At 39.3% G+C, this 235,097-nt stretch overlaps 1 protein-coding gene and 1 non-coding gene across 2 annotated transcripts; one reads left to right on the forward strand and one right to left on the reverse strand.

Annotated features, from left to right (window-relative positions):
• Positions 1 to 22,586: 22,586 nt before the first annotated feature.
• On the forward strand, positions 22,587 to 229,464 carry LOC124777887 (adhesion G-protein coupled receptor G6-like). The gene is made up of 12 exons (XM_047253432.1): positions 22,587 to 22,719; positions 41,747 to 41,869; positions 74,868 to 75,108; positions 86,423 to 86,653; positions 105,144 to 105,440; positions 111,540 to 111,722; positions 135,448 to 135,685; positions 151,177 to 151,537; positions 195,550 to 195,671; positions 223,225 to 223,600; positions 227,241 to 227,776; positions 228,795 to 229,464. The coding sequence occupies exons 2-12, from the start codon at positions 41,806 to 41,808 to the stop codon at positions 229,371 to 229,373; spliced, it is 3,228 nt and encodes a 1,075-aa protein (XP_047109388.1). The 5' UTR covers positions 22,587 to 22,719; positions 41,747 to 41,805; the 3' UTR covers positions 229,374 to 229,464.
• Positions 180,560 to 180,634, reverse strand: Trnas-cga. Its single transcript has one exon. It is a non-coding gene; the product is annotated as a tRNA-Ser (tRNA).
• Positions 229,465 to 235,097: the final 5,633 nt, after the last annotated feature.

Below are 235,097 nucleotides of genomic sequence, written 5' to 3' on the forward strand. Positions count from 1 at the left end.
AAATTATTCAGGTAGTGAAAGGAGATGAAAATTTAATAGTCATGGGTGACTGGAATTTGTCAGTAGGAAAAGGGAGAGAAGGAAACATAGTAGGTGAATATGGATTGGGGCTAAGAAACGAAAGAGGAAGCCGTCTGGTAGAATTTTGCGCAGAGCATAACTTAATCATAGCTAACACTTGGTTCAAGAATCATGAAAGAAGGTTGTATAGATGGAAGATTCCTGGAGATACTAGAAGGTACCAGACAGATTATATAATGGTAAGACAGAGATTTAGGAACCAGGTTTTAAATTGTAAGACATTTCCAGGTGCAGATGTGGACTCTGACCACATCTATTGGTTATGAACTGTAGATTAAAACTGCAGAAACTCCAAAAACGTGGGAATTTAAGGAGATGGGACCCGGATAAACTAATTAAACCAGAGGTTATACAGAGTTTCAGGGAGAGCATAAGGGAACAATTGACAGGAATGGGGGAAAGAAATACAGTAGAAGAAGAATGGGTAGCTCTGAGGGATGAAATAGTGAAGGCAGCAGAGGATCAAGTAGGTAAAAAGACGAGGGCTAGTAGAACTCCTTGGGTATTGAATTTAATTGATGAAAGGAGAAAATATAAAAATGCAGTAAATGAAGCAGGCAAAAAGGAATACAAACGTCTCAAAAATGAGGTCGACAGGAAGTGCAAAATGGCTAAGCAGGGATGGCTAGTGGACAAATGTAAGGATGTAGAGGCTTATCTCACTAGGGGTAAAATAGATACTGCTTACAGGAAAATTAAAGAGACCTTTGGAGAAAGGAAACCACTTACATGAATATCCAGAGCTTTGATGGAAACCCAGTTCTAAGCAAAGAAGGGAAAGTAGAAAGATGGAAGGAGTATATAGAGAGTCTATACAAGGGCGACATACTTGAGGACAATATTATGGAAATGGAAGAGGATGTAGATGAAGATGAAATGGGAGATATGATACTGCGTAAAGAGTTTGACAGAGCACTGAAAGACCTGTGTCAAAACAAGGCCCCCGGAGTAGACAACATTCCATTAGAACTACTGACAGCCTTGGGAGAGCCAGTCCTGACAAAACTCTACCATCTGGTGAGCAAGATGTATGAGACAGGCGAAATACCCTCAGACTTCAAGAAGAATATAATAATTACAATCCCAAAGAAAGCAGGTGTTGACAGATGTGAAAATTACCGAACTATCAGTTTAATAAGTCACAGCTGCAAAATACTAACGCAAATTCTTTACAGACGAATGGAAAAACTGATAGAAGCCGACCTCGGGGAAGATCAGTTTAGATTCCGTAGAAATGTTGGAACAGGTGAGGCAATACTGACCCTACGACTTATCTTAGAAGAAAAATTAAGGAAAGGCAAACCTACATTTCTAGCATTTGTAGACTTAGAGAAAGCTTTTGACAATGTTGATTGGAATGCTCTCTTTCAAATTCTGAAGGTGGCAGGGGTAAAATACAGGGAGCGAAAGGCTATTTGCAATTTGTACAGAAAGCAGATGGCAGTTATAAGAGACGAGGGGTATGAAAGGGAAGCAGTGGTTGAGAAGGGAGTGTGACAGGGTTGTAGCCTATCCCTGATTTATTCTATCTGTATATTGAGCAAGCAATAAAGGAAACAAAAGGAAAGTTTGGAGTAGGTATTAAAATCCATGGAGAAGAAATAAAAACTTTGAGGTTCGCCGATAACATTGTAATTCTGTCAGAGACAGCAACGGACTTGGAAGAGCAGCTGAACGGAATGGACAGTGTCTTGAAAGGAGGGTATAAGATGAACATCAACAAAAGCAAAATGAGGATAATGGAATGTAGTCAAATTAAGTCGGGCGATGTTGAGGGAATTAGATTAGGAAATGACACACTTAAAGTAGTAAAGGAGTTTTGCTATTTGGGGAGCAAAATAACTGATGGTGGTCGAAGTAGAGAGGATATAAAATGTAAACTGGCAATGGCAAGGAAAGCGTTTCTGAAGAAGAAAAATTTGTTAACATCGAGTATAGATTTAAATGTCAGGAAGTCGTTTCTGAAAGTATTTGTATGGAGTGTAGCCATGTATGGAAGTGAAACATGGACGATAAATAGTTTGGACAAGAAGAGAATAAAAGCTTTTGAAATGTGGTGCTACAGAAGAATGCTGAAGATTAGATGGGTAGATCATATAACTAATGAGGAGATATTGAACAGAATTGGGGAGAAGAGGAGCTTGTGACACAACTTGACTAGAAGAAGGGATTGGTTGGTAGGACATGTTCTGAGACATCGAGGGATCACCAATTTGGTATTGGAGGGCAGTGTGGAGGGTAAAAATGGTAGAGGGACACCAAGAGATGAATACACTAAGCAGATTCAGAAGGATGTAGGCGGCAGTAGGTACTGGGAGATGAATAAGCTTGCACAGGATAGAGTAGCATGGAGAGCTGCATCAAACCAGTCTCAGGGCTGAAGACCACAACAACAACAACAACAAACTAATATAAATTCTACACTAATTATAAACATTTGAAAGAAGAACTACTAGGATTTTGTAAGTATTTATTTGGCTCTATTCGAAAATATGTTAGCAATATCAGCCCTTATTTAATTCCAAAATAATTACCAGATTTATCAAAAGCATTGTTTGTATAGCTATAGCTGTTAATTTCATTATTTAAACAAATAAGTCGGCCTATCATTTGTGGCAGAAGACACTTTTAATTTTTCCATGTATTCAGTTAGTTGAATGACGTATGTTTTAATTGTAATTTCTGTAATTTAAACATCAAGCAATGCATAGTTTCACTGCCTGTTATTGTGAGGATATATAAAGGATAGATTTTTGGTCCCAAGACAGCCGATTTTCAGATGAGAAGTCTGTATCATTGCGACCAACTATAATGCATTAACTTAACAGTGTTAAAACAATGACAGTGTCTGTTCAATTTATTTGAGAAATAGTGTCACAGGTACCATATTATTCTGCAAGAACTGTGAATTGTGTTTAGGTTTTTGCTGCTCATAGATGTTCAAGAGCAAACTATTGTAGCAGTATGCTGATGTTTGCCTACAAACTATTAATGAGGCTTATCAGATGTTACCAATATGAACTGGCCATATAACTGTGTAATATTGGGGGGATGTGAATAGTGAAAGTAAAGAACTGTGAAATGCAAATGTGCAACTGTTGGCTACATCATTTACAGTAATCAGTGTTGAACTTCCACCCCCTCACCCCCACACCCCCATTTTTCAGCCAGTATAACAATGTAGTACATTGACACCAAGGACTAAGGCCTATCAACGAAGAAACAAAGCAGGCGTACATCACATATGGTTCCCTTTTGGGTGAGAGCTATTGTGTTTGGACACAGTAAACTAGGACTCACAAACTTTGAACAGTGAACTCAAGAACAGTTTACAGTTCAGCAGTTTTAAAGGAGTGAGTGTGTGAAACATGTGTCACTGGAATTTTGTTGAGGACAGTGAACAGACAATATCAAGGGAGTGTGAAATTCAATTAATTTTGAAATGTCAGAATTGATGTAGCCACCATTAAACAGGAAGGTGCAACAGCCAATCAGTGAATGGTTTCTATGGAAGCAGCCACTGAGTACGGGAGCAGCAAATCAGCACACAGGTGGACACAACCTACCTGGATAAACAACACACCTCACTGAGAAAATTACAAATTGCAGCAGCCAAGCAGACAACGAATTGAGATGACAGCCGCAGCAGCAGCAGGAGACAAGTTAATAAAAATAAGCTAATTCGTAGCAAAAGCTGTTTTATATTAAGTTATACATAATGTGTGCCCTTAACAAACAAGACAGTGTGATGCGGGAGAATGGACAAAGGGGAATGGTGTGACTGATAACAAAGCTGTAGAGGTTAAGTTTTTAAATGAACAGAAAGACTTAATGGGGACTGAGTCAGTAGACGATAATGGTTATAAATCAGACATGAAAGTAGCTTTGAATGATGGAGCCGAAAGTCCTATTGTAGATGAAATGATAAAAGCATCATCTACATTATGTGGTGATGTGAGCAAAATGGACAAAAACAGTACTGAAGTGGGTGAAATCATTAAGGCTAAGGGGGAGGGATCTGGTAGTGAAAGTTGGCAAGGGTAAAAGTTTATGGCAGACAGAAAATTGGAAGCAATGTTAAAGCAAATTATGAGTAGTTTGAGTAGTATGAGTACAAAAGAAGACATTAGTAGGGCGGAAAATAAAACTGAGAGCATTAACACTGACGTGGTTAGCTTAAAGAATGGACTGAAGAAAGAAATTAAGAAGGAAATTAAGGTAGTCAGTTTTAATATTGCAGAATTAAATAAGATTGTACAGGCAGTAGTGAAAGATTGTGATGAAAAGATAAAGAAAGTAGTGCAGAATACTCATGAGAAATTAACATTAATGAGTTATAAATGTTTAGAAAAGAGAAAGAAACTTTGTGACTACTGTAGTAGGAGGATGGAGGCTTCTGAGAAACAGTGTAAAGAAGAAGTCAAAGCAACCACAAAATTTTGTGCAGAAAATAGAGTTAAGCTTGAGAACCAAATCAATCATATTAAAAATGATTTAGAAATGGAGGTAGAAACTAAGTGTTCAGTAGTGGTAGAAGAAAAACTGGTAAAAGTAAATAAAAATGTAGATTCAAAACTGGCTGAAATGGAGAAAAAGATGGAAGAGGTACAAAATCTAAAGCATAGGGTATGTAGTGTCCAAACAGTCCTTCATTTGTTAGTTGTAAGAAATTTAATAATTTTGAACCATATAGGGAAGTACAACCACTGGATTTCATTAGAGAATTTGATGATTTGCCTGAAAAATGGACTGACAAAGAAAAAATGTCATTTGTGAGAGGTTTTTGAAAGGGGCTGCTAATGGATGGCCAGGTCAAGTAGCTAACAGTTGTGCTTTGTGGCATAGCTTTAAGAAAGCATTTTTAGATGAATATTGATCCAAAGAGAAGCAGCAGAGAATTTTCAGTGAATTTTGGGGAGAAGACAGAATTCACTCTCGGAAGGGTACTGTGAAAGGTTTCTGTTAGCTTTAGATAAACAAACTGAAATATTTGGATAAAAAGTTAGGTAGTGAATCAATAATTGTAGATTTAGAAACTAACTTAACCCAGAAAGTTAGAGAATTGCTTGTACCTGCCCCTAGGGGTAATATTAGTGATTTCTTGAATTATGTTGATAGAGTGAAGAGGCTGAAGCCATCAATGGAAGATCATAGGCGGAATTTTGATGACAATCATCAATCAGGGAGAGAATTTCAGGTAAATAGGATGAACAGGACTAATTACAGTCAAAATTCAAGGAATGGTTGGGTGGAAGACAGCCAGAATGGGCACAGAAATGGTAGGAGACATTGAAGTGTCAGAAATGAAGAAGATGATTTTAATTCTGGATCAAACCATTTATACTAGATAATGCTCCAGTTTTGGCTTGCAGTAGAGCACACAGTGATGAAGAGCCATGTGTATATAAATGTGCTGTAATCACAGGTAAGGGCAATGTGAATGATAGTAGTAAGACAAGTGTAAATTCTAATTCTAGTGAGATGTTGAATGACGGCGTGGGTAGCAATATTTATCCTATAAAAAGAGAGGATGAACTTACTATAATAAAATTAATTGATGAAACAGACTGTGTTGCTGTTGCTCAGGACATCCAAAGTGTCAAAATGGATAGTAAATTTTTAAGAGAACATAAGGAATTAAGGTGTTTTGCTTTGTGGTCTAATGATGGAAACAAGGATCAACTAATTAGCCAAGTATTTGAGGATAATGAAAGTGACAGTTGGTCTGATTCTGACAGTAGTTGTAATGATTATAGCAATGACAAATCCAGTAGTGATGAGGATGAGGAATTTGAATTTATAATTGATAATGATGGCAATGTGTTGAGTAAAGAAAGAATAAAGGAGGATAATATTAGGCCTAATGAAGAGTTAGAGTTTGAGATTGGTAATGAGGAAGAGAACCATGCTATCTGTCATTTGACTGTGTCTGATAATTATTTTGGTAAGCTGGATGATAGTTTTTCCAGGGAAAGAATTAACAAGGATTTGTTGTATGAAGAAGATCACGCGGTAAGTAAAAAGGAAGTGTGGCACGTTGTAATAACAGCAAGTGTACAAGGTATACATGTAAAGTGTTCACTAGACAGTGGTAGTGATTTGAATGGCATTTCACAGGCGTTTTTTGATTCTATTAAGAATGCAGAGGGTATATTAGTGATGCATGTTTCCGGAATAAAAATTATTGGTGCTACCAGTAAGCCATCAAAGAGTGTGAAACGAGATGTACTATTAATTGTAGAATTGGCAGAACAGCTTCTGGAGTGCAATTTCCTGGTGATTCAAAATCTCAGCATTGATGTAATATTTGGGACTAATTTCTTGTGCAAATGGTGTGTAAATATTGATTTTGCTAGTGGTAAGTTTAGTTTTAAGTGCAACAAAAATAGGTATGACATATCATTTTTGGAAGGTATGGACAAGTGTGTGCAAACTGAATTACATTTGCCATTAAGAGTTTTTACCACTTGGCAGGTTACTGAGGAAGAAGACGGGGAGAGAGTAAGGTTGAAAATAATAAAGAGAGTTGAGGATATTGAAGGTATTACAAATAATCAAAGGGAGGAATTAAAAGGTATTCCCCTGAACAACTGTAAGGCATTTTCAAACAGGCCAGGTTTGGTAAAAGATTTTGAGTGCAAATTAAAGTTTAAGGATCATGAACCATTTTTCAAGAAACCTTATATTACATTTACAAAAAAGGAAGTGGTGAGAAAAGAATTTCAAAAGACGGTCTCGTGGGGCATTATTGAAAGAGCAACCATAGGTATAATAACCCACTTGTGGTTGTAAAGAAGAAGAACAGTGGTGTCAGGTAGGTTCTGGATGCCAGGAAATTAAATGAAATCATAGTAGGGGAGAGTGACAGACTAGCTAACATAGATGAAATTTTGCAAGAGTTCCATGGATGTAAGTTTCTGACTTCACATGAAAATCATGTGACTTGTGGCTATTGGAATATCAGTTTGGCAAAGAACATTTTTACATGAACGTAAGTGTTACCAATACTATGTGGTGCCATTTGGTCTGAACGTGTCTGCATGTGTGTTTATCAGAGCTATTCACAGGGTTGTAGGTGAGATATTAATCAGTGAAATCATTGTCTATGTAAATGATATCCTAGTAGCAAATGCAGAATGATTCAAGCACTGTAAGATTTTGAATGAAGTACTGAGAGCTCTGTATAGGGAAGGTATGAAACTAAAATTAAGTAAATCTGAATTTGTAAAGAAGAAAATTTAATTTCTGGGTCACAGGATTAACGAGAAAGGTATACAGCCTGATGCAGAAAAGCTTGCTGCTATTGCAGATTTCCCACCCCCAAGGAACAAGAAGGGTCTTAAAGCTACGTTTGGCTTGTGTGGCTTCTACCAAAAGTTCATATCAGATCAGTCATTTAACTATCCTTGCCTTGGTAATTTATTGAAAAATAATGTGGTTTGGAATTGGACAGAGGACTGTGAAGAGGCATTTCAGAGTTTGAAAAATGAATTAGTAAATAGTGAAATGTTAGGACATCCAATTCTTTCAATGCCTTTCTGTACAAGTACTGATGCATGTTTTTGTTGTTTGGGGGTAGAAATTTTCCAATTAGTACCTACTGAGATGTGAGTTGAACACAAAACTGTTGCTTTTGCTAGTATAACATTACAGCCACATGAAAAGAACTATTACATTTCAGAATTAGAGGCTTTGGCAATTATTTTTGGGTTTCAAAAGTTTGAGTACTATTTGCTTGGACATTAGACCATAGTGTACACAGATCATAAGGCTTTGAATTACCTTCAGAAGTGCAGGCTGAAACACACCAGTTTAACTAGATGGGCTTTGTATTTGCAACAATTTGATTTGGAGGTAAGGTATGTAAAAGGAAAGGACAACATTGTTGCTGATGCATTATCTAGGATGCCAACAGGGAAGAAGGATACTGACAGTAATGAGAACCATGAAGAACAAGTAAGGTTGTTTTATTAGCAGGGAGTGAAGGTTGAGAAGCTTATTAGGAAAATTCACAAGCAAATGAGAAGCGAGCAGAATGAGGCTCCAAATTTAAGGTTGGTTAAGCAGTATTACAATTCAGACAGCATGCCAAAGGTGAAACAGTACTATACTATACATTAAGGGTTGTTGTGTAGGAGGAAAAAATTGAATGATAAGGACTGGAAGTTATGCTTTCCTGACCAACATGTTGATAAATTTATTGACTACTTGCATGAGAGTTATGGACATTATGGGACCAGGAAAATAACAGATAAGACACGGGCAACAGCAGTATTTAAGAATTTGTAGATAAGGGTTAAGCAGAGAGTAGAGTAGTGTGATAAATGTCAGAGAGTAAAGACAACTGGTGTGCCACCAAAAGGCTTAATGCATTCTGTTCTTCCTAGCAAACCTAAAGAGCTTAGAGTAGTTGACCTTCTACAAATGTTGCCTGCATCCACAGGAGGTTGTAAATATATTTTCATTGTTTTGGATACATTATCAAAATATGTAAAGCTGTATCCAATTAAGAAGGCAAATACTAATACTTTAATTGAAAAGTTGACATTTGATAACTTTTGCAATGTAGGGGTACCAAAATCACTTTTGTCTGACAATAGTCCACAATTTGTTTCTGAGATATTTGAACACTTTATGGCAATACAAATGATTTTTATTTATTTATTTAGCACCATTATTATCACATTCATGATATTGGACTTGTCAAAGCACAGAACAGTATAAAATATTACATATTTACATCATGTACAAAGTCTTATCATTGGTATCAACACATCTTTATAACAAAAACATTATTCTGCTTACGTACATACAAATAGAGTAAAAGCTTGCAAAACCCCTTGGTCGATTTTACTAAAATTATTAAATACCAGTACTTTAGTTAACTAGGCATAGTAACATACAGCAACAAAAGATAGGTGCATAATTAAATACATAAGAGAAGTTTGGTCTTATCTAGGAATGGTTAATAATTATGAATTTTTGTTTAGGGAGTTATGAAGCAGACCTACAGATTTAAGCAAAATTCCAGGTATTCATTAATGCTGTAGAAGCTGTTGTTTATTAGTAGTTTTTCTAGTTCTTTTTTGAATGTATTACTGTTTGGTATTTTTTGATGCTATCTGGCAGTGCACTGTACAGAATATTTGGTTTGTAAACAGCACTTCCATGATATATTGATTTTCTGTGCACATCCCTATGATAGTTATCCCTGTTCCTTGTTTGATAATTGTGGATCTCACTATTCAAAGCTGAAAGTTGATGGTTTTTAATGAAGCATATGCTTTCAAATATAAATATAGATGCTAAAGTCATGATTTTTAATTCCTTAAAGATACCTCTACATGGTGCTCTGTAAGCAACATCACTTATTAATACACATAAAGATTTCTACCTATTTTCCACAAGATAACATGAGTGAAAGGGTTATGAAGGAGATTAATAGACTGTGCAGGACTTACTGTAGTGAAACACACTGCTGAGGAGGTCATATTCAACATTTTGAAAATATTATCAACAACTTATGGAACAAATTGACAGGATATGTCCCACGTGAGCTTATGTTCAATTAGAGGCCCAACAACATCATCAGAGAAGAAAATATCATCAGAGAAGAAATTGATTTACCTCAGGTATGTGACATAGCACAGGATAAAAAGAAAGCAGAAGGAAGGAAGAGAAGGTATGACATAGGAGTGAATCTGACTAGTTTCAGGATAGGTGACCTTGTCCTCATCAAAACCAAAGAAAAATCTAGCAAAGTAAATGATGAGATTAAGAAGTTTTTGCAGGTGTATCATGGTCCTTTCAGAGTGGTATGCAATGCCCATGACAAGTCTTTTGAACTTGCTTACACAAAGACTAACAGGGTTTTTGGATTAAAGAATATTATTGATCTGAAACACTATGTATTACAAATTAGATGTTTGAATATTGAACCATGACAATTTAAAGCATTTTTGAGCCTAGATAGTATTGATTTTGTTAGGAGACTGGAGTGTGCATTGAACCACAAGTAAGATCTAAAAGCAATTAGTGGGTTCAACATTCTGTGTTGGATTCATTATGTAGCGATAATGCTTACCCCAGTTGTCTGACTCATTTTCAGGTTTCCTGAGACAGTCAGACTCTTCTCTTATCCTATCTGTAGTTTATAAGTGAATCAGAAACATTCCACCTTCGACTTCGTGTGATTTTGTACAGCAGGATACTTTAGTAGAGGAATATTTTAGAAAAGGTTTTTCTAGTGTTATATTTGTGCTAGAGATGAGTAACAGAATCATAAGAGGGTGGAAGAAAAGGCAATATAAAAAGATAAGCAGGGGTATTTGGTACAAATCTACGAGGTACTGTGTTTTGGTTTTTTGAAATATGATGAAAGTAAATAGGTGTCATGGTTAAAGAACTTCTGTCAAAGGGGTAAGGTAAACAGAAAATGAAAGGTGTCAGCATATGTGGAGTAGAAGGTGCAAATTATCTGAAAATTATAATTAACATCTGAAGTAATCAGCTCATGTATGAAATTAGTATAATTTGGTGCAGCAGCACAGGAAATATGCACTGAGTACATCGCCCTTCTGGCTGGAATCTCAAGAAATTTGATGGAAACAGTGAAATAATAGTTTTTTCTAAGTGATAATTTTGTCTGATCAGTGATGAGAGTTAAGTTTGCCTTAGCATAAGGATATGTTACTGTGGAGTGTTTTTCAGTAGAATCAATTTTGCATTGGATAAGCAGAGCAGGTGTTTATTTATTAGATAATGACGCAATAATGAAATAATAAAATAACGTATAATGTTAGGGTCTTAATGGTCAGGGATTCTGTCTCTGCAGTAGGGATATTTTTTTGAGAATGCATTCCACTAGCTAACAAGGTAAGAAATGTTAGTAAAATAATGGAGCTGACAGGCATGATTACTGAAAAAGATAACTGTATACAAACAAATGTGGTGTAACTATGCTGATGATCTATTTTTGAACTGGGCAACATTGGGTACTGTGTATATTGTGCAATCCATGACAGTGCAGCTGGGAATGAGAGCTTAACAGAAAGAGCAAATTTTAGTGAGGTACAAGTAATATAATGCTGCATTATCGTTCCTGTAGGTTGTCTGAAAATTTCTGTGTGTGTTCTGAGGTATTATGAGCTTAAAGTGGTAATACTGGCAGAAAGAAAAGTAATTTTGCTGATTAACTCAAACAGTGATGCTAGAGTGATGTGAATATTCTGGCAGGTCAACTACATACATCAAAAGAAGTTTTACATCATCCTGGTTCCCAGAACTCCTGAAGAGAGACGTTGACTGTGGATAATGTTTCACAAACACAGCCCCTTTGACTGTTCAGTGATGTCACTAAACCTGCCCAAAGATGTAAACAACTATGCATGAGCAGCACCTATTAGACAGATAGGGCCCAACAGCCAATCACTTCCAGCCAATCCACGAGGAACAAGGTACTTGGCTCATGTTGTCTGTAGTTCAACCATGCCTAGATGGTCAATACTGTGGCTTGATCACATCCGCATTGTTATTTTGTGCCAGGAAGGGCTATCAACAAGGGAAGTGTTCTGGTGTCTCAGAGTGAACCAAAGTGATGTTGTTCAGATATGGAGGAGATACAGAGAGATAAGAAAGGACAATGACATGCCTCACTCAGGCTTCCCAAGGGCTACTACTGCAGTGGATGACCACTGCCTAAGGATTATAGCTCAGAGAAATCCTTACAGCAATGCTACCTTGTTGAATAATGCTTTTTGTGCAGCCACAGGACATCGTGTTATCGTGTTATGAATCAAACTGTGTGCAATAGGCTGCACAATGCACAACGTCACTTCTGACATCCATGGTTAGGTCCATCTTTGCAACCACAACACCATGCAGCATGGTACAGATGGGCCCAACAACATGCCAAATGGACCGCTCAGGATTGGCATCACTTTCTCTTCACTGATGAGTGTCGCATATGCCTTAAACCAGACAATCATCAGAGGAGTCCTGTTTGGAGGCAACCCAGTTAAGCTGAACGCCTTAGACACACTGTCCAGTGAGTGCAGCAAGGTGGAGGTTCTCCGATGTTTAGGGATGGCATTATGTGGGGCCGACGTACACCACTGGTGGTAATGGAAGGCAGCATAATGGCTGTACGAAACATGAATGACATCCTTTGACCAATAGTGTAACCATATCGACAGCATATTGGCGAGTCATTCGTCTTCATGGATGACAATTCGCATCCCCATCATACACATCTTGTGAATTACTCCCTTCAGGATAACAACATCACTTGACTAGAGTGGCCAGCATTTTCTCCAGACATGAATCCTGTTGAACATGCCTGGGATAGATTGAAAAGGGATGTTTATCAACGACGTGACCCACCAACCCCTCAAAGGATCTATGCCGAATCGCCATTGAGGAGTGGGACAATCTGGACCAACAGTGCCTTGATGAACTTGTGGATAGTATGCCATTACAAATATAGACATGCATCAATGCAAGAGTACATGCTACTGGGTATTAGATGTATGAGTGTGTACAGCAATCTGGACCACCACCTTTGAAGGTCTCACTGTATGGTGGTACAACATGCAATGTGTGGTTTTCATGAGCAATAAAAAGGGCAGAAATGATGTTTATGTTGATCTCTATTCCAATTTTCTGTACAGGTTCCAGAACACTCAGAACCAAGTTGATGAAAAATTCCTTTTGATGTGTGTATTTGGCAACATGTTGTGATGATTTAATTTTCTGGTTGATGAGAGTAGCACCCATAGTTGAGTGGAAAAGTAATTAAATGATTTGGTACAGCTTCCATCCCCTTAATTGTGATTTGAGTAGTAATTAAGTTATGTGATTGTGACTATCTTTTTTGTAATGTAATGATTAGTAAATCTGTGCTACTGCACATCTTAAGTTTTTGCTAGAGGTAATGTACATATTCTGGAGATTAAGATAATGGTGTGAATTTCAAGCCAGGATTTGGCATTTTAGTGATTTTGCAAATGGAAAAGAAACCCATATCTTTTAAGTTGTGTAACTGTGAGACAGAATTATGACATAGTGTAATGTTTTATAGTGTGATGTGCACCTGATTTTAAAATCTTTACTGGTCCCCACCTTTTGTACTACAGTCAATTTTAGTGCTAATTATTGTGATGTTTTGAGAACTATGTAATGTATTTATTTATAAAGTAATGACTATCATTTGCCATTAGTGTGAAACATTTTTTTCTTTATACTTAGTTAAAAGTAGAAGTGAATGTACATGTAGGGCATTTTGTTTAAGGGAACTGATAGTGGTGCATTTCCTTACTAACTGCCACTTAGACCTGTTGAAGGCATGGACGACTTGGTGAGAAAATGTGTTAAAGCTCATTAAAAGAGTGAAAGTGCTTAGGCAAAATACTAAACATTAAAAAAGTGAAAATCTGTCTGAAAATGAACTGCATGACTCAATGTTATGTGACTCATGTCACTTGCTACTTCTTGTTGGAAAAACTTTTTTCCTGCAAGCAGAGAAATGAATATATGACATTATGTGCCAAATAAGATAAATTTAACAGTAACATTTCACTTTTCAAACACTATGAAAAATTATACGAGGTGCATTCAAGTTCTAAGACCTCCGATTTTTTTTCTAATTAACTACTCACCCGAAATCGATGAAACTGGCGTTACTTCTCGACGTAATCGCCCTGCAGACGTACACATTTTTCACAACGCTGACGCCATGATTCCATGGCAGCAGCGAAGGCTTCTTTAGGAGTCTGTTTTGACCACTGGAAAATCGCTGAGGCAATAGCAGCACGGCTGGTGAATGTGCGGCCACAGAGAGTGTCTTTCATTGTTGGAAAAAGCCAAAAGTCACTAGGAGCCAGGTCAGGTGAGTAGGGAGCATGAGGAATCACTTCAAAGTTGTTATCACGATGAAACTGTTGCGTAACATGTGGTGTAACTATGCTGATGATCTATTTTTGAACTAGGCGACATTGGGTACTGTGTATATTGTGCAATCCATGACAGTGCAGCTGGGAATGAGAGCTTAACAGAAAGAGCAAATTTTAGTGAGGTACAAGTAATATAATGCTGCTTTATCGTTCCTGTAGGTTGTCTGAAAATTTCTGTGTGTGTTCTGAGGAATTATGAGCTTAAAGTGGTAATACTGGCAGAAAGAAAAATAATTTTGCTGATTAACTCAAACAGTGGTGCTAGAGTGATGTGAATATTCTGGCAGGTCAACTACACACATCAAAAGAAGTTTTACATCATCCTGGTTCCCAGAACTCCTGAAGAGAGACGTTGACTGTGGATATTGTTTCACAGACACAGCCCCTTTGACTGTTCAGTGATGTCACTAAACCTGCCCAAAGATGTAAACAACTATGCATGAGCAGCGCCTATTAGACAGATAGGGCCCGACAGCCAGTCAGTTCCAGCCAATCCAGGAGGAACAAGGTACATGGCTCATTTTGTCTGTAGTTCAACCATGCCTACCGTATTTACTCGAATCTAAACCGCACTTTTTTTCTGGTTTTTGTAATCCAAAAAACCGCCTGCGGCTTAGAATCAAGTGCAAAGTAAATGGAAGTTCTGAAAAATGTTGGTAGGTGCCGCCAGAACTAACTTCTGCCATCGAATGTATGTAGCGCTACACAGGCATGCTTTCCAGGCACAAAGATAAATACTGGCGCCAAAACTTCTGCGTCAGTAAATAAATTTTTTTTTAAAAAAAGGTGTAAGACGAGCTTTTTTCTCCGCCCCGAGTTTCGACCACTGCATTTTTATACATTATCCAACGAAGTAAATACAAATTCCGTGTTGTTCATCTTCGAATGTAGCAGCATTTCAATGTACTACGAAAATCCGACTGGCAAAACTATTTGGGATGTTTGTCAATATGGCCAACTCTACATTCTGAATTTTTTCCTACCTGTGAGAAGAGATGGTTGCTAATAGGAACTTTTATGAATTGCGAATCACATGCAGTATTTTCTTCAACATAAGAATAATACGGATATAAACATTTTTTCATGTATTCTTTCATGTTTGCTGCTATCTCATTTAAATCCTGTCTACCTAATAACCTACGAAACTAGTGTGAGACAGCAGCAAGTGTGGAAGAATATACATACCATATCATGTTTATATTCGTATTATTCTGATGCCTAATAGTGATACAATCAGAAATGAAGCACAGCAATTGACTAGATTTTTAAATCTAAGATGACTAATTTCTGTGCAGAATGTAATGTACAAAAGAGGCGTCTGCAAAGATTTTCAAACGGAGAAAAATTTTAGCTAAACTGTCGTTCAGAACATCTGTCATATGCAGTCTATTATTTGGTTCTTGTTGATCATTATCAAAGAAAGCAGCAGTATGATTAACAACAAATAGCAGTCTCTTGCCATTGTTTCACTAATGAGACAATTCCTTTCTTTTTTTTATTGTAAGCGGCGGTAGCGCGCACATAAGCAAGCCATGCCGCGAGCGGCGACAGGTCATAAACACTTACTATCAGAATGCGACAAGCAATACATGACACAGTACAATAATGCATTTTCAGCCTAGAGTGACATAAACACCTATAACAAAGAGAACGGCACTTATCAGATCAAAGAAAAATAAGCAACCCATTCAACCCAGACGAATCACGCCTGACGCATAGCAATGGCTACCTGGTAAAACTTAACTGCTAAGCTTACGACTCGAACCAAACTACTGTAGCTGTATCATCATTTATTCTACCTAAATTGTGTCTCATATTACAATAGACCAACTTTGTTTCGATTTGGAGGTGCGGCCTAAAACTTTTCTCTCCCCTTGAATTTCGAGTCTCAAATTTCAGGTGCGGCTTAGATTCGGGAAATTTTTTTTTTCCTTGATTTTGAGTCTCATTTTTCAGGTGCGGCTTAGACTCGAGTGCAGCTTAGATTTGAGTAAATACGGTAGATGGTCAATACTGTGGCTTGATCACATCCGCATTGTTACTGTGTGCCAGGAAGGGCTATCAACAAGGGAAGTGTTCTGGTGTCTCAGAGTGAACCAAAGTGATGTTGTTCGGATATGGAGGAGATACAGAGAGATAAGAAAGGTCAATGACATGCCTCACTCAGGCTTCCCAAGGGCTACTACTGCAGTGGATGACCACTGCCTATGGATTATAGCTCAGAGGAATCCTTACAGCAATGCCACCTTGTTGAATAATGCTTTTCGTGCAGCCACAGGACATCGTGTTATTGTGTTATGAATCAAACTGTGTGCAATAGGCTGCATGATGCGCAACGTCACTTCTGACATCCATGGTTAGGTCCATCTTTGCAACCACAACACCATGCAGCATGGTACAGATGGGCCCAGCAACATGCTAAATGGACCGCTCAGGATTGGCATCACTTTCTCTTCACTGATGAGTGTCGCATATGCCTTCAACCAGACAATCATCAGAGGAGTCCTGTTTGGAGGCAACCCAGTTAAGCTGAACGCCTTAGACACACTGTCCAGTGAGTGCAGCAAGGTGGAGGTTCTCCGATGTTTAGGGATGGCATTATGTGGGGCCGACGTACACCGCTGGTGGTAATGGAAGGCACCGTAATGGCTGTACAAAACATGAATGACATCCTTTGACCAATAGTGTAACCATATCGACAGCATATTGGCAAGTCATTCGTCTTCATGGATGACAATTCGCGTCCCCATCATACACATCTTGTGAATTACTCCCTTCAGGATAACAACATCACTTGACTAGAGTGGCCAGCATTTTCTCCAGACATGAATCCTGTTGAACATGCCTGGGATAGATTGAAAAGGGATGTTTATCAACGACGTGACCCACCAACCCCTCAAAGGATCTATGCCGAATAGCCATTGAGGAGTGGGGCAATCTGGACCAACAATGCCTTGATGAACTTGTGGATAGTATGCCATTACAAATATAGACATGCATCAATGCAAGAGTACATGCTACTGGGTATTAGATGTATGAGTGTGTACAGCAATCTGGACCACCACCTTTGAAGGTCTCGCTGTATGGTGGTACAACATGCAATGTGTGGTTTTCATGAGCAATAAAAAGGGCAGAAATGATGTTTATGTTGATCTCTATTCCAATTTTCTGTACAGGTTCCAGAACACTCGGAACCAAGTTGATGAAAAATTCCTTTTGATGTGTGTATTTGGTAACATGTTGTGATGATTTAATTTTCTGGTTGATGAGAGTAGCACCCATAGTTGAGTGGAAAAGTAATTAAATGATTTGGTACAGCTTCCATCCCCTTAATTGTGATTTGAGTAGTAATTAAGTTATGTGATTGTGACTATCTTTTTTTGTAATGTAATGATTAGTAAATCTGTGCTACTGCACATCTTAAGTTTTTGCTAGAGGTAATGTGCATATTCTGGAGATTAAGATAATGGTGTGAATTTCAAGCCAGGATTTGGCATTTTAGCGATTTTGCAAATGGAAAAGAAACCCATATCTTTTAAGTTGTGTAACTGTGAGACAGAATTATGACATAGTGTAATGTTTTATAGTGTGATGTACACCTGATTTTAAAATCTTTACTGGTCCCCACCTTTTGTACTACAGTCAATTTTAGTGCTAATTATTGTGATGTTTTGAGAACTATGTAATGTATTTATTTATAAAGTAATGACTATCATTTGCCATTAGTGTGAAACATTTTTTTCTTTATACTTAGTTAAAAGTAGAAGTGAATGTACATGTAGAGTATTTTGTTTAAGGGAACTGATAGTGGTGCATTTCCTTACTAACTGCCACTTAGACCTGTTGAAGGCATGGACGACTTGGTGAGAAAATGTGTTAAAGCTCATTAAAAGAGTGAAAGTGCTTAGGCAAAATACTAAACATTAAAAAAGTGAAAATCTGTCTGAAAATGAACTGCATGACTCAATGTTATGTGACTCATGTCACTTGCTACTTCTTGTTGGAAAAACTTTTTTCCTGCAAGCAGAGAAATGAAAATATGACATTATGTGCCAAATAAGATAAATTTAACAGTAACATTTCACTTTTCAAACACTATGAAAAATTATACGAGGTGCATTCAAGTTCTAAGGCCTCCGATTTTTTTTTCTAATTAACTACTCACCCGAAATCGATGAAACTGGCGTTACTTCTCGATGTAATCGCACTGCAGACATACACATTTTTCACAACGCTGATGCCAGGATTCCATGGCAGCGGCAAAGGCTTCTTTAGGAGTCTGTTTTGACCACTGGAAAATCGCTGAGGCAATAGCAGCACGGCTAGTGAATGTGCGGCCACGGAGAGTGTCTTTCATTGTTGGAAAAAGCCATAAGTCACTAGGAGCCAGGTCAGGTGAGTAGGGAGCATGAGGAATCACTTCAAAGTTGTTATCACGATGAAACTGTTGCGTAACATTAGCTCGATGTGCGGGTGCGTTGTCTTGGTGAAACAGCACACGCGCAGCCCTTCCCGGACGTTTTTGTTGCAGTGCAGGAAGGAATTTGTTTTTCAAAACATTTTCGTAGGATGCACCTGTTACCGTAGTGCCCTTTGGAACCCAATGGGTAAGGATTACACCCTCGCTGTCCCAGAACATGGACACCATCATTTTTTCAGCACTGGCAGTTACCCGAAATTTTTTTGCTGGCGGTGAATCTGTGTGCCTCCATTGAGCTGACTGGTGCTTTGTTTCTGGATTGAAAAATGGCGTCCACGTCTCATCCACTTTCACAACCGACGAAAAGAAAGTCCCATTCATGCAGTCATTGCACGTCAACATTGCTTGGCAACATGCCACACGGGCAGCCATGTGGTCGTCCGTCAGCATTCGTGGCACCCACCTGGATGACACTTTTCGCATTTTCAGGTCGTTATGCAGGATTGTGTGCACAGAACCCAGAGAAATGCCAACTCTGGAGGCGATCTGTTCAACAGTCATTTGGCAATCCCCCAAAACAATTCTCTCCAATTACTCGATCATGTCGTCAGACCGGCTTGTGCGAACCCGAGGTTGTTTCGGTTTGTTGTCACACAATGTTCTGCCTTCATTAAAGTGTCGCACCCATGAACGCACTTTCGACACATCCATAACTCCATCACCACATGTCTCCTTCAACTGTCGATGAATTTCAATTGGTTTCACACCACGCAAATTCAGAAAATGAATGATTGCACGCTGTTCAAGTAAGGAAAACATCGCCATTTTAAGTATTTAAAACAGTTCTCATTCTCGCCGCTGGCGGTAAAATTCCATCTGCCATATGGTGCTGCCATCTCTGGGACGTATTGACAATGAATGCTGCCTCATTTTAAAACAATGCGCATGTTTCTATCTCTTTCCAGCCTGGAGAAAAAAAATCAGAGGCCTTAGAACTTGAATGCACCTCGTAAGAGCATGACATCTGGCAAAGTGAACCGTAAATTCAATTAAAAGTCAGAGAACTAAAATATCCTCTTGCATTGCCAACATCAAGTGGATTAATTTTCTTTACAATTTTATCACTTTTCCAATAATGACCAGCACACTCCATTGCAGTGATTAGGTAAGAATTTCCAAAAACTGCACATACTTCTCCCATTACAATATTTCACATGGTGTAAATATGTTTAGAAATCTGTAACTCTGTTATTTGAATGCCAACCTAATATGCATTTTCTGTGATAAAAACCAGATCCATACTCCCAATAGTTTGAGGACAATTTTGATCTAAAATGCACATAAGGAAAAAGATGTCCCAAATTTGTAACATGAGTCACAACATAAATTACATTCTTGTTCTTTAACTTTAATGCTCTTCCCTGCTTAAATAACATTTCAAGATCTTTGCCTGAATAACCTGGTTTATAATGATGATTCACAAAGGAAAATGTGGGTTTATTGATTGATACCAAGTCAACATAATAAAACAGTGATTTCAAAATGTAACATGAGTCACCTTGGTATCTTCCACATGTAAATATTTTGTAGGGGGATATCCATATGGCCAGTTAATGTAAGTAGGAATTTCAAAAACATATATACTGTAGTTTTTGATAAGATTTCTTATGTAATATTTTTCTTGATGCTTAGTTTTGTGTATGTAATTAATTTCCTAATTTATTTGACTATTCCTAGTTAATATATTTTGTTAAAGAGTGAAATCAGTAATTTTTTCATGACTTTGATTCTATTGTTGACTTATAAACAAATATAAGTTCTATACTTATTATAATCATTTGGAAGAAGAACTACTAGGAAATTTTAATTATTTATTTGGCTCTATTCAAAAACATGTTAGCAAAGCCAACCCTTATTTAATACCAAAATAATTACCAGATTTGTGAAAAGCATTGTTTGTATAATTATATCTGTTAATTTCATTATTTAAACAAATAAGTCAGCCTAACCTTTGTGGTAGAAGAAACTTTAAAAAGAAAGAATTTTCCCATGTATTCAATTAATTGAATGAGGTACATTTTAATTGTAATTTCTGTAACTTAAACATCAAACAAATGTAGCATTTCACTGCCGATTATTGTGGGTATATATTAAGGACAGATTTTTGGTCCTAAGACAGTCAGTCCGCAGCCGATTTTCTGTATCAGTTAGAGTACAATAATGCATTAATGTAACAGTGGACTTAGTGTAACACGTGTGTGAAAACAACGACAGTGTCTGTTCAATTTATTTGAAATACTGTCACAAGTACCATATTATTCTGCAAGAACTGTGAATTGTGTGGTTAGGTTTTTACTGCTCATAGATGTTCAAGAGCAAACTATTGTAGCAGTATGCTGATGTTTGCCTACAAACTGTTAATGAGGCTTATCAAAAGTTACCAATAGTGAACTGGCCATATAACTATGCAATACTGAGGTCTTGTGAACAGTGAAAGTAAAGAACTTTGAAACGCAAATGTGCAACTGTCGGCTACATCATTTACAGTAGTCAGTGTTGAACTTCAACCCCCCATTTTTCAGCCAGTATAACAAGGCAGTACGTCGACACTGAGGACTATCAATGAAGAAGCAATGCAGGCAAACGTCACTCACTACACTCACAGTTCCATACCTGGCTCACCGTATCATGGTCATTCTACATACTGTAGACATCACGTTATGAGAGATGCTTAATTGTTCCTACACCGTTAATTTTTTTCCCCTCCAGTGCTGACCATCTAAGTTATGGATAATGTGTTACAGAGCAGTCACTTCATTACTCAGAGAATGAACTTCATACAGTTTCCATGAAAAATATTTTGCATAAGTGCTGTAATTGTTGGTTGTACATCTGTATAATGATTTACACAAGACGTTTGTAAACTACTGTATATGAGAATACTATGTTAAAAATAACATGAACAGTGCCTATATTGAAAAAGACATAAATGCTTGTAGCCTGGTTTATTATAGTTTCTCTTTCACCTCTTCTGCAATGTAACCATCAACAGAAAGTCTACATAAGCCCTATTTCCATTACCTACATTACACATAATGTATTAATTTTGTTCTGTGAACAGCTGAATTTCAGCAATCATTAAAAGTGAGATTCTTGTACCTACAACAGTTTTTCTGCACAGTTATCAGTGCATTTGCTATTCATATAAGTTACATGTTTACAACTTCCATCATTTAGAGGCATATTAAATCCATATACAATACTTTCACATACAGATCTTTCCATTTATTTAGGTTTTGGAGAATTCCAGAAAGTCTGCATGTTGCTTCTTCTTCACAGTTACAAAACAGAACATTAAGTATTGGAAAGGGTATTATTTGTCCTTATGAAATAAACAATAGTAGGGGAGAGTGGAATCATCTTTGTTTATTTATCAGTTTATAAATAAATACAGCTGTTCCCACTCTTCCCCTGAAAGTATATCATTTTATGTAGGCAAGTAATTTTTTTTCGATATTGAGAGTTCTAGTTTTGAAAATTTTAGAGACTGCCACATCAGTGGCATGTGTTACCTTAATTTGACCCTATTGTGTCACACACAGAATGGGATTCATATGATGACTATTACAGAATTCTGTTACATCTCTATCATATGTGGAATTTGGGTGAAAACTATCATTGGTTTATTTAGATACCAATTTTAAAACATTTCTTGCCTTTGGTGCCACAAATAAAGCACTAATAAATGAAATATCAAGAACTTAAAAAAAAACGAGAAGAACGTAGACAAAATCAAAGAATATTGGTTATTTCTAATAAACAAATCCAGAAAAAATGAATGAAAAGTTAATACATAGAGTAGATGGACAGCAAAAATGACCAATAACTACACAAGAAGAAAATATTGGTTTCCAGTAGCATATCAGATTCCTGTATCTGAGAAAAAAGACTAAAAAGTGCTGTAAATATTTTCAAAAAAAACCAGTTTGTTAGTATGTAAAATTTCACTTTTTCCTCAGCAGTTTTTAAGGTAGATGATCTGCATATACAGTGCATGGAAAGCTTGCTTGCTTTATTGTAGCCTTGGAAGATTTTATCTGAGTCTGTGTACATGAGAGGTCCAGGAAATGAAACCACAACAGCAACGTGTGATTCAAGTGTGACGTGATATGCTGCCTTTTAAGTGGCAAGGCAACATTCTAAGACAGTTGTGTAGCTGCAGCTCAAGGAGCAACTTAAGTTCAATTGAGAGACTCTTTGACACTGGAGGTATGTATAAGCACCATACTTAAAAATTGTTTTTATTGTTCATTATTCAGTTTTTATGATGTGTCATTCTTATTTATTAGTATCACATTTTTTGATTTATTTTTTTTCTTAAACAAGGAGAATTTTGTTTTTAAGAACAAAATACACAGTATTTTAGAAAGATTATAGTATTTTTCAGCTGCTGAAAAGTTCATATTATTTCTGTTGTTTTTAAGTAAAAAGTAAATGAATGGCACATCTTGCTTGACTTCCAAACATAAACTACCTGATTATTTGGACCAGAGGATTGATAACCCATACTAGCACTCACTCATTCATCCACAAATGATCTTTTGCAAATCCAATTATGAAGGAGAACCTTCAGGAATGTGAAACAAATGAAGTTATACATTAAAAGGTAGAAAAGACTGACGCTGTCTGCTTCTATACAGGATACTAAAACAAATTGTGGCAGTTGCTTATGTACCCAAACTAATAATTATGGCAATCACTTCTGGATTACTTTATACATTTATCTTAGTTCATCAGAGATTCTTTCAAAAAATGCTTTTAAACCACTGGCTAATACAGACATGTCTGCCTTCTCCGAGATCCCTCCTAGTCTCGCCCTAAGAATTGTAAGACAGCTAAAACAATCAGACAGTGTAGATACATATGACATGTATTGTAATATACTAAAGAAAGTAGTAGGTTGTATTGTGTATCCTTTAACATATTGTATAAACAAGCGCATTACGGAGGGATATTTTCCTGATGAGCTAAAATTGTCTAGGGTAGTTTCAATATATAAAAATGGAGATACTGTCTCACCTTCAAGTTACAGGCCAATGTCTATAGACCCAGATTTTTTCTAAAGTACTGTAATGTGTAATTTACCAATAATTATATGCTTATGTTGAAAATCTAGGAATAATTAGTGAATCACAATATGGTTTTAGAAAAAAATTTGGCAACAACTGATGCTATAGACTCTGCAGTCAGATACATACATCAAGTCTTTGAGGATGAAAGCTTTCCTCAAGCCAGTTTTTGTAATCTAAGTAAAGTATTGAACTGTGTAGAGCACACGCCACCTTTGGAAAAAATTGAATTCTATGGCATTGATTGTAACAGCCTTAAACTATTAAAATCTTAACTACAGAACTGTAGGCAAATTGTCTGCTGGCAAGGAAATCTTGAGAACAAAATGAGTTAAGGTAGGTTTTCCCCAAGGATCAGTATTGAGCCAATTTTTGTTCCTAATAATGATCAGTGATCTGCCATCATTTATAAAGGTTAATAGTTTTCTATATGCATATGATACAACCTTTCTTCATTGTAGTAATGATCTCAGCAGCTCAAAAAGTTGTGTTGCAAAGACAATGGACGAATCTTCCCACTGGTTTAAAGCAAAATGGCTTCTTATTGAATGACAACAAAACACAGCACATGGTTTTTAGTCTGAAAGACAAACTTGTGTCAGATGATCCTAGTTATGTTAAGTTATGGGGGGTACATCTTGACAATAAATTATCTTTGATTCAACATGTACACTTAGAGGTAAGTTGTCAAGAGTAATTTATCTGTTAAGGTGACTTATGGATAGTGTACCTGAAAAGTATGTTAGAACAATATTTTTCTCTCTTCCAAAGCTTCCTTACATATGGCATTATTTTATGGGGCATTTCTAGTTGTGTGCATGACATCTTAATACTACAGAAAAAAGCTATTAGGGTAATGACTGGTTCTCCTTATAAGGCACACTGTAAACTATTGTTTTGTGAACAAAAAATCATTTAATAAACTTATATGGATATTATGTTTTAATTTACACAAGAAAGAAGTTACCAGAAGCAAAGCACAGAGAAAATGTACATTGTTACAGTACAAGAGGGGACAAATGCATTTGTACCCCATACCACAGACTGTCAAAATCACTGAACAGTTGTGAATTCATGGCGCACAAATTATTTAATAAGATTCCACAGTCTGTTCAAGAATTACCCATACAAGCATGCAAACTAATACTGTCTGACTGGATAGTTACCCACCCATTCTATGACATACATGAATATTTCAACTGTGATATAATATTGTAACACTAATACCAATTCTGTTGTTTCTTTTAAATTTTCAGGTGCATAATTTGTGTGTCATTGTGTGGTGGTTCCACCTGCTTTTTATTTTCTTTGTTTGTTGATTGTCCTCAGTGTCGATGTACTGCGTTGCTACACAGGCTGAAAAATGGGTTTTGGATTCTGACACTGACTACTCTAAAAGATGTAGCTGACAGTTGCACAGTTGTGTTTCACAGTACTTTAATTTCACTGTTCAAAACCCCCCAATAATACACAGTTATATGTGTATGGTCAGTGCACTATTGTTTAAACTTTCCATAAGCCTCATTAACAGTTTGCAGGTGAAACCCCACATACTGCTACAATAGTTTCTTGTTGAACATCTACGAGCAGTAAAACCCAACCAAAAAGTCCAAAGTTTTTGAAGAATAATCAGATACATATGGAGCAGACACTGTTACTGTTTTTACACATGGCCTAATTGTTTAACACTTATTCCACAGTTAATTTGAAGCATTGTTGTTCTAACCAGCACAGGTTACTCGGCTGAAACTCGGCTGTGGACTGACTGTCTCGTGACCAAAATTGGGCCCTTATATATAATCACAATAATAGGTGCTGAAACTACACATTGTTTAAAGTCAAATTTACAGAAATTATAATTAAAACTTAACTCATTAAATTAACTGAATACATCAAAAGATTCGTTCCTTTTAACAGTTTCTTCTACTGCAAGAGTTAATCTGTATTATTTGTTTAAATCATGAAATTAACAAATATAAGTATGCAAACAATACTTCTGACAAAACTGTTAATTACTTCAGAATTAATTAAGGGCTGGCTTTTCCAACATGTTTTCGAATATAGCCAAACGATACTTTAAGATTACTATAGTTTGTCTTCCAAATGTTTATATTTAGTACAGAATTGATATTTGTTTATGTGTCAACAATAGAATTTAAGTTATGAAACAATTACTGGTTTCACCCTATAATGAAAGATACTAACTAGTAATAGTCAAAATAAATTAGAAAATCAGTTACATACATAAAACTAAGCACAAAATTAGATCTGATGTTATATTCTTTAAATCAAAGAGCCAATCTTTCTCTTACATGTAAATGCAGATTATACCCATGTATGCTAATGGTAATCAGTTAAAAGCAACAAAATGAATTTTAAGGAGGCAGAGGACAAAACAAGAGGGGAATTAAAATTATCCCAGCTTGCTTTGTCACAATTGTCTATTGCTATAATGGCCAAATGACAATAAAATTTTATTATTATTCTGCTCAGCAGCTGTTTTTATTTAATAATTCAGACAAGGCATTTATCTAATTTTACATACTTTACTATCAGCAAAGTTCAGGTCTATCTAAAACTAATAGTAGTAGTAGTAGTAGTAGTAGTAGTAGCAGTCATTTTATTTGTCCATAGACCACCTTTACAAAGGTAAGGAACACGTTGTGGTATTATATTTTAAGAACGACATCTACATCTGCATGATTACTCTGCTATTCACAGGTAAGTGCCTGGCTGAGGGCAAAACCATAGTTCATATTTCAAGCATTTACATACTTATGTGTTGAGTTCCACAAGGATCGAACTGGATTTAAAGTAGAAACCATCTCAGCATTTGCCTGAAGTAATTATGGGAAACCTTGAAAAACCTGATTCAGAAAGGCTGGGGTGAAGACTGGGCAGTCTCCGTAAAACAGTGCTGCTCCATTCAGTCTATTCCCACTGTACAACACTGTTTTGCAAATAACATATTTAATAATGTGAAAAGCTAGTGCTACACTGTACATTCATTTTCTCATGCTCAGCGTGCGCGCCCACACACACACACACACACACACACACACACACACACACACACACACACACACATTGTTTCATAATGTAACACTACAAACACTATCAGGTGACATCAGAAACAGAGCAATGAAATTTGGTTTCCATTTTGTGCACTGCAAGTTCACATTTACTCAAACAAAACACCGAGTCAGCATCCCTTCGTAATGAGGGACACGACATGCTCAGAAACATGATAAACTGTTAGTATTATACACTGCATAGAGAGAGTAACATTTTCAGAGAAGAAGAAAAGGAGTGAAATGTTATGTACTAGGTGTTTTATTATTGTTATTACCACTGTTCGTTTTTACCACATCCCTACTCTGTGTTATCTAAGTAATCGTTCACTCTACAGAGTGTATTACTGTTAGGTACCTTATAGCTACATTTGTAAGTCAGGCTATTTTAGTGAAGTCTTAATTTCCTTGGACAATTTATTGTATAGTTTTCTTCCTTGGTAGAAAATGCTATTTTGAGTTTATGTTTATTCCTTCTTGGTAAATATAAGCTCAGTCTAGAACCTGCTCCATTGTCATGGATTAAGCTGTTTGTGGAGTAATTATCAACGTTATTTTTGATGTGTGCAACTGGTTGGTAAATGTGCCCACATGGTGTAGTTAAAATCTCCTGTCTTTTGAGCCAATCTTTGCAATGAGCTTAACTTACATTTTTGGTTATTACCCTTATGCTCATTTTTTGGAGTTCAAAAACTGTATTCATATCTTCTGCACTTGTTCCCCAGAAAAGAATTCCATAGCTAAGAACTGAGTGTTCATGTGAATACTACATAACTAGAAGACACTTGCTGTTACACACTGATGACAAGATGTAAAGGGCTTAACATACATTTTGTAAGTATCTTTGTGTGTTCTACCACTTCAACTGATAATCAATATTTATTCCAAAAAACTTTGTGTTTGTGATACAGTCTATAGAGGTGCCATTTAGATTTAATTTAGCAGTCTCATTTTCCCTCTTTAAACTGGAATTCACGGCCTTTATTTTCTTTATGGTCAGTGCCACTTTATAGAAATGAGTCGGTGTCTGTTCTGTCAGACATGTCTGACAGACCAGACACCACTCGTGATGAAGCAGATGGAACAACATATACAGAATTATTTTGGGGTGAAAGGAATGGGAAAGGGGTACAGAGGAAATAATAACTTCCAACTGCACAGGGCATTGTGGCAATGCAATGGTGAGAGTTGAAAATTTGTGCCAGACCAGGACTCAAGAAGTTCCGCTACTGTGCAACAATTTCTAATCTTAGCCTCCCACACATCACCAGTGTTTTTTCAGTCTCTTCAGAATAATTAACTTCTTTTAATATTCTTTGAGAGGAGTAAAATTTACAAATAACCTTTCATTACTAATCTTCATTTACTCATTGTCGGCTGCAGTTCATCACATCTAGGGATAGATTTTTGAGGCTGAAATTTTTGACTTTGTGGGTTCCAGATGACATGATAACTGATGAAGTAAGCCTGCTGCATGATTCTGTTTCTATAGCTTTTTTATTTCATCTCATTTTTGTATGTCAGATTGTCTTTACAATCTCCACTCTAAAACAGAAATTTACATTGTTATTGCCAAACATAAAAACATGTCTGATTCCATCAGAGGCATACTGTGGTACTAACAATACTCCAAAGAGTTTTCAAAACAAAAAGAGTTTACAAACTTTCTTGACAAAAGAAGAGTCTTGACCAAGTTATGTTGTTATTTTGTAAATGAATCCATAAATAAATTTAATAACTAGCATCAGATTGCATAATTAATAATAGGAATTTTAAGTGTGCAGATATTTCATAGTTTAAAATGTTTCTAAAGGAAAAGTAATTTTAACTGTACATGTTGTTGTTGTTGTGGTCTTCAGTCCAGAGACTGGTCTGATGCAGCCCTCCATGCCAATATATCCTGTGCCAGCTTCTTCATCTCCCAGTGCCTACACAACCTACATCCTTTTGAATCTGCATAGTGTATTTATCTCTTGGTCTCCCTCCATGATATTTACCCTCCACGCTGCCCTCCAGTACTAAATTGGTGATCCCTTGATGCCTCAGAACATGTCCTACCAACTGATCCCTTCTTTTGGTCACGTTGTGCCACAAATTTCTCTTCTCCCCATTTCTATTCAATACCTCCTCATTAGTTATGTGAACTACCCTTCCAATTTTCAGCATTCCTCTGTAGCACCACATTTCGAAAGCTTCTATTCTTTTCTTGTCTAAACTATTTATCGTCCACGTTTCACTTCCATACATGGCTACACTCCATACAAATACTTTCAGAAACGACTTCCTGACACTTAAATCTATATTCAATGTTAACAAATTTAATTTCTTCATGAATGCTTTCCTTGCCATTGCCAGTCTACATTTTATATCCTCTCTACGTTGACCATCATCAGTTATTTTGCTCCCCAAATAGTAAAACTCTTTTACTACTTTAAGTGTCTCATTTCCTAATCTAATTCCATCAGCATCATTGAATTTCATTTGATATCATTCGACTACATTCCATTATCCTCGTTTTGCTTTTGTTGATGTTCATCTTATATCCTCTTTTCAAGACACTGTCCATTCAGTTTAACTGCTGTTCCAGGTCCTTTGGTGTCTCTGGCAGAATTACAATGTCATCAGGGAACCTCAAAGTTTTTAATTCTTCTCCATGGATTTTAGTTCCTACTCCAAATTTTTCTTTTGTTTCCTTTACTGCTTGCTCAATATACATATTGAATAACATTGGGGATAGGCTACAACCCTGTCTCACTCTCTTCCAAACCACTGCTTCCCTTTCGTGCCCCTTGGCTCTCATAACTGCCATCTGGTTTCAGTCCAAATTGTAAATACCCTTTTGCTCCCTGTATTTTACCCCTGCCACCTTCAGAATTTGAAAGAGAATATTCCAGTCAACATTGTCAAAAGCTTTCTCTAAGTCTACAAATGCTGAAAAAGTAGGTTTGCCTTTCCTTAATCTATCTTCTAAGGTAAGTCGTAGGGTCAGTACTGCCTCACATGTTCCAACATTTCTACGGAATCCAAACTGATCTTCCTCAAGGTCAGCGTCTATCAGTTTTTCCATTCACCTGTAAAGAATTCGTGTTAGTATTTTGCGGCTGTGACTTATTAAACTGATAGTTCGGTAATTTTCACATCTGTCAGCACCTGCTTTCTTTGGGATTGGAATTATTATATTCTTCTTGAATATTTTGCCTGTCTCATACATCTTGCTCACCAGATGGTAGAGTTTTGTCAGGGCTGGCTCTCCCAATGTTATCAGTAGTTTCAATGGAATGTCTCTCAGTGCTCTGTGAAACTCTTCATGCAGTATCATATCTCCCATTTCATCTTCATCTACATCCTCTTCAATTTCCATAATATTGTCCTCAAGTACATCGCCCTTATATAGACCCTGTATATACTCCCAGCTTTCTGCTTTCCCTTCTTTGCTTACAACTGGGTTTCCATCTGAGCTTCTGATATTCATACAAGTGGTTCTCTTTTCTCCAAAGGTCTCTTTAATTTTACTGTAGGCAGTATCTATCATATCCCTAGCGTTATATGCATCTACATGCTTACATTTGTCCTCTAGCCATCCCTGCTCAGCCATTTTGCACTTCCTGTTGATCTCATTTTTGAGGCGTTTGTATTCCTTTTTGCATGCTTCATTTACTGCATTTTTATATTTCCTTCTTTGTTCCTCCTGCCACCAAACTTCACTAATTCCCACTATATCAAACTTTAACCTATTCATTCCCCTTTTTAAAGTATCTAACCTACCTGCCCAATTAAGGAATCTGAAATTCCACGCTTCGATCTGTAGAATGCCAGTTTTCTTCCTCCTGATAACAACGTCCTCCTGAGCAGTCCCTGCCCGAAGATCCGAATGGGGGACTATTTTTCCTCCAGAATAACTGTACATATAGAGTTAATACGTATCGATTGTTATAAAGTAATTTCTTTTTATATATTTTAGCCTGAAGTATAATACATTGTATACAAAATTGTATGTAATTCTTTTAGTGACACCTAAATAAAATTAACCTGTTTAAAAGGTAGAAAATATTTTTGGTATAAACAACAAAGCTAAGATATGCGAATCGGTGTACAATATGATGTCATAAGACAGAATATTGATGTATAGATGTATCTGATGTATCACATATTACATATATCTACATACATAATCATATCAATATGTTCAATCATATGCAAAGAGTAACTGTAAGAAGCATCTAGCCTTGATCAAGAATTGTACACTCTCCTTGAGTACACACACACACACACACACACACACACACACACACACACACACACACACACACACACACAGTTGCGATGACCAGGGGTACCCAAAACAAAATTAAGCATGAGTTTGCCCACAAATCACATTCCAGTCAGATACAATATTGTAGTGCTCAGGATAAATACAGGTAAACAGATTCATAAGTAGCTGTGAGTGATGACATAATCCAGTAGTTTGAGAACCAAAATCAGTGTATGAAAGCAGATATGTATACATCTTGTTATATTGTCTATACTAGTAATGGTCTTTCGCACTATTTGCTAACTGCCCATACAAGCTAATCTACATACATAAAGACCTAGAAGACTCATTTACAATTGATAAAAAAATACACACTGATTTAAAGTTACATAATATATTGGGAAGTCAATCCCCCTACTTGAAAAAACATACATTTATGAGAAATGACACTGTCTTCAACAGTTTAGCTTACAATTTACAAATCTCAGTCACAACACTGATGTAGCAGACAGATGCTTGAGTACATTACCCAGCACCTACGATCTCTTGTAAGTCAACTGGTCCAACAGGGTACAGCAATACAGCAGTGTGGGGAGTGGATCCACCCACATCTTTCAGTTTCCTCCCTAGAGTTCTCATCACACACTTCAGTATCTAATATTCACATCAAATCCTGAAACTTGTTTAGTGTACTAAATATGCTGTTCAATACCTTCTTCACATCACACAAGATATGCTCTCCCTATCCATTTTTCAGTCAGTTATGTGGGATTTATGTCAGATGTCATTAAAAAGTGTTCACATATGAAACTCAATGAACAGAGTTAAATGCAATTTTTTAAAAAAATGAAATAACAAGTTGATACACACAGATATATTATTCCTTATTTTTACAGTACAAATTATGAACAGTGTCCCATTTCAAAATTGTGAAAGTATCTACTCATTTAGTCTCATGGTATATATGTATCAAATTGTAAAGCACAAATCTATTACAGAACATAATTATATAGTGTATCACAGATTTTAACTCAGTCAATAGATAAGACAGAACTTTAGGAATCTCATCATCTTACATACTAAATTCATGACAATGGAAAAGGAACAAACAAACAAAAAATTAGATACGTATGGATCATGTCTATATGCTTTCAGTTCAGTGATACTGCGTAATCCAAACAACTTCTTAGATTTTGCCGTGCAGGATAGCCGTGCAGTCTAGGGCACCTTTTCATGGCCACGTGGCCCCCCCGTCGGAGGTTCGAGTCCTCCCTTGGGCATGGGTGTGTGTGTTGTCGTTAGTGTAAGTTAGTTTAAGTTAGATTAAGTAGTACGTAAGCTTAGGAACTGTTGACCTCAGCAGTTTGGTTCCATAAGACTTTACGACAAATTTCCAATTTCTTAGATTAAGTGTGTACAAGCCTGTATGCTTTAGGATGTGGATTTTCAAGAATTTTGAATGGTCCAGTATAAATATCGAAAAATTTATTTATCTTAGATGCAAAACTTTAGATTTCTCTTTGGCTTTCACAAAACATGAGATCTCCTACCTCAAACTAAAAGCTCTTCCTTTACCATCATGCCTCTGCTTTCTCCTACCACCTGTCTTTTCATCATCTCCCTAACACATTCTTTCTCTCTTGTGGTGACAGAATTATACATTGTGTAATCTCAACATTTTCAGAAATGAGGTTAGCTGGTCTGCAATTAAACATGATTTCAGATGGTGAAAAATTTGTTGAAGAATGTTGTAAGCTGTTCATAATGTCCTCAAAATCACTGACATAGTCTATCCAACTGGCATGATACTTACTACAATAAGTTCCAAACAGTCTTCTAATCTCTCTCATGTATCTTTCTGCAGGGTTATTCGAAGGATGGTACACCAAAGTTAGAATATGCCTTATTTTTGTGTGATCAGCAAAATTTTTCCAAGCTTGTGATGTAAACTGAGAACCATTACCAGATAAAATTGTTTTAGGGATACCCACCTGTTGAAAATATGTGTTTTAAAACTTAGAGATGATTTGCTTATTGGTATATTTCCTAATAGGAAACAGCTTTATGAACTTTGAAAATGAATCAAACACCACAAAAACATAGCAAAATCTATTCCCAGACTTAGATAAACATCCATAAATATCCACAGACATAAAATCTCGGTTACTATTAGGCAGTATGTTTTGCATTTGACCTCTACATGTTTGGTTACTTATCTTCACTCTTTGACATCTGTCACAGCTGGCAATCTTCTTCTTGACTCTCCTTCCTATGTTATAAAAGTAGATGTTTTTCTGAATCTTTTGTGTGCATTTGGTGGATCCACAATGACCAAAACTCTGATATGTATAAGTAATCAAAGTCTCAATACATTGTTCCGGCCAACATAGTTTTCAGTCCTCTGAGTCAGTCTTATGTCTCCTGAATAAAAGACCCTTGTGTATCTTATAATATTATTCTGTCTTTTCCTCTCCTTTCTTACCCAACATGCTCTTAACCAATTTCCAATTTTGATCATGATTTTGATAACTCCAGATGTCTTCGCAAATTTTTAACATCTCTTTTTCCTCTTTCACTCCTCTCAAGTACATAATTTTAAACTCTTTTTCTGTAGCCTAGACAAAGAATCAGCAACTACACAGAGTCAAGAAATACCAGGAGAAAAAACAACACACATTAGAATCTACTCTGATGGTTTTGGAAGAGCGGTGTCTAAAAAAACGAATACCATAACAACTCAAAAAAACATTAAAATTGAAGGTCTAGTGAAACCTGGGGCAAGATTCAACCAGATTCTCGCCAACACTGAAGATTGCAGAAATTTGTCAAAGAGTGACTTTGCAGTTCTTATAGGTGTTCCAATGATGTATTCCATAATGAAATAGGAGCAGCAACAACAGCTGTGCAGACAACACTGGGCAAATTAACAAACACAAATGTTATGTTATTTAAAATACCTGATCAGTTCAATTCAGTTGAATCATCATGTGTAAACAAAGAAATAACCAAAGTTAACAAGTATTTTGAACAATTTGCAAACAGTTTAAAAATGTAATGCTTTTAGATATTAAGGAATGTCTCAATTGTAACCATCAATCCTCTGACAACTGTAACTGCTCAATAACTTGTCACACAAGACATGATCAAGGCCTAAGTGGATTAGGAAAGACACTGCTGGCCCAAAAAATACTTAGTATGGTAAATAATAAATTATCTTGTATCAGCGATTTAGAACGTATGTCTCAAAACTCAGAACAGATCAGGGAAACCAAGCCTGAAATGTCTCAGATTTGGTCAAAACAAAGAGCTGCAGAACACAATACAAAAAACACACTTAAAATAATCAAACTAAGCCCAATGTAAGCAATCTACCACCTTGCAGCAAAAATGAACTACTTTTGTTACATATAAATGTACAATCCCTAAGAAACAAAATCAGTGAACTACAGTACTGGCTGGAGGAAATTAACTGTGGCATTATCTGTGTGAATGAACATTGGATTAAAAGTGCAGAAATAAGCTAATTTGTACCATTTGGCTACTCACTGGCAACAAGCTACTGTAGACCAAACAATGTCCATGGTGGACCATCCATTTTTATCAACAAAAATTTGAATCTAAAATATTCATTTATAGACCTCACAATCCTCTCCATTGAAGGACTTTTTGAAGCATCTGCCTTGGTTATACACACTTAGAAACTTATTACTGCAACAGTTTACTGAGCACCAGCTTCTGATGAGGAGATATTTGCAGAAAAACTCTCTAAATTAATAGTACTGACTGCAAAATACAAGCAATATAAAACATTTTTAACAGGAGACATTCATATAGATGTAAGAGTAAAGAGAAAAATGTTGGTACACATCCTAAATATCTTAAGATCACTGAATTACTACTGCTTAAATCAAAAACCATGTGGAATGCAGGCATGTCTTGACAATATAATTAGCAATGTGTGAAGGAATCAAGCAGAGTGGGATACCATCAGATTAGGACTATCTGACCATGATGGCATATGGCTCAAAATTGGAAATCTGACACTTGATGATACCAGCATGCTAACTACATACAGAGTTATCAAGGAAAAGCACATTGAAATAAAGAGAAATGAACTGAGTAGAATAGAGTGGGCTAGAGTACTAACCATTGACAATGACATAAATGAAAGCTTTTCTGCATTCATACCAAATATAAAAAATACATTAGACAGTAATTGCCATCTTATTACTAAAGAGACATAAACCTAGCAATATGCATAAACCACAACATACAAAAAAGTGGTACACTCCACACCTCAATAAAATCAGAATTTTTTTACTCATGCTGAAGGACAAAATTGAAGGTAGTCAAGAAAACAAGAGTATGTATATAAACTTAAGAAAAATATATAAATCTGAAATTAAAGCAGGAAAAATTAAAGCAAATGAAGAGCATATTTTAAATTCTAAAAACAAATGTAAAGCTGCCTGGAACATAGTTAAAAGTGAGATAAACTTGGGAAAGGAAGAAATCAGTAACCCAATTAATTGTTAAACTCTCAACAAACACTTCATAAATTCAGTAAATGCCCATGTACCAAAAAGTGACGATTTAACTGATGTGGAAGCTTTTCTTTTGCGATCACAGAATAAAACAGATAAAAGATTTAACTGGAGTAGAATAACTGCTACAGATATAAATGACTGTAAACAAGCTGAACAAATCTAGAGCAGAAGACTACTATGGATTCAGTAACTTTCTAATAAAGGCTATGATTGAGGAAATTAGAACTCCTCTACTTTATCTTGCAAAAAAAATCCTCCATGATGGCACTTTCCCTGATTGCCTTAAAATTACAATTACTCTCCCCATATACAAAAGGATGACAGAGAAATACCAGATAACTATAGACCAATATCAGTTGTCCCTACATTGGCCAAAATCATAGAGCTGTTCACACACACACAGATTTACATGTATTTTGAGAGCAACAAATTACTTAATGACAACAATTTGGATTTAGAACTAATCAGTCAATCATAAAAGCTATTGAAAGCCAGATAACTGAAATCAAGAATGCTTTTCAAAGGAAACTAACCACCTGTGCAACACTCATAGACTTAAGCAAAGCATTTGATCCAGTATCACATGAGATAATTGTTAAAAAAATTAGAATATTATGATACTGCAGACAAACCACTTAGTTTCATTTAATCATACCTAAATAACAGGCGACAGTTAGCGTATGTGAACAATGGAAGGTTAGAACTAATGAAAATTAAGAGATAAATTCCACATGGCTCTATTCTTGGACCATTCCTCTATATTGTCTATGTTAATGACTTCTCAAACTATATAGCCTGCAAAAGTGTCTTATATGCTGATGATATGATCATGATCTCCACAGGTGAGAGTAAAAAAGAGGTGGTAAACAAAAATAATGAACTTTTTGAAAAATGTAGGGTGTGGTGTATTGCTAACTAGTTATGTAAAAACAACACAAAAATGGAGGAAATTTACTTTAATCTGAAAGCAGGGAAAGAAGAGAATCACAGTCTCAAACTATTGGGACTAAAAATAGGCCAAAGGCTCTCTTGGGATGACCATATAAATAAACATATGAAACATTTGAAACATATATTGTCTGAGCCCTTAATATGTCTCATTTCATAACTGAACTGCTGTAAAAATAAGGCACAATGAGTAATTCTGTTATGGTACACCTTACATATCTAAAGATAACATAATTCTTTGTGATCAATAAATATGATGACTTTGTGTCCTAGTAAATAATTTTTAAACTTGTAGAACGGCCAATGTACAGCCAAAAGTTCTTTCTCAGTTACAGTGTATGTCTCTTCATGTTTCTGCAATACTCTACTATCAAATGGAAGAGATCTATGTTCAATATCTCTGTCCACTTCAACCTCCTGAAATAAATGAGCACCCAAACCAACATCACTACTATCATAATACAAAAAGGAAGAGACATATCTGATATGAACAACATCTGACTTTAACACAACTGTCCTGTGATCTCACCAAAAGCACCCTGACACTCCTGATTCCATTCACAAACAGTATTCTGCTAAAGAGGTCACACAAGCATGAAGCATTCAAAGCTTGGCTGCTACAAAATTATCTATAAAATCCAGGTAACACAAAAAAAGATTTAAGCTGTTTTTTGTTACAAGGAGTAGGAAAATTAGTAATAAAACCACGTTTCTCTTTATCAGGTGCAATTCATTTCTCAGATATAACATGTCCTAAAACTGTAACTTCTTCGACACCAAACATACTATTTTCAAAGTCGTACCTCCTGATTCTAATTTTGAAAACACAACTCTTAACAGATTCAAATGTTGTTCCCAAGTCTTTTCAGTGACCAGAATGCCATCAACATACACAATTAATTTTCAACTCACTTCACTTTCCAAGACAGAATCCAGGGCTCTTATGAATTCAGCTACAGATACATTTAGCCCAAATGGCAACACACAGTATTGAAAACACTTACCTCCATACAACAATACTGTATATTTCTAGAATTAATTTCAAGTGGGATCTGGTGGAATCCAGAGGTCAAGTCCAAACTACTCATGTATTTTACATAATCAAATTTGTCTAACAGTTTATCCATGTCATTCTCTCTGTTGTTGTTGTTGTGGTCTTCAGTCCTGAGACTGGTTTGATGCAGCTCTCCATGCTACTCTACCCTGTGCAAGCTTCTTCATCTCCCAGTAACTACTGCAACCTACATCCATCTGAATCTGCTTAGTGTATTCATCTCTTTGTCTCCCTCTGCGATTTTTACCCTCCACACTGCCCTCCAATACTAAACTGGTGATCCCTTGATGCCTCAGAACATGTCCTACCAACCGATCCCTTCTTCTAGTCATGTTGTGCCACAAACTCCTCTTCTCTCCAATTCTATTCAATACCTCGTCATTAGTTTAAGAACTTTATTAAGATGCCTAGAGCCCAAAATGTTTCTCACTCCACCATTTCTCTTACTTACCACAACTACGGGATTATTGTAAGCACTCTTACTTCTCTCAATTACAGGCCATGTTTCCATATTATGAATTTCTTTCTTTACATCTTTCCTCTTTGAAAGTGGTTCATTATAGGGCTTGAGAAAGGAAGGTTGATGATCTCTCAGGTAAAGCATGCACTGATAGCCTTTCACTTTCCCTGGTTTTTCACTAAACACATTTTTAAATTCCAATAACAAATTCCTAAGTTGTTCCTTTTGTAGGTCACTAAGTGTCATAGCTTCCCTTACTTTAGAATCTACTATTCTTTCAAAATCGTGATCCTCAGTCCCATCAAAATCTATATCGCCATCAAATACCTGGTACTCAGTTTGGTTCTCAATGTTTTGCAAATAGTTGCAACTCTTCCCACAGTTTAATATACAGAAATTAGTTTTCACATAAGATTAATTTTAGATTTCAAAATAAACGATTCTTTAGCATTCCATCTGAAAACAAGCCTCAGCTTACAGTATCCAACCCATACCGAGAATTATATTTTCTTCCAAACTTGGTATCTTTAAGCATCCATGTTCAAAGGTTTTGACTTTTATACTAAAAATACCTGAGATCTAACCAATTTGCTTTTCTTACCTGTAGCCCCCCTTATCTTTACATCTGCAGCAGGTATTTCCACAAAATTCTTACTATACTTGATCTTGTCTCTAAATTTTTCAGATATACCACAAATTGGGCTACCTACACTCCTGGAAATGGAAAAAAGAACACATTGACACCGGTGTGTCAGACCCACCATACTTGCTCCGGACACTGCAAGAGGGCTGTACAAGCAATGATCACACGCATGGCACAGCGGACACACCAGAAACCGCGGTGTTGGCCGTCGAATGGCGCTAGCTGCGCAGCATTTGTGCACCGCCGCCGTCAGTGTCAGCCAGTTTGCCGTGGCATACGGAGCTCCATCGCAGTCTTTAACACTGGTAGCATGCCGCAACAGCGTGGACGTGAACCGTATGTGCACTTGACGGACTTTGAGCGAGGGCGTATAGTAGGCATGCGGGAGGCCGGGTGGACGTACCGCCGAATTGCTCAACACGAGGGGCGTGAGGTCTCCACAGTACATCGTCGACCTGGGACCGGACCGCAGCGACGCACGGATGCACGCCAAGACCGTAGGATCCTACGCAGTGCCGTAGGGGACCGCACCGCCACTTCCCAGCAAATTAGGGACACTGTTGCTCCTGGGGTATCGGCGAGGACCATTCGCAACTGTCTCCATGAAGCTGGGCTACGGTCCCGCACACCATTAGGCCGTCTTCCGTTCACGCCCCAACATCATGCAGCCTGCCTCCAGTGGTGTCGCGACAGGCGTGAATGGAGGGACGAATGGAGACGTGTCGTCTTCAGCGATGAGAGTCGCTTCTGCCTTGGTGCCAATGATGGTCGTATGCGTGTTTGGCGCCGTGCAGGTGAGCGCCACAATCAGGACTGCATATGACCGAGGCACACAGGGCCAACACCCGGCATCATGGTGTGGGGAGCAATCTCTACACTGGCCGTACACCACTGGTGATCGTCGAGGGGACACTGAATAGTGCACGGTACATCCAAACTGTCATCGAACCCATCGTTCTACCATTCCTAGACCGGCAAGGGAACTTGCTGTTCCAACAGGACAATGCACGTCCACATGTATCCCGTGCCACCCAACGTGCTCTAGAAGGTGTAAGTCAACTACCCTGGCCAGCAAGATCTCCGGATCTGTCCCCCATTGAGCATGTTTGGGACTGGATGAAGCGTCGTCTCACGCGGTCTGCACGTCCAGCATGAACGCTGGTCCAACTGAGGCGCCAGGTGGAAATGGCATGGCAAGCCGTTCCACAGTACTACATCCAGCATCTCTACGATCGTCTCCATGGGAGAATAGCAGCCTGCATTGCTGCGAAATGTGGATATACACTGTACTAGTGCCGACATTGTGCATGCTCTGTTGCCTGTGTCTATGTGCCTGTGGTTCTGTCAGTGTGATCATGTGATGTATCTGACCTCAGGAATGTGTCAATAAAGTTTCCCCTTCCTGGGACAATGAATTCATGGTGAATTATTCATTAGATGTTTGCATCTTCCCATGCTTGTTCTAAGGCGATTTAAGGCAACCCAGAGCTTCTGAGGGAGATCAGAACCATTTATCTTCTTGCTGGGGTCATCGATAAGCTTTTGGTTCTTGTGTGTCCCTTTGCGCCATGATTCCCCCCAGGCTAGCTTTGGGTCGAAGTCCTGTAATTCCCTGCCAATCTTCCAAAAGGGGGACCTAGATTTTAGCCTGTTGATGGGTGATACACCAAGACTTATCACCTATCAACAGGCTAAAATCTAGGTCCCCCTTTTGGAAGATTGGCAGGGAATTACAGGACTTCGACCCAAAGCTAGCCTGGGGGGAATCATGGCGCAAAGGGACACACAAGAACCAAAAGCTTATTGATGACCCCAGCAAGAAGATAAATTGTTCTGATCTCCCTTGGAAGCTCTGGGTTGCCTTAAATCGCCTTAGAACAAGCGTGGGAAGATGCAAACATCTAATGAATAAGTGGGGACTTGCGGAGAGTCCCGTATGTGAATGTGGTGAAATCCAGACAATGGACCACCTACTGGTGTGTGAAGTGGTAGGATATAGTGGTGAACTGAAGGACATACATTACCTGCCTGACCTAGCCATAGATTGGCTCAAAACTACAAGTAGCATTGTGTAGTGTTGTAATTTCCTGGTGGATTGTAATGACACTGTAATATTTGCCTTGTATATGCCGAACAAATAAATGAAATAAATTGATGAAATAAGCTGACCTTACTTTTCTGTACATTATTCAGCATTTTGTGTGGCTCTTCTGTTAGTTTGACTTATTTCAAAACAGGGAGCCTGAATCCCGATTCTAACCTTAACCTCTATGACATCAGTAAACACAGGGATCTTGCTTCGCGTGATGGTATCCCCCCTCCAATATATTACCTGCAAGAAGCTTGTCCAACCTACCTTTCTCTCTCCTATTCAGGTGTAGGCCATGTCTAGTATATCCCTATTTCCCAGTTCATTCGAATACATTTTCAGCTGTTGAGATTTAACCCTCGAGCAGGTGTGCTGTTTTTTATAACACAAGCGAGTGTGCGGCTCACTTTATACACATGTAAAGAATAATTGTCCTTATGCTACCAAGGTAAACATGTATGAGAAGAATCACAATTTAATCTTAGTTTAAGTAAACAAAGATAAAATAAACTTACATTATATGAGTAAAATCACTGTTAAGTTAAACAATAATAAAATAAACATTTCACTATATCTGTCTATTGTCACATACAAATGTTAACCCACAGTAATTACTCTCTCAAAGCGTAAAAAACCACGGCCACATCAGAACTTTTGTATGGATACTAGTAGATAACTACCTCATTGTGGAATTGTGCTGTTAGCTCAGAATCTGGGGCATTTCCTTGCATGGATTGTAAAATTTTTTTCACCTGTATTGTTGTTTATTTTATATTACTCCTGCTCATTTGGACATATGACAACACAACCTATTACTGTGTTAGCTGAAACTATAGAAGTTATAGGTACAGGCTTACAAACGCAAAACAACAATGGAATGGTACAAAACAATGTTATTTTTGGATGGTGCACCTTATACTGAGGTGCACCTGCTCAAGTGTTAATGGCACCTCCATATCTCTCAGTTGTTGGGTGACACAAAACCAGAGAAAGAGTTTAAATGAGGAAAATTCTAGTACTATTACTGAATTGTCGGTATTAGATTAAGGAACTTTTTCCCATTTGAAAATACATCTTTAAAGCCTATTATATTTTATTTTCAGAATTATTAGACTGCAAGACAGTGTAGCGGCTTCCATAACTCTGCTACCTATAGAAGCAAATGAGTCACATTCTTTGGGTTGCTGTCCTCATACTGAATGCAGATCAGGTGACAAGTCTAAGCTGTGAGTAAATTGTTAATGATGTAATTTAGTTTTGGTTTATTCTTCAGTAGACAGCAAATGTTAAATTCATGTAATTAAAATACATGAATGACACTTGATTTTCTCTTGAAACCCAATAATAAAAGTATGTATTTATTTATTTATTAGCACTTAACATTAGCAAAATGCACATCACATTTTTATCTTTAATAATATATACAAAAAATGTTTACACATGTCCAGAAGAAAATGTTATGCAGGGTAAATTTTCTTAGGACTTCATTTGTGAAGTCTTGTTTGGCTTTCCCTTGGCAGAATCCTTCATGAAAGCCAAACTGTGAGACAGTTAACTAGTTCATCTTAGAAAAGTGAGTCAACATCTGTCACAGGCATTTTCTCAAAAATTTTGAAAAAGACTGTAAAACATTAAATGGGTCTGTAATTAAAACTCCATAATGCATCTTTCACAGTGCAGCAGAGTGTGTTGTTTTGAAACTTTCTGGCAGACTAAAACTGTGTACCAAACTGCAAAACAAATCCAAAACTACTAGAGATGGTTTACTTATCTCCAGTTTTATGGGTATGTGTGCTATTACAGCATATTTTAATCTGTCAAGAAATATACCCTGAAAATTTACTGACTACAGAGAATCCTAGAAAGTCACCATATGATTTTAATACTGAAAGGAAAATTAACATTGTCAGAATAATGATGCACATGCTACATCATCTACTCATTAGCACATTATCATTTATTACCTCGTTACTTCACAACAACAAACAATCCTACAAAGACCCTAGCCTCCACACAATATAAATTCAAACAAAAGTAAAACTACATGGAATGATATTTTATAGTAACAAAGTTTCATAAGTGTAAAATTAAGTATGAATGTTCTGCATTCTTTTGAGATTTAACTTAGGCCAGAAAGTTAGATGTTGTGCTATTGGCATTTGGCATTATAAGTTAGTACGTAGGCACGAATCATTAAATGATTTTTATTGAAAACCTGGGCCTGTTAGAAAAGGTTAAAATATCTGTATGGTAATTAGAAATGTTCAAAAAGAATATCGTTCCACTTAACATATCTGCAAACATATATGGGCTTATATTTAAGAGGGGCAGACAATGAAAGAATCAGCTTTATGAAATTAAAAAAAAAATGATGTGAAATACGGAAAAAACAGTAATTAAAATAAAGACAGTCTGAACAAGAGTGCAGATCTTGGCAAATCTGTGAAATTAAAATCTGCTGCTGGCTAACATTCAGTATCATGTTGTTCCATGCTATGGACTGAAACATGCTTTGATCCTCATTGTGAGGTGTCCACAAGGTTTTCAAGACATCATTACTCAAGTAGTTCCACTCCCACTCTTTGACAATGGCAGTTGTGAGATTAGTCAGTGTGCAAAGCAGGTACCTGTGATGACACATTGCAAGTTTCAGCTGTCCCCAAACATATTCAACAGTTAAAAGCTAAACAAACACCCAACAAAGCCATAAATTACACCCAGACTTATGGAAAATACCACTTCTATCAAAGACTAGTCAACCTTACTGACACTGTTTTGCATACAGAAGAAATACAACAACTCAAAAAAGGTCTGAAACACATCGCCACAGAGATTGGCAAAAAATACATAGAAAAGCTCATAGTTGAATCAGAAAGCATTCTCACACAGGAAAACAGAAACAAAACAAGTGAGGTAAACAATAGTCTGATGGTCTGATGAGACCTATTCAGTAGTGAAATCAAAAACATAATAGCACAGATGAAAGAAAATAGGGGGAACTGAAACAATACAGATTCCATAACACTGACAAAACTGAGAAAGAAACTACAGAAACATGACACCGTCATCACTAAGGCATCTACATCTACATCTACATACATACTCCACAATCCACCATACAGTGCATGGCGGAGGGTACCTCATACCACAACTAGCATCTTCTCTCCCTGTTCCACTCCCAAACAGAACAAGGGAAAAATGACTGCCTTATGCCTCTGTACAAGCCCGAATCTCTCTTATCTTATCTTTGCAGTCTTTCCGCGAAATGTAAGTTGGTGGCAGTAAAATTGTACTGCAGTCAGTCTCAAATGCTGGTTCTCTAAATTTCCTCAGTAGCGATTCATGAAAAGAATGCCTCCTTTCCTCTAGAGACTCCCACCCGAGTTCCTGAAGCATTTCCGTAACACTCGCGTGATGATCAAACCTACCAGTAACAAATCTAGCAGCCCGCCTCTGAATTGCTTCTATGTCCTCCCTCAATCTGACCTGATACAGATCCCAAATGCTTAAGCAGTACTCAAGAATAGGTCATATTAGTGTTTTATAAGCGGTCTCCTTTACAGATGAACCACATCTTCCCAAAACTCTACCAACGAACCAAAGACGACTATCCGCCTTCCCCACAACTGCCATTACATGCTTTTCCCATTTCATATTGCTCTGCAATGTTACATCCAAATATTTAATCGATGTGACTGTGTCAAGTGCTACACTACTAATGGAGTATTCAAACATTACATGATTCCTTTTCCTATTCATCTGCACTAATTTACATTTATCTATATTTAGAGTTAGCTGCCATTCTTTACACCAATCACAAATCCTCCTACAGTCACTCAATGACGACACCTTCCTGTACACTACAGCATCATCAGCAAACAGCCACACATTGCTATCCACCCTATCCAAAAGATCATTTATGTAGATAGAAAACAACAGCGGACCTACCACACTTCCCTGGGACAGTCCAGATGATACCCTCACCTCTGATGAACACTCTCCATCGAGGACAACATATTGGGTTCTATTACTTAAGAAGTCTTCGAGCCACTCACATACTTGGGAACCAATCCCGTATGCTCGTACCTTAGTTAGGAGTCTGCAGTGGGGCACTGAGTCAAATGCTTTCCGGAAGTCAAGGAATATGGCATCTGTCTGATACCCTTCATCCATGGTTCGCAAGATATCATGTGAAAAAAGGGCAAGTTGTGTTTCACAGGAGCAATGCTTTCTAAAGCCATGCTGATGCATGGACAGCAACTTCTCTGTCCCAAGGAAATTCATTATATTTGAACTGAGAATATGTTCGAGAATCCTGCAACAAACCGATGGTCTGTAATTTTGAGGATCCATCCTTCTACCCTTCTTATATACAGGCGTCACCTGCACTTGCTAAATTTAAAATTTCAGCTTTCATTTTGCTGTCTTCCGTTGCCAGGCCAGACTGATCAGTGAGTGACTGGATGGAAGCCTTTGACCCACTTACCGATTTTACATAAGACCAGAATTTCCTTGGGTTTTCAGCAAGATCTTTTGCTAAGGTATGATGGTGGTAGTGGTTGAATGCTTCGTGCATCACTCTTTTTACAGCAGCATGAATCTCTACTAACTTTTGCCTGTCCTCATTTTCCTGATATTTCTTGTACCATGAGTGCAACTGCCTTTGCTTCTTGAGCATTCTTCAAATTGCGCTGTTAAACCACGGTGGGTCTTTTCCATCCGTAACCCACTTTTTTGGCACATATTTGTCCAATGCATGATTTGAAATGTGTTTAAAATTTGCTCATAATTCTTCCACGTCCATCGTACCGGAAGTAAATGAAGTCAATTCATTTACTAAGTGGGATACTAACAGCTGCTTATCTGCTCTTTCTAGTAAGAATACTCTCCTAGCCTTCTTGACTGACTTTTTAACTTTGGTAACCATAGTTGTAATGACAACATCAGGATCACTAACCCCTGTCTCAACACTGACACCGTCGATGAGGTCTGGTCTGTTCATGTCTACCAGATCTAAATAATTTCCATTACGCGTTGGCTGTCAATTTAGCTGCTCAAGACAGTTTTCGGATAATGTGTTCAAAAGTAATTCACACGACGGCTTGTCTGTACCACCTGTAATGAATCCATAGACATCCCAGTCTATACTAGGTAGGTTGAAGTCACCTCCGACTAATATAGTGATACAGAATGTAGACTCCCTTTGAATGATTCTAGAACTGTCACAGTGGAACCTGGTGGCTGGTAATAACACCCCACAATTAACTTTATTTCCCTTAGCCCTGTTAAACGTGTCCAGATAACTTCACAATCACACTCTACTTCGACCTCAGTAGACACAATATTTCTGTCAACTGCAATGAAGACACAACCTCTTATGGTGTCTAATCTGTCTTTCTGATACACGTTCCAACCCTCACTAAATATTTCAGAACTTCCTATCTCAGGGTTCAGCCAGGTCTCAGTCCTGTGAATAATTTGCGCGCAACATGCTTCCTGGAGGGCAGTAAATTCAGGAACTTTATTCCAAACACTCTGAAAATTTTCTGTTAATATCTTGATAGCTGAAGTGTCTTTACACTGAGCACATCCTGATTTCCCTGCCTGCATGTCGACTGGTGAGTGTTCATCAGGACACCTCGCACTACTGCCTAGCCTAAAAAACCCCCATGTGCATGCCACAAGTACTCTGCTACCCGAGTAGCCACTTCCTTTGTGTAATGCACCCCTGACCTATCTAGGGGCGTCCTACAATTCCCCACCCAATAGTGTAAGTCTAGAAATCTGCAGCCAAGACCGTCACAGAGTTGACGAAGACTCTGGCTGAGACCCTCCACTCAGCTCCAAACCAAAGGACCCCGATCCACTCTGGGAACGATGCTGCAAATAGAGAGCTCTGCTTGCACCCCGCATGCGAGGCCAGCGGTCTTCACCAAATCCGCCAGCCACCTGTATGAACTGAGGATCGCCTCAGAACCCAAGTGACAGGCATCATTGGTGCCAACGTGAGTAACTACTTGCAGACGACTGCACCCGGTACGCTCGATAGCCGCAGGCAAAGCTGCCTCCACATCTTGGATGAGGCTCCCCGGCAGACACACTGAGCGCACGTTGGATTTCTTTCCAGCCCTGTACGATATTTCCTTAAGGGGCTCCATCACCCGCCTAACGTTGGAGCTCCCAATAACCAGCAAGCCTTTGCCCCCATGTGCCTGCTCGGGAGCTGCTGAAGGAGTGTCACCTGCCCACTGACAGGACAAACGGGCGAGGCCAGAGAGACAGCCTCCACATTGACCCTCCGCCTCAAGCGTCACGAACACGTTGCAGTCCGCCACTCACCCTGAGGTGAGGGTGGCCCCAACGAGCCGGGTACACCAGAAGGTGCCTTGGCGGCCGAGTCAGCGGACGCAGCAAGTGACACCTAGTGTGCCTCAAGTGATGCGCCAGACCCTCCGCCATCGCTGCTTCTCGAGGCAGCAGCCTGAAGGCGGCTGACCGTGGCCAACAGCATGCTCAGCTGCTCACAAACCTCAGCCAATTCCTCCTGCGCCCACACACAGCACGCACACACCCTATCCATCCTACTGCTAATATCTAACAACTCTGCGAATTTATACTCTACAGCTATCAATAAGCAATATTACTCCTCTGAAATACAAGAATACACAAGGATTTTATGTAATTAATATGCAAGTGCACAAACACTCGGAAAGAAATTAAGACTCAAACTACAAAACAAATATGAAAGCTAAATATGCGACTCACTACTGCAGTGCTGCTGTGGAAACACAGTGGTTCTCATGGATAAAGAGCAATACATCAGTAAGACACAAGAGTTCATCACAAAAAATAAAATTATAAAATTAAAATCAGATCCAACTAATAGATTTCAAATGAAGTTGAGAAACACTCTGAAAGACATTGATCATACAACAGAAAACAATGAAAAAGGAAAACTGCTACAAACAAATCCCAGTGCACCTTCCCTTCAATGCCAACCAAAGCTACACAAGAAAGATCTCACCATCAGAGCTATTGTGAATTACAGAAACGCTCTCACATACCCACTTGCAAGATACATGTTGAAAATATTATCAGAAAATTACACATTACAAGAAGACAGGACTATAAGAAACACCACACAATTGATTCAGTACATAAAAGATATACAAGTTCCAAATACAGCCACCTTCCTGTCATTTGATGTAGAGAATATGTATTCCTATAGACCAGTAACTGAAACAATAAACATTGTAGAACAGAACCTTAAAACACACAGAACACTTCCACATGAATACGTCAAAGAAACAGTCGGGCTTCTAGAGCTAATAACAGAACAGAACTATTTTCATTTCAATAATGAATTCTATTTACAAAGCGAATGATTACCAATGGGATCTACAGTGTCTGGAACCATACCAAACATATTTATGGATCATGTAGAACAGATTATATTCAACAAAATAGTGCCAAATAGGTACAACATCCTATATTGGATTATATATATGGATGACATCTTATGGCTGATAAATGAACCAAACAATAAAATTGACCAGTTACACACAGACATAAATTCTGTTCATGATATGATATATTTTACAATAGAGAAAGAGCAAAATAGGCAGTTAAATTTCTTGAGCAACACCATAAATATTCTAAACAACCAACATATATTTGATATATACCGAAAACCGACAACAACAGAAACAAATACACATGAGACATCACAACACCTCAGTTCTCTAAAGCAGGCAGCACTTAGATACATGCTCCACAGGCTAACACAGTACTGATAGATATAGACAATTACAAAAAAGAAATGAATACTGTAATACAAATACCCATGAATAATGCATACAAAGAGAACTTAGCAACAAAGCTGAATGAGAAAATCAAGCAACAGGAAAGAACAAACACAAGAAAATCAAGAAACAGTAAAGAACAAACACCCAACTGTCACCAACACAAGGACAAAATCACACACAAACAAATACACAAAATACAAGAATAGATACAACGCAAAGTGTGGAAGAAACAGAAAGCAAAAGATGGTACACAATGACATACAACCATGGATGAATAAATAAATAAAAAAATAAAAAATGCACACACAGAATATCCAATATTTTTTTTAAAAAAACAAAGCATAAAAATAGCACACCAAACCAACAACTCAGTTCAGAAATACTTCCCAAAAACAATAGGAAAAACTGATCCATATCAGGTAGTGAAGGGAGATGAAAATTTAATAGCCATGGGTGACTGGAATTCAAGCATAGGAAAAGGGAGAGAAGGAAACATAGTAGGTGAATATGGATTGGGGCTAAGAAATGAAAGAGGAAGCTGCCTGGTAGAATTTTGCGCAGAGCATAACTTAATCATAGCTAACACTTGGTTTAAGAATCATGAAAGAAGGTTGTATACATGGAAGAACCCTGGAGATACTAAAAGGTATCAGATAGATTATATAATGGTAAGACAGAGATTTAGGAACCAGGTTTTAAATTGTAAGACATTTCCAGGGGCCGATGTGGACTCTGACCACAATCTATCGGTTATGAACTGTAGATTAAAACTGAAGAAACTGCCAAAAGGTGGGAATTTAAGGAGATGGGACCTCGATAAACTGAAAGAACCAGAGGTTGTACAGAGTTTCAGGGAGGGCATAAGGGAACAACTGAGAGGAATGGGGGAAAGAAATACAGTAGAAGAAGAATGGGTAACTTTGAGGGATGAAATAGTGAAGGCAGCAGAGGATCAAATAGGTAAAAAGACGAGGGCTAGTAGAAACCCTTGGGTAACAGAAGAAATATTGAATTTAATTGATGAAAGAAGAAAATATAAAAATGCAGTAAATGAAGCAGGCAAAAAGGAATACAAACGTCTCAAAAATGATATCGACAGGAAGTGCAAAATGGCTAAGCAGGGGTGGCTAGAGGACGAATGTAAGGGTGTAGATGCTTATCTCACTAGGGGTAAGATAGATACTGTGTACAGGAAAATTAAAGAGACCTTTGGAGAAAGGAGAACCACTTACATGAATATCAAGAGCTTTGATGGAAACACAGTTCTAAGCAAAGAAGGGAAAGCAGGAAGGTGGAAGGAGTATATAGAAGGTCTATACAAGGGCGATGTACTTGAGGACAATATTATGGAAATGGAAGAGGATGTAGATGAAGATGAAATGGGACATATGATACTGCGTGAAGAGTTTGACAGAGCACTGAAAGACCTGAGTTGAAACAAGACCCAGGGAGTAGACAACATTCGATTAGAACTACTGACTGCCTTGGGAGAGCCAGTCATGACAAAAACTCTACCATCTGGTGAGCAAGATGTATGAGACAGGCGAAATACCCTCAGACTTAAAGAAGAATATAATAATTCCAATCCCAAAGAAAGCAGGTGTTGACAGATGTGAAAATTACCAAACTATCAATAATATTCTTCTCGGGTATGCAGCCGGATCATAACGTCTTCATGACACAATATTTCCGCGGTCCATCTGGCCGCCATCTTCAGGTGAGAGTGCTGGTGCACGAACTCGCCGGAACTGACTTCCTAGCGCAAGCTACGGTCCCTATATAGGCCAGCAGAAGACCCACAACGCGTGCGCGAGAAGGTGCCGTAACTGCCCTCTAGCGCAGTAAACATACCGCGCCACCAGTGGTGGAAATAGGCGAAATCGAGATATCGCTGTCAAAAATTAAAAAACTTTTTATTCCGACGATCGAAACACAGACCGTTGTTTTTTGATGTCAGATAACACCAGGTCCCAAGTCTTACATAAAAGATAGCCCTTGTCTCTATTAAGAAGATTGTCAGATAAACGAATCTCTATAGATTCTTTTAAAACACAGTCCCAATAGCGAGAAGCAGGGGCAACCATTTGTGTCTTGTCATAGAGCATTCTGTGTCCTTCGGTGAGACAGTGCCCCGCCACTGCAGACTTCTCAGGTTGAAGCAGCCGTGTGTGCCGCTGATGCTCAACACATCGGTCCTGAATGGTCCGGATTGTCTGCCCAATATAAGCATTCCCACAGTGGCAGGGGATCTTGTACACACCGGGCTTCCTCAAACCCAAGTCATCCTTTACAGAGCCAAGAAGTGCTCTAATCTTGGTTGGCAGACGAAAAATACTTTTGATGTGGTATCTTTTCAGAATTCTTCCTATCTTCGAGGAAATGCTCCCAGCAAAAGGCAAAAAGGCCACCGATTTGCAGGTATCTTCTGGTGGTTCAGGTGAAGGTCCATACTGGAAAGCACGACGGATCTGTTTATCTGTATAGCCATTCTGCTTGAACACAACCTTAAGATGGTCCAATTCTTGTGTCAGGCTTTCTCCATCTGAAATGGCATAAGCTCTTCTCGCCAACGTCTGCAGGACCCCCGTACACTGGAACGATGGATGACAGCTAGACGTATGCAGGTAACGGTCCGTGTGCATAGGCTTACGATAAACACTGTGTCCCAGTGTCCCATCATCCTTTCTGTACACCAGAACATCCAGAAACGGAAGCTTCCCATCACTTTCCACCTCCATGGTAAACTTGATGCTAGGATGCAGGGAATTAAAATGATCTAGGAGGCGGTCAAGAGCTTCTCTCCCATGAGGCCACACCATAAACGTATCGTCAACGTACCTCCAAAAACAAGTTGGTTTTAAGGACGCCGTCTTCAGCGCCATGTCCTCAAAATCTTCCATAAAAAGATTGGCGACTATTGGGGACAATGGGCTCCCCATAGCCACTCCGTCAGTCTGTTCAAAATATTTGTCATTAAATAAAAAGTACGTCAACGTCAGCACGTGGCGACAAAGCCTGGTTGTTTCCTCATCCAGTTTCTCACCAATTAATTGCAAGGATTCTTCCAGAGGAACCCGGGTAAAAAGCGACACGACATCAAAGCTCACAAGTAAATCTGAGGGACTAAGAGACAAGGACTTCAATCTCTGAATAAACACCATAGAATTGGAAATGTGAAGTTCGCATTTACCGACGTGAGGGCCAAGAACAGATGCTAAATACTTGGCTAGATTGTAGGTAGGAGCACCCAAATTACTCACGATCGGACGAAGCGGGACCCCTTGCTTATGAATCTTGGGTAGACCGTATAATCTCGGTGGCACGGCAGCACCAGGACGAAGTTTTTTAAGAACGTCATCAGGTAAAGAACTCTTCTTCAGCAGTGAAAGCGTCTTCCGTTTAATCCATTCAGTTGGGTCGTCCTGCAATGTTCTGTATGCTGAGTCTTCAAGTAAGAGATCCATCTTTCCCAGATAGTCATCACGTGACAGAAGAACCGTTGCGTTGCCTTTGTCTGCTGGTAGAACTATCAGATCTTCGTCTTCTCTAATGGACCGGACGGCTGCCCTTTCGAGAGAGGAGATGTTACTCCGTGGAGGCGGCACCCGCCGCAATGTATGTGAGACCTCTTGCCTAATCTCTTCAGCTTGGTCCTCCGAAATGCTGGACACTGCTTGTTCGACTGCGCAGATGATTTCGGTGATAGGCACATTCCTCAGTGTAGGGGCAAAATTCAGGCCTTTCTCCAACACTGACAGCGTGGCGTCGTCCAGTTCTTTACTCGTGAGGTTAATCACTGTCCGTCGACGGGTGTCGTCATCAGATGTCGTGGGTTGAGAAGAAATCCGTTGAAACTTTGAAGACTGTTTCATGACAGCGCTCCTATGCGTCCAATCTGATAGTGTCCAAGAAGAAATATCCACCCATTCCCAGGATGCGTCCGACAGCAGTGACGATAACTCCAAGTGCAAGAAAAGTAAATCCTTGGATATGAGATCCAGTTGTCTTCGAGTGAAGCGAATGCGCTCCTTGACTAAGGCGAAACTGGCATGCTTCTTGATGTTGTTGGCAGTTTTCGTATCAATAAAATGCACAAATCTAGCAAACTTAGGTATTACTCTTCCATCGCGGCATCTCAGCAAAAAGCTGTTGTTGGCAGTTTTCGTATCAATAAAATGCACAAATCTAGCAAACTTAGGTATTACTCTTCCATCGCGGCATCTCAGCAAAAAGCGTGCCAGTTTCGCCTTAGTCAAGGAGCGCATTCGCTTCACTCGAAGACAACTGGATCTCATATCCAAGTATTTACTTTTCTTGCACTTGGAGTTATCGTCGCTGCTGTCGGACGCATCCTGGGAATGGGTGGATATTTCTTCTTGGGCACTATCAGATTGGACGCATAGGAGCGCTGTCATGAAACAGTCTTCAAAGTTTCAACGGCTTTCTTCTCAACCCATGACATCTGATGACGACACCCGTCGACGGACAGTGATTAACCTCACGAGTAAAGAACGGGACGACGCCACGCTGTCAGTGTTGGAGAAAGGCCTGAATTTTGCCCCTACACCGAGGAATGTGCCTATCACCGAAATCATCTGCGCAGTCGAACAAGCAGTGTCCAGTTTTTCGGAGGACCAAGCTGAAGAGATTAGGCAAGAGGTCTCACATACATTGCGGCGGGTGCCGCCTCCACGGAGTAACATCTCCTCTCTCGAAAGGGCAGCCGTCCGGTCCATTAGAGAAGACGAAGATCTGATAGTTCTACCAGCAGACAAAGGCAACGCAACGGTTCTTCTGTCACGTGATGACTATCTGAGAAAGATGGATCTCTTACTTGAAGACTCAGCATACAGAACATTGCAGGACGACCCAACTGAACGGATTAAATGGAAGACGCTTTCACTGCTGAAGAAGAGTTCTTTACCTGACGACGTTCATAAAAAACTTCGTCCTGGTGCTGCCGTGCCACCGAGATTATATGGTCTACCCAAGATTCGTAAGCAAGGGGTCCCGCTTCGTCCGATCGTGAGTAATTTGGGTGCTCCTACCTACAATCTAGCCAAGTATTTAGCATCTGTTCTTGGCCCTCACATCGGTAAATGCGAACATCACATTTCCAATTCTATGGTGTTTATTCAGAGATTGAAGTCCTTGTCTCTTAGTCCCTCGGATTTACTTGTGAGCTTTGATGTCGTGTCACTTTTTACCCGGGTTCCTCTGGAAGAATCCTTGCAATTAATTGGTGAGAAACTGGATGAGGAAACAACCAGGCTTTGTCGCCACGTGCTGACGTTGACGTACTTTTTATTTAATGACAAATATTTTGAACAGACTGACGGAGTGGCTATGGGGAGCCCATTGTCCCCAATAGTCGCCAATCTTTTTATGGAAGATTTTGAGGACATGGCGCTGAAGACGGCGTCCTTAAAACCAACTTGTTTTTGGAGGTACGTTGACGATACGTTTATGGTGTGGCCTCATGGGAGAGAAGCTCTTGACCGCCTCCTAGATCATTTTAATTCCCTGCATCCTAGCATCAAGTTTACCATGGAGGTGGAAAGTGATGGGAAGCTTCCGTTTCTGGATGTTCTGGTGTACAGAAAGGATGATGGGACACTGGGACACAGTGTTTATCGTAAGCCTATGCACACGGACCGTTACCTGCATGCGTCTAGCTGTCATCCATCGTTCCAGCGTACGGGGGTCCTGCGGACGTTGGCGAGAAGAGCTTATGCCATTTCAGATGGAGAAAGCTTGACACAAGAATTGGACCATCTTAAGGTTGTGTTCAAGCAGAATGGCTATACAGATAAACAGATCCGTCGTGCTTTCCAGTATGGACCTTCACCTGAACCACCAGAAGATACCTGCAAATCGGTGGCCTTTTTGCCTTTTGCTGGGAGCATTTCCTCGAAGATAGGAAGAATTCTGAAAAGATACCACATCAAAAGTATTTTTCGTCCGCCAACCAAGATTAGAGCACTTCTTGGCTCTGTAAAGGATGACTTGGGTTTGAGGAAGCCCGGTGTGTACAAGATCCCCTGCCACTGTGGGAAGGCTTATTTTGGGCAGACAATCTGGACCATTCAGGACCGATGTGTTGAGCATCAGCGGCACACACGGCTGCTTCAACCTGAGAAGTCTGCAGTGGCGGGGCACTGTCTCACCGAAGGACACAGAATGCTCTATGACAAGACACAAATGGTTGCCCCTGCTTCTCGCTATTGGGACTGTGTTTTAAAAGAATCTATAGAGATTCGTTTATCTGACAATCTTCTTAATAGAGATAAGGGCTATCTTTTAAGTAAGACTTGGGACCCGGTGTTATCAGACATCAAAAAACAACGGTCTGTGTTTCGATCGTCGGAATAAAAAGCTTTTTAATTTTTGACAGCGATATCTCGATTTCGCCTATTTCCACCACTGGCGGCGCGGTATGTTTACTGCGCTAGAGGGCAGTTACGGCACCTTCTCGCGCACGCGTTGTGGGTCTTCTGCTGGCCTATATAGGGACAGCAGCTTGTGCTAGGAAGTCAGTTCCGGCAAGTTCGTGCACCAGCACTCTCACCTGAAGATGGCGGCCAGATGGACCGCGGAAATATTGTGTCATGAAGACGTTATGATCCGGCTGCATACCCGAGAAGAATATTATCAATTATTACATCGGGAAAGCCTTCGTAGCCACACCAAACTATCAGTTTAATAAGTCACAGCTGCAAAATACTAACGCAAATTCTTTACAGACGAATGGAAAAACTGATAGAAGCCGACCTTGGGGAAGATCAGTTTGGATTCCATAGAAATGCTGGAACACGTGAGGCAATACTGACCCTATGACTTATCTTAGAAGAAAGATTAAGGAAAAGCAAACCTACACTTTTAGCATTTGTAGACTTAGAGAAAGCTTTTGACAATGTTGACTGGAATACTCTCTTTCAAATTCTGAAGGTGGCAGGGGTAAAATACAGGGAGTGAAAGGCTATTTACAATTTGTACAGAAACCAGATGGCAGTTATAAGAGTCGAGGGGTATGAAAGGGAAGCAGTGGTTGGGAAGGGAGTGAGATAGGGTAGTAGCCTATCCCCGATGTTATTCAGTCTGCATATTGAGCAAGCAATAAAGGAAACAAAAGAAAAGTTCGGAGTAGGTATTAAAATCCATGGAGAAGAAATAAAAACTTTGAGGTTCGCCAATGACTTTGTAATTTTGCCAGAGACACCAAAGGACCTGTAACAGCAGTTAAACTGAATGGACAGTGCCTTGAAAGGAGGGTATAAGATGAACATCAACAAAAGCAAAACGAGGATAATAGAATGTAGTCAAATTAAGTCAGGAGATGCTGAGGGAATTAGATTAGGGAATGAGACACTTAAAGTAGTAAAGGAGTTTTGCTATTTGGGGAGCAAAATAACTGATGATGGTCGAAGAAAAGAGGATATAAAATGTAGACTGGCAATGGCAAGGAAAGCGTTTCTGAAGAAGAAAAATTTGTTAACATCGAGTATTGATTTAAGTGTTAGGAAGTCATTTCTGAAAGTATTTGTATGGAGTGTAGCCATGTATGGAAGTGAAACATGGACGATAAATAGTTTAGACAAGAAGAGAATAGAAGGTTTCAAAATGTGGTGCTATAGAAGAATGCTGAAGGTGAGATGGGTAGATCACATAACTAATGAGGAGGTATTGACTAGAATTGGGGAGAAGAGGAGTTTGTGGCACACCTTGACTAGAAGAAGGGATCAGTTGGTAGGGCATGTTCTGAGGCATCAAGGGATCACCAATTTAGTACTGGAGGGCAGTGTGGAGGGAAAAAATCGTAGAGGGAGACCAAGAGATGAGTACACTAAGCAGATTCAGAAGGATGTAGGCTGCAGTAGGTACTGGGAGATGAAGAAGCTTGCACAGGATAGAGTAGCATGGAGAGCTGCATCAAACCAGTCTCAGGACTGAAGACCACAACAACAACATCATAAACCAGGAATATATCAACTGAAAAGCAATAAATGTTATGGAAGATGCATAGGTCAAACCAGGAGGACATTTGACACCAGATACAAAGTACATGTAAGAGCATGGAAGTATAGGACAAACCATTCAACCTTTGCAGAACACTTAGAATTCATAAGGATAAACAACAATAAAAAACACCTCCTCATCTTACAAGAAAACTACCACACTCAAAAAACCATAACAGAAGAGAAACAACCATAACTGATCAGATCAACTTGGCAAATCACACGCTCTTTAAACTGATTTACCACTTAATATAACATTAAATGTAACCATAAAACCACAAGCTCCATTTACCACTACCATTACCTCCCAGATTCTGTCCTATAATCACTGTCCAGTTCCATACCCCCTCTCCCCCTGCCCCTCCCTCCCCCACTGGCAAAGAAAAAAAAATAATTTCCTAAGTTGGCAACACTCACAACATGAATGAAAACAAATGAACAGGCACAAACACTGTGGCAGTACAGAATGAGAAACAGTTTAAGAAAGTCATTTGTAAATAGTGCAGTGCAGGGAATACTGCAGAATGCCAAAAACTGCCAAGTGCATATGTGGAATGAAGCCTGTTGACACCCACCTCTGCTAGCAAGGAGGGAAGGGGCAGAGAATATAAAGAAACACCGTAAATAGCTTGCAGACCAACTTTATAAGGTAAACGCTGCTTTTAACCTAAAACAATCAAAAATGTATGAACATATTTATCCAGTTTACATAATACCCACAGAAGGGACAGCAATGTATAAAAAACACTTGTTGCTTGTTGGATACATCAGCATAGACTAATTAAATTTTAGTGTTAACTATTTGCACTATATGGATGTATTACAGCGTTATAACTTTAAACAAATGAACTCAGAACCTACAAGAGTGACTGTAAATACTAAGACATGTATTGACCATGTTCTCACAAATGTAGGAAAAGAGAAAGTAAATGTAAACACCTTAAAAACTACATTTGTGATCACAGAGCCCTTACTATGGAAATTGATGTTGGGAACATAGATGTAACTGAAAGTGATACAGTTATATATAAAAGAAAATTTAATTATTCTAAACTTAAGATGGTACTAGGGAATGAAAAATGGGAACCAGTGTACAATGCAACTGAAGTGAATGAAAAATGGGAATATTTCTATAAGTTATTCAGTAACACTTTAAATGAAACCCCTGTCCTTTAGTTAAAAAAAGTAAATAAAGCTGTAAACTATAAAGCCGAGAATCTCCCTTCTGAAATTATTGAACTGAGGGAGAAAATGAAAGATTGCTATATACTTTTTACAAATACTAAACTACAATATATCTCTCGACAAAATATAAACTGCTCAGAAAAACATACAGAAAGTCCTTGACTAACCTAAAAGCACAGAAATATACCTCTGAAATAAGGGACTCTAGCTGTATCAGTAAAACTGCCTGGAAAATAATCCATAAAGAAAGTGGGAAACAGAATTCCTATGAACACAGTAACATAACATTACAAGAAAATGGTGAAGAAATAAATGACCCAAAAGAAGTGTGTGAGAAATTTATACGAAAGTTCAGTACAGTTGGTACAAATGAAGTTCACGTCAAGCCACAAAATTTTAGTCTTGGAAAATCTAGCCAGTCCTTTTATATCCACATCATTACTGAGAGGGATGTCCTAGCAATCATATCAGCACTTCGACCAAAACTGTCTTATGGCTGGGATGACATTTCACCTAAACTGCTAAAGGAATACAGGGATGGATTAGTGAAACCCCTGACTCACTTGATAAATACCTCCCTCAGAAATGGAATATTCCCTGACCTTTTGAAAATTACTGAAATTATACCAGTGCATAAAAAGGGATTAAAAACTGACACTAAAAACTACAGGCCAATATCATTAACCTCAGAACTAGGCAAATTGTTAGAGAGAGTAATACTAAATGAAGTTGAATCATATTTCACCAAACACAATCTGTTAACCCTGCTGTTCTGTTCGGGTCTATATGACCCGAAACGAATATGAACGTTATTTTACATTATGTAAATACCAATATATATTTATGAAACTTTGTGACTTTGTCTGAAAATGGATGAGCAGCATGTGTTTTAAAAGGTTTTAAAAAAGTTTAAGAAGTTTGGGCTTCAACTGTAATAGTTGCATATGTAATGTTCGGGTCATAATGACCCGACACAAATATGTTTAGTGTAACTCGTATTTATTTCTAAAATCTGGAAATGGCGAAAATTATTTTTGTTGTGTTGTGTGGGAATAGTGACTGCATCATTCCAACTTACTCTCAACAATCACCTAAAGCTCCATGCGTTCACAACAATGGGCTTGTTTGTTGCTTTCCCCAGGAAATAATAATTGGCAGTTCTCAATAATTGGAATGCTTTGTTTCTGCCCAGTTTGACTTGTGACACCATGGCGATGAGACCATTGAATGATCGTGAGTTGGAAGAAATAGTAAATGCCTCACCAGATGAAGGATCACTTTCTGAGTTTGAAGATCACATCAGCAATGCATCTGAAAGCGAGTGTTCCGATGACAGTTACGACAGTCCACAGCCCATACAAAATAGTGTAGAGACTTTTCTTTCTAAAAATGGGAATATAGAATGGCAGTTGCATCCACCAGCACAACATGGTCGCCTACCAGCTTCGAACATCATCAAGAGTACCCCAGGAGTTACCAGGTATGCAGTCAGCAGAATATCTGATGTAAAATGTTCATTTGAAGCAGTATTTCACACAGCGCTTCAAAATGAAATAATAGAGATGACAAATATTGAAGGGCAGCGAGTTTATGGTGAACAGTGGACAGATATTGATGGTTCTGTTTTCCATGCATACTTAGGACTCTTACTCCTAGCGGGTGTATATCGATCTCATGGGGAGTCTACAAAAAGTTTGTGGGATAAAGATACTGGGCGAAACATATTTCGAGCAACCATGTCTCATGAAACATTCTGTAAGATATCACGTGTCCTGCGATTTGACAAGAAATCTACTAGAGAGGAAAGACGACGTACTGACAAACTTGCCGCAATTCGTAGTATTTGGGAGAAGTGGGTAGAGGTCCTTCCTAAACTGTATAATCCAGGAGAAAATGTTACTGTTGACGAGCAGTTAGTAGCATTTAGAGGTCGCTGTCCATTCAAGCAGTATATCCCAAGTAAACCGGCAAAATATGGGATCAAAATATGGACCATGTGTGACAGCAAAACTTCATACGTACTGAAAGCCCAAATTTATACAGGAAAGGTGAGTGGAGCGGCACCAGAAAGAAATCAGGGAATGAGGGTGGTATCTGATCTCACTTCTGAGTTACGTGGTCAGAATATCACGTGTGACAACTTTTTTACGTCGTACAATTTGGGGCAGCTGCTTCTGAAAAGGAAATTGACTATGTTGGGAACTATACGGAAAAATAAGCCGGAGCTTCCACACAAAATGACCAACAAGGAGGTACACAGCTCTTCATTTTACTTCACAAATGACACTACTGTGGTTAATTATATTCCTAAGAGACACAAGAATGTTGTACTTATGAGCACTCTCCACCATGATGCGGAAATCAGTGACAGGGCTGATAAGAAGCCAAAAATGATTTTGGACTATAATTCAACCAAAGGTGCTGTAGACACGCTTGATCAGTTATTAGGTACATATACATGCAAACGAAAAAGTAATAGGTGGCCAATGATAGTTTTCTACAATATTCTTGATGTTTCTGCTTATAATGCATACGTTTTGTGGATTTCGGTTGACCCTAATTGGAATGCAAGCAAATTGACTAGAAGGAGAATATTCTTGGAGGAACTTGGAAAGTCACTGATAAAAGAACATATTGCATCAAGAACGCATTTCCCAAGAACAGAAGATTCTTTGAGAATGGTCACAAGCATCCAAAACCCGAATGATGTGGGTGGTGTGTCAGAATCGGTAACAACAAGAAAATCTACAAAACGTGCACGCTGTAAGTTCTGTCCATCAAGTAATGACAATAAAACAAACATGGTGTGTGGAAAATGTAGTAAACATATTTGCAAGAAACATGTAACCTACTTGTGTCCACAGTGCAAGCAGTAAGAAAAGAACTGTAGTATTTTATAAGATGATTGTATTGAAAATTCTGTTGTTTCAAATTTATGTGAATACTTGTGCCTAAACTACAATCAGTAAGAAGAGAGGATTCTAAAGTTGTAGTGCTTTCTATGTTGGAATGTAATAAAAAAACTGTAGTGTGTTCTGTACTGTAGTGTGCTCTAAGATGAATATCTGTAATGACAACTGTCTGTTGTTAGAAAATGTCAATACTTACGTCTAAACTGTCAACAATAAGAATAGAAGTATGGAAAAACTGTAGTGCTTTCTAAGTTGAATGCCTGTAATGGAAACTGTCTGTTGTTTCAAATTTATGTGCATATTTAAATGAAAAATATCCCTCAATAAAGTTGTATGCATTGTTATTATTATTATTATTACCATTATTATTATTATTATTATTATTATTATTATTACTAACAAGGTACTGGAATAGAACAACAATGTCGATAGCTAAAACTGTACCAAAATTTATGTTTCTAAAGCATTTTGATATGTCGGGTCATATTGACCCGAACAGTATATATGTCAAGTAAAAGTGAACAGAACAGCAGGGTTAAACAACCTACAACATGGATTTAGAAAAGGGAGATCTACTGCAATAGCAGTAGCATCTTTTGTACATGAAATATTAAATAAGCTGGACAAAAGTGACAAGGTAATAGGCACTTTCCTAGATATGAGTAAAGCCTTTGATACTGTGAATCATACCATTCTTCTGTGTAAGCTAGAAGAGTATGGGTTGAGAGGACTAGCCTTGAAACCACTTACCTCCTATTTGAAAGACAGGAAACAGTGTGTAAAGCTAACTTGTCAAAATAATGAGCAGCTCCTAACAACCAAATCAAACTTCAGGTCACTTCAATGTGGCATGCCTCAAGGAAGCATACTAGGGCCTTTTCTGTTCCTTTTATTTGTAAATAACTTATTTGAACCCCAAAATTGCGTGGTTGTAAGCTACGCCGATGACATATCCTTCATCAGCTGTGGCAGTGATATGCAGTCTGTAGCTAACAGTACCGAGATCAGTTTCAATACTCTGTCCGCATACCTTACAGCAAACAAGCTTCTTGTAAATAAAGACAAAATGGTAATAATGAAGTTCATCCACAGTTATAATGCTGCCATAACTGATACTGTATTTACATCCCCATTGGGTCTTGCATATGCAAATTCACATAAATTTTTGGGCATCATTGTTGATGAACACCTATCATGGAAAGACCATGTAGATAGTATTTGCAAGAAAATCAGTAGAAATGTGTATCTACTGAAACGGGTCTCAGCCTTCTTGGACCATGATACTTTAAGGCAAATATACTTTGGGTTAATTCACGTGCACCTTCAGTATGGTATTGAGATATGGGGTGGGGCATCAGCAGTTCATATAGATAGACTTTTTAGATTACAAAAAAAGGCAGTAAGAATGGTAGCCAAGGTGAAGAAGAGAGAGCCTTGTAGAGACTTCTTTAGAAAATATAAAATTCTTACGGTGTACTCCATGTATATACTGCAGACAGTCATGTTCATGAAACAAAATCCTGAATTTAATATGAGAAACAATAATGTACACAACTATGATACACGGGGAAGGCAAAATTTTCATAGAATTGTGACCAATAAAAAGGCAACAGACCAAAGCCCACACAGAATGGGAGCAATTTTCTACAATGCACTACCCTGTGAACTCAAGAAAGTAAATCTAAGAGCAGATTGAAGCAATTATTAATAGAGAAGTGTTGTTACTCTATAGAGGACTTCAAGTTGTAGTGCCATCTTGGAAAACAGTGTATATAGACAATGTCTCCGATCTATCAGTGATATGAAAGAATGTAATTATACACTGTATTATGTGTACTGTACTATTATAAATATAAGCTAAATTGTGTTACACTATAGAGGAATCTACTTGTAGTACCCTTTTGAAAAATAATGTGTACAGACATATCTATGATCCATATTTTGTTATGAAATACTGTAAAAATTTTACTGTATATGTGTAATGTAATCTAAATCTTCTTGACAATGTCTGAAAACTTTTGTTATATGGACAGAAAATAAATAAATAAAGTTGCTTTGTAAATAAAAGCAAAATGCATCTAGTGTAATTTTTTTTTAAATTAGACTGCAGTTAGCTCAAGATGGATAACCTATAGTAACAGATATTCAACAGTTTGCATGTCAGCAGGTATCACAGACCGTTCTGTTTGTGAAGCAAGATGCCACAGTGGTTAGCACACTGGACTCACATTCGGGAGAACAACAGTGCAAGTCCCTGTCCAGCCATTCAGATTTAGATTTTCCATGATTTCCCTAAACCACTCCAAGCAAATGCCAGGATGTTTCCCTTGAAAAGGGTATGGCCAGTTTCCTTTTCCATCCTTTCATAATCTGAGTTTATGCTCTGTCACTTATGACCTAATTGTTGACAGGACATTAAACTCTGATCTTCATTCCTTTCTTTTTGTTCGATTGATCCCTACCCCCTGAAGGAAGGTGTTCACAAGGTGGACACAGTGCACTTGAGGAGTATCATCTTGAAATACAAACCCATCTGCAAAATGTTGACTGTAGGGCCAGAAAATATATTCCAGGATCCTGTTCCAATGCTGCACAGCCCTCAAATTACACTCAGTAGTGATGAGAGGTACTTGACAACCACACATGGTACCAGACAAAAATATGACTGACCCATCTCCTTGGGATCTTTATGAGACAGCAGGTCTGAGAGGCTCATTGGTATCTGGCTACCTTTACACTCTTCTACAGTGATACCCAGACACCAGAAAAATCCTGCACTCATTAATGAAGAGAAAACAATATCATTGATCCTGATCCCATACCAGGTGTTCCCTTGCCCTCTTTATCAACCTTTAACAATTCTGGGAGGGTCTTTATTGTTATTTATAGTGGACACTTAAAGTAACAAGACTTTTGGTCAGGTGAATACAGTGTTATAAATACAAAATCAAATAGGGGTAATGCAGGAGTAGGTTTAATAATGAATAAAAAAAATAGGAGTGTGGGTAAGCTACTACAAACAGCATAGTGAATGCATTATTGTGGTCAAGATAGACATGAAGTCCATGCCTACTACAGTAGTACAAGTTTATATGCCAACTAGCTCTGCAGATGATGAAGAAATTGATGAAATGTATGATGAGATAAAAGAAATTATTCAGGTAGTGAAGGGAGATGAAAATTTAATAGTCATGAGTGACTGGAATTTGAGAGTAAGAAAAGGGAGGGAAGGAAACATAGTAGGAGAATATGGATTGGGGGTAAGAAATGAAAGAGGGAAGCCATAGGGTAGAATTCTGCATAGAGCATAACTTAATCATAGCTAACACTTGGTTCAAGAATCATAAAAGAAGGTTGTATAGATGGAAGATTCCTGGAGATACTAGAAGGTACCAGACAGATTATATAATGGTAAGACAGAGATTTAGGAACCAGGTTTTAAATTGTAAGACATTTCCAGGTGCAGATGTGGACTCTGACCACAATCTATTGGTTATGAACTGTAGATTAAAACTGAAGAAACTGCAAAAACGTGGGAATTTAAGGATATGGGACCTGGATAAACTGACTAAACCAGAGGTTGTACAGAGTTTCAGGGAGAGCTTAAGGGAACAATTGACAGGAATGGGGGAAAGAAATACAGTAGAAGAAGAATGGGTAGCTCTGAGGGATGAAGTAGTGAAGGCAGCAGAGGATCAAGTAGGTAAAAAGACGAGGGCTAGTAGAACTCCTTGGGTATTGAATTTAATTGATGAAAGGAGAAAATATAAAAATGCAGTAAATGAAGCAGGCAAAAAGGAATACAAACGTCTCAAAAATGAGATTGACAGGAAGTGCAAAATGGCTAAGCAGGGATGGCTAGAGGACAAATGTAAGCATGTAGAGGCTTATCTCACTAGGGGTAATATAGATACTGCATAAAAGAAAATTAAAGAGACCTTTGGAGAAAAGAGAACCACTTGTATGCATATCAGGAGCTCAGATGGAAACACAGTTCTAAGCAAAGAAGGGAAAGCAGAAAGGTGGAAGGAGTATATAGAGGGTCTATACAAGGGTGATGTACTTGAGGACAATATTATGGAAATGGAAGAGGATGTAGATGAAGATGAAATGGGACATATGATACTGCGTGAAGAGTTTGACAGAGCACTGAAAGACCTTAGTCGAAACAAGGCCCTAGGAGTAGACAACATTCCATTAGAACTACTGACAGCCTTGGGAGAGCCAGTCCTGACAAAACTCTACCATCTGGTGAGCAAGATGTATGAGACAGGTGAAATACCCTCAGACTTCAAGAAGAATATAATAATTACAATCCCAAAGAAAGCAGGTGTTGACAGATGTGAAAATTACTGAACTATCAGTTTAATAAGTCACAGCTGCAAAATACTAACACGAATTCTTTACAGACAAATGGAAAAACTGGTAGAAGCTGAGCTCGGGGAAGATCAGTTTGGATTCCGTAGAAATATTGGAACACGTGAGCCAATACTGACCTTATGACTTATCTTAGAAGAAAGATTAAGGAAAGGCAAACCTACATTTCTAGCATTTGTAGACTTAGAAAAAGCTTTTAACAATTTTGACTGGAATACTTTCTTTCAAATTCTAAAGGTGGCAGGGGTAAAATACAGGGAGCGAAAGGCTATTTACAATTTGTACAGAAAGCAGATGGCAGTTATAAGAGTCGAGGGGCATGAAAGGGAAGTAGTGTCTGGGAAGGGCGTGAGATAGGGTTGTAGCCTATCCCCGATGTTATTCAATCTGTATATTGAGCAAGTAGTAAAGGAAACAAAAGAAAAATTCAGTGTAGGTATTAAAATCCAGGGAGAAGGAATAAAAACTTTGAGGTTCACCGATGACATTGTAAGTCTGTCAGAGACAGCAAAGGATCTGGAAGAGCAGTTGAATGGAATGGACAGTGTCTTGAAAGGAGGATATAAGATGAATGTCAACAAAAGCAAAACGAGGATAATGGAATGTAGTTGAATTAAGTCAGGTGATGCTGAGGGAATTAGATTGGGAACTGAGACACTTAAAGTAGTAAAGGAGTTTTGCTATTTGGGGAGCAAAATAACTGATGTGGTCGAAGAACAGAGGATATAAAATGTAGACTGGCAATGGCAAGGAAAGCATTTCTGAAGAAGAGGAATTTGTTAACATCGAGTATTGATTTAAGTGTTAGGAAGTCGTTTCTGAAAGTATTTTTATGGAGTGTAGCCATGTATGGAAGTGAAACATGGACAATAAATAGTTTAGACAAGAAGAGAATAGAAGCTTTCAAAATGAGGTGTACAGAAGAATGCTGAAGATTAGATGGATAGATCACATAATTAATGGGGAGGTATTGACTAGAATTGGGGAGAAGAGGAGTTTATGGCACAACTTGACAAGAAGAAGGGACCAGTTGGTAGGACATATTCTGAGGCATCAAGGGATCACAAATTTAGCATTGGAGGGCAGTGTGGAGGGTAAAAATCATAGAGGGAGACGGAGAGCTGCATCAAACCAGTCTCAGGACTGAAGACCACAACAATAACAACGTAAAGGGCAAATTTATCATGTGGAGATGGTTACATTCTGCCTCCCCCCCCCTCCCTCCAAAAGAAATGCATAAACGAAAGTCCACATTAAATTGTTTCTCATCAGGGTACCTAAGAGCCATAATTTGTACGTAGCAGTCATCAGGTTGAGTTGTTGACCATGGGCAGTCACTACAAGGTAGATCTCATGATAGTGGTTGAATGTTCAAATGACATTGCTGTGGTGTACATTTTGATAGGCAACGTTATGTGGTGACAACCCTTCTTCCTGCAAAGTAACAATGCTCATATGGTCTAAGGTTGAAATGAGATTTTGGGACATGTTGAAGCTTGGAAGAGTATACGTAAACCATCTTGTCCCGTTCACGATTGGAGGCACAGTGAACTCAAACAAACTATACTGAGAATGCATGTTTACCTTTACCATTATCATACAGATGGTTGTGCACAGTGATTTTGTTTGGCCAAAAAGAATATTGAAAAACACACACACAGGATGTCCCAAAAAACACTGACTATAATTAGTATGTTTTTGGGAAAGCTCACACCATTGCTGTGTTGTACAACATTTTGATCGGCAACATTTTTTGGTGACAGCCCTTCTTCCTGCAAAGTAAGAATGCTCACACAGTCTAAGGTTGAAATGAGAGTTTGGGCCATTATGACACTTAGAAGGGTGTACACAGACCATCTTGTCCTTTTTACAATTGGAGACACAGTGCACTCTACCAAAATGTCCTGAGAATGCATGTTTACCTTTACCTCTATTATGCATATGGCTATGCACAGTAATTTTGTTTGGTCAAAAAGAGCATTGAAAAACACACACACACACACACACACACACACACACACACACACACACACACAGTATGTCACAAAAAACACTGACTATAATTGTATGTTCTTTTTTTGGGAAGGCTCACTAATCACTTTTCAACAAGGAACCCATATTCAGAAATGCACAGCTTGGACACTGGAGAGTGTCAAAGCCTGAAATATGTGTGTGTTGCACATTATTTCAGTAAACCTAGCTCATCACACTGTCTGCATTACAAATAGGCTTTGTACTGTGTACCTTCTACATCAACATAGGGCCTACATTGGTGGTTATGAGCCTCATGCACATGAGCCAATATTTCAGTTGCTCTGTGGACTCAAGCAATAGAGTCCTCTGCTGACTAAAGATGTGCCATACACCATACTCTTCATACTACACCATAGAAAATAGCCAAGAGGTGTCAGACCTGGCAACTATGCGGACCATGAAACTGTCCCCCCCCACTAATCCATTAATTGCAAAGTTGAAGTGATTCTGTATATTGACATTAAAGTGTGCTGGATCTCCATATTGCATCTGCATTCCATCCAAACATGACAATAGGGCAGGCAAAACATCTCTGATATACACTCCTGGAAATGGAAAAAAGAACACATTGACACCGGTGTGTCAGACCCACCATACTTGCTCCGGACAATGCGAGAGGGCTGTACAAGCAATGATCACACGCACGGCACAGCGGACACACCAGGAACCGCGGTGTTGGCCGTCGAATGGCGCTAGCTGCGCAGCATTTGTGCACCGCCGCCGTCAGTGTCAGCCAGTTTGCCGTGGCATACGGAGCTCCATCGCAGTCTTTAACACTGGTAGCATGCCGCGACAGCGTGGACGTGAACCGTATGTGCAGTTGACGGACTTTGAGCGAGGGCGTATAGTGGGCATGCGGGAGGCCGGGTGGACGTACCGCCGAATTGCTCAACACGTGGGATGTGAGGTCTCCACAGTACATCGATGTTGTCGCCAGTGGTCGGCGGAAGGTGCACGTGCCCGTCGACCTGGGACCGGACCGCAGCGACGCACGGATGCACGCCAAGACCGTAGGATCCTACGCAGTACCGTAGGGGACCGCACCGCCACTTCCCAGCAAATTAGGGACACTGTTGCTCCTGGGGTATCGGCGAGGACCATTCGCAACCGTCTCCATGAAGCTGGGCTACGGTCCCGCACACCATTAGGCCGTCTTCCGCTCACGCCCCAACATCGTGCAGCCCGCCTCCAGTGGTGTCGCGACAGGCGTGAATGGAGGGACGACTGGAGACGTGTCGTCTTCAGCGATGAGAGTCGCTTCTGCCTTGGTGCCAATGATGGTCGTATGCGTGTTTGGCGCCGTGCAGGTGAGCGCCACAATCAGGACTGCATACGACCGAGGCACACAGGGCCAACACCCGGCATCATGGTGTGGGGAGCGATCTCCTACACTGGCCGTACACCACTGGTGATCGTCGAGGGGACACTGAATAGTGCACGGTACATCCAAACCGTCATCGAACCCATCATTCTACCATTCCTAGACCGGCAAGGGAACTTGCTGTTCCAACAGGACAATGCACGTCCGCATGTATCCCATGCCACCCAACGTGCTCTAGAAGGTGTAAGTCAGCTACCCTGGCCAGCAAGATCTCCGGATCTGTCCCCCATTGAGCATGTTTGGGATTGGATGAAGCGTCGTCTCACGTGGTCTGCACGTCCAGCACGAACGCTGGTCCAACTGAGGCGCCAGGTGGAAATGGCATGGCAAGCCGTTCCACAGGACTACATGCAGCATCTCTACGATCGTCTCCATGGGAGAATAGCAGCCTGCATTGCTGCGAAAGGTGGATATACACTGTACTAGTGCCGACATTGTGCATGCTCTGTTGCCTGTGTCTATGTGCCTGTGGTTCTGTCAGTGTGATCATGTGATGTATCTGACCCCAGGAATGTGTCAATAAAGTTTCCCCTTCCTGGGACAATGAATTCACAGTGTTCTTATTTCAATTTCCAGGAGTGTATGTGAGATAGATTCGTCCTCTTCGTCTGTTTGACGGAAGCTATGACCCAGTGATATGGTCTCCAGTTATCCACATGATAATATTGACCCTGTGTGAATGATTTTGAATCACCTGTGCATGCATATTTTTGTCTGCCTGAATATGCGTGTTGTACAGTTTTATTTATGCCATCTTTCGTAACATGCCTTCATCTGTGAATAGCACCAAGCTTGAGAATTGTGGCTGGAGTATGCACTGTTGTAAATACCACTGCTCAAACTGTACTCATCATGGGTAGTCCTCCTCCTGTAATGCCTGGACTTTCTGCAGATGCTATGGATGGAGCCTGTGCTCATGGACAACACGCCACACAGCATTTTTGTCCGCGTGCAGCACTTGTGCCACATGACGAGTGCTGGTGTCTGGATCCATTTTGAAAATCGTCAGCACATCCCTCTCCAAATGTAGTGTTTGAGCTGAGTCTGGAGGACCCACAACACATTTCAGCACCTAACAATGGACAAACAATAGACTGTGGATGGTATCAGGCACAAAGTGTTACTACTTTACTGTAAAATGGACACACCCCAGACAGAAAATATGCATGTGCAACTTTCCAGCTTCTCTGAGTTGTCTTTTAATGGCCATGAATGAGGAATGATGTGTGGTAAGTCTAGTTGGAAAACATTCTACATACAATCTTTCAGCAGTTCTCCGATTTCAATCTGCTTTGCTGTATGCAAGCAACATGTCAGTCATTTCTGCAGCTGTGTACTAGTATGTGTCATATTGCAGTCAAAAACATTACTGTACTGGCAGATCGCACAAGGTTCACAGTAGGATGCACATTAGGGCTATATGGAGGAATGTAGCACATGTGCAGGAATGTTATTAAGCTCAGGTCATTATTCATCCACAGTATAGATGACTAAAGAGTTGCATCCCACCCTTAAAACTGATCAGTTTAGCTTCCCACACAACATACCAATCTTTTCCGCTTGCTTTTTTTTTTTTTTTTTTTTTTTTTTTTTTTTTTTTTTTTTTTTTTTTTTTTTTTTTTGACATAGTGTGTCTGTGTGTAATACACAAACTAACTAAGCATGTGATCAAGGTGGTACAAAACAAAACAATTTGTGATCAGTGAAAATAGTTAGATGTCTCAACAGGCAGGGTAGTAGATGAGAGGAGAAGTAGTCAGAATGCAAACAGAATGGTAAATGATATTACCTGCTTTCCATATGTAATACACATGGGTTGGACAAAAATATGGAAACAGGTATGTGTAGTCACATTTGAAGTGCATGTTTTCCACATTTATTTCAGTAATAATTTTCATTATGGCCTATTTTATTGTATTAGGCTGTAGACAATCCACCAGTCATATTTATGTTTCTTCCATGGTTTTCTGCAGATCATTGCTGACCATAAATTTTAGTCCAAGGACCTAACAATTTTCTGATCATAGACAGAAATAAAAGAAATTTTTTTCTAAGAATATGGAAACACCATGAGAAATGCGTGTTTGAACATACTCGTAAATGCAGATGCCTGGCAAGCCTGTAGATTGTACTGTCATATCTGACAACGAATGGCACCTGTGCAGTATCTTAAATACATTGCAAATGTCAGTAATTGTTAGAACAGTGTTTAGTGCAGTTGTTAGTGCTTTATGTTGGAGCTAAGTGAGCTCAAACATAGGCAAATTGTTGATACTCATATAGTGGCTTCTTCCATAACCAAGGGAGTCAAAGTGGAAGCATTGTATCGAAGATTTATACTGCACACAGGGAAATTTGGAAAATATCAGCTGCTAAGTAACAATGTGGGTGAAAGTGTGTGTTGAGTAATCATGACAGAATTGCAGAAATGAATGTCTGAATCCTGTCTGCACCAAAACAATGTGAATGGAACTCCATAATCTGGGAATCACAGGGTGAGCTGGAATTCCAAAACCATTCATCAGTGATGCAAATGCCCATGCCAGAGCCATAAAACTTGGATTGTGGAGCAATAGAACAAAGTCTTTTGGTTGGATAATTCTTGTTTCTCACTGTTTCCAACTAGCAGCCTAGTTTGCGTCCAAGTATGAAATGTGGCAGGGGATCAGCTACGATGGTATCCCATGAGCCCCATGGTTACTCTGAAACGTGGCATTACTGCCAAGGTTCCCCAATGATGATGCTGTGTTCCAAGACAACCAGACCCCTGTTCCCACGGCTTGTATCATCCAGGACTGGTTTTGTGAGCACAAGGATGAATTTCCACATCTCCCTTGGCCATCATAGTCACTGTATCTCAACATCCTTTGTAGTCTACTTTGGAGTGAAGGGTGCATGATGGCTATCCACCTCCTTCATCATTGTCACCTGAACTTGGCATCATTTTGCAAAAAGAATGGTATAAAATTGCCTTGAAAACCATACAGTACCTGACTGTATACATTTCTTTTTTTTTATTATTTATTTGGTCCTGTTGATTACATATTATACAGCCAGTGTACAAGTAATATAGGACAAGTCAATTGATGCAATTACAGTAGTACATTAACATTTATACATCACATTGCACAGACATTGGTTTATTTTACAAGAACAATTACTTGCATGCAGTATTAAAGCCTGCATTATGCCAAAAACAGTTTAAGTGATTGTTTAAAATAGTAGAGTAAGTGACAGTGCATATTTTTATGCTACTGACATATATAAGGAAGTAAATTTTCTTCGTGGTCATGGTTTGAATGAATACAAGTTTTAACTGCATTCCTTAAGAAGAGGCTTAAGTGAATGCTCAAGAGAGTGGGATACATGGGAGTTCACATTTTCTCATAATGAAACAGATAAATTTACATTTTATCACCACAATTTCAGTTAAACTACAAGTAACAGCACCACACTTTTTCTTTAAGGGAGTGCTTTTCTTAGGCAGTTTCCCCCACTCTTGTACATCATAACTCTAAGTATTCATTCATTTTATAGAAAGTTTGTTCAATGTGAAATAATTTTAGCTTCCTTTTGAAAACCTGTACATTATTTATTTCCTTTTTTATATTGATGGGGAGCTTATTGAAGACCTTAATACCTGACTCAGTAACTCCCCTATGTACTTTAGTGAGAGATGCAGAGCCTTGATGAAAATTTTTCACCTGTCTTGAGTCATGGTTGTGGATGTCACAATTTTTCTGAAACCGTTCCCTGTTGTTGGCTACAAATAACATCAGTGAGTATATATACTGACCTGTGATGGTAAGTATCCTGAGAGATTTGAAGAGACCTCTGCAAGATGTCCCAATAGGGACCCCACATATTAGCCTCACTGCTCATTTTTGTATTCTGAAGACTTTTTCAACACCTGCAGCATTTCCCCAGAAGATTATGCCATAGGAGAGAACAGAATGGAAATATGCAAAGTATGACAACAACATTATTTCTCAAGATGACTGGAATCTGTTTTGAATGTAAACATGTCTCTTATACTATTTTAGACACAGTAATATGATGTGTTTTTGGTGTTTCCATATTTTTGTCCAAACCCTGTAGCTGTGCAAGAGTAGTGTCAAATTTTATGTACAGTATATATATTATTTCCATAGTAATTAGTTGTGAGAGGAGAAAAGAAACATGATAATGGTGAAGTCCAATGCACAAAGCCATACAAATAAAGAGACATAACTACACCACCCACTGCCTTTCCAACAAGTTGGACCCTCTTATCTTGGCTTCCTAGTGATCTGCTCCCACAGAAACTCATACAATTCCTGAAGAAAAAATCTATTTTTCTCATAAATATGTTACAGTCATTATTTATTTTTATACAGGGTGTTACAAAAAGGTACGGCCAAACTTTCAGGAAACATTCCTCACACACAAAGAAAGAAAATATGTTATGTGGACATGTGTCCGGAAACACTTACTTTCCATGTTAGAGCTCATTTTATTACTTCTCGTCAAATCACATTAATTATGGAATGGAAACACACAGCAACAGAACGTACCAGTGTGACTTCAAACACTTTGTTACAGGAAATGTTCAAAATGTCCTCCGTTAGCGAGGATACATGCATCCACCCTCCATCGCGTGTCCGCAGCTCGTGGTTGTGCGGTAGCGTTCTCGCTTCCCACGCCCGGGTTCGATTCCCAGTGAGGTCAGGGATTTTCTATGTCTCGTGATGACTGGGTGTTGTGTGATGTCCTTAGGTTAGTTAGGTTTAAGTAGTTCTAAGTTCTAGGGGACTGATGACCATAGATGTTAAGTCCCATAGTGCTCAGAGCCACCCTCCGTCACATGGAATCCCTGATGTGCTGATGCAGCCCTGGAGAATGGCGTATTGTATCACAGCCGTCCACAATACAAGCATGAAGAGTCTCCACATTTGGTATCGGTGTTGTGTAGACAAGAGCTTTCAAATGCCCCCATAAATGAAAGTCAAGAGGGTTGAGGTCAGGAGAGCGTGGAGGCCATGGAATTGGTCCGCATCTACCAATCCATCGGTCACCGAATCTGTTGTTGAGAAGCGTACGAACACTTCGACTGAAATGTGCAGGAGCTCCATCATGTCTGAACCACATGTTGTGTAGTTCTTGTAAAGGCACATGTTCTAGCAGCACAGGTAGAGTATCCCATATGAAATCATGATAGCATGCTCCACTGAGCGTAGGTGGAAGAACATGGGGCCAATCAAGACATCACCAACAATGCCTGCCCAAACGTTCACAGAAAATCTGTGTTGATGACAATATTGCACAATTGCGTGTGGATTCTCGTCAGCCCACACATGTTGATTGTGAAAATTTACAATTTGATCACGTTGGAATGAAGCCTCATCCATAAAGAGAACATTTGCACTGAAATGAGGATTGACACATTGTTGGATGAACCATTCACAGAAGTGTACCCGTGGAGGCCAATTAGCTACTGATAGTGCGTGCACACACTGTACATGGTATGGAAACAACTGGTTCTCCTGTAGCACTCTCCATACAGTGACGTGGTCAACGTTACCTTGTACAGCAGCAACCTCTCTGACGCTGACATTAGGGTTATCGTAAACTGCACAAAGAATTGCCTTGGCCATTGCAGGTGTCCTCATCATTCTAGGTCTTCCCCAGTCGTGAGTCATAGGCTGGAATGTTCCGTGCTCCCTAGGACGCCGATCAATTGCTTCGAACGTCTTCCGTCGGGACACCTTCGTTCTGGAAATCTGTCTTGATACAAATGTACCGCGCCACGGCTATTGCCCCATGCTAATCCATACATCAAATGGGCATCTGACAACTCTGCATTTGTAAACATTGCACTGACTGCAAAACCACGTTCGTGATGAACACTAACCTGTTGATGCTACGTACTGATGTGCTTGATGCTAGTACTGTAGAGCAATAAATCGCATGTCAACACAAGCACCGAAGTCAACATTACCTTCCTTCAATTGGGCCAACTGGCGGTGAATCGAGGAAGTACAGTACATACTGACGAAACTAAAATGAGCTCTAACATGGAAATTAAGCATTTCCGGACACATGTCCACATAACATCTTTTCTTTATTTGTGTGTGAGGAATGTTTCCTGAAAGTTTGGCTGTACCTTTTTGTAACACCCTGAATGTATTATTTTGATTGAGAGCTGTGCTTAGTGAAGGTAAGTGTTGTCTCTCAATGAGTTTAATTTACTACATTCAAAATTGTTAGTTAAGAGTGTGTGATATGTGTAAGAACTTTACATCAATTACAATTTAAGTCATTTTCTTCAGCCAAACACAGCAAAAGATCTTAAATCTTTTGCAAAAGCCACTGAATTTTGTATTGGCATGGTAAGTGTTTAAAATAAATTCTTATAAATATTTGCAGTGTGTATGAACTATATCAAATTAGTTGTTAATCAGAGAAAAATTGTTAATTTTTATATGCATATTCACATATTACAATAATTCAGTTTAAATGTAAAACATTTCTTGCAGTCTTTTCAGCGGAGAGCCCCAGTTCACGATATTGTGTGAACATAATACCACCTACAGATTGGCAGAGTGCTTTTAACTTGTGCAAGGAACATGGATCAGACAAAAGCATTCTTCAGATATTAAATGACTTAGACACTGAAAAGTTTTACAGTACACTACATCTCTACAATATATATGCATTTTGGGGAGATGTGAGAAAAATTTCAAATTCTACAGCTGGTGACATAAAGGAAAGATTGAGGTAAATATATATGTTCAATACGTTATGAGAAAAAAATCATATGTACAAATAAAAAAAAGTAAGCTACAGAACCATTCTTGGTAGAAATTATGAACAAGGAAGTGAAGCAAATAAAGAATAAGTAATAAAGAAATGGCTCATTTTGCAATAGCTCACTGTAATGCAAGCAAGCATATATCAGAATGATGAATGAAACCCAACAGAAAGTTCCATCAAGCCCATCACACTGACATACTATCCTAGTTTCAAAGTAATCTCATACTTAAATTATGTATTTTTGCCTCATTCTCTCAAGTCTATCTATCTATCTATCCATCTATCTATTCCTCTACGTAACTACCTCTTTGATCCTGAAATCATGGTGACTTTTTTTATTTAATGCCCTGAATAGTCTCATTATCTTCATTCATTTGTTGCATTTAACTCTATTTTGCCTTCATTTTCTTCACTGGTTTTCTGATAACTCATTTTATCTTATGTATTCCTCTTCCAGTTCCATTGACCACTGACCTGTCTTTAAATCTTAAGAGTTGTACAATTTATTCTACTTAAATGAAAAGTAGTAGAAGTATTTTGGTTTCTGATTTCGTGGGTATTGTCTATTTTGCTCTAGTTTGCATGGAAATGTGGAGGTATGGATGTAAATGAACTTCCTCCATGACCTGCACCATTACCTGAAATCCTTCAGTTCACTTGTCTTATGAACCTGTATATGGCAGCAGAGGCTGCCAAGGTACTCTTGTCTGCCAGACTCCATAGAGATTGTATGCAGCCCAAAGTTAAGTGCTTCTGAATCAGAACCTGGGATTCGCTAGCTGTTCATGTACAAGCAGAGATCTGTAGTCGCCTATCAATATGATCATTTGGAAGCCAGTCATTTTGTCCTTTGTATAATACATTTAACCCTCATTATAGCAGACATTGATATATTGGCCGGTTATAATTAAACTGACAGTGTTCCAAGAGTTGCAGTGTGGGCTGCATACGTCACAGGATACTGAAACACCATAGGTATGTTCATTAATTCCTGCTGAAAAAATAATAGTTCCATTTTCTGCCACCATGTGAAAATATGGAGAGAATGTGAAATGTTTCTGTTTTGATGTCAATATGCTGTTTGTCACTTGTCGATGAGTGTTGATTTTGTGGTTATTCCTGATGTGCGGAGCGGCGGCGATCATTAAATAACACACTAACATGCGCTAATACAACTTTATTATGCGAGAATATTTACAACGTCTTATACAGTCGGCAGTACACAACAGAATGGGAAGCAATATGGCGGCGCACAATAAGTCCACATGGGTCAGAGAGCCTGCTATGGCGGAGATATCTCACTCGTAGAGTCGATAGTCGCCACAGAGCCCCCCCCCCCCCCCCTTGCAGTGCAGAGCACGGTGGTGCGCCAAGTCCTGTGCCGGCCCAGTGGGGGTGGGGCACTTGATGGTCACAAAAGCACTTGTCCCTGGTGAAATCACATGCACAACACTTGGGGGTAGGTGTAGCAAGCTCGACTGAAGCTAAGACATAATCCCTGTGCCAACGGGGTGGAACCACAGGTCGTCCAGCCCGTGATGTAGGCTGCAAGGGGGGAGGAAGGGGGGGAGGGGTGGTGGGCCGTCCAAATCATGATGGGGTTCCTGGGAAGGAGGGCAGGCGTCGTGTACATCGGTGTCACTTGCAGAGTGCTCTTGCAAGGTCCACGCAGGTTTCACCCGGTGGAGTGAAACAGTTACTTGTTTGCCATTGTTAAGTATTGACAATGTGGAAGGGCCTCGGGACAGGACTTTAAACGGACCAGTGTAGGGAGGCTGCAGGGTTGTCCGTACTGTGTCGTCACGTAACATGATAAATTCACATGTGGCCAGTTCCTTATGCACGAACACACGAGGCCTACAGTGGGCAGATGGCAAGGGAGGTTTGATGAGCGCGATGTGCCCTCGGATGCTCTCGACGAGTGCTGGGAGCTCGGAAGAGCTTGGTAGCGGTGTATCCTCAACGAATTCGGCTGGTAAAACTAGAGGCTCCCCGTAAAGGATCTCGGCAAGGGAGGCTTGCAAGTCCTCTTTGTATGCGGTGCGGAGGCCTAGCAAAACCCAGGGGAGAGATTCAGACCACTGGCCACCGTGGCACATAAGTGCGGCCTTAAGCGTGCGGTGCCAGTGTTCCACAAGTCCATTGGCCTGGGGGTGATAAGCAGTTGTGTGAAACTTTGCGACGCCACAGTATGAACAGAGGGAGGCGAACAGCTGTGATTCAAACTGCCTACCTTGGTCGGTGGTCAGTGAGGTAGGGCTTCCGAATCGGGAAATCCAAGTGGCAATGAAGGCCCGAGCCACAGACTCAGCCGAAATATCTTCCAAAGGGACTGCCTCGACCCATCTAGTGACCCTATCAATAACGGACAGGATATATCAAAAGCCCTTGGAAGGAGGGAGGGGACCTACAATATCAATATGGGCATGTCGCAGACGTCCTTTAGGTATGTCAAAAGTGCCTGGCGGAGGAAGTGCATGGTGGCCCACTTTAGCTCTCTGACATGGTATGCAGGTGCGAGCCCACATCCTACAATCATGTTTAACACCGGGCCAGACGTACCTTTCCGTGACCAATCTGGTGGACGCTTTGATGCCTGGGTGAGCTAGGTTGTGGAGTGCATCAAAAACAGAGTGGCGGAGAGCTGCGGGTACGAGAGGGCGGGGGCTACCAGTGGAAACATCGCACCAGACTAGTTCTGTGGTGCCGGGGAATGCACGTTGTTCCAGTTTGAGGGAAGAGGTAGTGTCTTGTTGCAAGGCACGAATATCGGGGTCTTCAGTTTGCCGGCGGGCCAGGTCAGTAAGGTCAAGTGGGGTAGTGATGATGTTGACGCGAGACAGGTGATCAGCGACTACATTGTCAGCGCCTCAGATATATTGTGCATCAGTGGAATATTGGGATATGAAATCCATATGGCGGAAGCATCGTGGGGGGAGATCGCGTGAGGGGTTACGGATTGCATCTGCCAAGGGTCTGTGATCTGTATAAATCATGAACGGGCAACCCTCGACATCGGCTCTGAAATATTTGACCGCCTCGTACAAGGCGAGGAGTTCACGGTCAAAAGCGGACCATTTGGACTGGGATTTGGTTAATTTCTTGGAGAAGAAACGGAGGGGTTCGGGGTATCCAATACATGTTGCTGAAGGACCGCACCAATTGCAGTGTCACTCACATCAGCTGTAATAGAAATTGGTGCGTCGGGAGCGGCGTGAGCGAGTGTGACAGCTTTAGAGAGGGCGGTTTTGAGATTTTTGAATGAATTGGCCATCTCCAGTGTCCAGACGAGTTTGCGTTTGCCTTTAGTATCCTTACCCGCCAGAGCGTCGGTCAGAGGTATCTGGATAGACGCAGCATGGGGCAGGTGGCGCCTGTAGAAGTTCACCATGCCTAGAAAACGGCGAAGTTCAGCAAAGTCCTCTGGGGAAGGGAGGCTAAGTATGAGTTCAACCCGAGAGGAGGTAGGGCAGACACCCTCGGCCGTGATTGTGTGACCTAAGAAGGTGACCTCAGGACTGCTAAGCTGAGACTTCTCGTGGTTGATCTCCACTCCATTGGCAGCGAGCAGTGCAAGCACTCTGGAAAGATGGAGAGTGTGTTCCTCAGGTGAGGAAGAGAAAATCAGAATATCGTCTAAGTAGGCATAGGCGAAAGGGAGGTCAAACAACAGAGCGTCGATGAAGCGTTGCCATGTCTGTGCGGCGTTTTTGAGACCATATGGCATGGAACAGTACTCAAAGAGGCCAAAAGGAGTGATTATGGCTGTCTTGGGGATGTCGTCGGGGAACATGGGAATCTGATGATATGGTTTGCTACAATCGAGAACGGAGAAGATGCAACATCTGGGTGAAATCTTGAATGTGGGGGATAGGGTAGTTATCGATGGTAGTGCATGCGTTAAGAGCACGGTAGTCACCACAGAGGCGGAAAGTACCGTCCTTCTTTGGCACGAGATGGATTGGTGACGACCAGTTACTATCAGATTGACGGAGAATGTTGGAATCCAAAAGATCTTTAACAATGTCTTTAGCACGGCAAAGTTTCTGCATGTTTAGATGGCGCGCCTTATGCCGCACAGGGGGTCCTTCAGTTGTGTTTATTCTGTGGCATGTGCCATTGGCAATTGCACGCAAAAATGTGGGAGAAGCAGGGGCGGTAGGGGGAGGGGGGGTAGGGGCAGGGGGGGTAGGGGCAGAGCAGGTAGGGGCGGGGGCTGGCCGAACCGTTAATGGGATCACAGCTGCGGCACAATGACCAGGCTGCTGAGGCTTGTCCACGATTGCAAGAGAGGGTGTACGGAGTTGTAGAAGCTGCTCTTGTGTCTGCAACAGTTGTGCATGGACTTCGTCAATGCGAACACGCAGGTCGACATTCTGAGTACGCAATGCATCGACGTCTGAACGCTCGCGCAAGTAAGCTGAGAGAGCAGAAGAAAGGTTTGCAGCAAGTGACATACACTCTGAAAGGGCAGAGTGTGAACAGTCAGTAAGAACTTCGGGCTGAGGGGAGGAATGTTGTGACACACCAGGAACACTCGAACCAGAGACGTGAGTCAGACAGCCGGCTTGCAGATTAGGGGAGAGGGCATAGTGATGAAGAAAATCGAGGCCCAGTACAGGTGCATCAACTTCCGCAACGTAAAATGTCCAGGCGAAAACCTGATCTGGGGCAAATTTAAGCAGGAGATGTGAGGAACCTAGCACCGGAATCGGGGAATTGTTAGCAGCTATCAGTGGCGGTGCACATAAGGGATCTATGTTAGGGGCGAGGGAGGGTGGGATAACACTAATGTCGGCTCCAGTGTCCACTAGAAAACAGAGTTCGGTGTTGGTGTCCTCGACAAAGAGGCGCAAAGCAGAAGACAGAGCAGCAGGAGTTGGACGAGATGCCGGTAGGCGCCGTGAGCCAGCGCGGTGGGACGTGGCGCCTAGACGTGCCCGCCATAAGCGTTTGGGAAAGCGCACGGGGGCTTGCAGTTGCGAGCCGCATCACCGAATTTAGCGTGGAACCAGCAATAAGGAGAGCCAGCTTGCGGTGCAGGAGCATGGCTGGGCGGTGAGGCGACCAGAGTGTACTCCGGTGCTCGCTCGGCCGTCTCCAGTGACCTTTGGGGCGACAACGTAAAAGTAGATGGTGCAGTCGGGCGACCACGGGGTGGCGGGGCCGTTGCTTGCGCTGACAGCGTGGCGCGTGTCCTGCCGCGGCCAGGCTTGGCTTCTGTTACTGCATAATGTGTGGGGGCGGCGGATGCCGGACTCGAATGCTGGAGGTACCGGTGTTGAATGATACTATAGGCACAGTGAGCAATGCGCAGGCGTGCTTCGAGGGGCTCAGAGACATGGGACAATAACTGCAGTTGTAGCTCAGAAGGGAGTTTAAGCAGCCAAATTGTCCAAAGTGCGACGTCTGGTAGAAAGTCTGTGTCCACCAGGGCGCGTAAGTGGCACCACAGCTGTGATGGGGTACGGTCATCGATGTGTTCCTCATGGATGATGCGTTGGATCGACTCAGCAGGGGGATGGGATAAGCGTTCAATGATACAAGCTTTAGCAAATTCATACTTATTCTGCATGGGAGGCGAAAGCAGCAGGTCACTAATAAGATCTGTGTGATCGTGCAGGTGACTAAGAAGGCACACAAATCGGGCTCCGTCGTCTAGCACGCTGTGAATGTCCAACATTTTATTCACTAATGCAAACCATGTCTTAGGGTTCTCTGTTTGTAGGGCTGGCAGTTTTGGGAATCTGCTAGGCGCGAGGTTCTGAGGAACGGTCGGTGCAGACGGTGTAGCAGTGTAGAGTGGTGCCAAATCGGGATTGTAGGCACCAGGAGACTGGCACACAGTAGCTGTACTAATCTGGTTATTAGGGACAAAACCACACTATTTACAAGCAGCAGGAGTGCAAGAAGAGAGTTCAGTCTTGACATGTGAGTTCGGTTGCATAGTGTAGGCAGGTACAGTTGCTGGGGCCCCGGCTGGCGGGGGCACAGTTGGGTGTGGAAAACTCTCCAGTACCGTGGAAACAGGTGCAGTTCGGACTGGTGAGCATGCAACTGGTGTTTGCCACGCAAAAGAACCCGGCGCGGAAGTCAATAAGACGTTGTGGACCGGTGCGGGTGGGGCGGCCGGTGCCGCCACGGGTGCGGGCGGTAGGCATGCCGGAGCTGTTAACAACGGGTTCGGGAGTGTAGCGGGCGCGGTTGAAACCGATGCGGCAGAGACGGACGAAACCGTTGGGAAAACGTGCGGAAGACGAACAGGAGCCGGGATGGCGCACGGCGCAGGAGACGCGGCTGCATCATTCCTGAGAGGTTGTAAGATGTCCGTGGAGAGTCACGTAGTCTGCGGCTGTGGAGCAGGCGTCCTGTGTGGTTGCAGCAGATGAGCAGGAACGGCAGGTGCTGGCAGTGCTGGGGCGTCAATAAGCAGAATGCAGTCCGACGGTCGTGAGGCAGCCGTAGGCGCGGGAACGTGCTGCGGCGGCCAAGCGGGAACCGTAGAGTTTATCTCGGGGCCATGTAGGTAAAAATCCGGTTGACAGCGGAGTTCACTTTGGCACTGAAACTGCGGCATGATTTCTGGAATGGATTCATTTTCCGCTTTGAAAAACTGCGTCTGAGAAGTCGCATCACAGGGACTGAACGGTTGTTGAAACATTGTTCGTAGCACAATACAAATCACTGTAAATAGCACTCGTGAATCGAACTAAAACAGATCGGGGGCACCAATGTGGTTATTCCTGATGTGCGGAGTGGCGGCGGTCATTAAATAACACACTAACATGCGCTAATACAACTTTATTATGCGAGAATATTTACAACGTCTTATACAGTCGGCAGTACACAACAGAATGGGAAGCAATATGGCGGCGCACAATAAGTCCACATGGGTCAGAGAGCCTGCTATGGCGGAGATATCTCACTCGTAGAGTCGATAGTCGCCACAATTTCTTTTGTGAAGTGACTGCTAATTTAGAGGGAAGAAGGTTGAAGTTTTCCATATCAGGCACAATGGCTGTTGAGAAGAAAGATCATGCAGTGCTGGGAAAATTATTTTATCACAACAGCAGCAATAGCAGCACTGCATTGCATGAATATCGGCAACAGAAACAGCTGCATAGAGGCTCCTTGTCACTAAATGAGTTAAAGAATACAATCAAGAAATTGAAGGAACAGGTGAATTAGGTGGTCCAGCAGGGAGAGGGAGGCAGCCCATTTCCATGGCAGTTGTTGGTGAAGTTGCTATAGCTATACCCAATTGTGCAGCACATGCCTCAAATTCTGAAAACAGTGCACAAGCTGTGTCTTAGGAGTTTCCTCTCTCCTGATCAACAGTTTGAAAAATTTTGCAGCATGTTTTACACTGGTATCCCTACAAGATTCAGAATGCACACCAAATGAAGCCCCAAGATAGGCTACAACACCATGACTTTGCCTTTCGTTTATTGGCATAATGGAAATGGATGACATATGGCCGGGGAATATTCTTTGGACGGATGAGGCACATTTTACTCTGCACAGTACCATTAATCCAAAGAACTCTGCCACATGTTATGCAGGAACATCCACTGCACTCAGCTTATGTGACTGTGTTGTGTGGTTTCGCAAGGTTCTTCATTCTCACTCCATTTTCTTTAAGAAGATGACATGTCACAGGCCTGTCAGGTGTAAAGTGACATCTACACATTATGAAGACATCCTGGTGCAACATGTGATTCCAGCTTTAGATGAATGCACTTGTGTCCACACTATTATTTTAATGCAAGATTGGGTGACACCAGATGTTGCTTGACAAGTGGAAGATTTGCTTCGAGAAATCTTTGATAATGACCACATCATCTCTAAGCAGTTTCAAGATGTGTAGCCTTCCACATCTTCTGGCCTGAATCTGTTTAGCTTCTGGTTGTGGGATTAGTTGACAGATCATGTCTATCATGGATGTATTCAAACTCTTCCTGATCTGAAGAATAGCATATGATGTCATATAACTCTGATTACACTGCATATGCTGTGAGCAGTTGTCAACCATGGCATGTTATGGATGTAGTATTTTGCTGACTCAGAAGACCACACTGAACACATATTGTAACTTGTGATGATATCCTAATAAACATGTTAGAACCACCATTATCATGTGTTTGATTGTTCATCCTCTTTTCCTGCACCCAAGCCACATTCTGACAGCTTACAGTACCATATATTGACCTGATTGCAGAAAGTGAATTGTTATTTTATCAGCATCCTTGATGAGCACACCAGTTGGTGAACACACCTATGACATTTCATCATCATGTGATGTATACAACCTGTACCGCAGCACTCAGAACACCATCAGTTAAAATATAACCATCTGGTACCACACTATCTGCATTGTGTGTTGATGAGCAGCCCATCTATATTTGTCCCTAATAAAGTGATCCATCAAGATGTTCACCTTATTGATACTAACAGCTGCATGAGGTGAACATCTGGATTAGACAATAGGATCTACTCTGATTGGTTTCTTCAATCACCACTAAGATGTAATTAAGGACTTCTCCAATTCTTAGTTAGAATCTCCTTTTACTGCCCTATTTTGCAACAATATTTCTTTAATATTGTGCTAATTTTCATGAAAGTTGTTAGAATGCTTTAGGAATTCACTTTATTTATTTAAAAAAGTACTCATTGCAGTACACAGCAAAGGGAAACTGTTTCAGTTTCTAACGTATTTATCTTTTGTGTCATATATGTGATGTTAACTCCTTAAAGAAACTGCCATTCTTTGGAGTATGAACACAGAACTGCTATGAACAGTGTAGTTGTTTCTTGTAGCATGGCTGAGGGTGATATTACCAAGTTGAATATAATTTTTATGACACCACTTTCTGGAAAACACTACTCTTTTATTACCCAGACAAGTTTTGGCACCTATGTGGAATCTTTTATTTTGTAAACACATTCTACAGATTTTTGTTGACTGAGTAACAAAGAGAAACAGATCATTTGGCTTGGTGTTTAAGTCAGAAAATGTTAGACTATAGATCCAAATGTCCAAAGTTCAATCCTCCGTCAGACCCAGGATTTTGTCTGGTACCTATAGCTTCTATAATCTCTGGGAATATTTTATACATGTGAAAAATATCAAGTTAATCATGGTTAAGAGTCTTCATTAAATGATAGACCTCCTGTAACAGACTGGGTATGTCTACTCAGAGATTGCAGGAAGGTTAGTGCATATTACCGCCACTAAGAGGTACTGGGAAAGTAATGTAGTAATCAAATCAATTTTAGGATTAACAACATCATTACTTTTTACATCTGTGTGTATCTTATGATGGACAACTTGTTTCCTGTGTTATTGTTTTAATCATATACATTATAATGTGATTGCTCACTTAAAAGTCCTCATTTGTTTATTTTATTTATTTATTTATTTATTTACTGTTCCGTGGGACTACATTAAGGAGAAGTCTCCATGGTCATGGAACGAGTCAATACATGAAATTATAACATGATTGTAGAAACAGATGAAATGAAATATAAGAAACATATTCAGTTGTAGATTGTAGAAACAGATAAAATGAAATATAAGAAACACATTCAGGTGACAAGTTGTTAGTTTAAATAAAGAAAATCAAGAATGTAACACTGGAGTTTGCTTAATTTTTTAGCTCTTCCAGGAGCTCCTCAACAGAATAGAAGGAGTGAGCCATGAGGAAACTCTTCAGTTTAGTTAGACTTAAAAGTGTTTGGGCTACTGCTAAGATTTTTGAGTTCTTGTGGTAGCTTATTGAAAATGGATGCAGCAGAATACTGCACTCCTTTCTGCACAAGAGTCAAGGAAGTGCATTCCACATGCAGATTTGATTTCTGCCTAGTATTAACTGAGTGAAAGCTGCTAACTCTTGGGAATAAGCTAATATTGCTAACAACAAACGACATTAAAGAAAATATATACTGTGAGGGCAATGTCAAAATTCCCAGACTATTGAATAGGGGTCGACAAGAGGTTTTCGAACTTACACCACACATAGCTCGAACAGCCCATTTTTGAGCCAAAAATACCCTTTTTGAATCAGAAGAATTACCCCAAAAAATAGTACCATATGACATAAGCGTATGAATTTGTGAATTGGATATGACAAGGTGGCATGTTGTCATATATTTTCATGGACAGCATGTCATCTGAAATGTAATGAGAACCACATATGGTGCTATTCAGAAGGGAATGTTTTAAAAACCTGTCTTATTTTGTTAACATGAGTAAAAATTCAGAAACTAGAGCTGTTCACTACAGGAAAAAAATGAAACACTCTTGGAACAAATATTAAAGAAGATCAGAGATTTAATAATATGTTGACAGTGAATTCTGTAGGCATGAAGCACAAGCTCAGATAAGGAAGGATGGGGAAAGAGATTCTTTTTCAAAGGAACTAATGCAAAGGAACCAGCCTGCCATTTGCCTTAAGCAATTTAGGGAAAATTTGGGTACCATAAATGTGGAGGGCTGGATGATTATTTGAGTCATAGTGTTCCCAAATGTGAATCTAATATTGTAGTCAAAGTGGCATCTCAGTTGATGATGTAAATGTTGTAGTGATGAATTCACTTTTTAATTTGCACTTCATGTTCTGTTATTTTATAATCAGGGAGTACTCGCAGAGATGTGAAATGATTTAAAATATATGTTATCACAGATAAGCAACTATTACAAACTGATTTTGTAGACTACAACCAGAACCTACAATTACTATTGATACATTATTCACAGCAATAGCCACTGTCCCATCATACTCAAACAAAATGTCAATTTAATCATGCATAATTAGCAGAAAAGCTACAAATTAAATAAATTTTTACAGCTTCCTTTCTGCTGTTCATTAATTACTACACAATTAAAAATTATATGAATAAACTGGTAACTGTATTAATTGAGACTTATTTTCAATGAACATTTATTCTTCCCAGAATGTAAACATTTAGTTCATTTATGAAACTAAGTATATTTTTAGTTGTGGAGATCTACATTTCCTGCCTCCTGTCTGTGAACAAGCTGTCAGTTTGTTCTGCCTGATAAAAAAGAAGAAAATCTCCTTCTTGTACTCAAATAGGGATGAAGAGTGTGTGTGAAAATTGTTTTTGGAAGGATGATGCCTGAACCTTGCTCACAGCTCTGCTTGTGTTCTTGTAATGGTTAGCTAATGAAATGTTTTCAATATACAGAATAAGTGTAGTAAGTATGTAAATGTGATCTGCTCAAAAAGTATAAAAACATTCAATTTGTTGCTCACAGTTTAAATTTTCTTCCTTGGACGGGGAGTGAAAATCCTGGCACTGATGCAAACTGTGGATTAGTGACAGGTCTGCCAGGGCAGGGTGGACTAAAACTTCTGCCATCCCCCTGTCATAATAGACACATCAGTCTATGCTTAGTCAATTCTTCTGAAGATTATCAACATGACGGTATCTTCTGTGCAAATTTAACAGATGATAAAACAAAAAGGGAACCTGAACTCACATTGCGGTTGGTATAGAGCACCAAAATTCTGTAATTGTGTAAAGTTTTCAAGTAGTAACTTAGTACTAATCCTATTACATACTGATGCTGCATATAGTTTCTAAAAATGTATTTACTTAATTGTATTTTATAATCTAATTCATTCTCACATGTTGTTGAATAATTGTGTAATTAAAGGAGATGGTAATTACTTAAAATGTATGACAAATCACAGTATAATATATTATAAAGATTTGTAGCTATGTAGGATCTATCTGCATAGATATTAGTTTAAACTATGGAAAGTCCAAGTTGGAAAACCAACAGTAATATGAAAAGCACAGAATGCTACTCACTGTAAAGTTGCAGATGGGCGCAACAAAAAAACTAAAGCCTTCTTCAGAAAAGAAAACACATGCATATTCACTTATCCAAGTAGGCCTCATGCACACAATTGCTATCAACAGCCATAATGAAACAGTCGCATTGATCGAAAACAGCAATCCTGAGTGGAGCAGGTAAGGGGGAGGGATGGCAGGGTACCAGCTCTGCTGCAATCATTACACAACTTCTTATGTTGGTACAACTACCAGCCAGCTGTCCATCAGTATGAATGTCCACAGGCCAATAGCAAACTGGACCACACCGTGGCTGGTGCAATATGCAGCTGAACATAAGATGTTTGATTTCAGTTCCTGCTTCACAAGCTGAGCCATCTGGATCCTCCCCTCCACCAATAGCTTTTCTGAACTGTGCCACCTGGCACTCTTGTCCTGCAGCCATCTAGTTGCTGAATGCGTGACCAGACAGCACGCTATTCTCCACACATCTGTACCCTGCTATCCCTGTTCCTTCCCCACCCCACTCTGGACTGCTGCTTTCATTCAGCACAAGAGAAGATGATGTATTGTAGAATAATACCTAATCTCAATAACAGTAGTATGTTTAGCAATTCACCTTATGGGCTTTAGATGGGTTGCTCTATTGAGCATGCCATTTATATGTTCACTTCCCAGATTTTACAAGCATTAAATAATAAAATAGCGATGGTTGGTATTTTCAGTGACTTCTATAAGGCATTTGACTGTGGGGATCACAGTATTCTCATAGATAAATCGATGTTTTATGAGATTTACAGTATAGCCAACCAATGGATAATGTTATATCTAACCAAAAGACTGCAGAAAGTTGTACTTAGTAATTCAAGAAATATAGCCCATGGACATAATTCTGACTGGTGAGAATTCACCTATGGGACTCCCCAAGGTCTAATATTAGGTCCACTACTGTTCCTCATATATGTTAACTATCTTCCATCTAGTATTCAATAAGTAGAATTAGTTGTTTTTGCAGATGACACTAATATTGTAATCAATCCCAGCTAATGTACAGAAACAGAAGAAATGGTAAACAAAGTTCTTAAAATTATCATTGACTGGTTTTCTGGGAATGGTCTCACTCTGCACATCTGGAGGTACTACACCAATGAAAAGTGTAATACATGGTGAGGATATAATCAATAGGGTGGAAACTTCAAAATTCTTAGAGTTCCATGTTGATGAGAAATTCAATTGGAAAAAACACGTTTTGATACTCCTAAAACAACTTAGTTCACCCACATTTGCGATTAGAATCATTGCAAATCTTCAGACATATTTGCCACATTTTCATTCAATAATGTCATATGGCATAATGTTCTGGGGTAACTCATCTGTGAGAAAGAAAGCCTGCATTGCACAAAAATGTGCTGTTGGAATAATATGTGGTGCTCACCCATTATCATCTCATAGACATCTGTTTAATGAGTTGGGCATTTTGTCAACTGCTTCACAGTATATTTGTTCTCTCATGAAGTTTGTTGTAACAAATCCACTGCAGTTCAAAAGGAACAATGCTGCACACAATTACAATATCAGAAGGAAAAATAATGTTTGTCAGTACACATTAAGGTGTATTTAGCACAAAAAGTGGTGCACAATGCTGCAACAAACATTTTTGATTACTTACTCAGTGATATAAAATGTCTGACGGCAAAGTAAAATTTGATAACAAACTGAGAAAGCTTCCCCTTGGCAATGTCTCCTATTCCATAGAAGAATTCTATTATTGTAATGTGTAAAAGGTAGTGGGTAGGAATTACTAACTCCCATCTGTATATATTTTTCCTTTGTGATATGAATGTAAAATGATTCATTCCACATGATTAAAATCTATCATGCAAAATGATTCATGAAACATGTAATTAACTAACTGTTGCATTCTGGCCATAGTGTGAGGTGTGCTTGCTTGTGTGAATGTGGGTGTGTTTCTGTTTCTGAAGAAGACTTTGGCCTAAAGTTCAATCTGTAACAGTCTTTTTGTTGTGCCTGCTGCTTCTGGTAAGTCTCTCCTGACTTGAGGTTCTGTGTGATTTTTCTAAACTCTCCCCATTCCCTAGACCTCACCAGTCCTTTTTCTTCATCCCTCTTCCTTGGGAACTTCAGCCCTTCTGCCAGAAGAAGGAGCCACTGGCTCTGAAATCTTGCGTATTTCTTTAACCTTCCCATGTGTGTTTGTGTGTGTGTGTGTGTGTGTGTGTGTGTGTGTGTGTGTGTGTGTGTGTTCTCCTGCCACTGCTTGGTAATAAATTTTTGGTCTATCCAGTGACATTACATTTTTAAAAATTGAAAACTAATTATTTTCATTGATAGATATTAGTTTAGTAATATTCCATATGCTGAGGCCTGAATTCCCTGTTATACCTTATTTACTGGCACAAAGATAACAATAATATGTATACCTTATTACGTATATGACATCTCTTAAACATGAATATCACTTTAGGAATGTTATATGTCTATTTTATTAATTTGACATGTAGCATACTTAGCATACTTTCTTTACTTCATTTTATCAATTATAAGACAAGGGCTATTCTGTGGACACTAGGCAAGTGCACGCAAATACAGCCAGTCTGCAGGATGAACCCTTTGCTATACTGTAGTCAAGGTTGTTCTCCAGTGTGATGTGCTTATTTATAGTCGTCATACAGAGGTTCCATACTCTTGCTGGTCTGCCAAAATTAGGAAAACTAAATAAGGTGACCAGACAGGTAAGACCACCATAAAAGAATATCCTTCATGAATGATAGATGCAAATTTGTTGGGAAATCTAGGTGACTAGAGAGGTAAGACCACTGTAAATGAATATACTTCCTGAATGACAGATGCAAATTTGTTGGGAAATCACATTGATTTCTTCATTAGCAGCTAACCCGTCCAGTCAATAGTCAATCTTGGGATTCCATTTTCTGTTATGTTGGGTACTTATCATTGCCATCTGAAGATAGTTATGTTCTGAGATTTGTAAGACATTGTTGATAGTTGCAATTGGAAAATATGTTCAGCCAACAGATACCTGTGTTGTGAGAATAACTATCAATGTAGGAACACAGCCTTTTGAATTTGTTGTTTTACCAGAATTCAGCTGTAATTTTATCCTTAGATGAGACTTCTTGCAGGCATCACAAGCACTCATAGACTCTGGATATTGGAACTCAGGACTGATGAAGCTGCTCCAACAAGTACACACAACAAAAATTGCTCTCTGTGACTGTCTGCCATTGAAAACACACTTAAGCCATCATTAACAAGACAAGTTCTAGCCAATAGTCTAGACACTCAAGTCAACTGTGAAGCTCTGAAAACTGCAAAAAAATACTTAGCCTGAAAAAAGAAATCTATATGCTAGTAACAAAAGTAACAAATGAAGTTCCCTCTCCCCCCCCCCCCCCCCTTGATACTTCAGTACTACATCAGGTTGTGTTACATTTATTAATCCAATTTCTAATTTAATTGCATATGTTTGGCTCAACAGAGTCATGATGCTATTGAGTTATGTTATGTTAATATGTTGGAAAACTACAGCTACATGTCTTACAGTAATATATTAGGGTCTCAGTATTTTATAACTAAGTTAGGATTTCTATATAAGCAGAATCTCTGTCAATGTAAGTAAATGGTTGTTAATATGTTGGAAAACTACAGCTACATGTCTTACAGTAATATATTAGGGGCTTAGTATTTTATAACTAAGTTAGGATTACTATATAAGCAGAATCTCTGTCAATGTAATTAAATGGCATGTACTTTGTTACATACATATATGACATTGCAATAATTCTGTGACATTCACTATCAAGTATTATTACATGAAACTGCTTTATTTATGGGACCAGGCCTTCATTGTGTGAGGGGCATGAAAACGTATACAGAAGTTTATAGATCTGGCACTCAGTTTCAGCCTTAATCTGTGTGACAGGGACCCTGCCTCTCTGACCCTTGGAGCCAGTCCTTCTCATTGTATTCTTGTACTGAACTGTTAGGGGACTGGATGAAGATGTGCACATGTGTCACAGAGCCAGGAATCTCCAGCCATAATTTCTCTTTTCACAGCATCTTGCTTCATTGCTAATCACACCCTAAGCTATATTCCCATGTGGCCATAGTCTTCATCTCCTTTGGCTTCAAGAATGGAATTGCTGGATTATTTTTCATAAAAAGACTTTCATGACCAACGCATGTTGGTGCCTGAAATAGCTCAGAAAGAATTTGTTTTGCTTATGTCCTGTGGATGTATTTTTACTGGGGCACTGTCCACACTGGCTGTGTAGCATCTTCACAGAAACAAGCACTCAGATTTCCTATTGCCATTGCACATCATTGACCTCAAAGCATTATGCTGCGAGTCTTGTAGTTATCTCTATGAGTGAATATACGCAAGGTACCACAGTGTTTCATATGCCTCTCTGGATGACAGCATTTTCTACATGGACATGCTTTGACAGCACAGTGTAGAGTTCAGAATCAGTTATGTGTTCCTACAATGAAGAATGACATGTTCCAGGATTACGGTGTCACCACAAACAAATAGTTGTCTTCTATTTTGCACTAAATATATGTAGATACATGTGATAGGGCCTATGCCCAGAAATGAAGTAGACAGGTGCTGTTGAGTGAACTAAATGCTTCACTCTAAGTTACTCTTTAACGTTTGTCAGAAGTGAAGTACACCCTATGGCCACTACATGTATTTGTCCACATATTTTATCATGCCATGTGCACTCATTTCCATACTGCATCTACAATGTCCAATACACTTCCAGCTGTTGTCTGCATTTTCTCTATTTCAATTAAGTTAAAGAGTAAATGTTATAGTCCTCTGAACAATAGAGGTGTTGAGTTACAAGACTGAGAACATTGCTAGCTTTAAGCTTTTTTGAGCTGCAATACACACACACACACACACACACACACACACACACACACACACACACACACACACACACACACACTCCTCAGCAACAACTGCAGTGGTTTTCATTAATAACACAATGGACTGGATGAGAGCAGAAGAGAGACAGGGGGTAGGAGAGAGGGTTGGCAAAGGATGGCTGCTGATTGGGAGGGAGAGGCAGTAGTTGAATGGGATAGGAATATGGGAGAGAGAGGCAGTAGATACATGGGACAGGAATGTGATATGGGCACTGACACCAGAGAGTTCTTGCCATGGAGAGTCATAAACAAACAGATGCAGTAACTAAAGTTATGCCCTAAGAAAGTGTGTTGGGACCCTTGCTGTTCATCTTGTGGAACAGTGGATTGGAAGGGATAGATAGAATCACTGAAAGGTAGGCTCCGGGCATAGTATGTGGGGGCAGGATAAGTTTAGTTAAGGTCCTGGGGCAGGTCTGGAGGTTGATGTGTCCCACTCCACTGAAACATTTAAAGAAATTTTATCACAATGTAATTGGTATAAATAACTGTATGGTCTGCACCAAGTCTTAGACATTACTGTTAACATTGTCTACCACATTGTTATTACACAACATGAACAGCAAGGCTCCCAACACATTTCCTTAGGGCATACATTTAGTTACTACATCTGTTTATTTATGACTCTCCATTAATGTTTTGCACATTATGTACCAAGAAATCCTCAACCCAGTAACAAACTTTGCTGGAGACCACATATGACTGTAGTTTCTGTAATAAGAGTTAGTCCGGTGCTGAGCCAGATGCTTTTTTAAAGTCAAGAAGTTTTCCATTAAAACTCAGAAGTAATTGCTGTACACACAGATTCACTGATTTGTATTGCAGGTTTCACCACGTTTATTTATAAAATTCATATATTTTCACTGTAAAATTTTAAATATTTTGCAACTTAGACTTTTTATCAGAACTATTAGCTATGTTTGCAAAGCTGTGGACTCATGAGGTGTTCTCAGCACCATCTTGTATAGTAGCTTTGCAATAGGAAACTGCCATGAGATATGGTCCTGGTATTCTGAACCTTCTCTCAGCTTCCCTAAATCACCAAATTTGAACAAATGGAAGCATTTTTAAACAAGATTAAGTCAATTTCCTTGTATCATCTGCATGAGACAAATTTTATTCTTCATTCCTCACAAACCACCTGCTATCAGCATGCAGTATCATCAGCCCAGGATTCTTCTGGAATTTCATAAAGAAGGAAACAGGAAAAGGGCAGTTTGTAGAAAAAATATCCAAACAAAAAATTAGGATCATCTTCTTAGTGATTCAAAAACAGTTGCCGATATGTACAATAAACATTTTTAACCATAACAGAATATAGGATTGCAGGTCTCCATGAATGAAGCCATGAACATTCTGCAAGTCAGTGTATCTAACATAATATAACAGATCCAAGTAACAACAGCCACTACACAGAAAACTGAAAGAATCATTAAGTCTCTGAAAAGTAAAAACTCTACTGGAGTTGATAACATATCCAGTAAATTATTAAAATACTACTGCAGCTATTACATAAAATCCTTTGCCAAATTTTTTTTTATGTCATCACTTAAGCAAGGAATAGTTTTTAGCAATTCAGTTTCATTTTAATGCCACCAGTGTAGAAAGTACATTTTCCTCAGAGTATATATTAAGTACCAGTATGTTGTCCTATGTGATTTGTAGCAAGGGAGTGATTTTCTGGATTTTCAAATGTCTTCCTCTCTGTGAAGATGCAGACAATATCAGAGATTAGTTTTGTTCCATTAGTCAGACTAGCTAGAAGCTCCTTTGGAAAGCTCCAGTTTATGCATTTAGCTGCCATTTTATGAAAGCATGGTTTAATGAAATATTACTGCAACACATGAAGTATCAGCCACAATCACCTTAGAGTTTACTGAGAGCATGTTGGAAGCTAATATCTGCAGTGCTCAGAAATAATTAAAGAACAAGGTACAAAATTCTCTCTTTCATCATTTAACAATAACTACTAATCCTTGAGAAATTTATTTTTGAATAGTTAACTGCCTAACAGTGACAGAAGATCAGAGTTAAAATATTTGTTGTCACAGATTGTACATGTTGTCCGAAAAGACAAAATATTAATTATTATGAATTTATGGATTTTGGAAAAACATGAAAATCTTTTTATTGAGATAACAAAAGTCTCTGAAAGACTTAAGTGTGCAGCTCTAAAACCACTGTATAAGAAGTGAGATAAGACAGATACTGCTTAGTATCAGCCAACCTCACTACTCATAAGTTTTCCTAAGGTTTTAGTGAAACTACTGCATACCAGGATTGTTAAGCACCTTAGTGACCATAATATCATTAGCAAAAATCAGTCTGGATTTCAGAAATGATTATCAGCATAAGATGCATATTTGCATTTGCTACCAATGTATTGAAAATCATCAACAATATTAAGATGGTTGAAATATTTTCTGACCTACCAAAAGCATTTGATTAATTAAAATGGAAATTCCCAAATGGAACAATACATAAAGAAAAAAAGGGAAAGGCAACCACCTGTAATGGACTGATGTGTGAAGCACAGAAACATGTTCCAGAAAACAGTATTGACACTAGCTTTCAAGCTCTCACTCTTTTTCTAACAAAAGTATGCACATTCACATACACATTCACCCAAATGTGCACTCCTGTGGTGAGACTGATTATTGATTATCGATTATTGAAAGCAGTTGACTGGACTGATCGAGATGGATGGGGGAAGAATTGGTGTAGCGAAGGATGCATGAGGCAAGTAGGGCATAGTGGGATAGAGTGAGCTAAGTCTTTTGAGAGGTAACTCAGTGACTACACAAAAAGACAAAAGGAGTTCAGAGGATAGAGCATACAAGGAAAGGGAAAGAAAATGTCTGACATGTGTAGGGTGGTGGGAGAAAGCAATGTATTATCTGGGCAGGGAAGAAATGCTTTGGCAAAAAGGAAAGGGTAAGGTGAGACAGTGGGTAACAGATTAGCAGACATTTAGGCCAGGAGGATTGTTAGAGTGCAGGGTATGCTAGATAGAGACAATGCCCATCAGTGTAGTTCAGAAAAACTTGTTGTGGAAGGGGGTATCCAAATGGTCTGTGTAATGAAGCAGCTGTTGAAGTCATTAGTGTTTTGGAAAGCAACATGTCCAACAACTGGATTGGTCAAGTCTGCAATTTACCACAGTATGGTGGTGGCAATTCATCTGAGTAGGCAGTTGGGTACTTGTCATGTCCACATAGAATGCTGTGCATTAATGGCTGCTTTAACACATGGCCGTACCTTTTATTGGCCAGGAGAGACCAGTGACTGGACTGCTATGGAAGGTGGTGGGTGGGTGTATGGGACAAGTCTTGCACCTAGGCTATTCACAAAGGAATGACACATGGGGTGCTGGATTGGGACCACAATTGGAATAGCATTGGACAGTGATATTCTGTAGGGTGTGTGGGCAGTGGAAAGCTCCTTTGGGTGACTTGGGTTGGATTTTGGGTAGGACATCCTTCAACTCAGGGCATGACAAGAGGTAGTCAAAGCTGTGGGGAAGGATATGGTTTAGCTTCACAAATTGAGGTTGATACTGAATCATCAGAAGAGTGCTGGTCAGAGGCTGGTTCACAGACTTACTGCTGACAGAGAAGGAGGTGGCATAGATGATCTTCGAAATGGTTCAAAAGGCTCTGAGAACTATGGGACTTAACAGCTGTGGTCATCAGTCCCCTAGAACTTAGAACTACTTAAACCTAACTAACCTACGGACATCACACACATCCATGCCCGAGGCAGGATTCGAACCTGCGACCGTAGCAGTCGCACGGTTCCGGACTGCACGCCTAGAACCGCGAGACCACCGCGGCCGGCTGATGATCTTCTTATGGATGAAATGGATAGCATATTGTCTATCAATAAAGGGTGTGGTAAGGTTATCGATTGACAATTTCTGCCTTCCACTGCAGATGGGTGGTGAGGCTATAAGGAAGATACTTGTTGGTGTGAAACAGCTGACAATTGTCATCAAAGTTGAGGTACTGTTAGTGGTTGGTCAGCTTGATATGAACAGAAGTATTTATGGATCCACATGAGGAATGAAGGTCGACATCTAAGATGATGGCTCATTGAGTTGAGAAGCTGACCAATACATCCAAACTGTTGTGTGTAGTCTCTCATTCCACATTCAAGACATTGCTAGTTGCCTTTGCTGCCTCTCCATTGTGCCTGTCCCATTACCACCAGGCTCCTTGTTGGTAACTGTGGGTGCAGTATCCTTGTATACAAACCTTTCCTGATATCAAACATACCACCTGTTTCATAATCCTCACAGCCAACCCGATGCACAGTCATTTCAATTTCAAGGGCCAGATCAATAAACAGATCTATGGTACTTCCATGGTTACTTGCATGGCCTATGCAAGTTTGTTAGGGGGCATCTGAAAGAATCCTTCCTATCTAGTCAACACCTAACCCCTGGTTTGTTTCAGATTCTCTGATGACAACTGCTTGATCTGCATTGATGCCATGGACGACCTTTGCTTGTCCCTCCACAACATCAATACCTACTCCAAAATCTGCTTCACAAGATACACCTCAGTAAGCCATCCTCCTAGATGTCAAATCTTCACCTCTCAGATGGCTCCATAAATACTTTCAACCACTTACAATACCTCCACTTTGACAGCTGTCACCTGTTCCACGTCAAAAAGTCTTCCTTACTGTCTCACCACCCATGGATACTGCATCTGCAGGGGAAAGCTGGAGTTCCCAAAATGTACCAATGGCCTTAACAGAGCCTTTATTGACAGGCAATATCCTACCCACCTCATCCATAAGCAGATCTCCCACGCCATCTCCTCCTCTGACACCAGCAAACCTGTGAACCAGTTACCAAAAAGCACTACTTTGATTACTCAGTTTCACTCTAGCCTTAAAAAGCTCAGCCACATCCTTCAGCAGGGCCTCAGCAACCTCTCATTGTGCCATGAGATGAAGAATGTCTTACATAAAATCCTGCCCACATCACTCAAAATAGTGTTTCACCATCCACCCAGCCTACTGAATATCCTTCTCCATCCTTAGTCAAATCCTGCTCCCAATCTTGCACCCCATGGGTCATTCCCTAGTGGTTGTGCAGGCACTTCCTAACAAATAAAAGACAGTGCTACGTTTGAAAGCAGCCACATTATATATCAGCTATGCATAGCATTCTATGTGTGTATGACAAGTAACCTAATGTCTGCTTGTGTGGATGGCCACCATCGTCCTGCAGAGATCTGCAAACTTTATCATCCAATTGCCAAACATCCTGCAGACCAGAACACAGATGAATTCAACAGCTGCTTCACTATGTGAACCATTTGGATACTCCCTTCCAGCACAAGTTTCTCTAAACTATAAAGATGGGAATTGTCTTTCCAGTGTATCTTGTGCTCTTGCATTCCCCACTGGCCTAAACCTCTGCAACCTGCCTCACATTACCAAACGCCTTCTCTCATCGTTCCACAACACTCCTTCCCCTTACAGATTGAGTATTGGCTTCTCCAACAACTTTTCCTCCCACCCCCCCTCCACCCTCACCCCCCCATCCCCAATATGGGAATTCTCTCTCCCTCTTCCTCCCTACCTCCCTGTCTCCCTCCCTCTCTCTATCATCGCACCCAGCTTTCCACTCCTTTCCCTTCCTCTGTACCCTCTCAGTCTCCCTCTTCAACTCCACCTTCCACTCCTTTTGTCCCTCTCTCCCTCTATATCTCTTATACGCTCTACTCTCTGCTAACTTGTGCACGCAGTGAGTCATCTCTCAAAACACCTGCCTCATTGTTATCAGGCTACCCTCTCCTTGCTACATGGTTCCTTCTCTATCCCTCCCCACCTCCATCATCCCAGACAATTGCTTTCATTAATTAATAATCAATAAGCAGTCAATATAAATTAGTTGTATTTAAAGCTGGACTGGCAGACCATCATGCACAGGGTATAAGCTTTTTGTAAACACCAATCCATCCTATAATTATACGGGCAGAACTTTCAGTAATGCTGCAGTACAAACAGTCCAGAATCATCTCCAACAAGAATCATGGGAGCTAGTGTATAGTACAGAAAATATTTCTGATACGTTTCAGACATTCATGAATATATTTAAATATTATTTTGAACTTGCTTTTCCACTGATAGCCAAAACAGCTCAAACCACTAAAAGCAACAAGTGTATTATTAATGTATAAGGAAATCTTGTACTAGAAAATGGTACCTACACAATATTGCAAGAAGTTCCAACACAGCTCCAAAGTTTGATAGTTTCTGGGGAAATTCTGGAGATGCCATCAAAACATTCAAAATTCAAAAAAAAATTATAAGAATAATGGGAGGGGTAGACAATAGCAAATCATGTAGGTCATTGTTTCAAGAAAGGATGATCCTGCCTCTTCGAGGGAAACATTCCACGTAGGAAAAATATATCTAAAAACAAAGATGATGTGACTTACCAAATGAAAGTGCTGGCAGGTCGACAGACACACAAACAAACACAAACATACACACAAAATTCAAGCTTTCGCAACAAACTGTTGCCTCATCAGGAAAGAGGGAAGGAGAGGGAAAGACGAAAGGATGTGGGTTTTAAGGGAGAGGGTAAGGAGTTATTCCAATCCCTGTATATATATACACACACACACTTGAAAATATAATGTGTTTAAAGCAAAACTTACACACAAAAAGACCACTCATTACTCAAAATCACACAATACACAGCTACGATACAAGACTAAAATTGAATGTACACATTCAAAGTTATTCCAAAACAGTCTTATCCATATTGGTATCGAACTATAGAATGCCTTACCAGATATCATTAAACACGTACAAAACATTGGTCACTTCAAATCTAAATTGAAGTTACACTTGGTTGATCACTGCTTTTACACAGTAAATGAATATCTACAAAAATAAATTTTTCTGTATTAACCCAATGTAGTCCAATACAGAACAACATCTGTATTTTATCACTCCGTATATAGCATAACAACAATTATTTAAATATTCATCATTAGTTGATATATTCATCTGTGTTATTATGTATAAAGGTATATTATATGTAAAATTGTTAATATTAACATAAAAATCCAAATCTCCCTATCACATTGTGCAGCTGTAGACATGGATCAATAAATCAATCAATCAAACTCACGAAGTTTATGTTTGGGTGTCTATGTGATTGTGTGTGTGTGTGTGTGTGTGTGTGTGTGTGTGTGTGTGTGTGTGAGTGAGTGTGTGTGTGTGTGTGTGTGTGTGTGTGTGTGTGTGTGTGTGTGTGTGTGTGTGTGAGAGAGAGAGAGAGAGAGAGAGAGAGAGAGAGAGAGAGAGAGAGAGATTTTAGTAGAATAAGAGCAAGAGCTCAAAAGCTATTGTGAATACTATTTTCTGTTGTGTGTTCCTATGTTCCACAAGAAAGTGTTTGACTGTGTCAGTCTCCAAATAGTTGTACACAAAGCTACAAAACCAGTTATTAATGGTGCAGCAGGGAAGTGGCTGTTTTGTACCTTTCTAACAAAAAGCAGAAAGTTTTAATGGATAGTTGAGGTGTCTCAGCATCATCTGAATGGGTTACCATCATATGTGGAGTGCCTCAGGACTCAGTTCTGGGCCTTCTACTTTTTATTGCTTTTGTTAATGATCTACCTCTTTGTACCAAAAATTGTAGTTTCACTGTCTTTGCTGATGATGTTACAGTACTTATTGATAATTCATTAGATAAACTAGAGGTGACAGTTAATAAGGTTTTTAGGGATATTGTGAACTGGTTTAACATAAATGGTATTTTTGTTAATTACAGTAAAACAAACTTTATTCAGTTTCACACAACCTATAAAGATGAAGAAATAGGAGAAAAACTCAGTGGCAAGGAGATAGCAAGGATAGATGTTTCAAAATGCCTGGGCTTACATATTGATAGCAAACTAAACTGGTCAAACCACATCCTGGATCTATGCAAAAGACTGTGTACTGTAATTCATACTTTACACTTTCTTTGCTCTTATAGAAATAAAGAAACTATTAAATCAGCTTATTATGGGTATTTTCATGCTGTTATGGTGTATGAAATATATTTGGGGGAAATCAGCCACTGGCTAGAAAAGTGCTGTATGCACAGGAAAAAGCCATAACAATCATGAATGGAATCACATGCAGAAGTCTTCTTAAAGAAATTGAAATCCTCACCCCCACAGCACAACATATAATCTCGCCGATGTGTTTCACAAGGAAAAATAAGCCCCTTTTTAACCCAATAATATGTATCACAATCATGATACTAGAAAATAGACAGTATCCACTTATTAACAAGCAAACCCATTGATCAGTAGCACGGAAAAACTGTTATGATGTGGAATGTGCCCCCCCCCCTTTTTTTTTTTTTTTTTTTTTTTTTTTTTTTTTTGAGTGTTATACCCAAATATTTCTATTATCTATCTCATATCCAAGATTTCATCTATGGTATAGATGGAGTTGTCAAGGAGGTATGATTTCAATTTGATTTTGAAACTATTACTGCTGTCTGTCAGACATTTTATTTCATCCAGTAATTTATCAAAAAATTTTATAGCAGCATATTTTACCCCTTTCTGTGCCAAAGATAGGTTAAGTAAAGGATAGTGTAGGTCTTTCTTTTTTCTGGTATTGTAATCATGAATGTCACTGTTGATTTTAAACTGGTCCATGTTGAGAAAAAATTTCATTACCGAGTAAATGTACTGTGAAGCAGTTGTAAGAATTCCTAACCTTCTAAACAGATGCCTACAAGATGTGCAACTATGAACCCCACACATTATTCTAACTACTTTCTTTTGTGAAGTGAATACCTTTTGCCTAAGTGTTGAGTTGCCCCAGAATATTATTCTGTATGACATCAGAGAGTGGAAGTATGCAAAGTATTTAGCTTACTAATTTCTACATCATCAAAATTGGCAGTTATTCTGATTGTAAAAGTTGCTGAACCTAGTCAATTTAGGAGATCCAAAATATGAATTTTCCAATTAAGATTCTCATCTATATGTACACCCAAAAACTTAGTATTATCTACCCTGGCTACTGACTTCTTTTGTTGTGTTATGTTTATTGAAGGAATTATACTTTTTGCAGCAGAAAATTCAATGTACTGTGTTTTTTCAAAATTCAGAGCAAGCTCATTTGCAGAAAACCAATTAATAACTTTTCCAAAGACATTATTTGTATCATTTTCTATCGAACTTTCTTTTATTGGATTAATAATTATGCTTGTATCATCAGCAAACAGTGTCAGTTCAGCATCATGTTTCACATAAGAAAGGAGATCATTCACATGTATTAAGAACAGGAGGGGACCCACGATCAAACCTTGTTGAACACCTAATGTAATTTCACCCCAGTTAGATGAAGTGGTTAAACTCCTTTGAATCACTTGAAGCACATAAAGAGACTTTTTGCTTCCTGTTCTGTAGATATGACTTAAACCACTCATATACTGTTCCATTTATACCATAGAATTGTAATTTCTGTAACTTAATGTCATGGTTCACACAATCAAATGCTTTGGATAAGTCACAGAATATTCCTACTGGTGACATTTCACTATTTAAAGACTCTATTATGTGGACAGTGAAATTGTATATTGGTGTCTCAGTGGAACAGCACCTCTGAGATCCGAACTGTGATTCACTAAGTATCCCATTACCGTTGAGACGGCTAACCACTCTTGAGTACATTACTTTCTCAAAGATTTTTAAAAATGTTGTAAGCAAGGATACTGGCTGGTAATTATTGACACCTGTGGTTTCCCCCTTTTTGTAGAGAGGCCTGACAATGGCATATTTTAACCTGTCTGGAAAAATACCCTGAGTCAGGGATGCATTACATATGTGACTCAAAACATCAGCTGTAATTGCTTCACATTGTTTTAATAACTTGTTAGAGATGTCATCTACTCCAACAGAACATTTATTTTTCAGAGATTTAAAAATTTTCCTTATTTCACAAGAGGTATTGAACAAGTCAGCATATATTTTTACAAGTAATTTTTACAATTATATTGTTACAATTTTAATTGTTTCATGAAAGTTTGTTCAATATTACAAGAAGGTAATATACATTAGATTGTACATTACTTCATATATGAAAGAAACATGCACTATAATCAGGCCTAAGTGATCAGTTATTAAGAAATTTGTTAACATTTATTACCTTTTTCAAAAAATTCATTAATCATGTAAAAGTGTTGCTCCCAAAGATTTTTTTTTAATTTATATGTGAAAATTCTGGCTATATCTACCTTTTTAATTTCAGATTGTAGGTTATTATACATCTGTATCCCAACATGTGGGACACTTTTTTGGAAATAAGTTGTTCTAGACTGAAACATATGTAGGTCAGACTTCTGGCATGTTTTGTAATTATAAATGTGTTCATTTTATGTTAATTGGCTGTCTTTGCTTAATAGATAGGTTTTAACAAATGATATAATACTATAAATGTAGACAGTTAGCAGCATCATAATGCCTAGTTTCTTGATGCATTGCCTGCATGATTCATTATATCTCAGATTGCATATTATATGTATTGCCTTTTCTTGCATTTTAAAGATATCTCTTCTGCAGGGTGAATTCCCTAGTATATGATCCCATAATGTAGTATGGAGTGAAAGAAAGGATAATATACTTGTGAAGGACTAATTTTGTGACTGATTTGCTGAGTAACTGTAGAGTATAACACACAGTTGACAGCTTATTAGAGATATAACTGACATGTGTTCCATTTAAGGTTTTCTTCAAGCTATGTACCAAGAAACTTAACAGAGCTTGCTGGAGGGGTCTTGGTAGTTTAGGAGCAATTCACAGATTTTTCATTTCTGGTATGAGAAATGAATCTTATGTATGTTGTTTCTTTTTTTACACATTTATGATGAGATTTTTCTTATTGAATCATTCAGTGATGACATAAGTTGTTTAATCTTTTGATCATGGTCAGCTTTGTCCTTGCCTGTTACCAGAACGCGTGTGTCATCTGCAAAAAGTGTAGTATGCCCTGAAGAAAGCTTCATGTTTATATCATCAATATATAACAGAAACACTATGGCTCCCAGTATTGAGCCTTGTGGCACCCCATATCTAACAGGCATTTTCTCAGATTAGTGCACAGAACACTGATGAGCATTAGTATTCATTTTTTTCAAATTTCACTTCAACTTTTTGCACTGTGTTTGATAGATATGATTGTCTTGCAGTATCTCTCACGCCTTTATCAGATAATTTTCTAAGGAGTATAGTGTGGTCAGCTGGCAGCTAGGCGCTGCAGTCCGGAACCGCGGGACTGCTACGGTCGCAAGTTTGAATCCTGTCTCGGGCATGGATGTGTGTGATGTCCTTAGGTTAGTTAGGTTTAAGTAGTTCTAAGTTCTATGGGACTGATGTCCTAAGATGTTAAGTCCCATAGTGCTCAGAGCCATTTGAACAATTTTTTTATAGTGTGGTCATCAAAAGCTTTAGAGAAATCTAAAAACAATACCAGAAGTAATTTCTTTATTATCTAATGATTTTAAGGTTGTATTGAGATATTCATACACTGCTGTGGTTGATGTTTTAGCTTTTATAAATCCATGCTCATGTTCTGGTATTAAGAAGAATCTGTTAATAAAAATTTTTGAAAAGGTTCTGAGTTGTGCTAGTGGCCTGCAATTAGTTACATCATTTTCTGGTCATTTTCTGTGAAGTGGGGTTACTTTACCATCCTTTAGGAAGTCAGGGAAAAGTCCACTATTAAAGGCTGCAGTAATTATAACAGTTAATAGTTTTGCAATGTACTCGCCGCAATTCTGTATAGTAAAATTTGGTATGTTGTCACTGTCACTGGAGTATTTGTCTTTTAGTCTTTTTATAATTGTGAGCAGTTTAGTGTTTGAAACATTGTGGAGAAACAGTGATGCTTTTGTGGTTTCCACATGTGATGGGTGCTGAGTTCACATTAAAAGCATTTATCATTTTTTCTGGCTCTTATGTCAACTCATCACATAGATTCAGTTTCAAAGTTTTGTTTGTAGCATGGTGCTTCTTGTTAGTTTCATTTTTCACAACTTTCCAAATACATTTCATTTTATTTTTAGATTCTGTTATTAATTTATCATTACATAATTTTTCTGCATGTTGAATTACTTTTTTGTAGATGGTATCATCTAAAATTGTCATCCACCTCATGGTGTTACATGAAGTTCTTCAGGTAGCACTTTTTCTGGCTAAAGATTTTTATCCCTTTTGTTACCCATGAATTTTGTGCATTTGCTTATGATTCACCTTGACTTTAATGGAAGTGCAGTATTGAGATAGTGAAGAAATGTTTTATGAAGGAATGAAATATGTTATTAGCATCATTTTTTTCATAGACCTCTGACCAGTTCTTAATCCTTAGAAGATAAATAAAAACCCTTATATTTCCTTCATTAAACTGTCTTTGCACTGTAGTTTTTATAGGACATTGCTTTTTGCAGTTTAAATTCACTATTATCATCTGCAACACTACTCCACTTCCTCCTTAGACACAGATATCAAGCCCCACAGCCCACTCGTGACAAGGCTCACCGATATTGATACCCAGAGACATGCTGCCATGGCTAAACCTTCCAAATTGACATGATCCGATTTTCCTCTGCAAATTTTTATCTGGATAAGTACTATGATTCAGAAGAATGTCCATTAAAATACAGTTAACAAAATAAAACTGGGAAGTCTGAGAGTGTATCTATGGTAGTAGGTAGCTGCCTTATATTCACTGACATAATTTAATTAAATTTCTATTTTTAATTCTAATATTATGAAAAGGATAGACTGATACCATATAGGTGAGATATTGAGTGACAAATAGGCACAACCAAAAAAGACTGTCAAACAAATAATCTTTCGGCGGAAAGACCTTCTTCTGAATTACACAAAAAACACACACACACACACACACACACACTCACACACACACACACACACACACACACACACACACACACACACACACAGGCAACCCAATATCTCTGCTATAGTATATGGTAAGTAGCAATCTATCCTTTTCATAATACTGTCATTATGGATTTTCCATTGTTTTATTTTTAATTCTACTCTTTTTGCATTGTCCATAGATGCTTTCCTCAAAATTCCATGCAACATACCAATTTTCATCTCCAGTGTGGTTACTAATATAACAAACTTATCTATTAAATAATCCAGGTCTGATGGACGTGAACTTGTACTGCTGTTTCCAGAGACATTACTAGGAGAATATGTGTGTGGAGAACATAACTTACCTGAAAAAAGTCTGGGTAATCCTAAGTGTTGGTTACTTGGATTTCGACCATGGCACCAAAGCAGTGCAGTTAAACTTGAATGTCTTAGTGTAACAGTGTTGGAATTCAATGTCACAAAGATTCAGATGAGTGTAACCACCACGGGTGAAGGCTACCTGATGTGTCAAGCATGGACTAACAAACATATAAAACCTATATTATCCAATACAGTTGTCAAAAAGTAAGTCTAGATCACCAAATAGGTACAGATTCCATTTTTTCATACTAGAATATGAATAAATTATAAGAGAGATAGTTGATTATGTTATAGGTGAGGCATAGGAAAAGTTATTATTATTAAAACAACAAAATTCTGGTGCACTTGTTAAGATAACACACAAAAACTTGTATACATAACATATAAATGTTGTCTTTACAAATGCACCATAATTTTTCAGACAACTAACAATTTTATAACAAAAGCTATTCTCTTTATCTAAATTATATTATCATTATTGTTTAAATCTTGAGCATACATGTTCACACTCAATTAGATTAGATCTATCTGCCCATAGTTGGTGTTGTTGCTGTCATTGTCAGTTTCAAGAAAAAAAACTTACTTCTCTAAGGATTTGATTTATTTAGCATACCTGTATTAACGTAGCTTCCAGTACTTGATTAAAGAGCTTTCCAGCAGTCTTAATGTTTTTACAGAAGTTCTTTGAAACTATTGTTTTTGCAGAGGTTATCACACCATCTGTTTCAACAATGTGCATTTGCCAAGTATCTTTGGTGTGGTTTGCTGACTTCTCTTATTATATCAGATATTTTGTTTTTGTTTTCAGGATATTCCATTTAGAGAAAGTGCATATCAGTAATTACACCACTCTTATTGATATTCTCACTTATAGCATTAGTTGTTTTATTAGACAACAAATACCAGTATGTCACAATACAGTAGATGTTGTTTAGATTCTAAAACAGTAAGAGACAAAGAAGAATGTGGTGCTGAGGCCTCTGTGACAAAGCAAGCTGGGATATTTTTACTTCCCATCTTGTTTTGCCATCTGCCTCCTTTTTTTTTTACTTTTAACTAATTACCATTAACATATATGAATACAATATGCATTTTCATAAAAGAGAAAGGTTGGCCCTCAGTTTTAAAGAATATAACACCAGATCTAATTTTATGTTTAGTTTTATGTATGTAATTGATTTTTCTAATTCATTTTGACTATTACTAGTTAGTATCTTTTATTATAGGGAGAAATTAGTTATTGTTTCATAACTTAAATTCTGTTGTTGACATATAAACAAATATAAACTCTGTACTAAGCATAAACATTTGGAGCAACAACTAATAGTATTGTTAAAGGATCTATTTGGCTATATTCGAAAATATGTCAGCAAAGTCAGCCTTTGATTAATTTCCAAGTAATTTTCAATTTTGTCAAAAGTGTTGTTTGCATAACTATATATGTTAATTTCATGACTTAAACAAATAAAAGAAGAAGCTTTTAAAAAGAACCAATGTTTCAGTGTATTCAGTTAATTGAATGAGTTAAGTTTTAATTGTAATTTCTGTAAATTTAACTTCAAACAATGTGTAGTTTCAGTAGCTATTATTGTGAGGATATATAAGGGCCCAATTTTTGGTCCCTTGACAGTCAGTCCATGGCCAAGATTCAGATGAGAAAACTTTGTTGGTTAGAACAACAACAATGCTTCAACTTAACTGTGAAATAAGTGTTACACAATTAGTCTATGTGTTAAAACAATGCCAGTGTCTACTCCATACATACCTTTCTATTCTTCAAGAACTGTGAACTTTCTGGTTAGGTTTTTACTGTTCATTGATGTTCAGTAGTAAACTATTGTAGCAGTTTGAGGCTTATCGAAAGTTAAACAGTAGTGCACTGGCCGTATTGAATGTGTATATGGGGGCTGTGAACAGTGAAAGTAAACAACTGTGACATGTAAATGTGCACCTGTCAGCTATATCATTTAAAGTAGACCATGTTTGACTTCCACCCCACATTTTTCAGCCAGTACAGCAACACAGTACGTCAGCACTGAGGGCAACAATCGAAGAAATAAAGAAGGCGAACCATCACACCTTCTCCAATAGTCCATAGCATGTGCCCCACAATTTTGGCTGTTGTTGTTTGTGCACAGAAAGCAACTCAAGGATAGAATAGAACAGAACTTTTATTGTCACATGATATGTAATATACAATCATTTGATTGAAACATTAGTGACTCATCAATGAACAATTGTATGCCTACGTAGGTATACATAAGAAAGATACATAAAAAAAGAAAGCACATGCATGCACCCAGAAGCAGATTACAACATAAAAAGATAAATACATGTTACATTTCTTCCTGTTTCTTAGAACTTTCCACAATGGTTTAAAGTTTTTCTTTTTAATTAGATATCAGCTGTCAAATCCTACGATTAGTTTCACATGTGACCTCCACTTTAATGCTATAATTTTTCCAGTGGTGGGGCTGGAAAAACTTTTTATTAAATGTATGCATGAGTAGGTTTTACAGCAAGAAAGCTTGCAGGGATAGGAACCTTCAGATAGGAATTGGAAATTATAGCCTGGAAAAGATGTAAAAACTAGGAGAGCAATAGAAAGCGGCAATGGGTAGTATGGAGAGCATATCAGGAAGAGATGACCTCATTTCATAAGTAGAGATAATTGTAGCCCCGCCAGAGTAATCTATTGAACCATTCAAGTCAATGATGGTACTTAGTAAATATGGGGGGGGGGTCTCTTCTGCCTCATTTGGATGTAAAATCTGCATTGGTAGAAGAAGGGAATTGGTAGGGAGGAGACTCGCTTGAAAATTTGTCTGTGGATGTGGGCAGTGGGATAGTTACGCACATAACAGACTTTGATTTCCAAGTTTAGGTGGATGCTACTTGTGCTGTTTGAGGCTTTCCCAGTGCTGCATCTGCTTGAAAGGTTCTTGGGAATTATGCCAGATAATATTGCAGAAACCGCACCATATTTCAGCGAGACAACTGCCCACCATCTGCAGGTGCTACTGTTGCGTCGCTGAGAAGCTCGCCAATTTACGTGTTGTTTTTCTAGAACAGTGCAGGCGCCAGCAGGGGCATAACATCATCAAAGACCAATCATGGACGGCGTCGAATACGAGAGCCCTCTGCTGGAAAAACGGGTCACAGTCTGCGGAAGTGCACCGCGGTGCGGGAAATGCAGCCGTTTATTAAGTCACTGCTTATACGTATTTCGACCGCCTCTTTGATGATGGAGTTCCAGTATGTGGAAGCATATGAGAGGATCTTGGTTTCTTCATAGTTCATACCATGTCCCCGTGTCAAGGCAGTGTTCAGCAACCACAGATTTCTCTGGCTGACCCAACCTCGTGTGACGTTTATGTTCGTCGCATCTGTCTTTAACCGTATGACACATCTGGCCAATATAAGACTTCCCATAGTGGCACAGGATTTTATAGATGTGCTCTACGGGGAGGAGATAGTTAACACAGTACATGAGTTTGATAAACTCCGCAACAAAAGGGAGAGACTGTTGTGCTCTCTCACGTTCTTACTGAGATGTCGGGACCAGCAAACTATACCGACTTTCACCAAGTTTACCCATTATGTGAACTCTGTGGCAGCCAGGAGAATTAAACAATGAGCAAGCAGGGCACTGGTGAGGGAAAGAATCCGTTATACTAGATGAGTATTACACCAAGTCTCCAGAAGCCTGCTCTCACTTCATCTGAAGACCTCATTGTGTCTGTCAGCTGATTCCTGGGAGTGGGTGGACAGCTCTACTTGGGCACTTTTGGACTGGGCGCAGCAGCAAATCATGGCATGTCAAACTTCTAAGTTCCAACGCCTTACACACTGGTCATTGCAAGAAGAGAAATTTAGCAGACGGACTGTGTTTAATGTCACAGATAAACCACTGAGTGACACTGCAATGTCAGTGTTAGAAAAGGGACTTAATTTTGTGCCTACTCCCAAGACCTTGCCAATCAAGGAGTTCATCAGTGCTGTTGAACAAGGTGTTTTAAAACTTCTGAATGATGCTGCTGAAGAAATAAGGCGAGAGGCTTGCAGATCAATAACCAGGATGCCTGCACCCAAGCAGAACGTCACCATTGAAGAGAGAAGAGCACTCCGATCTTTAAAAGAAGACAATGATATAGTAATTTTATCAGCTGACAAGGGTAACGCCACTGTTCTTCTGCCTGCTACATCTTATTTTGGCAAGATGATGGACTTACTACAGGATACAGCATATCGTCGTTTCCAGAAAGATCCGACAGAAGTCGTATAATGGAAGACATCTGCTCTCCTCAGTTCCAGCCAACTTCCTGACCATCTGAAGAAGAGTTTAAGAGAATGAGCGCCAGTTCTGCCATGACTTTATGGCCTGCCAAAGATACATAAGGAAAATGTTCAGCTTTGCCCTATCGTCAGTAATATAGGTGCCCCAACATACTGCCTAGCTAATCATCTGGCTTCTCTTCTGAGTCCCATGGTGGGGAAATGTGAACACCATATTCAAAACTCAGAAGATTTTATATGGTGACTGAAGAACCTGTGCCTTGAATCTACTGACTTACTAGTGAGTTTTGATGTGGTTTCTTTGTTCACACGAGTGCCTCTGATGGACTCATTACAACTCATAGGAGCTAAGCTGGAAGAGGACATCTTACACCTTTTCAAACACGTGCTTACCTCAGCTTACTTTTTATTTAACAACCAGTATTTTGAGCAGACTGACGGTGTTGCTATGGGTAGCCCCCTGTCTCCCATAGTAGCTAATCTTTTTATGGAAGATTTCGAGGACAAAGCACTTCAGGTGGCAGTTTTGAAACCCAAATGTTTTTGGAGATATGTAGATGATACGTTTGTGGTATGGCCACATGGGACAGCAACACTTCCTTCTTTTCTGGAACATCTGAACTCCCTCCATCCAAGCATCTGTTTTGCCATGGAGGTAGAGAAAGATGGTGAGCTCCCATTTCTGGATGTTTTGTTTCGTAGAAAAGGAGATGGCTCCCTGGGTCACAGTGTGTTCTGGAAGCCTACACACACAGACTTGTATTTACAAGCTACGAGCTGTCATCATCCCTCACAGTGCAGCGGTGTACTACAGATGGGGCTAGAGCCATCTCAGATCAGGACAGCTTATCGGCAGAGCTTAGCCATCTCTGCTCTGTGTTTGCCCAGAACGGGTACTCCAAGAAGCAGATCCAGAATGCATTTTGACCAGCACGCTCCAAACCTCAAGAACAGCCTGAAGAAGCAGAGAACACCAGGGGGTGGGTTTTTCTACTGTATGTTGGTGGCGTGTCTTTTAAGATGGGCAGAATTTTCAAGAAATACCGGATTAAATGTGTTTTCCAGCCCCCACCATGAGTGCAGTCAATGCTGGGCTCTGTTAAAGACAATCTCGGTCTGAGGCGACCAGGAATATATAAAATCCTGTGCCACTGTGAGAAGTCTTATATTGGCCAGATGTGTCGTACGGTTAAAGGCAGATGCGACGAACATAAACGTCACACGAGGTTGGATCAGCCAGAGAAATCTGCGGTTGCTGAACACTGCCTTGACACGGGACTCGGTATGAACTATGAAGAAACCAAGATCCTCTTGTATGCTTCCACAAACTGGGACTCCATCATCAAAGAGGCGGTCGAAATACGTATAAGCAGTGACTTAATAAACAGAGACACAGGGTTTCACCTGAGCAAAGCCTGGGAGCCAGCTTTGGCGGCATTAAGGAATCATCAGCCATGGATTAGCAACTGCACTGAGTCAACGCAGATGGGAAGCCTTAGCACAGATGCTTAAATCATGCGCCAACACCTCGCGCACATGAATGGGGTCCATCGCTCCAGGCTGCATTTCCCGCACCGCGGCTCGCTTCCGCAGACCGCGACCCGTTTCTCCAACAGAGGGCTCTTGTATTCAATGCCATCCATGATTGGTCTTTGATGACATTATGCCCCCGCTGGCACCTGTGCTGTTCTAGAAAGCCAACATATAAATTGGCAAGCATCTCAGCGATGTGACAGTAGCAACTGAAGGCAGTTGTCTCGTTGAAATAAGGTGCGGTTTCTACGATATTATCTGGCGTAATTCCCAAGAACCTATCAAGCAAGTGAATGCTCCTTGTTTAGTACACATCTGTATTGAAATATTATAAAATTTTTAAAGTTTGTTGATAATTGTGTTTTCTGTAGCTGTAAATCTGATTTTATTTTGGATTTTGACTTGTTCTGTATGTGTGTAAGTGTGTGTATTGCTATAGATGTTATACAATTATATATATTGTTTTACCCATAGGCATTACAATGACAAACAAAGATTTGCATTGGAACTGAAACTGCGCTGTAGTGAAAATCTGAGCATATGCAGCAACCCACAAAAATCCATTGAAATACTAGCAGCTGACCTGAAGAAAAAATCTCCAAATACTGTTCGTTATTTGCCTGCTGCTATTCTTACTTCACCTACTTCTGAAACACTGTAAGTAGCATTGTAATTTGCATAGCCTCTTGACATAATTGTGGCTTCTGATTCTGTTAATACACTAGTGATAGAATATAACCACTCAACTACAGCTTGAATCCACTATCCCCATACAAGAAAGGTTTGATAATTTACCAATTCTCAGAGAAATAAAAGGCAAGGGATGAATGAAATTGAAATATGTAGGAGGGCTAATGGGTAAAAGAGCAAAGAAAAATACAGATAAAACTCGTGAGCTTTTGAGATCTTGAAGGAATGGCAAAGCAATATCAATACAAATCTAATTATTTATATAATTCTGACAAAGTTTGATGAGCATACATAGCTTGAGGAAAGCAATTGCTAGCAACACCAAACATCACTGCTTGGACAGAACTACCATTGTGAAAGATCACTAATGTAATATATTGCAGAAAGGTACAAAAGCATTAAAAATAAAAGGATATATTTCTAGAATTAGCCTAAGAACATAAAAGAATAATTTCTGATCCAGAGGTGAGTTATCATTTCACACTGACACTTGCAAAGCACTCATACGGAACATACTCACATGCACAGATACAAGATAATTTGTTATTTCCCTCCAGCATAGCATTTGTGGAACATGATGAGCGAATTGATAAACTATGAAGTTCATAAAAGAAACAAAATGAGTGACTGTATAAAGAAAAGCAGAATGAAATTTCAGACCCTAGAACTAGTTCAGTATTGACTGAAGAACTCTTTGGATGCTGTGCCACAATAGTATACTAGCAAACACAGTATCAATTAGTCTTGATAATCAACAAACTAAAAGGCAGTATTTAAAATTTCATCAAGTAACTAAAGAGTTTTAATACATTAGCAGATTCAGAATTAATGAAATTTTTAATAAAATAACCACTGACAGTTAGGTTTTTAAACCAACTGGATAAATGATTTGGGTGCAGTCAGGAACAATTTAATTAGTGATAGCTGCTATATTGGAGAGAGAGGGAGAAAGAGGGGGAGAGAGAGAGAGAGAGAGCACTTCTGTCACTGTGACAAATGGAATAATTTAGTGTATCAGGGAGTAAGATGTCATCAAACTTTAGTCTGGTTATCAGCAAGCCAGTTGCATGCACAATGGGCAAGAGTCACACTATCAGTTTATTGGATCACTGCTAGAGCATTGGTGCACAATGTATGATACACTCAATCTTTGATATCATGGTGGTACAGGGTTTTCCTTATGTCACTGAATCTAGGACGTGCAGTGAGTATCTGAATTGAGGGAAACCCACTGACTCCAATTACATCATAGAGCAGCTTGGTCTTTAGTTGAATACTATTTCTGACTGTAACATCAGATAAATAGGTCATAGTATAGCAAATCTCTAACTGATTCAGCATCGGACAATGACTAGTGAGCAGCTATATCATTCAGAACCAGTTCCACACTATTCATTTTCTATTCCAAGAAGTACTTATGTACACACTGAGCACAGTCCAAACGCAAACAGAGTTGTCATGATCTGGGGCAGGGTCCATGGGCAGCACTCATTCATAAATTAGACTGTTTGTCCATAAGCAGGCTCCAAAGGCAATCTGGGACAGAGTCTGTTTCTCAGTAATAATACATTAGTCTTAAGGTTAATCAGTAAGCAGAGTCCAAATCACAGTGATACCCATGACAGTGTACAAAACTTGAGGCAGATGTAGCACAGCTAGACCCAAAAAAGAGCCTGGCCTGTCTTATGCAGGGTGAACCAGAACTCCACTAACAAACTTTCAATGGTTGTTTGGCAATTCGTTCCGAGTATTATGGTATAAGGGTCCCATCATCTCCAGCAGCTCATTAGAGAGTTATTGGATTTCATTTGGTTTCTTGGCCCAGTAAGCTTTGTATACATATTGCACTGAAAATGGTGCACAACATTGCGTATGTTGACAGTATGCGCTATGTGTCTTGTTTACGTTTTCTCACAGTACCTGTGGTTGATACTCAGATGGACTTAGTTGCTAGGATTATTGCAGCTGAAAAAGTAATATACTAACCTCTGGTATTCTTGAGCATGTTACACAGTCAGTGGTACATCTCTGTACACTCTGCCATGATCACGGTGGTCAGCATTTTGAACAGTTCTGTATTTGTACATGCTGTACTGTTTGTTGTACCTTTTGGTCATTGCGTATTACAGGCTTCTTCACTGTTGTGAAGGTATTTTCACAGAAACATAGGTGACTGTCTAACAAATCAAATAAACTATAATTACATTATCACTCTGCAATGAACCACTAGAGACTTTGTATCCCTAATACCAAAATACTTAGACGGTATGCCTGAATAACTTTTGAAACTGTATCAGTGGAGTTCTGGTCTGCCTTGTGTACAGCCCTGGACAAGTGAACTAACCACGTCACATAGCGCTGCTAGCATGGTTTGGAGATTGTGACATCAGTGGCACCTTCTCAGCTGCGTTCCAATGGTGTGGGAACTAATGCCAGGTTGGAAGCACCTTCTATATTGTTGTCAACAACTTCTGTAATGAGCTCCATGTTTATGCCTGCTGGATGCACACCTGCCTCAGCTGTGGCCTCTCTGTTATTGTGATCTGTTTCTGGAACTACCACTTTATTTACATCTTATTTTTCCAGCTGGAATACAAAAATTTGGTATAGAAATTATCACCCACTTGTGTAACCTTGCTCACTACATGTCACAGACCACACAGGATCACCATTATGGAAGACTCAAAATGTGGAAAAATTTTGACTGGACTGATGAGTGATGGTAAACACAGGAATGCCAATGGTGGGACATTAGAGCACCCCATTTCTGAGCTGCACCATTGTCAAGATGATGCAGTTCTCAGCAACACTCCACTGATAAGGATGTTAGTGTTAATACATTGGTCACCTGACCTCAGTCATAAAGGGAATATCAGGAACACTATTGATTGAAACATGCCCTCCTTGAAACCAGCTGTGATCAATCTTTGTGAGTTGTGGGTAGCAGTTGAGCAGTTATGGATGAAAATGCTTTCATTGTCTCTTTAGTCAGTGGTATGATACAGTACTGACCTGACTAGACTGAGATGGATTGTACATGGTTCTAGGTAGTATTTCTAATTCAGTTTGTCAAGATAATATAAGGGGCATTCAAAAAGAAATGAGCCAGAGTCTGGAATGCACAAACCAGTGACAGGAGAGTAACATCGTGGTGGGTGTAACAAGGTGTGGTTCTGAACAGAGTGTGGAAGTTCACAGCCCACCACTAGAGAGCATGTGTGCACATCACGTGACTATACAGAGCTAGTAGCAGCATGCATCAATCGTCCAACACTGCCAGTCACATTGCAGACAGTTACTTGGAGGTATCAACAGAAGAGCAAAGAGATGTTGTTCATATTTTTGACAGTGGAAGGAGTAGGAGGAACAGACATTCATCAACGAATGTCAAAAGTGTACAGCAAACACTGCATGTCCTTTTCAAGGATCAAGGCATGACACAAGCACTTCAGAGAAGGACAGGTGTCATTAGCCAATATGCACAGTCTGGAGCACCACGCTGAATTACCAATGACATCGTCCATCTGGTGTATGCACACATTGCCCAGGACCACCGAGTGATAGTGAAAGCCATAGCCACCGTGGTCAGATTAAGCATCAGAAGAAGAGTTTGTACCATCACGAAGGAATGACTGCACATGCACAAAGTGTGTGCCAAATGGGTGCCCCACAGTCTTCAACCACCCCAGGAAGCATGTCAAATGGTCCTCTGTCTTGCTTATCTGCATCGCTGTACCCAGGAAGGGAATGTGTTCCTGTCTTGAGTGGTGGTTGGAGATGAGTCAGGGTGTCATCACTTCAAGCCAGAATCAAAACAACAAAGTCTCCAGTGGAAGCATCCAGGGTCACCACCACCAAAAAAAGCCAAGGCCATCCATATGAGTGCAAGAAATGTTATACTGACGTTCTTCTTTGACCAAGGTGGCCCCCTTCTGATTCACTTCCTGCAGCACAGGACAACAGTGAATGCCCAGTCTTACTCACAAACCTTGACCACCCTTCATCAAGCATTCAAATCAAAACAACCAGGCAATCTCACCCATGGGTCATTCTGCTCCACAACAATGCAAAGCCTCATATGGACAACACAGTCGCAGCACTCCTGCAGAAATTCGAATGAGAGGCACCCGGTCACCCTCCATATGGTCAGGACCTCTCCCCCTGTAATTACGCCATTTTTGGTCCCCTTAAAAAGGCTCTGAGGGGCAAACGATTCACCTTGGATGATGACATCCAGCTGTATGTGTGGAATTGGTTAACATCACAGCCCCGGGAATTTTATGAGACAGCCATTCACCACCCTGTGTCACAGTGGGACGAGTGTCTCAACAGCCAGGGTCTAACAAACAGGTACTGGATTGTGTAATTATGCCCCCAGCTTGTTTGTTTTTGCATGCCTCTTATATAAAAACAATAATAATTACAATACAGGCTATCAAGGCTACTATTTTTATCCATGATTATTTTTGTTTTATGGGTTTTAGGTTATGATCCAAGGCTTTTTTCTGTGCCTATTTGAATATTGCAAAGGATCCATTTGTAGCCTACTAGATTTACCTGCATCGATGTCCTCAGCAGCTAGCACCTCTGTTGAAAACTGGCTGAAAAGTTGGTGGTGCTGTAGTAAATGATGCAGTCTGTACCAAAATTTGAACTTCAAACACTTTAGTATCCCCTGAATGTTGTCTGAACTGTTGTTTATGGCCATTTCAGGCCTCACATACTTTAGTTTGGTACAGATGATTGAGTCTCTACATACTGCACCCAGCAATTGTCCTATAGTTGCAGTAACCTAGCACTAACACAACAGTCCACTATTGTTTAAATGTGACAAATAAATAATCAGCCTAAGTCACAAACCAAATAACTCTCTACAGTAGCAACACAGTTCAGACAGAACATCAGACTGTTTTTCAACACACATAGAATCATTAATATAAGTTAGAAGTGTACAGTAAGACTTTGCTCTCATTAAACAACACTCTCATGATATGTCAAGATCAACTGTGGTACATTTTCTGTATAAGCTGACATAGGTGTTAATCAATATACAAATTCACCACAGATTGACTCTTTCATGGTAGAGGTGGATCTGATAAAGAGTGTTATTTTGAAAACTACATAGTGCTCTAAACTTGGGCAAGGTTGGAGTTAACAGTTTTCAGTGAACTAGAAGAACCAATAGAATTTTGGATTGCAGAAAATATTTCTCGTTACAAATTTATAAAAATAAATAGACACTATTTTTTCTGCAATATGAATCCCCTGGCTTACATGTATGAGTGCCTTATTGCAAATTACAGTGAATTTCATGAAACTGTTAATTAGTGCTTCAGTTATTTAGTAGTGTATGTCCTCTGATGCAGAAAAATTCAGGCAATATTAAAGTATTGTATCGAAGTCCAGTTATGACAGAACTGAAAGTGACCACTTGAAATACAATTAACATGGAAGGTTACTAAATTCAAAAAAAATAAAATGTGATACCATAAAGTTGGATATTTCACAACTGAACAATCTTGGTCCTAATATTGATATATGTCTGCTAGTTCACTTCAAATCTGCAGAGTCATACTGTTTGAATATTTTCAGTTAACGATAACATTCACTCTAGCCAAACTAATTATATCAGTTGGTTCAGAATAATCAGATGAGTGATTTGAGTAATTTTAGAAATGTAATAAATACAGCAAAAATATCTGCTAATTATTTGAGGAGGGAAAAGTAAGAGATTTGAGGGGGAGGGAGAGCGGGTGTACCTAACTTAGCACATCTCACAAGCGCACATATGGACTACAAAAAGAATTAATACCTGGCTTCAGGAACATGAGCAACTCTCACCTGAGAGGCATGGATAAATCAGTATCAGACCATGCTCTGTGACCATACAACCATCAATTAATTTCTCAAATACTGTCATTTTGTCAGGGTCCAATAATTACAATGGTAGCACATATAGAGAGGCCATAGAAATTCAAAACCACAAATACAACTTTAATAAAAAAAAAAAGGAGAGTTAAAAGTTGACAAGGTCTGAGCTTTACTGCTAAAGAAAGCAAATAGCACCAATTCTTTCACACTATAAGCTCCTTAACACATGTCAGCAAGATTCCACGATCTTAGGCATCAATCTGATGGTGTCACAAATAGACAGTTTCTTGGATCCATATGAGCAGTTTGGCTTGCAGAACTTGTTTACATTTGAGAATGTTATCCGACTGTTTCTAGCCTCTGATGATATCTCCAGCATCAGAAGATGAAACATTAACCATAGAAATATACCTTGGACCATGGCACAATGCTGATAAAACCAAAATCAGCAAGGATACAATAATAAACAGTTACTAAAAATTTCATTCAATCTATTGTAAATTATGTTTTCATCTTAAAGGAGACTATTTGCATATATGAGGTGCTATCCAAAATTTTCAGGACTGGTGCTGCCATCTGTTGAAAACCTTACTTTTGGACTAATGGTCACCATCACCCTTGAAGTAGCTCCCATCTGAACATACACACCAGTCCCAGTGCTTCTGCCACTGGTCAAATGTTTTCTGGAAGTCCTGTTCTTTGAGGGTGTTTATCACCGCCAGTGATGCTTCTTGAATCCTCTCTAGAGTGTTGAACTGATGGCCTTTCAACTTGAGTTTCAGTTTTGGTAATAGCGCAACGTTGCAAGGTACCAAATCTGGTGAGTACAGTAGGAGGGGTACAACCGCCATGCTGTTTTTTTCCAAAAAGGTCCTGGTGAGCAAGGACGTGTGACAGGGCGCGTTGTCGTGATGCAGCCGCCAGTTCCCTTGATGCCAAAGTTCGGGCTGTCATTGCCACACGTTTTCACAGAGCCATCACAAAACATCACAGTACTATGCAGAATTCACTGTTTGGTTGGGTGGGATGAATTCTTTATGCATAATTCCCTTGGTATCAAAGAAAACGATGATCATGCTCTTCACTTTGCTTTTCACCTGTCTCTCTTTTTGGGTCTTGGAGAGCCCAGGCTCTTCCACTGGGAGAATTGTTGCTTTGTCTCTGGGTCATAACCATAAATCCAGCTCTCATCACTGGTGATAACCCATGACAAGAAGGTTGGATCATCAGATGCGGTCTGACAAAGGTCCATTTACACTTCACAGGCTGTGCCTTCTGATTGGCATTCAAGATCCTTGGCACAAATTTTGCAGCAATACGATGCGTGTCCAATTCATCAGTCAACATTCGTTGACATGTCCCATAACCAATACCCACTTGATGCACAAGGTCCTGAATGGATCGACGTTGCTCCGCATGAACCAATTGTTGAAGTTTGGCAATAATGTCTGGCGTTGTGTGGCTAACAAGTCTTCCAGTGTGAGCATCATTTTTGACATCTGCAAGGCTGGCCTTGAACTGAGCAGGCCACTCAAACACACACATATGGCTCATGCTCTGTCCCCCAAACACTTGTTGAATCATTCGAGGGTCTCCGTAGCACTGTTCCTGAGATTCGCACAGAATTTGATACACTTGTGCTGTTCTGTTCGCAGCTCCATCATAAAATCACCACACACCAAACACAGAGTATTACGGAAATCACTGTGGGACATGCAATACATCCTCCAAGCTGAATGCCATTCCACACACTGACTCATCAGATATGCAGCTCTCGCCACCTAGCAGTGCAAAGATCTACTACTCCTACTTTCCAGATGGCAGCACCAGTCCCAAAAATTTTGGATTCCTTCTCGTAGTGATGTGCTGTTTACTTCTTATGGTTAGCATTGTACTTGCACGGCCAATTTGATATTTGTTATCAACAGCATGTGTCACAATAGAGGCTAGTGTACAATTAACATTGGTACTTGATATGCAACTAAGAGGAATCTTCAGTTTTTATTCTACAAAATAAAATAATTTTAAGTGTTAGGAAGTCTGCCCTGCAAGTATTTGTCAGGTGTGTAGCCTCATACAGAAGTTAAACATAGTTATCAAGAGGAGAAAAAATTATTTGACAAGTGATGCTACAGGAGAATGCTAAAGATTAGATATGTTGAAAAAAAAAAAAAAAGAAATTTATGACACAACTTGACTGAAAGAAGGTATCCGTTGATAGGATACATTCTGAGACATGATAGAATAATTAATTTGGTGATGGGGTGAAGGGTGAAGTGTGGATGGGTAAGTGTAGAGAGGGGCCAAGCCTTGGCTACAGTAAGCAGTTTCAGTGAATGTAGGGTGCAGTAGTTATGTGGAGACAAAGAAGTAGAAGAGGAAAATGTTGTAATTGTGAAAGGCAAATGTTGCAGGTTCAAGTCCTGGTCTGGCACACAGTTTTCATCTGCCAGAAAGGTTTCAAATGCAGGCATGCCCTGCTGCAGAATGAAACTTTGTTCTGGAAACAGCCCCCTTGGCTATGGCTAAGACATTTCTCCACAATATCCTGTGTTCCATTAGTGCTAGTCTCACTTAGTTATACAGGGAAACATCTGTGAAGTTTGTAAGGTATGAGAATAGGTGCTAGTGGAAGTAAAGCTGTGAGGACTTAGGGATACCTCAGTCAATAGAGCAGGTTCAAGTCCCAGTTTGGCAAACAATTTAAATCTGCCAGATAATTTGATTCTCAGTCTTGCTTACAAGAAGTTCAACATCCATTCAGTTCTTTTACTTGAATTCTAACAAGAACTTTCAGTTACGACATTTAGTAAGCTCCAACCAGGCATAAAACATGGAATTAAGGACACAGATGCACGCACACACACACACACACACACACACACACACACACACACACACACACATACATACAAAGTAGTAATGTTCACAGCAAACAGCAGTAGCAAATAAATAGCTGATGAAATTCCAGCTTTTTTTAAAAGGAACATGTCATTCTCATTTTACTATGTTAAATTTATGTCAGAAAAACGTAAAGCTGTACTACTATGTAAAGGCACTTTGTGGTTTTATATTGTTACCAAAAATCTTCAAAAGTTCTCAACTGATTTACTTCCAATTTTTACCTGATACCCAAATAAACATTCTGACACATATAGGCTACACATTTTTTAATTATAGCGAAAGGTTTTTAGCAAAACTCTTAGAAAGTTATTGACTGATTTACTGCAGATTTTGACCCAATACTCTAATAAATGTTTGGACAGACACAGACTACACATTTTTTTTCTGTGGTCTCTAATTATCCATACACTATATTGATGAGAAAGATCGCTAGCAAAAATCTTGAGAACTTTGTGACAAAGCTATCTCAAATTTTTACATGTTACTCTGATAAATGTAAAGATGGATATATGCTACTTTTTCTTTTCTCGCCATACATGTGGTGTGTGTGTGTGTGTGTGTGTGTGTGTGTGTGTGTGTGTGTGTGTGTGTGTGTGTGTGTGTGTTTGTGTGTGTCTGTGTGTGTGTGTATGTGCATGTGCTATACCTCTATATATAAAATGCAATGTCTTGACTGACTGACCCATCATTGCCCAACCCAAACCGTTAAGGATAGAAACTTGAAATTTGGAGAAGGTGTAGATCTTATACTGTAGGCATTAGTTAAGCAGGGACTTTTCAAAATTCAACCCTAAGGGGGTGAAATAGGGGATGAAAGGGTTTTTTGAACAATGTTGCTATTAATGTAATTTTTAGCTAGGACTATGAAAACTGTTATTTGGTTTGTCAGTCATAGATAAAGAAATATGTGTATCAGCATTTTTGGAAATTTAACCCTGTGGAGGCGAAATTGTGGGTGAAAGCTCTTCTTGAAAATATATCATTATTAAAGAACTACTGAAGTATTTTTAAAACTACATCTATGGACACTGGTATTTGACTTCTCAGTTACAAATAAAAAAAATGTTTCAGTGCTTTTGGAAATTGAATTCCTAAGGAGGTGAAATAGGGTATGAGATTTTTAATCAAAGTATTTTATTGTGAAAGCATTCTTAAAACTAAATCATAAATTTAAATTTGGCTTCTCAATTAGAAATAAAAAGATACATGTTTCACTATTTTTGGAAATGCAACCCCTATGGGCATGAAATGGGGGATGAATGTTTTTATGGAAATATTTCACTTTGCAAGCATTTTTGAAGCTAAATATTTGAAAATGGATATTTGGCTTCTCAGTTAGAAATAAAACATGCGCATGTAACTGTTTTTGGAAATTCAGCCCATAATGAAGTGAAATAGGGGGCAAAATGTTTTATGAAAATATTTCATTGTGAAGGCATTTTTGAAGCTAAATCTTTGAAAATTGGTGTTTGGCTTCTTGGTCAGAGATGAAAAAATACATGTTTCACTGTTTTTGGAAATTCAACCCCTAAGGGAGTGAAACAGGATCAGACTAATTCACTGACTCGTCATTGCCCAGGTCAAACCACTGTGGATAGAAACTTGAAGTTTTGAGAGGGTGTGGATCATATACTGTAGGCATCATTTAAGAAGGGTTGTCTGACATTCCACTCGAAGGGGATGAAATAGAGGATGAAAAGCTTTTTGAAAGTATGTTTCTATTAAGGGAATTTTGAAGCTAGAACTATGAAAACTGGTATTTGGTTTTTTGAAAGTATGTCTCTATTAAGGGAATTTTGAAGCTAGAACTATGATAACTGGTATTTGATTTCTCAGCATTTGTGGAAATTCAATCGCTAAGTGAGTAAAATAGTGGATGAAAGTTTTTCTGATGATAAATAATTAGTATTTTGAAGGCTACATCTACAACAATTGGTATTTGACTTCTCGGTTAGAAATAAAGAAATAGGTATCTCATTGTTTCTGGAAATTCAACTCCTACTAGAGTGCAATAGGGAATGAAAATTGTTAAGCAAATAATTCATTACATTAAAAAAATTTTAAAGCTAAATTTTTGAAAAACAGTATTTCACTTATCAGTTAGATATAAAGAAATTAAAGAAATGTATGATGAAATCAAAGAAATTATTCAGATAGTGAAGGGAGACGAAAATTTATTAGTGATGGGTGACTGGAATTCGGTAGTAGGAAAAGGGAGAGAAGGAAACGTAGTAGGTGAATATGGATTGGGACTAAGAAATGAAAGAGGTAGCTGCCTGGTAGAATTTTGCACAGAGCACAACTTAATCATAGCTAACACTTGGTTCAAGAATCATAAAAGATGGCTGTATACATGGAAGAAGCCTGGAGATACTGACAGCTTTCAGATAGATTATGTAATGGTAAGACAGAGATTTAGGAACCAATTTTTAAATTGTAAGACATTTCCAGGGGCTGATGTGGACTCTGACCACAATCTATTGGTTATGAACTGAAGATTAAAACTGAAGAAGCTGCAAAAAGGTGGGAATTTAAGGAGATGGGACCTGGATAAACTGACTAAACCAGAGGTTGTACAGAGATTCAGGGAGAGCATAAGGGAGCAATTGACAGGAATGGGGGAAAGAAATACAGTAGAAGAAGAATGGGTAGCTTTGAGGGATGAAGTAGTGAAGGCAGCAGAGGATCAAGTAGGTAAAAAGACGAGGGCTAGTAGAACTCCTTGGGTAACAGAAGAAATATTGAATTTAATTGATGAAAGGAGGAAATCTAAAAATGCAGTAAATGAAGCAGGCAAAAAGGAATACAAACATCTCAAAAATGAGATCGACAGGAAGTGCAAAATGGCTAAGCAGGGATGGCTAGAGGACAAAGATAAGGATGTAGATGCTTATCTGACTAGGGGTAAGATAGTTACTGCTTACAGTAAAATTAAAGTGACCTTTGGAGAAAAGAGAACCACTTGTATGAATATCAAGAGCTCAGATGGAAACCCAGTTCTAAGCAAAGAAGGGAAAGCAGAAAGGTGGAAGGAGTATATAGAGGGTCTATACAAGGGCGATGTACTTGAGGACAATATTATGGAAATGGAAGAGGATGTAGATGAAGATGAAATGGGACATATGATACTGCGTGAAGAGTTTGACAGAGCACTGAAAGACCTGAGTCGAAACAAGGCCCCCGGAGTAGACAACATTCCATTAGAACTACTGACAGCCTTGGGAGAGCCAGTCCTGACAAAACTCTACCATCTGGTGAGCAAGATGTATGAGACAGGCAAAATACCCTCAAACTTCAAGAAGAATATAATAATTCCAATCTCAAAGAAAGCAGGTGTTGACAGATGTGAAAATTACAGAACTATCAGTTTAATAAGCCACAGCTGCAAAATACTAACGCGAATTCTTTACAGACGAATGGAAAAACTAGTAGGAGCCAACCTTGGGGAAGATCAGTTTGGATTCCATAGAAATACTGGAACACGTGAGGCAATACTGACCCTACAACTTATCTTAGAAGCTAGATTAAGAAAAGGCAAACCTACATTGCTAGCATTTGTAGACTTAAAGAAAGCATTTGACAATGTTGACTGGAATACTCTCTTTCAAATTCTGAAGGTGGCAGGGGTAAAATACATGGAGCGAAAGGCTATTTTCAATTTGTACAGAAACCAGATGGCAGTTATAAGAGTCGAGGGACATGAAAGGGAAGCAGTGGTTGGGAAGGGAGTGAGGCAGGGTTGTAGCCTTTCCCTGATGTTATTCAATCTTTATATTGAGCAAGCAGTAAGGGAAACAAAAGAAAAATTCGGAGCAGGCATTAAAATCCATGGAGAAGTAATAAAAACTTTGAGGTTTGCCGATGGCATTGTAATCCTGTCAGAGACAGCAAAGGACCTGGAACAGCAGTTAAACTGAATGGACAGTGCCTTGAAAGGAGGATATAAGATGAACATCAACAAAAGCAAAACGAGGATAATGGAATGTAGTCAAATTAAGTCGGGTGATGCTGAGGGAATTAGATTAGGAAATGAGACACTTAAAGTAGTAAAGGAGTTTTGCTATTTGGGGAGCAAAATAACTGATGATGGTTGAAGTAGAGAGGATATAAAATGTAGACTGGCAATGGCAAGGAAAGCATTTCTGAAGAAGAGAAATTTGTTAACATCGAATATAGATTTAAGTGTCAGGACATCATTTCTGAAAGTATTTGTATGGAGTGTAGCCATGTATGGAAGTGAAACATGGATGATAAATAGTTTGGACAAGAAGAGAATAGAAGCTTTCAAAATGTGGTGCTACAGAAGAATGCTGAAGATTAGATGGATAGATCACATAACTAATGAGGAGGTATTGAATAGAATTGGGGAGAAGAGAAGTTTGTGACACAACTTGACAAGAAGAAGGGATCGGTTGGTAGGACGTGTTCTGAGGCATCAAGGGATCACCAATTTCATATTGGAGGGCAGCGTGGAGGGTAAAAATCATAGAGGGAGACCAAGAGATGAATACACTAAGCAGATTCAAAAGGATGTAGGTTGCAATAGGTACTGGGAGATGAAGATGTTTGCACAGGATAGAGTAACATGGAGAGCTGCATCAAACCAGTCTCAGGACTGAAGACCACAACAACAACATAAAGAAATATTTGCTAGGGGACTGAAAGTTGCTATGAAAATGTCTCCCCAAGAAATGCAATAGGCATGATTAACAAAAACTTTGGACTCTAACTAGCAGAATCGCTTTTTAGACAGAAGTACATTCGGAAAAGACCATACCATAAGCTTAGACGGTGTTGCTATTTGTGAACAACAATTCAATTAAATAAAAACAAAAATATCTCTGTGGGCCATACAGCCTATGCAAGTGAAGCTTATTTTTTAATTATTTAAAATATATGTCTATTTATCTGTCTACTTATACTTAATGTAATATATAAAGACAAGTTGTTGATCAACATTGTTACCAAAAATCTCAAAAAGTACTTGGCCTATGTACTTCAAATTTTTCACTGTAGTCTATTAAACATTCAGATGGACATAGCTGCATATTTTTTAAATCTTTATGGTATATAAATATTTAATTTATACATTAAGGGGGAAAAGTTGTTAACAAAAATATCAAAAATTTTTGGCTGGTGTATTTCAAATTTTTCATAATAATCTAATAAATGATCTGATAGAGAAAATCTACATATTTTTCAATATATAAGATATATAAATATGTCTATAACACATAAAGAGGAAACATTGTTAGCAAAAATGCCAAAATGTTCTTGACCACTTTAGTTCAAATTTTTTCCTGTTATTCTAATGTACTTTTGTAAGGGCATAGGCTATATAATTCTTTAATATATGTGGGAAATGTTAGCAAAAAGCTCAAAAAGTTCTTGAACAAATTATGCCCAATTTTACACAAGGCTCTAATAAAAATTCGGATATACATAGACTGTATATTTGTAAATACAGTGAAACCTCTTTGTAACATTACTCCACACAATGTTTTCCTTTATGTTACATTCATATTTTCTGGTCCCTGCCAAAGGCCCATATGCACAATGCTAAAATTTCCGCTATAGTACGTTCCCTCTATACAACAATTTCCTACATGTAATGCTCATACTTTTGGCATTCTAACATATTATTTCCCTCTTTATAATGTTTAAGCAACTGGTGTCTATGCTTCATTTTCTGTTCTGTGGATATGCAGAGGCTCCGAAAGGCCATGCTCTGTGTGTCACATTTCAGCATCAATGACCAAGTCACATGATGTGATACACATTGTGCTTGTCATTTGTCTCATTGGTGCTAGTTTTTGTTTTTTGCATGAGAAAATGGTGAACCTCTGTACAGTGTGTTTAACACTGTGCCCCTATTACATGATACAACTGAGGTGTGTACCAAGTGTACATGTTTGGAACTTGAGACTGGTACACATTGTCCAATTACACGATACACGTGGGATATTCCTGGTGCAAATCCGCACATGCGCACTAGGTGGAATATCACTTGAAAATGGAAGAGGAATGAAAGATTTTCTGTAAAGTCATATTAAAAATTTCTGACAAGTGAGAGAGCTCAAGGTTCCTATCTTTTAAAAAGTAATTGCAGTTCTCTTATTAGATAAAACAGAGTTTTGTTATTATTGCTGTGAATCATGCCTCAACAGCTTGTTTTGTATTATGACACTTGTTTACTTAAGGATACTTTATCTAAATTTATAACAATAATGGAAGTTACAGGATGGAACAATATGTAAAATAAGGGAAAGGCAACTACCCACCTACTGTGTAATGGATTGATGTGTGGGACATAGAAGCACTTAAAAGAAACAGCGTACTAGCTTTCAAGCATTTGCTCTTCTTCCAGCAGTACCACAGACAACCACATAGACCCTAAATTTACATTTATATTTATGGTAGTCATAGTTATTTTTTGAATATTTCCCTGGCAATGTCTGCAACCATTACGATTAGGGCAGAATGGTGATGACAATGATGAAAAGACAGACTTTTTTGTATCGACCCTGGCTGGGAAGAAAGGGTGAACGTAGGGGGAATATATTCCTATTAATGAAGGAATTTGAGGCCTGAAGATACACAGGAATTGTTTGTGAATAGATGTGTGGTACATCCCACAGATACTTCATTTCTGAAGAACGTAAAAGTGGTTTTCCTGCCAGCAAGCTGCAACATAAGGACTTGAGGATAATACATGTCCTGAAGCTTAAATACAGGAAAGCTCTGGTAAGAAAGACTTTGAATACCATAGACACAAGAAAGCCAGGAAGCCAGTATAACTCACAGCTGAAGCTTAACATTTTACAAACTATGAATTTGATAATGTATTCATTATGGGAAGTGAGTGCAGAAACTATCAGGTACTGTTTTCAGAAAGCAGGATTCCATGAAATCGAGATGGTTGTTCCAGTGGAAGAAGTTGGATGTGAATTGCAAGAGTTCCATGAATTACTAGGCAATAATTCTGTCTTTTGTTGAGTTTGCGACCACAGATGATCATGTGGCAACTACAGGAGGGCTGAGTGTTGGAGAATTGATTGCTGAGAGAAGAATGGAAAAATGGAAGTAAAATGAAAGTGATAGTGAGGTGGAAGATGGACCTGTGCCCTCACAGGCGAAGGTATTTGTTGTAAACATTCCCTACAGACACGACTTAACGGAAGACTCGTGTGTAAACAAAGAAATCATCGCGACAAATCGGAAATTCAGGAAGATTTGTAGCGGTTTTGTGCACACAACTTTCATTGAAGCAACGAGTTCAGTAAGAGAGCATTTTACTAGACATGGACTGCACAGAAACAACCTAGGCAAGAAAGTGCTGGCAAAAGAAATTCTCCAGGTGATAAAGACAGCAGGAGTGGGTGCCTATGTAAAAATAGCACTACCTGCAACAGGTTTTCTGCCAATGACAACAGAAAAGAAAAGTGCACCAACAGCATATGAGGAAGAAACATCTGCAGATACACCCTATGATGAAAAAATTACAACTGTGCAAACATGTAAAGCGTCACAGTCACCAGTGGCATTATCAGTAGCAGCAGTGGAAAAGGAAGTAACAGTAGCATCAACAGCAGAAGTTTCACCAGCAACAGTAACTATAGTGCCTCTAAAAGGAGAAATGAGAATTGCAGCAGGAGAAGCAGCATCATGTGTTACGTGTAGACGGAAAACAGCACCTCCTGTCCGTCTAAATGATTTTTTAGTGGAAGGCAGCAGGATGAAGCAGCCCAGGAGATAAGTAGTGTAACAAATTTCACAACACCTCACCAAAACGTTCAATCTAAAATAAACAACAATTATGATCTTAAAATTTGCTTTCTGAATGTTCAAGGACTAATAGATAAAGAATTTATTGTAAACAGTTTTGGACTAGATAACAAATTTGATATTTTCTGTCTGAGTGAACATTGGGTTACTGAGAGTGTACTTACAGTTGTCAAACTTGATAACTATAATGTAGCAAATAGTTACTGTAGAAAACTGCATATAAGAGGTGGTGTGGCAATATATATTAATCAGTCATTCAGCTGCTCCATTGTTAAGTTGGACCTAGATTATTTATGTGAGGAACATAACTTTGAAGCCACTGGTATAGTTATGGACAGTCTTAAGTTAGTAATAGTATCCCTTTACAGGTCACCTAAGGGTATCATCAATGTATTTCTAGAAAAATTGGACATGCTGTTAGATGTACTAAGAGGGACCAGATGGTTGCATTATGACATAGTAATTGGTGGAGATCTGAATGCAGATTTTGATATAACAACACATAAACGTACTGTGACTGAGTTGAAAAACCTTTTAAGACAGTGCAATTTGCACTCAATCAATAACAGGCCCACAAGAGATAAAGCATGTCTTGACAATATTTTTGTCAACTTTAAAACTACAGAAGAATCATGTGCTGTTACAGCGTTTCCATTTTCAGATCATGACTCTGCATCTTTAAACTATACAAGTAGGTTCTGTATTGATAATAGTAATATTCCTAAGCCTGTCCCAAAAGTTATAATCACCAGGCCTGTCACAGATGACAAAATTGTTCAGCTCTGTAAGTCCCTTGCTGAGAGAGACTGGTTCAACCAATGTCATGGTGACACAAGTTATTGTCTTAGTGCTGATTTGTCAGGGAAACTATTATTTGAGAGATTTTTTAAAACATTTCTGACACAATTTAATGACAATATCCCCATAAAGAAATGCAAATTAACTGACAAAGGCTTTACAAACAGGGCTACAAACAGACAAAATTCATGGTTCACTAAACAATTATCAAGTATGAAAAACCAAGTTATGGTGTTGCACAATATATGTAGCAATCAGAAAACAGAACATGCCAGATTAGCCTATATAAAATGCAGGAATGAGTATAAAAAAGCCATCGTGGAAGCCAAAAAAGCACATAATTTCAATACCATTGATAATTCTACAAATAAGTGCAAAGCTGCATGGAAATTAATAAATGGTGTTGCTAAAGATGTAAGAAGCAAAAAAATTAATATAAGTCCCCAAAAATTCAATGATTTCTTTATTAAATCTGTTGAAAATGTAGGAAATACTATAATCAAACCTGATATCAATTCATCAGAGTTACTTTCTAAAAATGTTTGCAGAACACCAACAGACACAGGTACGTTTATGTTCTCCGAGGTCTCACCTAGTCATGTCCTAAGCATTGTAAAACGGATGAAATCTTCAGACAGTGTAGATATATACGACATATCCTGTAATTTACTAAAGAAAGTAATAGACTATATTGTGTACCCCCTAACATTCTGTATAAATAAATGCATATCTGAAGGACATTTTCCCGAAGAACTCAAAGTGGCTAGGGTAATTCCAATATATAAAAAGGGAGATATGGACTCACCTTGCAGTTACAGACCAATCTCCATAGTCCCAGCTTTTTCTAAAATACTGGAATGTGTAATTTACCAACAGCTATCTGTCTATTTTGAAAAATTAGGAATAATTAGTGAATCTCAGTATGGTTTTAGGAAAAATTTGTCTACTGTGGATGCTATAGACTTTGTAGTCAAATACTTACATCAAGTGTTTGAGGATAAGGGCTATGCTCAACTCACATTTTGTGATCTAAGCAAAGCTTTTGACTGTGTAAAGCATAAGCCACTCCTAGAAAAACTGGAATTCTATGGCATTAGACATAACAGCCTTAAATTAATAAAATCATATCTTCAGAATCGTAAGCAAGTTGTTTGTGTAGGGAGAGAAATGTCGAGTATAGAGCAAGTCAAGGTAGGTGTTCCGCAGGGATCTGTGCTGGGCCCCTTTTTGTTCCTGATAATGATAAATGATCTGCCGTCATTTATCAAGTCCACCACTGTGTTGTATGCAGATGATACAACATTTCTTCATGCTAGTGAGGATTTCAATAGCCTTAAAACTTGTGCAGCAAAGACAATTGACCAAGCATCCTATTGGTTCAAGGCAAATGGATTCCTGCTGAATGAAAACAAAACACAGCAGATGGTCTGTAGTCTTAGAGACAAGCTTCTGTCAGACGATCCAAGTTATGTCAAATTTTTGGGGGTATACATTGATGATAAATTATCTTGGGGTCAACATGTACAATATATTAGTGGTAAATTGTCTAGAGTTATTTACCTGTTAAGGCGACTTATGGATTGTGTTCCTGAAAAATATGTTAGAACATCCTATTTTTCATTCTTTCAGAGTATAATAACATATGGAATTATTTTGTGGGAGAACTCTAGCTGTGTACATGACATATTAATACTGCAAAAAAAGCTATTAGGATAATTACTGGTTCTGCATATAAGGCACACTGTAAACCATTGTTCTGTGAACAGAAAATCATGACTGTTATAAACTTGTACATATACTATGTTCTAATTTATACGAAGAAGAAATTACCAGAAACAAAAACCAGAGAAAATGTACACAGCCACAATACAAGAAGGAATAGGTGCCTCTATATTCCTTACCACAGGTTGTCAAAGTCACTCAACAGCTACGAAATCATGGGGTACAAATTATTTAATAAACTTCCTCAATCTGTTCAAGAATTACCTGAACAATTATTCAAACAAACAATTCATGACTGGCTAGTCCTCTACCCATTCTATGACATAAGAGAATTTATCAACTGTAATATAATACTATAATGTTAACAAGAAACCTGTTGTTTCTTTCAAACTATTAATTGTATTTTAGTATGTATATGACATTGTCTATTGCTGTAATGGCCGAATGACAATAAAATTATTATTATTATTATTATTATTATTATTATTATCATATGGAGAGGCAGGTGAAGGATTTGAAATATGCAGAAGGTTTATGTTGGCCCATAGACTTGAGGACACAACAATAGTACAACTTTCTCATTTGGAGCAAGAAATGGTTCTGATACAATCCGGAACAAATAGGAAGCAAACATGTTTGTCTGACTACTTCAAAAATCCTAGACATGTGATGTTCAAGTTATACCAATTCATAAACTTTCTGCAAAAATTTGACTGAATTTTTATTTTATAAATTCATTATTAAAGTACTTATTTTGCAGCTAATTCATTTTTAATTTTTACCATTTACTGTGTTTTTCTGTTGTATGTCCTCAGTAAAATTTGACTCAACTTTTATTATTATCAATTGGAAATTGTCATCTTTATAGTGTTTTCCTCCATACAGTGTTCAGAATTCATGATCCCTTAAAAATGTTTTATAGAGGCTTCGCTGTATATGTAAAGTATAAATGCATGTTTCATAATAAAGGGGAAATATCATTGGCAAACATCTCGAAAAGCTGACTAGAGAGATAAGGCACAGGATATCTGTTTCTGTACGAGGTTAGGAGCATAATTTCTTTCTGTGAAGGCATCAGTGAGACTCTTGGTGTATTTTAAGAGGGACTTCTCATCGCTACCGATGTGATGACCATTGGTGACTGGGCTGTATGGGAGGGACAGCTTGGTATGGAATGGGTGGCAGCTATCAAAGTGGAGGGATTACTGTAGTTAGTAGGTTTGATATGGACAGAGGTACTGATGTATCCATCTTTGAGATGGAGGTCAACACTGAGGAAGGTGGCTTGTTGAGTTGAGGAGGACCAGGTGAAGTGAGTGGGGGAGAAGTTGTTGAGAGTCCGGAGAAATGTGAATAGGGGGACCTCACCCACAATCCCTATCATGAAGATGTCATCAGTGAATCTGAACTAGGTGAGGAATTTGGGATTCTGAGTGGTTAGAGAGATTCCTCCAGATGGTCCAGGGATAGGTTTGCATACGATGTTGCATGTAGGTGTCCATTGCTGTACCCTGGATTTAATTATAAGTGATGACTCCAAAAGAGAAGTAATTGTTGGTGAGGATACAGTTTGTCATGGTGACCAGGAAGGAGGTTATCGGTTTGTAATCTGTTGGGCACTGGGAAAGGTACTGTCCAATAGTGGCAAGGTTGTTAGTGTAAAGGGAGTAAAGGGAGGTGGCATCAATAGTGTCAAGCAAGGCACTGTGTGATAAAGGAACAGGAACTGTGGATAGTTGGTGGAGGAAATGGGTGGTATCTTTTATAGAGTGAGGTAGTTCATGAGTGATAAGCTGGAGATGTTGATCTACAAGAGCAGAGATTCTCTCAGCGGAGGCTCAAAAACCAGCTGTAATGGGACATCATGAGTTTTTTGAGGGGGCATAGTGAATGGTGCACTGGCTCCTGGAGGTCAAGAGCTTCAATGTGTGAGATGGGGTTCAAGAATTTGGGAGTGCATAGCAGGAGAATTTTATGGATGGAGAGGAGGTATTGCAAGGAGTATGGGCCTGATTGACAAGGTTTTGCTGGGCTAATGTCAGTGAGGTTAACGACTGGTGGAATCTCAACAAATGAAGGTCATTGTGGAGTGAGGTGCTGCAGCCAGAGACGTGTAATTTGACGGTAAGGCCATTTGAGGCGATTTTATGGGTCAAGCAACAACACAGGAAAAGTATGTGGGACTGGGCTCTGGTTAGGAATAAGGAAATTTCTCTGTACTGGTGCAGATGGAAGGGCCAAGGATCTATATTGGACGGTAAAAAACGTAAAAATATGCAAATAACATAGAAATATGTGCAAAAAATCCACAAAAATACACCAAAATACGTAGCAAAAATCACAAAAAAACAGAATGGATGAAATGTGGGGAAACAAACTGAAACCTGAGGCAGTAGGCCAATAGTGAAAGGCGAAAACCCACTGAAATCAACGTGAAAACACAATTAGATCAAAGGAAAAATAATTAAGAAGACTGTAATGTGGATGGGTATCTATGAGGAAGGGGTACAGCTGTTGTGACTAGATTAGGTGAGGTTAGTATGTGCAAACTGGAAAAAAGGAAGAGAAGGGGTGGGGGGGAAGGGGGGGGGGGGAATGGGTTGGTAGGACGAGGTACAGGTTTTGTGGCGCAGGAAGGCACAGCAAATAACATGCAAAAATACGTAAAAGTGATGCAAGAAGAGTGATCAATTTGAAGGTCTAGGATTAATGACATCGGTGAGAGAAATGTAGCACATGAGATGCTGCACCAGCAATCTGCAGGCATGTGGCTGTGTATTGTGGCAGCAGAGACAGCTGCTACAGTGTAGCTCTTAAGTAGGAGTGTGTGGTGCAGTTAGGAAGGCAACAAGTGAAACACAGGAAAGCAGAGAAAGAAAGACAGACACTGAGTATTGTAATGCATTAGAAAATAGTAACAAAGGAAGACAGTACTTGTTATGGGATGGAAGAAAAGCCATTAGGCAAAATCAAACAGTGGGAAATCCAGGATGAAACAATGACAATATTATAAAAAGAATAGATTGCTACTCACCATATAGAGGAGATGTTGAGTCACAGAAAGGCACAACAAAAGAAAACTGTCAGCTTCTGCTAATGTATTACTATACTCACTGTCCACCCTTCTTTCCTGAGCATGCTTACCAGCAAAAATTTCTTCATTTTATTGAGTTCTTAAAACTCTGTGCCATTTGGATCCTTCCTACCAACACCATGTTTTCTGAATTGTGCAGAAGGGAACTCTCCTTGCAAGATCTCCTACATTTCCGTAACCCTCCTCCCCTCAATCTTCATTAGTCATTAGCCTTCACCCATCCATCCTCTTCCCTGTTCCCACCCCAACTCTATACATCCTTCTGTTCCACCAATACACCCATAGTCTTTTTACTTCTCTACTTTTCCACTACCTGCCACCCTCCGTCTGACCTCCCGATAGGACCTAGCTGTCCTACTCTGTCTCCACCTTATCCCTTTGTGCTCCCACTAGCAGCAACTTACCACCCCCAACCCCTGCCCTGCTATCTTTATCCCTCCTTACCCCCATGACCCAGATTGCTTCTCCCATCATGTGCAGCTGCTCACAGTGTGGCCTCAGCAGCCAGAGACAGTGGTCATTGAAAGTGAGTTGCATTTGCATGAGAGAGAGAGAGAGAGAGAGAGAGAGAGAGAGAGAGAGAGAGAGAGAAGGAGAGTGTGTATGTATGTTGTCCAGTCTGGAAGAAGGCCTTTTTGGCCAAAAGCTTACTTGTTTGACAATCTTTCTCTTTATATATAAATTTAAACAAAATGCATAATGGAGTGCTCTTTTGTTTTCTTCATTGCAGACAGTTTTAGGAGTAAAGAGGAATATTGCATTTATGGTACATCGACTTGTGATTAGAAAACTACTGTGAAATATGAATCTGTGAAATATGAATTATCCAAAACTTTGCATTTCCCAATTGAGGTTGTGTTTCCAATAAAAATAGACAAGGCTCATGTCAGAGAGAGAGTGGAAGAGGAGGAGAAAGCGGAAGGAGGAGACTGTCAGAGAAGGGGGTGAGGAGAAGTTGTAGAGAGATTTTTTTTCGGGGGGGGGGGGGGGGGTTGGGAGATGGACAATGAGAGTAGGAGGAGGGGGGATGGACAAGAGAGGGAGGAGGAGAAGGGGAAGATGAACAAAGAGAGGGGGAGGATGATATGGACAGAGAGAGGGAGAGAAGAGATTAGGACATATATACAATTCCCATACATATTCAGTTATTGTGAGGCTTTTCCATGTTAGCTGGTAATTTATATTAAAGAAAACAACTGTTTAGATCTGTTAAGCTCTATCTTGACTCAGCTGACATTCTTGAAGACTGCTGTTCAAGGTATTTATCAGACCATGATGAATGAATGAATGAACCAATAAAATAATATTGGATCATAAATCAGTCAAAATGCACACATGTGTTAACTCTTGTACATAATTATGCACAACATAACAAATACATTTTTTTGAGATGAAAAAAATTTTAATGTGTGTAAATGAAACCGAAAACTGCATAATACCACATAATATACAAAGGTGACTACTTTAATCTCATATTTATTGTATACCACAATAAACTGATAAGATATTTATTTACAGCCAAGTTATTCTTCATCTCATTGGACCTGTCTCTGATAACATAAAGAACCTTATAAAAAACAGCACCTCATATGAGCTAATCGGATTGCACAGTCTTTGGCATTGTGATGAAGAACCACCCCTTTGGCATTTAACAAATGCTGACAGGAGAACTATAGCAACTGATGGTACAGCTTATCGTATGTGCCATGGTAACTTTACCTCAGGTGCTCACTGGGGACCAGTAATGAAGCTGAAGGTAGGTACTCATGTTTGAAAGTATGAGAAAGCTTTTCATGTATGTTTGAAGTGCAAACAGTTTTTTGTAAAGTATTTGTCTTGACAAAAATATGAATCTCTAACAATTTTTCAAAGTGAACATGATACAGATAGAATATAAATAATGAGAAGAGGAAAGACAACAAAACCATTCGGGATGCTGAATAAGCATTGAGCATTGGTTAGGCACACAGGAGATGATAACTGCAGCTCAGCTTGCAACGTGGAGATGTGGGACTGACTCCAGCCCACCCACTCCACTCAGGACTTCCATTCCTGAGTGCTTACTTATGATGAAATTAGCTGAGAAAACTGCCATTGCCTAGGTCAGAATATATGTCATGGGAGAAAGAATGAATACCATTCTAGGTATGAAATGCCTACAGATGCATATGTCATTGAGGATATTATGAGTGCAGTTATGCTCTTAAGAATCAAACAATGGAAACTCCAGGTAGGAATACAACAATATAGGAAAAGACAGATTGCCACGTACTGTAAAGGAGACATGTCAAGTTGCAGACAGGCACAATTAAAATGCACTCACATAAAGCTTTCAGCCACAGCCTTCATCAGTAAAATATGCATCCACACACACACACACACACACACACACACACACACACACACACGCACACACACACACACACACACAAAAGCACGCACGAGCAAGCACACCTCATGCGCACACAACTACAACAAACTGGAGTGTCTCGGGCTGGAATCCTATCCATTCATAGATTAAAACTATGAGAAAAATTGTCATTGGAGCTACTATCCTCACAGATGCAGCAGTTAGTGAGGTTTCTCCTGTACCCCTTGTATTAATGATTCCAACAAATTTACCTATTCATTTTAAAAGTAACTTCTGCCCAAGATGCTGGAGTTGGTCGTGTGTGCATGAGATGTGCTTGCTTGTGTGTGTGTGTGTGTGTGTGTGTGTGTGTGTGTGTGTGTGTGTGTGTGTGTGTGTGTGTGTCTTTTACAGATGAAGGCTGTGGCCAAAAGCTGTATGTGAGCGTCTTTTAATTTTTCCTGTCTGCAGCTTGAGTGTCTTCCTTACGCTAAGTATCGTGTTAGTAAAGTAGTTTGGTCATGATGTGTGGCATTGATTGAGTGTGGTGGGCAAAAATCTGTGAAATATGGAGCAATAAATACTCTTAGGTAAAGCTAAGTAATATATGACTTACAAACTTTACCATGTATGTGGAAATGTTTTTATTGTTTTCTTCACAATGCAGTGTAATGGTGACAGCATCCTCAACATGTTTCATCCATTCTGTGATGGATGATAATACTCATGAAGAATAATGCAAAAGAAGAATAAGCAAAGTGATTGACAAAAACATGCTAAATTATGAAAAGGAATATACCCAAAAAGAATAAGCAAAATAATTTTCTGAAATCACTGTAGTGTACCACTCGATTATTCATTTGTTACTTTCAAGTATTTTTATCTTTGAGTGTATGTGAATTTTTTTCTTTGTGTATCTGTTGATTTTTGGTAAAGTGTGAATGCCAAAAGCGTTCTGAGAGATTATAAACTGATCTGTTTGACATTACACATGATGATTAAAGAGTGAATGATGAAATGGGCAAGCATCATATTATGTCGGATGAATAAAACTATAAACACATTTTCACATGTATGGTAAATCCCATATGTCACAGAGTATATAGCTTTCCCTAAAAGTATTTGTCACTCCATATTTCATGGATTTTTTCTCACCACGCTCACCTCCTGCCATGCAAACTCCCACAGCTTGAGACCAAGGGCTATCTCTACCACAACAACCACAATGGGTGGTCAGGGAGAAAAATCTGTCTGTATGTACATATATATAGGTGTAGATTAGTGGGATTGGTCCCTTCTCACACATTCTTCTCCTCCCCACTTTTCCCCCCCTGTATCTTGCATCTCTCTGTGTTCATCACTGCCACCCAGTTTGAAACAATTACCCACATCAGTCAGGAAAGAATGTGGGTTGTTTGATAGCTTGTAAAGTCAGTGGTTGGCAATTTTTGGAGCTCTACTTACTTCAGCATCTACATTCTGTTGTTCATATCAAACAAAAATTCAGTTGAGAAAACAAATAAATAGTGAAATAGTATTCATGGGCTGTGCTTACCACCAGGAGGCAATATGTTTAGTACAGCTGATGAAAAAAAGGAGAAGTGACAACACACACCTGGTTCTACACAGTAATCAGCTGAAACATTGTGACGCTGCCCACTGTGACATTGGATGTCACCTGGCGGCATAGTGGGCCCATGACATGGTAACAAAAGTGTGTAAGTGGAACAGACATGGGCGGGGGATCACCCTAGCGAGGATGTGGGCTGCAAATGGCGAAATCTATTGAGGTAACTGACTTTGACATAGGGAGATTATTATTACACAGAGCCTGTGAATGAGTATCTTGAAAATGGTGAAGCTGGTCAAATGTTCACATTCTACTGTTGTGAGCATCTATGGAAAGAGGTGGAAGGACAGTGAAACTACTACTAGGTCCTAAATGTTGGACTCTCTTGACTCTTCATAGAACATGGGGTCCAGTGGCTTGCCTGCTCTGTAAAGTAGGATAGATGGTTATCTGTGGCACCTCTGCCAAAAGAGCACAAAGCTTGTGCATGCACAAATGTTTTGGAGCACACTGTCCATAGTACACTGTTGAACATGGAGCTACACAGCAGACCACCCTTACATGCCCACATGTTGACCCAACAACATCATCAATTATGATTGCAGTGGACACAGGACCATCAGGATTCAACTGTCGACCAATGAAAAAGTTCTGGTGCTTTGAGTAGATCACATTTTTGCTACACTAGGTCGATGGTCATCCCCACAAATGCTATCATTGTGGTGAATGGCAGCTTGAAACAAGCAACACGCTATGCACACAGGCTGGTGGGAGGAGTATTATGCCATGGAAGATGTTCTCCTGTACTTGTGTGGGACTTGCGGTAGCACTCAAAGACATGCTGATAGCTGCAAACTCCCTGCATCCTTTCATGCTTGATGTATTCCCCAATGGTGATGTCATGTTTCAGCTGCATAACTGTCCATGTCTTGGAGCCAGAATTGTGCTACAGTGGTTTGAGGAGCATTATAGTGAACTCACATTGATGGCTCAGTGACCAAATTTGCATGCTGTAAATCTTAGGGAGCCCATCTTGGTCACTATTGGGCACCATCACCTTCTACACAAATCAACAACCATTATTTGCACTAATTACATGACCTGTGTGTAGACATGTAATGCCTCATACCTCTGCAAACCTACCAACAAACTGTTGGATTCCTGATAATCAAAATCAGTGATGTATTTCATTCCAAAGATAGACAAACAAGCGGTTAAGCAGATGATCATAATGCTTTGGCTCATGAGTGTATATGAAGACTGAAGTGGCAAATGAAAATTTGTAAGGCTGGGATTCAAGCCCAGGTGCTAAGCACTACAATGCGTTGGCACAGCTGTTTTGCACAGCTGCACAGATTACCCTAGCATGCCTCTCTCCTCAATCTATATTCCTATTCACACATCAGCCCATTTGGCATTCCCCTTAATCTTGAACACCTTCGCAGAGGCTCTCCAACTATATTGAAATAGCATCTCAGTATCGAACGAAATGGTGCAGCCTGCTTGAAACATAGGGATAGGTACTTTTGAAAAATGAAACTGTATGGTTCCAAAGCCTTTTGAAGTCTCAAATATCTATGATGTATATACACAGACAGAAGCAACAATTGAAAATTTGTACCAAAGCTGGGATTTGAACCTAGTTCTCCAGCTCACTAGGCAGATGCACTAACCAGTAAACCTCATTGGGAGAGTGACTATGCATAACTGCACAGACTGCGGAGATTGTTCATCTGATGCTTTTTCCAGCTTCAGTCTATAAATGATTAGGACAGGGTAAGAAGTAAAGCTGAAACTGCCACAGGGCTTCAATTCTGAAAGATAAGATTTTGTAGTTACTTTTACTGGTACATATGTTTGTCAGCAGTACTAAACATGTCAGCTTCTGAAGCTACTTGATGATCAGAAGTGCCATCTTACAAGAATATAAGATAGCACTTCTGCAAGATATTAAGTTCAATAAAGAGAATTACTAGTTCATAACTCAAATAAGATCCACCTGACAAAGAAAAAGCATTCAACTAGTACATGAGTGTAGTTTAAATATAACTCAAAGAAGTATGATTACAGAAATAATCCCACACATTCGAAAAGGGTATTGTCAGATTAACAATGTAGGTAGAGACCTTCTTTATTATTGAAACATAATGTTTCTACATTGAATCTTTTCATTTTGTAGTTTTTATACTGCCTTCCTATACCATGGTTAGATATTAACCATTCCTTCCAGACTATAAAACCATTTGTTAACAAACTGTCATTATCTAAGACTGAAGCTACTAATTGCTCACCAATGCAGCAGCAGGATGGTAGGGAGGGGAGGGGGAATTAGAACACAAAGCAGTATATAGGAGGTAAATGACATAGAATGAGTCATGAGGCCAAAAAAGGATATTGGAAAGATAATATAACTAGATAGATAAGAAATCTCCTCACCAAGTGGTGGCACGAGAAAGCACATATGAAAGTTAAAGAAATGTCCATGCTTTCAGAGTCAGGGGCTCCTTCTTCTGGCAGAAGGGTTGAAGGGGAAGGAAAAGGAATGAAGGAAAAGGACTGGTAAGATTTAGGAAATGAGAAGAGTTATGGAAAAGTCAGCCACAACCCTGGATCAGGGGAGACTTACCAGATGGGATGGGAAGGAAAGACTGATTGTTTTAGACTGCACTGGAGGGATTTGGAAAGCTGAGAGCTTAAAGGTGGAAGATAAGGTAATAATCAATACAGATTACTGACAAAACATCATGTAAGTGTTAAAAAGAGCAGAAAGCTAAGAGCATTATACCTGGTAGACAAGGAGGTGGGAGGGGAGGATGAGGGTGAGGAAAAAATAGACAGGTCAGACAATGAAAGATATAGAAAACTAAAAATGTCTGAACATGGGAATAGCTACTGAAAATAAATGCTGAAACCAAAGGAATGAGAGAATTTATGTAAATTAAGACCAGAGAAATTGTGAGATTTATTAGCTAATGGTGTAAGTTTTGTTAAAATGTTAAAATGTGATGCACAGTAAAAAGTTCTCAGCGTGGCACAAAAATGCCACTGAAATTCAATGGTGTGGGGGTGTAAGACCATTTCTGTGTGGGGATAGGTTGTGACAGTGTTCCAGGGTGAGGAAGCAGGCCACTGGTAGCTTAAACAAACAGAATCAAAAGTCAAAACATTATATTAAAACTGATGTGACTACACTCACAGCATCTCTGTGAGGCAGTGCCCATCCCATTGCCCCCTCCCCCCCCCCCCCTCCCCACAGCACACAGTAAGGACAGCACATAACAACAGTGAGCTGGCAGCTACTGGGCCATGACATTGGTACCCAGGAATGTTGACTCCAGAAGCTTTTGTGTGCACTCCAGTTAATGGAACACAACTGCTCCTGGTCAGAGCCAGCAGTGATGAAGACTGTCAGGTTGCTTGCAGAGGAAGCCAGTCCCCTGTGGTGGATCTCACCCCTGTGAGTAACAGTGTGAGCTGCCTAGGTGTCTGCGCCAGCATGGAAGGGTTGATGGCTGTACTGCCCTGATCTCATTCCGAAGCCCTCCAGGGCAAGAGTCTGGCTGTTGCAGTAGTGGACCAGGAGGCAGCCTCTGGTGGAGGAGTACCACGTCCAAGAAGGAGAACTTGACACTAGCAGAAGGTGGAGGGCTGAACTTCTAGCAGCTGCACTATCCTGTACCATTCAGTCATCTGGCACGGCCCATTCATCCCTATAGACACTGCTGGACTGCTGTCCCCTCTGCTAAGATTAATAGTTATTTATATTGATCTGTGGCCCCCTTTTTGTACTATTGCACTTTTTCCAGCTATGCTCAGGTCAATAAATCTGGGGCCTGGTGGTGTCTAACGGTTTAGCTCATCCTGCAAGATCTCTGTTTCACCATTGCATTGCATTATTACGATGACTGGCCTACTCCTTCTATTCAGGCACAATTTGTAATCCATCTTACCCATTCTACCAGGACCAGGATCTGAACTAATGTGGGTTTGGGGAGGGGGGAGAAGGTTACACTTAATATAGGTGGAGATAGAACAGAACGGTGTCAGAGCTACTATGGTGCAGGTATCGTAACACTCAAGATCACATCTGCATGATGCTGTCCCTCCCTATACATGCTATAGCAGCACTTTGACCTAAATAGTCGTTTCTTGCATTATTGTGAGCTGGCTCAGGGAGTGGTGTAGTTTTGGTTACTGTGTTATTCAGGAAGGTTTCATTCTATACTGGAAGTGAGTCCATTGGTTTGTGTGGCCAGTACATAATCCCCATAACCATGGCTGGTAGATGTTAAGTTGATCCTGTTATGTTGCAGATTGTTCCACTGATTAATATTCCACAAATGCTTGGTTCCACTCATTTTGCCCCTATAAGTCCAGCCTGCTCACAGCAGTTTGCTACTGCCACATACTAGGGTGACGTACTTGAGGACAATATTCTGGAAATGGAAGAGAATGTAGATGAAGATGAAATGGGAGATACAACACTGTGTGAAGAGTTTGACAGAGCACTGAAATACCTGAGTCGAAACAAGGCCCTGGGAGTAGACAACATCCCATAAGAACTACTGATGGCCTTGGGAGAGACAGTCATGACAAAACTCTACCATCTGGTGTGCAAGATGTATGAGGCAGCCGAAATACCCTCAGACTTCAAGAAGAATATAATAATTCCAATCCCAAAGAAAGCAGGTGTTGACAGATGTGAAAATTACTGAACAATCAGTTTAATAACCCACAGCTGCAAAATACTAATGCAAATTATTTACAGATGAATAGAAAAACTAGTAGAAGCTGACCATGGGGAAGATCAGTTTGGATTCCGTAGAAATATTGGAACACGTGAGGCAATACTGACCTTACGACTTATATCGGAAGAAAGATTAAGGAAAGGCAAACCTACATTTCTAGCATTTGTAGACTTAGAGATGGCTCTTTACAATGTTGACTGGAATACTCTCTTTCAAATTCTGAAGGTGGCAGGGGTAAAATACAGGGAGCGAAAGGCTATTTACAATTTGTACAGAAACCAGATGGCAGTTATAAGATTTGAGGGACATGAAAGAGAAGCAGCGGTTGGGAAGGGAGTGAGACAGGGCTGTAGGCTGTCCCCAATGTTATTCGATCTGTATATTGAGCAAGCAGTAAACAAAACGAAAAAAAAAAAAAAAAATTCAGAGTAAGTATTAAAATCCATGGAGAAGAAACAAAAAATCTGAGGTAATTGCAATTCTGTCAGAGACACCAAAGGACTTGAAAGAGCAGCTGAACAGAATGGGCAGCGTCTTGAAAGGAGGATATAAGATGAACTTCAATAAAAGCAAAATGAGGATAGTGGAATGTAGTCGAATTAAGTTGGGCGATGCTGAGGGAATTAGATTGGGAAATGAGACACTTCAAGTAGTAAAGGAGTTTTGCTATTTGGGGAGCAAAATAACTGATGATGGTTGAAGTAGAGAGGATATAAAATGTAGACTGTCAATGCCAAGGAAAGTGTTTCTGAAGAAGAGAAATTTGTTAACATCGAGTATAGATTTAAGTGTCAGGAAGTCGTTTCTGAAAGTATTTGTATGGAGTGTAGCCATGTATGGAAGTGAAACATGGACCATAAATAGTTTGGGCAAGAAGAGAATAGAAGCTTTTGAAATGTGGTGCTACAGAAGAATGCTGAATATTAGATGGATAGATCACATGATTAATGAGGAGGTATTGAATAGAATTGGGGAGAAGAGGAGTTTGTGGCACAGCTTGACAAGAAGAAGGGACCGGTTGGTAGGACATGTTCTGAGGCATCAAGGGATCACAAATTTAGCATTGGAGGGCAGTGTGGAGGGTAAAAATCATAGAGGGAGACCAAGAGATGAATACACTAAGCAGATTCAGAAGGATGTAGGTTGCAGTAAGTACTGGGAGATGAAGAAGCTTGCACAGGATAGAGTAGCATAGAGAGCTGCATGAAACCAGTCTCAGGACTGAAGACCACAACAAACAACTAGATTGTCATACACAGAATAGACCCAGTGTAACCCTGCTTGTTGGAAATAGGATTTAGGTTCCATGGTGTCCCATGGACAACCCTGATTGCCTGTTTTGTCTATAACCAGTTGAACTTTGCATGTGTCTGTGCCAGTCTGGCTTACCCAGGTCGGGCACACCATAATTCTTACCCTCTGACAGCACTGGAGCTTTTCTGCTGTCATTACCACATGCTTGCCCCCCCCCCCCCCCCTCCTCTTCTTAACCAGTACATATTATAGTGCCTGGTCCATTCTAACTTCTATCAAAGCTGCTTGATAGTTCAGCCAGTAAATTCTGCTGAGCTGAGGAGGCTCCATGATGAATCTTAACTCAAGTGGCAACTTCTCCCACATTCTGCAATCCTACCAAGTACTGCTCTGGTGCTAGCAGCACTGGACTCAGCTGTCCATGTACTGTGTGATGAATGGCGTCCTGTAAACTTGTCATTACAGCCCATACACTCCAATAAGGGTGAAGTGGAAGAGGTTCATTACCAGTATCTGGGAAACTGGAAATGTTAAATAATGATGATGAGTAGAGAAGATAAAAAATTAATGTAAACAATTTCTTTTTTATTATTTTATTCCTCTTTGTATTATCAAAATGTACGCAATCAATAAATGACGTAAGTTTGGAACAGATATAATGCTAAAGTTTTAGGCAGACACTTTATGTCAATAAAACAATTTGTATTATTCAGAATATGTTAAAAAGAAATTTTTCTCAAGGAACCTCTTAAAAAATGGGGGGATTGCCTCATATTCATGGTTTTCTTGTACTCATACACATGGTACCTCTCTCAGCCAATGTGTATATTCCTCCATATTCCTTGAAAACGCGATTATGTGATCGAGGTACACCACACATTGCCAAGGTTTTAATCCCCTTAGTACCCTGTCCAACAACCACAGAAGCACTGATGGCACATTCTTCAACCCAGATGATAACCTTTGATACTCATAATATCCCAAAGGTACCAAGAACACTGTTTTCAGTCAGTCTTCCAGAATCATATCTAGCTGATAGTACCCACTCCTTAAAACCATGGTAGAGAAATACCAACACTGCCCCAAGTGATATTGGGTATGGAATGTGCCTTGGTTACTGTTGTACTATCAGGCTGATGACAGTCACAAGAGATCCTGTATTTCTTGGAACCATCTGTTAACACTTTGGAGACTGGCCACTTAGAAGAATATTGAACCTAGAAAATTGGCCTTTCATGCATTATTGAGAGAGTTACTAGCACATACGTAATTGATGTATCTTCAAGAGTAATACATACTAAAGAGGGCCAAGCTTCAAAATTTATTTTTCATTTTGTGAGGTGAGTCATTGAACAATTTCTTCCTCTTGAGCTTCCAAATTTTCTTGCTCACTCAGCAGAAGTGACATATTTGTAGCAGAATTACTGCAGACTGTGAAAGCTGATGAGCACACGCACAAAATTATGTCATTATGATCATTTTGGCTCAGACATTCATGACAGCATGTATGCTAATGTTTCTTGCAAAATAATTGTTGAAATCAATAACAGAAGGCAGCACCAGTCAAGGGACAAGTCACACAAAGTTCGTACATTGTTCTCATATGAAATGAGTTCAGTTTTCAAGCGATAGCTGGCTCACAGCCCAACCTATACTTATACACTGACTTTTTGTCATATGAAATGAGTTCAGTTTACAAGCAATAGCTGGCTCACAGGCCAACCTATACTAACACATTGACTTTTTAACACAAAGTTGCAACCCCAGCTGTGCTTGGGCTTGGTCTCCAAAATTCTTTGGCACAACCACAATCGTGTCTCGCCATGGACTAGTGCTTCCCTCTATTATCCCATCAGCTAGCTGCTGGTTTGTGAAATCCTCCATAATAGGCCGCAAATGCCAAGGTATACACTGGTGCTTCACTCCTAGTTGGTGTTCAATATTGCATCTTGGGTGTCATTGACAATGGACCCTGAGGATAAACCAAGTCCTTGAACTCCAGTTAGTAATTTCTCCATTTCTGCCCTCTCTGTTTCCTGTAGATACTCCACCTTTTTATAACACGCAGTTTTAGCAATGGCCTTTGGCTGACCATGCCAGGATATCCAGATTCATCACTAACAGATCCTTCGTTAGCCTCACTTCATGGCGCCAAAATTATCAAAGTTCACGGGCACCAACTTCCTGCCATCCCCCTCCTGTATACGTACAATACTTCTCCTTACAAAACAATGTGATGCATCCAATACATTATTCTGCTTTAGTGGCTCCATTAGACACAACATATCAACTGGTAACTCTAGTTATATATTCACCCAAAGGAACTTTCTGGTGCCCTCTGGCTTGTCCCTTAAGATAGATGCACCTTGCAACAGTTCTTCACTGGTGACAGCTTCCCTCAGCAACCATAATGTCATTGTGGCTTCTATGTCAGTGGAAGTTGCAAAAATGCCAAAGAAACAGCATAGAGTTTTATTGTTTGGGAAAGCAAATAAAAGTGTCATTAATGAATATCTTCATAGTCAGCTCCGAGCATTCACTGCAGGACACAAAGATATTGAGCATGTTTGGTCAGAATTTAAAGGTATTTCACATCACATGCTAGAGAAACATGTGCCTAGCAAAAATATAGGGGAGGGAAAGGATCTACCTTGGTTCGACAAACATATCAGGAAGTTGCTGAGAAAGCAGAGAATTTTGCACAATCATTTTAAACATAATCACTGCCCTGCTGAAAAACAAAAATTATGGAAAATGAAAGCAGCTGTCAAAAGGTCAAATTTGAAAGCAATATTTTACCTGCAGATTCTAAAAATAACCCCAAAAAATTTTGGTCGTACATAAAATCTATGAACGCTACAAATAATTCAATACCTTCTCTTGCTGGCAGTACAGGTAATGCAACAGATGATGATAAACAGAAGGCCAAAATTCTAAACCTAGCTTTCAAAAACTTGTTTATGGTAGAGGACTGCAGCACCATTCCCCCTTCCAGTTATCAAACAAATGCAAGGATGGCTGATATAGTGTTTAGTGTATCTGGGATTGTAAAACACTTAAGATCCTTAGACGCCAGGAAGGCATCTGGTCCAGATGGAATCCCCGTAAGATTTCTGTTGACAATGCTACAAGTATAGCACCATTCTTATCCATCATCTATCAGAGATCATTGGAACAGCAGAAATTTCCATGGGGCTGGAAGAAGGCCCAGGTCATAACAATCTATAAAAAGGGTAGAAAATCAGATGCACATAATTACCGGCCAATTTCACTGACATCGATTTGTTGTAGAATCATGGAACATATTTTGTGTTCAGACATAATGACCTTTCTAGCCTCTGAGAAGCTCATCTGCAGAAATCAGCATTGTTTTAGGAAACAGCAGTCATGTGAGACACAGCTGGCCCTCTTTGCACATGATATACAACAAGCTCTAGATACCGGCTCCCAGGTTGATGCCATATTCCTCTACTTTCAAAAGGCATTCGACTCAGTTCCGCACTGTCACTTGCTCCAAAAAGTGTGTGCTTATGGTCTATCCAATGACATATGCAGATGGGTAGAAAGTTTTCCAAGAGACAAAGAGCAGTATGTCATCCTGAATGGGGAGACTTCAACAGAAACAAGTGCCCCTGTGTGCGACAAAACCCTATGTTTCCTGCCCCTCACACTCTCTAATGTAGCACAATCCACCTCTGCATATGTAGTGTACTTGATGCATCAAAAGTTACCATGATCACCACTTGCAGACTTGAGGTTCTCTCTTGCATTTAATATTAATCAATTTCCCCCTTGCCACCTCTGTTACTGCTTCCATTATTCTGTTGCTGATATCCATCCTATACACACTGTTAAAGCTGTCAACATTGCCTCTCAATGTCTCCCATTCCTGCTATAGCACTTCACATTAGCAGAGAATATTTGCCGTTTATCCCACACCACATCAGTCTTCTCAGATTCTGTTGCTAACCTGACACCAGAATACATATCTTGCAAGACACCAGTCTGAACCTGTCTTGACATATCAGGTGACAGGCCCCTCGGGTGTCAAGTACCCTGTGCTTTGCTTCCTGTAGCATAACTGTATTTGCCTCATCACTCTTTCCTAGCTTGTATGTATCTACATTAATCTTATGCATCCCATTCACAAAATTCTCCATTGCCTCACTGTGCCTTTTCATGATTCCACTTAATTGTTCCCAAAAAAAGCTCATAATGTTTTGCCTTCTATATCACTGCAGGAGGACCTGACCTGATTGCCCAAATGTATTTGCATTTTTCAATGCCTCCATACACCTAACAAAAGTTTTTGCCTCTCCTAACAACTGTAGCTTTGTCACTTGCAACAACTGACTGTCTGACCAAATAGCCATCCCTGCTGACATTTTCAGGTTCTCCAAGACAGACACTATATCTTCAGCTGACCTACAAGAAAAAGGAGTACCAGTAATCACACTGGTAGTGGTTGAATCTACTTAAGCCCCTGATGGCTAGATTGGCACCAACAGCTCATCTTTAATAGCCATTTGACTTAGTAACTCTGTTTTACCCATGTATAACTATGCTGCCTTATTCAGTAACAACCACAATGCCTCTCACTTGGAAACATCCTGTGTCCATGACTCTGCCATTGCAAAACCTTTAGCTTCCATCCACAACAAAGACAGCAAAGCACCAATTCACAATACTTCACAAATGCTCCAAATAACAACCAATTTATATCCTACACCTTCTTATCAACCACTTTAAATTTAGTACGCTGGTAGGATGGACATAATGGTGGCATGTGCCTAACATTGATTCTGCACAAGGTGCTTTATGCCATGGCAAGGGTGCACTGCAAACACCTGGCTGCAAATAGTGCTCCCTGAGTTCCATGAAATACAGCATGTCTATCAACTCTGCCAGTTTGATTAATATAACTTTCAAGTTCCTATACCTTCAGCACACACAATTAGAATCAACAGCTTGCTCACTCCACTTATTGCATGACAACTGCAAGCTGTAGATGTGGCCTTGTGGTGTTTGGAAGCCCTAACATCCACCAAAGTTCAACTGATGTTGACTTCAGACACCAACTGAAGTGGTCCTGTGTGTGGGACCATTTCTGTGCAGGGTTGGGTCACAGCAGTGTCCCAGGATGAGGGAGCAGCTCACTGGTAGCTTAGACGAACAGCACCAAAGTCAAAGCATCAAAGGCCTGACCATTTAGCAGTTGTGTGCTGTCCCATATTTCCCGGTCAAGGTGTGACACTCTCATCCACATAGCCACTGCTGGACTGCTCTCCCATCTACTAAGATAAATGGTTATTTATATTTGTTTACAGCCCACTCTTCATGCCAATACACTGTTTCCAGTCATACTCGGAACCACAAGTGTGGGACCTGGTAGTGTGGAAATGGCTTGGCTTCTCTTGAAAGAGCTCCATTTTAGTGCTGCATTGCATTATTGTGGTGCTTCAGTGAACCTTCAGTTTTTCCATGTTGGCATATGTTTCCCAATAAAATAATGATTGTGGTTGAAATGGAAAGAGTTAAGTGTAAGTTGATTTTTTGACAGTGGTCAACATAACGCCCATTGTTTGGCAACACATGTTTCCTCCCTTCCTTCCTTTCTTTTTTCTTTCTAGGCTGTTAAATTTGTTTACTAAGCGGTCTATGTGTACTGTCTAATTTACATTTTCATCAAGAATTCAGGCCTAAGAACTTCATGGTGTTTGCTTCTGTGATATACTCATCATTGCAAATTACCTTTACTTCACTTCATTCTAATGATTTAGCTTCAAACTGAATCATTTTGGTTTTAGTTACATGTAGTTTCAGTCCATTTTGATGGAACCAAGATTCAAGTTTCTCTAAAGTATTTAGGACACTTTCCAAGTTTCTTCCCAGGCTCATTTTCAGTTGGAACTGATGTATCATCAGCAAATAAAACTGAAATAGCATCAGTAGCAGGTGGTTGGTCATTTATGTAGAAAAGGAACAGGTAGGGACCCCATATAAAACCCTGCAAGACTCCTTGGCCAATTGTTTTCCGGTCTGAGGAGCAATTTCTTGAATTTGATATTATAATTACTCTTTGTTCCCCACCTGTTAAGTAAGAGGTGAACCATTGTAAAGCTGGGTCTCTCATTGCATATCTATGTAATTTGTTTAGAAGTAAGGACTGGTTCACTGAATCAAAAGCTTTTGTTGGATCACAGAATATTTCTGGCCTTTCTACACTTGTCCAACAAGGAGCATATCTTTTGAGCAAACACATTAATTGCATTTACAGTGCTTTCTCCTTGTTGGAATCTGGAGTGATTTTTAAAAATTATGACAGTCACATTAAGAAATTTTTGAATTTGTTTTACTGAAGCCTTTTCAAACGCTTCCAGCAGAAGAGAGAGGGAGGTAATTCCTCACATCTTCTGTCAATCCCTATTTGAATAGTGGTTTTAACCCAACATGTTTTGCCGGCCAGTGTGGCCGTGCGGTTCTAGGCGCTTCAGTCTGGAACCGCGTGACCGCTACGGTCGCAGGTTCGAATCCTGCCTCAGGCATGGATGTGTGTGATGTCCTTAGGTTAGTTAGGTTTAATTAGTTCTAAGTTCTAGGCGACTGATGACCTCAGAAGTTAAGTCGCATAGTGCTCAGAGCCATTTGGAAAACAACACTGATCAAAAGATTGGTTTCTGATAGCTGACAGTGGTTGTGAAATGATATTACACACTCTTCTGATTACAGATAAGGGTATTTCATCCCATGTAGACAAGGTTTTGTTTTTTAAAGACAAAATTTCACTTTCCACATGCCTTTGGATGATTTTTTAAACTGTTTGAAAGATGTGTTTCCAAGCTTATGAAATGTACGTTGTCTTGACAGGCTACTATATCTTCATCTGACATTACTACATTTAAGAAGAATTCATTGAAACAGTTTGACATCTGAACATGGTTTATTACAGACTCTTTTTCAAATCTAATTTTTGAAATGTCATGAGTTTTAACTTTGGCTCCTAATTCTGACTGAACAACTGACCACACTACTTTTGTATTATTACTATGGTGGAGGGAGAAAGTATTGTTGGCCAATTTTTAGCTGCAGCTACAATTTTCCTGGATACAGTTTATTGTGTTGGACATTCATAACAAAATCAGTATTTCTGTTTGATTTTAACACATTGTGAATTCTCCTTTTCCTGACATTAAAAATTTTTATTCCATGTGTACTCCACTTAAGTTTATTGCTTACTTTCTTTTTCCAACATCTAGAAGGAAAAGATTCATTAAATATATCTAAAAAAACTGGCGAAGAGCAGATGTAAACATTTCCTGTTACAGGTTTCAAACCTGGGATCAAAAACAAGAAGATTACATGAACTCATCATGGGAACAGGAAACCATACCACTAGTGCACTCAGTAATCTGCAGTCCATTATCAGAGACAGAACAGATAAAAGTGATCAGAAACTGTCAGCTAGTGACATTGTTATTGTAGGTCTCGCTTTAGACTCAGCTGACACAGAGAAACTGAATTCTTCAGCTGTGGAAGCTGTGGCAGAGGTAACAGCAGCTATGACAAGGCAAGACAAAGAAGTACTGGAAGTAGCCCAGCAGACAGCTGAAAGTAGTAATGTCATACTGATGAATGTGGACAGAATATTAAGTGAGATTGACATACATGATGTGCCAGATGAGAAAGGTAACACTATTCATAGTTTCTAAGTGTTTACAGCAAACTTCTTTAGCTCCTGTATTTCATTAATGCATATCATCTCTCATTTATCCAGCTAATGCAAGAACATCTAATTAATTGCTCTGCTTAATATTTGTTGTTTGGTACTGTGTTTGAATCTGTGTGTGGGCATTCTTGATCCATCTCAAGTAGATTAGATTAGTAATTGTTCCATAGATCATGAATACGACACTTCGTAATGATGTGGAACATGTCAGGTTAATAAAAGGTGTCTATACAAGATATTACATTACACAAAATATTACACAACACTTAATATTTTTTTTCTTTTTTTGGATGGGGGGTGGGGAAATTACCCACTTACTATATCCAAAGATTCATCTAATGAGTAGAAGGAGTTGCCATTCAGAAATTCTTGTAATTTCCTTTTAAATGCTATATGGCTATCTGTCAGACTTTTGATGCTGTTAGGTAAGTGACCAAAGACTTTTGTGGCAGCATAATTTACCCCTCCTGAGCTAAAGTTAGATTTAACCTTGAGTAGTGAAGATCATCCTTTCTCCTAGTGTTGTAGCCATGTACACTGCTATTACTTTTGAATTCGCTTGGATTGTTAATAACAAATTTCATAAGTGAATATATATATATTGTGAGGCTACAGTGAAGATCCCTAGCTCTTTAAATAAGTGTCTGCAGGATGATCTTGGATGAGCTCTAGCAATTATTCTGATTACACATTTTTGTGCAATGAACGCTCTTTTACTCAACAATGAGTTACCCCAGAATATGATGCCATATAAAAGCAGAGAATGAAAATAGGCATGGTAAACTAATTTACTGAGATGTATATCGCCAAAATTTGCAATGACTCTAATAGTATAAGTAGCTGAACTCAAACATTTAAAGAGATCTTCAGTGTGTTTTTTCCAGTTCAACCCCTCATCAATGCACACACCTAGAAATTTTGAATATTCTACCTTAGCTACCGATTTCTGATCAAAGTCTATATTTATTAATGGTGTCATTCAATTTACTGTGTGGAACTGTATATACTGTGTTTTGTCAAAGTTGAATGAGAGCCCATTTGCAGAGAACCAGAGCTTATCTAGAAGTATTCCATGATTTACACAATCAAAAGCCTTTGAGAGATCACAAAAAATCCCAACAGGTGACTTCCAGTTACTCAGAGCATTTAATATTTCATTAGTGAAAGTATACATACCATTTTCTGTTGAAAAACCTTTCTGGAAACCAAACTGACATTTTGTTAAAACTTTATTTTTACAAAGGTGTGAAGCTACTGTACAATACATTACTTTTTCAAGAATTTTGGATAAGGCAGTCGGAAGAGAGATTGGGCAGTAGTTGTTGACATCTGATATATCCCCCCTTTTATGCAGTGGTTTAACAATGGCATACTTCAGTCTATCTGGGAAAATACACTGCTTCAGATAGCTATTACATATGTGGCTAATAATTCCACTTATCTCTTGGGAACAAGCTTTTATTATCCTGCTGGAAATGCCATCAATTCCATGTGAGCTTTTATTCTTGAGAGAGTTTATTATCTTCCTAATTACAGAAGGAGAGGTGGGTGGAATTTCAATTGCATCAAATTGTGTGGGTAAGGCTTTTTCATTAACTGCCTTGCTTCTTCTCATGAACATTTAGATCCTATTTTCTCTACAACATTTAAAAAATGATTATTCAAAATGTTTTTGACTTCTGGCTTGTTTTTTGTCAAGTTTCCATTCGCTTTTATGGTAATGCCATCATCCTGTACTCTTGATTGCCCCATCTCCCTTGTAATAATATTCCAAATTGTTTTGATTTTTTTATCAGAGGTATTAATCTCAGACATGATGCACATGCTTCTGAACTTTTTAATAACCTTTCTTAATGTAGCACAGTAGTTTTTATAATATTTGGCTGTTTGGGTGATCAGAGTCCGCGGCTCATGGTCTTGCGGTAGCGTCCTCGCTTCCGCGCATGGGGTCCCGGGTTCGATTCCCGGCGGGGTCTGGGATTTTCTCTGCCTCGAGATGACTGGGTGTTGTATGTCTCTTTGATCATCATTTCATCCTCATTTACTCGCAAGTCGCCATAGTGGTATTAAAGAACTTGTGGAGCGGCGGCCGAACCGCCCCATGAGTGGTCTCCCGGCCACCAATGCCATACGCTCATTATTATTATTATTATTATTACCATGATCAGAAAGGCCATTCACAATAGGACAAGCATTTATGTTTTTAAACATATCTTGATCTATAAAGTGTTATCTCTCAATGTGCTGCTGTCCTTTACTACCTGAGTAGGAAAATCAATGACAGATGTCAAATTGAAAGAACTGAGCAAGACTTCCAGGTCATTCTTCCTATTACACTATTTTAATGAATCAATATTGAAGTCCCCACAAATAATAATTTGCTTTCCCCTATCTGACAGACAGCACAACAAGGCATCCAAGTTTTCCAGGAATAAATGAAAGTTTCCTGAAGGGGACCTATATACTGATACAATTATAAAAGAGCCCTCCTTCAGTTTAAGTTGATAGGCACATGCTTCTATATGTTGCTCTAGACGAAACTTTTTTGTATCTAAGCTTTTTACACAGTGATAACTTTTGACATATATGGCACCTCCTCCTCTCACCTTATTCTCTCTACTCATATGTGCAGCTAGTTTATAACCACTGATATTTACCTTTTCCATATCAGACACAATGTGATGCTCAGACAGGCATAGTATATCTATTACATTATCAGATTCAATGTCATCTAAACAAACCAGAAGCTCATATACTTTATTCTTCAATCCCGGAATATTTTGCTGAAAAATGGTAGCATTATTTTTTACTTTACTTTTGTGAGAATCTACTTTTTTCTTTAATCCACCAATATTTTGGTTAAATATGGAAGCCGTGCGCCTCAATACAAGACTATATGGTAGAAATGGATGTATTAAACCACAATACATTATCCTCATTGTTTGGGTATTGACATATGGAGTTATTCTCCTTAAAACATATAGGCTAGATGATAGCCTTGTACATATGTTGTCAATTTGTTGTGTCCATAGTAGTTTGCTATCTATGCATATACCTAGGAATTTACACTCACTGCAGATTTTCCCTAAAATATTACTATCTTGAAAATCAATACAAGTTTGCAAATCACCAACATTGAAGGGGATTATATTTGTTTTTTGTAAGTTGACTTTTAGATTGTCATTTTCAAACTTTTCCTTTGCAATATCTATAAATTTTTTACCTCTATGCCAAGATTAAGAATATCATTTCCCCAACAAAGGCCTGAAGTGTCATCTGCATACATTGTAATGAAGGTATCATTTTTTACTATCTTTGGAAAGTCATTGACGTAACATATAAAATGGAAGTGACCAATTATCGATCCCTGAGGCACAGCAAATTTAATATTCCTGGCCCTTAATGTATAACTTTTTAATGTTTCTCCATTATTGTGTGAGACTGAGGTACACTGTCTTCTCCTTTTTAAATATGATGTGATGAGGTGCAATGGTTTTCCACTTATGCCCTTCCTGGCCGGTTTTGACAGAAGTACCTTATGATCAACCGTATCAAAAGCCTTTGATAGGTCTAGGAAAACTCCAGCTACTTGCACACCTTCATCAATTTTAGCAAGAGCTTTCAGCATAAATTCAAGTGTTGCAGTCATGGTGCTATGACCACTTCTGAAACCATGCTGAAAATCTCCCAGAATGTTGTGCTTATTATAATGCTCTAACATATATTTCAGAATTATTTTTTCAATTAACTTGCTAAAAATGTAAGTTAAAGTGAGTGGTCTGTAATTTTCTACTAGTTGTTTATCACCTTTTTTGTAGAGAGGTTTAACAATGGCTAATTTTAGTATGTCAGGAAACACTCCTTCTTTTAATACACTATTTATTAGATGCACCAAAGGATATGCTAGACTGTTTTCACACTGTTTAAGTAAAAATGGAGAAATTTCATACCATCCAGCAGATTTTTGTTTTTACGTTCTCTGATGAGCTGCAAAATATCCTTGATTTCAAGTTCATTCAGTTGATTAGCTTCAGAATTGTTCTCAGCAAGACTTCCAACAGGTACTTTATCTGTGATAGAAAAGTTTGATTCTATGATATCTATGAAATAGTTGAAGGAGATATCAAGGTGGTAAGGTAATGACCACGGTTCTCTCTTATAATCATCAATACTTTTAATACATGACAAACGTACAGGTCGAAGACTAGGCCGGAACTGAGGTCCTGGAAGTATACGAAACAAAAGTCAACTCGAAGACATAATACACATATGATAGCCCCCCCCCCCCCCTGCAGTATGGAGTACGTATGCGATGGTAGGGGAGGGGGGGGGGGTTAAGTGGGTTACAGTGAGTTCCTCCGCGTCTAATGGCACGGGCCATGTGGGAGGAGAGGGTGGAGCAAATCCTGGGATGCTGATGCTGATGCTGAAGTCTTGAAGCAACGTAGGCGGTCGTAGTCATCGGCCGGTGCAGGAGCGCTGGTGTGGAAGGGTGTCATCGGCAGGGAACTTAATGATCACCTTTCCACTTGGCCTAACGTAAGCACGTAGGTTGCCACATGTAGCACTTCGAGAGATTTTGAAACACTTCACTATACGTTGTGACACACCGCCTAAAGAGTCACATGATTCATCACACACAAGCAGCACTAATGCGGTATCACCACTAACAATGACAGATAAACCACAAATGTCATTAGGATGAATGTGGGTAAAGAGCTCGTAAGTGGTGCCTGCTAACGGAGAGGTATGCTGAGCCGGTGGGGTGGGGAAACCGTAGCACGGTGAGGGTGGTGTGCTGCAAGTAGAGGGGTAAGTGTCAGACGGTGAGGTCTGAGTGGGCGTGGCAGGAACCTGCAGGCTGTACTGGTTAGAAGAGCAGTGTGGTGTGCTGTCGCACAAAGATGGAACTGTTATATTAGAGCCCTGGGAGCTGGGGCCTCTGCTATGGGAGCCGGGAGACGGAAAACCCCGGAATGAGTGTGGGATCGTTGACGGGGCCGGTGTAAGCATGATTTTACTCGAATCATGAGCAGAGGAAGAAGGCCGAGGGTGGCCAGAGAATGTGGTCTCTTCAACAGTGGGTGAGGTAGGGGAAAACTCGATGCAAGCAGGTTTAACCCTGTTGAGGGAGACAGTAGTTACTGAGCCCTTAATTACAATGTCCATTGTGTTACTGGTTCATTTGACAACTGTGTACGGGCCTGTGTAAGGGGGCTGTAATGGGGCTTTTACATTGTCATCGCAAAGGAACACAAATTCGCAAGTGTTGAGCACCTTGGGAACATATGTGTGCAGCAGACTGTGGCTGGAAGGGGGCAGGGGTTGAAGCTTGTTACAGTGTAACCTCACCCGTTCTACCAAGGACGGCAGTTCGGACGGTTTGGCAACTGCAGTAGGAGCAACAAGTTCGCCTGGCAGTGTTAGGGACTGGCTGTAGATGAACTCAGCCACTGACCCTTTAAGGTCTTCCTTGAAAGTGGTCCGCAAACCGAGTAAGACGAATGGCAGGGCTTCCATCCAAAGGAGGCCATGGCAATGTAGGGCCATCTTAAGCGTCCTATGCCAATGTTCCATGACGCCATTGCTTTTGAGGGTGGTATGCTGTTGAATGACTTTTCTTGATGCTGCGCAGCCTACATAGTTTAGAAAACAAGGCAGACTCAAATTGACAGCCTTGGTCGGTCGTCAAGTAAACAGGGCAGCCAAAGCATCAAATCCAAGTGTCTATGAAGAATTGTGCCACTGATTCGGATGTAATACTGGGTAGCAAGGCAGCTTCCACCCAATGAGATGTTCTGTTTATAATAGATAGCACATATCTGTAACCCTCGGAGGGGGTGAGGGGGCCCACCAAGTTGATGTGAACGTGCTGGAAACGACTGGGAGGAGCAATGAAGCTGCCTAGTGGGGGCCATGTGTGCCGCAAAACTTTATTTTGTTGGCACGGAATGCAGGCATGGGCCCTGGCTTGTCAGTCGTGATGCATGTTGTGCCAGACGAAGCGCGGTGAAATAAATCTGGTAGAGGCTCTCACACTTGGATGAGTTAGGTTGTGTAATTTGTCGAACCTTGTCTCTGTAGAGGTTTGAGTATGAAGGGATGCAGCATACACCTATGACACTGGGAAAGGTGGATCGCACAGGTTTGAGTGACAAGCTGTGATCGGAAATAAGGTCCATAGTGTCCGTGTCGGCAGACTGTATCTGAGGCAAGTTAGAGAGGTCTATCAGAGTTGTGAGAGCGCCAACACAAGACAAAAAATCTGCAACCACATTATCTGCACCCTTGATGTATCGTATGTCAGAGGTAAATTGCAATATAAAGTCCAAATGAAGGAAGTGTCTAGATGGAGGGTCAAAGTGGTCATGGCGGTTGCTCGACAGGTTATTATGCAATTGGTCCTCCACATCTGCAGCGAAATTGTCCATCACAGAGTAATTGATGAGCTCGGTGGAACCTGACGCACTCAAATTACTGCACTGATGATTAGATTAGATTAATACTTGTTCCATAGATCATGAATACGACACTTTGTAATGATGTGGAACGTGTCAGGTTAATAAAAGATGTCTGTACAAGACATTACATTACACAAAATATTGCATGACACTAATGTTTAAGTTGGGTTTTATTTTTTTTTATTATTATTATTTTTCCCCCCTCCCTTAATTTATATCTAAAAATTCAGCCAATGAGCAGAAGGAGTTGTCATCTAGAAATTCTTTTAATTTATTTTTAAATGTTGGTTGGCTATCTGTCAGGTTTTTGATGCTGTTTGGTAGGTGACCAAAGACTTTTGTGGCAGCATAATTTACTCCTTTCTGTGCCAAAGTTAGATTTAACCCTGCATAGTGAAGATCATCCTTTCTCCTGGTGTTATAGCTATGCACACTGCTATTACTTTTGAACTGGGTTGGATTATTAACAACAAATTTCATAAGTGAATATATATACTGTGAGGTTACTGTGAGGATCCCTAGAACCTTAAATAGATATCTGCAGGATGACCGTGGGTGGGCTCCAGCAATTATTCTGATTACACGTTTTTGAGCAATGAATACTTTTCTACTCAACAATGAATTACCCCAGAATATGATGCCATATGAAAGCAATAACCCTAATTGCATATGTAGCTGAACTCAGACGTTTCAGCAGACCATCAAAGTGTTGCTTCCAGTTTAACCTCTCATCAATGGACACACCTAAAAATTTTGAAAATTCTACCTTAGCTAGAGACTTCTGTTCGAAGTCTATATTTATTACTGGAGTTGTACCATTTACTGTACGGAACTGTATATACCGTGTTTTATCAAAATTTAAAGAGAGTCTGTTTGCTGAGAACCACTTAATAATTTTGTGAAAAACATCATTTACAATTACATCACTTAGTTCTTGGCTTTTGGATGTTATTACTATACTTGTATCATCAACAAAAAGAACTAACTTTGCATCTTCATCAATGTGGAATGGTAAGTCATTAATGTATATCAAGAACAGCAAAGGACCTAAGACCGAACCCTGTGGGACCCCGTACTTGATAGCCCCCTAGTTTGAGGAATCAGCTGTTGTTTTAACATTACATGAACCACTTATTTCAACTTTCTGCATTCTTCCAGTTAAGTATGAATTAAACCATTTGTGCACTGCCCCCCTCAAATCATAATGATTTAGCTTATCTAAAAGAATTCCATGATTTTCACAATCAAAGGCCTTTGAGAGATCACAAAAAATACCAATGGGTGATGTCTGGTTATTCAGAGCATTTAATATTTGATCAGTGAAAGCGTATATAGCATTTTCTGTTGAAAATCCTTTCTGAAAACCAAACTGACATTTTGTTGGTACTTTATTTTTACAAATATGGGAGGCTACTCTTGAATACATTACTTTCTCAAAAATTTTTGATAGAGCTGTCAGAAGAGAGATTGGGTGGTAGTTGTTGACATCCGATGTATCCCCCTTTTTATGCAATGGTTTTACAATGGCATATTTCAGTCTATCGGAGAAAACACCCTGCTCCAAAGAGCACATACGTGGCTGAGAATCCTACTTATCTGTGGGGAACAAGCTTTAAGTACCTTGCTGGAAATACCATCAATTCCCTTTTCAGTGAGTTTATTAATTTACTGATTTCAGAGGGAGAGGTTGGTGGAAATACAGTTGTTTCAAACTGCACAGGTATGGCCTCTTCTATTAGTAGCCTTGCCTCTTCTAGTGGAGATCTAGATCCTATTTTCTCCATAACATTTAAAAAATGATTATTGAAAATATTTTCAATTTTTGATTGTTTGTTAGTACACTTGTAATTTAGTTTTATGGCACTAAAGTCTTCCTGTGCTCTTGGTTGCCCTGTTTCCCTTTCAATAATATTCCAAATTGCTTTAATTTTATTATCAGAGTTACTGATCTCAGACACGAAACAAATGCTTCTGGACTTTTTAATAACTTTTCTTAGTGCCGCACAATAGTTTTTATAATATTGAACAATTTCAGGGTCAGTACTCCATCTTGCTGTTAGACACAGTTCTCTTTTACAGTTGCAAGATATTTGTTAAAAGAAAAGAAAAAATTCTTTGACGTCTCTATTTATGCGCTGCTCCATGACTGCTGTCAATATCTTTATTCTTGGCTTGTGTGTAACTTCTGTGTATTTTCTTACAGTAAATGTGTTTTTTTTTTCGTATCCATGGTGTAATTACAAAGTTAATAAAATGTTTTCTTGCCTTTAAATAATATTTTTCATCAGGTTATGGGCCCAGTACACGTGTAAAGGCAAACAACACAGTTTAATTAAAACAATATTTGAAATGAGCGTATGTCTGTAAAGAAACATGACTGCTAGCGGCGATTATAAGGTCAGCATTGATAAGCTTGAAGGACCTGACGACTGGGCCAAATGGAAATGGCATATTTCTATGGTGCTACGTTCATATGGACTAGAAGATATTATTAACGGTACACGTGAACGTGTAGAGTTGTCGCAAGATGCGACAAGTGAACAAAAAGAAGCGTATGTGGAATGGCTCAAGGACGACGCAAAGGCAGCAAGTCTTATAGCAAGTGCGCTAAGTAAACCTGTTGCAGAACTCGTCTTAACGTGCAAGAATGCTAAAGAAATCTGGGACAAATTACGCGCCCGATTTGAACGTAGCAGTACTCAGCGTTTGAATATGTTGATTGAAACATTTTTCCGTGTTAAACGTGATGAATCGGAAGATATTAGTGCACATGTGGCCAAACTGCAAAAGTTATTTGTGGACCTGAACGATGAATTATCAAAACATGAAGAAAATACGCTATCTGAAAGAATCTTAAATGATCGAATTTTGTCTACACTGGGAAAACAGAAGCGTCCGATCTTACCCGTCGGCTTTGACCCGTGACGTAAGCGTGTTGTGGTGTGTGACGTCATTACGGCGCGGAGTTTGATTTGCGATTGTGGCGTGTTTGTAGATGTCTTGTTTTTGTTTGTCGTGCTCTCTGGTGGTGTGTTCATGGTTTTCGTTTGTTTCGTGTGGTGGGGAACTTTTTTGAGGTAAGTTCCGTTTTGTTTTTTGGTTATTTATGTATGTTTTGTGTATTGGGTATAGGTTGGAAACATCCGATCTCACGCGTCGGCTTTGACCCGTGACGTAAGGGACCTACACATTGATCTGTAGCGTAGCCCTGAATACGAGGTTAGGTTGGGAGTTTTTTTTTGGAATGCGGCCGCGGCAGCGGCCGCCTATGATTCGAAAATATTGATTTGACACTAATGAACATGTATACGTAATATGAAGCAATTTGATGAACATATTGATCTGTAGCGTAGCCCACTTGAGGTTAGGTTGGGAGTTTTTTTTTTGGAATGCGGCCGCGGCAGCGGCCGCCTATGATTCGAAAATATTGATTTGACACTAATGAACATGTATACGTAATATGAAGCAATTTGATGAACATATTGATCTGTAGCGTAGCCCTGAATACGAGGTTAGGTTGGGAGTTTTTTTTTGGAATGCGGCCGCGGCAGCGGCCGCCTATGATTCGAAAATATTGATTTGACACTAATGAAGCCTGTGGGGGGATGGGGGGGCACTGCAGACTCCCCCCACCGCATAACGACACATGATGATCAAATTTTGAAAAAAAATGAAAAATTTTTTCCGTACCTGCTAAACTGCATAAGTGCCGATGTATGTAGGTGTAAGGGAAGCTTTCGTTTCTTAGTTTTCTATTGGGAGATGTGATCGGTAGGTTCTGTTGAGCTATATAGGTTAAGGGAAGTGTCCGATTATGGATAGGAATGTGTTTTTTGGTATTTGGTCAGTTTTGTGATGTTGATTTATTTCGTTGTTTTGCGTGGTTTTGAATGGCGGTCGGTGGCTACATTTCGGTATATTTAGTTTCTCCGCACCCAAAAACCCCTAATTTCCCACGCTTGTCCCGTTACAGTCATTAGGCTTTTTGTGAAACTTGTGTATTTCAGTGTTTACAATACGTATGCGATGTTTTTATATCCGCCATATTGGAATTGTTTATAGTCGTTTCCGCGGTATTTGTGACGTCATGGGTCAAAGCCGACGGGTAAGATCGGACGCTTCTGTATTTCCCGACAATTTTAAGGATCTCTGGGATACGATACCGACAGAAAAGCAAAGCTTGAATTTATTGATTGAAAAACTCTTTACTATTGAACTGCGTGAACAAGACGTCAATGGAAGTGCTGCTTTTGTCGTTTCTAAAACGAGAAAACGGCAAACAAGTAATCAGCAAGTAAAGATGACGAAGTCACAATTAAAACAGAAGTTTCCGTGTAATAAATGCAAACAATTAGGTCACTGGGCAGCAGAGTGTCCACAGAACACTCGTGACAGCAATAAAAGAAAAGAAGCGAGACAGTGAACACGCTGCATTTACTTCTTACGCTATGGGTGTGTGTACCAGTAATCACAGTGACCCAAATAAATGGTATTGCGACAGTGGCGCTACAAATCGTATCACTCCCAACAAACAGTATTTTGTTTCGTATAGTGAATTTGATGTTCCTCAAGTAATTTCATTGGGAAAGCAAAATGTGGAAATGTGTGCATACGGTCAAGGAATAGTTTACATCCAAATCCGACGAAACAATAAAAGGTACAATGCTAGAATGGACAATGTTTTATACGTCCCTGATGCAAGTGCTAATCTGTTCTCTGTGAGAGCCATTGCCTGCAGAGGCTACAGTACTAATTTTAGTTACAATAATGTCTGTGTTCGAAAACAAGTCAGTGGCAATATTGTTATGACAGGTTATGTGAAAAATGGACTTTATGTGTTGAACATGCGTGTTGTTAGAAATGCAAAAATGAATCGTATGAGCTTGATGACTTCATCCGAAACATTGCAAGTGTACCATGAAAGGTTTGGTCATCAGAATAAACAACATGTGAAGAATATTTTAAAAGGAATGAACATTAATGTGGAAGATACCAAGAGTGAATTTTGTGACGGCTGTGCGGTTGGAAAGATGCATAGGCTGCCATTCAAAACACGAACAATACGCGCTACCAGTACTGGTGAATTAATCCACGCGGATGTAAATGGACCAATGAGCACGAAATCTTTTGGAGGCAAGCATTATTATGTATGTTTCAAAGACGATTTTAGTAAATTTCGTCGAATTTTCTTTTTAAGACACAAAAGTGAAGTGTGTACTGTGCTTAAGCAGTTTTTAAATGAAGCACGAACTAATGGACATGTTGTCAAACAATTTAGATGTGATGGTGGCAAAGAATTTAACAATAAGAATGTCAGTGAACTGCTTGCAGACGGGGGAATAGAGCTACTGATTCCTCCTCCTTACACTCCTGAACAAAATGGTGTGGCTGAACGGGAAAATAGGACCATTGTTGAAGTTGCCCGGTCAATGCGATCATCTCAGAATTTTTGGTACAGGCTGCTATGTTCACATTAACAAACAATTCCGTTCCAAGTTTGATGATAAGGCAGTTTTTGGACGACTTGTTGGATATGTTAATGACAAAGATGGGTTCAGAGTTTGGATTCCATCTAAAAAAAAAGTGGTGTTGAGTCACGATGTAAAATTTAAGCCAGAAATTGTTTGTGATTTACATAGTGATCATGTTGAATTTGAAGTCCCTCGGGAAGAATTTAATGATCCGAATTCATCTAAAGATGACCAATGTAAATCTCCTAGGCTGTACACTTCAGGAGGAAGCCAAACTCAAGAAAAAATTGGCACTGTCGATTCTAGAGAAAGTAAAGAGTCGAGTGAATCTGAAGAAAATAAAGAATTAACAGAATTTCTAAAAGCAGAAGCTGCTGAATCTTCTAATGAAGAGAAACAGAAGAATAAAAGACAACGAAGAAAACCAACCTGGATGGAAAGTGGTGAATTTTGTATGGCAACAAAAGTTGATGCACTTGGATACAAAGATCCAAACTGTTTTTCAGAAATATTGCAGTCAAACGAGAAGGAAGAATGGATGCAAGCTATTAGTGAAGAACTTCAATCACTTAAGGAAAACAATACCTGGGCGCTGGTTGACCGTCCGAAGAATGCCAAAGTATTGCAAAACCGCTGGGTTCTACGGCGAAAGGTCGCAGTCAATGGAGGTACTCGCTTTAAAGCCAGATTGGTTTCAAAAGGCTGTATTCAGAAAGCAGGAATTGATTATGACGACGCCTTTAGCCCTGTGGCACGTTATGACACCATACGAACTCTGTTGGCTGTAGCTGCTTCAAAGAAAATGCTGCTAGAACAATTCGATGTAAAGACAGCTTTTTTGAATGGAATACTTGAAGATGAAGTATATATGGAACAACCAGAAGGTTTCGAAGATGGTACAGGCCGAGTATGTTTCTTAAAAAAAGGTCTTTATGGGTTGAAGCAAGCGCCACGTTGCTGGAACAAACGTTTTGTTGAGTTCATGAAGAAAGCTGGTTTTTCAAACAGTGATGCAGACCCATGCCTATTTTATCGTAGACAAAATGGAAATAGCCTTTATGTGGCAATCTACGTTGATGATGGCCTGATTGTCGGCAGTAACAAGAAAGAGATTGCTGTTTTTATGGATGTTTTACAACATGAATTCGAAATAACAACTGGCAGTCTTGACAATTTTCTTGGCATAAAAATAAAGCAATATGAAGATGGAGCAATAATGATAAGTCAAGAGAAATACACAGAAGAAATTCTGCAAAGATTTCGAATGGCAGAATGCAATACAATCTCAACTCCTATTGGATGTGAGGACAATAATCAAAACGAAGAAGTTTCGTCATCTGTACCCTACCGTGAAGCAATTGGTTGTCTCATGTACCTTTCAACAGTAACTCGTCCAGACATCACTTTTGCAGTCAATAAAGCTGCTCGAGCTATGGAGAAACCAACCACTGAAGACTGGAATAGAGTAAAGCGCATTTTCCGGTATTTGAAAGGGACCTTAAATTTTGGAATTGTATATAATAAAAAAGAAGAGTTAAAGATTTACGCTGATGCAGATTTCGCAGGTGATAACCGGACAAGGCGCTCAACAACTGGAATTCTTGCAAAGTACTCTGGTGGTGCAGTGTCATGGACAAGTCAGTTGCAGAAAGTAGTGGCCACATCCACAACCGAGGCGGAAATAATTGCAGCTAGTGAAGGAGCACAAGAGTTAGTTTGGTTACGTCGTCTGCTATCAGAATTAGTGGAAATGTCGGGGCAGCCTCCAGTTCTTTACATTGACAATGCTAGTGCACTGACGTTGGCAAAAAATCCAGAATATCATCGACGTTCTAAACATATAGAGGACCGACATTTCTATGTTCGTGAAAGATATCTGAACGGTGAGATTTTCTTGGAACACATTGATGGACACAATCAGTTGGCAGATATTTTGACGAAACCTCTTGAACAAGTTCGATTTAATTTTCTATGTTCAGAAATTGGCATGCAAGAGACAAAGCAACAATTTCATGATTTTTTCTTTTGGAGGAAGTGTTAAAAGAAAAGAAAAAATTCCTTGACGTCTCTATTTATGTGCTGCTCCATGACTGCTGTCAATATCTTTATTCTTGGCTTGTGTGTAACTTCTGTGTATTTTCTTACAGTAAATGTGTTTTTTTCCGTATCCAGGGTGTAATTACAAAGTTAATAAAATGTTTTCTTGCCTTTAAATAATATTTTTCATCAATATTCTTATTCCTTTAGTTAGCCAAGGTTTTTTATATGTTTTCTTGGAATTATGTTTAACTATTTTCTTGGGAAAACAGTTTTGAAATACCCTTAAAAATGTATCGTGAAATTAGTTATATTTCAAGTTTGCATCGGGTTCCTTGTACACTTCATCCCAGTCTAGCCACTGTAGGCTTTCCCTAAAGTTTGCAATATTTATATTGTTAATTGAACGCACTGCTTTGAAAGTCTGATTTGATATACTGCATGGAGCTATGTCATGTACTGTAACTAGCTGTGCACCATGATCTGAAAGACCATTCTCAACAGGATAAGCATTTATGTCCTTAAACTTATCTTGGTCTATAAAAAAGGTATCTATCAATGTCCTGCTGTTCTTTGTTATCCGAGTAGGAAAATCAATGACGGAGCTCAAATTGAAATAACTGAGCAATACTACAAGGTCATTCTTCCTATTACACTCTTTCAGGGAATCAACATTGAAATCCCCACAAATGAACATTCGGAATAACAGGCTGGCGAATGTCATTCATATTGTGTGCAACCGGTGCAGAGTGATACACACGTGGAGCTTGCACATTCGCCAGCCTGTTACTCCGAGTGTTCATCAGTGCAGTAATTTGAGTGCGTCAGGTTCCACCAAGCTCATCAGTGATTCTGTGATGGGCAATTTCCCTGCAGATGTGGAGGACCAATTACATAATAACCTGTCGAGCAACCGTCGTGACCACTTTAACCCTCCACGTCGGGGTCACCACTGAAGGAGATATAAAGTTGGTAAGGTAATGACCATGGTTCTCTCTTCTAATCATCAATACTTTTATTACATGATAAATGTACAGGTCAAAGACTAGGCCAGAACTGAGGTCCCGGAAGTATACAAAACAAAGATCAACTCGAAGACATAATACACATATGATGTTCTGGCCTATCGATCCGTGGATCGACGCCACATAGTCATTAAAATGTTACTGATCTCTTGAGGATTGGTGACATCAATATTGTTATTAGAGATCTGTATTTTGATATTACCTTTTAGCTTTGTTTCATTGTCTCTTATTTCATTTACTATTGGCCAGCAGGTCTTGGAGATACAATCTGAATTTTGTATTTTCGAGTTAAGCTTTTCAGTCTTCAATCTTTTGACTTGCTTATGATACTGGTACATGTATTGTTTGTATTTATCACTATGCTCATTGTTTATGGTCTCTCTTTGTATCACATACATTTCCTCCATTTTTTCTTTCAGTTCTTTGGTAGAATTATCAAATTCCATGGGCCTTGACTGTCTTGCCTTATTCTTATTAATATTTATCTTTCTGATGGGAATAGTATTATTTAGATGATAAGATAATGTATCTAGAAAGGCATCCCATTTATTATTCACTCCTTTGGCTTGAAATACTAGTTGCCGAGATTCATGACCAAGGCTCTCTGTCAGTTTGGCAATGTTGATAACAGAGAGATTTCTTTTGTATTCATAAATTTTCTTTGGTTTTATACAAGGATCTCCCTTTAGCACAAATAGCTGATAACCTTCACCCCTATTGACGAGATTGTTGTGGAAACTTGTAACGAAGATTATCAGTAAGATTCAGCAGTTACATTAGGAACTTTTCAACCAACATCCCTTACAGTCCAAAACTTGCATCTAGTTTCTTGTGCTTGAAACAATGGCTTGGTGGATTATTGTTCATAGATGACAGGGAACTCAATCTTGCAGTTATCAACTGGTTCTGATCCCAGATAAATAACTTCCGTGCAGAGTATCTGAAAAAGAAAGTGTAATGCAACAAAGAAAGCATGAAAGTGAACACCAATTATCTGGAAAAGTGAAATAGGTTTGTAGGAAAAAAACCACTAATTTCAATGAATGTATTTTTATATTACCACATTACCCTTAATTTTCAAGTATGTCTTGTGTATGTTCATAATCTTGTCAAGGAGGTTGCTTTAAGCCATCTTTCCTAGAAGCTGTCAACCTTTTGTAAATCACTGAAGTGGTTAGGCTGCTGTTTATTTTGTTTCATAACCCAGGGTGATTCAAAGCATGATACAATTTTAAATTTTTATGTACTTTTTTCACATAAATAAACAAATAGCAGCCAATTCTTTTAGGATGAAACAGAAGTGAAACCCCATACCTGAAATACACAGTGAACACTGAAGCATAATGATGCCCTACGTACAGGGAAATGTCAGTGTGGAAAATATTAATAATAAAAAGCAAACATTGAATGAGAAAGAATAGAGGCAATCAATCAGGTCGCAAAATCTTAATTATGTTTTAAGGACATTCAATGAAGGACGCTTTCCATTTGTTCTTCACTTTACAAAGTACTAACAAACCTAGCAATGCTTTGCAATTGCTGAGTGTATATATGTCCAAATCCCCCCCCCCCCCCCTTCATCACTGACCATCTCCTCTTTCTCCCTCTCTCCATCCATTTACTCCCCCTTCCATTTCTGTCCATATCCTCTTCCCCTCTCTCCCTGACCCTGAGACTTATTGTTATTGCAAACGAAACTGCAATTGGGGAATGAAGTCTTGTAAACGGAATGCATAAATTGGTTGATATAATTAATGTACAAGAGCAACCTCTCCAGTTGCTGGATATGTGAGGATAGTAGCTTCAATAACAGTGTTTCTTATAGTTTTAATCTGTGAACAGGTAGGATTCCAAAGTCTTTAATGATTCAGATTCCATAGTAGTATTCTAATCATAAGTCAATAAACTACAAATACAACATTATTCCTCTTAAAACTGACTGTGATGAAAGAAACAAAACAGCACACTGTTGTGTAAACAATTTTTGTTTGAAATTATATATAAGAAAAAAGAATATATTTGGAAGAAACAGTTTGTTTAATGGTTTACATGCACTGGTATCAAAGCTAAAACTGCGAGAATGAAACCAAAATTGCAAATTTGTACAGCACAGCATTTTCTTGTTCACAGTCAGTTTTACAGATAATCTGTGCTTTGTTGTTTAAAAATACATATGGCCTGTGTCCATTTGAATGTTGGTAGAGTATTGTGTAACAATTTGAAGTAAAATGGTCAAGAACTTCTCAAGATTTTTGTTACAGTATTTCCCCTTTGTATATTAAATATGTATTTACAGGGTGTTTCAAAAATGACCGGTATATTTGAAACGGCAATAAAAACTAAACGAGCAGCGATAGAAATACACCGTTTGTTGCAATATGCTTGGGACAACAGTACATTTTCAGGCAGACAAACTTTCGAAATTACAGTAGTTACAATTTTCAACAACAGATGGCGCTGCGGTCTGGGAAACTGTATAGTACAATATTTTCCACATATCCACCATGCGTAGCAATAATATGGCATAGTCTCTGAATGAAATTACCCGAAACCTTTGACAATGTGTCTGGTGGAATGGCTTCACATGCAGATGAGATGTACTGCTTCAGCTGTTCAATTGTTTCTGGATTCTGGCGGTACACCTGGTCTTTCAAGTGTCCCCACAGAAAGAAGTCACAGGGGTTCATGTCTGGCGAATAGGGAGGCCAATCCACGCCGCCTCCTGTATGTTTCGGATAGCCCAAAGCAATCACACGATCATCGAAATATTCATTCAGGAAATTAAAGACGTCGGTCGTGCGATGTGGCCGGGCACCATCTTGCATAAACCACGAGGTGTTTGCAGTGTCGTCTAAGGCAGTTTGTACCGCCACAAATTCACGAAGAATATCCAGATAGCGTGATGCAGTAATCGTTTCGGATCTGAAAAATGGGCCAATGATTCCTTTGGAAGAAATGGCGGCCCAGACCAGTACTTTTTGAGGATGCAGAGACGATGGGACTGCAACATGGGGCTTTTCGGTTCCCCATATGTGCCAGTTCTGTTTATTGATGAAGCCGTCCAGGTAAAAATAAGCTTCGTCAGTAAACCAAATGCTGCCCACATGCATATCGCCGTCATCAATCCTGTGCACTATATCGTTAGCGAATGTCTCTCGTGCAGCAATGGTAGCGGCGCTGAGGGGTAGCCGCGTTTGAATTTTGTATGGATAAAGGTGTAAACTCTGGTGCATGAGATGATACGTGGACGTTGGCGTCATTTGGACCGCAGCTGCAACACGGCGAACGGAAACCCGAGGCCGCTGTTGGATCACCTGCTGCACTAGCTGCGCGTTGCCCTCTGTGGTTGCCGTACGCGGTCGCCCTACCTTTCCAGCACGTTCATCCGTCACGTTCCCAGTCCGTTGAAATTTTTCAAACAGATCCTTTATTGTATCGCTTTTTGGTCCTTTGGTTACATTAAACCTCCGTTGAAAACTTCGTCTTGTTGCAACAACACTGTGTTCAAGGCAGTGGAATTCCAACACCAGAAAAATCCTCTGTTCTAAGGAATAAACCATGTTGTCTACAGCACACTTGCACGTTGTGAACAGCACACGCTTACAGCAGAAAGACGACGTACAGAATGGCGCACCCACAGACTGCGTTGTCTTCTATATCTTTCACATCACTTGCAGCGCCATCTGTTGTTGAAAATTGTAACTACTGTAATTTCGAAAGTTTGTCTGCCTGAAAATGTACTGTTGTCCCAAGCATATTGCAACAAACGGTGTATTTCTATCGCTGCTCGTTTAGTTTTTATTGCCGTTTCAAATATACCGGTCATTTTTGAAACACCCTGTATATATTACATGTATTTAAAAACTATACAGCCAGTTAGAGCATCATGTAAAAATAGGAAGTAAATCAGTCAAGAACTTTTCAAGATTTTTTTCTAATGATGTCTCCCCTTTAGGTATTACATACATAAATATCTACCAATCCATGTCTGGATATGTACTGTTTTTGTGCTACAACCTTTTGAAAACATGTTTGCTAATAAAGTATGCAACAGGGTGGTCATGGTGGAGGGTGGTTACATCAGATTGGCTGATGTCATTTGACATACATTCTACATGTGTAGCCTCATTCACATTTCTGTGAGTGTTAATGCAACATGGTTGAGCTCACACTTGCAGAGTACACTGATATGATCCTTCCGAATGGTGAAGCTCACAGAAATAGAAGAGTCACTCATTGCCCTTATGAAGATTGTTCTCCACAATGTTTGACTCCATCAAATACCCTTTTTTACCAATGGCTTCAAGAAAGGGTACCTTCACCATCAGCAGATGTGACTGTGGCTCCAAGGAGATGCCACACATCCATATTGGAAGAGGCTGTACAACCATCACATTGAAGAGAATCCTTTAATGAGCACATGAGCAATTTCTTTGGCTGTTAATGAGTCTAACTGTGAAACAAGTGATGTACTGGATCATGCCTAATCAATTACTTGTAAAAGTAATCATGTTACCAACATGTTTGCAAATGGTTGTAGCACAGAAATTATATGTTTCTGGACATGGGTTCCAATTCAAAATATTATCTCCTCCAAGTTCTAGAAGTTTGTATTGGGAATTTCAAAAACACCCTGTATAGTGATATAGAGATGAATTTACTGTAATCAGTTTTTTATCTTTTTTATGCTGATTTACAATATCTCAGTTATAATTTCGTGATCTTTCTCAACAAACTTAAAATTTTGTTAACATCTGCTTACAAAGAAATTACTATTATAACACTGTACGGAGACTACAGTAGCAACTTTTTGAGGCATTCTGCACAGAAGAAGGAAGCAAACTCCTGTATTCTTCAGTTAATTTAATTTGATCTGTGGCTTTCCCCAACAAGAATTCAGAGAAGTAGCAACATAGTAATAGATTGTACACCTGTTGATGTCCAATGTGGAATCAGTTACTAGTTGGTTGTTTGACCATTAGATACTGATCTTAATGCATTGGGCACTAGGAAAGAAATGGGGAGTCCACAAACATGTTTTTTTAAGTGCACAACTGACAAAGTTGAAACTACATTTAAATGTTAATGTGCCAAATGAAAATTTTCAGCACCAACAGAAATAAATGGATCCCTGTGTTTGGCCTACAACTGAAAGTAAATTTGGCCAAGGCTTGTGTTCAGGTGATAAAGAATAAAACTTTATGAAAAAAGTACTTATAATATGCCAAAGGCTGAAGATCCAATAATAAGTAGCGAAAATTCTAGAAACATTCTGCCAGTGGTGTAATAGTTTCATACATTTGCTGAAAGTTGTGAAAGATGCTATAGCAGTAGTTACATGCATTATTGAAGTTTGTGCAATTATAAAACCCAGTGCAAATTAACACAAAATAGTGACAGGCTGCAATTCTGAGCATCTAAAGAATTTAGCATTTACTACAGAATATGATGTGATATACTAATGTGCAAAGAAATTTTTGTTGTTTCTGATCTCCAGTTTTATTGATCTGAATATTCTAAATAGTCATGGTTTGGAACTACTATTCTATGTAAAGGAGATTTTAATGAGATTTTAATTCAAACTATGCAGATTTTCAAAATTATTTGGTAATATTTAATGAACAGTCCCTTTGACTGTCATGCATGAGCAGTACCTATTAGACAGAGGGGGTCCAACAGCCGATCAATTTCAGTCATTCCACTAGAAAGGAGATAAACGGCTCATGCTGTCTGTATTTCAACCATACCTAGATGGTCAATACTGCAGTTTGTTTATGTCCGCATTGTTACTTTGTGCCAGGAAGGGCTCTCAACAGGGAATGTGTCCAGGAGTCTTGGAGTGAACCGAAGCGATGCTGTTCAGGCATGGAAGAGATACAGAGGGGCAGAAACTGTCAATGACATGCTTTGCTCAGGCTGCCCAAGGGCTAATACTACAGTGGATGACTGCCACCTATGGATTATGGCCCAGAGGAACCCTGACAGCAATGCCACCATGTTGAATAATGCTTTTCATGCAGCCACAGGATGTCATGTTATGACTCAAACTGTGCGCAATAGGCTGCATGATGCACAGCTTCACTACCAACATCCATAGTGAGATCCATCTTTCGAAACCACGACACCATGCAGTGCAGTACAGATGGGCCCAACAACATGCTGAATGGACTGCTCAGGATTGGCATCACATTCTCTTCACCGATGTGCGTCACATACACCATCAGAGAGACAATCATTGGAGATGTGTTTGGAGGCAACCCAGTCAGGCTGAGTGCCTTAGACACACTGTCCAGTGAGTGAGGTTTCCTGCTGTTTTGGGGTGGCACTATGTCGGGCGGACGTACACCGCTGGTGATCATGGAAGGCGCTATAATGGCTGTACAATACGTGAATGCCATCCTCTGGCCGATAGTGTAACCATATTGGCGGCATACTGGGGAGGCATTCATGTTCATGGATGATGACAATTTGCCCCCCCCCCCCCCCTATCATACACAACTTGTGAATGACTTCCTTCAGGATAACAACATCACTCGAATAGAGTGGCCAGCATGTTCTCCAGACATGAACCCTATAGAACATGCCTGGGATAGATTGAAAAGGGCTGTTCATGGACGATGTGACCCACCAACCATTCTGAGAGATCTATGCTGAATCGCCATTGAGGAGTGGGATGATCTGGACCAACAATGCCTTGATGAACTTGTGGATAGTGTGCCATGATGAATACAGGCATGCATCACTGCAAGAGGATGTGCTACTGGATATTAGAAGTACTAGTGTGTACAGCAATCTGGACCACAACCTCTGAAGGTCTCACTGTATGGTGGTACAACACGTAATGTGTGGTTTTCATGAGCAATAGAAAGTGCGGAAATGATGTTTATGTTGATCTGTATTCCAATTTTCTGTACAGGTTCCAGAACTCTCAGAACTGAGGTGATGCAAAACTTTTTTTGATGTGTGTATTTGAAAGTTTGTGTCACACCAAGATTTGAACCAAGATTTCCTGGTTTTTGCCAGCAGTTGTCTTAACCATTTTACCTACAATTTCTAAACACTAGTACCAGAGGTTCTTCCACACTTTATATAGGAATAAGACCACCTGAAAATTTAGGAACTTTGGTGTGATTAATAAAAGACAGTTCAGCTTTCAGTATTACATATTTGTATATGTCATTGAAAATAATCAATTTTAAAAATTTTAAGTAACTGGATGGATTTGAAAGTACAACTAATTGGATAGATAGACAATCTGACCAAGCAGTGGCAGGATAACACACAAAGAAAAGCTATTGCAGTTTGTTTGCTTTCGGAGCTGGTGGCTCCTTCTTCCAGCAGAATGGTTGAAAGGGAAGGAAGAGGGGTGAAGGAAATTTGAACAGTACCTGAAGTAGGTGATCATTTGACACAAAAATTAGTCTACTTTGCTTATTTTCATTTGCTTATATCATATGGTATTATATTTTAGAGTAACTCTTCCCATTCTAAAAGGACATTTTTGGCTCAGAAATGGGCAGTTTGGGAAATAAGTGGTGTAAGTTCGTGAACTTCTTGTCGACCCCTCTTCACTAGTCTGGGTATTTGACAGTAGCCTCTCAATATATATATTCTTTATTGTCCTTCATTGTATCAGCTTATTCCCAAGAATAAGCAGCTTTCACTCAGTTAACACTCGGCAGAAATCCAACCTGCATTTGGATCAGACTTCCTTAACTCTTGTGCAGAAAGGTGTGTATACTGCTGCTCCATCTTCAATAAGCTACCACAAGAATTCAAAAATCTTAGCAGTAATCCACATGCTTTCAGATCAAAACTGAAGTGTTTCCTCATGGGTTACTCCATCTATTCTTTTGAGGAGTTCCCTGAAAAATTAAGCTCATTCTTATGTTATATTGTTGATTATGTGTAGTCAAACTTAAGGCTTGAATTTTTCTGCCTTCATAAACATTTTATTTTTATCTGTTATTACTTTTATGTTGTAATTTCATCTACTGACACGTTCCATGACCTTGGAGATTTGCTCCTCAATTTGGTCCTACAGAACTTGATTTGTAAATAAAAAGAAAAATAAAAAAATAAAAAAACCATCCTTGTGCAGTTCCCTATTTCTTCTGGCAGTTCCTAAGATTTATTGCATGCAGGTTGAAACACATCTGTTTATCAGTGTACCTGTTTCGTTCAAAGGTGGTTAATCTCTGTTGATAAGCTCCCTACATCTATGTCTACATGGATACTCTGAAAAACACATTTAAGTGCCTGGCAGAGGTTTCACCAAACCACCTTCACAATTCACTATTATTCCAATCTTTTATAGCATTCAGAAGAAATGAACACCTGTTTCTTTCCGTGCGAGCTCTGATTTCCCTTATTTCATTATAATGATCATTTCTCACTATGTAGGTCAGTGTCAACAAAACATTTTTACATTTTGAGGATAAAGTTGGTGATTGAAATTTTGTGAGAAGATTCCGCTGCACCAAAAAATGCCTTTGTTTTAATTATGTCCAGCCCAAACCCTGTAGCATTTCAGTGACAATCTCTCCCATATTTCATGATTATATAAATGTGCTGCCCTTCTTTGAACTTTTTCGATGTACTCCATCAATCCTATCTGGTAAGGGCCCCACACCATTCAGCAATTTTCTAAAAGAGGACACACAAATGTAGTGTAGACAGTCTCCTTAGTAGATCTGTTACATTTTCTAAGTGTCCTGCCAAGAAATCACTGTCTTTGGTTAGCCTTCCCCACAGCATTTTCTGTGTGTTCCTTCCAATTTAAGTTGTTCATAACTGTGATTCCTAGGTATTTGGTTGAATTCACAGCCTTTAGATTTGACTGATTTATTGTGTAACTGAAGTTTAATGGATTCCCCTTAGCACTCATGTAGATGACCTCACACTTTTCGTTATTTAGGGTCAACTGTCACTTTTTGCACCATACAGATATTTTTTCTAAATTGTTTTGCAATTTGTTTTGACCTTTTGATGACTTTACTAGTCAATAAATGACAGCATCATCTGCAAACAGCCTAAGACAGCTGCTCAGATTGTCCCCCAAATTGTTGACATGGATAAGGAACAGATAAGGGCCTATAACGCTATCTTGGAGAATGCCAGAAACCACTTCTGTTTTACTCGATGACTTTCTGTCAGTTACTACGAACTGTGACTGCTCCGACAGGAAATCATGAATACAGTCACATAATTGAGACGATATTCCATAAGCACACAATATCGCTACAAGCTGTTTGTGTGGTACAGTGTCAAAAACCTTTTGGAAATCCAGAAATATGGAATCAATTTGAAATCCACTGTCAATAGGACTCAATATCTCATGCAAGTAAAGAGCTAGTTGTGTTTCATAAGAACAATGTTTTCTAAATCCGTTAGAGCATTTTCTTTGAGGTAATTCATAATGTTTGAACACAATATATGTACCAAAATCCTGCTGCCTATCAATGTTAATGATATGGGACTGTAATTTAGCAGATTACTCCTACCACCCTTCTTGAATATTGGTGTGACCTGTACAACTTTCCAGTCTTTGGGAATGGATCTTTCATCAAGTGTATGATTTTATATGATTATCTGCATCAGAAGACTTGCTTTTTTAAGTGATTTAAGTTGCTTCACTACTCCAACAATATCTACTTCCACGTTACTCATGTTGGCAGCTGTTCTTGATTTGAATTCTGGAATATTAATTTCGTCTTCTTTGGTGAAGGATTTTTGGAAGGCTGTGTTTAGTAACTCTGCTTTTTCAGCACTGTCTTCAATAGCATCTCCATTGCTATCATGCAGAGGAGCCATCAATTGTGTCTTGCTGCTAGCATATTTCACATACAACCAGAATCTCTTTGGATTTTCTGTCAGGTTTTGAGACAAAGTCTCATTGTTGGATCTATTATAAGCATCTCACATTGAAGTCCATGCTAAATTTTGAGCTTCTGTAAAAGATCACCAGTCTTGGAGATTTTGCATCATTTAAATTTGGCATGTTTTTTCATAGTTTCTGCAACAGTGTTCTGACCCGTGTTTGTTAGCAAGGAGGATTAGCTCCATCTTTTATTAATTTATTTGTTATTAATCTCTCAGTGGCTACCAATACTATTTCTTTGAATTAAAGCCACATCTGGTCTACAGCTACATTTTTAATTTGGAAGAAGTGGAGATTGTCTCTCAGGAAGGCATCAAATTAATTTTTATCTGCTTTTTTGAGAAGTTATATTTTTCATTTATTTTTGGTGGGTTTGGGGGCTATGGCAACCCTGTGTTCATTAATCCCTGTATCCATTTTGCTGCTTGTTATTAGCTCAGGATTATTTGTTGCTAAGAGGTCAGGTGTGTTTTCACAACTGTTTACTATTGGTGTGGTCTCATGAACTAACTGCTTGAAATAATTTTTAGGGAATGCATTTAGAACAATTTTGGATGATGTTTTATGTGTATCTCTGGAATTAAACATTTATTTTTGCCAAGATATTGAGGGTAAATTAAAGTCACCACCAACTATAATTGTATGAGTCAGGCAGGTGTTTGAAATCAAACTGAAGTTCTCTTTGAACCTTTCAGCAATTGTATCATCTGAATTGGGACATTGGTAAAAGGATCCAGTTATTATTTCATTCCAGTTGCCAAAAATGACCTCTGCCCATACTAACTCACAGGAACTATCTACTTCAATTTCTCGACATGGTAAACTAGTTCTAACAGCAGCACACACACAACCACCAACTGTGTTTAGCTTATCTTTTCGGAACACCATTAGGTTCTTCACAAAAATTTTGGCTGAACTTATCTCCGGCTTTAGTCAGCTTTAAGAGCCTTTAACGATCGGAGCATCAGTGCTTTCTATTAACGCTTGGAGCTCTGGTACTCTCCCAATGCAGTTATGACAATTTACAAGTGCTACAGCAATGTTTTCTGTATCCACATTATTCCTGTGTTCCATCTGAGGCTCTGATTCAGACCCCCCCAATCAGCTCTGTACCAGCGATCCACAATTGGTCCTGCCAACCGTGCTGCAAATGGTCAGCTCTGCTTTCATCTTGCAAGCAAGACTGGCAGCCTTTACCCCTCTGTTAGCTGCTTGGAACCAGAGAGAATCTCTTCCGATCCAAAGTGACACACATCATTGATACTGATGTGACCAACCACCTGCAGTTGGCTGTGCCCTGTGCTCTTCATGACATCTGGAATGACTCCACCTAGTACGCATCAGAGTACACATTGGCATCTGAGATAACTCTAGCCCTATGAATGAGAGTCCGTAATACACCACTGCGTTGAGATGGGTGATTGCAGCTCATAATTCGTAGATATAGATCTGTATGAGCTGGTTCATGAAACATACCATGACCCAAGGGTCCGTCTTATTTTCAGTGGACCAAGTCATCTAAGAACAGGTGGTCTCCATTTTTGTCCACTTCCATGGTGAGGCAAATGCTCAGATGGAAAGACTTAAGGGCTCCAGAAATGCAGAAAGCATTGCAGCCCCATGCAGCCAAACTATGGTGTCATCCACATATCTCCAGAATCATTTGGGTTTCAACACTGCTGCCTGAAGTGCTTTTTCCTCAGAGTCTGCCATAAAAAGGTTAGCCACTATGGGAGATAAAGTGTTACCTACAGCAGCAACATAAGTTTGGTCAAAATATTGCTCATTAAATAGAAAGTAAGTCAAGGTAAGCACATGTCTGAATAGCTGTAAGACGTCTCTTCCAACTTAGTTCCTATAAGTTGTAGTGAGTCCACCATAGGTACTTTTGTGAACAAAGAAACTACATCAGAACTCACTAATACATCAGGTGGTTCAAGATGCAAAGTCTTCAGTCATTGTATAAAATCTTCTGAGTTTTGGATGTGATATTCACATTTTCCTACCAAAGGGCTCAAGAGGAGCTAGATGTTTTGCTAGGTAATATGTTGGGACTCCTATACTGCTGACAATGGGGTGAAGTTGAACCCCTTCCTTATGGATCTTAGGCAGCCAATAAAGTCATGGTGGAACTGGAGCTGGTACTCTTAAGCTCTCATTAAAATGCTCAGAAAACTGGCTGGATATGAGGAGGACAGATGTCTTTCATTGCAGTACATCAGTTCCATCTTTCTGGAGATGACGATACATTGAGTTCTGCAGTAAATCTGTCATCTTGCCGAAGTAAGATGTTGCAGGCAAAAGTACAGTATTGTTTTCCTTGCCAGCAGGTTAAGGATACAAGTGTTGAACATAGACATCACACCAGACTGGGTTAGCCAGAAATGTCGGCTGTGGCTGAACACTGTGTTCTCATGGGACACAGCATGAATTATGGAGAGACGAAATCCTTTCGTCTGCTTCCGCCTACTGGGACTCCATCACTAAAGAAGCAGTTGAAATACATGTAAGTAACAACCTGATTAATAGAGGCATGGGATTTCAACTCAGAAAGGCATGTGAACCAGCATTGGTGGTACTAATGCACCAACGGCAGCAGATGAACGAATTCGACTCAACACAGACAGAGAATCGGAGTCCGCACACTTAAACTGGGTGCCAACACTCAACCTGTGTGCATGCTGGGACACAATTTGTGGCCGCACTTTTTCCACATTGTGTATGCAAAGACTGTAGCCCATTTCTTCAGCAGGGGGCACTGGACGTTGCTGTTCTCTATGATTTGTCCGCAATGATGTTACAGCCCCACCCCTTGGTGCCTGCACTTTTCTAGCGAGTCCGCATATATTTAGCCATAGGGCTAGATACTGGCCCATCCAACCAGTTAGCCTGCTAGTTTGCAATAAATAATGCACAACAATATCACCAGTGCTGAGTGACAAGATCTTCATTCATTCATTCGACAGTTAATACAGGACATCTTTTAGATGCAGTGTATGTCAAGGCAAGACTCGTGCAAAAATGAATAAGTGACTTGTTGACTCATTACTCAAGAACTAAATATAAAAAAGTTACTTAAGAACTAACATGGAGAAAATGATGACATATAAAAAACTATATACTAAGAATAAATGGCATGGAGTAACAAACACAACACAGCACTCCTGGTGGCTGGCGCAGAACTAATTTATCTGCACAAAATAAAATACTTGCAGTGTGACACACGGGTGATGTTCTCATGAACTGAACTGCACTACGCTGCACTGCACTGCTCTGCACTGCCAGTTGTGGTTGCTACAACAGCCCCCTCGGCGGGAGCGGAGGGCCTTCCAGGAAGTGCGGCAGGAAGTGGATGCGCTGACCAGACCTCATGATGTTCTGGTCCCCTAGAGCTGTGGTGTGCTGGTCCCCTTGAGCTGACATCCTGGTCTGTAGTGGTGCCAGAGCTGCTGTTGCCAGACCAAGTTCTGGGTGAAGCTGTGTTCGCCAAGTCTCATTGGGGGGATGGGAGGGGGGGGGGGGGGGGGGCTTTCTGAAGATGTAGGCTGATTTGACCCTGTCTGTTGTAACAGTGGCTCATTTTCCATTTACAAGAATATCCAGGGTGTGGTCTCCCCTACTGATGATTCGATGTGGCCCAGTGTAAGGTGTCTGGGGGGCCGGTTTAACGCCATCGGTTCATAACATAATGTGAGTGCATGTTCTGATGTCTTTGTGTACAAATCTGGCAACAGTTCCATGCCTAGATGGTTGTGGAGGTCAAATTTTCCAGACATGATCATGAAGGTGACTGACAAAGGTAGACTGGTCTATATCAGGCTGTGGAGTCATGTCTACAATTTCTCCAGGCAGTCGAACAACTCTCCATACACTAGTTCTGCAGAGGAACAGTCTAGATCTGGCTTCTGTGAGTTTTGTAAGCCAGACAGGACCATTTGGAGAGCTTCTGTCCACCCAGCATTGTGGCACATCAGGGCTGCTTTCAAAGTGTGGTGCCAATACTCTACTGGCCAGGTGGTAGCTGGTTGTGGTGGCTCATCTCACAGAATGCTGTTAGCTTTGTGAACAAATCAGATTCAAATTGAAACTTCCTGGCAGATTAAAACTGTGCGCCCAACCGAGACTCGAACTCGGGACCTTTGCCTTTCGTGGGCAAGTGCTCTACCAACTGAGCTACCGAAGCATGACTCACACCCGGTACTCACAGCTTTACTTCTGCCAGTACCTCGTCTCCTACCTTCCAAACTCAGTTGGTGAGCACTTGCCCGCAAAAGGCAAAGGTCCCGAGTTCGAGTCTCGGTCAGGCACACAGTTTTAATCTGCCAGGAAGTTTCATATCAGCGCACACTCTGCTGCAGAGTGAAAATCTCATTCTGGCAGATTCAAATTGTTTACCAAGATCTGTGGTGATATGCAAAGGACAGCCAAATCATGACACCCAGTTTAATATGAAGGCATATGCCAATGTTTCTGCTGAGACATTGTCCACTGGAGCCACTTTTGGCCAGCGTGTGAGTTGGTTGATCATCGTCAGCAAATATTGATGGCGGTTTGAAAGTGGTAACAGTCTCACAACATTGATGGGTATGTGAGTAAAACGGGTAGTGGTTTCAGGAAAGTTTCCGATAGGTGCATGCACGTGTAAGCCGACCTTATTGCACTGACACTGTATACAACAACAGGTCCACTTTTGGCAGTCTTTCTTCATCCTTGGCCACACAAAGCAATCTGGTGTTAGGCATATTGTAGTTCGTGCTCCAGGATGGCACAGGTGAAGCAAAGATGTAAACGTGTTTCTCCTGAATCTTGCGGGTAACAACAGAACAACTTGATGCCTGTGCCAAGAACGTTGACTAACTGCAGATCCAATGTAGACTTGTTTTCCTGCTAAAGCTCTTGTAGTTCCAGGTCTGTAAGTTGTGCTTCTGTGAGTTCTTTGTAGTTTATGGTGGAGACACTGCTGACATGGGAGGGACAATCCACTACTTCATTCTCAATCCTGGATATATGCTGGATGTCCATGCTGAACTGCACAATATACAGTAATTGGTTGTGCTGCCTTGGTGAACAGTTAACATTGTTCTGTCGAAAGGCATATGACAGCGGATTATGATCTGTGAATATGGTGAACTCATCGGCCTCCAGCTGATGACGGAAGTATTTGATTGCCTCATATGTTGCTAAGAGTTCTCGGTCATAGGCACTCCACTTACACTGAGATGGTGACAACTTCTTCGAAAAGAAGGCTAGAGGTTGCCATGCATCACAGTTGTATTGTTGCAATGCTGCACCTGCACCTGTCTGGCTTGCATCTACAACCAATGCTAATGGTGCATTTGGCTTAGAATGTGCCAACAATGAAAAATCCACTATTGCTTGTTTAGCCCATTCAAATACAGCTGCCATGCAGTCTGTCCATTGTATTGTTGCATTCCATTTGCATTTTGAACCTGCCAGTACAGCTGTTAATGGTTCCTGAATATCCGCTGTGTGTGTGGTAAATGTCTGGGGTAAAAATTCCACATCCCCAACAATCGTCGCATTCCTTAACTGTGGATGGCCGTGGGATCACTTCCACTTTGTCAGGTAATGGTAGTGATCCAGACAGAGAGATTTGGTGGCCAAGGAAATCTACTTGTGATTGACCAATAATACATTTTGCTGTGTTGAGAATGATGCCTTATTCATCCAGCTGTTTAAAAATTTGTATGAGATGCTGGCGATGTTCTTCTGGCAAGACTGAAAATACCAATATATTGTCAAAGTAAGCAAAACAGATGGCAGACTTTGTAACACTGAATCAATGAATCTCTGCTGTGTCTGCACAGCATTTCTGAGGCCAAACATCATGAATTTACATTCAAACAGGCCAAATAGCATAATTATGGCCATCTTCGGGTTGTCTTCTTCAGTGACAGGTATCTGTGTGTATGCCTTGGCGCAATCCAACACACTATACAGGCAAGCACAGCTCAATGCGTACTTGTAATCGCAGATCAATGGAACTGGGTAACAATTGGGCAGTGTACAGGCATTAAGTGCTCTCTAGACCCTGCATGGGCACCACAGACTGCACTTCTTAGGCACATGATGAAACAGTGATGACCAAGGGCTACTGAACGGTCGCATTATACCCTCTCGAATCATATTATCAAGCTTGGCCTTGGTGATAGCTAAACTATCTGGGGCTAGCCATTGAGGTCTACAGGATAATGGCGGCCCCTCAGTGGTCAAAAACAAATATAGTGCACTGTGCTGTGCATCATTTCCTTAGGCATACCTGGAGGTTTTGTCAGCACTGGAAAATCCCAAAGTAAGGTGGTGTACTCACTATCTACTGCTTCAATCAGCTTGGCTAATTGGATGGTTGTGTGGTGCCAGAATCCTTCAGCCATCAGTCCAGTGGTTTGGTCAACCAGGCATGTGTTGACAATGTCAGGCAGAAGGCTGTAATATGCCAGGAAGTCTGCTCCTATTATTGGCTCGGCGACATCCATGATAGTGAAAATCCTGCACAGACATTCTGCGTAGGCCAAAATCTAGTTCAAAATGATGTGTACCATACATCACAATAGAATAATTGTTTGCAGCAGCTAGACAGAACGATGCACGCAGCCTACACTGGTGTAACATTGTTCGCAGGAAAATAAACAGATCAGAGCCAGTGTCAGTCAAACATTTCTTGTCTGTGTGCCAGTCACTAGCAAATAGATGCTGTGATGAAGACTGGCAATCAGATGAAGTGTCTACTCATGATCACTGCTAGCATTTGGCTATGTGCAGGGTTTGGTACAGCAACAAGCTTGATAACCAAATCTTCTGTGATACCAGCATATCCCCTGCTGTGTTTCAGTCACAGGCGCAGATGAGGCAGTTGATGATCTGCTGTGTGAGCGCTTCCAGTATCTTGGTCAGCCACAATCACTGTTGGTGTTACACCGAGACATCAATTGGCTAATCTGTTGTGTCAGCATATCGACCTTTGCCATCAGAGCATCGTAGTCGGCACACAAAACTGTGGCTGACGTGCTCGCTCATTGCACAGTTGCTATGTTAATAGGCACAGATGAGGTAGCATCCTGTACCTTGTCTGCTAGCTCTGTTACCATGTCCAGAGGCATTTCCAACTGCGATGCTATTATTGCTTTGATGGCAGGCAGCAACCGAGTGCTCCAGTTTGTTCTCATGAGGCTGTCAGGCAGAGTACCAGCATTGATCTTACTTTCCAGGTGCCATAAGTACTGCAACGGTTTACAATCTCTGATGTCCTCCTGCATCAGAATTTGGCGGAGGCATTCTTTTTGCAAAGCTGATACTTTGCGGATAAGTTCTGCCTTGAGCAAGACATAGGCATTAATCTCTGGTGGCGCAGTTACCACGTCTTGCACTTCAGCCCTGTACTGATGATCAAGCTGGCTCACGACCAGTGCAAACTTAGTAGCGTCGGCAGTTATTCCAAAGCAAAAGAAGCCAGCTTCAACTTGCGCAAACCATAGTGCTGGATTGTGATGCCAAAAGGGTGGTAGTCTAATGGTGAATCTGGACACAGCAAGGTTGATCATGGTCAGATTTTTTGTCATCTTACAGTGTCAGTTTATTTTGGGCATCAGGCAGACGATAAATCACGTCAGGGTCACCAGTTTGGTCATAGGGCTAGGTACTGGGCTGTCCAACCAGTTAGCCTGCTAGTTTGCAATAAATAATGCACAACAATATCTCCAATGCTGAGTGACAAGATCTTCATTCATTCGTTTGACAATTAACATAGGACATCTTTTAGATGCAGTGTATGTCAAGGCAAGACTCACACAAAAATGAATAAGTGACTTGTTGACTTGTTACTCAAGAACTAAATATAAAAAAGGTACTTAAGAACTAACATGGAGAAAATGATAACATACAAAAAAAACTATATACTAAGAATAAATGGCATGGAGTAACTAACGCAACACAGCATTCCTGGTGGCCAGCGCAGAACTAATTTATCTGCGCAAAATAAAATACTTGCAGTGTGACATACAGGTGATGCACTCGTGAGCCAAACTGCACTGCACTGCTCTGCACTGCCAGTTGTGTTCGCTACATATATTTTGGTGAGCCACCACAGCAACACATCAGTAAGCATCTGCAGATGACGAACAGCTGTCTCATTGAAAGACTGTGCAGCTCCCACAACATTACAGTATTATCTGATATGACGACATGAACCAATGAGGCAGTTATTATGTCAGGAAGCTTCAGGGGGAGATGGCCACAGTCATATATGCTGCTGAGTATCCACAACAGAGAAGTATATTGAAGCAATGAACCATAAAGTGTATTGTGGCACTAAACAAGTGTGCTGAAAAACATTTGACAGATTTGCAAAATGCTGCATTGATGGTAATATTGGAGGACCATGAGGACCTCCATCACTAGTACAGCAGATAGAGAAGAGATGTGAGTGTTTATAGTGTGTGTTAGTGTTGAAACCAGAAGACTAGATGTAGCAGAACAATTTTTGTACCTAGTCAAGAGGAAATACCATCACTAATTTGAGTAGATGTTGGTTGATCATTGACATCAATTTCTGTGAGGTGATCCAATATTGAGGGATGGAGTCAGAAATCACAGAGTTACATCACAACCATTACATAACATACAAGATTTGATATGATACAGATAAAACTAACAGAACAGGCAAGAACATGCAAGTATGTTTCCATTGTGGACACCATGGACATGTTTGCACTATTGTAAAGAGAGAAGAAAAGTGTTTGACAACTATTACACTGCGAGACATCAAACAGCAGGGCAATTGTATATGTGAAAGGTAACAGCAGATGATCTGTGTGATGAATGCCATTACTATATTCTACTCAAACCTGCTGTCACATGGGCCACAGTTGTTATGCAATGTCTTCCAGAGGTTACAGCTACCAAAATCAGGAAAACTAAACAAGGTAACCACCTATGGAGGTGAGGTTGTCATAGATGAAAGTACTTCATGGATGACAGCTGCCAAGGTCTCAGTAGATAACATCAACTTCATATCAGTGGCCAACCTGTCTAGACATTTGCCACTTCTGGGGCATCTTCTTCCATGATATCTGGTGTTTATCATTACCATTTGAGAAATACTGTATTATTTTCTGAGTTTGAAATGCTGCTGTGCTGAAGGTTGGAAATGGAAAATACATCCAGCTGACAGAAAACTTTGCTGTGAATGTAACTATCAATGACAGAACACATTCCACTTTTACCAGAATGCATGCATAATGTTATCCTTTGCTGAGTTTTCTTGCAGACATTACAAGTAGTCATACATTATGGTAAATTGGTGCACTAGACTGATGAAGATTCTTGAACACATTCACCCAAAAATGATTTTTCTCTGTGATTGTGTAACAGTGACACCTATCCCAGCACCATCAATGAGATGAATTCTGATCAAGCCTGGATGTTCAGTTAAACTGTGAAGCTCTAGTCGAGTTCAGAAAGGTACTCTGCCCTGCAGAAGAAATCTATGTGGCAGTGATGATTATAAAAATGACAATTGAAGGAGGGCTCTGAGTGATCAGCTACCATGACCAACTGCAACTCATCCCTACGGATATGTCCACAGGCACAGCCAAACTAGTTCAGGAATCTCAACTCAGTGCCAGCAATGGAGAATCAGGCCACACAACCATTCTGAGTATGCACCATGAAGAAGGAAAATGGCACATGACATTTCTGCATCCATTACTGGCAGCAGAACAAAAGCACCAAAAAATATGTATAACAATTATCACAAACTGATGATGCCATGGGCTGTCTGAATGGTGCAAAGTATTCCTCCAAAACGGATGGGCAGAGTGGCTACTGGTAAACAGAGGTTGAAGAGGCTGATTGGGAAAAGACCGCTATCTTAAAACTTGATAGACTCTATGAGTTCTAAGCTCTGCTGTTTGATCCATGTAATGTTCCAAACATTTTTGAATGTATGATGGATAATCTGCTTCAACATCTTAACTGGTTGACATATCTTTGCTGTCAGAATGACATTGTTGTTTTCTTGAGTATATAACCATCCAAGCTATGGTGCAGGCTTTTTCCTCAGTCGAAGTAAATGTCTCTTTGTCACCCAAGGAATATATATTTTGAAGCATCTATTTGATGGAAACCATGTCTACCCAAATCCAGAAGAAGTAAGAGCCACAGCAGATTTTACAACTCCATAGCACATTCATGATTTGAAATACTTCCTCAAAAAGTGCTCCTACTATAGATGTTTCATACAGGATTTCTTTCACAGGGTGTGGCTACAACTACAAGAATGGCTGCAGGAAGATGCAGCTCCCCCCCCCCCTTTTTTTTTTTTTTTACAGAGAGTAGCAAGAATGATCTCTCTGTATCATTAAGGAGGTGCTGATACCTTCACAAATGCTCGGATTTTTTGACCAAAATGCTGAGACAGTGCTATATACTGATGCTACAGTAATGGCATAAGTGCAGTGCTAGTGCCAAAATCAGAAGGTGCTGAAAAATGGTTACTCATACATCTAGAGTGCTTCCCAAGTCTGAGAACAATTGTGATCAAGAAAGATTGCCTTACAGTTCCAACCTTATTTGTATGGTAGACCAATCACTGTTGTGGCTGACACTCTTTATGCTGGTTATGACGCCTGAACAATCCATCAGGATGAAGAATAGTATGGACATTAGAGCTTCAAGAATACATCACAGTTGTATATTGTATTGTATTGTATAGTATGTTAACCAGGGGCCTAGAAACAACGGAGAGGCTCCATCCCTGCCACAGCCACAGTGGTCCACATCCCCACAATGACTACTGCAGTCCACTTCGCCCCTCCACCGCCCCACACCAAACCACTCTTTATTGTGCAGTTCGGCACCTGGTGGACCCCCCAAGGGAACGCCTCACACCAGATGAATGTAGCCCCTATGTTTGCGTGGTAGATTAATGGTGGTGTGTGCATACATGGAGAACTTGTTTGCACAGCAATTGCTGACATAGTATAGATGAGGCAGAATAAGGGGAACCAGCCCACATTTGCCGAGGCAGATGGAAAACTGCCTAAAAACCATCTACATACTGGCCGGCTCACCGGACCTTGACACAAGTCCGCCAGGTGGATTCATGCCGGGGACCAGGCACTCCTTCCCAGTCTGGAAAGCCATGCGTTAGACTGCACAGCTAACCGGGCGGGCACAGTTGTATATAAAAAAAGATGCAAACACAAGGATGTTGACTACCTTTTGCAGAATCCACGGGGAGCATTAAAGTGTTGGTGACATCCTTGATATCACTACATTGATAATAACTGAAGCTGCATTAAGAGGAGATGCAACATTACTGAAGCCTGAGAGAAGGAAAAAGCTGTTAAAGGAGTGTTCATATTAATAGATTGGACACTGTGTAAAAGAAATTGTGAAACAATGGGACAGAAATGGTCTCATCATCCCTGCTCATTTACAGTCAGCTTTACTGAAGTATTTTCATGATGCTTCCAAGTCAGTTCATCTAGGACATGTGAAGACCCTTGATAGAATCAGATGCAGGTATCATTATAGTTGGAGTCTCAAATGATGGCAGTCAAGTTTGGCTTTTTCTGTGCACCTGTGTCACACTTCCTCCAACAACCAATGAGTGTTCAGTAGTGTTCTGAGTCCTCTGTTGTGAATGTCATAGTGAATTATTTAGTGATAGTTTATTCCATTACTTGTGAGTTGTCATCACTGATGGTGGTGGTAAGCAAAAAATTCTACATAAGCAAGTGACAGACATAATTTGCAGGATACATGCTTTCTTCAGTCACAAAGCTATTGTATACATATACTGCTTGGAACCAGAATGCTGCAGCCTATGTCTGTGCCTCGACCTGTGCAAACCACCATCGTTTGTGAATCGGACTGTGGTCTGGTTGTTGTTGATCTCTCAAGCATTATGTATGTCACTATAGAGAGTGCTATGACAGAAGTATGTGCCTCAACCCTGGAAATCTGTACCAATTCCACCTGTAATTGTATCATTTCACCTAGTCTCAGGGAGGTTTTCTAAGTCTAAAAATGGGAATAAATGGGTAATAGTGAGCATTACTATTTCATACATTTCATTGTTACCAAGGTTGTACCAATTGAAAAGTCTTCAGAAATTGCCAGGTTTGTTGAAGGCATAATTTTGAAGCATGGAGCGTCACATGTAGTGACCTCTGATTCTGAATGGTATTCCAGTTCAAGACCGGTATCAGGAGTAATTTCATGGTGCAGCATTGCACACAGGATGGTAACTGCCTACCATCTGCAGACAAATGATCTTGTGGTGATGCAATTAGTGGATTATTAAGATCAAGACCAAAACTTTGTTTTTCCTTACTGATTAATTCTTTGGCTTGTTCTGCTGACCACCATTGTCTTCTTGATTTGTTCTGTGATTTGTATGCTCTGTTGAGTGTCGCATGTATTCTTTTGGTAAATTAATAATGTGTGTGTTGCCAATACTGTTCGCATTTAATTGTGGATCATCATTCCCACAAGTGGTGATCCCACTGAGTGTCATGAAAGGTGACAAATGCAACAAAAGTGAGTATACTCCATTGGCTACTGTGGTCACCATCTCATCGGGACAGTTGTTGTGTACGTCAGAGGAAGTAACTACCATTCTGTAACTGGCAATAAATTTCAGACAAGTGCTGTGCACTCTCCAGGAATTGTAGCTCATGGGCTATTTGTCAAAAAGCTGCAGCGTGTCTTCTGCACTGTGAAGAAAATTCATTGCCCCACTGTACATGCTGCAACAACTGGATATATGGCCCCGGTTCCTAGAACTTTCATTTGCCACCTATGGTGTCGCTAATGACAAATTTATGTTTGTTCTGACAATTAGCATTAGACTCTCAAATCTTGTTGTTATTGCCTGATATCATGCATAGCATGCATCAGGTATTCAAATATGTATGTCTTAAGGACAATATGCTTTGTTGAGTGTGTAAACCAACAGATCACCGAGTCCAACAACTCTAGAAAAGTGAAGTTATTTGCAACAAATTACTTTCTGTATTCTGGTGTGATATCTGGTCACTAGTGTCCAAATGTGAAGAGCCTGAGGCAATGCTGAAACAAATGTGGGTTAGTCAGTTGCCTTATGTGGCCAAGTAGCACCTCAAATTTAGACCTGCAGTCATTTATTGCTGATAAGATATGTAATACACTGTTATATGATTCCACATGCGGAGGTGACACTGTGAGTAAGGTTACAGGGGATGCTGCTAATGGGGAGCAGCTTCCACTAGCAGAACTAGATAGCTAGCTACAGTGCAACTTCAGTGCTCCCCGGGTGGAGTTCCAGCAAACTCCCAGGAATCCCAGAATCCCTCTGCCTGTCAGATGATGCAGCATGTGCTGTGACATCAGCAAGTGCTTAAGACGGTGTTGGTGTAATTACAGTTTACTGTTATTATCAGATTACCACCTTGATCAATTCTATACTTGCGTTTCAGTGTAATATGGTCTGAAAATGGTAACATTTTGATTGAAAGTGGTTACCATTGCCAATAAATACTTTATTTTGGTATAATTCCTGCTTTGGATTGCTTGCTAGAAAATGAACCTCTCTGTGCAACTAACCAAATGAAGACAGCAATCAGTGCATACTCCCCTCCACTGCCAGAATTTATATTTCTTTTGAACAGAAATTAGCTGTGAACACTTAGTCACAAGAAGGTGGATTGCTCTCTAGTATTGGAGATGTGACTCTACCAGGTATATCTAGATGACATTCTGCACAGCTACAGGAGTTTATCAAGAACCCAAATACCGGATAATGTCTATAGAACTTAGCAGTGGCCGGTTTTATTGTATTGGGATATTTCATGAAATTGTCCACACTATTTCATTTTGCTGTGTTTTAGGAAACAAGTCATTAATATCATTCATGGACTCACTCATTCTGGAGCCAATGGTACTGTACAAAAGCAGCTGGACAGATTGGTGTGGCTGAGTCTTTGGTGTGACTGCTGGTTGTGGATGAAGACTTGTTTGGCTTGTCGATCTGATAAGATGAGATGCTATGTCCACAAACCATTTGGTTCCTTTGAGGAAGGAGCCTGTGCACAACACTTTTCTCATATCCATATCGAGCTGGCCAGACCTCTCTCCCATGTGCAAAGCTTTAACTCCTCCCCCCCCTCTGCTGCCGCCCCTCCCTCCAACCCCCCCCCCCCCCCACCCAAAATGCCCCATTGCCTGGAGGCAGTGCCCATATGGATATTTTGGCAGAGACAGTCGCAAATAACTTTCTCACCTCATGGCTCTCTCAGTTTGGCTGTCTGATGGATGTGACCACAGTCCAGGGCCAACAATTTGAGTCCACCTTGTTTTGTGAAATGACAGATTATGTGATTTTGTACATCATCATACAACCAGCTACCATTCATCTGGCAACAACATTTTGGAATGTTGGCATTGAACTTTAAAGTCCACCCTGATGTGTCATGGTTATTCTTGTTTGTCCTTACCCCTCATGTTGCTCAGTTCACTTGCAGCATTCATACCTGATATTGGTGCATCCACTGCAGAGTTTGTGTACAGTGAGTGTGTCTGGCTACCTTTGAAGTTCTTCAACCAACAACAGGCTACCTACCTTGAGATCCTTCCTTCCTCACACAGTAAATCAAGAACTGCATTTCCAGTTTCCCATCCACAGCATTCCCCCACCTCCACCCCACAACACCCCTCCCCCATTTTTGTTCACAAACATTTCAGTATGTGCTCTCATGTTATGCAATGTATGAATCTGTCAAGGCCCTTTTGAAAACGCCTTGTATGGGTCCGTATCTGGTTTTGGATTGTTGTGTCCACACGGTGATAATATTGGATATTGCCAAATTTACCAAGGTTTCCGTTGAACACATTTGGTTATTGCTGAACTTATCAAGGTTTCTGTTGAATGATCCAGGCAGATTTTGCGGTTCAGTTTGGTCCCACTATTGTCACTTGACACGTCACAACACGCAGTGGCTGACCTACTTAACTGTCAGCAGGCAAGTCTGTTCAGCCACTGCTTACGTTGATGGGTGCAACTGCTGACAAGGCTACAGTGTCACTGGACCAGTCCTCACAGGACGCTCACTTGATCTGGGAGAATTATATGGCATAAATATCCATTTATCCTGGGAGCTCCAATCTGTGAGGGGCAACAGGGGGAGGGACTGTGGGTTTGTAATGCAAATAGTAGAACATTAAGGCCAAGAGAAAAGTGTGAATAGCTTTGTTTCACTTACTGACAAGTTCTTTAGTTTATTTTACTGACTGTAATTGTCTTCTTGGTTTATTCTGTAACATGTATCATCTGTTGAGGGATGCATGTATCCTTTTGGAAAATTAATAAAATGTTTGTTGCTAATATTGTTCATATTTAATCATGAATCAACATTCCCACAGCCTCAGTGCACATTTTAATAAAACACTGGCAGAAGTGCTCTTAATGTACATAGATGGAAAAATGTGGATAAATGTAAATTAATGCAGATGAGTAGGAAAACCAATCCTGTAATGTTTGAATACAATACTAGCGGTGTGCTGCTCGACACAGTTACATCAGTTAAATATCTAGGCATAATGTTGCGAAGTGATTTATTGGAAGAATTCCACAAAATTGTAGCTCATGTATAAAGAAAACTGCATACAAAACACTTGTGCAGTCTTTCCTTGAGTACTATTTGAGTGTTTGGGATCCACACTAGGTCAGATTAAAGGGAGACAGTGAAGCGGTTAAGAGCTGTGCCAAAGTCTGTTGCTGGTAGGTTTGATCAACATGTGAGTATTGCTGTGTGAACTCCAATGGGAGGGAAGAAGATGTTCTTTTTGCAAAATACTGCTGCGAAAGTTTAGATAACTGGTATTTGTGACAGACTATACAACCATCCTACTGTCACCAACGTAAATCCTGTGTAAGGATCGTAAAGGCAACATAAGAGAAATCATGGCTTGTATGGAAATATACAGATAGTCGTTTTTCCCTTGCTCTGTTTGTGAGTGGAACAGCAAACGGAATGACTGGCAAGCTGCCCTCCACCATGCATCATCTGGTGGCTTGCAGATGTTGAACAGAAAGACTGGGATATAATGCTGCCTGTTGTGACATTCACATACAGAGGGCAGACAAAAATATGGGAACACCACAGACACAACACATTATCATGTTCCTGATGGTGTAGGAAACCCACTGGAATTCAAAACACCTTCCAGTCATCTCAGAATGGATAAATACAGGTACTGTATGGTTTTCAAGGGAATCTTATACCATTCTTTGTGCAAAAAAAGTGACAAGTTCAGGTAACAATGATGGAAGTGAATAGCAGTCATACATCATTCTCTCTGAAGTAGACCACAAAGACTCAATAATATTGTGGTAAGGCGACTGTGGTGGCCAGGAAAATGCAACAATTCATGCTTGTGTTCACAAAACCAGTCCTTAATGATGCAAGCTAGGTGAACAGGAACCTTGTTGTCTTGGAACACAGCATTGCCAATGGGAACAAACATTCTACCATGTGATAGACCTTATTAGCCAAAATGGTCAAATAATCTTTGGCAGTACCATGGAATACTGTGATTTGGCTGTCAAAATCAACACTGAACCCCCACTATGTTTCACTCTTGGGATGTAAACTCGACCACAAATTGGAAATGGGTTTAACATCCCATAAATCTGGAAAGGATGTGAAACAGGATTTATCAGACCAAATGACTTTCTTCCACTGCTCCATAGTCCACATTTCATGGATTTGGCACCACATTTTCCTATTATGGCATGTGCAGCACTGGTGTGTCATTTTGGAATTTCAGTTCGTCCTGCTATTCCCAATTTATGGAGCACATTCCATGTTGTTTTGGTGTTTACAGGGTTCACAAGTTTGACATTCATTTCTGCAGTGACTTTTGCAGCTGTCACCCTCTTATTTTTCACCACAATACTCTTCATCGATCATCTGTCATGATCACACAACACACACTTTAGTCTGCATTGTGACTTAGCAGATGATGTTTTTCCGCTTTCCCTGTATGCAGTACAAATCTTTGATATGGTGGCTCTTGAAATAACAAACATTTTGGCTACCTTGGTTATGGGAGCAGCCACCATACAAGTGCCAACAAATTACCCACATTTGAATTCACTTAGCTCTGATGTAATGCACTCAAAACAACATAGAACACAGTTCTAACCACAACTGACACTTATAAACATATTGAGAACATTGCAGAGAGGCCGTTCATGGTCAAATACAACAGAGCAACCTGTAGACTTGGTTAATATCTGTATGTATGTTCAAGCAAGCATTTCCGATGGTGTTTCCACATTTTTGTCCAACCTCTGTACAGTACTACAAAGCAAGACACTATGGGTCGCACACCATTACTTCTGGTGCATGGTGGAGAGAAGGAAACAACAATGGATACTTTGTTTCCATTTCATTTTGACAATTCTGACATGCATATGAATATTAGGTAGCCAGGATAAGGACCATAAATGTTATAATGCCACACACTAGACTGTTAGATACAACCAAGGTGACCTGTTGTGGATATTTATATGTGTGTTGAAAGTTACACTATTATTAAAGCAATATTTTGGTTGATACTAAATCATTCATCATTTGTCAGATTCCACTGGCAAAGTTGAAGGTGAATATCCTAAATTGAGGAGACAAAAAGGGCAGACACTTCACCCATACCGTTTGCATGAAACACTATCATATTTGGATGGCACAGATCAATGACAGGAGCTTCCAACATAAAGGAAATTAAGATATGAAGATGAGTGTGATGCCTCAATGGAAGTAACTACTCTTTAAAGTCCCAAAGACCATTAGTGTATGACCATAACTAGATCCAGGTACAAGACACTATAGTCCTTTTCTAACTTCAAACCAGAGGGTCTCTCTTTTGTAAGGAGGGGGAGCAATGTCACACTTTGTGTTATCATTTGTGATATAGCAGTTATTGTCATGGTCTGTAAACATGGGTCACCAGTTCAATTCCAGCCTCCTCCAATTATTTATCGTTTGATATAATTAATGGAAAATTCTGTGACTTGATGATTTGTGGATTATGTAATTTGCTAAAACATTCTATTTTTGTATAAGTAAGTGCTCCATCTGCTGAGGCATGCAGTTTAGCTCTGTCTGTACCTTTGTATTTGCTTAATAAAGGTGCTTTCAGTGTAGAGTTTTACTTCTTGTTGATGATGTACTCTCATAACTGGTACATGATTTCAGATTCCATATGGCAATATCATTAATACACTACGTGGTGTAAAATGCAAGATATCTCAGAATAATTCAAATTTTTCTGTATTTGACTATCTGCTGCAGTTTATTGAATACTTTTTTAATTACTTGTGAATAATTTTATCTGAAAAAAAGTAGAGAGAACTCAATTATTTACAGGAAAAGTATTGTAGCATAGTGGATATAATCTTTTAACATTAATACAATTTGATTTTTTATTCTGAAAAAATAAGAACAGCATTGCATTTGCATGCAAGCATGAATATGCATTCTGCTCTCCTTACTTAAGATTTTACCCACAGCATTACAATAATAGAAAAAATTACTGAAGAGAAAACTCCTTTTTAAAATAGATCATAAACAAATCAATAGGACATTAAATTTTGATCTTCCTCACAAATACCTCACAGTAAGTATCACAAATTGGGAATTTGTTCCCCTGGAAATCATGGATACACTTCATTACTTGGTTTTACCAGATTTCATATGGTATATTTGCATCGGTAGCATTCATTTTAAAAAAAATTTCAGGGTAACATTAGGACATGTGTGAATTTTTTCCTTTGTACTATATATTTTACAATTATTCATATTCAAAGAGTGTAAACATTAATTTGAGACACTTTGTGAAATGGAACTTTCTGTTTAGCCTATAATTAAGATTTTCTATATTGAACATGGAATACAAAATAGATAAGTGAAAAGAAGTTCTAGCTAATCTGTTGAATGATTTGATGATGCAACATTTAACTGTTGAAACTAAAGTGTGAAAACACTTAGAGATATTTAGATAACTGTTTCATCCAAATGTATGTCTATCCTACAGTACTGGCTGTCACTCCAACATTTGCAACACTTGTCTTCAATCTACAAACGGCAGGATGCAGACATCAAATTCGAGGTCTCGCTTTACTGAAAAAACAAGACATTCATGAGATACGCAGTGAGGTAATTGAAAAAATGCTTCATAACATTCAGTAATAGTGCTTCTAAATGATAAAAAACCTTTGTATATAGTTCCTGCTTGACAGGATTTCTAGAATATGAAGCGTGTGTTTATAGTTGGATAGAAATAGAAAGAGAGACGTAAATTTCTACCTGCCGAGTGGCAGCAGCCACACACACTTACTACACACATACACTCGTTTCAGAACCAGAGGATTCTTTATAATAAGGAAAAATAATGATAAAATGATAAACAACTTGCACATAGGCGTACTAGGTGTCATACTTTCCCTCTGCCCAACAATGGAAGAAACAGAAAGAGACCTTAGTATATGGTACAATATCACACATTTCACAGTTATTCACTGAGTATAAATGTGAATGTAAACATAGAACTGAATGGAGATAGGGTGGTTATTTATGAATTAACAATGACAATCATTGCCCAGCCTACCCAGTACAAACGTACTATTTTTCTTCATGAAATACTAGCTTAATGATGCAGTCACCTGACCCACACCAGCAATAGGATTAAAAACACTTAGTTGATCTTAGTTGGGATAACAGCTGGGTAACACCTATACCAGGAGAACCATGAGCATGAGAAATTTATTCAGATAAAAAACAAACAAAAACAATATTACAGTAATGGAAATTACTGCTACTAAAAGTTAAGTTCAGCATTAAATGGGATACACCACACAAACTTACGAGGTTTAAAATTATTTTCAATATAGATTTGTTCTTGATGCTAGTATCAAGATATTAAAAACTTCCCCTCTGATGTAAAGAACAAAACATGGAATCTGAAAAAATAGGAAATATGTCACTATCGGTGGAAGCATTTGGGCACATGTTTGGTTGCGAGTGTGAGACTGTGTAATTAGAGTAGAAAAAAAAGAGGTAGCCCAAAACTGAATCTCTGAGCTAATACATGTCTCTGTATAACACAAACTTGTTGGCTGTAGGTGAGTAATTGTCTTTCCTTGTTTTTATGTATTATTTTGATAAAAATATTTGATGAAGATAAATAACTGTGAACCATACTAAAGCTGCTTCAAAGACCATGGACTTCTGTCATTTACATACTCATGATTTAAGCGGCATGCAACAAACATCAAATGGCATGAAGTGTACTACGTGTTTGGATATGCAACTGATTAGCATTTCAGTGCAATGGCACAAAGTAGATAGTAATAGTGCCACTTACATTCTATTTATAGGGAAAGATTACGCAACAGATTTCTCATTTGGAAATTACATCTGAATGTTGTTTGTTTGTGAGAAGATTGAGTTATGCCTTGAGCAAGGAGCAAAGTCTACCTGCACATGTCAGAATTTGACAGTGGCAGGATCACAGCCTATCAAGACAACGGTTTATTGTTTTGCAATATTGCTTCTTGCGTAGGTCAGGATCCCATACTGTCTTGAGGAAAGTGGGCTCAGGAGGGCAGTACTCAATACTGTTCAGGATCTCAAAGGTCTCACAAGACAAGCTCCCAACAACAAAGATGTATTGCAGGAGTGTACAGTCATGTCATGTAGTGTGAATCAAGAAGTGACTTTGTTTGCAGTAAGACAACACCTGAAGCACCATGGACTGTCAGCATGGCGTTTTGGCTTTCATTGATGAGGCTTCAAAGAGACCCCAATGATAACACGGAGACAGCAGTGGCAGCACTTTTCCGTTTCAGGCACATCCCAGTTCTCTGTACAGCATCACAATGGATGTATCCAGGTGTGGAGGCTACAATGTGAGGGAATATTTCCAGACTGCATTAGTCATCATCATAAGGGGCCAGCATGTGACGCGATGTTATGGGGTGCCACAGGGTACACAATGCGAACACCTCTAGTTCACAAAAGAAGGTCATTTACTGAGCTTTACATTTCTGATATATTAAAGCTGGTGGCTGTGCCTTAAGATCTTTAAACAAGATAACACAAGACTGCATGTCTCAACCTGACTCATTACAGATGATGTTCAACTGCTCCTCTGGCTGACATGTTCTGCAGATCTCTCTCCCAGGCTACCACTCACCACTGTAGTGCTTCAAGAATTTCCACATAATTTCCAGAACCACTCATCCTTCTACCATCTTGAACACACAATAATTTAAAAATAAGTGTGAGAGAATGTACATACTGCATGACACATGTTTGTGTGTGCAGGCTGGAAAGAAGTCACGAGGTAGACACGACAGTTTAATGGCATCGACAAGTGTTTGCCACTCATGCCACGGAAGTTGGATTGGAAGAACAAGGAGTGTTTATGTATCTTATGGTGTTTTATATTGTTGATTATTGTAAGAAGAGTAAAAGAAGAACAGCTGAAAAATTTGGTAACTATACTTCAAGTGTTGGACTTGCTAGAAGCAAGACACGTTCACAGGTTATGTGGTTGTAAAAACTATGCTATTGTAAATGTATTTAATTGAGCCTAATGCTAGATGAAGAGAACTGTTTCCTGGAATTGGATTTGGCCTAAAAGTTCAATTGGTGAAAATTAATAAATGCAATAAAAGAGAAGACATAAGAAAGATATTATGGTAAAAGAAAAGAGAGAAGATTCCAACGTACTAGACTAAGAAGAAATATGACGAGAATAATTCATCAAAGAAGATCCAGTGTGGGGAGTAAGCAGGTCTCACCCACACTGCAGGGACACAGACAGCGAAACCAGCCTAGGTCCAATGACACCGGCACCCGTCGCTGATCACCGGTGCTGATTCCACATACACTCGCCGACGGTGAAACCAATATTCGATGCCTGAAACCAATATTCGACACCACTGGCACCAGTGCAGTTTACCAGCATTGATGATGCGTTCGCTCACCAACGCAGCTAGAACTCTATGCTGGGTGGGCGCAAGACAATAACTGTTTGCATATAAAGTTACAGAAACTGTTGAATAATAGACTGTTAGTATAGTTATTATACTTAATGTAGAATATTTTTTATTTATTTATTTATTTATTTTTGATGATCACTAGATCAAAAACTAAGAGAAATATGGATAATACACAGAGAATTGGGGAAACTTCAAAACCAGCCATGGCAATGAAAGTGAGTAACGAGGTGCCAGACTGGTCCGAATTAGCGAATTTGATCAAAACTTAAAATAATAAAATAGATAAACAAAGTCTTAAATTAGATTCAGTGAATACTCAATTAAATAATAAATTGGATGTTCAGAATGAAACTTTAGGATTGTTAAGTGTTAAGGTAGATTCACAAAGTAAAGACTTTAGTAATTTATGTGAAGGTATGGGAAATTTGAAGACTGAATTCGATGCTTTAACTACTAAAGTAGAAAATTTTAAAATAGATTTGAAAGAGGAATTAACTAGTTTGTTTAGCAGTCATGTAAACCAACTGTTCATTGTCTTTAGACAGACACAGAGTAAACAATTTCATGACTTAGTTAAAAAGCTAGAATTGGATATTGCAGATAAATATAATAAGGTAGAAGCCAAACTTGGTGAAAAATTAGGATCATTTCAAAGTGAATGTAATGTTACATTTGATGCTATAAAACATAGATTACACACTTTAAAAGAGAGTGTTGAGAAACAGGACAAGTTATTACCACTATTCCAATCGCAAATTGCAGGCATCAATACTCTAGTAGATAATGTGGAATGAAACTTTAAAGAAAAACTAGCAACTTCAGATATGATAAATATAAGTAGCCTGGAGGAACAGGTAGAAGAGATGATAGATGGAAAAGTTGCCACAAGAGTAATCTCCGAGAGCGTATCTCCTGTTTTATCTTTTGAGTTTAGTAATACCAAGAGAGGTATGGATGAACTATGGAAAGGATTCATATTTATCCAGGATAATGTAGAAAATAGAACAACTTTACCTGATGTTATGTTACCAAGTAAAGTGGTGATTGTTTTGCCGTGGGGAGACTTTCACGTAAAATTTAATGAGAAGTACTGGTTTGCACTTGCTCAAGTGAATTTAATATCAGTTCCATGGGATTCGGGTGGGATCACATATGTCCCCCAAGGATGTTAACATTCTGAGTTAATGGGCAAAGTGACGACCATCGGAACCCAAGTTGTTTTAGGGGTTTCTTGAAAGACAGTTTTCTTGCACCAAATTCTCTTCAAATCTTAAACTATTCTGTAATCTACTCCTAAAATCTTAAACTACCTTATAATTTTAGTACATAGGAAACTGGATATGACAGTCAAGTAGAAAACTTGAGAGAATCACGAATAAACGGTGATCTGTAGACATGAAATAAAACAAGTAGAATATTATATTTATGGATAACGTAATATAATGTGACGAACAGAACAACTATTTTATCATAGTGTATAATTTTCTGTTTTGTACAGAATATTTTATACCTTTTGTGAGATATGATATAGATGGGGGGGTTTGTATAATTTTTGGAAGGGGTGGGTATTGTCGATTAAAACACGATTTACACCAACATATAAATCACAGCTAACACAGTACACACACCACACCTTTGAAACAACCCTCACGAACAAGTGTGACTGATTCTTCACCATTTACCATTCCATAGGGGTTGCTAAGATTTTCTTTGGGGACCTCAAGGGTGAAGGTGGGAATGTCCGTTCTGTAGCAGACGATTTAACACCATACCTCTTTTGGCTTCTCACTAAAGTACTGGTGAGGTAGGGATCCTGGGGAAGGGGGGTGAGAAGGCTTTCCTGTCTTTGGGGCTAACTTCCTTCTCTTCTTCGATCTTAGCAACCATTTCTATTTTTTCTTTTCTTACTTCTCTTTTGAGTACCTATCTATTTTCCCTCTTTCCATATTCATCTACTTCTATCGCAGAAGTCCTTCCTGGATTCTGTGGTTTCCAATAACCTACAACTTATCTCCAGATAAGAAGGCTGAAGAATCAAGCTGCACAAACACACATCATCATACACACAAAGATATACGAGTATGCAAACAATGAAACTACTAACTAGAAACCTGTCGAGAGGTATGAACCGTCAAGTGTTGTAGTGGGAAGGTATGGTTCAATTGTAATAATTATTAAGGAATGTCAGTTTAACAAATATTCTGACAATTTGTAGGATAGTGGGACTCTTATAACCTAAGTAAACATATTATATATTGAATAGTGTATAGAGACATAGTATATACCAAGCACGTATAAGTTGAAAAGTAGGGGATCACTCAAGGGACCAAAGGAAGTATTAAGAAGGATATGCAAAGTGCATAATATATTTATATTTTTACTGGGAAATATTTAATTGTAGTGTACATAAAGATGTATACTAGGGCAATGAACCATGAGGCCTACTCACAAATAATAAAGGGGGACGTACCCGACATTTGCTAACCACATAGGGCAGGAGTACCTACTTGGAGATAGGACGCTCTGTGAGCTGATGCATAGGGATGTTTTAAAAAAGGGGGATAACTACCAAAATGGAAGGAGTAAGTGCACTCAGAGGGTCAACCCACATGTAAGGTATAGGTACTGTTCCTAGGGGAAAAGGACAGTATCGTGACAGAAATCACACATTTTGTAGGAAATGTTCTGGTGAGTTTGAATTCTATATTCCACTGGCATTATTATGTTTTATGTGAATTTACAAGTGTCGAGAAGAACACTTTCATTTGCCCAGAGTTCCTACAGACTACAAACAGTCTATAATTAATGAGACTATCACGTACTAAAGAAGCAGTACAAATAATTAGAATAAAGAATAAAATACTCAAGTGTCATGAAGACTTGGAGCTCATGATTGGAAACCAAAGGCTTAGGCCCCATGACTCCTAGATATAGAAGAATTGACTCCAACATTGAATGAAATATACCCAATTTATAATCAAAGTAAAATGAAAAAAGAAAAGCTAAATGGTAAATAAAAGGGTTAAGCATGGAAGCATGGTTAATAAAAAAATGTGGAATGTATACTATGGTAATATGAATTGTTGTTACATGTTATGACTATGACATGACATAATGACTATGTATAAAATATTGTGTGTTCGAGCTGAGGGGAGGGATATGTAGTGCTTCAAGAATTTCCATATAAATTCTAGAACCACTCATCCTTCTACCGTCTCAAACACATGATTTTTTTAAAATAAGTGTGAGAGAATATACATACTGCGTGACACATGTTTATGTGTGCAGGCTGGAAAGGAGTCACGAGCACAAGGTAGACGTGATGGTCGAACGGCATCGACAAGTATTTGCCGCTCGCGCCACGGAAATCAGATTGCGAGAACAAGGAGTGTTTATGTATCTTATGGTGTTTTATATCATTGATTATTGTAATGAGAAAAAAGAAGAAGAACAGTTGAAAACTTTGTTAATTGTACTTCATGTGTTGGATTTGCTAGAAACAAGACATGTTCATAAAGTATGTGGTTGTAAAAACTATGCTATTGTAAATGTATTTAATTGAGTCTAATGCTACACGAACCGGTTGACTTGCAAAAATTCGAATATTTACGTAAGAAGTGGCGAATTTGTTCTTTGTGGAAGTTGAAATATACCAAGACTAAACTAAAAGTATTCTGCAAGTATCCACTTATTTCATGAGTAAAGAAAAAGAGAGAGAGTCTGATAAATTCCATTAACCAGCAGTATTCTTCGGTGAAGAAGTTCATGGAGATTGACGTAGCAAGCTATCCAGAGAAAAAGGCCATCTGTGCAGATCAAGTAAGTCAACTGATGTGAGAGAAGTGTGAATTTTGCATACAATCCAATTTCGCACCACATTCTAGGTCGTATAAAGCATTAGAGCACCATAGAATAATATACCTGCTCAGTTAAACTTGAGATCCAGCTGGGTTAGAGATATTAATGTTGTCAAAGGTGGCAGATCTGAGTACTAAATTTTGCACTCTATACACCCCCAAATTACCTACAAATTTAATCAGGTATTCTTTGCACTAAATTGTATATGCACAATAAGCAAAATTTTGTTATTTGCTATCCTTCCCAGTGTTGGAATTTTAATGGCCAGAAGTGTAGACCTCTTCTTCAGTCTGATAACAAGATAAAGATCCCAGATTCGAGTCCCAGTGCAGCAAACAGTTTTGACCTGTCGAAAAGTTTGAAGATGTTAGCAAATTGCCTTCTGATGTAAAGAACAGGATCTGGAACATGAAAAAATTCAGAACTAAGTTAAAACATTACCTTGTGAGTCTTCATTCAATAAATAAGCTGAATATTTAGATTTTAACATTATCACGATATGGAATGGCTGTTCACTACATACCTTTGTGAGAGAAAATTCCAGTACTGCCAATAAAAATATTTAGGGGTAGAAAAAGGGTTCTTAACTTTTGGAACAGTTAATTCATCCCTCGAGGAGTAATTAAATGAGAAATGAACTGTGTGTGCTAGCTGATCCAAAGGATGAAAAGTGAGGATTTTTAACAGAGACAGCAGCTATTGGGAATGGTGGTTGGCAGAGGGAGTGTATACATCAAACATTATGTGTGCTACGGACTGACCAGTTTGGTAATTAAGGAGGAGTTGGTAGAAATGTGAGTTGCAGCCACAAATGTGAATTTTTAAGGTGAGGCTTTCAGGGCAAAACAATGGTTAAGCAGGACCAGGGGAAAGTATGTAGAACTGTTGTGTTTCATTGTAGCAAGACCACGTTTGTAGAAGGAGTGTAAATATTGAAGTACAAGGTCAAGGTAGGTGGTGAGTTTAGCAAAAAGGGGGATACGATGGATAAGGCTTAGGCTTGTGAAGGTAGCACTATTAAGACGAAACAAGACTAGAACAAGGTTTTCATCTCTGTACATATGCAAATTGGCTGTTGGGAGATGTGCAGAAAGTTAATTGACAGTAAAATAATTTTTCAACAAGAGTTAATGATTGATACACTGTAAAGATACCTGAAAAACAAGTGAGAATGTAAAAGATGGAGAAAAATAGCAGGCAAATGATAAAGGAAGCATTTGGAAAATAAGGAACAACAATCGCCAAAGAATGATAGAAAATCATTCAACATTGAAAGAAATTCAACAAACACTAAATGCAAATTTCCCAACAGTGAAAACAGATTGCTAAATACTGAAAATGTTGTTACACAAAGATAAGAGATCACCAAAAACACAAGATAGCCAAATAAATAAAATAGATTGCTGGGCACAGGGAAAACATCATTGAGTACAGAAAGAAGATGGTGATACAAAGAAAAACAGTCACTATACAGAGAAAAACAGATTTTAAATATAAAAAATGATCACTGACAACAAAAAAGAATTTGTTTGTAATCATCATGTTGTTGGCTTACAGCATCTCAGGTTTTCAGTCATTGCTCATATACATTGTTTATTGGCTAAACCTATTTTGACACTTACATCATTCACAATAGCCCATAACACTTCTTAGTCAAAGGTTGTGTCAGTACGCAGTAGAAGCATCCATCTCCTCAAGTCTGCTACTAGCGGACATGATAGGAGAGTATAGAAGATGCACGCTCCTACTACATACTGACACAGCCATTGGCTAAGAAGTAATATGGGGTATTGAAAATGACGTAAGGGTCAAAATTGGTTTAGCCAATAAATAATGTACATGAACAATGACTGATCAAGTAACAGGAAGATGAATTCCACAAAAGCCATTAATTGTGTCAGCAGGAGAATTAATTTGAGAAAACTGTGAAATTACAAGGAGACAGACCTTACTTACCTTCAGGAGGGCATATTCCATTACGGCCAAGTGAAACAATTAGAACTGGAAAAAATGTTCCTCACTTTTGGAAGTGTTGTTTCCTTCCTCACAAAGAAATATTTAGATTTTAGGTTTGAAGATTCATGTCAACACTGACAACTTCCATTATATAGGAAAGACTATCAGGGATGTGTAACAAGTCAAGACAAGCAGCATTGTAGGTTGTTCTTGTTAAGATTTTTACCAACAAACTTTTGACCACTACTAACCCACTCATACTAATAATCATGGGAATTACTTCTAAATTAATTTATTTATGTAAATAATTTAAGAATAAAGGAGACCTCTCACCGAATAGTGGAAGCTTTGAGTTGCCAACAGACCCACAAAAAAAAAAAAAAAAAACTTCGCTAGTTTGCAGATGAATCCTACAATGAGGTAGAGAGAACATACATATGTGCTTGTGTGGGCCCTCCTCCCTTGGGGGATGAAGGGGGGAGGGCGTTGTGCACACATATGTATGTGTACTGTACCTCATTAAAGAACACATCCAAGCAAAGTTTTCATTCTTTTTTGTGTGCATGTTGGTGACACAATGTTTCTACTATTCAGTTGGTGGTCTCCTTTACTCCTAAACCATTTACATTCTGCCATAACTTACCCTACCATATGTTCTTTACACATGTTTGTATATATCAGGAGAATAACAGCTACTTTGAGAAAAGTCACTGCTCCTCCTCTTTTACTGCACAGCTGCTACTAACTTCTGAACCCTAACAACAATTAAGTAACACAGATTGCTACTCTACATGTAGAGATGGTGTTGAGTGACAGACAGGCACATATAAAAGTAGACTAGCTATCAGACAAAGTCCTTCCTCAGACATAGAAACACACACACACACACACACACACACACACACACACACACACACACACAAATCCTATGTGCACATATCTCACAAACATGGCTGCTCTGTCATCTTCAGGCGCTGAGGCCTGAGAACAATATTTTAAAAGTTTGCTTGAAACGTCATCTCAGCCAGAAAATTTCTCTTTTTTAGTGACTTAATATATTTTAAATCCTCTTTAGTGATTAGATCTTTGAAACTAAGACTTGTTGGTGGTGCATGTGGCCTCTGCTGAAGTAAATATCATGTGTCTGTATTTAGTTGATTTGGTGCATATCAGTGGGTACAGTGTTTGCCATCACTGTGAAGATGAACCAGCGATTATTGAATTTGGTGGCCAGTGATGAAATGTATCACCATTTCTGGCACAGCTAGTTTCTGGGTCTCAATTTCATTTGGATCATTACTTTTTTCTTCATTTTTAGTAATGTTCCGAATGTTGTCACATTATTCTTAGAGTATTTTATATTCTGAGCACAGGTGCATTTGTGTTGCTTTTTTAAAGACATTCTGGAGGATTTTGTGAGATTGGTAGTATGGAGTTTCAACTCTTGGCCATGCAGTCAGGACTTCCCATCACAGGATAGTTTTACCCCAGAAATTATCCTGCCCATATCCATTCTTCTGTTTGGTTTTTCCTTTGGTGTATGTGTAATGCAATTTTCTAAGTTAATGTTGGTATCTGAAACAAGTGCCACTTCTCATAAATTAATAAAAAAGGACGTCATTATGATCTGCAGTGGTTCTAACTATTTTGGCCACAAGTGAGGTCTGAATGTTGTTTGTGCCTTGAGAATGACTTCAAACAAGTTAAAACACACCAGTGACGTTACGTTGTATGTCCCAATCATGTATGTTTAGCTTGATCCTCATGTGCAAATAAGGCACTGACAGTCACCAATATGTATTATGCAGAAATCTGGAACAGTTTCATGAACATGAACATGATTGAAGCACCTTCAGTCAAGAGTACTACACAAACTACAGATTGCACTTTAACTAGTACAGTAAAAACCAGTTAGCCAAAGCAATGAGTAATGCAGAGTATCAAAAAGAATCACCCGATCTGACACATCTATATTTCTGAAACTAATAAACATATACAATGGATTTTGTTTTTTGATGAGCAGGAAACTCAAAAAGTTTTTTTTCACACCTTTTCATAGGTATTCCGTATGCTCCCCTTGAGACGCATGGCATATGTCAGTGTGGTACTCTCTACAAAATGCATTGCATGCAGACAGACAACATTAGAAAAATGGCTTCCAAAATAATGGAACACAAATGCATTCCTGGATTCATCATCTTCTAGTTCTTTTTCAGACAATTCCAAATACAATCCATTTACCAACGAAATTTCAGCAGTCTTGAAGAGTCTGTTTCAAATAAAATTTACAGGAATTTACCCAGGGAAACAACACAGAATCCATAGACGACAAAGAAGGAAAGCATATTTTGCAAACACAAATAAGAATTGTACATTACATCAAAAAATTCAGGAAACCTTACCCAAATAAATCATTATAAAATTATAGGAAAACAGTAATCGAAGTAAACAAATAACCAAAAGTTTATATTTTAGTTCTAAAATCAACTGATCCTGTAATAAAGTCAAAACAGTCTGGGATGCAATAAGAAGACAGGTACCAACCATGCCAGGAAAAGCAAGGACATTGTCTTAAATATAGATGATAAATGTATAAACAACCAAGAGACAATTGAAAAAAATTCAGTGACCATTTTTTGGGCTACAAAGCAAATAGGCTGCAATGGCTGCAAAGAAGGTGCCATGGAGACATTGTAACACCATTTTGCTAATGCTGTAAGTGAGATAAGCATATCCACCATAACTAAAATTAAGAAAAGAAAACCATTGCCTTCTTAAAAAGTAAATAATAATAATAATTCTGATAATGATAATAATAATAATAATATGTAAAAGAGTACGGACCGAGAAGGGGGGGATATAATTGTTACATCCCACTTCTGACACCAATTGTAAAAGATACGTGCGGTTTGAGGATGGGGGAGAGAAACTTCTGACACCAATGTTAATGCATAAAATGGCAGGGAAGGGGAAGAAGGTTGCTAAATATGCCTCATGGCAGCAGTGTGCAGGAGGCCGAGCGGTCAGAATTTGATAGTGGGCATCCAGGGCTGCCGTTAAATGACAAAACAGGGAATTACGTACAATAAAGAGGATATATTTCAATATACTGAGTACAAAGGGCATGCCTAGGGTCAGAAGTTAGCAGGTTTAGGCCAGTCTAGGAGGTCGAACAATTAAATGAAATGGGTAATGGAAGGAGAAGCGGTTCATGTTAACTTACATTGCTGGCCGCTCGCGAAGAGCAGAGCAGGAGGCTCTGCCTTCCAAAAAGACATCTGTTCTGCTCAAGGTCTGGATTACAAGAGAGACAAGCAACTGTGTTTTGCACCACAGACTACTCCAGCGTCCGCACTCATGATCGGTATCCCGTGCATGCTATTGGCTAAAACCAATGGCGTGAATTCACTAGCAGTTTCAGCAGAAGGCTCAGGGCGTCTCCTGTCAGCAGCTTTAACTGGAGAGAACCACCTTGGTTTTGAAAGGCAAGCAACTTGTGTCACATAGGCACGGTGTGAATTACTCTGGGAGAAAACTTGTAGAGATTCCACTGGGCCTTTGAAATAAATTTTTTAAACTAATTCCCTGAAATATACCTTGACTGGCTGCCATCCTGTACATTCCTTCCCCCTTCCAGAGAATTGGTGACAAACATTGTTTACAAAAGGGCGTCAGTCACTCCCTGGAAAGATGGTTTGCCATAGTAGGGGCCTTAGTGCTATGGGAGGGATCTGTTACAATGTTTCATTTAGTGTATGTTAATGGGAGAGGATTTACATGCAGTCAAGTTTATCAAATTTCATGAGTAAGGAAATAGTAAAGTATTAACTTGTTCAAATTACAACACAATATCTCCTGTAATAGTCGAAATCATGACTGTCCATATAATCAAGTCTTAAGACAAACGAAGTTAAAATGATGCCATAACGCTTCACAAAATAGGAATGAACTAACATGGTTTCTGCTAGTTTGAGGGGAAAATCTGCTATTATAACAAAATACTTAATTCTATGGTAATCAAAATATTTTGGTAAAAAAGATAATAAATTAATGTACTGCAGATCATTAACACCTAGCTTGGGTTACAACTGGGTTAAGTACATTTAAAGAAGTGTGATAACAAATGTAAAATCTTAGTATATCCTCGACGTATTAGTCACAGGTAATGGTTGTATAAAGTTCCACGAGCTACAACATATACTGACAAAACACTGGAATTAAAGATGAAATCAGTGGAGTGTCATATGGCATAACATAAGCTCGTAAAACAAAGTTAATTAAGAAGTGTGTCCATAGTGACAAAACAGCTAACAATATTCTCGTCCTATTCATAAAACTTCATACAAAGGAAGGGAAAAAATGCAGTGAGTTTTCAATCAGTACACAAAATACAGAAAGGTTCACATCTAGAATGTGATTCTGTGCGACACAAGCGCACACACTGTTTGTAAGCAAACTTCGACTGATGGGAGAAGAGCACGTGGCTTGTCTGGTGGGGAAGTGTCACGTTGACAGACTTTAATGGCCGTTCTCTCATTCTCTCTAGTTATCTGTGGTGTAACGCACATCTTGACATCTTGCGAGGGGGGGGGGGAAGAGCAGAGAGGTAAGAGGTAAGCACAAGGGATGAGGAAGGGAGGAAGGGCGGGAGGGATGAAGGGGAAGTGGCACTTCAGCACACGGCACAGCTGGCAGCGTGTACCGGTGGAATTTAGTGGTATCATAAGTGATTCACTGAATTGGAAGCTTTAGTACTGGATGTTGGAGCTTAGGAAGAAAAGGGATTTGACCACTGGGAAAATTACGTTTTATTTAATGCAGGGTTTGTTCTAGGTATAACTGTGGACAGCCGTCCGTGATCGCAATGCCAGGGTAGCTTGACATATTGGCCATTTATGCTGAGCGACACACTCTCGGTGAATCAGAAGGGTGCTCACATTAAAGGATAAGGAATTGGGTATAATTGGGAACAAGTTCAGGTAACAAGTTTCAGAGTAAAAATTGATTCAGCGGTGATAACAGAGAAATTCTGACTGTAGTAGTCATATTAGAATACAAAAGGCTCCCTTCCCCCTCCCTGGGGGGAGGCAATGATGATAAATGAAAGAGATAGGTAGGCGATCCGTTTACAAAGCTGAAAACTGAAAGAATAAACTGATCAGCTGAGCACTCTGCGGGTGCTAACCGCAAAGTGTATGGCACACAGCCCTGGAGGAGGGAGGTAGAAAGTAACTGTTGAGGTGGAAACGAGCAACTCAAAGCAATGGCAGTAACCCAGTGCAATGCATGGGTGAGGAAGACATAGGGCGATCACGTCTCATGGGGGTTAACTACTACAAAATTCCCAAACTCCCTGAAGTAACAGTGTGAGCTATGAAAAAAAAGGCGGGGGGGGGGGGGGGGGGGGGGGGGGACGGGGGAGGCGGGGGCAAGAACTACTGCGACATTGTACAATGAAACTTTTTATTCATTTGGGTGGAAGTCTCTTGTTAGCTAAATTATCAACAAAATAATGCATTACTGCGCTTGGGCAATGACATCACATCATGGGTGCTAAACATGAACAAATTAGTGCTTATTTCAGCAGGAGCTTCAATTTTGTAACATCACGGGTGTGTTTGTTTGAATAAACAAACGGATCTCTCTCATTTCCTAAACACATGGCGGAGCACTGTATCCAAATGGTAGCAGTGTCATTTTCCGTGCTCGCTCGTAACATCCTCACTTCATCAATAAATTACTTTGTAAGAAGTAGGGTGAATAATAACGAAACTTGTGTTTGTCTGGGTGAACTCTCTATCTCGCTTACCACTCTACAGCGAGAGGGTAGTGCACTTCTTCTCAACTTCAGGGGCACATTCAACTCTTCTCTATTGGGTATTTTATATAATTCAGGTGCTTCACTTAGCAAGGATTTCCATGAAAATGCATATCGTAGTGGGCATGTTAAGCATTTATGGAAGGTGGTATGGTGGTATTATACTTCAGAAGAGGCTCCGAAGTGCGAAGCGCCACCGAACTAAATGGCGGTCCACGGAAAAACACCCCACAATGGCGTGCTTTGTTATTATGGTGTGTTTCCACTTCACGTTCCATCAGCTGGAGGTCACTTGCTTCCAAACTCCAATCAGAATTATAGCCTGGTCAGTGGGCATGAGAGTGAAAAACTAGCAATAATTTTTTAATCTTAGGCAGCATGAAAGAAAACAGGGATATAAATGCTTCTAAAATTGCGGTAGGCTAAGCTCATCTGCAAAGCAGTGGAACAGTGGAGTATTTTTTACAAAAGTTAGATGAAAATTCGAAGAATCACAATCTATTGAACAAGAAAAGAAAAGCAGAACGGAAAATGCAAGGAGGGGCTCCACATTCTAGGTTTGACAACAAAACAAAACATTCAACGATGTAGGCTTGTAAAAAGTAGCATTGTAGAAAAACTTCAGTAGGGTAAACTTGATGCATTCAAAAATGGTTCAAATGGCTCTGAGCATTATGGGACTTAACATCTGAGGTCATCAGTCCCCTAGAACTTAGAATTACTTAAACCTAACTAACCTAAGGACATCACACACACCCAAGCCTGAGGCAGGATTCGAACCTGAGACCGTAGTGGTCGCACGGTTCCAGAATGAAGCACCTAGAACCACTCAGCCACAATGGCTGGAATGGATGCATTCTTTCGAAAGGCAAAACAAAATCATTGTCAATAAAGGAGATCTAAAAGTGAAATACAGTACAATACAAAAATTCTACAACAAAGCTGAATATAAAGCAAATATCTTAACATCATCAAATAACAAATACTTATACAGTAGTGGGGAGAGGGTACCTCCAAACACTTAATACTCTCCATACATGGTCACTCAAAACTTATACAAAAAATGTCTTATAAACCAAATGAAGATTAGACTTAATTTCTGACAGGCAAGATGAAGAATAGGGAGAGAAGTGGTAACGTTTGGGGCATAACTGACTTATCACAAGGCAACAGCTGTGCCAGTCCATGTGGTTGGGTCATGCAGTCTCTGCTTATAGTAAGTGTTCACTGGGAACATAGGCCGCAATTTAGATGACTAAAAAAACATTGTCTCAACTGGAAACTCACTGCATGGTAAAGTGAATCATGGTTAATGGTTCTGCGCTGACCTATGGGGTGCCAGCATAAAACAGACCATTTAACATCACATAAAACAACACACACACGACCTTTTGCCTGCTCTCCAATAACATCAATAAAACAACCTCATACATCACTTCATATTAACAAAACTTTGCTGCCCTCTGGGGGATAACAGCCGGATGTCATCTATCCTCTCTTATCAACTTACACAGGGGTAAAACAGATCAATTCTGTTTCACAGCTTCGTGCATTGAGTTAACCAATCAAGGAACTACCACTTACAAAAAACAGAAGGCATGGACAGATAAAGAATAAATGGTCAGCAAAGAGGATGCAGAGAGAAAAGCAAGGAAAGAAAGAGAAGGTAGAAAAAGGTCATTTATGGCAGCAACGATTTCAAATACCTTGCGGACGCAGTATGACGGCAAAGGGCGTTACAGAACCGTTAAGCACTCATGTCTGTGGGGCAAGGATAGGGAACCTACCTTCATTATAGGGCAGAGAAATGATGCTTATAGGAAAGATGAAAGAGAAAGAGTTGATCATGACATGAAAATGAAATGGAAGAAAATGCCATGAACAGCTGGGAGACTCTGTGGTTGCCAAACACATTGTGCAAGCTGCACATCCCTGGAGATTAACTAAAAGCTATACAAAAAAAATAACTTAAAACACTTCTCATCACAACAACTAAGCATGACATACTTCTTCAACAACAGAGTTGTGTTTTTAAACTACACAGGCAGTAACTGTATTACGGATGCAAAATTTATGCTATAAAGGAGATCTTAAAGTTCTTCTCTGTATCCGCTGCAAATGCTTCAGTATATATCAACACTCACAGTACAGAAAAGATGGTGGCAGCGGCAGGGTGGCGGCTGAGTGTCGTATGCATGCGGTACTCACACAGCAGCAACTTGGGCGGCTGGCTACACGGCGCTGAAAGTACACGCCCCAGGCGTTGATGTCAGGACCCAAACGCAGATTGCAGTGGGGGCTGACCAGTGGCAAACATGGGGTGGCAGGTGGGTGGCGGCAGGTGGGCGGCGGCAGCAGCAGGGAAACTGCGCCGACCATGAATAGTGCACCCGTGAGCTTTGTGTAGCCACGGGAGTGGCAAGGACGCTTCACATGTTTTCTCCATATCTCGGCACCCGGCTCCGAGTTGGCGGACAGCTACTGACAAGCTGGGCTGACTGTGACCATTAAATGGGGCTGGAGCGCATGCAGTATACATGTGCACAGTGAGGCATGGCTCGCTGTACTCAGCACGGATATGTTGGTGCAGTGGCTGCTTGCGAGAGGCAGGAAGTAGACTTCGCACCAGGCGCTGGTATGTGTGGATGTAGTGTCTGGTGTGACATTATAGCCGACACGCTGCACCCAGGCTCGGCTCGTAGAGGAACAACAGCAGCAAATATTGACCAACCACACAACGTCAAACATGAACCAAAATAAATGGCCACCCTGTAGACCGAACGGTGGGAACGAATCACAATTCTGACTTCAAATGTAACAGAGTATGAACCAAGAAAGGAGGATATAATTGTTACATCCCACTTCTGACACCAATTGTAAAAGATATGCATGGTTTGGGTATGGGAGAGAGAGACTTCGGACATCAATGTTAATGTATAAAATGGCAGGGAAGGGGGAAGAAGGTTGCTAAATATGCCTCGTGGCGGCAGTGTGCAGGAGGTCAAGTGGTCGGGATTTGATAGTGGACATCCAGGACTGCCATTAAATGAGAAACTGGCAATTAAGTACAATAAAGAGAATATGTTTCAATATACTGAGTACAAAGGGCGTGCCGAGGGTCACAAGTTACCAGGTTTATGCCAGTCTAGGAGGTCGAACAATTAAATGAAATGGGTATTGGAAAGAGAAGCGGTTCATGTTAACATACATTGGTGGCCAGTCTTGAAACAGAGCCCGAGGCTCTGCCTCCCAAAAAAGATGTCTGTTCTGCTCGAGGTCTGGGTTACAAGAGAGAGAAGCAACTATGTGCTGCACTGCAGACCACTAGCATCCACACGTGTGATTGGTATCCCACGCATGCTATTGGCTAAAATCAATGGCGTGAATTAGCTAGCAGTTTCAGCAGAATGCTCAGGGCGTCTCCTGTCAGCAGTTTTAACTCGACAGTACCGCCTTGGTTTTGAAAGGCAAGCGACTTGTGTCACGCAGACACAGCATGAATTACTCTGGGAGAAAACTTGTAAAGATTCCACTGGGAATTTGAAGTAATTTTTTTAAACTAATATTCCTTGACTGGCTGCAATCCTGTACAAATAATACTTCCAGTAAACTTCTAACAGCCTGCTCAGATCAATTATGCAGAGTTTTGGTCCCCATCCTTAATGCTTTGTTGTATTATGATGCCTTTCCTGGTGGACTGAACCCAGCGACATATAGTGAAGCATCTCCACATGTGGAAGATGCAACAGAAATCACAAACTGCTGTCCCATCTCTCTTGACTAATCTCAGAAAAGTCGTTGAGAAAGTACTGTATTCCAGAATTGTGAGGCACCATGAAAACTTTGAGGTCATCAGTGAAAGACAATTTGGTTTCCAAACAGGTACGTCCACAACTGAAGCTGTATTTTCTTTCACAGACAATGTTTTGGAATCCCTAGATAACAAATGGAGACAGTTGGAATACTGGTTTTCAGCTGTGTGGATCAAAAAATACATCTCAACAAAACACACCACTAGGGCTTCAATGGGGCAATGGGGAACTGGCTAAAATCCTACGTCCAAGACAGGAAGCAGAAGGTAGTTTTGGATGAGAGCAACAAAGCAGATGAGGAAGTAGAGTCAAACAGGGACACTGTACTCCATATAGTCACCTGGAGTCTGTACTTGGTGTGCTGCTGTTTTCTCTTTATCATACAAAACATGCAGAATTACTATGTCTGTTGATGATATTAGTATTGTGGTGGTCTGTGCGATTATGTCCATTGAGATTTGAAAGCAATAAGTTGTGTCCTTCCACTCAGTTGCTTGCTGATAGAAAGCAATTCTAGTGATGGGGCTGCCATCTTATAGTTTCTGGACCAGTTTCAGACGTTATTTCAGTTGCCCTTAACACAAGGAACTGACGCTGCTGGTAGCCGCCTCAGGCCTGGGGACACGAACCTACCTGGTGGATTTGAGATAGCTCCTCCACTTCATGTGCCACAGGGATGCATTGTCCTCTTCTGCCTTTAAAACCACTGACTATCTACACCTGTAACCTTGGCAATGGGCCATTACAAGAACTACCAGATGCAGGTCTTTTCTAAGAGGTGTGACTCCTCTATCACTTACCTTTTATCCTGACTTGTGGCGGGCAGAGCATTCTATACCTAATTTACAGATTATATCACAGCATGGGCATCAACACAGGAAAAACAAAAACTATGGCCTTATGTGGAAAACAGCCAATAAAAAAGTAAGATGTGTTTTAAAAGTAAAATTCTGGAATCAATGAACATATTATTCACATATTTAGGCTGTAACTACCTTTTCTGGAAGAAGCAGACCTTGCTAAAAAGCCACTAGGTATATAAAAACATGGGGAACATTTTGTTGATACATGATCAGCAACATTTTTTAATATTTCATGAAGTGACTAAGAAATCTGTCACAATTGCAATTGTATTACACATGTTTGGCGACTATTTTTGAAGCAATTGGTTCATTCTCTGACCTACTTAGGCTGCACTGAAAGTGCCTGATCAATAATAATGAATATTGAAACAGCAATACATGCCTTACAAAGTAACTGTAGGTAACTTTCACAACCAACATGTGCCTACTTACCAATCAATCTGAGATTGATTCTGACTTGCTGAGTAGGTGCATGGTGATTGTGAAAGTCATCTACAATTACTTTGTAAACTACAGTGCAGCTACAGTAACTCAGGCTTGAGAATGAACCAGTTGGCTTGAGATTAGTCACCAAACGTATAAACTGCAACTGTGATGTATTGGTTAATAAATGCTTTAGGAAGTAATGAAACCTTCCCCCAGATCATAAGCACACCAGAGTATGCCACTGAGAGACTTTAGCAAGATTTGTGCTGTGCTATGGCAGTAAAGCCTGGACAACAAAGGCGAAAGACATAGAAAGACTAACACCCTGTGAAATGAAATTCCTAAGATAAACAGCTGGTTACACCAAATGGGATCACAAAAGAAATGAAGATGTATTGAAAGAACTTAAACTGAACCTATCACACATTACATACATAACTGCCAAAACTGCTGTGCCATCCGAACAATATGCAGCCAGGGCAGAAGCACCACAGGTGCAAAGATGTGAGCTGGTGCCAGTGCCATAGAGACTCATCACTTGCACGAGTTCCACAAGGGCCACAGGCGGCACTGAGGACGAAGACATCAACTTCACCTTGGCCAACTGCTGGCCAAGTATGATCTCCCAACGACCAGACAACAATGGACAAAAGACTACTCAGAAGATATAAGAGCAGCTCTCACCACTTGGTTATAAATCATCATCCAGGGCTGACTTTGGTAACATCATTTAGTGATCTTTTTAGAAGTGAACAGACAGTTGTTGTAAATTGCATTTGCTATGGACTGTGAAGCTTGTGTTGTTGTGGTCTTCAGTCCAGAGACTGGTTTGATGCAGCCCTCCATGCTACTCTATCCTGTGCAAGCTTCTTCATCCCAAAGTCACTATTGCAACCTATGTCCTTCTGAATCTGCTTAGTGCATTCATCTCTTGGTCTCCCCCCATAATATTTACCCTCCACGCTGCCCTCCAATACTAAATTGGTGATCCCTTCATGCCTCAGAACATGTCCTACCAACTGATCCCTTCTCCTTGTCAAGTTGTGCCACAAATTCCTCATATCCCCAATTCTATTCAGTACCTCCTCACTAGTTACATGATCTACCCATCTAATCTTCAGCATTCTTCTGTAGCATCACAGTTAAAAATCCTCTGTTCTCTTCTTATCTAAACTAGTTATTGTCCACGTTCCACTTCCATACATGGCTACACTCCATACAAATACTTTCAGAAAAGACTTACTGCCACTGAAATCTACACTCAATGTTAACACATTTCTCTTCTTCAAAAACACTTTCCTTGCCACTGCCAATCTACATTTTATATCCTCTCTACTTCAACCATCATCAGTTATTTTGCTCCCCAAATAGCAAAAGTCATCTACTACTTTAAGTGTCTCATTTCCTAATCTAATTCCCTCAGCACCACCTGACTTAATTCGACTACATTCCATGATCCTCATTTTACTTTTGTTGATGTTCATCTTATATCCTCCTTTCAAGACACTGTCCATTCCATTCAAGTGCTCTTCCAGGTCCTTTGCTGTCTCCGACAGAATTACAATGTCATCGGCGAACCTCAAAGTTTTTATTTCTTCTCCATTGATTTTAATTCCTACTCTAAATTTTTCTTTTTTTTCCTTTACTGTTTGTTCAATATAGAGATTGAATAACATCAGGGATAGGCTACAACCCTGTCTCACTCCCTTCCCAAACACTGCTTCCGTTTCATGCCCCTCGACTCTGACAACTGCCATCTGGCTTCTGCACAAATTGTAAATTGCCTTTCATTCCCCGTATTTGATCCCTGCCACCGTCAGAATTTGAAAGAGAGTATTACAATCAACATTATCAAAAGCCTTCTCTAAGTCTACAAATGCTAGAAACACATGTCGCATTTCTACGGAATCCTCCCCAAGGTTGGCTTCTACCAGTTTTTCCATTCGTCTGTAACTAATTCGTGTTAGTAGCTTGCAGCCGTGACTTATTAGACTGAGAGTTCAGTAATATTCCCACCTGTCAGCACTTGCTTTCTTTGGGATTGGAACTATTATATTCTTCTTGAAGTGTGAGGGTATTTTGTCTGTCTCATACATCTTGTTCATCAGATGGTAGAGTTTTGTCAGGGCTGGCTCTCCCAAGGCTATTAGTAGCTCTAATGGAATGTTGTCTACTCCTGAGGCCTTGTTTCGACTTAGGTTTTCCAGTGCTCTGACAAATTCTTCACACAGTATCATATCTCCCATTTCATCTTGATGTATGTCCTCACTCTTGTATAGACACTTTGTGTACTCCCTCCACCTTTCTGATTTCCCTACTTTGCTTAGAACTGGTTCTCCATCTGAGCTCTTGATATTCATACAAATGGTTCTCTTTTGTCCAAAGGCCTCTATAATTTTCCTGTAGGCAGTATCTATCATACCTGTAGTGATATATGCCTCTACATTCTTACATTTGTCCTCTAGCCATCCCTGTTTAGCCATTTTGCACTTCCTGTTGATCTCATTTTTTAGGCATTTGTATTCCTTTTTGCCTACTTCAATTACTGCATTTTTATATTTTCTCCTCTCATCAAATAAGTTCAATATCTCTTCTGTTACCAAAGGATTTCTACTAGCCCTCGTCTTTTTACCTACTTGATCCTCTGCTGGCTTTACAATTTCATCTCTCAAAGCTACCCATTCTTCTTCTATTGTATTTCTTCCCCCGTTCTTGTCAATTGTTCCCCAATGCTCTCTCTGACACTCTCTACAACCTCTGGTTCTTTCAGTTTATCCAGATCCCATCTCCTTAAATTCCCACCTTTTCACAGTTTCTTCAGTTTTAATATACAGTTCATAACCAATAAGTTGTGGTCAGAATCCACATCTGCCCTTGGAAATGTCTTACAATTTAAAACCTGATTCCTAAATCTCCTGTCTTATCATTATATAATCTACCTTACCTATGATTATTTGCAATTAGCCATTGAGGGCATTTTTGTGTTATATTACATGCAGTGATGCAGACTTCATTATTCAAATTCACAAACATAAGCAAACATTTTTAACTCATTTCACGCAATGGAAAATACAGGATGGAATGTAACAACATTTGAAAAGGAAAATTGCCTCACCGTATAGCGGAAATGGTAAGGTCGCATACAGACACAACAAAAAGACTGTCACAAATAAGGCTTTCGGCCAGTGAAGCCTTCGTCAAAAATAGAACCCCCCCCCCCCACACACACACACACACACACACACACACACACACACACACACGACTGCGACTCTGCATCTCCACTATACAGTTTTTAACTCATTTGTGTGACTTAAGTTCACAAGGTTGATGAATAGAAAATTGGCAGTAGAACTTCTCAACGAGACCATAACAGGCCAACAGGCCTCGCACTCGGTAGGAAAAAGAAAAGAAGAAGACAAGTATTGTGATAAACAACAAGCAGTCTGCCGATCTAGAGCCTGTTGCCAGAAGGTTGCTTTCAGAACTCCTAATCTAGCCCAAAGTAACCAAACTGTCAGTAAACTTGAGAAAAACTAATCATATCCAGTTCAGCTCTGAACATAAATTCCCATAGGAGATACCTGTTTTACATGACAATAAGCAAATACAAAAAGTATACTGCACCAGATTCAGAGGGCTTCACATATATAGCAAGGTTAAATGGGAACATGATGTCCTGCAGACCATAAAAAAAGTTGTCCTAGGCTACTTTTGCCATTAGGATAATCTCACATTTTGGGGATATCAGCATCACAAAGTCCAGTTATTTTGGGTATTTCCACTCTATCACGTGCTCTGAAATTATCTTCTGGGGCATTACTTAAACATCAAAGAAAATTTTCTTTTTGCAGAAAACAGTTGTCCAAATGATGTGCAGATTGCCCATGAACCTCATGTCATAATCTTTTTAAGAATTTAAGAAACTTGAGATACATACTTCTTCATGAAACATTTCTGCTTATGCAGGTCGTTCACAGAGTCTCTTCCAAACTTCTCTTTTCTCGCAGGCTACCATTTAGAATTGCCTCTAATTCCAGGCCTCTTTGGTTCAAACCACCCTTCACCTAATCCATCCATCTTGTTCATGGTTTTCCAGCTGATCTTTGTCCAGATTCTGTCCATTTGAGGGCTCTTCTCGGAAGCCTTTCTCATCCCGTTCTTTTAGTATGGCCAGAGCATTTAAACCTGTTACTGTACATAGTTTCTTTTAGATCTTGATCTGCCGGATGTTTTGATTGTTCTAGTCCTTGTCCTATCCCTTCCCATCTTACTCAGGATCCCTCTTAGGAAACACATCTCTGTTGCTTGTATTCTGCTCAGATCTTACTTTGTCCAAATCCAGTATTCTGATCCATAGGTCAGTTGGCAGATAATGTACATCATGATCTTTGCCTTGGCAGATATTTTCCAATTTCTATTTGTGTCCAATACACAGTAAAATTTTGAACAATTTTCTATTCTTTCTGGAATTTCAAACTTGATGTTTTTTTTTTCTTGTTTAATTTACTTCAATAACTTTTTCATTGCAACTTACATCTTTCATTTTTTCCATTCATTTGCATAACTTCACTTTTTGTTACACTTATTTCCATGCCGCCTCCTTAAATTATTCTCACCAGCTATTTAGTTGTTCTTCCAAGTTCTGCTCATTTTCTTCCCAAATCATCACATCATCTGCATATGCTACGATTTTCATATTGTCTGCTGTTGACCATTGCCAAATTTTCTGTATTATGTCTGTGACTATTTTAGAAAGCACTGGTGAGATCACACATCCTAGCCAAACCCCTTTGTCCATTATAAACCAATCCGAGTTTTTGCAGTCTATTACAACACAGTTCACACACTTTTTGTAGAAGTTCTTGATTGTCTGTTGCGTATACGAAAGCGTTGGTATGTTGATAGACACACAAATAAACACAAACACACGCGCAAAATTCAAGCTTTTGCAACCAACAGCTGCTTCATCAGGAAAGAGGGAAGGAGAGGGAAAGACGAAAGGATGTGGGTTTTAAGGGACAGGGTAAGGGGTCATTCCAATTCCGGAAATGGAAAGACTTACCTAAGGGGGAAAAAAGGACAGATACACACACACACACACACACACACACACACACACACCGATATGTGCGGATGGATATGTGTGTGTGTTCGAGTGTATACCTGTCCTTTTTCCCCCTTAGGTAAGTCTTTCCGCTCCCGGGATTGGAATGACTCCTTACCGTCTCCCTTAAAACCCACATCCTTTCGTCTTTCCCTCTCCTTCCCTCTATCCTGATGAAGCAGCCGTTGGTTGCAAAAGCTTGAATTTTTGTGTGTGTGTGTGCTTGTGTTTATTTGTGTGTCTATCAACATACCAACGCTTTCGTTTGGTAAGTTACATCATCTTTGTTTTTAGATATGTTTTTCCCACGTGGAATGTGTGTGTGTGTGTGTGTGTGTGTGTGTGTGTGTGTGTGTGTGTGTGTCTATATACATATATAAAATAGAGGGAAACATTCCATGTAGGAAAAATATATCTAAAAACAAAGATGATGTGACTTACCAAATGAAAGTGCTGGCAGGTCGACAGACACACAAACAAACACAAACATACACACAACATTCAAGCTTTCGCAACAAACTGTTGCCTCATCAGGAAAGAGGGAAGGAGAGGGAAAGACGAAAGGATGTGGGTTTTAAGGGAGAGGGTAAGGAGTCATTCCAATCCCGGGAGCGGAAAGACTTACCTTAGTGGGAAAAAAGGACGGGTATACACTCGCGCACACACACATATCCATCCATCCACATCCACACACACACACACACACACACACACAGATATATGCTGTCTGCTTGGGTCTGTGTATGTGCGGATGGATATATATATGTGTGTGTGTGTGTGTGTGTGTGTGTGTGTGTGTGTGTGTGTGTGTGTGTGTGTGTGTGTGTGTGTGTGTGTCCCTCTCCTTCCCTCTTTCCTGACGAAGCAACCATTGGTTGCGAAAGCTAGAATTTTGTGTGTATGTATGTGTTTGTTTGTTTGTGTTTCTATCGACCTGCCAGCGCTTTTGTATGGTAAGTCACATCATCTTTGTTTTTAAATATATTTTTCCCGCGTGGAATGTTTCCCTCTATTATAGAGGGAAACATTCCACATGGGAAAAATATATCTAAAAACAAAGATGATGTAACTTACCAAGCGAAAGCGTTGGTATGTTGATAGACACACAAATACACACACAAAATTCCAGCTTTCACAACCAACGGTTGCTTCATCAGGAAAGAGGGAATATACTTTCAGTCTATTCTGACCTTGCCATTTCTGTTCCATTCTAACAGTGTCATAAGCCTTTTTTATGTATACTGCAACTACAGTGTCTTTCTCAAATTCGCATCCCCCCCGATTCAGTTTGTCTAGCTGTAAATAATATGGCATTTATAATTGATCTTCCAGGCCAAAATCCTTGTTGTTGTTCTCTTAATTGTGGTCCTATCTTATTCCTTTTACTTCCTAATGTTTATTCCATTATGAGCTTCATGGCTGAAAATCCTGTGCACTATGAAACCATTCTACCACGTTAACACTACAAAGGCGGCTACCTTCATTGTGATTTCAGAAATCTATCTCAGGTACATAAAGTTGTTCCATATCACTGTATTAAAATACTTAATTAATTGCCAAATAATATGAAAGGTCTGTGCAATAACAATACATTGTTTAAAACTAAAATAAAGATGTACTTGCTTGATAAAACTTTTTACTCATTAGAGGCCATTTAAACAGACACACAGAATTTTTATGCTTATATTTTATTGTTTGTTTTTTATGTATTGTTGATGCCATTGCTAATCCTTGTGTGATCTCTTTTTTCACTTTGTTTCTGTTTTGTTATAATTTTTTTTTTCCTGCAGCTGTTTCTATAAATTAACTATCCTTCCCTCGTCATCTGTTCCATGTAATTTACATTTATATATCCTTTAACTCATTCCACATCCTAGTGTACCACATGCATAAAAGGATGAAATATTCAGGCAAATCATGGTAAGATTTTAAAGTGCTGCAACTTGTTTTTAATGTTCAGAAACTTGAAACTGTGATCTCCACAAAAAAAAGGTCATATTTAGTGAGTGTAATATCAGTGAGTCACAATTAGAATCAGTCAACTCATACAAATAACTGGGTATAACAATTAATAGGGATATGAAAAGGAATGATCACATAATCTCAGTTGCAGATATAGCATGTGGCAGACTACAGTTCACTGGTAGAATACTAGGGAAATGCAATCAGTCTACAAACAAGACTGCACACAAAACACTCATGTGACCCATCCTAGAAACTACTCAAGTGTGTGGGACCCTTGCCAAATAGGACTAACAGGGGATATTGAATGGGTACAAAGAAGGGCAGCACAAATTGTCACATTTGTTCGTGGGAGATGATGTTGATGGGAGAGCATCACAAGGGTGCTAGAAGAAATGAACTGGTAGACATTTGCAGACACATTGCAAAGTAACCGATGAAAATCTACTTAGAAATTTCCTAGAACCAGCTTAAAGGGATAAATCTACCCCTACATATGGATACCAAAGACACGGTTGGATTAATTAGTGTGTACAGATGTAGCGGTAGATCAGTGGAATGTGTATATAAATAAAATATAAATAGTAAATAAACAAATTCATTAAAATATGTTTACATTTTGAATGTTAACTTAGTGGGGAAGCAAAAAAATTATGAAAACTAAATATGATGGAAGTCCACTTTTTCAAATGGTAGTAGAAGACATCAAACAGTGGCAGAATATATTCTTCTGTAAAGAGCTCATTAATTATAAACCATATTGTCACATTAGTTTAATTAGCATGGTTTTCCTTTACTTAAATGCAAAATTTATCATCTGAAGTATTGTATACCTCATTATGTTAATTTTATCTTGAAGTGTGGCCAAACATTTTACAATGTTGTGTGTTGTTCAAACTTAGGAAATTGTAATTTTGAGGTGGAATGACACAGCAGACACACTGACAGCAAAAGGAGTTCGTGCTGCTGCCGTGTTGCCCCTGCAGCTTCTTTCTTCTCTGATGGGAGTTGCTACAGACAACTTATCCGAAACCGAACTGATTGCTCAGCTCAGAAGATCTTGCTTATCAAAGGATGAATTGAGAGGACACCACGACAGGATAGTTATCAGCATCTTCTGGAATGATAAACTTTTTATACAGCAGAATGTGCAGAGAATAAAATTGTCAACCATAATGGGTGTGACAGTTAATGGTCGCACTCACATGAATCTTGACTATCCACTTCTCCTAAAATACAACCTGGACTCCGAAACTGGCTCTTTTCTTAACATTTATGGTAAGTTCTCATTCCTTTGATCATATTATTATATTATTGTAGATCAAATGAATGGAAAAGTTATGGATGACCATTTACATAAAACGTAGGAATACTTTTTATTACCAAAGCTATCTTGTTACACCAGTCATGAACATATGGACTACACTGAGATTGAAATTTTAAATAAAGTCTAGAACAGTAAAAATATAAGTAACAGAAAAATACAGATATAAATATTATTGTCCATGGTTCACATTTCAGAGGCAGTACGTGTTTTTGTAGTTTGTGGGACTAAGTTGCAATTCATGTCATTCATTCTGTTTTTTCACAGATTAAAAAGTACGTTGGTTGTGGTACCAGATTACACAGCACTTATTCATTAAATACAATAATATTACATTAAAATTAAAACTCTGTGCAAAAAAGTATAATCAAATGTACAATGGGGTGATAAGGAGCACCGAAGAATGTGACAGTGATAACTAAACACTGGATAGTTAAGGGCGGAATAACAATACAAATTAGGATAGATAGCTATCACCACATACAGAAAAACCTCAATGAGGGGGCGCTAAAGATATCTTGAGTTACCTTTACTTTCACCGTAATAAAAAATAATCAAGTCACGTGCAAAGTTTAAGAAAGCTTTCTTTAAACTGATCATACACATATACAAGATAATGCCATCTAATGATATAAAAGTTACAATTACGGTTCTCTTCCTTAAACGATGAATTCTATGTGCCTATTCTTCCTGGTAAATTAGTTCATTACATCGTCAATAGAACAATCAATGTCAGGATGAGTATTCAACAGAGATAAGCCATTAAGTCGAACCTCCTCCATTGTCGACCTCAGTCGTGTCTTTGTGCGGCACAATGTTGAAAAACAACTTTCTACTGTAGCAATAGGTGCAGGTAGACAAGCAAATATTTTGTACAGTGTGTGCAGAGTAGGGTAGTCAGATCGCAATTCAGTCAAGTTGACTGATGACAGAAACAAAAGAATGGCGTGTGGGCTTACTGGTGGGGCGGTGAGAGTGGCAATGTAGGTGGCCCCAAAAGGGGAGCGCACACCCCCCATATGTACCACCACTGCATAGAGGAACCACTGAGCAGCAGATCTGCACATCTAAAAGTAAATTGTTGGATGGCTTTTAGATATTGGACAATGTCCTTCATCAGACAAAGAGACACTCGGATATTCATAAATGCACAACTCACACACGTGGCCACTGTTGTCTTCAGTCAATGCGATCCCAACCCCACTGAGGGCACAGTGCCCTGAAACACTAACCTGCATTTAATAAAATATGTTCAGTGATGTGTTGTTGTTGTTATTGTTATGGTATTTAGTCCGAACACTTGTTTGATGCAGCTCTTCACACTAGTCTATCCTGTGCAAACCTTTTCATCTCTACATCACTACAGCAAAATACTTTTGAGCCTGCTTTCTGTAGTCAAGTCTGGTGTTCACCTACAATTTTTAGCCCTCCAGTTATCATCTGTTACAAAATGTACAATTCCTTGATGATCAGTGATACAGAATCATATTTTTAACAATATATAAGAATCATATTTTTAACAATGTATAAGAATCATATTTAGTGTCATGAAATGGCTAAACAAAAAGTAAACAAAAATTTTACACTGCATTATGGAAACAAGTGAAAGGAAATGTGAATTAAAACGGATTGCTGCTCAACTCATAGAAGGTGTGATGAATGGAAGATAGGTGCAGTGGCCATAAATGTATATGAGTTATAGTCTACTTTTAAATATAGATATAAATGTGCCTGTTTGTTGCTCATCACTTCCTTGTTCAAAGGCAGTATGCCCCATTATAAAAAAAAATATTTACTTATAACAGCTATTTCTGAAACATAGAAGACAAAATAATTATAAATTCTTCTTACATCTCAGAATATATCACCAGTTTCTTCATATATTTATTTTTTACTTATATCATGTTCCATAGATCCATATTGCAAGTGCATTGTCCAGATATGGAATGTGTAGCAATATGTATCAAAATCAAATGCTGATGTTAGTGGTTGCCTAATTACACGCAGCCCTTTAGTTTGTACCAGAAGAAAGGTAAACTTTAAACTTAAAAATAAATTACAGCACAAAAAAACTTTAAAAATACAAAAAATTACTATTATATGAATGTGTGGTGTCTGTTCTTTCAGACATGTCCAAAAGAACAGACACCACGCAGAATCAGCAGCTGTGATAATTGTGTGTAAATTGAAAGTGGTGGTGGGGGGGGGGGGGGGGCAGGGGAAAGGAAAGGGAAGGGATTACTGATTACAGCTGCATCGGGACATTAAGCAGAATAAATGGCAACGATTTAAAATGTCTAACAGTAAGCACGAGATCCTGGGTTCGAAACCCGGTCTGATACACATTTTCACTCGAGGCCACTGATTCCGAGTAATGTTCTGATGCAGCTGACATTGGTAATCCCTTCCCTTTCCTTAATTTACCTTTCACTGCTCCCCCACTTCAATTTACATACAAAAAATGACTAGGTGAAATGGAATACCCACCTAAATAATTAAAGCAGTTTTTGATAGCAAAACATGAAATCTGTCCACAGTAATGAATCAGTATTCCAAGGAGGATGGTGAAAATGGACAGAGGTGAAGTCACCATTTAAAAAGACTCATAAAATAGTGTACAAAACTACTGTTCTATGTCTTCACTTACAAACTGTTCAAACTAGATATAGAGCTCCAAGTTGATTTTCTGTCGTCTCCATCGCTTCCTTAGTAGCAAGTCTTTCTGTTGTCTTGAAGCTGAAACCCTACTCTTGATGGTGTTTGCCCAACAAAAATGTAAACGCCATCACAGCATAGATTACACTTTTTGATGCCTCAATTTTATATGGTTTGGATGGTAATCTGTTTTCGCACTTTGTGAAACTATCAGACATTGATGAAGCACTGGCCAGTAATCGATGGTAGTTCTAACAAGTCACTAAATGAAGTAATCAAGACTGGCACAAAACACTGTCCATATTTACACAAAAGTCATGATACAGTATTGCCTTGTAGTAATCTTTTGAAATTAAAGTAAACTATATAGCTCACTTAGTTCACTCATCAATTAAAATCATAACACTCAACAATAACTCACTCACACGATAATGACAGCTCAAACCTCCTACCAACCACAACACAGTTAAGTCAAAATATTCATTAATTTGAGTAACAGAAATCGCTTGGAAGTTTTTAGACATCAACCTTACTGATTTTTTGTAGGTGCAGGTGCATGCATTTCTGCAAACTGTAGATAGCTACAATGTTAGCAAATTTCGGGAGTGTATGCTTGTTAGCTCAACCTGGAGTGGGTGCTGACTGACTGAGTGACTTCCAGCTATTTAAAAATTGGCAGATGAGCAGATTTTTATTTTGGAAATTATACAACCTTAAAAAGTGGCTAGGTAAAATTTTGCTATTTAGGATGGACTATTAAGCTGACAGAATTTTGGTTTACAAAATTGTGGTATTTTAGGAATTTAGAAAAGCTTATGGAATCACTTTATGCATCCACATAGGGACTAACTTAATATAACATATTTCAAATGTTCTGTAGGTTACAAAAGTTTTATAAGTGTGACGAGAAATAGCTATTTTGTGTAAAATATGTTACAGATAGAAATCAAAGGGACAGATGCGTCTTCTGGAACTTGAATGCTGGTGGTGGCTGGTCAAATGATGGTTGCCTACCAGTTGACAGCACGTTAACAAGCTGTGCCTGTTTCCATACCACCCACTTTGGTGAAATGCTGCATGGGAGAGACCATCAAGCAATTTTAAATCCAGTTCGCAATACAGCTCTACATTATGTGGCACTTGTTGGCTGCGTACTGTCGACAGCTGGACTAGTCGCTATAATAGTAACAGCATTAATATTTCCAAATTGGCGTCACCAAGGCCGTGCAATAGTACAGTTACAGCTATGCATTGCACTCTGCGGATTAGCAACCACTTTGTCAGTGCGTGTGACAGCTGAGGAGTTCTTGCCAGACTGGCGTCCTCAGCCTGGCCTTCCCTGCACTTTGTCAGGAGCTACACTTCAGGTCTTCCTCCTGGCATCTCTCCTGTGGATGTTTGCGGCTGGTCTACATATGCGCCAAAGACTGTTGAATCCTTTCTTTGATTTTTCTCCTACACCCCTTACAAAGCAGGTAAGCATGACACACACTTTTAAAATTACCTCAAAGTATGCTGAAGAGTACAGGACAATGTTGTTTTTAAATGACAGGATGACTTGGACATAATTTCTATTTGGTGCGATGAATACTACCTTGCTCTAAATGTGGAAAAATGTAAATTAATGCTGCTGATTAGTAAAAACAATGCTGTAATGTTTGAATACAATATTAGTGGTGTACTGTTTGACACAGTCATGTCACTTAAATATCAAGGCATAACGTTGCAAATGGACATGAAATACAATAGAAATGTAAGGTCGGTCCTAGCAAAGGCTGTGAATGACTTTGGTTCTTTGGGAGAATTCATGGAAATTGTGGTTCATCTACAAGGATCATCCGGAAAGTAAAGAACGATTGTCCACCATACGCGGCACCGATTCTCTACTACCACAGTCACAAGTGTGCTAGTTAGTTCCTTCCTTCATCTTGGCATGAGTCAAGTGGTCACACCTCTTTGTTCTGGAACCTTCTGAAATGACAGTACCCATTAAAAATCCCACCAAATGTTAAGTGTGCCTCTAATGTCACACCGAAAGTGCAGCAGCAGCATGGGCTGGCACCCAAGATGAGGGAGTCAAACACGACATGTTGGATTTCTTTTGGATTTGGCGAATGCTAGGAGACACTGGTTTTGAAACAGGACATAAATGTATTGGTAAATATTTGTTTGACAAATTGTCCTTGCCATCTTGTGTGGTTCGCCATGCTGCACTATATGCTACTGTCATGCAGAAGTGAAATTCAGTTGCTACTGGGATACTGCTTATTTGCTGTGTTTTTATGTCCTTTTTGACACATGTTATCTTACCTTTCTTTTTTCTGTTTCTCCCAATGAAGAAATAAAAAGTCGAGAAGTTAGACAGTAAACCATTTTTATAAAGTTGTTTGTATACTAATCATGCCCCTATTTCAACAATGGTAAGTAAATGTCCCTCTTATGCTACAAATACATGAGTATAAGTAATTATTTATTTATTTTGTCTTCCCACAGCTCTGGGCATCAGCAATTCTTTGTTGGATGCTACCACTGGCCTTGGCTGGAGTTTCTGTATGGACATCACAAGGAGCATATGAGCCACCAGATTGTTATCCACGAGGTCAGATACTGCAGTTCAGTGTAACAGTGCCTGCCCACATGCTAATTGCAGCCAACACCCTGATACTAGCATTATGCATCCACATTACCTGCAGCTCATCTCATAAATCCTTGCGACTTTCAAATGCCTCTCAAATGGAAAAACGCATTCGCAGACAGCTACTGTTTGCAATATATCTGTCAATCTTACTTGGGATGGGATGGATTTTTGGCTTGATGCATATGGATGCTGTCTTCAATGTGACTGCCTCTCTGCAGGGGTTTTCCATCTTCATATTTGCCATAGTTTTGGATGAGAAAACAAGATCTATGTGGACTCAGTTGCTGTGTAATCATGTGGGTAAGAGGCAAAGTGGAATCAATATTCGATTAACATGCACATCTTCAACACTCAACACTTCAACAACAGCTAGTGTGGGCAAGACCAATCATATTTTACAAAGCAGAGATCACTGTAATGGTTTAAAAATGTAAGAAAATTATCAGTAAGTACCTCACTGTGATAAATGTATATAATTTGATACATACCAATCTATAACATCTGATTTATGAGAAATCCATCTCTTTCATTAAACACTGAATTTTCATCTATGAGATTATGTATTCTCATTCGGATTTGCTACTGTGCGCTGGCAAAAAATTAAATTATTTTTCTCATTACAGACAGATCCAAATTCCATCACAATACTTTTTTCTTTTGTTTCTTTTTTTTTTTAGAAACAGCTAGCTTACATTCAGCAGAAACTTACAAGACAGAATGATTAGCTGCATAATCTTCACGTGTTCAGTTATTATCTCTAAACAAGAATCAGAATGAATTGTTAGAAATAGTAATTATGGGATGCATGTGGCTATGTTACTCTGTGTTCCTCAGCTAATTACTTTCAAATGTTTCATTACAGTACTACCAAAGACCCAATACTGTTTTACTGTACATCAACAATAATCCAGGCAGCATGAGAAGCCTATGTTAAACACAGTGACAGTTTCCACTGCACACGACTCGCAGACACAAGCCAAAATAATGAGTCAAGACAAAACATACTAATCTGAAAACATACCAGGTGTAGTCATGTTACATCCTGCCATAAAGATAGCAAGTCAATGGAGGAAATTTCTATCACCTAAACATGCCAAAGTTAATTATGTACAATAACATAATTTAGTGGAAATGCAAGAGAACAGGATGTCTGAGGAGGCCTTGTACCCCAAGTCGCTCAGCTGAGGAAATAAATACTTGTTTTTCTGATATCACTACTTTAAGAATTGTTGCCAGTATTGTACTGTTTCACTTCAGTTGTGAAACTCTGACTGTGACAGTCAACAGTCACACTGTTGAGGAGTGAGCACATGAACATCCAGACAAAGCGAACAATTAGAGATAATGAGAGAATTAGAGATAATGAGAGAATTTAGAGATCACTTTGACAAAGCCTCACTTCATAAAGCAACCTTACTCGATTGAGTTACATGTGTTCTTGTTTCACGCAGTGTCAAAGACAGGCCGTGTAGTGGATGCAAGAAAATGTGACAGGAAATGTGTGCTGCTGTCACTCAATCAGCCGGGCAGTCATTAGTGGAACCCATTCGCAAAAGAGCATTTGAACTTCAAGACTTGAAAATGAAAGGATTTAGGCTGATTGTCATGAATGAATTATCTGACAAGAACACAGAGCAGTAAATTTTCTGATGACTGTGCGGCATACCATAGATCACACAGGAGGAATGTTGTTTCTGGTCTAAGGATAATTCTCATTATGTGCAGGATCTGGAAAGAAACCAGTCTCGTATTATAATATGGGCCAGGAAGTCACAATACTTGTTCAGACCATATTTTTTCAAAGGGTAAAAGAACAGAAATTCTTATTTAGATATGTTGGAAAGATGTTTAATACTTCAGCAAGATGGAGCTACAGCACACTTTGCTGTTCAGGTGTGCTAGTTCCTTGATGAATGATTTTGAGGCTGTGGGACTGGGCATGGTTCAGTAACACTTTCAGTTCACAAAAATGGCCATAAAAAAACCTGGGCCTTACCATGGCAGACAACTCATTGTGGGGAATAAGCGAGTCCTTGTGACTTGAATGACAAATTGTGCAAAAGCTAGGGAAAGCCTTTCGAAGCATAACTCTAGATGCTGTACATGTCAAGGACGATGTGGAGGCCCACAGGTCACTGTGTAAGGCACAGTGTTGCACTTATGGATCCACTACGTACATAGTTTTATTATTTGCAAGTACCCAAACATACAACATACTGTTTTTATCTGGAGATATTGGGACTTCTCGGACACACTGTACAACTAAAAAGTGACAAACCCAACACACCAACTGTACTCAACAAAAGGTCATGCTGAGTTTGGCATTATTAAATGGCATTTATAATAAGTAAATGGGAATATTTTTATAGCACTATGAATATCTACTACAAGATGCAGTAACCACTGGCATCAAGCTGTACATCAGATCAACAATTATCACCTGGCATGTGCAAACTAATACCAGAGTAAGGCAATAGCAAGAAGATATTTTATTAAGTGTACCTGGTTTGATAAATCTGGCAAATTTCCATGAAAGAATGAACACTTTTGTTGCACCTTCATGTTTGGTAAGCTTGATTATTGCAAGAATCGTATAAAGTATTTCAACAATGTACAGTTCATTGTTACAGCCACCTGAACTGGTTGTTGTTCAGACTGCGACTGAAAGTGGAGAAAACCAGTTTCATGCTGATATTAAGCAGTTTCATTTGAAGGGTTGGACTGCTCACAAATCAAAACAGAACTGGGTGAAGTTCACACGGACTCTGCACCATCATTGCATTAATGAATTTAAATGCGGTCAGACAAGCACTGAAGATGAAGCGTGTTCCGGCCGTCCAGTTGACGACACTATAAAGAAAACTATTGACGAAATCCACGATATGGTAACGCATGACCATTGAATAAAAATTCATCAAATTGCTGGGACCATAGGCATCTCAGCTGCATGAATGCATAATACCCATTGTGGAGAATTGGCCATGAGTGTTCAGTCGACCAAAAGCACATATGTCATGGCATTTCAACAGCGTCTGGTGATTTTCAATTGGAACCTGAAAGACTTTTTGAGGCAATTTGTGACTGTTGGTGAAACTTGGCTCCATCATTACACACCAGTCAAACCGGCTGACAAAACAATGGACAAAGGCTGGTGAAAGTGCACCTATGACGGCAAAGACAATTTTGTCAGCTGGTAAGGTGATGGCCACTGTTTTCTAGGATTCCCAAGAAATAATCCTCATAGATTAATTGGAAATAGGCAGAACCAGAGCTGGGCCCTATTATGCTTCATTGTTGGTTCATTTGAAACTTGCGTTGGCTGAAAAAATACCAAGGTTGGCACGAAAAAAAGTGCTCTTTCACCAGGATCATGCACCATCCCACACATCAGTGTTAACACCAGTGAAAGTGCATCAACTTTGGTTCCTCATCCACACTATTCACCAGATTTAGCTCCAGATGACTTCTTACTGTTCCCTAACTTGAAACTTTGGCTTCCCGGGAAGAAATTTTGATCAAATGGGAAACTGATAGTTGCAGCCATGAGAGTTTGCAGAGTTTTACAGAACCTATTTTTCCAACGGGATGAAAAAGCTGGAGGATCATTGGACTACGTGTATATCCTTCAAAGGAGACTGTTGAGAAGTAGGGTCAGTTGTTTATGAAACATTTTTCTTGCTATTCATCATTTGGATTTTCAGCTTCTTGTGTTTACCATGTTTGCAGTTAAAATTGTAGGATGTGAGGTCCGCCAGTTATGCAAAACACTGTTTTTTCCAAGTACCCAAACATGTTTCAGCACCACTGTGCCATCATCAGATTAAATAAAACAGAAACCAACTGATGATGGCACAGTGGTGCTTAAAACATTTTTGGGTACTTGGAAAAACGGTGTTTTGCATAACTGGCAGACCTCACTTCCTACAATTTTTCTTGCTTTTTTACCAAATGTCTCAAAGCTCCCTTGTAGAATTTTTATGCAAAAGGATGATACTGGGGAACACCTAATGGCCAACATTTACTGGATTATGTGTAGACTTCAATGCAATTTAGGACTGAGGGTCACAGTGTGTTAATCGTTCTCTTTAGTGAGGGCTTACAGCACTGAGCAGGTCATTCCAACAATTATTTGCTGATTATTAACAAAGACAAAGTTGAAACAAGAGCTGTTGCAACAACCCAGTACGCATTCACACGAGACATGCAGTTGGGTAATGGTTTTGCATGAACAACATGCTAGTGATGTGTTGCAACTCGGAGTCCTAATTTGGTCAGAAATAAATATTTTTGGGATTCATGAATGAAATAGCGAATATTCGTACGCATAAGAGTGTAAAGGATGAATCCCACTTCAGGAAATTCTTCAGTACCTGATCACATAACTGTCTGCCAGAATAAAGACTACCACAATGAAAAAAGTATGTCAGCTCCTTGACAGATGACAGTTGATGCAATATGTCTATTGGAAGATATTGTCTGCTAAATGATTGGGAGGGGAAAGGGGGGGGGGGGGAGGTGGGAGCCAGATACATAAACACCTGTTTACGTAGTGTAATTTTTCCACTGTTTAATATTAGTTTACCAAAATGACTAAAAATCAGGATTGGTCAGTGAGTAGACAAGTTCACTTGTCATATTAAAAACATCATTGTAGCAGAACACTGTCACAAATAACAGTAGCTGTGAATCTCAGTTCGATTAAAATTTTGTATTTCATGCAGTCAAATAGGTATTCCTTCCTTTGTACACCAAGTAAGTGCAAGGTTGATGCAAATGACGTCTGCAGACCCTGCTTTACAAATCACGTTGTGAAAGATTTAGAAATATTGAAACAGTGAAGTAGTTCTTTTTCTTTGTAATTTTTACCCTGCCACAATGAAAATTTCAAAATAAGGCTTTTAGCACACATTTTCATGAAATTTTGCACCTAGGTAGTATCAAAATTTTATGCAATCTGAGTAAAATCCACACATATTTCTAACAGTACTAAATTTACACACTTAAGTCATGACTGAATGTGAAACACTACAAATAAGAGTTAATTCACTAGCTGTATGAAATTTAAAAAATGATGAACACAGAGAAACATACAATGGCAAAACATGATGTATATTATAAACTTTGAGACCAGTAATTCTTTCACTGCATAAAGTCACTATAGTACATAACACAAAAACAGTGATAGAACCATTGTAATTAAGTGAAACAAGTTAACTGTATTGGTAACAGCAATGGTAAAGCCTAACCTAAAATGTTTGTATTTAAAGAACCATTGCTAAGTTGGATGTGCCTTTATGCCACTCACCGTTTTTAGTTTCCATATTCCACATGAGAAGGCAATCTTACTATACATGCAAACTAAGTTGACACTCGGCATGGCAGCAGATGTAAGCAACTGTAAAGACATTTCACATTTAGTCATTCCCATCAGCCACCACACCGAGCGTCAAATTAGTTTGTGCGAATATTAACTGTCTCCTCCCATTTTTGTCGACTTTAATTTTGGAATTCAAGGGCAGTTTCATTGACTGAAATTAAATTAAAAATAGAGGCAGTAGTGCACATTACGAAAAGATAAATTTACTTGAAGTTTCTCAGAGGAGTGGATCAATTCACTGATAAAGGCTTCATCCACTAGTTGAATGATTGCCCATATGGCCTTTGTATTTATTCGTGACTTCCCATTAGCATCAATAAATATTACTCTACACTATTTGTTTTTCTTTTCCTGTTATAAATGTATTTTCTTTGTGAAATGCGCAAGTCAGTCACAAATGGATCTAATGGGAGCAATTACAGCAAAGCATAGATATTTTTTCTTATCACAAGGCATTGCAACATGCTTGAAGGAAAGCTGACAAAATAGTCCCATTTTGTTTCTGCTGCTGGTAATTTGAAGTTCAATATTTGATAGTTTTGTAGTCAGGATCTTATACACTAAAAAATGCTCCTCTAACTTATTACCTATACCTGCAGTTGTACTTTATAAGACTTTTTTGATCTGACTTGCTGTTTTTTACGAGGGCCAAAACAGTTGCTTCCTTGTGATTTCATTTGCTTAATGAACAGTAACAGAAAATTTATCTATTGCTTTCTATAGACTTGAAGTAATAACCTCATTTTACCCCTCTGAGTGTCATGCAGAAGATCATTTGAAG

This window comes from Schistocerca piceifrons, chromosome 2, assembly GCF_021461385.2.
Source record: "Schistocerca piceifrons isolate TAMUIC-IGC-003096 chromosome 2, iqSchPice1.1, whole genome shotgun sequence".
NCBI classification, from domain to species: Eukaryota; Metazoa; Arthropoda; class Insecta; order Orthoptera; family Acrididae; genus Schistocerca; species Schistocerca piceifrons.

What these genes read in the sequence shown, in the direction of transcription:
- LOC124777887 (XM_047253432.1), top strand. Translation starts at nt 41,806, where the DNA reads ATGAGTCACATTCTTTGGGTTGCTGTCCTCATACTGAATGCAGATCAG. An exon ending in GACATAAAGGAAAGATTGAG is followed by an intron (nt 75,109 to 86,422) that starts GTAAATATATAT and finishes TGTTGCTCACAG; the next exon opens with TTTAAATTTTCTTCCTTGGA. An exon ending in TCCAATACAGTTGTCAAAAA is followed by an intron (nt 105,441 to 111,539) that starts GTAAGTCTAGAT and finishes TTTTACCCATAG; the next exon opens with GCATTACAATGACAAACAAA.